Source organism: Onychostoma macrolepis, chromosome 07 (assembly GCF_012432095.1).
Source record: "Onychostoma macrolepis isolate SWU-2019 chromosome 07, ASM1243209v1, whole genome shotgun sequence".
In the NCBI taxonomy this organism is placed as follows: Eukaryota; Metazoa; Chordata; class Actinopteri; order Cypriniformes; family Cyprinidae; genus Onychostoma; species Onychostoma macrolepis.
In genome coordinates this window covers 41,745,099-41,993,027 of record NC_081161.1, presented here as the reverse complement: position 1 = coordinate 41,993,027, position 247,929 = coordinate 41,745,099, and the positions used below count along the sequence as shown (strand labels likewise).

The following is a 247,929-nucleotide window of genomic DNA, read 5'->3' as shown; positions in this document are numbered from 1 at the left end:
AGGACAACGAGCTCTCGCGGGCCCATTTCTCACTTCAGCAGGTTTCTAAACACTTCCTAATGAGGGCAAGGCTCAGAGAAATTGGGCGTATGGGAAGGAACGCACTGGGAAGGGAAAGTCGCATTGGAAAAATATGCACTAAAAAACCTGAAACACGCACAAACCGAGACATCTGAGTTGCTAATCGCACGGACAGAAAGTAGTGCAAACTTTTCTTCGTACACAAGTGATCTTTCGCATTTCAAGAACAGCTGATAATCGTGGGAAAGCGGAGGCAGGTGCCCTCGTCCTCCAAGCTTGGGTGCTCCGGTTAATTGGCGTTCCACACCTTTTAAATGAAGGTCAAGTCTCTTCCCCTCTCCGGGCTTCAGCACCGTTTAGCAGCATTACCCGGCTAATTGCAATGACTGCATCCTCAAAGAAAGCACATGACTCTGCAGACACTTCCCAAAACACATCTCAATAGAAACGCTTCAGCACTGATGAACCAAAGCGACACGAGAACATAGAGATTTAGCTACAGAGAACAGGTGCTCCAGCTCAAGAAAACAGACATGTTTTATATCATTTAACATAAAGAGGTTTTCTATGGAGGCTTGTTTCTGAATTTTTATTTATTTATTCTGGCAGTTGCGAGTTTATATCATGTAATTCTGAATTATTTTTCCAGAATTGTTAGATATAAACTCGTAATTGCAAGTCCCATTCTGATGGAAAAAGTAAGCTCACAATTCTGATATTTTTGTTTTCTTTTACAATTGCGAGGTTATATCTCACAATTCTGAGAAAAGAAGTCTAGATCTCGCAAATCTGACTTTGTAACTCTCAATTGTGAGTTTATATCACGTCACTTTTTTCACTTTCACTTTTTTTCAATTGCGAGATTTTTATTCAGTGGTGGAAACAAGGTTCCATACTTTTAAAGCAAAAAAAATTAATTATGCAACAATATGATTTAACACTCTATTAACATTTATTTTCTGTATGCATTAAATACTCTTGCATTTCAGTTATTTGAACAAAGCCCTAACCCAAAGCATTAAGTTAGAGCCCATTTCACGCCATGGACATGAATGGTACCTCTAACTATGAAGCTTGTTGAGAGGTTTGCTATTACTTTTTAAAAGCTGTTGGATTTACATAAGCTGTTGGTTTTATCATTCGTTCGCTTGGTGATTGATAAAACGGGCAAAACATTGGACAAAGGATCCAGGCCATAAGGGTCCAAAAAAATGATAGAGACTTAGGAATGGGGCCTTTTGACTTGCCAGTAAGCAACCACTTAGCAACCATCCATAACACCCTAGTAACCACATAGAAGCACTCTGGCAGCCACCCAGAACACACTAGCACTGAGGTGGAGAGTTTTGCATGAACAAGAACCAGTCATATTTTCTTCAGAAAATATGAACATATATGTACATTTCTAGTTAATTACAGATTTGAATAAAAATATGTAAAAATTAATGAATGTATATATCTTGTTAATTAAATATATCTAGTTCATTAACTTGCCCACGAATATATATATATATATATATATATAAAATGTCATTTAAAAAATTTATTAAAAATGTAAATATCTAATTCATTAACTTGTCCACAAATATGAATAGAAAATAAGTAATTATTTAATAAATTTAAATATCTATTTGATTGATTTGCCAAAAAATGTGAATAACAAATTGTGGAAATGATTCAGAAATGTAAATATCTAGTTCATTAATCTGCCCACAAGTATGAACAAAAAATAAATGTAAATATATATAGTCCATTAATTTACCCCCAAATTAATATGTAAAAGTTAATTAATAAATGCAAATGGATAGTTCATTATCTTGCCCACAAATATGAATAACAAATAAGTAATAATTATTTAATAAATACAAATATATAGTTCATTACTTTTTCCACAAATATGAATAAAATAAGTAAAAATGTATTAATAAATGTAAATAACTACACTGTAAAAAGTGATAAGTTGACTTAACTTAAAAAAATTGAGGAAACCTGTTGCCTTAAAATTATTAAGTAAATAATTTTTTTTTTTTTTAAAGTTAAGTGAACTTGACAATTCACTTCACTTATTTTTTTTAAATTATCATTTACTTAAAAATTTTAAGGCGACGCGTTTCCTCAATTTTTTTAAGTTAAGTCAACTTATCACTTTTTAAAGTATAGGTAATTTACTAGCCCACAGATATTAATTAAAAAAAAAAAAAGGTAATCTATTAATAATTTGTATTAAGAGAAATCAAATGAACTGTTTAATCAAATTTATTGACGTTTATAAATGAATAAAGTAATTAATTCTCCGTTTTAATTTCCTGACAGTGGAATCTCTCCAGTGGCATTCACTGAGCTGATGGGATATCAGTGCTGCTAACTGAAGGCCAGCGTCTCGTGAGCGGGTGAGCGCAGTGGCTTCCGGCCATGAGCTCGATACGGACTGACCATGGACCAGTCATCCTAAGATAACTCCCTCCAGGTGTTCAAAGGCCCAGACAAAGAGCCTTTTCAGTCGCCTTTATGAGAATGAAGAGGGCTCGGGTTTGTTGCAAAATATACTGGATAAAAGCAAAGCAAACACAGGCAGATATGGTAATATTCTGCCACAGCGCCTGGGACCAGGTTCGATAAGGTCCAGCTTTGTTTTTGAGAGATAAAAACCAATTAGTCCAACGAAGCGTGAACAAGGCAGATTTGAGCTAGTAGAAGAACTGCGGGCCGATTTAAGCATGGGTTGTCTTTTCATACAAATATATTAGTCATTATTTTGTTATTTTTCACACAGATCTCCAAAAAGCATGTTAGGAATAGCATGTCATTGACTCTTATGTACTTTACTAATGGATAGTACACATATACACAATGGAAAATAAGATCCAAAAAACACAAGGTTAAAGCTCATCATGCAATAAAATAATGTTTTCTAGATGACTGTGTGACGCTTATGTACGTTTCATCCACGAGATGACAAGGTTGCGGTCAGGACTCGCAAACCTGCTCTGACCAATCAGCTCTTTGCTGTTTTGAACAACACAAAAACTCACCATTAGTCACCAAGGAACAACACAAGTCTTTCAGCATTCAGTCATCGAGTGTATTTGTGTTATATATATCTGTTGCTACCGAGCTGTTTTTCAAACGCCGCTGCTCTGTTTCCACACGTCAGATTATTATGTACTATGCATACAATTATATTATTTGCCAAACCACTTTGAATGTGATACAGCCATAAAATGCGCATGAGACTATTAAAAATATCACTTACTCAGGGTCATTTAGGCCTGATTATATACAAACCGAGTTTCACGTTTCTTTTGTCATAACATTTTAGCAAAGTAATGAGGCAGGGTTTTTTTAAACTAGACCCAGTTGACTGGGTGTCTACAGAAACATGTTAGCAGTAGTTTATATGAAAATGTTCACAGAAGAAAGGAAGGAGGAAGGAGTTGAACCAAAAAGTGAAAATTCATCATTTACTCAGCCGTGTGTCTTTCATTTTGTGTTTCTCACAAAAAATAGAAACAATATGAGTTTGGAAAGGCATTGAGGGTGAGAAAATGATGACTATTTTAAAGGAATAGTTCACCGAAAAATGATAATTTGCTGAAAATGTACTCACCCTCAGGCCATCCAAGATGTAGATGAGTTTGTTTCTTCATCAGAAAAGATTTGGAGAAATGTAGCATTACATCACTTGCTCACCATTGGATCCTCTGCAGTGAATGGGTGCCGTCAGAATGAGAGTCCAAACAGCTGATAAAACACAATCATCCACAAGTAATCCACACCACTTCAGTCCATCAGTTAACATCTTGAGAAGACATTAGAGAAGCTTTTCTCTTCACAAGATGTTAACTGATGGACTGGACTGGATTGGATTACTGTGATGTTGTTAATCAGCTGTTTGGACTCTCATACTGACGGCACCCATTCACTGCAGAGGATCCATTAGTGAGCAAGTGACATAATACATTTCAAAATTTTCAGCAAATTGTAACTATTCCTTTAAATGTTTGTGTGTGCTACACTGTAAAAAAATACTTTCCAAAGTTGTAAATAAACATTATTGGAGTACGAGAAAATACTATTTCACAGTTGTTTCCTGCGATGTGTTACTTGCCATTTAGTTGCAGTTATTTGTGAAATTTACTAGCAATTTCTGAGTGAAAGTTGTACAGAAATTTTTTTTTTTCAGTGAACACTCTTCAAAATAAAGGTGCTTCACGATGCCATAGAAGAACCTTCATTGTCTAAATGGTTCCATAAAGGTTCTTCAGATTATAAAAAGGTAAGAAAGAGATGGTTCTTTAAAGATCATTTGACTGAATGGTTCTTTGTGGAACCAAAAATGGTTCTTCTATGGCATCGCTGTGAAGAACCTTTTAAGCACCTTTATTTTTAAGAGTGTGATTTCAGGGTTCAGGATCTGCTCCCAGACTTTGACGGGTCTCTTTGGCTCCCTGTGCCTGCTGTCACGTCTGCTCTTTGAAGTCGACTCGGACTCTCCTCACCTCTCCTCTCCTCTCCTGCAGCAGGTTTGCTCCATCGCTGCTCGAGTGAGGGAGCGCTTTGTGTTTAAGATCAGAGCAATTTGCAAGCTTATTGAAGAAAACTGTCCCACAAAAGAACCTTAGATATAGCGTCTGTCATCGCTGGTTTTCTCCGGTTGGGGCTCGCGTTTCATACTTGATGAAATTACCTGCTTGTGGACAGTTTTGTGAAATTGCAGCATTAGCTTCTCTCTCACTTTTTTTTTTTTTTATTCTTTTCCCTACTGCAATGCGGCAGCAAAAGAGATTATGAAAAATTGCAACGATTAATTGCTATTGTGATACTTTTTTTAAATAGTAAATATCTACATTTTTATTATTTTATATACAGTACCTACATTTTGGAGTCAATAAGATTTTTTTAATGTTTTTGTAATAAGTGTTCTGTGCTCACTAAGGCTGCTTACATTTGATCATACAGTAAATACAGTAAAAACATTATTTATTTTTATAACTTTGAAAGTATATTCAATTGTAATTTATTTCTTTGATGTAAAGCTGAATTTTCAGCATTCCAGACATTCTTCAATTCTTGTTCATTTTTCAATTTTCAACTTTCCCTTTGATTCTGCTGATAATATACTTTGTTCATAATTTCTCAAGGCCAAATTACAAGAACACGTTCCCAGATTTCCTGGCACCCGAAGTAGCAGCTTTGTTCAGGCAAAGATGACAAGGTCAGTAAAGTCAAGAGACATGGCAACCAAACGACAGCATAACTCTAGCGCAGGAACGGGAATCATAAGGAACTTAACAATTCTGGTTATGATTGTAATTCCTGAACTATGAAGTATAATTGGTCCTACTGTAACTATAGAATTGCAAGCATTCAACAAGTATTAATTGGAACCAAACATCATGAAAATAAAATTCCTGCATTTTATTCATTGTATTTTATTTTTAAAATCTACTTCAAATCACAAATTTAAAGCTCAAATCCCAACCAATGTTTTTTATAATTAACTTAGAAACAAACAAAAAAATGTTAATTGAAATAAAACTGAAATAAAAATATAATATAAAATATTATTGTATTTACATTAAACACATTTACATTAAAATGACAAAACCACAACCAATGTTAAAAACTATAAAAACAACAAAAAATGTTAATTGAAATAAAAAAAATAAAATAATTAAAAACTAAAGATGAAATAAAAGTAAATAGAAAATTATTCAATTAAATATTAAACATTTTAATAATAATATTTTAATATTACATTTTTAAACAACATACTAAACAGTAATAAATAAACTAAATGGTAATATTAAAAAAAAAAAAAAAAACTACTACAAATGCCAAAAGAACATTTACACTGACTGACTGAAAATATAAAAATAAAAGCTAGTTTAAAATATTAATAAAAACTATAACAGTATAGAAATACTGCTAAAATAACACTGTCCCAAACCATAGACTTGACTCTAGAGGTCAAGAGGTCAAGCTCATTGGCTTCGTTTCCTTTTTGACAGATTCTGCTAACATTCCTCATTTAGATAATGATAAAAGTCCGATTTTAGCCAGTCATACTAATCAACAGCCATCGTCATTTTCAGTCTGATTTGTGGTTTGATCTGGAGGTTTGCTGTTAAAGCGAGGTCATCAGAGCGACGGCTGCTGCGCTGAAACGTGGCCCGCTAGATAATGTGTCGCCGGGGAGCCGGGAACTGAGCTGCATTGTGACTACATGCAGGGCTCCTTGTCAAAAGCGCTGTTCTAATGTAGAAGATTGAATGACCGAACACTGTTTACATCTCACTTTTGGCCTCGCGAAGCTAGTAAGCGAGCGAAGGGCTTCTCGGCCACGACGTCAATGTTAGCTATTGTTCTGCGACTGAAGCGTGTGAATGCGTTTGTGGCGACGAGGACTTCAATTATTCCCCCAAGCGAAAGGAACAGGCATCTGACAGATGAAACTGCTTATTAAAGAGTAGGAAATAAACACTGAAAGGACTGCGGTTATGGCTGATGAAACCCAAGCTCGGTTTGGGGTTTTTTAATAAGACACGCAGGCGATTCGCTCTGTGGTCGAGCTACAGTACATCATCTCCACAGGTACTATGACAGCTTCAGACCGCAGCTTTAAATTTATGCTATTAATAGAAGAGATATCAACATGTTTGAGCTAGCATCACGCTACAGGCCACTGAAGAAACATCATTATGTAATCATGTGAATTAATCAACACTTGTTTTACATGATATTGATAATAGGTGCATTAAATCAGCATTCAGTACAAGTGAAACTCAATCCACAACTCAATCTTTTCTGTGAGCTTGCGTTTATGCACCTCAGTTTTTGATTAAATATTGACAAAAATTTGCCACAAAAAAAATAAAAATACAAAACCTGTGCTAACTGAAAGAAGACAAGTTGACAAAAAGATTGAATCCAAGATTTGGAGATACAGAATAACAGGCATTTTCCCCAAAAAATCAGACAGCTCAAATATTTTATTAATAATATAAAATAATAAATAATACAAAATTTTATCAGAAAAAAGTATGAAAGTACTTTTATAAAATTATAAGCTTTTATAAAATTTACTTTTAAATCTTCCAAAAATGGGTCCCATTCACTTCTCACATTTTTTTTTTTTTAAAGGAAAATGAGGGACTAGTCAAAACTATTTTTGCGTGTGTGTGTTAATCAATATTATACTGCAAATGCTGTTGATTTGAGCTCAAAAGTACTGAACCCAGATTATCCAAACACAATTAGCTGCCTGTATGTATAAGAATGTACAATTTATTTTAACAGTAATGAATAAACGCTTTATGACAGACCTACCATGAACTCTGAGCTTGTTTAGGGATGAGATCTGCTTCTGTAGGTTGGTTAGCTGTCCCAGTGCGTTGTGATTGGCCAACAACTTAGACGGCGTTTCAGTTCTGCCCCGCCCCTTGCCAAAACAGCAAGTTCATCAATATTGCTATATCAATTCAGACCCCAAGAATATTGAACCTTTATGAGAACCTTTGCATGCATGGATATTGCAAGACATATTAAAGTGGTAACATTATTTTTTATTTTTTTTGGCTAAATCACGTTTTAGATAGGATGCCAACAACAGCTTAAAAATAACTGCATTTACTATGTACAGAATAGTGCAACGGTAATATGTATTATGTTTATTGTTCTTTAATTCTAACATTATAACATGAATTGCAGTGAAACTGTTATAGAGTTGATTTTATTTATACCATAGTCCAGTGTTTCCCAGACACTCTATTTGTGGCAGTATATATATATATATATGCAAATTCATTCTCTGCCAGCGATTTTGAAAGGTGCAGTGCTCAACCAAGCCTTCTCCACACCTGCCAACCATTCGAATTTCCGTAGGCGGTAGGGCTGCACGATATTGGAAAAAAACTCACATTGTGATATTTTGTTTTTCTGCAATATATATCGCGATATGAAAAAAATAATAATAAAATAAATCACCAGATGACTTGAATAGCTCTATTTGGAAAAAAACAACAACAACAAAAAAAACAATGATTGGAGTGATTTTGTAGGTGAGTAAATCAATATAGGAAATAAATTACAAGCATAGATAAATATAACAGAACAAAGATACAAATGAAATAAACAGTGCTTTGTATTTTTAAGGCAAGTCTAATAGTATTCAGATACAGAAATTGTAAAATAACACTGCATAGTCTTCACTGCATAAATTAAATCTAATAAATCTGTTAAAGCTACAAAAGTGATTTTTCTCTATGTGTTTTAGGGACATTAAACTGCTGTTATTGTTAATAATTTGTTATCCTCTTTCTTTCTCAATTGTTTACCTTCACCTAAGACATAAGCAACTGTTTTTTTTTTACAAGGATACTTGCAGAGACATGCATTTTGACATAGTTTCGCGCATATGTGTCATTTCAGGCACAAATATAGCGGAAGTGAATGGAATTCAGTATTCATGTGCATCTGCGTGGCTCTCACCGTGTCTACATTGGACGCAGCGGCGTGACGCGACAAGATACAATAGAACATATAATCAGTGTGCTGTGTGACTGGATGCGGTGCGACACGACAAATCCCCGCCAATAAACTGATGCCTCGTTCTATTTATGATGTACTGACACAAATTTCAAATGATTGGCAACGGTCGCTTTGTCGTGTCCAGTGTAGACAGACTTTGGGGCCGTTCACATGGCGCCTCTAAAAACGCCCGACAAGCTGCTTTCTCCTTTCCAAAGCGCTTGGGCAAAGTCTAGTATTTGGCTCGGGAGCTTGAGCTTTTGTGGCGTCTGCCGTTGCTAAGCAACCGTGACCTGCGCTCTCCTATACGACGCGGAAGTTTCAACAAAGGATAAATGGATTTCCTCCTGCACTGAAAATCGCTTGCAGTAGCTCTGCTACTAAATTTATTTAAAAATGGATATCTCTGTACAGCTGTCGCGACCGGTGTAGACGCGGTGTCTGTGTGTGAGCAAAGAAAATGATCAGTATAAATATAACAATCAGTATAGGCCTACTAATAGGCACATACTGCAATGTGACTATCAGCACATCGCGATATCGACGCTGAAACGATATATCGTGCAGCCCTAGTAGGCGGGATTTATTTTAATGATATTCTAATGGACCTCTTTGTGATATAACAAATACACGAAACAACTTTGTAGTCCAAACGAGCCGTTCGTTGTAGTTCTTGAAAAGGGATTTTTTTAAAACGAAATATCTCCCTTTGGAGTGGACTTTGAGATTTGTAACTTTTGTAGATCGTTTTATGCCCAAACATACACACTACACACTGACTAAAATTCAAAAAGTGAAAAAGCATAATAGGACCCCTTTAAATCAGATCCACCAATCAGAGAATCCACTGTTACCATGGAAACCATGGACTGTATAATAAGAACTCAATTTTATTTAGCAATCTTTCATGTTTACTTTAGAGTTCTATGCGTTCCAAGATTTCCACGGTAACAGTGGATTCTCTGAATAAGCTACTTTCTAATCTCATTAAACGTAATGCAATTTTGCAATAACCTTCAAATGCAGTGAGTTTTATATAAGAAGTCAATTGTACCATTGTTTTAGATTCAATGTCATCATTCACAATGCTTCATGGCATGTTCATTGCCTCATTAAAGTTTTTTGAAAACTCTAAATCAATGTTTGTAATGTCGTGATTGAGCGATTGGTGCAAGATTTCACAAAAAGCCTGTAGAGAAAACGAATGGGAAAATATTTCTGGAATCAAGTGCGATGAAAATGATGAAACACTTGTAAGTTTGCGTTTTTATCTGACCCAGTTATTCCTCTGCTGCTCTCCAACAGAAAACCCACCGGACCTCTTTTGGACAGCCTTTTTTCTGAATGTGTGCATGGGAAACCCGAAGCAGCTCTCCATTGAGAACGCAGTGTTGTGTGTTGCTCTGGAGCTCTTTGCATGAGTGCCTAACCCGGCTCGCTGCTTTCTGGATCTGGCCTGCGCGGCCCCGTCAGCCTCTCCAGCTTTTTATTGAATACTGATCAAATTATGGTGTCACTTGATATTTTGTCAGCACGTCCAGTGAGACAAAACAAAACGGTGTTCGCCGAGGACAAGAAAACAAGGGGTTTGGCATAAGTGCAATGGCACGCCAGCTCATGGGAAACCTTCGCCGGGGCTCGACGTGGGACGCGTTCCAATGGGAAATCATGATCATTTGCGAAGCAAATGCTTTTAATGTCTGACGCATAAGTGACAGAGTCAGGTTTAAGAATGGAAGCCCTTAAACTGAAACACATGCGCTGAGGAGCACGTTAACCTTGATGAGCTAAACGCTAAACGAGAGGCCTGCGAGTTCTGACATAAACCATTACACCCACAGCTATCACGTTCCTTTCTGTTCTCTACGTCTGTGCAAACCAACAGATAAACCGCTTCTAATCTCAGCCGCAAGCTGATCGGTTATGGAGGCACTGCGTCATAGTAAACGGTGTCATATTTCACAAAAGCCCCCAAACTAAATATATTAAAAGGCATAACATTATTGTGCCATATAGTAAAGATGATTAAAAATATAATAAAAAGTTTCATCATATGAAAAATAGTCATAATAATTTGATTTAAAATCGACTGCATGATATGCTGACTAATTAATTCAAATAAATCAGATATCAACATCTCCCCTCAAAACCCACCAAACAAAAGCCGATCAAATAATTAATTGTATTAAAATATAAAATAATTTGAGTTAAAATCAATTGAACAACTTAATAACATTATATACTGATTAATCAAAATGCATTTAGCAGACGACTGTAACCAAAATAATTTACAATCCAAGCAATAAATCTGATCAGTACATTCTTGGGAATCAATCCCTTGGTCTTTTTATCACACTAAATGGACATTACACAGAGTGAAGACAATGTACAGTTTGTTTCATTTTCATATCACTGAAAATGCGTCTTTGACTGACCTTCGTCAGGCTTGAATTGCTCTGCTGGGAGGACAGTTGAGTTGCATGATTAATTGCATCATTTTTTATAACATTATTTTCTTTAGAATTAATCACTCTAAATTAGCATACTCTACTGACAGCACTAAAATAAATACAAAATGTACTAACTCCATATGAGTCATAAATACACCCCCATTCAGGAGAGAGGCTGCTTATACCAGCCAAAGGAGGTTAACTAGGGTAACTAGTCTCCCAGGCCTGCCAAGCTAGTTAGGCTGGTCTGTTTTGATGGTTTTATAGGGGTTTGGTGCACTTTATTTATTCATTTATTTTTTTACCTCTGAGACCAGCTTAAAGCAGCTTGGACAATCTAATCAGTGCGTTCATTGGGAATCAATCTCAAACAGCTGAGCTTCAGAAAGCACTTAATGGACATTACAAAAAGTGGCTTAGAAGACAGTATATAATGAGTGCATCATCTCTTATATCTACTGATATCAGCGACACAATCACTAGCGACATTATGCAAAACCCAGAGCACTAGACTAGTTAGAATGAAAACAAGCACTGACAGTGTTGCCATGCATCTGTTCACAGACACGATGTCTAAAATCTGTATCATCACATTATGAGTCACTCATATGAACAGCGGGAGATGAAACAATATCAGAGGCAATAAAAGACAGCAGCTTTTGAGCGAATGATACTCAGCCAAGCGTTCACGTTCTCAATGGCATGCTGGATCATCAGTGCGAATCTGATTGTGACTGATCATTGTCATCTGTACGGCATATGCTTATTCTTCATATATAATGTTTGATATCCCCCCCCATCCCCCCTCCCTGGTCCTTCTTGCTAAAGATAACATGAGGCCTGCACTGCTTGCTAGCTTATGTTTGACTGTGGGGTTTTCCACTGGATCAAAGAACCAGTACTATTAAAATGGGACAAGGGTCTTTAAATCAACCTTGCATTTTCTCCTGAACCCAAAATTAAGAAACCAAGATCATTCTACACAGAATTAAAAGGGAGTCTGCATTTCAAACAGACAACAAAAGCCTTATTGAAGCTCTAAATCTATGCATAATATGTTGAAAACACGACATGGCAAAATGTTTTTCTTGTCTCGTCACATACATGATTCATCCTCTTTATTTTCAATTCAAAACAGCAAAATTTGACAAAAAGTCAAGTAGTCTGTATCACAGGATATTCCCAGTCAACGGGGAATGATCTCAGAACTTTGGCTAATGGTCTGTGAAGGTTCTCTCAAAGTTATGAACAAACGTTCTTCCAGTAACATTAATAGAACATTCGTTCAATGTTATCTGTGGCCTGTTGCATGACGCTAGATGAACAAACTCTGAGTTTCAGAGTAGGATTAGAGTTGACAAAACCAAATAAAATCCAGCCTGGTTTAGATCAGGTTCAGCGTGCTCACAAAGCTTGATATAAACAGATTTTGTGATATGTGTGACACGTGCAGCAAAAAAGCCAATCACCCAGAACGTGGAGATTTTGGACGGTTTGATTTCGGTTTGAGTCGGCGCAATTCACTTCTCTGTTAAAAATTAGAGATGTCGTTATTAAAAATAGAATTAATTTAAATGCATTTACGTTTTATGCAGCAAACGTTTGAGAAGGCAGCAGAAAGAAAATATCTGACTATGCAAAAGAATCAGCTGAATTTTATAGTTTATGTACTTTCACAAAGAACTCAAAATAAAGTACATATTGTTTAGTCATTTTAAAAGCTTTATATATTGAAACCTATTTATAGGCAATGTATATATTTAAATTAATTCAAATGAAAATATAATAGAATTAATTGCCAGCTCATATAATATTTTTTTAAATATATAATTTAATCATTTTAATTCATATGATATAAATATACTAAAAAAATTTGCCTCTAAAATTCTTCTACTCGAAACTGCTTTAATTTAAAGCGAGAGAAATGGGGGAGTGGCTTAATTGCAACAGATATATGTCACTTTACTCACAGCTGATTGGTCCAGTTTGGGTTTGCAATCTCTAACCCAGAATAAAACCTGCTCTGGAGCAGGGTAGCCCTGTAGCGTAAGTTACCACGGTGACAAAACCCGCTCAAAACCAACCCACCGTCTTGAGCCTGAAAACTCAAACTAAACGCAAGCAAACCTACCTGGTTAAAACACAAACCGGCTTTGTGCAACAGGCCTCTGGTCTTTAACAATGTTCTCAAAACATTAGCACAAAAAACTTTATTTACATCATTCATGGACTGTTTATTTCTAAAACATTTTAGCTGGATGTTTGTCTAGCATTTTTTAAATGTTACTACTAAAAAATGATACGATGGAATGTTCCCTTAGCATTCGCATAACCAATTTTTAAAACATTTTTAAAAATGTAGCTACATTTTTAACGTTCAGAGAACATTAAGAAATAACATGGGAATGTTACCAAAATTTTCTTAGAATATATTTTTATTAGCTAGGTAATGACTTAATAGAGAGATGTTCAGCTAAAACATTTCAGAAAAAAAACGTCCCATGAACCCATAGTGCGAACCCCCACGTCTACGTCAAGGAGTGGGGAGATTTGCAAAACACCGCCAAAACCTACACGCAAAGAAAGAAAGCGGAACTACATATTATTCTCGCTGTAGTATTGTTACTGCTGCCGGCGCCATGTCCTGTAAATGCTGTGTTTCGTTGTGAAAGCGAAACTACTTTGTTTGGGTTTCCAAAAGAGGACACAACTAGAAATCAGTGGTTAAGTTATATTTATAACACTGTTCCAGAACAGTTCAACCCAAATATTAGAGTGTGTGCAGCACATTTTACGGAGGACTATTTCCTGAACCTGGAAGGAGAGTAGCCTACAATGCTGGCTTGCACAAAGACTGTTTCTATAAAGTGGGGCAATTCCAACTTTGCAAGGACAGTCTGACACTTCTGCAATACGATGCAATGCGACGCAACGCGTAAAAAAACAGTATAAGTCATTATAATCAGTAACTATGTCCCCACTGGATGCAACAAATGCCTCGTTTATAATAGTTTTTATTGTTTTTGTGTCGTTGCACCGAGACATGGCATCATAATCCGGTGAGGGGCGTAACATTTCCGTCTCACGTTTGAGGTATTTGGCCAATCATGACCCCTTTAAATACGATATGAAAGTTCCAAAAACATTCAAAAGTAACATTCCCATAATGTTTGCAAAATGATAAAATGGAATGTTCCTTTCAATGTTCACATAACCAAATTTCGGAAATAACGTTTTCAGAACTTAATGGGAACGTAAGCAAAGCGTTTTGAATTTTTTCATTCAAAAGTAACATTCCCACAATGTATTCTAAATGATAGGCCTATTATGGAATGTTCCTTTAACGTTTGCAATATAACCATGAAAAAACTGACTTATTCAACGTTCAGAGAGCATTCAGAAATAACGTTTTCATAACTGAAACGTTAGCAAAACGTTCTTAGAACATATTTTGTTAGCTGGGCTACTGTTAGTCGAAATGTTTAGCTACTTTCATCTTATAGCTCACACTCTTTCAGTTAAAAAACTGAAGCGACGTGTAATTTTTCATTATTTTTGCAACGTAGGCTGTGTTCATATTTGTCTGAAAAATACATTTGAAGCATTTTAGCAGAGCCCTTTAGGTCAATAAGGTTTTTTAAGATCATGAGAAACGCGTTCAGTCGAGTGTGACTGTAATGTTTTTCTTTTAATCTCATTATAGCTACAGTTGATTCCCGCGCATTGCGTCTGTTATTAAGACTACACATCTGCTGTCCCATGGCGGCCCCCTCTCTCTCTGTTAATGAGAGACGACCTTCTATAGTCTCATTCCCCCGATGCACCTGTAGCTGCTCTTAAAATGAGGGGCTTTACATTACACCGGTGCGAGAGCACAAAGGCCGACAGTCTCGAGCTCTCCGGTCGCGGGCTTTTATTCCCGCGGTCCAGAGGGAGGGAGCGACTCTCTTCTGGCCTTTCACTCCGTTCTGCACCGCCACGTCCCGCATGAGCTCCAGTCTGGGCTTTCACCAACTAAATGAAGACCTGATAAAAAACGGTACCGGAACAGGCGAGTGGAGGAGAAAAAACGCCTTTGTGCTTCCGCGCGCCGTTACGGAAGCGTGACCCAGCGATATGTACATAGTGTGTGTGTGTGTGTGTGTGTGTGTGTGAGACCCTGGACCACAGTAGCACGGGTATATTCGTAGCGATATCCAAAAAAATACATTGTTTGGGTCAAAATTATAGATTTTTCTTTTATGTCAAAAATCATTAGGATATATTGCCTAAGTATATAGCCATTAAGATATTTAGTAAATTTCCTACCGTAAATATATCAAAACTACTTTTTGATTAGTAATATGCATTGCTAATAACTTCATTTGTACAACTTTAAAGGCGATTTTCTCTATTTTTTTTTTTTTTTGGACCCTCAAGTTCCAGATTTTCAAATAGTTGTATCTCAGCCAAATATTGTCCTAACAATGTTAACCTTATTTAGCCTATTCAGGTTTCAGATGATGTATAAATCTCACTGACCCTTAATAAAACTGACCCTTAAGACTGGTTTTGTGGTCCAGGGTCTGTCTGTCTGTCTCTCACTCACTGGTGTGTCTCATTTTGTAAACTCAACTCAATAACAGCTATTGAGAATGAGAGAATTTTGAATTAAAAGAAATGTAAAATGCTTACACATTTTTAAATATTTTTTAATGCTTTTTCAATTGTAAATACATTTGTCTCATGATGCACACCTGTAATGTTTATTTCTAAGGCATTTTTATAAAAGCTGCTTAAATATCCCAATTTAACTAATGCCTAGTCCTGGCTATTAAAACGAATAATTTTGAAATTTTAATATAATATAAAATCAAATAAAAATGCATTTATTAAAGTATTTATTTATATTTAAATTAAAACAAACATTTAAATAAATTGCAATGTTTACGATTTGGGTTGAATTTCAGAATTATTGTAAATTGTAAAATTATAAAATCTAGATGCTACAATATATGAGAAAGATACAATTAAAATATACATCTACAGAAGTGTGTACATATGCTTATTCATAATAATAATAAGTAAATACAATGTTTGCATATAAAATGAAAAGTATTTTTTAAATTACTTTTTATAATGTTACAAAATATTGTAAGCAAATATGGTTAATTGATTTTTTTTTTTTGTCATTTCTAAATAAAACTGACACTTTTGTAAAACATACTGTTTTAAACTATAGGCTGGTTTCAAAGCTCATAAAGATTATTCAGACAAACATGCTTATTATAAAATTAAATCATCATCAACACACACACACACACACACACACACACACACACACACAAAAAGCACAAGCCCTGCGAACAAGAAGAAAATAGAACATGGAATTTTAATTATTTGAACAGGCTGATTGTACATTATTCTATTTATTTATTTAGCAGTAATTAATAAGACCGCTATATCTATACATTTTCTGTGACGCTTGGACATAAAGTTTCATGCTCAGATCACTAACCCTAAATATGAACAATATAGTGATGTCAACATTATAGCAGAAATGTCACTCTATTATAGACTGACACATTAGAAAAAAAGCCTAATGACCTTTACAGTAATCGCCTCTTCCTACACACCGTGATTTAAGACACATAAAGCCCTGTTGAGTGTGCTTTGCATATTTCCTTGTGTGGCCTCCTGTCTGCTACCGCTAGTCAGTTCCAGACGGCCCACGCATTCAAATGGATCTGTCCTCTTCCGCACAGATATATGCCCACAGACAGGGAGTTTCCCTAAAGCTGCGGCCCAGGCTCAAGGAAGAGCTGTTTCCAACGCGGCCGAGGACATCATCCATCCGGCAGGACCACCAACAATAGCCGCATTGTTCCGCGTGTCTGCAAGGAAACACGGCCTACAGAGAGATGCCATTGTTTTATTGTGTAATGTTACCTGTGATTCGATAAATGATAGCGGCCCGTGTTTTTGTGGTAGGAATGCGCAAATATATCACGGCGTTCTTAGGTCACTGCTGAGTTCTGGCACGGGCTCGGCTCAAGAGAAGCAGGAAAGCAGAAACCTTTTTCTTTAAGAACAGCATACCTGGGAAAGCGAGAGAGGGAGAGATTGAGAGATCGCTTTCCAACAAAACGCCAGCCGTTCTCGAGCAAACAATACATCGGGATCTCTGGAAGAAGCTGCGATACGCTGCCAGGCATTGTCATTGAAGGTGCCTGTAGCCGTACTGAGATAACGCGGCACGGGATGAGCTTTCCACTCAAGCGGCGCCAGAGCTTTGGTTTGGGAGGCGAAACAGTGAGATATGAGCCTGAGATCACGGGAAAACCTGAAGCCATGCATCACACAGGCTTCCCACACCTTATCATCAGCGCAGCTTCCTTTGTGATGGCTGGAGAAGGGTTTTAAAAACTGAGCATCAACATTTACGATTGCTAGAGAAATTTACAGGACTTTGTAAAAATTTTATTCATTTCAAGGCTCGAAAAACACAATTACTGTATATCAAATTTCATAACCCCAATCAAAATCTTATGATCAAAATCGTATCATCAAGTGACTGATTTATCAATGACAAATACTATCATGAATAAATGTTAAATATACGCTATATTATAATAAAGTAATATAGCTGTTGATTAAAAGAGACAGTAATGTCAACCTGTTCCTCAGTTTGTAAAAGCTATATATAAATAAATAAATATAAATACAAATATAAATAAATATACTATACTATACTATAATAAAACACTTACTGTTGATTACGACAGAAAAAAATAAATTAAAAAATTCAACTTGTTCCTCAGTTTGAAAAGCCAATAAATAAACAAACAAACAAACAAACATATAAATTACTATATTATAGTATAATAAACTAAATAACTGCTGATTATGAACAGGAAATAATGTGCACCTGTTCCTCAGTTTATAAAAGCATAAATCAATAAATAAAAACAAATAAAAGAAAAATTAAAGTACAGAAATTCATTCTAAAAGCAGAAATGTGAAGATGGTTGATGATAAATGATTTTAACACAAGATTATTTAAAATGAATTTCATATTAAAAAGTAGTTCCACTGTCAAATTAATATGGATGAACTTATAATGCAGGTGGTATTTGTTTTGGAAGACATATTAATGTTGGACTAACAAAGGAAAAAATCACACATATATATATATATATATATATATATATATATATATATATTTAAGTGTGACAGGATAAACAAAAGAACAGGAGATTTTGGATCATTAAAAGTGGCATTACATACCAAATGGAGGCAGATGGATAAAGAGGCCAAAGCAGTAAGAAGCATTTGCGATGTCAGCTGAAAAAGAAACAACAGCAAGTCATTTTCTTAAAGATTCCAAACATTTAAAATACAGTGGGGCAAAAAAGTATTTAGTCAGCCACCAATTGTGCAAGTTCTCCCACTTAAAAAGATGAGAGAGGCCTGTAATTTTCATCATAGGTATACCTCAACTATGAGAGACAAAATGAGAAAAAAAAATCCAGAAAATCACACTGTAGGACTTTTAAAGAATTAATTGGTAAATTCCTCTGTAAAATAAGTATTTGGTCACCTACAAACAAGCAAGATTTCTGGCTCTCACAGACCTGTAACTTCTTTAAGAGGCTTCTCTGTCCTCCACTCGTTACCTGTATTAATGGCATCTGTTTGAACTTGTTATCAATATAAAAGACACCTGTCCACAACCTCAAACAGTCCAACTCCAAACTCCACCATGGCCAAGACCAAAGAGCTGTCAAAGGACACCAGAAACAAAATTGTAGACCTGCACCAGGCTGTGAAGACTGAATCTGCAATAGGTAAGCAGCTTGGTGTGAAGAAATCAACTGTGGGAGCAATTATTAGAAAATGAAAGACAAGACCACTGATAATCTCCCTCGATCTGGGGCTCCACGCAAGTTCTCACCCCGTGGGGTCAAAATGATCACAAGAACTGTGAGCAAAAATCCCAGAACCACACGGGGGGACCTAGTGAATGACCTGCAGAGAGCTGGGACCAAAGTAACAAAGGCTACCATCAGTAACACACTGCGCCGCCAGGGACTCAAATCCTGCAGTGCCAGACGTGTCCCCCTGCTTAAGCCAGTACATGTCCGGCCCGTCTGAAGTTTGCTAGAGAGCATTTGGATGATCCAGAAGAGGATTGGGAGAATCAGATGAAAACAAAATAGAACTTTTTGGTAAAAACTCAACTTGTCGTGTTTGGAGGAGAAAGAATGCTGAGTTGCATCCAAAGAACACCATACCTACTGTGAAGCATGGGGTGGAAACATCATGCTTTGGGGCTGTTTTTCTGCAAAGGGACCAGGACGACTGATCCGTAAACGAAAGAATGAATGGGGCCATGTATCGTGAGATTTTGAGTGAAAACCTCCTTCCATCAGCAAGGGCATTGAAGATGAAACGTGGCTGGGTCTTTCAGCATGACAATGATCCCAAACACACCGCCTGGCAACGAAGGAGTGGCTTCAGAAGAAGCATTTCAAGGTCCTGGAGTGGCCTAGCCAGTCTCCAGATCTCAACCCCATCGAAAATCTTTGGAGTCCGTGTTGCCCAGCGACAGCCCCAAAACATTACTGCTCTAGAGGAGATCTGCATGGAGGAATGGGCCAAAATACCAGCAACAGTGTGTGAAAACCTTGTGAAGACTTACAGAAAACGTTTGACCTCTGTCATTGCCAACAAAGGGTATATAACAAAGTATTGAGATGAAATTTTGATATTGACCAAATACTTATTTTCCACCATAATTTGCAAATAAATTCTTTAAAAATCCTACAATGTGATTTACTGGATTTTTTTTCTCATTTTGTCTCTCATAGTTGAGGTATACCTATGATGAAAATTACAGGCCTCTCACAATTGGTGGCTGACTAAATACTTTTTTGCCCCACTGTAGATAAATAAGGTCAATTTTGATTTGATGTTGCGTCTTACCTGAAAGATTCCTGTAAAATGAACTTAACCACCAGTGATTATTAAACAGTGTTTTTAAGGCTGACTGTACTGGAGTTAAAATTAAAAACTGCAATGACAGCAAAACCTAGAAGACAATACAGTTACCAAATGAACAATGAATTCAGTGAAATCAGCATATTTCTCAGACATTTTATTAGAAAGTCATCAAACTCTAGAAAAATGGATGCAAATCAATGAGCACGGCACAATTACTGCTTCAAAGTACAGCAATAAGACTTTGAAAAATAACAAACGGGGACATTATGAGATCCATTTATTCACACACACATGTACATGTGAAACAGCAGAATATATACATTCAGTAGTTGAAGTTGTGGAAGACTTCCGATTAGTAAAGACAAATCCCATATAACATTCCCTTGCTCTCAAATCAGTCCTCCACACCTGCTTCTGAATACATTATGGTAGCAAGCAGTCATCCAGAGATGCTTTCAGTCCCAACAAACGCCCTAAACTGAACTCAAAAGAAATAATTTAAATGCTGTGGCAGGTCACTTTAATGCACTTGAAGTGTGTTCATGATGTGGTGAAATGCTGTGGCTGTACTGCGTCACGGACTGAAGGAAAGGCAGCTAGTGTTCCAACCGGTTCGGAGAAAATAGAGTAACAGTAACAGAGAGAGTCTCTCCCACAAAACACTCTCACCTTGATTGAGATTTTAGGGGGAAGAGATCAAAAATAAAGTTGCGATCTGACGTGCAAAGAGGTGCCAAATGAATTGAACTAAATTAATGCTATCCAGACCTTTGACTAATGCTTATATTTTGCAGGGAAACAATTAAGTGCATTTCAAATCATTATATATTAAAAAAAATCATGAGAATATTAAGTTACTGATTGCAAAAATGTAAGAGATTTTTCATGTGCGTAATAAGAGGAAAATGATGGCCAATTCCAATTAAGCATTAATAATATTCCATTTAATTACAGATCTGGACGTTCCCACATCAAAGCCCTTGACAGGTCACATGAAAAAACACAGAAGCACTCAACCAAACCCCCAAATCACTTCGATAACGCAAGCATGTGGCTTAAATAGTCTAAAAATATCTGCTGTACATATGACACAATTATTTACATAAAGTTCGTTAATGATTTATGCACGTAATACATGTTCACCTATGTAGTCCTCTTGTGACGAGGTCTTTTTCTTCAGCTTTTAATGCAAACTAAAGCCAAGCACCTCTGATACTGGATCTGGAACACTTTGTAAAAAAAAAAAAAATTAAATAAATTCTCCGAAATTATTATTATTTTTTTAAATCTTTGCAGAGAAAAGCTGAGAGCCTGTTGGTTTTTTTGGTACAATTTGTTTTTAAATACGAACAAATTGGATTCCATTAACTTAACGCACCAAAAAAAAAAAAAAAAAAAAACTGTGGTTGAAAATGATTTCTTCACAGCAAAAATGACAATAGCACATGCATTTTTTTTATGAGGGTGACCTGAACATTTGCCAATTTCTCTGGATAGCTTAGCTTTTATCTTTTCCTTGTCTGAGAATGTAGCTGATAGAAAAAAAGTCTCATACTTACAAAGGCCTTGTTGATTTAAGAGCAAAAAAAGATATTTGGTACAAATCAAACGTCTGCATTTTTCTTCTCTCATGGGTCAGGAATTTCTCCACGACACCTTCAGTGAACGAATCAACGTGGCCATTACAGTGCTCCGATCCACAGTCGTTATTTCACTCTGCTTGTACAAAAAGCTGCACCTGCTCCCAGAGGTTGAGTAGAAATCAAGAGAGTTTGCATAGAGTCTTAAGGGTTGGTCGGCTGTTGTCAAACGCTGTCGAACTTGTGTTTTAGGTAGTCCTTCATGACCTTGGCAATGGGCAGATCTTCCAGAAGCTTCAGGCTCTGCAGGCCGATGCACTGCCGAATCTTTATCCTGCACAGATCCTGCAAAGTCCTGGGTTGCCCTGAAACACAACGAGTGTCAGGTTAAACACCAGCGGCGTCCAGAGTCTATCAAATCTGACTGCATTCCTAACTGAACACAACTATTTCAATTTGATAACAGAGAAAAAAACAAAAACAAAAACACACAAAAGATGTGGCGCTACAGTCTAAAAGATATAACAAACTTACAATAGAAACTTTAATTGTATTATTAAGGGGCAACATGTGTGTCCTACAACTGACTTAGAGGGGTGTTTATTATGTTTATTGTGTCTTACGTCAAATACACTGAATAAATTAACTTAATACAGTGTGTGCAGAAGCACTGAACTCACTAGACAGAAATGTCTGCCTTAAGAATTAAACTAAGCAGATATAAATGAAAGACTTTGAATTAAAGACTACAGGTGGTTGAGTTTTCTGTTTTAGCTCCACATCTTTATAGAAATGAGAAATTACCCAACATTGGCTTGTTTTAAGAGTCTATAGTCTCTCTTATTTATTTAGTTTTTAAAATCTGCTCATTGTTATTGCTGATTATCAATTAATATTTGTATTACTTTACTGTATTTTCAATGTTTCATTATACAATTCTTTGTACTGTTGTGCTTTGGGATTGACAAAAGTACTTCATAAATAAAATGCATTATTATTATAGATGTTGTGCAAATAACTATATAAATGTAATAATAAATGTAGAATCTGTCACAGAGAGCCTGTTATTTAAGGAAGGAGTAGATTAAACTACTTTTGCATACTATATTGCTGATGTCTTACAGACTTCTTAGGTACAACAGCAAAAAAACAAGACGTTTAATTCAAAGGGTCAGAAAGAGAGAAAAAAGGCTTTGAAAAACAACCGTTTCTGGGAAAGAAAAAAAATTCAAACTTTACCAACATTTTAAGTGTACATTAGGGTGGAAAAAAAGCTTTAGTAACATAAGTGGATGATAGGGGAATTGAAAAATCAAAATCAATCAAAATTCTAATTAAAAACAAAATAATTTATCATTTTGTCATAAAGAGCCCATTATTTAAAAATGGAGCAGATATAAAATGTCTATGCAGATATAATTTTTAAGTACAGCAGCAAAAAACACATTTAATTCAAAGGGTTAGAGAGAGAAAAAAAATGGCCATGAAAAATGATTATTTCTGGCACAGAAAACTTCATAAGTGGACATCAGGGGAGTAAAAAAAACCAAAAAAAAAAAAACCACACACAAAATGTTTTTGTCCATTTGTCGTATTAAGGGATATCAGGAAAGTTCTGCAATGAGTTCCAGGAACCCGGTGCACAGAGTTTATCAGTTTTAATGGGCCCGTTTTCCCTTCCCAACACAATATGGCACACAAATGAAGCCAGCTGGAAAAACCACTACAAAGAGCTGGAGACGGCCATCTGCAGCCCCTGTCTTCTGTCAGTCTCCATGCCTTAGCAAAAGCTCTCAACTATAGGTGACGGCAGAGAGACAGAAATGAAATCAACACGTATTCTCACGCAGCGCACCATCACTCCCTTCAAGACATGAAGTCATGCTCTCAAAGAGTCCTCGATGTAAATACAGCCGCCGAAGTGCTTTTTTAATAAATAATCAGGGTGAAATGGGATCGCTCTGAATGAGCTGACAGCGAGTAAATGTCTGCGACAGGTGGCTTTGATATGGTGATATCAAAGTTGAAGCGAAGCGCAGGAATGTGGCCATTGTTGCGTACTTGCTCATTAGTGCTTCAGGTAACACGGCTCGCTTTCTAAGACGGCCGATTGTTCTGTGTGGGGGATAGAGATCATAATGCCGTTCGCTCGGGAGGCGGTTAGGCCATTGCTCAACTTACAGATTGACAGAACGGCCGTTGCTCTCCGTGAGATTTGACATTTTTCTGGAGAAAAGAGGGAATATGAGCTCCTTTGATGATACTCTCGTCATTAACCCTTGGAGTTTTAATGCTTCATGTTTTACTTGATTGGAGCTCTTTTCTAATGTATAGCTGTAATATTAACTGGAATGAGCGTATTAGAATGTGCAATGTTCTACAGCAAGCTAATTCATTACTGTTGTTATAAAATAAAAATCTTTCAAATTAAATGACAATATTAATAACAATTAAAATAAATAAATAAATATATATCACAAAAATATATAATATTATGATAAATACTGAGGTATTTAATTAAGTAATCAAGTTCATTTGTTGTTGTTGTTAAAAAATAAAAATGTTGTTTAATAAAATGTTTTTTCCCCAAGCTAATTCACTGTTGCTAAAAATGACAATATTTCAAATTAAATGATAATATTAATAACACACACACACACACACACACACTAGGGCTGCAAAACGATTACTCGCGATTAATCGATTCAAAATAAAAGTTTGTTTACATATTATACGTGTGTGTACTATGTATATTTATTATGTATATACAAATACACACACACATGTATATATTAAGGAAAAATGATGGATTTATATGTAAAATGTTTATATATAATATAAATTATATACAAATGTTTACATAGATACAAATACATACAAATATTTATTTTAAATATATACATATATGTGTATTTATATATACATAATAAACATACACAGTACACACATATAGTATGTAAGCATAAACTTTTATTTTGAATCGATTAATCGCTTTGCAGCCCTAATATACATATATATTTATTTATATATTATATACACACACATGTGTGTGTGTGTGTGTGTGTGTGTGTGTGTATGTATGTTAAAGAATAAAAAATTTTAAATATAGGTTTTTGCGCAAAAAGTTGGTGGCGCAAAACAATGAGAGATTGACCTCAAAACTGTCACATAAAATACCGAGACCCTCCCTAATTAAAGAGAAGGTGAACCTACTTGTGACCTCCTGCAGGAAGTCCAGACAGGGCCGACTGATGCCAGACATGCTGACGGAAACAGCCACGGGCGTCTGGCCCTCGTAGTTCCTTGTGTTCGTATCGGCTCCGTAAGTGTACAGCATCTGCGCGCACAGCACATCGTCTCTGAGGGCCGACAGGTGCAGCGGCGTCTGGCCGTCCTCCAGCCGGCCCAGGTTAGTGTCCGCTCCGCGCTGCAGGAACATGCGGCAGTATGAGTGGTTGCCCTTAATGACGGCGTAACGCAGCAAGAAGCCGTTCTGAATGTCTATGTTGGCGCTGTGGTCGAGCAGGATGCGCACGCAGCTGGAGCGCTCGCGGATGATGGCCAGCTGGAGCGGCGTGGTGCCTTTGTCGCTGAGCGGGTCCACCTCGGCTTTGAACTCCAAGAGGAGACGCACGAAGGAGTCGCGGCCGTAGTGGGCCGCCACGTGCAGAGGCGTCCAGCCGTCGTTGCTCTTGGCGTTGATGATGTCGCTGCGGTACTCGGACTCCAGCATGAGGCGGGCGATGCGGGCACGGCCGTGCATGGCAGCATAATGCAGAGCGGTGAAGCCTCCGATGAAATCCTTCACTGTGGGATCCGCTGGAGAGACAGACACATGACAAATCTGAACCAATGAAAGCCTGCTATGATTATTACATAAGCAAATATAAAAACGGCATGGAATGTACTATTATTTGTCCTACTTTTTGTTGCAGTACCGTGAGCACTCTGACAATGGACATTTTAGAATGCACTTTGAATGTTAAAATCTTAAACTGGCATATTAAAGTGAATAAATTAAAGGATCAATGCATTGCAAATGCATAATTTTATATATATATATATATATATATATATATATATATATATATATATATATATATATATATATATATATATAAATAATTCTTTTTCATATTAATAAATGGCATTAATAAAAATATTAACAAAATTAGTAACTTCAAAATAATAAAAATCAATAGTGCATTATTATATTATGAGGGCTGGATTAACCAAAAATAGAAAAGAAGTGAACAGAAATGGACTTAAGATACTTTACATAACTAACCGCTGATTACATTTTTTTGTATGACAATTAGCTAGCTAAAATTTCATAATTCTGTGTTCTTAAAGCTTTTGACCAAAGAATTTCCATGATTTATCCAATCGCTTTCCAGTAATTTGTGACTAACGAATAAGGATTTTAACAAACATTTTTACAGAATTTGCCCTTGTGAGGATACATTTATAGAATGAAATACGTGAAATGTTAACATTATATGTGAACCTGAAACATTTATACTTACTAAAATAAATTCAATAACGTTTCAATGAGTTTTAAAGTTATATTATTAAGGTATATTTTAAGTTGTATTAGAGATATTTATAGACTTTCAATGATCATGATAACCACGCTAAATCATGACAGCCTTAACATTATGTTAAGTTGGCCATATATGGCAAATAAGATAACAGATTTGATGTATATAATTAGCTTGTGTAGAGGCACAGTATGCAAACATTTGCATAATGTTACTATTTTTAATCAAAGCACTATATCATGGTATTGATTATTCTGATGACGGTCTTTGTAAATTTATTCTGAATCTCAATCAGTACAGATGGCTGCACAGCTGAACACTTGATTGTGGATCATTCTATCTGCAGATGTTTCGACAAAAACAGCCCTGTTTCATAGCGCCCTCTAACGTCTAGCATGCATTACTACACCTAAACATGAACATATCGTCTATCACAACACCACTTTAGTGTTTCAAGGCAAAAGAAATGACAAGATAGGGAACCTAAATAGAGTGTAAGAGAGTAAAATATAAACTGCTTATCATTGACAATAAAGTACCTGAAATCAAATTTGCATTTGAAAAGGGATCACATTTACAATTAAATAGTGATTAATACACACAAAACAGAACTTTTTCATGCTTTTTTGTCACTTTTAAACCTTGGCAGTTTAAATGATCAAGTTACTGCTTTTGTTGTGTGGAAATAAGAAACTTGTACATTTTGCCTATGACATCTTTTTTAAGAGTCACATTGAGCAAACCAACCACAGTTTTTAGTAAATGTCAAACTAGGCTGGTCATTTTAGATTTTCTTACCAACTGACACTTTAAATCACTGCTGCACATCTCGCCACTGTCCTAAACCAGCCTTTACCTCCGTGTTCGAGGAACACACGCACGCAGCGCTCCTTTCCCTTCGCCGCAGAGAAGTGCAGCAGCGTCCAGCCGTTGGCGTCCCTGATCTTGGGCGAGTAGCCCTGCTCCAGCATCTTGCGGACGGTGTAGACATCGCCGGCCGCCACCGCCGCCTGGATCTGCAGCTCCTCCTGTAACTCTGGGTTCCTTCTGCAGTGATGGTTCAGCATCCTGTCACATCTCGCAGTACGGGGCTCAGACGCTCCTGTGTCCCTGCAGACAAACACGCATGCGTGACATTATGAAGGCAACTGATAGACAAGCTCATCAGTTTGAATCAAAGGACGATTTATTAATTATGCATACCAGATTTAAAAGAAATGCAAAACCATTTTTTCTGACATAGTCATAATGTTTACATATTCCAGGGAAATCAATCTGGATTATAATATCTACACCTCATTCATTTGTTCTCTACACATCGCTTCATTATAGAGATAAAAAGAAAAACAAATGCATTAAATCTTTTGGAATTACTGTTAATTTAAATGTGTTACCCAGCAGCCCAGTTAGCAAATTAATTTTCTGGCAATTATTTTTGTTGCTAATAAAATCTTAAACCCAACAATCAAATTGTAAAATCTAAAAAAAAAAATATATATATTGTTAATTAGGCTACTGGACACAGCATTAAATGAGCAGTAATTTAAAAATCGAATAAATAAATTAAATAATAATGTGAATGCGAGTATAGACCACTTCCTGCCAAATTTTATTTGTTACAAGAGTGTCAATGTTCTTAAAATCTTATAAACAATACATTTGTAATAGTTATTATTATAAATACTATATGCAGATTTTTTCTTTATATTATTAACAGGACAAGATGATAGATATGAACAAAAAACAAATATATAGGCTAAACATTAATATAGGCGAAAAACAGTTTGAAAGAAAATAATTGCACACATCACTGTTAAAATAATAACAATATTCTTGCATGAAAAGTAATGAGATATTGTCAGCTGCACTGCATGAAGCCAAAACCCTCAAACCAACCATAAACAAGCTTAGACAACACATTTATTATATACTACAAAAATGACAGAAATTACACACACCCATGTACATATGGCCATGGCCTACAGATAATTAGAAAGCTCAGCTATGAGCCAAAATTACCGTTCATTAATGTCTTGTAGTTTTGAAACAGCCTTTGCGTTCTGCATCCATGTTCACATCCACTTCAGATCTCCATTCTAGACATGCACAGTGATATAGAAATATCATCATTCTAATACACATATTCATGATTTAAGAATGTATACACATGATTCCTTTATATACAACATTCATCATTTACATAATATATGCATTTATATGGATAAAATATGCATGTTTACGTGCATAATAATCATTAAGCCACACCTATCTGATGCAGTCTCATTTACACACTTATCTGTCACGTTACATTGATCATCTCTCTGTTTAGGAGTAAATATTAACTGTCACCCATCAGTTCACTGTGTTATTGTCTTTCAGCATCTAAAAAAACAGCTGCAGCGAGCATTTGCACACCTACATTTACCTTTAACAACGCAAATGTTCGCAAACATACGTGATATATACCATCAGCGGCAGTTTAAACATTTTAACACCTCAAATAATGTTAAATAAAAGGTGAATAGTCATGTTTGTAGCTGCTGCACTGAGAACAATGAATCTGTTAGCTGGTGTGCTAAACCAGCTGTGGCAGCTAAAACCAGCCTAAAACAAATACTAAAGCGGCTCTTTTTGGAGACTGGCGTAATTTAATTTAATGTCGCTGAAGTATTTGATATGATAATCCTGACACCGATCATTAAACTGAAGGAGAATTTGACAAACTCTCTGATTGACATGTACTGTTACTGCATTAGCATAGTTAGCATTTAGCCAGCGGTTATTGACCATTTTCACAACAACACTGATTTTAAAGTTACTCAAACTCTCTTAACCTGAGGCTAGAGGATAAAATTAACGATATCTGCTAATTAACACAAAAAAGACTCGAGAGACCGTGAAATAAAATACATATGATATACATACAGAGTACAAATACAGTCAGGGAGCCATGAACATCATCTCCAAGGCTTCAAACCGCAACAGCCAATCAGATTCCAGCTGTCAAATACGTCACAACTACATCACACTGCTGCAAAACAATACGCCGAATGTCAGGATTTTGCGACAATTGTGGCTGTATAGTGGCAAACAGCACTACATGTGGTTTATGGACGGAGGTGTACGGTTTCTTGTAGCGGAGCGGATTTTGTATCACAGTTGAAGAAAAGATCCCAGGATTTTAAATGAGTAGTTATAAAAGCTCTTCATTATAGTACGAATTATGATTTAACGCAGCATTTTTCTACACATCACGATTCAATCACAATTCTATACATGAAAATCTCTAGTCAAACTTCGCGGCCCTCAAAACATGAGGTTATTTTTCTATTTATGAACTTGCCAAGGAGATAAATTGCAGTGACTGATACAGTGGCATTTCGGGAAAATTATAAAGGATATCGGGAAAATTGGAAATGCATCATAGATCATGTAAGCAATGAAGATACTATCATCAAATATTTTTTGTCTTTTTTTTTATGGAAAGGCACAAAATATCCTAAACAAGTACTTTATACCAGTAATTGAGTTTGTGTGTAGTGTTGTATTATGATTTAATTCGTTCGTGTTTTTATTAAATATAACCATAATTGCTGCTTATTTAAAGTAAACACATTCAGGACCGATTTCAGGGTATATGTTTAAGTCCAACTGAATTTGTCATTTCTTGGAGAATTACAAAGTCAAAATTGTTAATAACAGGCATATAATTTTTTTGTGCATCGCTAGAAAAGAGAGTCAGGAAATGGCCCGTCCTTTTTTAGCCAATCAGAAACACTCCCTGCCTGTCAATCATTGTCCATATTTAGGTTTGTTGATGTTGAATTGTCTGAATGAAGGGTCTGTGAAGGTTGAAGAGATGGCCACGTCTGACTGTAACTGAAATGAACTGTATTTTGAACATGTATTTTCATTTAAGCATGCGTTTTAAGCATGACTTGTTTGATGATCATTCTTTGGCCCTTTATTTTCACAGTGTCTCATCATGGATGCCTCAGGATTGGATCTCCAAGACATTTTTGGGCTGTTACGTGCAGGATCTGCTCCCAGCCTGAGCAGTGAAGAGCTGGCCAGCAGAATCTCATCATGTGTTATGAGTCAAACAGCAATCGCTCCTGCGCCGCCCGTCACACACACAGACCTCCTGTGCTTGTGTCTCACTCTTACTGAGAGCATCATTAGCAGACTGATGGCACAGAGTCTGCCACAAGATGCCACAGTATTCTATGAAGATGTGACGAGAAGGCTGTTTGGAGAAATGAATCTGATGGCAAAACTGGTAGGTTAAATCGAATAATATTACATCTTGATTAATAAAAAGTAAGCCTGTTTTTAGAACATTTTTAAAGATTTTTTATTTCACAGTTAAGCACATTTATTCCACAAAATTCTCATTACCTCAATGTTATTTTTATTTATAAATATATCCATTACAACATCTTTTTTTTTTTAAATGTATATATTATTTATATATTTACATCGTCTTATTTATACATCAATATAAATAAATATATATCCATGCTGCTTTCAATTTATGCTGATTTAAATAATTTTAAAAAGTATTTATATAAAAGTTGTCCATGTACACTACCTGTCAAAAGTTTTTGGACAGCAAGATTTTATGTTTTTTTTTTTTTAAAGAAGTCTCTTCTGCTCACCAAGCCTGCATTTATTTGATCCAAAATACTGGAAAAACAGTAATATTGCGAAATATTTTTACTTTTTAAAATAAATGCTTTCTATTTAAATATATTTTAAAATGTAATTTATTTCTGTGATCAAAGCTGAATTTTCAGCATCATTACTCCAGTCTTCAGTGTCACGTGATCCTTCAGAAATCATTCTAATATGCTGATTTGCTGCTCAAGAAACATTTATTATTATTATGTTGAAAACAGCTAAATATAATTATTTTTTGTTTCTTTGATGAATAGACAGTTCAGAAGAACAGCATTTATCTGAAATAGAAATATTTTGTAACATTATAAATGTCTTTATCATTACTTTTGATCAAATTAATGCATCCTTGCTAACTAAAAAGAATTCATTTCTATAATTTCATAATTGAATGATAAATATATAATGATTTAAATATACTGAGTCCAAGCAAGCTTTTGAATGGTATAGTGTATAATGTTACAAAATATATATATTGCACAAAAAAGTAAAACATTTAAATAAAATGAATGTCACAATGCAAAAAAATTATAATAATTAATGAGCTTAATTTAGTTTGTAATATAAATGTTTTGTTATTTGATTTATATATTCATATTTATCAGTGGAATATGTTTTGACTTGTTTGATGTCTTGATGCAGGTCTCTCTCCTCAGATCTCAAGACAAGCTGGTGTCTCATTTATCTGCAAAGTGCATGTCAGTCTATATCATCAGTGACATTTGCATCACTGTGAGTATTGGTGCTGGACATTAAGATAACTTCCAACATGTGCTATTATATATTACATCTAGTAATCCATCTGAGTATTATACGGTTTCAGCGTTTTCTCTGTTTTTCTTTCCTGATGTTTCTCTCTTGACTAAGTGCTGTAATTGTTGATTTCAGGGAGGCCGCAGCTGGATGTGGAGACAAGCGTTTGCTGAAGTGTTTGAGAAATCAGTGTCCTGCAGTGAACTGGACTCCTGTCTGTGGTCCCTGACCGCTGTGATTAAAGCAGTGCTGAGAGGAGACACAGGCCCGAATCAGAGAGGTACAGAAGAGTCTTCACACGCAGACAGATGATTCAGACTGACTTGCTTTATGATGTTTATGTAACTTATCTGGAGTGGAATTACCTAGAACCTTACACAAGATTTTATCTGAGGTGGCGAGAGAGGCAGGACCTCAGGAGAAAATTTGGATAATTGACTGAATATGTAAAACTGGTAGAAAAGATGGAGTAATTACAATGTAAACATCTCACCCTCTCAGAAATCATCATTTTCACTTACATCTGAGCCTAAATGAACTTGCAATGATTTAAAAACAAGAAATGATGATTAGTTGCTAAGTTACATCTGGTTAAATTGGTGTGTGTATATTCAGCATAATGTGTTTATCAAACATTTGATGACTATTATTAATAATAATAATAACAATAATAACAATAAAAATAAAACAATACCTTCCAACATAAAAAAGAATGGTTTGAGAATTATATTTATTAAATCACCTTATTCTCAAATTATTAAGTCACCTTAAACCCATTTTTCCATGTTGGAATAATAATAATAAAAACTGTTCAACATGCAAAAATGAGGTGATGATATTATTATTATTATGTCACCTTAAACCCATTTTTTTGGGGCATTATCGTTTTAATAATAATAATAATAATAATAATAATAAACCAGTACCCTGCAACATGAAATAATAATGGAAATAAGGTGACATTATTATTATTATCATTATCATTGTTGTAGTTGTTATTAATAATAATAATAATAATAATAACAACTGTTCAACATGCAAAAATGAGGTGTTATTATTATTATTATTATTATGTCACCTTAAACCCATTTTTTGGGGCATTATCGTTTTAATAATAATAATAATAATAATAATAATAAACCAGTACCCTGCAACATGAAATAATAATGGAAATAAGGTGACATTATTATTATTATCATTGTTGTAGTTGTTATTAATAATAATAATAATAATAACAACTGTTCAACATGCAAAAATGAGGTGATATTATTATTATTATTATTATTATTATTATGCCACCTTAAACCCATTTTTTCCATGTTGGGCATTATCGTTTTAATAATAATAATAATAATAATAATAATAAACCAGTACCCTCCAACATGAAATAATAATGGAAATAAGGTGACATTATTGTTATTGTTATTATTATTATTATTATCGTTGTTGTAGTTGTTATTAATAATATTGATAAAAATATTATATTAATAATGATAATAATAATTAAAATAACAGTTTTCTTCTTATCATTATTATTAGAATGGCAGTCAAACAACAGCTTGTAGTAACAAATGGATTACAAAATATTGTAGTTATTTTTGAAGCAATATAAAAATGATTTAGAAATGTATAACTGAGATGAGAGGTTTAATATAATGTGTTACTATAGACATAAAACGAGCATGGATTTACATTGGACTAAAACAACCAAACTTTGTCTTCTCATTTCAGAGGACATGATTTCTTAATCCCCGCTGCTTGTTTTTTTCCCGTAGATGTTTTGACAAAGCTTCTTTCTGGATTGGATTCCTCCATCGCTTGCTTGTACACCAACCTTCTGACTCCAGACACACAGGAACCTCACGAAAGAGAACCGGTGAATCTTTCTAAAACCATGTGTGAGTTCTTTGACCTCCTGGAGGTGCTCAGCGCTGCCCGGCTCAGACTCGGAGTCTGTTCTTCAGTTCAGAGAGTCACATTCGTTGAGTCGCGAGCGCTGCTTCACGTCGTGAGAGCTGAGGTGGAGTACTTGGTGAAGAAACGAGCGCTGCTTCTTCTGAAGAGAAGTCTTCTGCGGAGAGCCGGGGAGGACTGGGCTTCAGTTCGGTGTGAATCACATGAAGATCACGGCCTGACGGAGGACGTTCTGATCATGGCAGGTGGAGTGTTACAGGAAGTCACTGCAGGCTGGCTGAAGGAAGTCCCTGTGAAAGCTCAAGCCAGTTTCTTTGGTGGGAACTGTGATGTGAGTCTCAGCGGGACGCAGAAGGACGATGTGATTCTGAGAGCCGTGAGCCTGATTCTGCTGAAGTCACTAGAAATAAACATTCAGTCCCCTCCATGGAAAGGTAACTCATACTAGAGTTCATTCGTCTTCACAGTTAAAACTAACAGCTAGAACATGACAGCTCATTAAACAAACTTTACATGCTGGCTTAACAAAGTCTGGACTGAAAGGAAAAAAAAAGTATTTTTGATATCTGAAAGTTTGAAAACAGTTTTATATGGTTGCTAAGGTAGTGACTGCTAAGCGAATGCTACAGTGTTGATAAATAGTTGCTAAGGTGTTCTAAATGGTTGCTGGGTATTAAAACACCCTTACTGCTTTAATAGAGTGCAAGTTAAATTTATCTTTAAGGAATATGAAACAAGTCTAGATATAACACTGCTTAATATTTTTGTAATAAATAAAAAAAATGACATTTTTGATACTTCTGGAATGAGCAGTGCCATTTTGTGTTGTATTGTTACTTAAAAACAACAACAACAAAAACGTTAAAATTTGTTTTTGTTTTTTTTAAATAAAGCTGAAAATAAAATATAAATATTAGATGAAAAACTGAAATACTCGAACAATACTAATTAAATACTAAATTATTAAACTAAAATAAAACTAAAAAAATTATATAAATAAATGTAACTAAATAAAAGCTAAATAGAAATATAAAAAAAACTAATAAGAATGACGAAAGCACATAAAAAGGACAAAAAACGAAAACTGAAAATACAAAAATACTAGCTAGTTCAAAATATTAATAAATGCTAAATACTACTAAAACACTGGTGCCACCTTAACACCATAACATAACAGTCCTGTTCACAAATGAATTGCATTTTTTGAATGATTTGGATGCACTGATTCACAAAGCATTTGGAAATCACTTGACTGTAAGAATTTTTGGCCACATCCAAAATCGCATACTCTCTGAGTAGGAACTTCTTTTGGACAAGTAATTAATTAGTGACCATTAAAATGTAAGTAAGTTCTATATAAGTTCTTCACTGCTATTCACAAATCTTCTCCATTGGGCTCATCACGGCAGAAACAGTATGTCACCCGTAACTTTTTGCCTACTGTTTTCAGAAACACTACTCTGGTCATATACTATATATTAGGAAAGTATGCAATTTCAGATGCAGCCTTTGTTTGGGTGTACAACTGACATGTTGGAATAATAAATGTCTAGTGCTTCGCCTCGGCTCATATATAATGAAACATGCCATTTAATGATGTTCACCAGCAGAGGGCGACGTATCACTGCATAATGTGTGTCTTTCCTGTGTTCTTCAGGATCTCAGAGTGACATTGATGTCTGTGGGTATTTAACAGAGCTCATGTCCTTCCTCCAGCGTCACGGGACTCTGGTGTCTCCAGACGCTCACAGCTGCTCCTGGGTGTCTGTAGTATTTGCTGAACAGGATGACGACATGATGGAATCAGCCAAGACTTTGATTGGATTGTATTTATATCAGAAAAGGTTTGGAATTGGTTTTATACATCCTGTTATAAAGGGTAATTCTGGGGCCAGTGCTAATATCTATAGACGTATACAGCATTGCTGAAATTAAATGTACATTTAATTTTTTTTGTTACAATATTTACTCGAAGTAGACTCAATTGTTGCCTGATAATACGTCAGGTGTATTAATATACTCTTCTGCTCACCAAGGCTGCATTTATTTGATCAAAAATACAGCAAAAACTATTTAAAAGAACTGTTTTGTATTTGAATAATATATATATATATATATATATATATAAAATGTAATTTATTCCTGTGATCAAAGCTGAATTGTCAGCATCATTGCTCCAGTCTTCAGTGTCACATGATCTTCAGAAATCAGTCTAATATACTGATTTGCTGCTCAAGTAACATTTCTTATAATTATCATTATTATGTTGAAAACAGTTGTGCTTCTTCATATGGAAACTGATACATTTTTCTTCAGGATTCATTGATGAATAGAAAGTTCAAAAGAATAGCATTTATTTGAAATAGATTTTTTGTAACCATTTAAATGTTCAAAATATTCCATTGAATGCATCCCTGCTGAACAGAAGTATTATTTTTTTCGGAAACACTTTACAATAAGGTTTACATTAGTTAACATGGACTAAGAATGAGCAATACTTCTACAGCATTTATGAATCTTAGTTAATGTTAATTTCAGCATTGTATTAATACATTGTTTGTTCATTTTAGTTAATACATTAACTAATGTTAACAAATGACACCTTATTGTAAAGTATTACCATTTTTTCAATAAAAAGTTTCAAAAAAAATTAATTCTTAAAAAACTATCTGTGTGTCTATCTGCAAATAGTAATAGGGACCAATTCTCACTCTTAACTAGTTGCTTATTAACATGCATATTACTAGCATATTGGCAGTTTATTAGTACTTATAAAGCTCATATTAATGCCTTATTTTGCATGACCATATTCAAGATCACTTAATCATACCCCATATCTAAACTTAACAGCTACCCATGTTAAACCTTCATGTTAAGCATGTTAAGTTAAAGGGTTCATATTAAGCAATGTTCATGTTTGCATTTTGGATAATGTGGCTATATTTGGCCTTATGTGTTTGTATTGTCTATTTGGGTGTGCAAATGTTTTGTATAGCACTATGTACCTTGCTATACAAACCTTATAAACAGTAACTTAAACAACTCTCGCACTCTTTTTGCTACTGTGGAGAGACTGACAAACCCCCCAAGTCAGATTCCCAGTGAAATGCTCTCCGACAGTAAATGCAATGAGTTTGCTTCCTTCTTTTCTGAGAAGATCAATAATATCAGAAAGGAGATTGGCATATCCACTTTTGCAGAGGTCACACAGATTCGACCGCAATTTCAAAAAGAAGTGACTATGTCTGTTTTTGGAGAAATTGATTGCAAAATTTTGAAAGAAATAGTACAGCACCTTAAATCATCAACATGCTATCTTGACACACTTCCCACATCTTTTTTCAAAAGTGTGCTTGACTGTTTAGAAGCAGATCTCTTAGAAGTGGTGAACTTCCAAACTCCCTGAAAACTGCAGTTGTTAAGCCCCTTCTGAAAAAGAGCAATCTTGATAACACAATGTTGAACAACTATAGACCAATATCAAATCTTCCGTTCATAGGTAAGATTATTGAAAAGGTAGTTTTTAATCAGCTGAACAACTACTTAAACTTAAATGGATACCTGGACAATTTTCAATCTGGTTTCCGAGCACATCATAGCACAGAGACAGCACTCATTAAGATAATAAATGATATTCGCTTCAATTCTGATTCAGGCAAAATATCAGTTCTGGTACTACTAGATCTTAGTGCTGCATTTGACACTGTTGATCATAACATACTTCTAGAGAGACTGGAAAACTGGATCGGGCTTTCTGGGATGGTACTCAAATGGTTCAGGTCATACTTAGAAGGGAGAGGTTATTATGTGAGTATAGGAGAGCATAAGTCTAAGTGGACGTCCATGACATGCGGAGTCCCACAAGGCTCAATCCTCTTGTTTAGCCTGTATATGCTCCCACTAAGTCAAATAATGAGAAAGAACCAAATTGCCTATCACAGCTATGCTGATGATACCCAGATTTACCCAGCCTTATCTCCAAATGACTACAGCCCCATTGACTCCCTCTGCCAATGCATTGATGAAATAAACTGTTGGATGTCCCAGAACTTTCTTCAGTTAAATAAGGAGAAAACTGAAGTCATTGCATTTGGAAACAAAGATGAAGTTATCAAGGTGAATGCATACCTTGACTCTAGGGGTCAATCAACTAAAAACCAAGTCAAAAATCTTGGGGTGTTTCTGGAGACAGACCTTAGTTTTAGTAGTCATGTCAAAGCAGTAACTAAATCAGCATACTATCATCTCAAAAACATTGCAAGAATTAGATGTTTTGTTTCCAGTCAAAAAACTGGTTCATGCCTTTATCACCAGCAGGGTGGATTATTGTAATGGTCTCCTCACCGGCCTTCCAAAGAAGACCATTAGACAGCTGCAGCTCATCCAGAACGCTGCTGCCAGGATTCTGACTAGAACCAGAAAATTTGAGCATATAACACCAGTCCTCAGGTCCTTACACTGGCTTCCAGTTACATTTAGGATTGATTTTAAAGTACTTTTACTCGTTTATAAATCTCTAAATGGCCTAGGACCTAAATACATTGGAGATATGCTCACTGAATATAAACCTAACAGACCACTCAGATCATTAGGATCGAGTCAGTTAGAAATACCAAGGGTTCACACAAAACAAGGGGAGTCTGCTTTTAGCTATTATGCCGCCCGCAGTTGGAACCAGCTTCCAGAAGAGATCAGATGTGCTAAAACATTAGCCACTTTTAAATCCAGACTCAAAACTCATCTGTTTAGCTGTGCATTTGTTGAATGAGCACTGTGCTACGTCCGAACTGATTGCACTATATATAATCATTTTCTATTCTTAAATGTTTTAAATTTCTTTAAAATCAATTTTTAAATCACTTTGTTTTTATTGTTGTGATTTTTATTATTTTTAATTTCTTATTATTTTTAATGACTATTTCACTTCCTTTTATGTAAAGCACTTTGAATTACCATTGTGTATGAAATGTGCTATATAAATAAACTTGCCTTGCCTTGCCTTGCCTATGTAAAGTGACCTTGAGCAATGGAAAGGTGCTATATAAATAAAACTACTTCTTCTTCTTCTACCCAACTAACTATTAATAAGCAGAAAATTAGGAGTTCATTGAGGGAAAACTCTTAGTTAATAGTGAATATGTCCCCTAATCTAAGTTTTACCATCTTAACTTATATATTTAATAATAACTTTTATTTGTTAAGAATATGTTTTAACACATAAAAGTAAGTTAATGACATATATTCCTTTATTTTGTTCACAGTTTGAGCTGCTCAGACTCCAGGGTTTGTGTCTGGGGTTGTAACCCTCACTGTCATTTCATACTTCTGCTCCGCTCCCTCTCCTTCGACCACAGCGTGCTGCTGGACTTCCTCATCTCCTCCGAGACGTGTTTCTTGGAGTACTGCGTCCGCTACCTGAAGCTTCTCCGCGAGGACCGGACGGCCTTCTGTAGCTCTTGTCGTCATATTGAAGATTGTGATGGTGCTGGAAGAAGAGCCGATCCGTCCGGTCAAGATCCCTCTGCTGTTCCCTGCACTAGATCGTCAACAGGTAACGATGTCCCACGACTGGTTGATTATGGGAGCTCAGACGAATCCGAGGAGGCAGAAGAGCGTGTTTCTGACAGGAACTCTGGGAAGACTGAGACTCAATCTGGAATGGCGCTGGAACAAGTGCAGACTGAACATGCATCTGATTCTCTGCTGGGTAAAGTGTTTGTGTGTCTTATGGACTTGAGGACCGCTGTAACCAGACTACATAACAGGGGTCTCTTCCCCTACAACCCTACCTCACTCCTAAAACTACTAAGCAGCATTGAACCCCAGAGAAACGTGCTTAGTTAGCTTTGACTTAAAGCTAATGAACGAGGATAGATTAAAACTGATCAGAAATGTCCACCTGTTATGACCTGCTCAATTAATGCAATGAATAAACATACAAAAATAATTTTTGCATCAAAATTATTGTTATGGAAGGATTTAATAGATTAAATAAAATAAATATATGATGGAATGATAAAATACAACATGGAATGCTCAATGAAAAAAAAAAATGAAACTATGAAATATGACATGGAATGTTAAAAAAAAAAGAATTATGAAATGTACGCATAAATAAAGCATTAAATGCATTTATATTTTCATGTCAAATGGAAATGGACATCATGAAATACAAATTTCATTTTTCATTTCATTTCAAGCTTTATTTATGCTTAACTGTACATTTTCACTGTACATTTGTACTTTTATTTTTTTCATGTTAAAAAAAGGACATGAAATATGCTTTAAAATGTGTCAGCTCTCATGATGAAATATAGTTATTTTTCGGTTTATTTATTTATTCATTCTTACATTTCATTGTACTTTAATTTTTTCCTGTAAAATAATTTCATGCCTGATTTATTATATTTTTATTTATTGCAACATTCCATGGCATTTTAAATAATCTCATTATATATTTATAATATATATATATTTCTAATAATTTAGTAATATTTGACTCCGGTCCCTGATTCAGTTTTTTTTGCTCAAAAGGTGAAAACTGTAAGTGTGAGTGCAGTATATAGTATATAAACTGCAGGTTTATTGGGACTGGGAAGGGGGATTAGGCTCAACACCATCCTCATTAGCATTTAAATTACATCACCAGCTAATGAGAGCAAGTTCATTTCCATCAGTTTATATGCAAATATCCAGAATCAACAGCCATTCCTGTTGCCAACAGCTTTTCAGAAGGAAAGGCATCAGTACAGTAGACCACACAGCTGTTGCTCATTTTAATGTCATGATTAGGCTTGTTCGATAATTAGACTCTCTTCACATTAAATGTTATTGAAGAACATTTAATTAATTGAACTAATCAAGAATCCCAAAAGGACAAAACCTTCTAGCTCCTCAATATAAATAAACCTGATTAAATTGTTTTATATTTATGAAAATTGTCATATTATAATTTCCAGAAAAATATCAAGCAGCACAACTGTTTTCAACCGTGATAATAATAGTAAATGTTTCTTGAGCAGCAAATCAGCATATCAGAACGATTTCTGAAGGATGACGTGACACTGAAGACTGGAGCCATGATGCTGAAAATTCAGCTTTAATCACAGGAATAAATTCTATTTTAAAATGTATTACAATAGAAAACAATTTTAAATTGCAATAATATTTCTAATGTCAATACTGCTGTTTTTACTGTAAACAAATGCAGCCTTGATAAGCATTTTCTTAATCTTAAAATAAATCTTACTGACCCCAAACAAAAAGGAGAGCACAAATAATTTAATGTAATAACTATATGATCAGTAAGGAAATCAAAATAATTTTGGTGCAAATTATATTGCTTAGCAGAAGTCAGCTAAATTAGATAAAAAGGGAAAAAGAGAATATGATTAAATATTGGTTCACTTGCATATTTAAAAAAACAACAACACACTGTGTTGTGGGTGAAATGATTGACATTGCATATTTCTCTATTGTGTCATGTTAATAATTAATCATATTGTTGGATCAATGCAGTTCATGATGAAGTGCATTACTGGTAGTTTTATATTCACTTTTTATGCACCAATTCTTGCTTGATGTCCAATGTAAAATCTGTGTCCTGAAGTGACACTAGTTGAGATCAACTGCTACAAATAACTAAAGGTGTCTCCTGAATTCCAGGTAATGAATGTGTGCGAGGCACTGAGTCACTGCCTGTGCTTTGTGTTATCAGGCCGAGTGAACCGCTGATCTCGCCCTCACAGCGCAGCTCTATCAGTTGCACAATGCAAATGAGGTGAGTCCTTAGGGCGCAGTTTTTGCGTGTGCATGAGCGAAGCCACCGAATGCCCGTTCACCTCGGGAAGGTGAGGAGGAGGGGAGGAAACAAGTCAATTGCTACTAAAGCAGGGTGTGACCGCAAAGTATTTCAAACAAAGAGCGTTCCTGTGGGCCTCCAGCGCAGCCGTGCTGTCATGTTACACACTTTCCCACCGTGAGTTTAGACATTCACCTGAACCGCTGACAGGAAGCAGAGGTAAGCGTGTGGCTTTACTTGACCTTGGGTGAAATGCAATGCCAGCGACTGTGACTTAGCCAATGCAATCGGAGTTTTAAACAAGACGGATGGAGAAAATAAAAAGGACTTTTATTGAAAGATGTTTGGAAAGTTTTTCTAATGAAAAGTAGAGCTTGTGGAAACTTGCTTTTTTTTTTTTGAGTTTTAAGACTGGACTATTAATTCCAAGATTCTGTTTTTTTGTTTGTTTTTTTATTGTTGTTTTTTAGGACACCACATTAGTATTAAATTGTTTCTTCTTGTTAATACAGCATGTTTGCAATGTGACTTGATACTCTTTCTTCAGTCATTGTCTTGAGTTTTAAACAAGACAAATGGAGAAAACATGAAGGACTTTTACGAAAGATGTTTGGAAAGTTTCTCTAATAAAAAGTAGAGCTTGTGGAACCCAGCTTTTTTGAGTTTTAAGACCGAACGGTACTGTTAATTCCAGGTTTTTGTTACTTTTTTATTGTTTTTTGGGCATTTTAAGAAACTACATTAGTAGATCAACGTCTCTTTGCTTTGGTGTGTTGGGTTTTTTGATTTCATTAAATTCTTTAGGTTTTGCAATGTGACTTGATACTCTTTCTTCAGTCATTGTCTTGATTTTTAAACAAGACAAATGTAGAAAACATGATGGACTTTTATGAAAGATGTTCTTGAGTTTTAAGACTGGACAGTACTGTTAATTCCAGGTTTTTCCGTTGTTATTTGAGGCATTTTAAGAAACTTCATTCATTCATTGACTTGAGTTTTAAACAAGACGAATGGAGAAAATAAGGAAGACTTTTATGTTTGGAAAGCGACTAATGAAAAGTGAAGCATGTGGAAACTTTTTATTTGAGCTTTTGGGTTTTAAGACTGGATGGTACTATTAATTCCAGGTTTTCTGTTGTTGTTTTTTTATTGTTTTTTGGGCATTTGAGGAAACTTCATTAGTAGATTAAATTTCTCTTTGCTTTGGTGTGTTGGTTTTTCTTCGTGTTCCTGGGAATACAGCATGTTTGCAATGTGACTTAATCAGTCTGCATTCACTGACGAACAAGACAAATGGAGAAAATAAGGAGGACTTTTATGTTTGGAAAGAAAAGCATGTGGAAACCTTTTTGAGGATTTAAGACTGGAAGATACCGTCAATTCCAGCTTTTCTGTTTTTTTTTATTGGTTTTTAGGCATTTTGAGAAGCTTCAAGGTTTGTTTTGTATTATAATTAGTAGATTAACATGTCTTTATTTTGGTCTATTGGTTTTTCTAATCTCATTACATTTTTAGGTTTGCAATGTGATTTGGTACTAATCATTGTTTTGAGTTTTAAACAACACAAATTATTAAAAGACTCTAATGAAGAGTAAAGCATGTGGAAACCTGCCTGTTTGAACTTTTTTGAGTTTTAAGACTGAGATCTACTGTTATTTACAGGTTTTTTGAAGTTTTTGAGCATTTTGAGAAGCTTCGGGGTATGTTTCATATCATAATTCATAAGTAGATTAATGCCTCTTTGCTTTGGTCTTATTAAATTCTTCTTGCTGTTCCTGAAATCTAATCCAAATTTAATTAGAAAGTTCTTGAGCAGCTTTAATCGAGATGCTTTTGTTGGTGTGAAAATTTAAGATCTAGATTGTTGCTCAAAGTAGAAGTAAATCTTTGACACTTGAACTTTAGCCATTGTTGAACACCAGTATGGTCTCTTTGAATCTTTAAAGTTGAAATGAGCTGTTGTATTTGTTGAAATGTGTCTTACAAATTCCAACTTGTGTTGTAGTGTGTGAACATTTTTATGTGCTCAGGTTAATCAGTTCTTGAATTTGATTCTGTTCAGCTATCCTAGTTTCTTGTTATCAGAAATGGTTAAGAAAGGAGATAGTGTGGCAGTAATGGGGTTGAAGGGACGGGTGATAATAACTCTGTGTGATCTGTACACGTGGAGGCAGCTCTGTTTACTCAGTGTCTTGTTCAAACAGACTCTGAGATCTTTGTTATGTTCAGTTGACATGGTGTTCTGGCCGTTCTCTTGGTCATAGTACAGTCACAGAGAAAGACTGCCATTGTGTGCTGCTCGTATTGTCTGATCAAAGTCAAAATATAAGAAAGGAACAATTATATTATAGTGAAAGGAATAAGCAGATACATTAAAATGTCAAAAAACAGTTATAACTAATGGTTAACATTTAGTTATGAGTTCAAAAGTTTGGGGATGGTAAGTTTATTAAAAAAAATATTTGAAATATTATTACAATTTAAAATAACTGTTTTCCATCTTAAATATATTGTAAAATGTAATTTATTCCTGTGATGTAAAGCTGAATTTCAGTCTTCAGTGTGATCCTTCAGAAATCATTCTGATGTGCGATTATCAATGTTGAAAACAGTTGTGCTGCTTAATATATATATATATATATATATATATATATACAGTCATGGCTAAAAATATCGGCAGCCTTGGTAAATATGATCAAAGAAGGCTGTGAAAATTAATCTGCATTGTTAATCCCAAAAAATCACAAAAATCTAACCTTTCATTGGATAATAAGAATTTAAAATGGGGGGAAATATCATTATGAAATAAATGTTTTTCTCTAATACACATTGGCCACAATTAACGGCACCCTTTTATTCAATACTTTTTGAAACCTCCATTTGCCAGTTTAACAGCTCTAAATGTTCTCCTATAATGCCTGATGAGGTTAGAGAACACCTCACAAGAGATCAGAGACCATTCCTTCATCCAGAATCACTCCAGACCCTTTAGATTCACAGCTCCATGATGGTGCTTCTTCTCTTCAGTTCACCACTCATTTTCTACAGGGTTCAGGTCAGAGGACTGGAATGGCAGCAGAAGCTTGGTTTTGTGCTCAGTGACCCATTTTTGTGTTGTTTTTGAGGTTTGTGTTTGCATTATTGTACGGTTGGAAGATCCAAACATGGCACATTATAAGATTTCTAACAGAGTCAGTCACTTATTGATTTTTTTATCTGTTGGTATTTGATAGAATCCATGATGCCATGTGTCTAAACAAGATGTCCAGGACCTCCAGCAGAAATATAGGCCACAACATCAAAAATACAGCAGTATATTTCATTGTACACATGGGTACTTTTTATCCCTGTGTTCACCAAACCCATCTTGAGTGTTTGCTGCTAAAAAGCTCATTTTTTAGTTTCATCTGACCATAGAAGCCAGTCCCATTTGAAGTTCCAGTCGTGTCTGATAACTGAATATGCTGGAGTTTGTTTTTGGATGAGCTGTGAGAATTTTTCTTGAAACCCTCCCAAACAACATGTGGTGATGTAGATGCTGTTTGACAATTTTTATTTAAGGTTTTCTGACCTCGAGACTCAACTATTTTCTTTAATTCTCCAGCTGTGGTCCTTGGAGAGTCTTTAGCCACTCAAACTCTCCTCCTCACCGTGCATTAGGACGATATAGACACACGTCCTCTTCCAGGCAGTTTCCTAACATTTTATGTTGCTGGGAAATTCTTAATTATTGCCCTGATGGTGGAAATGGGAATTTTCACTGCTCTAGCTCTTTTCTTAAAGCCACTAATTTGTGAAGCTCAATTATCTTTTGCTGCGCATCAGAAATATATTCTTTGGTTTTTCTCATTGTGATGGATGATTAAGGGAATTTGGGCTTTGTTTTCCCTCCTATTTATATTTCTGTGAAACAGGAAGCCATGGCTGGATAATTTCATGTTCATAATCACTCTGGAGTGCTCAAAATTGTGAATATGAATGGAATATACTTCAGAGATGTTTTACTCATAAGAATTTCTAGGGGTGCCAATAATTGTGTCCAACATGTATTTGAGAAAAACATTTATTTCATAATGATATTCCCACCGTTTAAAATTCTTATTATCCAATGAAAGGTTAGAATTTTGTGAATTTTTAAAATAAAAGATCAAAAGGATTAACAGTACAGATTAATTTTCACAGCCTTCTTTGATCATATTTACCAAGGGTGCCGATATTTTTGGCCATGACTGTATGTATGTATGTGTATATATATATATATATATATATATATATATATATATATATATATATATAATTAATATTTAATTGAGGTGTGGGGCGATATATATAAATATATATATATATAATTAAATATATAAATTAAAATATTTTATTTTAATTTAATTAACTGCCCTTCCATATTGCTATATATTTATTTAAAGTCTAATATGGATAAACAAACAAAACTTTCAGTTTTTTTAAATATATGTATATGCATGTATGTATGTATATGTATATGTGTATATATATATATATATATATATGTGTATATGTATGTATATATATGTGTGTGTGTGTGTGTGTGTGTGTGTGTGTGTGTGTATATATATATATATATATATATATATATATATATATATATTATTATTATTATTATTATTATTTTTCTTTGCCAATAATGTTAATTTTAAATTTATTACAAAATTAATTGAGGTGTGGGGGCAATGAGATGCATCACAGCACTACAAATCCTTGTATAACCTACTTGATATATTTCCTTTCACTTTGCTTTCCTTTGCACAGTTTAATATCTCAAAACCTGCTATCCAGGATTAATTAATAACCCAGTTTAGACAGTGTGAAACTTGAACTAAGATAACCCAGGCCATGATTATGTTATTATTCAGTTGTGTTTCACTTGTGGTAAACTCATTAATATTTCCCTCTATAGAGAATTTGTTTCCTTGTACATCACAGCACAGCTAATATTTGGATGGTATTTACCTTAGGTGTGAAGTGCTTTCAATGTGTAATTTACAAATGGATCTGAAATCAACACAATAACACATATATTCACACCAGCTCTACTTGTATTCCCAGATCAGGTGGCGTCTCAGGTGTGTGTAGGTACACAAGCTTGTGGTTTTGCCCCAGGTCAGCATCGCCCCTATCAAACACTGTTTTTAGTAGCAGCAGAGCTGTTTTGTCATCAACACTCACCAAATTTTGTGAATCATTTGTTAAGGCTCAGAAACTGATTATATACCACAGCTACAGAATCTCAAGCATTATAACACAGATACATACATCACTGTCTTTACGTAATTTTACTATTTACCATATTATTGTTTGGTGTATCGTTTGTTGAAGGTTTAAATGGATGCTACTGTAAAACATTAATGAAAGTAATGATAATCATTTTTGATTTTTGTATGCTACAGTGAAATGTTTAGTATATTACTGTATGTAGGTTATCTACTATCTATAAAGAGGATAAAACATTAAGAAGACAAACGGATGCATCAAAATGCATCAAAATGTACAACATTTTCTCATTCTCAGGCCATCCAAGATGTAGATGAATTTGTTTCTTCATCAGAACAGATTTGGAGAAATGTAGCATTACATCACTGTCTTACTAATGGATGCTCTGCAGTGAATGGGTGCCGTCAGAATGAGAGTCCAAACAGCTGATAAAAACATCACAATAATCCACAAGTAATCCACCCCAGTCCAGTCCATCAGTTAACATCTTGTGAGAGTAAATGATGTCTATTTTGCTTTGATGTTAAAAACACTCATCTTCTCTCACTAGGAACAGCTTCTTGCTTGATAAATTCAGTAATATAATCTGAGATGTTGCTCTAGTCACAACGTTTGACATGAAACACTTGTATATGTTTAAAGCATGACATGTAAAATCTTGTCTGGCTGTGCTTGTGTTCACCAGATCACGTCATGATTGGGACCCTTAGTGAGTGGCTGTGGTGGGACCGGCTGTGGCTGCCGGGGAACCTCACGTGGGCCGATCTCAAAGACGAGGAAGGGCTCGTCTACGCCAGAGCATCCCACCTCTACGTCACTGTGCCATATGCTTTAGTCTTCCTTGTAGTCAGATACGTGTTTGAAAGGTGAGTCAGTTGTGGAATTTCTGTGACTATGTTGCAGGAAATGTAAAGTTGATCAGTCACTTGAGGGCAGATTTCAGAGTTCCAGCGTGAGAGATCTTTTTTGTTACAAATATGATCAGTGTTGGAGAACTTTAAGCTGCAAAGAAATGCTTGTACTGTAAAAAATTATTTTTTTGAAGTTGCAAATAAAACAAATATTACTTTTTAGTTAGTTTCCCCCCAAAACTGAATATAATTTTGATTCATATGAAAATATGCTTCATGGATGATTTATGCTTATCATAGAATTACAGATACAATAAAAAAAGTTAACAATCTAACTCTACTAATGTCTTTTTAGGTTGATAGCAACACCGCTCGCAGCTTCGCTTGGTGTTACAGAGAAAACCAGATACAAAGTGGAGCACAATGCTGTTCTCGAACATTATTTCATTACAAAATCAAAACATCCAGGACAGGTAACGTCTCAACAATATCACAGATCCACATCAGATTCAAAGTCGCCTTTGGCTTGATCACTGGAGAGAATCACTGTTTTAGACATTAAGACAAGGTTTTTCACAAAGCTTCTTTGGAAATTTGAATTGAACTCGGTTCCATCTAGATCACATATGTGACCCTGGACCACATAAGGGTCATGTTTTAAAAATCTGACAGATGAATAAATAAGCTTTCAATTGATGTTTGGTTTGTTAGGATCGGACAATATTTGGCCGAGATACAACTATTTGAAAATCTGGAATCTGAGGGTGCAAAAAATCTAAATATTGAGAAAATCACCTTTAAAGTTGTCCAAATGAAGTTCTTAGCAATGCATATTACTAATCAAAAATTAAGTTTTGATATATTTATGGTAGGAAATTTACAAAATATCTTCATGGAACATGATCTTTACTTAATATCCCAATGATTTTTGGCATAAAAGAAAAATCGATAATTTTGACCCATACAATGTATTGTTGGCTATTGCTACAAATATACCCCAGCGACTTAAGACTGGTTTTGTGCTCCAGGGTCACATATTTAGGATTTGTTTCCCATTTTTTTAATTGTTTTATTTTTATCCACCATACACAGTAAATTTAACTATATGTAAGATTTAGGTTGTATTGTTAAATATATTATAAATAATTATTTATTAGATTAAACCATCAACCCAGATCAAGTGCTTGAGGTTCGTAATGAAGCATTTTTCCCCCTTCAGAAACTGATTTAATGCTTTTATGTAAGAGTCTGATTTGATGTGTTTTTAATTTTTTTTTTTTTAATATATTTGTAGGTATTAAATTGAATATTTATTCAATTGTACACCCTTATAACATTTGAGACACTTGAAAATACTTTATTTTTATTTTTAAGTATTTACGTATTTATTTTTGGTAGCATTTGGTAAAATAAAACCAGAATTATGAAGCATAAACAGTTATACTAAAATCAACATGCCTCTTTTCTAACACAAGATGATCTACAATATTTCTTGACTTAGCCTTCTGCTCTCTTCGATCTCTTATCAGGCAGATATTGACGGCCTGTGCAAAAAATGCAGCTGGTCTGGTAGACAAGTGGAGCGCTGGTTCAGAAGGAGACGAAACCAGGACCGTCCTGGGGTTCTGAAAAAATTCAGAGAGGCCAGGTATGAAATATGCACAGCCTGATATGACTTATTACACGTCTGTCTGGAATTCTGATTGGTCAAATACTGCATTCTGTAGTCAGATATTATCATATAATGATAATAGTGTTCTTGCATTCTTGTAACTCAGCATAAACAGCATGGCGTTAGCAATGGCAAGCTCATGGGTTTGGTTCTCAGGGAATGCATACATTTGTAAAATGTAAATGTTGGATGCAAGGTTTTTTTTTTTTTTTTATAAAATTCTCCAGTGCTAAATGCATAAACATTAGCAAGCAAAACATTATACTTAATCAGCCGATGTACCAGGGAACTTTTCTAATTTAAGGAGGTTTTGGGACAGATTATCAAGATGCACAAATGACATAAACGCATAACTATACAAAACACAGAAATAAATTATTTATTTTATTTTATAATATTTATTATTTATATATTGCATGTTATTTTATTTATATTTTATAAAGCTGTGACACTTTACAGTAAGGTCCCATTTGTTAACATTCATTTTAATGCATTAACTAACATTAACCAACAATGAGCAATAACATGTCTACAGCATTTATTAACCTTTGTTAATATTAGTTAATAACAATGTTCATGTTAGTTCACAGTGCATTAACCACAGTTAACACAATTTTTGATCTTAAAAATGCAGTAGCAAATGTTGAGATTATCATTATCTAAGATTAATAAATGCTGCAGAAATATTGTTCACTTTTTCATGTTAACTAATGTAGTTAACAAATGAAACCATAGTATAAGTGTTTCCTATAAAACACTGTTCCACATGCAATACCCACAACGCACTGCAGCGGTCATAAGGCACAAGTCTAGACAGGGCCTGATACCCAAGTGGTTGCTAATTTGTTGCTGTCTGCTTATGCTGTCAAGACTAGTGTTGACTAGTTGCTTTGATTTGAATGTAATCCCTGATCACATGAGCTTTCCTCTCTGTTGGATTGTCTCTGTAGCTGGCGAATGGTGTATTATCTGGCGGCCTTCATTGGTGGAATCATAACCCTGTATGATGTGAGTTTATCCTCTTATATCCTTCTGCATGTCTGAAGTAAGAAATATGTGAAAATTGTGCCTGTTTTCCTGTACTGATGACTGACATGATTTTGGTAATTGAAGCTGATCTGTGATCCCTCAGGGGTTGAGAAATCTAATGTATTTGTAACCTCTGACAATTGAGCACTATATGGGAAATACGGAGCAATTTGGGACACACTACATAGGCAGCATCGAACAAATAGTGTGCATGCATAATGCTCAGGAGGGATGCAACAATTGATTTGAATAGAATTTGTGTTATACTGCCAAGCTAATGACACAATGCATAGTTATGCAAATATTGGGTTAAACAAATTCATTTTTATTTAAACTAAACTGTTTGTGGGCCATTCCACCGAATGGGTGCCATTTCTGTCCCCAGGACATTATAGGTACAAACATGCATAAAAAACATTTTATTATTAAGCAAAGTGTCCTGCACATTAATCTAACTGCAAATTTAAAATCTAAATTTTGTACATGTCCCCAGTGTCTAACGCTACATTTTAACATTAAATATAATGTTTAAAATCCTTCAGAAATAATTTTTATTTTGCATTTTTGTGTACCTCCATATCCCATCTGTGCTTTAAATACATTTATTTCAGAATACATTTATAATATTTTGGATAAAATACACATTTTAGTCGTGTCCCCAGGTTTTCACTCAGTCCTGTTACCCTAACCCCCACCCTCTAAAAAACTGGGAAAATTCCACAAGACGCATTTTCAGCATAATATTGCAACATCTGGATCTCCTGAAGGCAATGAAATGATCAAAAGCATGTGGTCTTATTTTCTTTTCTGTATATTTGATGATATAGCAACAGTGGCTGGGTGCGTCATTATAAATATACTGTCCTGTTACCTAAATTATTTCTCAGATGTTACTTGTTTATTTTAAAAATACAAATCTTTGGTGAATCACAATAATTTGCTGAGAATTCTCATAATATTAGCATGTACTCCATGTGGCTATAGATTATATGTATTTGCTCATTTTATCCTAAAATTTCAATACTGTTACTTTCAGGAGTGAGTAGTGTCATCAGATTTATTATTGGCTACATACATATTAATCTAGATAAATTTGAAAATGCATCTTTTTCTCAACCTTTTGGCCTTCTATCCACACTGAGATAATGCTTTTGCCCAGAGAAAACTTATGGTTGTTCCTGCATTGTTGTTTTATAATACCTTCCTACAAGTATGACAGAAAATGTCCTTGACATTTCTATCCTGTGGCAATTATGTATTAGACTCATATATGGAATGGCGTTTGTGAGCTGCGCTATAAGAAAACAATATGCACAGAAAAACTGAAAAGATATTAAGTTTATTATTTTTAACATACATTTTAATTTAATATTTATTATTTTTTAGTTATTTATATCTTATCTTATAACCCATCCTCTACCCCTAAACATAACCGTAACAAAAACCTCTGCAGACCACTAGATTTAAATATAAACATGATTTGGCCTCTTTTTGCATTTAGCATTTTTTGTGTGTGTGTTTGACTTTTGACTTTTCCAAGTCTAAAAAAAATCACATTTTTAAAATTAGGTCTCCTCACATATCCATTTTCCAAGACTGTAGGAACATTTCTTGAAAAGAAAACACAGTTGTTGATAAACAGCTTATTTTAATTTAAGTCATCTTGAGGCCCCCTTGGAAATTTGGAGAGGCCCCTTTGTTGAGAACCACTGCATTATGGGATTTCCACAAGTGTTTGACTTTAGAAGTCTCGGTGTTTGGATTGTGCCTCTGATGCCTTAAAACGACGCCTAAGTAGGCAGCATACTAGGTTTTAGAACACAGCCACCTTGCAGCTCCAAAAACTGTCATAAATAAATAAAAAGCCAATGTTCTGTGTTCCATAAAGTTGAATATTGATTCGTGTCTTTATTACAGAAACCCTGGTTTTATAATTTGCGCGAGGTGTGGAACGGCTATCCCAGACAGGTATGTTCCAGTCTTCAGATCTTTAATTTGCTTGTATTTGTTCCAAGGGATATTTTATTGTTCCTATCACCTGCACTAATAAGAGCGGGCGAGATATTGTTCACTTTGACCCGGCCCCAATAAAGGGTTCACGCAACACTCAAATTTACAGCACAGCTAATAAATAAGGCAGATAATAAGGCTCACGTTAGCTCCAAATCAAACATGGCCATATTTAGAAGAAAGATGTCTTTTTTTGGCCCAGCTGAATGTTTTTTTTGGAGCCGTTCACACTTGTTAAGTGAGTTCCAGGTTGCAATCAAAAGAACAGTGATGTCATTCAGATTGGCACTCAAAACATTGAGTTTCCTAGAATAATCACTCCAGAAAAAGAGCCGTCTTCAAACTCCCGCTGCGTCAAAGCACAATGAATTAGATCAAATTCACATTGAGTTATAGCTCAGATCAATCAGAGACTTTTACTTTTTCCGTCATAAAAATGTAGCGGTGGTCATCTCTTGTTATCGTGCTTATTGTTGTGTTTTTGCTCCTGCAGTCCATGCTAGATTCTCAGTACTGGTATTATATTTTGGAGATGAGCTTCTATTTGTCGCTAGTGCTCAGAATAACCTTCGACGTCAAACGAAAGGTGAGTATCATGTGACACCACACAATCTACTAGAAGCATTTTAACGACATGAAATCTTTGAAATGATATTTCAACCTGTTTTGTCTGAGCCTAACCATTTATCACATGACACGAAATAAACATCTGATCATTATTTACACAATGAAAGTAATCTATCATTTAAAGCCAGATTGATTTGTTGTTGTTTTTATCTCATCTAACAGTACATCTATTTTTTCTCTGTCACTGAGAATGATTGTGAAAACTTCCCGTGAGTGTTTCTGGTATATATTTATTTCAGGACTTTAAAGAGCAGATCATCCATCATTGGGCCACGCTGACACTCTTGGCTTTCTCCTGGTGTGGCAACTACATCCGGGTCGGGACCCTGGTCATGCTCATTCACGATTCCTCTGACATTCTTTTAGAGGTTAATAATTCGCCAAATCTTATTTTATTTGATTATTCTTTATTGTATTTTTAGCCATTTACCCCTGTATTAGAGAGTGACAGGAAATTTGTTTGGTGGAATGGGTTTAGGAAACATTGCACATGTTTTTAAGGTTTAAACAATCAAAAACAGTGATGTCTCACCTTGCACTTTAGTCTAAACAGATATGCTCTAGTCTAGAATGAGAAATGACTGGTAATTTAAAAAGTCCTCCAATATGTTGCTCCAGTTTCTGTAGGGATGCCATTTAATGATGCCAACTCTGAAACAACACATAGAACTACCAAATTTTGCTATAAGTTTGATTGCAACATATAATCATTGCTGTTAATAGTGTTCATCGTCTGTTTGATTACGTCATTAACTGATTTTTACTGTATATTTCTGCCATATGTACATCAACTTGACATAGTCACCACTGATAAGCTGCTACTAAATATATTTAGTATATTTGCTGCTTTGCAACAATTCATATCGTGAAAAGCGCTATACAAATAAACTTGAATATTTTAGTACATTAAACATTACATTTAGTACATTAAGTAAGTTAAACTAAATTAAATGAGCTAAAATACTGAAATAATTGTATTATTTTATTTCAAATAATGAAAAACTATATAGTTTTAGTTAACTGTAAAAACCCTGGTTGACACTGTACAAACTGCACCCGTTTGTTATTTTTGTGTTATTTCTCTGCAGTCCGCTAAGATCTTCAACTATGCCAAATGGGAAAGCACGTGCAACGGCATCTTTGTGGTATTTGCTGCCATCTTCATAGTCACGCGACTCATAATCTTTCCATTTTGGTGAGAATTGTGTGTGTGACTTATTTCCAAGCTCTGATAAAGAGTCTCAGGTGTATTTTACATAACTTGCATGCATTATTTGTTTATTAAAAACTGTCTCTGTCTCGTGGATCTTTATTCCAGGATCATTCACTGCACGTGGGTTTATCCTCCCGACTATTACCCACCATTCTTTGGGTATTACTTTTTAAACTTCATGCTTGTCATCCTGTTGATGCTGCACATATTCTGGGCGTATCTGATTCTACGCATGGTGAAGATGTTCCTTTTTGGAAGTGTAAGTTGTTCTACTTTTATATTTGGGAATGCTTTAATTTTTTTTCCTAAAATTTTCTTGTTTGAATGGTCTCGCATTACAAATGGGTTCGCAAATAATTTTGGGTAGTCATATTTTGAGATTTCTCACTGTACATTTGTAAACCCTGGGTTAATTTTCTTTTTGCGAATTTATGGCCTGGTTTCACAGACAGGGCTTAGACTAAGCCATGATTAGATCATAGTTCAATTAGGACATTTAAGCAATTTTTATAAACGTGCTTAGAAAAAAACATTACTGGTGTGCATCTTGAGACAAAACAAAGTCACTGATATATTGTAAGATCAGTCAGTGCAAGTTTATTTCAGTTGAAACCGCTCAGACTTACACTTTAGTCTAGGACTAGGCTTAAGCCTTGTCTGTAAAACTGGGGGTATATTTATTAAAATCAATTGTACAAATAGGCTACTGTGTGTGACTTGTGTTTGTATTTGCCTGTGCATCTGTGCAAATGTTGTGATCAATCTGCTCTTCTCAAGTCTGAAACCTGAAGGCCAAAAAACAAACTGACACTAAACTGTGAATGTGCAAATCTCATGAATATTTAATGAGGAAAGCAGTGAATCGGTTTATGATTGGTTGTCTGTTTCTAAATGACTCACTGTAACATTCTCTATAATTGTACACCTTTGGCACTGCAGTTCTTCATAACCGAAGGTTAAAAGCATCGCTAACCCCTTTTAAAATTATAAGTGTGAAACACTGCTTTACCCGAGGTTAAAAAGACATTAACCCAGGGTTAAGCATTGTGTGAAAAGCCCTGAATACATCATAAAATCATTTATAAGATGGTTGCAGGCGTAGTGGATCTGAATGACTCAAAAATAAGCGTAATGAAGTGCATCTATGCAGCCTGTAGGTCATGTTACTAACAAATACCATTAATGCTGTTACCTTACCACCCTCGGGCTAGTTATCAATCTTCTCAACTGACACAACCGACACCGTATGACTTTTAACAAGTCATAAAACTCTGCCGGTTGTGCAGTCGGAAATTTCTGGATGCACTGAACTATTTTATTTTATGAGTTTCTGACTAAAGCTGTTTAAAAGAAGCGTTGTCTATTTGTTTATGCTGTCTTGTGAGTTGGCAGAGTTTCCGTTATGGCACAGTTTTCATTTATTGTCACCCTTAAATGTCCTATTGTGAGTGTTATTGCATCAACACTGGCTTTACTGGTTTAGGTAACCATCCCATAATGCTGGTTATACCAGTGTGGGTTGGTACAGCACATGAACACATTTGTAGTTAGGCTATACGGTGTGTGTTCCTTAAATGCTGGGTGAGCAAAAACACAGCCCTGCATCTTGAACAAAAACTCTGCCTATATTTCCTGATATTAACATAATACAAGACTTATTCACCTTACAAATAGTTGTCTAAAGCAAAAATGTAACGAAATGCATCATATTTCGTGAGAAACTGTAACAGACTTGAGCAAAACAGGCGCTAACTTTGGAATCAGCAGCCCAAAATTAGTAGGAAACAAGTACTGGATTTCATTCAATAGATTTCAATAGAGATGAACATTGCAGTTACAGTAAATATGGCTGTCACTGGTTTGTCAGTTTGGTAATGTGTGACAACCACATTCTACAGCCAAATTACCACATGAAAAATCATTTATATTAAATCCATTTAGTGTAAGTTGTATTACTTTTGTGAACTATATCCAACACCAAACAAGTTAGACTGTTGTTTTGTGTTTCTTGCTTAGAGCAATTTTGGAAGGGACTCCTGAATGATAATTTATGGGGTTTACTGTATTTTAATACTGGTGTCACTCCTACAATTTTGTAGTGTGTATGTGGCATATGATTATTTAAGATTACTCACTAGAGGTAAGATCTGTATGAGTTCTGACAATGGCTGACGCTTATGTTATTGTGGGAACTCGTATTGCCTCCTGCTAGATGACCACATTGGCCATTTGAAATAATAAATGAGTTCATGAGTCACATTTTCTTCTCAGAGGAAGAAATTCCTGCATTTTGGTGTCATGGCATTTCATGGCTTCAACATGAAACAAGAACATCATTGTGAAAATATATAAAATACATTTATTTTGATTAAAATTTTTTATTTTAAGCTATTTCAAAATATATACATGAATATTTATATAGTATAAATTAAAAATGTTTGGTGTCTTTTGAAATACGTCTGCTCACCAAGGCTGCATTTATTTGATCAGAAAAATTGTGAAATATTATTACAGTCTAAAATAACTGTTTTCTGTTTGGATACATTTTAAAATGTAATTTATTCCTGTGATGCAAAACTGAATTTTCAGCATCATTACTACAGTCTTCATTCTAATATACTGATTTGCTGCTCAAGAAACATTTCTCATTAGTATCAATAAAAACAGTTTTGCTTAATATTTTTTTAGGATTCTTTGATGAATAGAAAGTTCAAAAACAGCATTTATATGAAATATGATTCTTTTTTAACAATTTAAATATGTTTCACATTTGATCAATTTAATGCATCCTTGTTGAATAAAAGTATTAATGTTTTCAGTGTGTGAATAATACTTTTGGACAAATAGTGTTATTATTGTTTAGGTCAGAGCTCCCTGTTGCAACAGCAAACTCCTGTAGCAAGCACTGCCTTGATTCATGCGAAACACTAAAACAAAGCCCTACATGATGCATATAATAGCAGTTATAGACAAAGCCATCCTGCATGAATTATACTCTAAACTGAAACGATGACACAAGCTTGTAACAGTGACTTGAGTTATCCAGGTCTGTGCCGTTGTTCTGTTATTTCCAATTACACTGGCGTTCTGATTAAAATAAGCCCTGCCAGCCTGTAGTTAGTGCTCTATTGTTTTCACTCCAGCTCGGTCTATTGAAAAAGGTGAGTCATAATTTGAGAGTGATTGCACTGGCAGCGTACATGATCTCTTGCAAATGCAGAGCGGATGAGGGATGCCAGATTCAATCGCTTCTCTGCTCCACGTACCTGCAGCCTGTTGCTCAAAGGGACCTAATTAGTCGTGATTTAGTGCACATCAGACTGTTCGGATTCATTTGCTATGGATGATGGATTGTGTATCTTCGCGTCTGGTTTCTACAAATGGCTCGTTAGGTTAATGTTTCAAGGCCGGCCGTATTTTCAGATTTCAGATGCTGTGGTTTTGAATTTTGGCTTTCCAAAGTACAGGAAGTTCAAAGATCGGCGTGCTTATTGTTCGGTTTTTAAATGTTTGCTAAGCTAAGGACCAGTAAACCTGCTGCTTATATATGGATCATACTTTGGGTTAGTGATTTAAACAAACTTATATTAAACTTTGGCATGTAAAAACCACTCAACCATTTAGCAACCACACAGAAACAACCTCACATAGTTTTGCATGGATAAACACCACTCAAATTCTCTTTCTTGAATTCTGTTTTAGCTGTTGTGCTGAATATAAATGATTATTATTATTTATTTTATTAACTCTGCCCTTTTCTGAACTTAAAACATCTGGTTGAATATTCACATCTGTAATTTGGCGTATGTTTTAAGCTATTTAATTAGCTTTTATGTAAGGAAGCTTGTTTCCTCTTTGGAAAAAAAGGTAATTGTGACTTTTTATCTGACAATTCCAACTTTTTTCTTACACAGAATTTCAAGTTTATATTACAGAAAAGTCAGAATCATGAGATATTAACCAGCAATTGCAAGAAAAAAATATTGGAATTGTGAGATAAGTTGCTATAACTGAATGTAACATAATTTTGAGTCTGAATTGAGGTAAAAAGTTTTCTATAGATAAGCGTATGAGAGAATGACTAAATAATAAATTGAGTAAAGGAGCTTTTTTCTCTCTAAAATGATGTTTTGCATAGGTAAACACAATTTTTCATTCTCAGATTTGTTTTAAAAATAAGAGTCTGTTTTAGCTATTGTGTTGACTAAATGAATTTTTATCTCTCTTCCCTAATGTACTTTTTTGATAGCTAACCAAAGACGAGAGAAGTGACAATGAAGAAGACGAGGAAGAGGACGGGGAAACCAGTGTGACCGAGGACAATGACGGACATGTGAAAGTGACCAATGGCTGTGGAGCAGGAGGCGGGGCTAATCATCACTGACACCTCTTCTCTCAAACTGTGAAGGACTTTGAATTGCCCTCAGGGATGCGAGGAGCCAAAAACATACATTTGATTTATTATCACGCAGAGAACATGTCAGAAACCTGTCAAAACAAATTGCATCTTTTAATAATGCTGAAAAAACCCTTTTTTTCCCCCACTTGGCTTCACTGGAGACGACTTGCTGTGTGTCTTGGCTGCTTCAAAACCTTTTTCCCCCTTTCAACTAAAACTTTTTTTCATTATGGCACAAGATCACATGGGTAATTATGAAAAAACACAGTGCAAAGAAAAAGAAACTCCTCGTAAGTTTTAATAGACTCCTCATTGTTTTTGAAGCTCAAAGATCACGTCACACTGGCTGCTCTCGCCGTCTGGCATCGCCCATCGAGGCTTCATCTGCCGTGCTGTTGAGTTTTACATCAACCTCTGCTGTCCAGCTCAGCCTCTAGCGAGAACTAATAAGATGAGATCTCAAGTTTATGTTTCCCGCAAGTGATTTTGAAGCAGAACATCTACTTTTGTATCACTTTAACCTCTTGCAGGCATCGTTTTCTTTTATTCTTACGCCGTGTCTACACTGAATGCGTCCAACTTTGTTTCTTGAAAGAGTTCACACTTGCAATACAAGTTTTTTTTGTCAATGCAGGCCATTTTCAGAAACTTTTGATGGCTGGAGGTCATCGAGTCTCTGTACTGCTGGTTTCTAGTATGCATTTCTATGCTCACTTGGCATGCACTCAAAGAATGTCATTTCAAATCACCAGCTGTCATTGAAAATGAAGGACTTCCAGTCAATAGTCAGTGTTAATCTATCTATCTATCTATCGATCTTGGCCTCAATTAAAATAAATTTTTTTGAATGCATTTTAAGTGTTTAAGTGCATAACCCTTTTTCAGCTGTTGCTCAATTATGACAGAAGTTGAAATAGAATGGTTTTGATACATTGCTCACATCCAGCGTAGACACGGTTTTATAGGATATTACAGTATGGATGTGACTTAAAACTACCCAAGTATATCTCGAGAATGATGTTAAATTTGAGGTTTTTTAATATGTTTTGTTGACGTTTTATGAACTTAAAATAGCTGGTTGACTATTCACATCTGTGAGCGACTGATTTGGTGAGTGTTTTAGGATATTTAATTAGTTGAAATGTGTATGAGAGAATGATGAATGAACGAAAGTCAGGCCTTTGCAAATAAAATTTTATGACAAGCCATTTTTTTGCTGGGGTTATGCACAGACCCAGAGATCAGCAGAGATGGTTTTGAGAATTTACTGTTTTATGCACTGAAAGTGTAAATGAATTATTGAAGGATATTTTTTTAAATGTTGAATTCTAATTTTATTGTAATAAAGGTTTTGATCCAATATTTCAGTATGCCAGTTTTATAACGCTCTTCTTTAGTTAATGTTCATCTGAATAGCTAGGAATGTCATTTTTCTTCCTCTGTGTTTTACATGTTTCTACAGACCCCCAGGTTGAAAACCCACAAATTGCTCAAATAGATATTATTTACATATTACAATATTTTTGATGTGATATTTGTTTTTGTGGAAGATAATATCCAAGTTTCTGTTTTCTATACAGTGAAACTGGGTATTGTTCAAGCTCAAAAAGCAGTTGTTTAAATCTTTCCGCTTATGTTCTAACTATTAAACCTCATTTAGAAGTTTTAAGCAACGTGGCAGTGAGTAAACAACAACAGAAATGCATATTTCACTTTTGGGTGAAGACTCTATAAAATCAGTGTGTTAATGGCACTCAAGCATCTTAATGTCATAATGAAACAACAAATGGCTCTTTAAACTCACTGGCACCTGAATAAGTTTTTTTTTTTTTTTTGTACTTCCTCTGTTAACTACTAGGGGGAGCAGTTGACCACACTCCTGACTTGTGCAAGAAGCACAGAACTTGTTCGCAGTGTCAAATCAAAATGAAACCTGCTAAATGGGCATCATTTTTGGTGTCACAATACGTTTTATGCTTGCTTTAATTATGGTGCTTCTAGGAATGACAATATGGATCTGGGACTCCTGGTGTTTTCATGCAGGTAATATTTTATTGTGGTTTAATTGATGACCACCAGAACAAAGCCTCACCTCTAAAACATGATTACCATCAGTGGTCTTTGCTGAAATATAAGCATTACCAATACTGTAGCTCATCCTCAACTGTTTATTGACATAAACCTAATATTGTGAGGCATGCATTAACTTTCTAAACAATTTTTATCATGTTTTTTTGAATGGTAAAATTCACACTCTTAAACTGAAAGAAGCACAGTCATATCAGAGACACCTGATGGTGGTCTCTCATGAGCTGTGGCTCATCTGAAAGGACAGATGGGGTAGAGCCAAAATATGAATCCCAAACATAGACCTATAAAAACTGAATTAATAACACATGTTTTTTTGGATTTTCTAAACTACTTTATGTCATAAAGTGAGCAGGATATATTAAAATTTAAGGTATGGCTTCGGCAGGCATGTATTACAGTACAGTATAATCCTAAACAGGACAGACAGAGCCTGATCCTTCCCCAGCTCTACAGCGCCACTCAATTCTCCAGTGTAAATCTGTGGTGAGAAATGGAACTGCAGCAAGCTCTAATTGAGAGCCATGGGGCAGATACGAGACTGTCGCCTATTTTCACGTTACTTTACGTAAACCTCGCTCCAGATCAAGACAATATCAGTCAGCTTAATCTATCAGCAACTAGTTGGCATGTCTGGTGGCATGTCATGTCTTCCTGTAGTAGCATATCAAATTAATAAAGTATAAATCCTTTATTGTACCCTTTATATAGTTAGGCTATGTTGTGTTTTATATTTGTTCTGAGAATAGACATGACTTTTTTTTCCTCATTGGAATTTCTCCACAGCTTGTGATAATCTTAATCAATATTCGGAGGCAATAAATACAAATTCTAAGATAGCATTCTACTGTATGTACACTCTAAAAAATGCTGGGTTAAATAAAACCCAGTGCTGGGTAAAATATGGACAAACCCAGCAATTGGGTTGTTTTGACCCAGAGGTTGGGTTACTACCCAGAGGGTTGGGTTAAACAATATGGGTTTGTCCATATTTCACCCAGCACTGGGTTGTATTTAACCCAGCATTTTTAGAGTGTACTGTATGTGTTGTGTGTGCTAAAAGACTGTCAATCAACATTTTGGCAACGACCTTTGCCAAAAGTGTTCTACGTATCTTCATTAATTAGAATATAAAGCCTACAAAATATTTGTCATAAACAAGCGATAAGACCCTCAATTTACAGTCAGGAGCTGCTTGGGCCAGTAGGCAATCATCCAGAACACCCTAAAAACTGCTTTGCAACATCCCAAAAACACTCAGAACACCTAGGCAATCATTTAGACACAGGCACATTTTTTAGTGCATTGTTAATGCATTTCTAGGGTGTTCTGGGAGATTTTTAGTGTATTGCTATGCTGTTGCTAGTGCATTGTTGGTTTCTAGCCTATCCTGGGTGTTTTTTTATTGCATTGCTATGGGATTTCTAACTTGTTCTGGATGGTATTTAGTGTATTGCTATGGAGTGTGGCTAGGGTGTTCTGGGTGATTCAGTGATTATAAATCTCAGTGCATTATTACTGCTAGTAGTACACTGCCTTCAAACTAATCAGCAGACTTATTTTGCTGTAAATTCTTTGCTCAGATATCATCATAGCGCCACTATATCCAGCCTAGATAATTCTGCCATGGCCGTCACTCATTACGGGCCACTTGGCTGTGCCAGCGGCCCTGCTATCCACAGGAAGCAGCAGTAACTCTTCTGTGGTGCTTTGGCAAAGAGGAATGAGAAATCAAAGCACTTGAAATAGGATTAAAGCCTCTGCTGACCTACTCTAATGAACTTTATCCACTCGCAAGAGCTCCGTTCTCAGGGTACGGACTGCTGATATATGAGTTTGGTTGTTCATACTGTTGAAAGAGAATCTACAGAATTAATGCAATGTAGATCCTTCTTACATCACAAAATTTATCAGCTCAAATATGTAATTCAGAACTCACTAGCAACACCCTAGTAACTGCATAGCATAACTTTTAAAATGTATCACAGAAAACAAAATACAATGCATTTTTGTTTTATTTTTCTTATTGCATATTGACACTAGGCTTATATGCAAAAGCCTATTTGTGTTAGATTGCATGAATTGCACTGAGCTCACATAGTTTTGATCTTTTAATCACTGTATATGGGCTATTTATGGAATATATTTGTTCTACTCTACAATAGCACTGCTTTGTGTGTGTTGACAACTAAATATCTAACATTCAAAATGACAATTTCAGCTCAATATATTATAATAATACAGTACTTAAATCGATACTCACCCATAACATTATCCAGGTCTGCACATACTCTACATTAATAATAATGCATCACATCTGTTGCGTCTAAAACTGATGAGGCACAATTACAGCAACCAGGCATTGCCAGCAACGCCACGGAGATGGTATCCTGTCATATAACAATTCACAATAAGTCTTCGCTTATGATAAAGAACATATCTTTAATATATAATGGCAATTGGCAAATAACCCCATGGAGACATTTATGTCATTATTTTAACTTGGAAGTTTTCAAATTACAGCATTAAGGCTTGATGTGACTGTGTTTAAGAAATGTAAACAAATTGGGTATAGAATTTATTAGAATTTTTCTTTTTTTAGACACAAATTGCTTTGCTGGAGCTGTTATTATTATTAATAACAAAACTGAATATTAATTATTATTAATAATTTCGTATTAATCATTAATAGCATCACTTAATTTGACAAGGTGTTGCATCTCTAACAATTAAAAAGTTTACTAAGATCTATGACTATGTAAATGGTAGAGAAGACCAGCTTTAGGTGGGTTACTGCCCATAGCTGATTTTTAAATGGTTTAGCTGGTCTCCTGGTCTGGCCAAACTAGTGGGGGGGGGTTCTTAAACTAGCCTAGGCTGCTTTGCTGGTCTAGGTTTTAGATGGGCTTTGCTGTCTCCAAGCTGTTGATTTTAGAGGGGTTTTGGGAACTTGTCGTCAACTGGTCAATTTAAACCAGCTTAGACTGGTCTAAGATGTTTTTTTCAGCAGATAATGTAACAAAAACGGACAAATTAAAGCTTACAAAGTTTTTTCTTTACAAAGTTTTATTTATACTTTACAGGCCGTCTAGTGAACGTTAATATACCTGACTGACTTGCAGCTCCCGCTTCTGATCATCAAGCGGCTGATTTGCTTTTCTCTCAATAGATCTGGGACCGCGTGCACTATTCCAGCCCTTTTTACAGACTGACAGAACCAGTAACCAATGACGCTGCGAGGATCTATTTACTTGGATCTCATCTACCAATCCGAACGCTGATGGGGCGGGACGTCGGTGTCAGGAGGCGGAGCTTTTGCCTGAAGTTGAGTTCCCAGTCTGCTGTAATTAAACTTTCTGAAACTTCGCGTCAGTCCGCTGTTGCTGCTCCGCCAGCGCACACTGCCTGCCCTCTTCACACAGACTGTTGATCTACGATATATTACTCTTAAAAATGCACGGCCGTGACTCTCTACTGCTTTTTTTCTCTTTTATTCTCTTTCGCATCGGACTGAATGCAATATCAGGTAAGACTGCAGCACCTGCGATACTCCTGACAGAAATTCACCATGGTAACCAGTTTCAGGCAAATATACCAATATTGCTACAGTTATAGCTTCTAGGGAAAAAGAAAATAAATAAAATGACAGAAATAATATGAAAGCTTCTACACTATTCCCGTGTTAACTTATTATTGTTTTGCAGTAGTCACGAGAACGGCGGAAACTGCGGTTACCATGGTAATTTTTCGCCTTGATCATTTAGGCTACTAACGGCGACTTTGGTTATATTATTTTAAACGACATTTTTTTTTTCCTGCTGCTTACAAAATAGTTGCAGCCATGTTGTTTCAATTAAAGATGAAATTGTTTATTTAAGAGCCATGTAGGGCTTACCACCCAGGTTACGTTTCAAGATGTTGGCCGTGTCTCAAAACCTAGTCAGCTGCCTACCTAGACAGCTTTTGTTGGGCTTCATAGGCGGAAAGAAATGGCGTGACGTCACGTGCGCTCTCTTGGCAGAGTGCATGTTACATCACAGTGCTGAGAGGGCATGTGAGCTCATGCGACTGTACTGCCTATCTGCCTACTAGATAGGCATATTACAAGAGTACAGGAGACACATTCCCTGTGTAATGTGCTTCCTAACTAGACAGTTTAGGGCGTTTTATGCATTTTAGACATATTCTTGACTGAGAGTGCATGCAAGCTCATGCATTTTTTGATGCTCAAAATGCTGTCTGTACCCTAGATTCAGCTTACTGGGTTACAGAAGTCACATTATATGTGTAGTTTTATGCCTACCTAGACAGTTTTGAGGACATTTTATATATTTTAGACAGTGTTTTGGCTGAGAGCATGCGATTTCACGCAACTGCATGATGCCTAAAATGCTGTCTAGATAGTCAGTGTATTAGTGTACAGAAGACACATTCTCTGTGTAGTGGATGCCTAACTAGACAACATTTGGGGCTTTTTAGACATTCTCTTGGCTAAGAGTGCACATGAGCTCATGCAGCTGTATGATGCCCAAAATGCTGTCTAGATAGTCAGCTTACTAGGGTACAAAAGTCATATTATCTATATAGTAAACTGCCAAACTAGACCATTTTTATCATCCTAGATGTTCTCTTGGCTAAGAAGCTCATGCAATGGATTGTGCCTAAAAATGATGTCTTCTAGATGGTCATCTTGCAAGAGTGCAGAAGTCACATTCTCTGTGTACTGAGCTGCCTAACTAGACAGTTTTTTTGGGGGAAATTTAGGCACATTTAGGCATTTTAGGCGTTCACTTGGCTGAGATTACATGTGAGCTCATGCAACTGTATGATGCCCAAAGTGCTATCTAGATAGTCAGCATACTAGGGTACAAAAATCATATTCTTCGCGTAGTAAACAGCCTAACTAGACAGTTTTGGGGGGAATTTTAGGCACTTTTTAGATATTTTAGATGTTCTCCTTGCTGAGAATGCATGCAAGCTCACACAAACGCATGATTCTTAAAATTCTGTCTAGATAGTCAGCTTACTAGGGTACAGAAATCACATTGTCTGCTGCCCAACTAATCAACTGACTCATCTTAGTCATTCTCTTGACTGAGAGTGAATGTGAAGTCATGGAACTGCATGATGCCCAAAATTGCTGTCTAGTCAGCTTACTAGGGTAAAATTGCATTCTCTGCAAAGTGAGCTGTCTAACTAGACAGACTTTTTTTTTTTTTTTTTTTGCATTTTTGATATCAATTAGAGATCATTTTAGATATTATCTATTGCCCAAGAGTGCATGTGAGTTCATGCAACTGTATGACGCCTAAAAATGCTGTCTCAGTAGTCAGTAGGCAGCCAGATAGTGTGTCCCCTCTACTCTGGTGAGCTGCTTTCGTAGACAGCATTTTTAAGCATTACGGGCACAAAAAAAAAACTCTATTGGCAAAGAGCGTATGTTACGTCACAGTGCTGAGAGAGCATGTGAGCTCATGCAACTGTGTGATGCCCAAAAATGCAGTCTAGGTAGGCAGCCTACTAGATTTTGAGTGTGTACTTCTTATGTTTCTGTGCAGTCGGCTACTTACCCAGTCCACTTTAATTTTATGAACTCTTCTGTACCGTCTCTATTTCCACATCTAATGTTTTAACAAGTTTATTTCTCCTTACGTGTATCCTTCTTAAACTAACTGCAGGCAGACTTGTAAACTCAACTCTGACTAATAAAACTAGGAGTTGGGCATTTTTTCCCACAGAACTTGGAAATATCAGGGAATTAAAAAAAAATTATTTGCAGGTCTGGAAAAGTCATGGAAATGATTCAAATCTTAAAAAATCTAAATGCTTCTGGTTATGCTTAGTGCTAAAAGATTTCATTGCATGAAATGGTTTTCTGAATTCTTCTCCAGTAATTCTGAATGGCTGGAAAGGTCATGGAAGCTGTTTTTTGGGAACCACGACGCGACTAACATACATTTTGCACTGTTATTCTAATTACAATGTGTTGCATGTCTCCTAGCGCAATCGGCCATGTACGAGACAGATGTGGTCGTACCACAAGAGCTGCGGCCGGATGAGGTGCACCTGCTCCAGGGAGCCTACAGGTGGAGCAGGGGTCGCAGACGACGCTCAGACCATCAGCAGGAGGACCACCTGTTTCTACGGCTGCCTGCTTTCGGAAAAGAGCTTTACTTGCAGCTCCAGAGAGACGACTCTTTCCTCGCCGAGGGGTTTGTGACAGAGGAGAGGAGTGAGGAGGGCAGTGTTCAGCACGAGCCTGTTCTAAGGGTCAGACGGTGTTTCTATACCGGAGCCGTTCTCAATCAAACAGACTCTTTCGCCTCATTGGACGCTTGCGGTGGACTGGTGAGTGTAGGTCAGGTTGTTGGGAGGTTATCACTGCTGGGAAGACATGATTTGTATGTTCAGACATGAAACCTGTCAAGAACATTTCTGGGATGTATTTCACCCCAAAATCAAAAAAGAAGAATATGAAATAAGATCTTGCATAGAGAAAATAAATGTCCTTTAATTTTTTTTTATTGTGACATTCTCGTTACCACACTACAAAAAACTCACATTCTCATTATTATTATGGACATAACGCTTTTTATTTATTTCCTCTATTATATTATATATTAATTTAATTACATTTATTATTATTATGTTTTATATTAATTCTATTTATTAAGTTTAAAATTAATATTTTAAAAAGTGTGAGGTTAGTAAGACTTAAAAAAAGAAAACAATTTTTTTTACTTTTATTCAGCTAGGACATTAAAGGGTTAGTTCGCCCATTTAAGACATGAAGTTGTATGCAATCCTTACCAGCACTATAGTGCATACACACTGACCCACCCTTTAGTCACCTCCCTGGTCAGAGTTCTGGCCGCTGGAAGTTTTTCAAGATAGTACTCCCGGTTAGTTTCCGGGGCCTCAAAACTGTGCGTTTTTACGTGAAAAAAGTATTTGCGTTTCAAAGCTTGAATAATTTACATCACAAAAAACACGCCTGACAAAATTCATACCTCAGTTTTAATCGGCACTATTTTCTTTCCATTTCTATCAATCTGCGCTGCTGTCAACGTCAACAGTGCGCACGTTCAGATCAGCTGTTGATAGCGCGACTCGCTGACAACATGTCTGACTACGAAACTTCTGATGACGAAACCAATTTTAGCACAATGTCAAACGGAACAGATGATGATGAAAGTAATTTTCAGCTTGTTTACCGTACTATTTAGACATTGGATCATAAAGTTAGTAAATAGAGCTTACCCGTGGTACTGGTACAGCAAAACTCTTTAAAATCATTTTTTTTCTTTTTCCTCCTTGGTTGGGGATGTAATCGTCTTCGCTGAAGTGAGCACTGCACACACGGAAATCCTTGATTCTCGATATTTTAGCTCCCGCAGAGTAGCCGATGGCAACCAGCCAAAGCTGTCTCGTAGCTATATCCGAAACTGGAAAACGGTGATCCCGGCACATTCTTGTGGTCACAGCCTGGGAATTTACAAGTTCGCACCATTGTTCATTTTCTACTTTTTCTTTTTCTACTAAAGCAAATACTTTTTTCACGTAAAAACGCACAGTTTTGAGGCCCCGGAAACTAACCGGGAGTACTATCTTGAAAAACTTCCAGCGGCCAGAACTCTGACCAGGGAGGTGACTAAAGGGTGGGTCAGTGTGTATGCACTATAGAGCTGGTAAGGATTGCATACAACTTCATGTCTTAAATGGGCGAACTAACCCTTTAAATTACAATTTAATGTCAAAAGTGATTTTTTTATTTCATATAGGGGTGTTCGATATGATGATTTGTGATCGTGGACGATAAAAATGTCTCCACGATGTCTCCGAAATATCATAGTATTGGGCTACAGCGCACATTCTATCAGCTGCAGTTCTGGCGCCTCCATCTCAATATACTGTACATCGCCACATACATTCACATCAGTGTTAACTCAGCGGTAGAGTTACTCTCACGGGACACTGCACTTATTCGCAATCACAAATGTACATTATTCGGATCTGCTTTAAAGCCTTGCCGATTAAATGTTTTATTCACACGCTGGTCTGACGTGCGCTTTTTCTGAGCCCGTACACCTGAAGCGCGTGCACTAAAATCCTGTCAAACAGCGCCTGATCGCTGAACTAAGTTATCTTTTGCACTAATACTGTCAAAACACACAAGGTTTATGTATAGACTCCGTTGGTTATGTCTAAAATGAAAGTAAACAGCTGAGAGAAAACGGATGCGTGCCTCTGTATAGATGGGTGCAGTATTGAACATGCTGCCAACTGTCATCAAAGGGATAGTTCACCCTAAAATTTTATTTGTGTCATTATTTATCTCACATGTTGTCCCAAACCTGTATTAATTTATTTCTTGTGCTGAACACAAAAGAAGATATTTTGAAGAATGTGGGTAACCAAAAACAATTGCTGGTCCATATTGACTTAGTAATTTTTTTACTCAATGTTTATGGAATAAGTCACTGGGGACCAGCAACTGTTTGGTTTTCTACGTTCCTCAAAATAGCATTTATGTTCAGCAGAAGAAACTCGTTCAGGTTTAAAGAAACTTTTGAGTGATTAATGATGGTATAAATATAAAACACTTTTTATTTTGGGGTTAATTATTCCTTTAAAGTTAATAAAACACCAAAACACAAAGAGAAAAATCACTGAAAAAACGTTAATACAGTTGATTAAATAGGAATCAATCTATATAGCGTTTTATTTTTATATTTGTTGATTCAATTTCTTGAATCCTCCTTGCTAAATACACCTATTGTACCTGAAAATAAAACACTGTTTTATTTGTATATTATGTGTATTTGTAATGTGTATCTTTTGTTCTCATTTTTTAATAACAAAGATAAAATAATGATAAAGATTTTTATCTTCGCCCACTTTGGCCTAAATATCTGCCATTCTTTTTTAATATTTACCTTGAAAAGCTTTGTCTTTATAATAGGGAAATTAGTTTGGCTGTAATGCTCAGACAACTTGCAAAATAGTAAAACCAACATGAAAAAGAATCGTGATAAAATCGTGAATCGTGATTGTTCAAAAAAAATATTGAGATATGATATTTTTTCCATATCGCCCACTCCTAATTTCATATAAACTTTATATTCATCATAAGTCCTGAAAAAAACGGTCATGGTTTCCATAAAAATACGAAGCAGCACAACTGGTTTCGATAATGATAATAAGAAATGTTTCTTCAGCAGCAAATCAGCATATTAGAATGATTTCTGAAGGATCACGTGACACTGAAGACTGGAGCAATGATGCTGAAAATTCAGCTTTGCATCACAGAAATAAATTGCATTTTACAATAAATAAAATTTTTAATGTTTTAAAACAGACTTAATTTTCCTCATGTAAAATACAATTTCTTCCTGTTTATCTTTTGATTTTGAGTCGAAATGTGACATTGACGTGTTCGTGAGATTCACCCGACCGCACTTTGAATGTGTGCTGGTTATTTGACTTTGTGGTTGTGAGCATTCCAGGCCCACCCGTGGGAGAGAGGCTGTGTTTGTTTGAGAAAGAGTTTCCCTGACTTTGGTCCCGTTACGATCATTCCATCCTTCAAACTTCCTTTGAATGGCTGTGTTAAATGCCATCAATCAAACGGCTGAAAGACAAATGGCACTCCATTATCACAAGCTGTCAATTGCCTGATTGGTTAGAATGCAGGTTTTGTACGTCATCTGATTGGCCTTGGCCAAGGCTCGTGATCTTCGTTATGTTCTGCCCAACCTTATTGATAAACTTCACTGATTGACTCTTCAGTTAATGGACAACTTGTTGACCAGCCTGACTCATCGCTCTTTAGGCTGACTCTGTGGAAAATGAGCTCATCGTTATTATAAATGTTCTACCCACATGTGGCGAGGACGTTTTTGACACCTAAAGTGAGACTGACAGCGAGCAGATGTGAGGCTTTCGACGGCTGTGCAGATGAGCTGAAGATCAGCTGGGTGTTTAACGAGCCCCGTCTGACATCTGTCTGTGACGCACACGGTTCTCCCTCCACGGGTCATCTATAGGCGAGGAAATACGATTTTGGATGGCTGTGCAGCGTCTTTAGTTAAGTCACCTTCATTCCTATAGCGCTTCATACAATACAGATTAGGTCAAAGCAGCTTCACTGTGATAAACAGGAAAACAACAGAATCAATTATGGAGACAGTTCAGATTCTGCCATCAAAGAGCTCTAAAAAGACTGTAGTTTTATTATTTAGCACAAGCTAGTTTTAATGTTGGTTCAGTTCAGATCAATTCTGAAATCATTTCAATTCAGCGATAAGCAGCTCTACAAAAGACAGCAATGATGTTCATTGTTCAACTCGAGTCAGTTCAGTGTTGATTCGAATCATTTCAATAACAGTGTCGATGTTACAAGATGTGATTCAGATGTAAAGCAGCTCTACAGAAGACGAAACCGCCATCATCATGCTTAATTCAGTTTAAGTTGTGTTCTCATTTCTATGGTGTCAGTGCAGTCATATTTTTGATAAGTTCTCATTAATTAATATACGTATATTTAGGGTCCTATGAAATCCGTTTTATTTTTCAGTTTTTTAGATTCCATTTTAATGGTTAAATCAAATTTTAGTAACTGAAAAACATGCGTAATTAATTGAAATCATGAATTTTGTACAATTTATTTAATATTTAACAAAAATGAAATTTTTGCCCCAATTTTCATTTTATTTTCCCCAAATTCTTAATTTTTCTGGATTGATGACATTTTAATAATCCAAAACTATGTCTAATCAATTAATTTCATAAAACTTTAACAATTTAATAATTTATTAAAATAGGGCCCAATGAAATGCTTTATTCAGAAAGTCTGTTGTAATTTTTCTGCATTTATGATTTTAATGCACAGTGGTTAATCAAATGAAGGCATAAAACATTTACAGTTTAGTTAATCTTTTAAACTGTAAATGAAAGTTTAACAATGAAGTGAACTGAAGTGACTCCCAGTGCATCTCTGAAAATGAAGTTCATGTGGAGTTTCCTTATGTAGTGAGACGGCAGATGCTGTAAATCCCACAAGTGGCTTGTGAGTTTGAGTTTGCTTATTCACACAGAGACACACAGAACATTCAATCTTTCAATACCAATCTTACTGTACTTTAATATTTGCAGACACTAGTTCCTTTGATTGATTGTACAGTCCTGCATCTGATTTATTCATCCAAAATTCGCCAAATGCCATGAAATTTTGTTATACTGTAAATTCCACACTTTATGACTGGATTAAGTGATTCTGTCCACATTTTTTGCATCATGAAAATCATATTTATAGTTACAGTTACCAGTTTTTTTTTTTTTGTTGCTGCAGTGCATTCATAGGATTGCCTTCTCTATGAATAATACATCTGATGCTAATGTTGATTTTGTCTAAATGTGTGAGTTCAGTATGTTTTGGAACAATGCCCTTCAGACCAGCGAGGAGTCTAATTCTACTAACTTCTATTTAGTAAGCTTGTTTAAACAATGTTGAAGTTGGAGAGAACCAAAACAAGATCTTCCTGCCTGTTAATGTCATTTCAGACGGTTTTTACGGCTCGATCGTTCCTCAGAGTGTAGCCATATGTAACTGTACTTTGTTTAACCCGGTTCATGTGGGGTTTGCCTGTACATGTTGTGATGAAAGCGTGTGTTTTACAGCCTCTGTGGGCAACTTCCTGTCAGCACTCCCATGTTCTCCTCCTCCTCCACCCGCCCGGGGCTCTATGCACATCTCCCTCACCTCCATCCATGTGCATTTTCCACTCTTTTCTCCAGTGAAAGCCTCCGTTGTGCTGCATGGATGAAGCGTCAGTCCAGACTCTCCCGCTTGACTGATCGCTGTCATCGGGTTTGATGCTGACTTGCTCGTTTTTCAGGCCTTGGCAACAAGAGATAAATTATTCTCACATTTCACATCTTTGTGCCCTTGAAGCCACAAGGGGCGTCACAGTCAGATGGAGGGGAAGGAAGGCTAACGTACAGTATATGCGAGATCCTCAGAAGGGCGCATGATGAATGATCCTGGGTTTTCTGTCAGAGAAAACACATCAGCTTCCTCTTGGAGCACATCATCTGAAATTTTGTTTAAAATCTTGATGGAATAGTCCACCCAAAATTATGGCGTTATTTACTGTACAGCAGCAGTTCAAAGTAATTAAAAAACACCACAAAATTGCTCCATATGACTTAAATTTTTGTCTGTTCCTCACACAGAGCTATCATGTGACTTTAGAAGACTTGAAATATAGATTCAAATGGACTATTTTGTTTCTAATTTTATAGTGCATTAAGATTATTTTATTTTATTTTTTTTAGAAATGTGGCTCTATCACTACTACAGATTCAAATTCAAATTCAAATCAGATCCATTTCAAATCTTTCGAACTAACTGTCCATACTGTCATTTTGCTAGTAAAGCTGATGAAATACGAGCTGTTTGTTCAGGTACTATAGTCAATATCTGGTATATCTACATCATATATGTGACCCTGGACCACAAAACCAGTCTTAAGTGTCAATTTTTCGAAATTGAGATTTATACATCATCTGAAAGCTGAATAAATAAGTTTTCCATTGATGTATGGTTTGTTAGGATCGGACAATATTTGGCCGAGATTCAACTATTTGAAAATCTGGAATCTGAGGGTGCGCAAAAATCCAAATATTGAGAAAATCGCCTTTAAAGTTGTCCAAATGAAGTTCTTAGCAATGCATATTAATAATCAAAAATGAAGTTTTTATATATTTACAGTAGGAAATTTACAAAATATCTTCATGGAATATGATCTTTACTTAATATACTAATGATTTTTGGCAAAAAAAAAAAAAAAAAAATATATATATAGTAAACGTAAATAAAAGAAATCACTAAATATTTTAATAGGGATGGACAATATTGGATTTTTGCCAATTTCCGATATGCCGATATTTTTCAACTCATTTTGGCCAATAGCCGATGCCGATACTGATATATTTCCTTTTGTTAGGAAACAACACCAAGTCTCCCCTGTGCAGAAATTATAAGCAAATTATTTTTAATTTTGGTTAGTTTTTAACAAGAACTTATTTGTTTGAATTAAATAAACAACAATGAAGTTCTTTATAATGACAGTACATTAAAGATTTGAAAATAACTATAAATAACCTATATTCAATCGCAATTGCAATTTTTTTTCAGAAATATGCAGTGGTAACCTTAACATTTTATTTTAAGATTTAACGTTTGTAAATGGTCTAAAGCAAGAGTTGTAAAAAGTCTGAAAATCTTTTAGAGTTCATTTGTTAAAAAATTACACATTAATGAATAAATCAGTATATATAAAATTATTTAATTTGTGACCTGTGTTTTTTTGTTCATGTAAGCTATAGCTTATGAACTTTAAATCAAAACATACTCATGATTTTATAGCATCAATTACTGCTTTTTTTAATCAGAAACACAGTGTAAATATTATTTGTGTATTTTGCTTTCATTTTATAAGCGAGCATTAGGACCCAGGGGAGGCTGCCACTGCTGCCGCTGCACGTGCCATTATTGTTGACACATAACGAACGCGTCATTCTGTACATGAATTCTCAGTTTAAATGCAGAGATCCAAAAAAGTCAATCTAATCATCATTCAGGCAAAACTTTGCTTCAAGAATGAGCCACACTGCTGACATGATCTAATCGCTAGCACACCCTGAGCACATGTGAGTTAATGTATTCCTCTTATCGGCAAGACAAATCAGAATAATTTTTCACATCGTGCAGATGCCGATATTTATATTTAAAGCGATTCCTATATTGGTCCGATAATATCGTGCATCACTATATATATATATATATATATATATATATATATATATATATATATATATATATATATATATATATTGCATGATAAACTTTACATGACAATAAATTATAAAATAATTAAAATATATTTTTATTACTTCTCTATTTTTATTTTATCTTTATTTTGATTTATTCATTGAAAAACATGCTTTAAAGAAACATGACTTTCTTTTTTAATATCTTACTGGACAGTTCTGAGCATTCAGAACATTATTTCACAGATTGCCTAGCTCCAAAGTTACAAATGGTATCCAGATAAAGGCTTTCTTATGTGCCGTCATTGATTGTTCCACCTCATGTGTTTTCTCGTAGACTGGCCTGGTTCAGACTGCAGAGGAAAGACTGTTCATCGAGCCAGTGGGCCAGGCCGCGGATTCCTTCTCTGGCTGGGAACACCGAGTGATCCGGGAAAAGCATTCTTCATCGGATGGACCTGCTACTGCTGAAGACAGCGGCCCGAAATTCTGCCAAACCATCCAAGGTGAGACGATCTCTGTGCTGAAATGTGGTGGGCTTAACCATGTCAAGTGTGGCAAGCCCATTGATTTAGAGGTCACTTTAGTTCGGTTCAGAGCTCTTCAGGATTTAATTGTGTCAAATTATGGGTGCAAGTGGGAAAAGTGGTCAATTTATGCAGTCAGTTTTATATGCTGTGGAGTAACTGCCCTGCTTAACCTCTATTTCATCCAGAGATTTTTAGATATCCTACAATCATAAACAAAACCCATCCATGTGGGCATCTGCCAAATGTGGGTGGCTTCTACCAAGTGACAGATAAAAAGTGTGCCAAAATACTTTTTATTTAGTGTTTTTAGATTGGACACGCAACCATAAAATGAAGCTTATGCAAAACATTTTAGAAGTCGATTGCTTTTGCTTCTAACTATAATATGTTTAGTCGCATCTTATGATTCGCATTTGCTCTCGTTGACCCTTTCGGACAAAACCTGTGAACCTCTTTTGGGTCACGACCCAGCAGTTGCGAACTGCTGCGCTCTAGGAGTCTGTTATCATAATCTCACGCTCAGATTCTCACGTGTCCCCCATCTTCCTCTTTCCTCCAGGACCGCTTAAGATTCAAGAGTTGTCAAGTCCGTAAGTTAAGTGTTTCATAGCAGTGTTTATGACTCTGTGTAACTCTTTGATGTCTTCATCCTCTTAACAGCGCTGAAAGATGGAGGGAGAGAGAAAGCTCAGCTGTTTTGTTCTTTAATGCCTTTATCACGCTAGTAAACGGTGGTAAACTCCTGTTGGAGCGTGCTGCTTTGCTGTTGAAATACTACCAGAAAGAAAGCAAGAATTCTGTTGGCCTGCTCACGTACATTAATAATGCCGTGCATATTTTCCAGCCCCTTGAGCCTTTCTTCGCCAGGATTATGGATTTTTCTTGCCGAAAGGAATTCGCTTATTTGAAAGCGGCCTCGGAGACTCTGAACGCCTCCAGCGCCTGCAGGTTTTCATATTCCGGGACAGGAAGTTTTGTCTAAGCATATTGCATTATTGGATTTGTAGTTTACCCTTTGAAATGAAGATGCAATTATCCAAAAATCCCGGTTTGTGTATCCATGTGTGTGGATATATACAATCCTACGGGCCAACCAAAACAATTTATGGTATTTCCAGTTGTACGCTACCCTAGTTTGTGGCTGATTGCAGACTCTGAGTCCCCTTGAACCCTTTGCTCCTTGTTTGAGTTCACTTTTTTTTTTTTCTTTTGACTTTGTGCACTATGAATATTACATAACCCGAAGATGAGAAGACCACCGGCACGCTTGACAAGTAGATTTTTTCCATATGCCAGTATCTGGGAATTTAAGTAACCCAAACCACTACTCAAAGAGGGGAAAAAAGCAGGAATTGAAAACAAAAGAAAGGTTGGTGGGTATAGAGTTTGTGTGTTTCAGGCATGCGGTCAAACTCCAGCGATCTTGTCTTTGCCGTAAAAAAGCTCCAGGTGCATTAGCGATTCTGTTTCCCCCAGCACCTGGTGTCTGCGAGTCAGTCAGTCAGTCAGGCGAAGGACCAATAGGCGAAAAAAGTGCCAGATTTGGGGGGAAAATTCTTTCCTCTGCGCTCACGTCTGTCGGAGGCCTTTCAGACTCCTGCCAGAGTCTTCTCTCTTATTTCCCACCAGTGTTAGGGAAGCTGCTTCGAAACCTAAGCTTGCCAAGCTACAAGCTGCTCATAATTATAGTAGTTCAAATACAATCAGGCTGCCCTTTTGATAAAGTAGTCTGTTCCACGAACGGTGTGATTTTCAGTAAAATACGCTCTTATAGTGGTCTGCATCGAGTTGATTTTATTCTTATTTGAGCAGGATTGAGGTTTGACATTGCAAAGTATTTTATCCGGTTTTTCTTCTTTAGTTAAAGTAGAATGGTGAATAAAGTGGTTGAAAATCGTCAATATTATGAGTGTCTGATAATATTGTGGATGAATGATAAGGTAAGATTGATCAGTAATGTGTAAAAACATAATGTGCTGAACTACCGTTCAAAAGTACTTTACCCCAGTAAACTCCTAATTACTGCTTATTAATAGTTAGTATGGTAATTATTAAGTTCAGGTATGGGGTAGGATTAAATGATGTAGAATATGGTCATGCAGAATATGTGCTTTATAAGTACTAATAAACAGCCAATATCCTAGTAATGTTAATAGTCAGAACTGGTTCCTAAACTAAAGTTTTTGCTTCACGTTTTTGTTATTTCAGGATTCTTTATTAAATAGAAAGTTTAAAAGAACAGCATTTATTTGAAAGATAAATATTTTCCAACCTTATAAATGTCTTTACTGTCCTTTTTTATGAATTCAATGCATCCTTGTTGAATAAAAGTATTAATTTCTTTCAAAAGCCTACTGACACCACACTTTTGAATCATAATGTATATATTGTATGAAGGGAGTTTCAGTTAAACTATTCAAATAAATTGACTGCTTAAATGAATCAGACTTTCCAATACTATTTTTGAGTGATGGAGAGAGAGACATTTTTGTTTCTCATTAGTGTGTTGTGTAATGTGACACAAAAAATATATTTTTTTTTCTGAAAGAGAAAAAATAGCATGTTGTGTCACTGCACTGCTGCTTCTTGGGAAAAAAAAACTTTTCTAGTTGTTACTAGTATTTTGAAAACAGAAGTGCTGTAATGCAACTAAAAATTTACTTAAGCTAGTCACATCCTAATGTTAGTCTCTCCCGAATATTACAGTCCTCCACTAGGGCTGCAACTAACGATTATTTTAATAATCGATTAATCTGTCGATTATTTTTTCGATTAATCGATGAATCGGATAAAAAAAAGAAAAGCATTCATTTCCAACCCTTTATTCAAAAACAGAACTAAAATCTTTAGAAAGTGCACAAACATGTTGCTCCTTGAACATCCCTGAGCTGTTATAATAATAATAAAATAAAATAAAAATGGACTAACACAAAAAACATACACATGTATGCTTTACATCTGCCAAATATATAGACTTTTTGGGGAGTGCAAAAAATTAAATAATTTAACAACACTGCGTCGTTAGCGTTGGTACTGTATCAGACACCTGCACTTAACATTATATGAAAATCAAGCTCAAATGGAGTTAATAATGTTTTTGACCAGAGAATGACGGAGATGGAGTGTTTTGTCTGTCATTAGAACGGCTGTAACTGTTATCTGAAGCAGCAAGTGCATTATGCTTTCATCAACTTTTACAGGTTATATAACTTTGATTGTAGCTATATGAGCGCTTAGTTTTTTCTTGTTGTTTAATACACTTGGCCAAAATCTCAAATTAAGCGTTTATGCACATAATGCACAGGATATTTAAAACGTATATAGACAGCAAATAACTAATTCTTCTCCACTCTTCAAACACACAAAAACATTATCCTTTACTGACATAGTGTTTGAGTAAAGAAAACGCTGTACTATTCAAACACCAATTATTTATTCACCCTTGCATTGCGAAAAAGCAGAGATCTCATCTTCTCCAGGCTGTGCGCGGCGCGTCAATCTGAACGGAGGCGGGGTGAAGTTACGAGGTCTCGCTGAGAGCTCGATGATCCAATGGCGTTACGAAGTTTTACTGACAAGTTATTTTAATGCTTATCATTGGTTTACTACTTTTAAAACTCTCTGATTTAAAATAATAAAAACGAATTATAAGCGACTCAAGTTTGGATAATTTTTCACAGCACCTGACTGGGCTAGGGTATGGCAACTGCCATACTCTGCCATACGCAAACGCCGCCCCTGCTCCCACACCTTGGATGACTTGGGTCGCACGGATTTCTCTGCCTCCGCCATGTATCTTTCCTCTACCTCCGCTCGTTTTTTTTTTTGTTTTTTTTTATTTATGAGGCGCCAAACTCTGCTAGCATCCGTGCGCGAGAGAGACCGAGTGTGTTCACTCCGCTCCGCGCTCAACTAAAGTTTTTTTTTTTTAAATAATCAAACGTCTCCGCGTCGCGCGACACAACGAATCGATTATGAAATTCGTTGCCAACGCTTTTAGTAATCGATTTTTATCGATTTAATCGATTCGTTGTTGCAGCCCTATCCTCCACCATCTCTTCCTGTTGAAAAGCTCAAAACAGTTGAGTGAGAAAAGTTGAGCATTGCTTCCCCCCTATAACTCCACCCCAAAAACCAAACCAAACCATCCCTAGAGGAGGATACTTGCCGAGACAGACCTTAAATCCATTAAACTCCAAGTGCCCCTCTCGGGCACGCACACACACACACACACACACACGTATGCTGTCTGGATGCGTAAGACAGATCAGGTTGCACGGTGGTGGCGGCAGGAGTGCGGAAAAGCTGCCGGTTTTCCTCAATGCTTCCTGCTCCGTCCCACTGAAATATGATTCTGGCAAAACGCACTTCTAATCGGCCTGTGTAATCTGCGGAGCCATGCGTCCCTTGATCCGTTCTGCCCACGCCGGCATGCCAGGAAGCTCAGGTTCGGCACAAACAGACGCCTCGCTTCATTCTTCATGTCGGTAGGTTCCTGTCGTGAGTGGGGTTGAAGAGGATCAAGTATCCATATTGAGAGGAGGGAACGCCGGTCTGGGAGCAGACACAAAGACCGATCTGAGCCGAGAGGAAACAACGTGTGAAATTCACAGGGCTGATCCAAGAAGAGCGCTTGATTGATGCGTACGGCACATTCACACTGAACTCTGGGAGTGGGATGACTGGGAGGGGCTGCTTCGTGACTAGTTTGGTGTCTGGAGAGAACAGAATCTACCCAAAACGATAATGACTGATTGTTATTAAGGCGGTGCGTTTAACCAAAGCAGTGTATTTGTTAGAGGGAGAAGAACACAATGGTAAAAGCTCTTGGATCAGCTCTTGCACTTTTGCTTAGCCAGATTGGTGGTGTAATTGTAGACTAATACTAAAACTACTAAAAATTGAGCACTTTAATGAACACAAATAAAAATTAGAAGTGCTGTCTTGGCAACTAACTGAAAATAAGTTAAAACTGGAGTACTAAAATTAGTAAAATTATAATAAAAAATAAATAAATTAAAGCCAAATAGAAGTATTAAAACACATGAAAAAAAGTCAAAAGTAAATTTCTAAAACGTAATTAATATTTAAAAATATAAAATAAATCATAATTCAAAATAATAACAATAGACTATAAATAATACTAAAATATCACCGAGTCAGATGCATCACCCCATATTTAATGCATAGAGAGTTAATATAAGCACACTTCACATGCTCTAACCACAAGGTCACTTGTTCTTTAACTACTCACCTTTTAAGGTAATAGTGCACACAAAAAGTAAATCATATGAACATTTACTCTTATGTATTTTCTTTCTTCTTTGAAACGTGAAATGAGATGGTAGACAGAACCTCAGAGGTTCTGTTTTAAAGATGAACAAAATGGATGGCTCTAAAATTCAAACCCTATTCTACTTTTGTGTCCCACAGAGAGACAGCAGATTGTTAAAGGGCTCGTTCACACAGAATGCATCTAAAAATGCGAGGTGCAGTACTCAGGAATGGTTTTTAAGAATGCGCAGCGCAGTGCGCGAGGGTCTTGAGACGTGATGCAATAACAGTGCCTCCTCTGCTATGTTGCTTTCAAATAAATAGTTGCCATGCCAACTTGCTGCTGATAACAAAAGCTTGCAACACTAACCCCGCCTCCGGGGTCTCTGATTGGCCCACTGTTTTGGAACATTGATAAGCTGCGTTGCGTGTAAAAGTTGAAATTCTTTTAACTTGACACGGCGTATTAATAATGCGGCACGAGTTGCCGCAGAAGACGCAAGCGCAATGGTCATACATGTCTGTCTAATGTGTTTACATAGAAAAACAATGGAAAAGTAGCACATTGCAATGGAAAAACGCATTCTGTGTGAACAGCCCCTAAGAATGACATGAGGGTAAGTAAATGATGATAGAATAAGGACAAAATTTATTCATCTAACAGTCCAGTTTCAGCATCAATTCAAGGGTATTTTTAATTCTTGAACCTAAAACTCTAGTCATTGATCATCTTACTTTGTTTTATGAACTGTTCACTTCAAGTTCTGCTCAACACAACATTGAACCTGAATTGTTGGGGTCACATTCAGGTCACTGATGACTAATTCAGACATTAATTCTTTATTCTTTTGCAAAATATTAATCAAGAAGAAGAGCTATAAAAGTAGCCTAGGTAGCATGGGCTATAGTCAAATTAGGCGCTAAGAGAAAATATATATGATTAGTTTATATATATATATATATATTAAGATTGTTTTCCTCTTATAGCAAGTACACAGTAATTGTCTCCTCTGGAGTTTTTGAAGAAATCTTAACAAAGTCTCAATCTATGCTCAGATTTGCAAATACCAAAGCCATTTTAGGAGAAACGCCTGAGTCATAGTGGATACTTAAACAACTCCATGGAGAACGCTGTTAAGTCTAATGAGCTGAGAAGAGCAACCGCTGAGCAAAAATGTTTTGTTTTTTTAAAGACCATCATCTTTCAGCTTCTCTGCTATACAGAAAAGCATTTTACTTCTACCTATTTGATGGCCCTCACACAGCATGTAAGAATGAACACACACACACACACACACACACACACACAGACAGATTGAGCAGGTGTGGGTATGTGGTTTATGTTTCCCCTTCAGCACGGGAGTATTATTTATAGCCAACCACATCGTTTTCACCATTACGGCCCCTCTCAAAGCTTCAGGGGCCTGACTGAGAGATTTATCTGCAGTTCTACATGAATATTAATTGAATTTGGAAGGGACACATCAGCGTCATGACCTGAAGTCAGGTTAAATGTTGTGGCCAGTTGAAGTGAGCCATTATAAACCAAAGCCAAAAGTAGCAATGACTCGATTGACTTTTATCAAGACTAATGAATAACAAGATGATGTTATTAACAGATGGGACTGTTGAAGGAATAGTTCAGACAAAAGTCTGAGTTTACTCATCCTCATGTTGTTCCAAACATGTATAAAGCCTTTTTAGTGGAATCTAGTGGAATGTTTGATCTCCTTTGCATTCATGTGTTCTAATATTGTGTTTGAAATTTTGTACTATTATTTTTTTGTTTAGTTTTGTTTCTTTCTAATAGAAAGCTGTAATATGTACACTAATGTTTAAATGTTTAAGGTCAGTAAAATTTTTAGAAAACGTTTTTGAAAGAAGTCGCTTGTGCTCACCAAAAATGCATTTATTTGATGAAAAATACAGTTCACGAGTTCGTGTTTAGTGGTAAACAGATTTGGCTTGATGTCTGCAATGGAGGGCTCAGAGAGACTATTCTACTCGAGCTCCGATAGCCCCCCTATAGACAGAAAGATAATAAATAAATATGCATAAAAGGAGGAGATGGGGAGGAGGAGGGATGCCGAAAGAACTAACGACGGAAGTGGTAAGAGGCTGTCTTTTATACTTGGATATTAATCGGAAGATTAGATGGGCGTACTCCTCCTGAAATTACATGAATAACTTCTCTAAAAACAGTAATACTGTCAAATATTATTACAATTTAAAGTAATTGTTTTCTATGTGAGTATATTTTAAAATGTAATTTATTCCTTTGATGCAAAGCTGAATTTTCAGCTTCATTACTCCAGTCTTCAGTGTCACATGATCCTTCAGAAATCATGCTAATATGTTGATTTGCTACTCAATAAACATTAATCATAATCAATTTGGAAAGCAGTTGTGCTGCTTCATTAAAGACATTTGCAATGTTAAAATAGATTTCTATTTTTCTTTTTTTTTTAAATGTTATAGAATAAAAAGAAATCTATTGTAACATTGCAAATGTATTTAATGTTACTTTTGATTCATTTTATGCATTCTTGCTCAATAATAGTATTAATTAAAAAAATAGTATCAATTGCTTTTCACAAAAGATTGACTTCTGATCAATGGTGTATCATGATTCACTGTAATCGATTATCCAAACAAACCGTTATCCTTGCAATTTCATTGTTTATTCTCATTTTAATGTTTACAGTTTTTCATTTTCCCCACTAGCATTTAAAAAAATCAAATAATTGTAATATAATTATTTAGCGAACATGTGGTTGTATTACACATACTATGTGAATAAATAATCTTTAGCACATGTGCAATTATTGCGGTGCCCAAGGAGTTTGGGCTCCCCTGGCTGAGTCTGGTTCTTCTCAGGGGTTTTCTCCCTCTTCATCTAAACATCTTATGGAGGTTTTTCCTTTGGCTGCTCACTGAGACCTGTAGGGCTTAATGCATGACAAAAGCACTATACAAATCAAAAATGACTTGATATGGCTATTATAGAGTCCACAAGTCATTTGGACTGCATTTATGGTGCTGCTTTGTCATTTTTGGGCACTTGACAGCCCCAGTTTCCAGTCACTTTTATTGTGTGTGTGTGTGTATATATATCTGCTAAACTCTGTTCCACAGAAGATTTAATGACATCAGGGTTAGTAAATAATGACAGAACTCATTTTTGTGTGCGCTGTTCCTTTAAGACATCAGAAGAGTCACCTGAGTCAGCCGAACAAGTCCTTCGTTATTACAGCTCTACATGACAGTTTTGTCATCGCTTCCTGGCCGTTAATGGTGGTTTGTTGTTACTCATTACTTGTTTTATGATTGTCTCCATCTGCAGGAATTATTGCTGGTATCAGCACATTGCTAGAAAATGTGATTTTCAGTGTCATTTGTGGTGAAGCTCAAGGCACCATTAGTTTCCATTGTCTCCAGTCAGATGTGCCTGAAAACAGCTGAGAATGGAAAAAATGCTTGCTCTGAAAAAAAAGAGCGTGTCACATTAGCACCATATGTTGTGTTAGTCATTTATAAATGTGGGCACACTCGCACAAACACATTTCCTAAACACCTGTAAACATACAGCAGAGACCCCCATCAGAGGGACCCCCATCAGAGAATTATGGGGGAAAAAATGAGTCCACTTACACTCAACAAAACAAACACATTTTCACACAAGTTTCCAAATTGCCTTTTTACTTCAGTACTGGTATATATTAGTGTTGTTTTAGAATTATTCAGATAATATGATTGTATATATTAATGGTTTGAATTAGGTTTTATTTTTATATTTTCAGATTTCATTTTAATTTAAATTATACAAATCTTTTATGTGTTTTTGGCATTTGTATTAGTTTTTTTCTATTTATTGTTTTACCTTTATTTTGTTTAGGTTATTTGCAAAGGCAACCTTCCTAACATTTCTCATTTTTAATGTTTTATTTAAGGTAACATTTTACATGCTTTTCATGTAAAATGTATATTTTATTTTTTATTCCCCTTAAATTGAGTTAATGAAAACAATTCTTAATAGTTTTAGTTAAAAATAACACTGGTACACTTGTATCCTAATCCTAACATGTAGTTATATGTGCTACCGTGAACATGTAAAATTTAAGTCGACATGTTTATAGCTAGCAGATAAATATACTTATTTATAGCTAGCTTCAAATACAAAGCACATAAATGCAGTATCACTTATTTGTAATCACACAGAAGTGCTTCTCAGATAGCATACTTTCATCTGTTGATCGCAGTGCTTTCACATGTGATACTAAAATCAATTGCTGTAAGTGCCTTAAGTGTGCAGTAAACGTATTAAGTAACTGCAAAGCTAGTTTTTTTTTTTTAATGAAATAGCTAGAAGAAGTGCAAAGATTTGCAACAGAACATCCTGTACATCTTGTACGCCATCTTTGAACATTTTGGGATCTTTTAAGGACAAATTGGAGGGTTTGTGCAACCCAGCAAACAAACTAAAACTGGACTCCAGATGGTGGAAAACCACCATTCGAAACAACATCATAAACTTGATACTTCAGAAAACTTTTGCTAATTGACTTTTTGACGTACACATTATTTGCTTTTTCCTAAGGTAATGGATCATCAAATCTCTGGGCACGTTTACAGGTGTCTTCAGTAAACACACACACACACACGCGCGCACGCGCACGCTCAGATCAAGAAGGACCATTAGTTGTTCCTCCAGGCTGTGGTGAAAGTGTGTTATGAATGGATTTTAGGGTTTGTGAAAGAATCAGTTGGCAGCCATTTACCTTTCAAATCCTCATGGTGGGAAGTAAAAAAATAAATAAATCTGGCATAAACAGTTCTCAGCCAATCAAAATTTCATATCAAAGCTACAAAAACAAACATTTTACACTGCATTTAATTAGTGACTTGTTTTCCATGACAAATATCTAAAAAAAATCTGAAATTTTAAATGCATTTACTTAAGGAGGAAAATGATTTAAGATATTGAGTATTGTTTTCTGAAAATTTAAAATTAAATGAGTTTATGCTTAAAACAAACAAACAAACAAAAAAAAAAAAATCTGTTAGTGTGGTAAGAAAATGATCTTGCCTTTCCTTTGAATTAAGTGTCTTTTTCTTTCTGAACTTTGTTCTTGTTTTAAGCATAAGCTGAATTTGGGTAGAAAACAGCAAATGTATGTATGTGTATATATATTTGCAGTATATTTAATAAGCACCTTTGAATCAATCAAAATAACACAAGAGACATGCATTAAGAAATTAAATAGAGTGAATTTTGAATTCATGTTGACCATTTTGTTTTGATTTCTGACTGTCTTTGTTCTTCTGGTCAGGTCTTGCGTCTGGTGGACATTAGCTCTGTCAAAGGTTTGGACTTGGTTACAGTAAATCTGTTGCCTTTGTTATGATCAGGTCTAATTGTGCACACATACAACATATGTTGTGTAATTCTGAGGATGAAAAGTGTTTATTTGGAGCCAAAATGTGTCCCCTGCCTAGAGCTGACAGCAGATGCAGTCAAATATCGTGCTTTGTAAGAGTAATGTTTGAAGAGTTTCTCTCTGTTTGTTGTTGATTTGTTTATCTGCTCCAGCAACCGCTTGTCCTGTGTATCAATCTCAATGTGTTTGTATACATACGTATGTCTCTCTGAGTAACAAAGACCACATTTCCTGACATAATTGCAGGTTTGACGATAAGACGTGAAACATAACCTGAACATAGGCGGTTCTTACTGCGCAAGCTGGATTTTAATATTCACGCTTGCAATGTGTGGATCAAGCATTCATGCGTGCATGAAGTACACTATAGCTCAAAAGTTTTTTAAGGCCTTTTAATTTTTCTGGACTCCTTTTTAATGGTTAAATTCAATTTTATTAATCAAAAAGCATGTCTAATTAATTGAAATCATGAAACTTAAACAATTTAACATCAATTTATTAAAAGTTTGACAAAAATGACATGTTTAGGGTCCTATGAAATGTTTTATTGTTACCAAATTCTGTTTGAATTTGTCTAATTATTTGAAAGCATAAAAACAAGTTTAATTTTTTCCCCTCAAAAATTCTGTTGTGTATTTACATCTTTTAAGGCATAAAACCTTCATTTAATTTATCTTTTAATTTATGAAAATTAAACAATTTTATTTTTTGGAAAATAAAGGGAATTTAATATTACAATTAAAACACTGAAGAAATATTGAATGATTATTCCTTGAAAATAAGGTTTTAAAGTGCCCCTATTATGGATTTTTGAAAATGACCTTTCATGCAGTGTGTAACACAGCTCTAAGTGAATGAAAACATCCTGAAAAGTTTTAAATCTGAAAGTGCACCGTGTGTAAAGTTATTGTCTCTCAAAATAAAGAGTCGTCTCTGAATCATTGAATCAAGTCGTTTACGAATCCCATGAAACATTAGCATATTGCCCGCCCACTTGTTGGTCTTTTCGCCTTGGTCCGAATGAAAATGCGAATTCATTTTTTGCCACTAGGTGCAGCTTTTGGAGCGGTAAAAATAGCGGTTTCCCCGGTAACGCTGTACACAAAGCAGCACTGCAAAACGCTGCTTTATCAGGGATTACAGGCAAGATGAAATGAAAATGAGACCAATCAGACCAATCACCGCAGATTAGCATCATGCAAAGGAGGGGTTTGGAAAAATGAATCGTTTGGGAGTCGTTATGCAAGTAAGGTAAAAATAAATGCAAATTATAAGACAATGAAAGTGTTTTTTGACCTTGCATGCATGTCAACCTGGGGACTCCCAAAACCAAAATATGAACCTTTCATTACCCATAATAGGGGCACTTTAATAGTTTTAGTAGTAGTAGTAGCCTAGGGAATATAATGGCAGGGGAAACACTGAGTCTACAGTATTTCTCAGGCCTAACAGTTCTTGTGTATCTCTCTCTCTGTGTGTGTGTGTGTGTGTGTTAGACAAGAAGAAGGAGAAAAGGGCAAAAGGAGCAGAGGAGGTGCGTGGCAGGAGGAACGCCATCAGGCTGAGCAGAGAGTACACGGTGGAGACGGTCGTGGTGGCCGACGCTAACATGGTGCAGTATCACGGAGCTGAGGCCGCCCAGCGCTTCCTGCTCACCGTCATGAACATGGTGAGTCTCATACCGTGGTAAAACTTCACAGTCGGGTTCAAACGCAAATGCCCAATTAGTTTTCTCCATAAAGTAATTGGTTTTAAACAAAATGTATATCCTTTCAAGACAGAACTACCATGAGCTCTCTGAGGTTGTGATGAGCGAGTGATCTATGAGAATGAGATGCTCTCAAATGGTTTTGTTTCAAGACCTAGATTTTACAGAAAGATAAAAATGTTCTTAACAGGGCTCCAGACTGCGACCAGATGGTCGCATTTTGCTACCATTTTTTCTGCCTGTGCGACTAAATTTTGTGAGCGCAGCGCAACAGCTTTACTCTGGAACCAATGCTGATCTCGCGACACTGTTACAGCACAGCGCTGCGAGATCCAGTGAGAAGTGTTTGAATTTGCCGCAGAATGAATAAAGATTGCTGCGAAGATCCGGTGAGATGCATTCGAATTCTGCACAGAATTCTGTTATAAATAGATCAAACAGCGCTGATGTAGAAAACCAGAAGTAGTAATGATAACTATACCATGGTGTTGTGGCAGAAAGAGTCAAATGTTATTACATTATTCATTTCAGGATTTGTACAACCTTTTGAGAGAGAAATTCAAGCACTTTTCAGTGACTTTCAAGTGTTTCACACAACTATTTCCAGCACTTTAAAGCTCTAAAAATTATCCAATTTCAATGTTGTTTTTAAAGGGATGACCAAAATATGCTGTGTGGTAAACAAACACTTGTTTAAAATAAAATGTAAAAAGACATCAAATTAGCACTATAATCAGTAGATGGCAGCAGAGAGGCACTTATTGGCTTATTGATCATTCATTTCCACTTTTTTTTGCTTTACATTTTGATATTATAAAATCACTATTATAAAATATCAAATCATCAACAAATCAAATTTTGCCAAAATTTAGCACTTTTCATGTGTATGAAGTAAGAAAACTCACAAAGTGTGTTAAAAACCCAACTTTTGTTCAATTTGGAACTGAATCACTCAAAGTAAAGAGCGTTCTTTTGAAAATCGCTAAAGCTGTCGGTCAGTTCAATATAATAGGCTACTATAAAAGAATAATGGTACAGTTAATGAGAGAAGATTATATAATTTTTCATATAAAAAATATATTTTGCTCGTTACTGTTTTGAATAAAACTAAATTTTGAACGCTTTCCAACTCAATCTCAGTGCTTTACTGTCAAGTGTGCATTACCAATGTAATATCATTAGTAACTGCACTTGTTAATGCAAAACAATAGTATTTTTATGATTGAATTATCTATGTTTTTAATAACCCCACACATCACCCCCCAGTGCTACCAAATCTGCTTCTTGCGCCACCATCTGTAGAACTTACTACTGCTTGTGCCACTGCTCACAAATGTTAGTCTGGAGCCCTGCTTAACCCTGTAAAGTTTGACATATGAAATAATAGTCAGAATAATGAGATATTTAGAAATGGAACAGTTTATTGAAACATAAAAAAAAAGTAAAAAAAAAAAACAATAAAAAAAAAACGCCTTTTACTTGCTAAAAAAGTATGAACTATCAGTCAGTCGACAGAAGGCATGTGGGCAACAGTTATTTCAGTTAAGCTTTGATTATATTAAATGTGGCTCGCACTTTAGTTTGAGGGCCAGTTCTATCTATTAACTAACTATTAAGTACGGCTTTTGCCTCAGTGAACTCCTAATTTGCTGCTTAATGATAGTAAGGTAGTTGCTAAGCAACTAGTTAATAGTGAGAACTGGTCCCTAAACTAAAGTGTTACAGAAATGTGCGTATCAAATATGATACAGTGGTCTTTACAGGGTTAAAACTGCATAGGCCCAACAATATGACACTGGCTGAATAGGAAAATTGACAATTTTGGTTTCCAAATGAATTTTGATGGTGTCATGCTCTCGACAGCCAATAATAAATAAACACATTGTGGTCATTACAAATGTTTATTCATGCTGCATGTGTGAACCAGTATTTAATTCAGTCTGGGCCATGTTTTCTTTATTTTGTGTCCATGATTTTTACAGATGAGGGCATGTCAGGCAACCTGTCCATGTCGCCATCTGCCTAATTTGGCTTCTACTTAGTAACAGATGAATTTGCAATAAAATACTGCCGAGTTTGAGTCACAGACATCAAACAGCAAAAGATATTGGCAGAGTTTTATCAGCTAGTGTATTTGCTGTGCATTTTGTTTATACTGACAAATGATTTAAATATGCCTAAACTGCATATTTTGCACGTTTTGCACGTAACAGAGCATTTGGGCACTGTAAGTCCTGGCAAGAAGAGAATAGGCTCATAAAACAGGACAGAGAGACAGATAGCAGTTGGGAGAAAGTGTGTGAGCGTAACATTTGCTCTGCTGACCGCAGCTGTGCTGTGTGTGAGACACACATTCATGAGTCGGCAGCTCACACACACACACATACACACCTCTGTTTTATTACATGGCCTCTGTTCCAAAAATTAGTGTGTTGTCCGTGTACAGAAAGCAGCAGTTGAGGTGTCCTATCAGAATTTAAATCATAATCTTTTAGTAAAAGATTTAAAGTAAATGCACCTGTTAAATGCTGTTTTACTGTAGGAGTGGGTATTGCCAGTATTGTGGCTAGGAAATGCCAGTCCATGCCAACCTTTGCAAAGACCTCATTTAAAACCCCTTTTATTTCCATAATTTGTCATGTTTCTGAGCAAAACAAGATATTGAATTAATAAAATGTTGGACGAGACTTGATTTGATCCATCTGGGATTGAATGGACTGGAAGTGGTTGTTTCAGAATCAATTTGGAGAGGTTGGAAAAATTGAAAATGAAAGAGATTCGTGATGTTAGAGAAATTGCATATAAATCTTTTTTTTTTTTTTTGTTAATTAAAAGTAAAAGTATTAAAAATGTTCTTTGTTAGTTGAAATAAAGGTGATATATATACTAGGGATATATATATACTTAAAATTTTTTTAATCTAATTAATTACAGGGTGCTGCGATTAAACTAATTTTAATTCGCAAAATAATTTTGCTGTGAAAATACCCCCAAAAGATAATTTAAAGCTATTATCATGTTAAATGTTTAGGCTACAATGGCCTAACATAGCCTAAAGAATGGAAGATAAAATAAGATAATTTGAGAAAGTGAGTCATTCAGGTTTGAAACAACATGAGGGTGAGTAAATGATGAAATAATTTATTTTTTATTTTTTGGGAACTATCCCTTTAATGTTTTTTTATTTATTTATTTATTTTAATAAACGAAATGACACTCTAAAGAAGAAACTGAAACTACCTGCAGTTGGCGGTAAATGTCTTTATGAGCTGATTCGTTCAAACGGCTGATTCATTCAGGAATTCAGTAAACAGCTCACTCGACGAATGGGCTACTAAATCATTGGTTCACATCATTCGCTCTAAACGCGGATTCATTCAGAAACTAAACACTGCTGTGTTGCTCGGAGACGCACAACAGTTCTGCTATGGCTTTTTAGGTAATATTTTCATTGGCAAAATTGAACAAAAACACAATATTGTGTTTAAAATGTAGCACAATAACTTCTTATTTACTGAAATGTTGTATAAAATCACATTTGCACACATTTGTGACAAAAAAAGCACTCGTGTGATATCGCTCTTTTTTATTTATTTTTTGCTCCAATATCTTGAATTTTAGCTCTCGCTGCTCGTGTGATATCGCTTATTTTTTTTTTGCTCCAATATCTTGAATTTTAGGGCATAACTGCATTTATGGATTTGTTGCCCTGCATCTTATTTGCCAACATTCAACTTTATGAAATGTAAGATGATGTACAGGTCTGGGGGTGGGGCCAGTGCGTTAACTGCGTTAAAATACTTTAATCGCGTTATTTTTTTCATAACTAATTTTTCATTAATTAATTAATGTTAAGTTAATGCATTAAACTGACAGCCCTAATATATATATATATATATATATATATATATATATATATATATAATATATATACACACATACAGTCATGGCCAAAAATATCGGCACCTTGGTAAATGTGATCAAAGAAGGCTGTGAAAATTAATCTGCATTGTTAATCCTTTTGATCTTTTATTAAAAAAATTCACAAAAATCTAACCTTTCATTGGATAATAAGAATTTAAAATGGGGGAAATATCATTATGAAATAAATGTTTTTCTCAAATACACGTTGGACACAATTATTGGCACCCCTAGAAATTCTTATGAGTAAAATATCTCTGAAGTATATTCCCATTCATATTCACAATTTTGAGCACTCCAGGGTGATTATGAACATGAGATTATCCAGCCATGGCTTCCTGTTTCACCGAAATATAAATAGGAGGGAAAACAAAGCCCAAATTCCCTTAATCATCCATCACAATGAGAAAAACCAAATAATATATTTCTAATGTGCAGCAAAAGATAATTGAGCTTCACAAATTAGTGAAGTGGCTTTAAGAAAAGAGCTAGAGCAGTGAAAATTCCCATTTCCACCATCAGGGCAATAATTAAGAATTTTCAATCAACATAAAATGTTAGGAAACTGCCTGGAAGAGGACGTGTGTCTATATCGTCCTAATGCACGGTGAGAAGGAGAGTTTGAGTGGCTAAAGACTCTCCGAGGACCACAGCTGGAGAATTGCAGAAAATAGTTGAGTCTCGGGGTCAGAAAACCTTTAAAAAAAATTGTCAAACAGCACCTACATCACCACATGTTGTTTGGGACGGTTTCAAGAAAAATTCTCACAGCTCATCCAAAAACAAACTCCAGCATATTCAGTTATCAGACACGACTGGAACTTCAAATGGGACTGGCTTCTATGGTCAGATGAAACTAAAAAATGAGCTTTTTAGCAGCAAACACTCAAGATGGGTTTGGTGAACACAGGGATAAAAAGTACCCCATGTGTACAATGAAATATACTGCTGTATTTTTGATGTTGTGGCCTATATTTCTGCTGGAGGTCCTGAATATCTTGTTTAGACACATGGCATCATGGATTCTATCAAATACCAACAAATAAAAAAATCAATAAGTGACTGACTCTGTTGGAAATCTTATAATGGGCCATGTTTGGATCTTCCAACCGTACAATAATCCAAACACAAACCTCAAAAACAACACAAAAATGGGTCACTGAGCACAAAACCAAGCTTCTGCTGCCATTCCAGTCCTCTGACCTGAACCCTGTAGAAAATGAGTGAACTGAAGAGAAGAAGCACCAACATGGAGCTGGGAATCTAAAGGGTCTGGAGTGATTCTGGATGAAGGAATGGTCTCTGATCTCTTGTGAGGTGTTCTCTAACCTCATCAGGCATTATAGGAGAAAATTTAGAGCTGTTAAACTGGCAAATGGAGGTTTCAAAAAGTATTGAATAAAAGGGTGCCGTTAATTGTGGCCAATGTGTATTAGAGAAAAACATTTATTTCATAATGATATTTCCCCCCATTTTAAATTCTTATTATCCAATGAAAGGTTAGATTTTTGTGATTTTTTTTTAAATAAAAGATCAAAAGGATTAACAATGCAGATTAATTTTCACAGCCTTCTTTGATCATATTTACCAAGGGTGCCGATATTTTGGCCATGACTGTGTGTGTATATATATATATATATATATATTAGTGGTGGGCATAGATTAATTTTTTTAATCTAGATTAATCTCACTGTAATCTTGGAATTAATCTAGATTAAAATGGCTCATTTGAATTCTGCCAAGTAGATCAGAATAAGTTCACTACTAGTAGTAAACAACTAGCAGTCATCAAGAATTTAATATTGATAATAACATTGAAGATATTGTATGATTATTCCTTAAAGATAAGGTTTTAATAGTTTTAGTAGTAGTAGCCTATTACGTTCTGCCCAATGTCTTCAAGTGAAACCAAACTTTTATTTTGACGGGTTGCCGTGAGGATAGTTTTTCTCAAATGAAACGCTCGAATGCTCATGAAGTGACTCTCAGAGCAGTTCTGGAGATGTTGTTCATGTATTTATGTCCTCATTTAGTGAGACGACAGACGTTAATATCGCCGCAAGCATCACGCCGTCTTCTGTATGAGTAGTGAACAAACCCGTGCGTCTGCGCCATACATTAACACAGAGACACACAGAAGTCATATTTAAATAGACGTTTTGCGGCTTAATATTTACAAATAGGAGTGGGAGTGTGCTCACTTGTGTGTGCGCTTACGTTTGTTTGTTTGTTTGTTTGTTTGTTTGTGTGTGTGTGTGTGTGCGAACCGGGGCGGAACTCCGCTGTGCTCGCGATACAGAGAGCTTGACCATGTAGAGACAGAAATGACTTGCCGATTTCCATTGGGAAGCTTCTTAAAAATAAATTTTCCCTGAAGCAAACCCGGCGGCTTCATAGCTGCATCCATGTTAGCACGCATACACACACGTTCGAAGACTCGTTCTCGCCCCCTACAGTGCAATTCGGCTAGGTATACATCCGCGCTAAAATATCAAGGTGAAAGTCATCATAGCTTGCGTAGTATAGACCCAGCTCCCAACCCAACTTTGAGAATAGATTAACGGCGATATTTTTTTTATCGCCCGATAAGAGTCTCACGTTAACGCAGCACGTTAACGCCGATAACGGCCCACCACTAATATATATATATATATATATATATATATATATATATATATACATACATATATATATACATATAATGAAACATTGTATCTGATTTTACTTTCTATTGACTTTACCTAACAACTTTGTGCTTGTTCAGATTTATGAGATTGTTTTTGTAGGTTTGAAAGGAAGGAAGAAAGACAAATCATCTTCAGTTGTGTATTTCAGTCGTGTCCCAGAGTGAATGACCTCACTCTTATCAAGTTGCTCATTCTAAACAAGTTCGTAAACACAGTGTTTGCTGCGAGTGTCTGGAAGTGGGCCTATGTAATAAAGTACAAACAAACTGAATATTGATCTTTAAAACAGTCCACACGACAACACCTCACTGCATCTGCTGCGGTAAAGCAAAGCTCATCAACTCAAGAAAGGCCCTTTCTACTGTATCTCTATTGACAATGGTGAGTCATATGAAGATTAATGTAAAAATGAATGAATTGCCCAGATGTGTGTGATTTGGTAAGAAAGTACACCTCCTTTTGTCCTCCCCGAGGTCCTTAGATTTACATTCCTCACAAGAGAGTTCGACAACACTGTGGAAAATTGTGCTGTTATTCAAATCAGTCTCTGCGATTCCCCTCCAGATGCCGGTTACTCATCAATATCTGAATCCTCCCTTCAGTTCAGCTCTATACTTCTTCATTAACTTCATCCCGCATGGAATTGTCATTGGTTTTTATTCTACAAGAGTCAGTCATGTTTTTTTATGGTATTGTGAATCACACAACTTACATCTCTGAGGATGATGAAAGCTCAAACACCTCTATCTCTTTCTTGATTCTTTTATCGTCCTTTATGTAGAGATAATGCATGTTATATTTCAAAAGTTATTGTCTAGCGATTTTGGCTTTGCCAATGTGTTTTTTCAATAACCAGAGATGTTGCTTCTACAGAATATATACTCAAAATTGTGCTTTATTCACACAAGGTGTAGGCAGATATTAGAAATGACACAAAGATAAGCTTTTTCTGTTGAATTGAAAATTGAATTGAAATAAATATTTAACATGTTATTTGTTATGTTATTTCTTGATATTTTCTTAAGAAAAAAAATTGAATATATATATATATATAAATAATTAAATACGTGTAAAATTTAATAAAATACTGTCAAATTCTAATTAAAACAACCCAGGCATATTTACACAGTTTTTCATTTAAAGAAAAAAAGACATAAAAAAACTTTTTTGTAATGTCAATCTGCATGGATACAGCCCAATGCCAACATATCACTTAGTGTAACATTAGATGCACCAAACAGAATTGAATAAATAAATAAATAATTTGTAACATTATTTCTTGATGATTTTCTGAGGAAATAAAAATAGAATATAAAAATATATATAACATAAAATTAATCAAATTCATTCAGTACTGCCTAAAATGTAATAAAATATTGTAAAATTCTAGTTAAAACAACCCAGGCATATATTTCCACAGTTTTTCATTCAAAGAATAAAAAAAAGACCCTTTTTTAGTTATGATGCAAATGAGTAATTGAATAAGTGTTTTGAATCGATTTATTTAAATAGCCATTAAATCAAACGTACCAACTATAATATCATTTTTGCATTAACACTCGTATTTTCAAGTCACAAGACTTCAAGACAAGAGTCGTGAAACCCACAGAAACAATTTTACAGCATTTTTTGAAATGGTACTGAATAGCTCAATATACCAGCTAGGCCAAAAGAATCAGCTGATATTGGGCTATTTTGATATCAACATCAGCTGATAACATGTGCTCTTGGCAATTAACCCATTTTTGCTTGCTTTTTTGTCTAAAAACTACTGAAATCCACTTAAACTTACTACTGATTACTACTTTTGAGTGAATTTTAAGTCAAAGTTAATTCTCTTGTCTCGTTCTCTCTCTACAGGTGTATAACATGTTTCAACACCAGAGTTTGGGTGTGAGGATCCACATCCGGGTCACCAAGTTGGTTCTCCTGCACACTCGTCCAGTAAGTGTACAAACACTAGATCAACATCCAGATCTATGTACATCATGACTCAACCTGCCATTTATCCGCTCCCTTGCTGTTTTATTCCTGTCCTCAGGACCTGTGATGTTATCCTCGCTCAGTGTGTGTGTGTGTGTGTGTGTGTGTGTTTAACTACCGGTTTTCCCCTTCATTTTATTGCTGGATTTCATTCTCTCCAAAGGCTCCGGAGAGTCTGCCAGAAGGTTTTTTGAGTGCTCACCTCTAAAGAAATGATGTATGTCAGGACGTCACTGAATAGCCATTAGTGTAAATATGTAGTGATGCTTCAGGGCAAAGCCTTTGGACTCACAGTCTCTGATGCTTGAAACCAACAGTCTTCACGTACAGCTGAAGTAGAGCAGCAATTGTGTGATCGATGAATCAACAAGTCCCACTTCTTGTCAGCAGGAGTCACAGTGTCACATGATCTTTCATAAATCATTCTAATATGCTGATTTGCTGCTCAAGAAACATTTACTATCAACAAACATTTGTCCAATAAAACACTCTCTAATGACTAGCGAGTAGCTAAGCAGCAAATCATGATTCATGTAAACACTATCATCTAAAAGGCTTTTTAAGCCCAAATTTGATTTGTGTGCCTCCTTTACTGTTTCAATAGGAAATACTGCTCTCATCATTTTTATAGGGTCTTTAAAGTAAAATCCACTGACTAGTAGTGTAAACTGTTTGTCCCTGGGAGTCTGTCATATTCAATTTGAGGCTAAAGAAAATGAGGCTGTGTGGGACAGAATTACAGCCCGTTCATTATGTCTTACTGTTTCAAAGAAAAAAAAATCCCACTGTTCACTTGCGTGTTAGGTGAACTGACTGACGTATAATGCTCTGATTGTGTTCAAATGACCACAGAAGAATATGTTACTACAGACCTTCTTACAAATGCAGTGGGAAGTATCTAATTTAAAGTTTTGCTGAAGTCTGTAAATCAGATTCCAATTGTCCAGTGTGTTTCTTAGGAAAAGCTGAAGGTGGGCCACCATGGAGAAAAAGCCCTGGAGAGCTTCTGTCACTGGCAGCATGAGGAATACGGCGCGCGATACCTGGGAAACAATCACGTTCCTGGGAGCAGAGACGATCCTCCTCCTGTGGACGTGGCTGTGCTGGTCACCAGGTACTTATCAATCACGCTTTGATGAGCAAATATGGAACTCAAGCAGAGCTTCATATATTCACTAAAACTAGGGCTTGGTGATATGGCAAAAAATAAAAATGTCTTGATTTTTTTTCATCTTGAAAATGTAACTACAACATGATTCGAGTTACTCTTCCTTTATAACCCTATAGTTAAATAAAATTCTATTTCAAGTGACCACACGTAAAGTTGTCAACATGATGTAAATGTTGAACAAATCATCAATAAATATCTTTGCAGAAAAGATGCATACATCTTGTACTATATGCTCAGAAATAATACAAGGAAAATGCTTTCAAAAATTCTCAAAAGTCAAGGTAATTCAAAATGTCAAAATGACTAACACCAGTAGACTGTTATTAACTATAAATATTCTGTAAAAACAATGAACAGCAGAGTTCAGCCTATCACCATGATGCAAACATGAAATATCAGACATACAGTAGTAGTTCTTTACAGGTTATTATTCAATTGTGCTGCTGTTTAACTGTTGCTCTCGCATCTCTTGCAGCATCTCATGCTCAAGTTAAAAACCTAGCGATATATTGTACTTATGATCCTTCACAGAGCGTGTCACACATGAGCAGTTAATCACATGCACCGACATGCGGTTGGGTCAATCTTTTCTCTTTATTGTTATCATTGGCATATTGTCAAAGTGTCTATTTCCAACATTTGGTAATATTTCTATTCAGTGGTGATTCCTTGATTTCTAAAAATTAAAATCGTGGCAAAACATTAAATTCAAATTAATCGAAAAGACACTAACCAGATAAGAGACAAGATTGTGCAGAATTTGACAAATACAGACAAAAACAGACATTTTTAAGTGATCCAAATACTGTTTTGGCCCATCACATCTGCACAGATTTTATTGCGTTTCTCTTCTCATTCTCCATCACCGTCTCTCTCTTTTACGTCTTTCACTTTCCGTTTTGTCACACACGTCCTTTGAAGTTCGGTGTCTTTCAGCTCTTGGCTGCTCAAGACAGATTTAACCTTTTTTCATCCCTTTTATTGAGATCCAACACAATTTGAACCTGCCAGTATCTGAGCTGTGATAGAGCCTAATAATCCTTCTGTCAGCGAGACAGGTTTGCTCCCGATCTTCATCTTTTCACTACAACAGATTACTCACGGCAGCCAAAACACGGCATTCTCAGCCTGGGATTAGGGTTTATTAGCGTACTGTAATTTTCAGGATCCAAAAAAAGTAAAGAAAACGAAAATCCTTTTGTTAAAAGACTCATGTGAGCCTGTCAGATACTATCTGTCATCCCGGGCCCGAGGAGCTTGCAGGGAGAGCCAGCGCACACAGAGAGGGCCTTTGTTCCCCCTGCGCCGGGTTAAATATGATCTCCGCCGGCGTACAAAAGCAGCTCTCTGTAAGGATGCGGCGCACAGGAGCAACATCTGTCTCAGCTTGCATGCCAAGATGGCTCGGGGCAGCGGGAATGCATCAAAGCAAATTAAGGCTTGACAAGGTGTGCCTCGGTTTCCCCTCTCACAGCTTTGTTGGAGCTGTCAGTGGCTCGTCCCGGGTTCCTGCAGCACTTGCTGACTGAAGAAAGATTATCTTCTTAATGCTTCTATGGCCACATTCACACCGCGCTTTTCACTGCTCATCTGAGAGCTTAAACTCATTCAGGCCATCGCTGAGATCCGTTATAAAATCATTACTGACCGATCTGTGCTTTTAAAGAGCTGTGTCAGGTAGAGTACTGTGCCCATGTACTGTACTGTAACATGCTGTGTCAAACACTGCTGTCTGTACGCGTACAGATCTGTAACTTACAGACATTCGCTCATCAATTTAAATGCGATTGCAGGGTTGCGTATCATTTAGAATTAAATTTATAATGCTTGAATTTGGATTCAGTTTGAACTGGGGTAACAAACAGGATGTGTAGAATCTCAATTCAATTTGATGTGAATCTACGGTACCATTCAAAAGTTTAATGTTAGTATGATGTTTTTTTAAGAAATTACAATTTATTAATCAAAAGTATAAAATAAAAACTTTCTATTTCCAATAAATGTTCTTTCGAACTTTCTATTCATGTTTCCACAAACATTTGAAGCAGCACAACTGTTTTCAACATTGATAATATTAAGAAATGTTTCTTGAGCAGCAAATCAGCATATTAGAATGATTTCTGAAGGATCGTGTGACGCTGAAGACTGGAGTAATGATGCTGAAAATTCAGCTTTGCATCACAGGAATAAATTACATTTTACAATATATTCACATAGTAAGCAGCTTTTTAAAATTTTAATAATATTTCACAATATTACAGATTTTACTGTATTTTTAATCAAATAAATGCAAGAGACTTCTTTCAAAAACATTAATACATTTTACCGACCACCTTTGAACAGTGGTGTATGCAGAATTATTATGAATTAAAAATCAAAGAAATTCTTATAACCATCTTTTAACTAGAAAAAATCCATGTTTGAAAGTTTTGATTTTAAATTTTTTAAGTTTGAGCGTTTATGGGCCTTACAGACAGAAAGAACAATAGATAGATAGGTAGAAAGATAGGTTGAAAGATAGATAGAAAGATAGAAAATGATGCCTGGATATCGTTCATACTCACTACAACTCAAGCATCTGCAGTTATATAGTAGAGATTTTATTTAAAGAAGTCTCTTAGCCACCAAATTGCAAAGGTTAAATGATGCCATGAAATGTATGATAGTCAACAGAGATGATCATTTACCATGTTTTACACAGCAGTCTCTGCAAGCGTTTACTAAACAGGTCTGATTATTATGTAATGTTGGCACCTCTAGATTTCCGCACGAGTTTCCAAATTGGAAGTCTGACTTTCTGTTGCACCTTTCCAAGTAGGAAGTTGGAAATTCTGACTTTCCGAGTCGAATGGAACACAGCGTTAGCTCCTATTATGCAGGCTGAGGTCAGAAATGCTTTCATTCGGACTGTTTTGCGACAGTTGGGACAGGGTGGAGGGTCACATCCTCCATGCGTGTCAGCGCTAATGGAAATCAGCGCTCTTAACTGTATCCCTTCCCAGCCGTTCGTCGCTGAACAGGATCTGTCTTCAGCACCCAGCTGTGTGTCACATTCACTTAAGCTGTGAAGGAACAAGAAGGGAAACCAGAAGCCCACATCAAAAACCCTTTGGAATAGAGGGACATCAGACAGCCAAAGTGACACGTCGCAGAGCACGTATGGTGAAAACGTTTGAAGACTGCAGACTCACAACAAGAGACATTAATCTTAGCTGTCTGACGTTTGGTAAACAACAACGTCTTTGTTAATTTGAAAAGCCTATTTGATTTTTTTTTTTTTTTTTTCTGTTGAACCACCTCAAAGGTCCTCTGATGTTTTAGTTTGTCATTTGTTGACCACCAACGTTGGGGAAACTACTTTAAATTATGAGCAGGTTGTAGTTTGGAAAGCTACATTTTCAAAGTACACTACAGTCAGGCTGTTCTTTTGAAAACATAGTCAGCTACACTACAAACTACTAACAAAAGCTAATAACGTTAGACAGTTCACACAGCTTTTTCCTCTTTTTATTCAATTCTGTGGTCAGAATCTGTTGTTAAAAAGGTTAAGATGCCATAACATGGATTGAATGCTGTGTGAACAAAGCTGCACTATATGATTAACAGATTTGAGGTTAGGGTGCTTTAAGAAATTTGTCTGAGCCAATTATGAAGTTCTGACAGAATTGTTGCAATCACTCCACACCATTTAGGTCTAATTCTGTGACAACAGATTTCAAAATTGTGATTACGTTGCAGAATTATTTATTATTGTTATTATTATTATTATTATTAGTATCATTATTTATATTGCATTTATTATTTATAAAATAATTTATGTTGCTGAAGGAAATATTGTCAAACTGGACAGATACTGAAACTCAAGAGCTTCACTCCAGATGTTTAATAATGCTATTTTATTATTATTATTATTAAAGTATTTCTTAATATTTTAAATTAGCGTTTTTATACTTTAATTAAAATTTTTAAGTGTTAGTAATTTTGCTATGTGCTATATATATATATATATATATATATATATATATATATATATATATATATATATATATATATATATATATATATATGCCATGGTCTGTCTGAATACTGGATTCTGATTGGCTGGCAGGTGTTGATTAAATTCGTTGAACTGCACAGGTAGTTCCAGGTCAGTTTAATCACGTTCTATATTAATGCGCTTCCTATAAACATTGGTAACCATAGTAACATACAGTTACAGTTGAATAGTAATACAGACGAAAATAACCGTAATTTTTATCGTTCCGGTCAAATATTGCAGCGCAAATATTATTAACATCTTTAATATGTGAATGCTGGGAAATGACCATGACATAAATGGTTCTTCGCCTCCACGTCGTGCATTCAAATCGTTTAATGCACAGCTAGCTGTTGATTATCCCTTACATATATATAGTGTGTGTGTGTGTGTATATATATATATATATATATATATATATATATATATATATATAGTCTTAGTTTTAGTTTTAGTGATAACTGCACTGCTGTTATTTTTAATGGTTATTTTTGGTAAATGAAAGTATTTCAACATTATTTGGTGCTGATGTGTGAATAATACCAATATGTGTAAATACCAGATGTGTACAATTGCCATAAAAGGCCGTTTTAATGCAATTCAACATGTTTTTCATGTTTCATGTGTGAAATTGAGTATTAAATATATGTATCCTCTTTGGATATAAGATTATTTGTTTCTAAAATGAGAGCAGTTAAGAGTATTTACCTGGTGCAAAAACACAAAATCCTGTTATTTTTACAAAAAAATCCTGGCAGCTGTGGTTGCCAGAATAATTCTGTAAAAATACAATAAAAACAGAACAACCTGCAAATTTGACAGTATAAAACTAATTCCATTTAAGAGTTTTTCACTGTTAATTATAATTTGATTAGCATTTTTACTTTTGAAAACTGTACATTTAACAGTATTTTACGGTAAAAATTATATGAAATGTCCGGTTAGATCTTTTACAGTTTTCCCCTGTATGTATTACGGGAACTTACCGTTAACCTATTAACAGTTTTTCTGTAGCATTTTTACAGTAGTTTACCATGCAGTCACTATTACTGACATAACTGAACAAAGAAATTAACACTAAATGCTAAACTAATTAAACTAGAAAAATATGAATTCTATATCAGTTTTATATCAGTTCTATATCTCGTAAACCTTGAATGCATTGCAAGTCACTTTGGATAAAAGCATCTGCAAAATGCATGAACGTAAATGTAGTAAATGAGAAGCTTTAATACTTTTCAGCAAGAGTTGAGTAATGTAGTAAAGTCTGTGATGTTGCTGCTTTTACTGAGTTACTCCCCAACACTGAGTACCGCAATCCCTGCTTGTTATTTGTTAACAATTCAGTGTTTAAAACCACAGCAGAAGTATCTGGTGTTCTGGCTCTCCTTCTCACCTGTTAGTCATTGTTTAAGCTCAAAAATGGTTTTGGTAAAGTCAAATTACAGGCTTCGAGGCTGTGGCCACTGCCTCCCCAGAGTTCAGCCCTGCCAAAGACAATTACAAGAGGAAGCACAGCAGACATCTTTAACTCTTTGTTGTTAGCAGATTTGAAGGCACTGGATGTGGTTGCTCTAGACTCAGGAATGCTTTTCAGTCCGCAATGTCGACTGCTAATTGAGGGATTCAGAGGTGCCTTCAGCACGAGCTGACGTTGACCCTGTGTGACGGGTCAGTTAATTGTGTTTTAGCAAACAACTTGCCTAGTTTGCTTGTTAGTACTTGGTGCAACTCTTATTGTGCTGAGAGAGCAAAAATACAAAGTCTCTTAGATCTTCTTGGATGTCAGATGGATTTCCTTTGGTGGCGGGGAGGAGATGTGCTTTCTGCTTGTAATGTGGGGACGAATCTGTTTGAATTCAGGCCAGTCGGGAAAGCGGGGGGTGGGGGCAATGCAAGCAAGTCTGGACGATATCCAGACATCAAGTGTCGTTTGGTGTTTGCATTAGTCTCTTTCTGTTTCTCGCCGTCTCTCTCTGCCCTCTTCTGTCTGTCTGCACTTCTCCGCAGACACCTAGAGCCCTGATATATGTGTCGTATAACTTCACATTGATTCGTTCCCAGATGCTGACATGAAGCTGTCAGCACCTTGCTCAGTCGTCAGATGGGTGCGTGGGAAAACGGCCTCTTCTGAAGCATCTGTTTGCCATTTCACACCCAGCCCTGGCCTTTAGACGTTCCCTGTTTGTTCCATCGGGCTCTGACATAATTCTCAGCATGCTCACGTTAACTCTGCTGCGGTGGCCAAACTCTTATCAGTGCTGATCTGCCTAACAAAATCCAGAAAAATCTGCAAATATCTCAAAACAAAACAGAAAAACACTCAAAATGCTTTGTGTGTGTGTGTGTACAGTATATATGGATAAAAAAAAAAAAAACTTCCTAAATTTATTTATGTATATTACATTTTTTTATATATATATTTTACATTTTATATTTTATTTCATATTTTGTGATACACCCAAGAGGCCATTTGTGGAAAAATAAATAAATAAATAAAAATGTGTATATATATATATGTGTGTGTATATCTCAAAAGTAAAATGACATTTTCTTGTGATTTTTAAAATACCACAAAATTGTATTAAAAATCTTTGAAATGTCTAAATATATATCCCAAAATGCATTTTATGTTGTTATTTTTCTTTTCTTTTATTTTTTTTTAGAACATATTTTTATGTTTTGTAAATTGTAAATAACAAAATAACAAAAATATAATAAAATTCCTAACTACATAATACTACTATTGTTAGAAATTGCAACAAAATTAAAATAGAAATATAAACTTTTGAACTGCGGGTTTCGTCTGGCCAGAGGAGAACTGGCCCCCCGACTGAGCCTGGTTTCTCCCAAGTAGGGCTGCACGATATATCGTTTCAGCATCGATATCGCGATATGTACATCTGCGATAGTCACGATAGTTTAGTATACTGACCGTTATATTTATACTGATCGTTTCGCGACAGCTATCGCATCACGCCACCCGCGACGCACTGTCTTCACTGGACGCGGCGACCGTTGCAAATCCTTTGAACTTTGTGTCAGTACGTCATAAAAGAATGAGGATTTACTCGCAAGGATTTGCCGTGTCGCGCCGCATCCAGTGTAGACGGCATCACTGATTATAATGGGTTCTATTGTATTTTGTCAGCGCCCTTTGTAGACACGGTGAGAGTCACTCAGATATATGTGAACACTCAATTCCATTCAGTTCCGTGTCTATTTGTGCCTGAAATGACACAATGCATGTCTCTGCAAGTATCCTTGTAAACACAGTTGCTTATGGCTCAGGTGAAGGTAAAAAATTGATAAAGAAAATGGATAGTATGCTCACAGCAGTTTAATGTTCCTAAGGCTTTCAGTGTCATGAATGTTAATCAAACAGCAAAACACAGAGAAAAATCACTTTTGTAGCTTTAACAGATTTATTAGATTTAATTTATACAGTTTTATTTTACATTTGATTATTCAACCAGTATACCTGAATACTGTTAGACTTACTGGAAAAAATATAAAGCACTGTTTATTTATTTTATATCTTTGTTCTATTATATTTATTTATGTTTGTAATTTGTTCATTTTTCTATGCTGATTTACTCATCTACAATATTTTTTTTCCAAATAGAGCTTTTCAAGTCATCTGGAGTTTTTTTTGTTGTTTTTTTCATATCGCAATATATATCGCAGAAATACAAAATATCGCAATGTGAGTTTTTTCCAATATCGTGCAGCCCTACTCCCAAGGTTTTTTCTCCATTCTGTCACAGAGGGAGTTTTGGTTCCTTGCCGCTGTTGCCTCTGGCTTGCTCAGTTGGGGACACTTAATTTCTAGCGATTATCACCGATTTGATTGCACAGATACTATTTAAACTAAACTGAGCTAGACAATGACATCTCTGAATTCAATAATTCAACTGAAAATTGAAAATTGAGTGTTTAATCGTATCATTATACATTACTGACACTCTATCCTCTAATTTGATACTGTTAAGTGCTTTGACACAATCTGTATTGTAAAAGCGCTATATAAATAAAGGTGACTTGACTTGACTTGTAAAACAAATAATTCAAATTTTCAGTTTTTGGAGTGAAATATTTTTGTTATTTAATTTTAGTATTTTATTTTATATATAATATATTTTACATTTTGGGGTGATTTATATTGTTTTTATTTTTTGGAACATATTTTTGGCTTCTAAATTTCAAAAATTAATTCATTTCAGTTTTTGAAGTGAAATTCTTATTTATTTATTTTTATTTGATTTTGTTTCATATTTTTTGTTTTCAACAAAACATTTCTTCATGCAAAATTTATTTTGGTTTTGGGGTAAAATATAACTCAGACATCTTGACAGGCATCGTGGGATTCACCCTAGTGTGTTTTTGAGTGTCGGTCCTGAATGCTAGTTAGTGGTTTTATGCATCAGAAGTCACAGAAACGCTCTATTGCTGTCACTGTCTGAAGTTTTGGTGTCATATTGAGTTCATGCCACTCTTGTCTGGTTGTTGTAACTTCTCTTGAGCATTGTGGCTGGTTCACTCCTCATGTAAACAAGAGTCGAGCAGGAAATGAGCTGGATTTGATTAATTTACTGTTGTTTTGAAGTGTTACTCCTTTAACTGATGGAGGAACACCACACAGGGGAAAGGAGTGCATAGTTACAGCAAAGGCGCTGTGGTTTTCCCACAATGCACTATTTAACCATCAGAGGTCAGGTTCAGGCAACAGGCATCCAAACAAACACAACCCTTTTGTTTCACAGATATATTGAAGCTTCTCAAGATATTATGTATCAGCTTTTCATTCCTTGTTTACTAAAGATTATTTGCTGTTTTGCCTTTAATGTTTGCTTTTGTTGCCTTGAATCTGGTGAGTTTATTTCTCTGATAAATAAATAATACAAGTCAATGAATGTGCAATGAACATCTCAGTTATGTTTCATTTATCTGCCAACCTTGAGATCAAGTGTCTTAGGAGAAATAAAAGACACAAATGAGTCATTAATCAACTTGCAGGAAGAGTATAGAGTTACAAAGTGAATATAAATAGCATAGATTCATTTGTTGAAGAAATTATGAGAAATGTTTGTTCATAGACTTTTGACTGCAAAATTTAGTGGGTCTCTGAAACTCTATGGATGAAACAAACGTGAGATCAACAGGAGAAAAATCTGAAAAGGAGTCTCCATTTGCCCTCTTTTTAATCTCATTGCTGTGTTGGAGAAACATTCACTTTTCTGTTATCTAACATTTGTCTGTGTTTCTCTCTTGTCTTGTTTTCTCTCTCCAGAACAGATTTTTGCGTCCACAAAGATGAGCCTTGTGACACAGTTGGTGAGTCTAGCTGAACCACTTTTTTTTTGATGGATTCTTCTCATAGTTACTTCATGGTTATTTATAACCACACACACAAATACCTCAAAAATAAAATGGAATATCTCTTGCAGTCTGTAAAAAGCCCACAAAATTGTATTATAAATCCTTGAAATATCTAAGTCTTGTTAAGCCACAAGAGAACATCTGTTACCGTGATTTTAGCACCGCATAGCATAATAACCACCCAGGACATGCTACAGACAAGTTTGTTCTATATGTATTATTTTTAGGAACATAATTTTAGGTTCTAAAAATACTTTATTAATCTAATGTTTATTTATTTATTTTTTATGCACAATTTCTTTACATTTTTCAGGTGAAATATTACACAGACATAAACACACATACCTCAAAATGCTGTATTTCTTGCAATCTGTAAAAATCCACAAAATTGTCTTATAAAATCAAGAAATAACAAAGTATATAAGTATTTTAGTATTTATACCTTTACTGTAAAAGTATTATTATATTTTTTTAGGAACATACATTTAGGTTCTAGTACTTTTCTAATGCAAAATTTTGTTTGATTTTGCGGGTGAAGTTTTTGTTCACTTTATTTTTTTAACTTTTTTAAAACCTATTTTTAGGCTCTACATTTTTATGCACAATTTCTTTTGATTTATGAAATGAAATATGACCCAGACATATGTACATAACTCAAACATATATTGAACATTTATTGCAATTTCTTCTGAAAAGCCACGGAATTGTATTATAAATCAATTGAAATAACTAAAAGTCTTGTTAAACCACAAGAGAACATCTGTTACAGTGATATTAGCACCAACCGCATAGCATCACCCTAATAAAAAAGTGTGAAGTGACGTGTGGCCAAGTATGGTGACCCATACTCGGAATTTGTGCTCTGCATTTAACCCATCCAAGTGCACACACACAGCAGTGAACACACACACACCATGAGCACACACCTGGAGCAGTGGGCAGCCAATTGACCTATCGGTAAGCCCCTCCCCTCGAACGCAGACTAGCCAATGGCAGTCGAGTATCAGCTGCACAGGGAGCGGAACTCGGACATCTTTAGGTTTCAGTGCCATAGAGAAACATTGGAAGATCCGAAACTCACATCAGTTTTATGGGGTTTATGCTTCAAAAATGGAAAAACGATGTGCCTGGGGTACTTGTAACACTGATTCCAGGTATCCTGAGAGGATGGGCAATATCATTTATTTTATTACATTTCCTGAATCCAAACAAAACAGAGCAAAATGTCCCTAAGTATTCACCCCAATACAAATGAAGACAAAAACGTTCATCTTCTGGTTGACATACACTCATTAAGTTACAATTTTCATATGCTCAAGCAGAACGTTAATGTTATCTTGTGCTTTATCAAGGTATCTCTGGCTAAAACTAGCTAATGTTAAAGTTAGTGAGTCCATGCTAACCAACAAACCTAAATAGCGGACTGAAACGAAGGTCTACATTTCAGTGCCTCTTTATATTAAACTGATTAAATGTGCATTAATTTAATCATTCCCTGTGATACATGAACAGTATTGATCCTTCATGTTGTCATCCGAGATCGTGATGACCGACCGTAATATGAGACTTCCCCCGCTTATATTGTGATGTGTAAACCCTCGCTTCGAGTTACCCACCGTATTTATTTTTAAATATTTTATAAATCCCTCCAATTGTGCAAAAACATCGCGGGACAAAGTTTTCACACTGTAGCTGTCATTGAAAGACAGTGAGCAACTCCGTTTGTTTGTCCGAGGGAGCAACAGTAACTAAGGGGGGCGGGGCTTACCGATAGATCAATTCTGCGGCACCCGGGGAGCAGTTGGGGGTTCGGTGCCTTCGGTAACTATTAGTCGTGGTATTGAAGGTGGAGAAGCGCTGGTTATTCACTCCCCCCACCTACAATCCCTGCTGGACCTGAGACTCGAACCCGTGACCTTCAGGTTATAAGTCCAACTCTCTAACCATTAGACCGCGACTAGCCACCCAGAACATGCTACAGAGCTTAATGTGGGTAAGCAGCTCTCACAATTTCTTCAGAAAATAATGTCAAAATGTATTTTATGTGTTAAAGTTCTTTAGGTCATCCGTATGCAGCCAGTTTCTTCATAAATCTGTTGAACTTTTTGATATGAACCATTAAGTATTCTGACATTATACCATCAGTATTCAGTCATTGATGGAGAAACACGAAACAAGAGATGAATGTTTGCTGGATAACATAAACATGCATTTGGGTCTTGAGAACGTCAGTCCATGATCTTTTTAATCCAGAGCATTCGTCATCGAAACCTCGATTTCTTGCAAACTCACTACAGATCTCAGATCCTCTGACGATCCGTGAGTCCTGGCCACCTGCCGCTTGTGCATTTCTCTGTGTGGGGCATTTGAAAATAGTCCTGTCATTTCCCCTCTCCTGACCCCCTGGATTCCTGCCATTCATGAGCAGAGCCAGGTGACTCATTCACTCGTATCTCAGCGTACCCGGGAATGAACACTGAACTGTGATTTGCTCTTGAGCTGTGTTCCAAAAACTAGTCAGCTTTGTTTTTCTGCTCTCTAGAGAGGCAGCAGTCTAATAAGGCAGCAACCTATTAGAAAAGAAAACACATTCACTGCTGTTCAAAAGTTTGGGGTTGGTAAGATTTTTGTTTTTGAAAGCAGTCTCTTATGCTCACCAAGGCTGTGTTTATTTAATAATACTGAAAAATTATTACACTTTAAAATAACTGTTTGCTAGTTGAATGTATTGTAAAATGTAATTTATTCCTGTGATGCAAAGCTGAATTTTCAGCATCATTACTCCAGTCTTCAGAATCACATGATCCTTCAGAAATCATTTCTAATATGTTTATTTGCTGCTCAAGAAACATTTCTGACTATTATCAATGTTGACAACAGTTGTGCTTCGTAATATTTTTTTGGATCCATTTTATTTTACAGGATTCTTTGATGAACAGAAAATTCAAAAGAACAGCATTTTTTGAAATAGAAATAGTTTGTAACATTGTAAATGTTTTTACTATCACTTTCAATCAATTTAATGCATCCTTGCTGAATAAAAGTATTAATTTCTTTGAAGAAGAAAAAAAAATCTCTTTCTGACCCCAAACTTTTGAGCGATAGTGTAAATAAATGATTTGGAAAAAAAATAAAAATAAAATAAAATAAATAAATACATACATAAATCGCGAGAAAGTTTGCTAATAAAAAAAAAGTATTTGGTAGATTAGACTATTTTCCATTACATTAACATATATATTTTTACATTTAAGTCTAATTTTGTCCGAATTCAGTAAAATACATTTTGGAATTGATTCTCTGCAAATGAGACCAAATTGGCCAAAAAGGTGTCTTAGAAGGTAGCGTAACATTTGTCAAGGTCAAGGTCTGTCTGGTAGCATGGCTCATTTTGCCCCTGCTGGTCGATGCTGTAACTACAACATTTTAAAAAGCATTGTTCTTCATTTAGAAGTAGTCATGTTCTGATTACAATTTTCTTTACTCACATTGTTATATTTGATTCTCTATTTGTCAAGCTGCGTTAAAATGGGAAAATTGTGAATTTTATAAACAAATTCACACAAAATTGTAAATATTGCATTTCTTCAGAGAACTTGCATTATGAAATGTGTTCTCTGTGAAGAATGCATACAATACTGCCTGAATTTGGTCCAAAGATGGTAAATTAGACACAATTGTAATCATGCTTTCCACCTTATACAACAGCTATTGCATTGTGAGCTCACTGATGACTGTGAAGGCAGCGCACTAGGTTTTGGAACAGAGCCTTGGAGTGAAAGTCACATGACACGCCATGCTGTTAAGTCTAAGGTTTTTTTTAAACGCATAAAGTGAAAAGTAGTCCATTCTAGAGTTTCCATACACGCTCAGCAGGGTCATGCTTTTCTTTAGCGTCTGCATACCAGGAGACCGGCATCGCATCCCGAACGGATTGCAAGCGCAGAAGCCACCTCAGGACCGTTTGTTCAGTTCCAGACAATCAGAGCGGGCCGTAATTGTTCCGGCATGATGGAAATCATTTAGTCACAGTGCTGCTATTATGCGGCAACTGGGAATGGCATCCCTAGAATGATGAGTTTGAGCGGATGTCTCTCTGTTTGGGTGGCCCAGTTCCTTCAGGGGAACATTGACATCAACTGTGAAAAACCTGCAGTCTGTAGAGGCAGCCAAGCGAAGGCCTCCATGTCAAGACACGTAAGATAAGCAGACTTTCTATTTCTGTTCCACATCTTTGTTTCGGGTTTAATGCTCGCATGATGCAATTCTATAGTTATTTGACTGTATATGGTCTCGAGTCGATTGGTAGTAGGGTTGGAGTAACCAAGTAAAGTCTGGTGAGTGTCCGTCAAATGAGAGCGTTTGGGATAACGGCGCCAGTAATGAAAGCAATGACCTCACTGATATCAACTTCAACCCCCTTTATGCCCCACTAGCAGTAGGAACAATATGTTTAAAGCTATGTTTACAATATTGCAATGCGATACATTTGCATTTTAAACTGTTTAGAACAAGAGCCACATTTAACTTGAACAAAATTAAACTTTTAATCCCAAGCGTTTTGCAGACGTTTCAACCGTATCATCGTTTAAGATATGCACGTTTTTGTTGAATCATCAAAGAATCATAAAAATCACAAATTAACTTTGTCTTGGCAGATTTTGTTTCAAAAACAAAACAATTTATATTGCTTTAACCCTCATGTTTTGTTCCGCTCATTTTGACCGAGAGGATTTTCTTTTTCCCGAAAATGCTACTTAATGTCATTGCATTGGATTAAAACCTACTGACTTTGCTGACACGGGATAACAACTTCCCTAAAAATTTATTATTTTCTTTTTGGAAGTGAATGGTCATAGTCCTCATTGATCCGAGTTTATGCACCTCTGATTTTGAATGAATATTGCCAAAATGATCCACAAATATTTTTTTGTTTTATTTGTTCATAAACTGAGATGCATGAGCTCAGATCATTGAGGACTATGATTAATCAGTTGCAAAAAGAAATGCAAAACTTGTGCTAACTGAAAGAAAACAAGTTGATTAAAAGATTGAATGTGTGATTTGAGATTTACAAGCAATTTTAAAAGGCTGGATATTTTTGACCTGGAACACCACATTACTGTAGGTAAAGGATTTTCAGCACAGCACAAGGGTTAAATCAAATGGTTTAGAAAGAATAGGTAAACCTTAAAAAAAAAAAAAATCCTGATTATGCAATACTGGAAATTACCCATTGCAAACTATGATTTATTTGTTTAAACGCCAAAAACTCTTTTTTTTTTCCCATTTTGAAGGTCATTATGAATTATTTACCTGTGTAAATGGGCCAAATGTTCTCATGAGATTGCAGCAAAAGAGATATTTGCCTTAAAAAAAGATGTGGAATAGTTTAATGAAAACACATGTTGCATTTCCTCTCATTCCATTGAAACGCACACCTAACCGTCTGGAATCACCCTCTGAACTCGGTCAAAGGCTGTAATTATTAAACGAGAGGAATTTCCCCATTCATTCGGGTAGGAGGAGCAGAGACGCCTCGTCTTGGAGATCATTCAGAGCAGAAGTTTGTGTTTAAATGGAGCTCCTCTCTTTTCAGCTGATGTACAAGGATCCCATTGAGATAGGGTTTGATTGAGAAGGGATAAGCTCCTACCTCAGGCTTAACGTCTCCCATCTCAGATTCACTTCCTGGCTTTTGAAGTCTCTGTTTCTTTGAGTTCTTCGCCCTGAGCAACGGTCCACGACTCGAGTGAGATCTGATACGAGGGGTTTAACTTTTACAGCTGCCCCATAAGACCGATACAGATTGGCACATTTGTTTTGTCTGTTGAATAAATATTAACTTCGGAGAGGTTTTCAGTGCTTTTTGTGCTTCATGCATTGCTACACTATGGACAATAGACATGTTATGCCCACAAAATCTCGACGAAATTTTTACTAATATGACCGCACCTTTTGGCTTAGGGGTTTGTTTAATCACTTAAACCCCGTTCACACCAGGAACGATAACAATAAATATATACTTCTAAAAATTGTTCTCAATATTAAAGAATTGCCCACACCATAACTATAACGATAAAGACACAGAGAAACAATATCGATGGAATCATTTTTAGAAGAGATTTTTTACATCTGATGAAAGATACAAACATTGACAGCCAATCAGAATCCATCCTGCTATAATGAGCTCGAGAATTTAAAGCGGCAAACGAACGTGCGCTTAGAATAAACAGACGATATTGTTCACTGGTGTGGACGCTAATATCGTTATCATTATAGTTATCGTTCTTGGTGTAGACAGGGCTTAACACTAAACATGAGGCTGTGAGCAAAAATGTATCATGAAAACACAACAGTTCTCTGAGCAGAGGTCTCATAGTTTTAATAGTTGACCTCTATCTAGTACAAACAGTAAAACATGCCTCAGTGTTTTGGGATTTCCATCGTGTCCTGACTCGTATGTGGGATGTTTAGTCATAATAAGCAACTCCTATTTCAACCACTTTACTGTGTTTATTGATATTTGCTGCAATGAAGCGCCACAATCATGAGCTGAACTTTAAATCACGGTCTAGTGCTACCATAAAGCATACATTCATCTGAAGGCCACAAGAAATGCCATGACAAAATTGTGAACATAAAAACCTCACAGATGTCTTTTCATGACTGTTGTTGAAGTTTCTGTAATATGGAAACGATCCTGATGTTCAGCTCTGCGGATCGTCTCCAAGGTTTTATAAGCCCTCCTGCACAGTAGGTCCAACGTTTCCTGTTTTCTGTGGGCCGTTTGAGGGCTTGAGAGGGACGGTTCAGTGTGGGACTGTAAAACTGAAGCTTTAAATGGAGCGTAGCATGGAAAACAGTTCATTAAACTCAAGAAAATCCTAGACATATTTTTCCTGCTCAGGTGAATTACTATTTTACATACTTTGTGATTTCAATATTCAAAAACTTTTTCTGAGACATATTAAAACCTTATATAATATTTAATTTATATATATATATATATATATATATATATATATATAAAACAGTGTTATTTCATTTAATGCCATTACTGTGTAGAAGCAGCAATCGTAATATAATAGAAAAAGTGTTGTTTGCCACTAAGCTTTTGAGAAAAAAAATTTGATTGATTATTAACTATTAGTGATAGTAATAATTTTATGTAATAAAATGTGTTGTGAATGTCATTTCTTGTTGACTTCAGGCTGACAACCAAACCTGGCTCAGAGAAACAACTGAGATATTAAAAATCTAGAATAAACAATTGAGATCTCATTTGACTTTTTTCTTGTTTTCCAGGGAGCTTTCAAGGAAAAATCTGGTTGTAAATCTGGTTGTAATTTGGACTGTTGATATTTGTTTGCATGTTTGTTGTCTCACATTCTTGTGTTTTAAATTAAAGCAGCTGAACTTCTCTCTGCTTGCTGTTGGAAATGGGAAATGAGGAGAAGCGCAGTGAAAATGAATAACACCCTGACAGAGTGACGTCCTACTGCAGTTTATATACTGTACAGTATATAATATCTATACGTATATATACAGATAGATAAAAGACTGATCCTGCATGTGATGGCTGTGTTTGACATTGTTGTCGTTTAAAGCAGCTGACTGAAAGCGTTCCTCACAACTAATAACAAAGCGTTTGTCCGCGTTCAGCCGGGCCGCCCAGGCTGCTGAGCTGGTAGATTCGCTGTTCTTCTCTCGTCACGAAAGGGCTCAACTCGTGAATGCAAAGCACTCTACATGTGCTAACGGCAAATTAACCCCAGATAAATAATCGGCAAAATATCTCCCGGCGCCGTGTGTATTTAGGCCTGTCTTTCTGAGTCTGTCTGGCTGGACCGTGAGCTGTGGGGCCCGTGGTGAGCGCCGAGTCAAATTCAGCTGCTGATATCAGCGGCCCTGCAATCTGATTTATTCTATCTATCTATTCATTCTATATCATTCTATATCTTTTCATGTCTATCTATCTATCTATCTATCTATCTATCTATCTATCTATCTATCTATCTATCTGTCTATCTGTCTATCTGTCTGTCTGTCTGTCTGTCTGTCTATCTATCTATCTATCGTCTGTCTGTCTATCTACTGTCTGTCTATTGTCTGTCTGTCTGTCTGTCTATCTATTGTATGTCTATCTATCTATCTATCTATTGTATGTCTATCTGTCTGTCTGTCTGTCTATCTATTGTATGTCTATCTATCTATCTGTCTGTCGTATGTCTGTCTGTCTGTCTGTCTGTCTATCTATCTATCTATCTATCTATCTATCTATCTATCTATCTATCTATCTATCTGTCTGTCTGTCTGTCTGTCTGTCTGTCTGTCTGTCTGTCTGTCTGTCTGTCTATTGTATGTCTGTCTGTCTGTCTGTCTATTGTATGTCTATCTGTCTGTCTGTCTGTCTGTCTGTCTGTCTATTGTATGTCTATCTATTGTATGTCTATCTATCTATCTGTCTGTCTGTCTATCTATTGTATGTCACTGTGGTAGACAGTAGGGAAACACTTTGAGGTCAGACGTAATACACATATTACACACATTATGTATATTCACCTGCTGTCTCTCAGGCTGTGGCACATCCACACGTATCTCGCAGCCAGTGCTGCTGTCTGTCCCTCTCCTAGTATTGTCTTTATTTGTTCTGTTTCACTAATGGCTGTAAAGTTCTTTATTAAGTTGGTGAGTTTGTTGAAGTAGAGGTTTCTTATGGATATCTATCTATCTATCTATCTATCTATCTATCTATCTATCTGTCTGTCTGTCTGTCTGTCTGTCTGTCTGTCTGTCTGTCTGTCTGTCTGTCTGTCTGTCTGTCTGTCTGTCTGTCTATCTATTGTATATCTATCTATCTATCTATAAACCCGATTGCTGTCATGTTTTTTCATGGAATACAAAATAAAGCTTAAATAATTTGCTAAGCTCTCATTTCCATTCATTTGCAGTGAAGGTGTTATTAAGCCTACCTGTCTGTCATGTGTAGTTCACCCATCCAGACAGTCATTACACATTATAGATTACATTCCATCAACTCACAGCAAGCTATAAAAATATCTGCACAGAATGATTGCAGAGACTTGCTTACAGAAACTTGAACTCATCTGACTTTTAGACTGTAAATCAGCTCATGACAGATGTAGCAGATATAATTGCAGCACTTGTCTAAGTATGCATGGCTGTAAAAAAACAAAAAACAAAGAAAGAAGAAATGGCGGTTTAGAGGAAAAGTGGAGGAATTCAGGACAACATCTGTTTTCCAATCAACCTGCTGTTCTTTTTATATGGCATTCAAGGAAAATAATTTTTCCATCATACAATTCCAGTCAGTGTAAAAATGGCACAGCTCATTATTTTCCGACATGTGTTTTAGACCTCAGCTCCGTGTGTAAACTAAAGATGAAAAACTCATCCTGACACAAGCAAATCATCACGTCATCTGTATCGCTAATATTATATTACAGCTTTGATGCTGCGCTCGTCGACTGAATTGGGATTTAAGCTTAGTCTCCATAGATGGATCGACTATGATGTGTTTTGTTTTCAGAGTATTTCTACACCATAGATTGAAGAATGATACAGCACAGTTCATTTGTTTTTACTGCATGTTACAGTACATTGCAATTGTTTCCAGCATCAGTCATCAAACACTGTGAGCAAATAACAAAGAAATGTTGATTTATGGCCTACAGTGGAATATCCAAATGTCTCTTTATTTTGCAATTGCAGGGTTTCTTTTTTATTGCCCTAGGACAATATTTATTGAACCACTGTGTGAAACATGTAAGACCAGAAATTATTTCTAATCTAGTTTTTTTAATAAGATGTGTTACATGGTTGTATATCATCGCGTTTTTCACACTGTCACAAGTCACACTGTTGTTCAGTGTTTTCATTGTGCCTTGATAGTAAACAGCTGTTACTGTGTATAGGCTGCTTAACGCTTATTCACTTTGGTTAAAGTAATAATATACTTGTTTCAAAACCTGCGGTAGTGAGCTGCCCATGTAATCAACATTTTAAGGCATTGTATTTACACTCCCAAACAGAAGTTGCATTTACTTTTTTTTTTTGTTGTCATTTACTAATTCAAAATGCAGATAAAAATTTTGATGTGTGCAGATGTAAATTGTTACGGGGTTTTTGACCAGATTTGACCAATTGAAGCCTTCTAAATGTTGCATATTTTAATATATACTTCATATAATTTTCTTTAACAATGCAATGCGATAATTGCATGAGATGCATATTGCAAAAATCGCACAAACTGAAAAAATGTGACCTGCCATATGCTCATACAATCAATGCTCATTTCCTGTTGTTATTCCATGTAAAAGTACCTCTGCTGGACCAAACTGCTCTCTTGTCATCCTAAACACAGTTTTGTGCCGTTTTTTTTTTTTTTTTAACACAAGCATCTGGGCTGAATTTCGTTCTCTGGTTATTGATTTCACTTATGGCGGTCAGAGGCTAAGTGAGGTTGTCTGGGTTTCGTCCAGTGTCAGACACAAACCAGGTGCTTTCACATGAACACTAGAAAGGTGATAGTCTGTGATGTGACGTAGACTTTCTGATGTGGCATCACTCAGTGACAGAGATTCTGACTCATAGGACATGTGTTTGCTGTCAGTTTGTACAAAAAGCAGTTGTGCTATCGACATTCAGACTGTTGATTGTCTGTGCAAACTCACTGTCATGAAGTAGCAGTGTTGTGGGTGGTTGCCAGGGCATTGCTATGTGGTTGCTAGCGTGTTCTAATGTATTTTGCATGTTGATTATGGGGTTGGTTTATTTTATTTTATTTATTTATTTTTAGAGAAAAATATTAATCTGAATATTTATTTATTTATTTATAAAGATGAAATATAATGTAATTGTTTGGGACTTATGTTATATAATTGCTTTGAGGATTTATTTTTTTATTTTTTTATTTTTATTTTTTCAAAACTATCCAGATAACAAAACAAACACAAAAAAATGATTATAATAATGTTTATGAATGATAATAATTTTTAAAAATATATTATACATAATGGATAACATATTATATCCTATAGTATTTAATTATTTAGGTTTAATATGTTTATCTGTTTTTATTTTTATATTGTAATGTTTTTTAAATAAATATATAGAGAGAGAGGGTGAGAGAGAGATTTATAGATATGTGTATATATATATATATATATATATATATTCATAGATCACAATTTTAACAAATCACATTTTTTTAAAAATCTGCAAAATTCAAAATTCAGCAATAATGTTCAGTACGTTACAAAACCAAATGTGGAATATGAAATGAATGGCATATCTGTGTCCTTTATGGCACTGCTTTTTCCTCTCGGAAATTTTTTTTGCAAGAAATCTGTTGTTATTCCTCAGGACAGGTGGGTGACTGAAACTGGCCTAAAAACACAACCACAATTACAAACCTCTCAGTTATGAGAAGGTTAAAAGTAAGCTAAAACTGACAGCGATTAGCAGCAACGACCGATCTCCAGTCAGTGTGAATGAGCTTCAGGAATTAAAGTGTCAGATTTTGTGGTTTCCTGTCTGTCTGTTATCTTCTCACTCTGTGCTTTGCTCTCTCCACAGGAATCGCTTATCTGGGCGGCACCTGTAGCTCCAAGAGGAAGTGTGTGCTGGCGGAGGACAACGGACTCAACCTGGCCTTCACCATCGCTCATGAGCTGGGCCACAAGTGAGTTCAAACACCATAGAAATCTGATTTAGGGGCCCTTGTGATTGTCTGGTGCAAGACAGTTTTGCTCCATTATCAGCTCTGATTGGACGCAATTAAATATGCAACTAGTTTTTTCTGTGGAGACGAGCTTAATGTAACGTCTTTCTTGTGTTTGGGATCCCAGAAACATAAAAAAAAAAAAATAACGTCAAAATTAATCACTGATTTGACCAAATCAAATCCCAGTAGGCAGAGTATTGAAGCTTTAACTATTTGTTTTAACTAATCTGTTTTGGTAGTTATCCAATATAGGAAAATTGAAGTTTGGCTTCAATTTATTTACAACAAAATGCACATGCAGTAAATTGTTCAAAAGTGACAGTAAAGAGCTTTTATATTGTTGCAAAAGATTATTTCAAATTAATACTTTTGAACTTTAATTTCATCAAAGAATCCTGAAAATAAGTATCACGGTTTCCACAAAACAATATGAAGCATAAATATGAATATGAAACCGTTTTAAACATTGGTAATAGTCAGAAATATTTCTTAAGCAGCAAATCAGCATATCAGAATGATTTCTGAAGGATCGTGTGACACTGAAGACTGGAGTAATGATGCTGAAAATTCACAGGAATAAAGCTTTGCATCACAGGAATAAATTACATTTTAACATATATTCAAATAGAAAACAGTTATTTTAAATTGTAATAATATTTCACAATATTACTGTTTTTACTGTATTTGTAATCAAATAAATGATGAGCATAAGAGACTAAGTTCAGAATCATTAAAAAAATCTTACCGATGCCAAACTTTTGAGCGGTAGCAGACACGTGCAGAAGGGGGGGCTTTGGGGGCTCGAGCCCCTGCCCTTTTTCAAAATTATTCAAAAGTGCACCTCTCAGACAAATAGCAATGATATTGTGGTCAGTAAAACAAAATGCATTTGAATTCTAATTAACATGACAATTTGTACAAAACAGTAGCTAATCGCTCAAAAGTCGGAAAAATTCCTGTTTATTTTTATATATCTGTCAATCTGAGGCGTAGCTATGAGTTGCGTGCGTTTTGCTCGACTGACTGATAGTCCACAGTCTCACTCTCAAATATAGTTCTCTCAGTGAGTGCCTATGGTTCGATAGAAGGAAAAAATAAATCAAACAATATTTTAAACCTTTTTCATAATAATCAAAGCTAGTGTGTCGATTTAATTAAAAATGCATATATTATATATTTTAGAATATTACATAATTCATCAATGCCCATTAGTCTTGTAGCTATAATACACCAACCAATCATGATCTGACACAAGAAGTTCAAATTTCATTGGACAATATGTGAAGTGGAGCGGTTATTTTCCGTTCTAATTCATAAATCGGTTGAAAATTACATGGGACAGACGAGCTTATTTGTGGAGCGATCTGGTTCTGCGGTTTGTCTCATTTTATAAATCAAATAACATCGCTGGGAAAATGTATGCTAAATGACTACAAAAGCACTGCACAAAACCGTGCAGCGCCAAAAGTCGCAATAATGGTAATCTGTAGGCTATTCAATTCACTTATATTTATGTATGATATATATGTATGAGATATCATAGTTATTTAAGCCCAAGTGCCACCTACAGGTCTATTATGTGATGTGTAGGCTGGCGAAATGATGACGTGAAAGGACTTTATTATATTACCATTTTTGATAATTATGCAGCATTATGAAAGTGTCTTATGCTCATCAAGCCTGCATTTATTTGATCAAAAATACAGAAAAAAACTGTAGCCTAATATTGTGATATATTATTACAATTTAAAAGAATGTTTTTCTATTTTAATATACTTTTATACTATTTTAATAAAATATCATTTATTTCTGTGATTCAAAGCTGAATTTTCAGCATCATTACTCCATTCTTCAATGCATGGTCCTTCAGAAATCATTCTAATATGCTGATTTATTATCAATGTTGGAAACAGTTGTGCTGCTTAATTTTTTACATTTTATTTATTGGAACCTGTGATACTTTTTTGGGGTTCATTGATAAATAAAAAGTTAAAAAGAACAGCATTTATTCAAAATAGAGATGTTTTCTAACAATATCAATATTTACTATCACTGTTTCCTTGCTGAATAAAAACTAATTTCTTAAAAAAAAAAAAATAAAATACTGACCTCAAGCTTGAATTTGAAATAAATACTGTTCTGATGTAACTTTTTTTTCATCAAAGAATCCTGAAAAAGTATCACAGGTTGTCAACATTGCTAATAAATCAGCATTGCATAAAATGCATTAAGTAAATTAATAAAGTATATTACAATTTTGATCAAATAAATGCAGGCTTGATAACTAAGTGACTTCTTTCAAAAATATAAAATAGTAACATATCCCATCTTTTGACCTTTTTTATTTTAATTTTTTTTCTCTTCTCATATTGCCCCTTTTTTACATTTGAGCCCCTGCCCCTGAGGAACTCTCTGCACATCCCTGAGCTGTAGTTTATATTCTTTAGCTATTGAAAGCACCCCAAACAGAATATGATAAAGAGATGGGGATAGTTCACCTGAAAATGAAAATAGTTATCATTTACTCACCCTTATGAACTTTACATTCTTTTGTATAACACAAATTCACACAGTTAAGACAATGAACGCATATTTGAACTAATAAATAAGTCATACAGGTCTTAAATGATAACAAAATCTCCATTTTTGTGTGAACTATCCCTTTAAAGTTTCATTTGTGTTCACACAGGCTAGGAAATCTTTAGGTTAAGGCCAACAGCATTTGCCAATTTGATAAGACAAGTAGACGTATGCAATCTCAGCTAAGCTCACCAAAACCAGATCTCAGACTCAACTTCAGACTTGTAAATATCTAGTTCGTAATCTAAATTGGTTATTTAAACCATGCATTGCGCTCTGTTGGTTTTTCTAAATAGCCACCTCTGCTCTTTAAACAATAGGTTGCTTGCATATGTCCCTCTACAACAAGTTTCTCTCGTGAAATGAGTGATTTGAGCCCCTGAACACATTTCCATCCTCATCGTGTGCTTTGGAAAACCTAGAAGTACTTGAAAGCGAACATACTGTAAATGAACATTTCGCGTTCACACATCATTCACATGAGTTATAGGATTGACCCGAATGCCACGACAACGTATTACCCGCTCTCTGCCCGAACAAAAACACGCTTCCCACAATAGCTCCCCTTCATCTCCTCGCTAGCATAAAGCCCTCTTTGATAGAACAATGATGGGCAGCCAACACCAAAATTTGTCTGGAAAAACGGCCAAGCTACATTAGCGTGAGCGCCAGTCTTCAGAGGAGTTATCGCTGTACCTGCTCCAGTATAGTGTGCCGCCACGGGCCAAAGTCGGCTTTAATGCCCGGCAGTAATGAGCTGGCACCGATCACGCCCGACTGGTGCCGATACCGCTATCCCAGTCATCACACGCACACAGGGCTCCATTGTCTCCAGTCTGTAAAAACACTATTAAAGCGAGTGTGTTATGGGTTTATGTGCACGTTTAGGTCTTTACAATATAAGCTGTAGCAAGACTTGTCAATATGATTATTTTATAGAGTCGCTAGCGTTGAATATTTCTGTCAGCTTGGCATTTACAAGCTCTAATAAACACACGCAACAGCATCGCGCTTTCTGATGGATTGAGATTTCTCTTGAGTAGCGAGCAGAGTTTCTCATCTTTCATCTGCTCACGACCTTTTGATTTGGCGCGCGGGCATAACAAAGCTTAATGACTGTCTGGGAGTCTTGTTTTAGCGCTGCTCCATTTGTCTCGCTTTATCAAGTGTAGATGCTGATCATTTTCCAATAATAACAGCTGAAGGAGCACGATCACGGTGCTCGAGGAACATTGGCATAACGCTAATGTGGGGTTTGCCGCATGCATCGACTCATTCGAAATGAAAACATCCTCCGTATAGGAGCAGCGTGTCACGTTATATTTCAGTCCACCCACATTGCCTCATTAGTGTCATCGTTGCTTATGCGATCATTAGTCAAAGCACCTTTCAGAATAAAGATAAATGAGTGTCTGTTTAATGAATGGATGGAGTAATTGGTGCTTGCAGGTGAGATTGGAAAATTACACAATGTGAATGACACTGTTTACACAACTGTTCAAAAGTTTGGAGCTGGTAAGATTTTAAAAGAAGTCTCTTGTGCTCACAAAGGCTGCATTTATTTGATAAAAAATGCAGTAAAAGCAGTAATATTGTGAAAAATAACTGCTTTCTGTTGAAATATATTTTAAAATGTGATTTATTCCTGTGATCAAAGCTGATTTTAAGCATCATTACTCCAGTTTTCAGTGTCACATGATCCTTCAGAAATCATTCTAATATGCTGATAGCAAATCAAGAAACATTTTTTTCTTTATCAATATTGAAGTTAATATTGTGTTGATAAAAAAAATTTTCAGAGTTCTATGAAAGAAGAAATATTTTTTTTAAATATTATATTTTAATATCGTTTGTAATATTGTGACACTTTGTGTCCTTGCTGAAGAAAGTATTAATTTTCGTATATTGAAAAAATTCTCCTTTGTTTTGTTAATTCATTTTCATTTATGTGAAAATTAATTATTGTAAAAGCAGTTTGCAAATAATATTTCCATTGCATTTGTTCAAGAAAACAAAATTGTCCTTTAGAGCTGCAGATAAGTCAATTTTGTGAGCTTTTTACTTGCAACCGGTGAGCGATTGTTCAGTATTTGTTTCCATCATAGTTTAATTAGCCACTTAGACTTACTAAACGGCAAATTAGCGTTAATGCGCAATTCCATAAAAGCACTGATGGGAGGGGAAAAACAATGCAATGACAATGCACACATTAAAGAACACAGATTCAGCCAGATCATTTCCATAATGATCAGCATAATCTACCAAGAGCATCGCAAATTACTGCCTGCTATAAGGTGTTGAATAATGACGCAAGTACCAGTAATTTGAGGACCGCAAGCGTTAAATCGCATTGCGTGATTCATTTTAATACTCTACTCCCATAAATTTTGCATCTGAAAGGGAAACTCCTACAAATGTGTCTATGCCTTTTCAGCGCAAATTCGTCACTGCGCATCTTTAGTAAATCCTGACAATACTATTTTTTAACACCATAGATGGTTTGCGCTGGCGCAAACTGTTAGTAAATCTGGCCCTTAATGTAAGTATATATATTTTTACGCACATTTTTGAAATTTCCATCTAGCATTTTTATGTAATTTCGCTAAATTTGCACATTAATACGTGGATGCGTTTCCAGCTATTGTTGACACAGTGGCAAAAGGATGGTGCAGTTGTTAACATGAGCAATTCGAAACAGGTTTGCGGCTTTTTGGTGTTTTTTGCTGTTATACATATATATATATATATATATATATATATATATATATATATATATGAGGCATGAAACAAACCACTAAAACTAAGGATATTAACATTTGGTGAGTAGCTTGTACAGTTTATGGACATCAGTGATTCCTTAACTGTAGCTAATGCAATATGCAATTACATTTTCTAAGCAATACTGCAAATTTTGACTTAGGTCAGTAAGAAACTACCTTGAAGTACATAACAATATGCTAACAACGCCTTGTTGGACCTTTAGATTAGCAGCCCATATAAGTCTCATGGTCATGCATGATGCCTTCCCTTCCAAGTCTTTTAAGTCCAGTGCATGCTTGATAGGGTATTTGGCTTGTGAAAGCACTTGACCGTTATTAGCTTGGCAGCAAAACGTCCTGTTTTAATAAGGCCAGTTGTGTTTTTTTTTCTCTCCCTTAAACAAATTGAACACAACAGACATTTGGCACCCTTATAAACCTCCCACGATTGTTTGAGTGTGAGAGAGATTCTCATCTCAATCCACTTATTAACCAAATCACCCCATTGACATTAAAAGCCACTCAACTGTATTAGAGCTGAAAAGAAAGTGACGATAATGCCGCTGTAGCATTCACATTCTTCTCCTTGTTCCTTTAGTTCTCCGCAGCGACTCCTTGATTTCTATTGTGTTCGTTGTGTGTCTTTCGACTTTTATTGCTTTGGTGTTTAGCGGGAGCCGAGACACAGCCTAGAAATCCACACTGCTCTCTTTATTAGCTCCTGCGCTCGCTGCCGCTGCTTCAGTTTTCGGTTGTTGTTTTTAATTTGAGAAATGTAGGTCAGGGCTTAGGAGAAAGGCTCGCTCTGACTCAGGTTGCTTTGGTTTTCATGAGCACACATGCTCTGTTTCAGAGTAATATTGCATTGTTATGCATTCAAGGGAAGCTTCGTAAACAGTGTGTTAATGATTACGTTTAACAAGCACAATAACTATTTATTGTGCTCTAAGTTTGCCTGGGCGAGACTCATATTTTGTCAGATCGCTGCTGTTTCTTATTAGTGTTTGTTGTTTCTGATGTTCTTGTCTCTCTAGCATGGGCATGAGCCATGATGACGATCACGCCAGCTGCATGGGTCATTCTCACATCATGTCCGGGGAATGGGTCAAAGGTCGCAACCCCAGTGACCTCTCCTGGTCCAGCTGCAGTCATGACGACCTAGAGAAGTTCCTCAGGTGAGATTCTGTGCCATAAAATATAAAATCCTCAAGCTAGCCTCTGTTATTAGGTGATATCTAGGTTAGGTGATAGTAGGTGTTATTGCCTGTTAGTTTTCAATAGCCAGTACTGATATCTAGACAGTGGGAAGTATTTTTAATGATTTTCTGGAAAATATATTTACAAATATATATATATATATATATATATATATGTATATATATATATAGAGAGAGAGAGAGAGAGAGAATATAATGTCATTTAGCAATATTGCAATATTGTATTTGATCAATTAGAATTAATTAAATGTAATTATAGCAAATAAGAAATTAAACTACAGTGACATTTTAAGAAAAAAAGACTGTATTCCGAAATATTTTATATAATGTTTTATTTTTATTTTTATTTAACCTTTATTTTACCAGGAAATAATCCCATTGAGATTCAGAATCTCTTTTTCAAGTGAGTCCTGGCCAAGACAGCAGAATAAAGTTCCATATTAAAAAAAATATATACAATGAAAACAACAACAACAACATTTAACAAATGAAAACAGTTGGCAATTCAACATCATCTGAACATAATTACCAGCATCGCTCAGTAACAGCACATGTGCATTTAGTACTCAGATAGTCCTTTATCCTAATTTTAAACTGTCATTGTTGGTAAATAGTCCAATTTTAGCTGATCCTGCAATTTATACCAAGATAAAGGTGCAAAAACTTTAAAAGCGCTTTCACCAAAGACAGTTCTCGTTCGTGGAATGTCATACATGATTTGCCCATCTGATCGAAGATTACATTTCCTGGTAGTGACTTTAAGAATCAGAAGAGAACATAGATAAGGAGGCAGTTTGTACAGTATGGCCTTAAAAAGAAAAATATACCAGTGCTCTAGCCTGCGATTGTGCAAAGATAGCCAACCAACACTCTCATACAAGCTACAATGATGAGTACAAAAACTAGAATTAGTTACAAATCTTAATGCTGCATGATATACTGAATCCAGCACTTTCAGCGAAGATTGATTTGCATGCATGTATAAAATATCACCGTAATCCAGTATTGACAGAAATGTTGCTTGTATAAGTGTTTTTTTTTTTCACACTAAAAGAGAAACAGCCTTTGTTTCTATAATAGAAACCCAACTTTACTCTTAAGTTTTTTTGTTAAACACTCTATATGCTGCTTAAAGGACAAATTTTCTTCTAAAAGTAAACCAAGATATTTATAGACTGATACTCGTTCAATTACTTTCTCATCTAATGTAACAATTTGACTAGCATCGTCTGTTTTCCTTGATTTAGAAAAGCACATCATTTTGGTTTTGTCTGAGTTTAATACAAGTCTCTTTTTATGAAGATTCTTCTGAATAAAGTTAAAAGCAGACTGCAGATCTTCTAAGGCACTTGTTAAAGATGAGGCAGAACTATACAAAACGGTGTCATCCGCATAAAAATTACACTTTGCTTTTGTTACATTCTGACACAAGTCATTTATATAAATATTAAATAAAATGGGACCCAAAATGGACCCCTGGAGGACACCATTTTGTATAAGTAATGAGTTTGAGGACACACCATCAACCTGAACACTTTGTGTTCGGCCATTCAAATAGTTGCTAAACCATTTGACAGCTTTTGGAGACATTCCAATATCCACCAATCTCTGAGCCAAGACATAGTGGTCAACTGTGTCAAACGTCTTTGAAAGATCTAACAACGCAACACAATATTCCTTAGAATCAATAGCACTTTTGAAATCATTTAACACTTTCATAGTGGCAGTGACAGTGCTATGTTTTTTTACGAAAACCCGACTGCAAATCATTTAAAATGTTTTTTGTTTCTAAATAGTCTTTCAACTGGTCACTTATAAGCCCTTCTAAGACCTTGGCTAAAGCAGATAGCTTAGATATTGGCCTATATTTATTTGGATTTGATCAGTCCCCACCCTTTAATAAAGGAGTGACATATGCTGACTTCAATACACTAGATATTAATCCAGTTTCAATAGTCAAATTGAAAATGTGTGTCAAAGGTTCTGCAATATGTTCAGCAGCAATATTTAAAAAGTATGGATCCAACCCATCAGAACCAGAGGATTTCTTGGTATTTAACCATCATATACCTCCTGCATTGCAATAGGTCGATAGATACATTTTCCCTAGACAAAGAATAGTCCTCTTGTCTCCTCTGTTGTTGTGTTGTATGCTCAAACAACAACCCAGAAGATATAAAGTGCTGGTTTAGGGAATCTAGCATACTTTTCCTGTCTGTAATAATTTTATCATTCAACTTCAATATATTTGGCATGACAGTATCCCTAGAGTCAGAAGACAGTGATTTTATAACTTTCCAAAATTTAGAGGGATTAACTGAACTATCACATATTTAATTTACATAAAAATCTGATCTGAGAGACACATTTATTTCTCAGGTGCCTAAAATGTTGCCAATCTGAGCTATTTTTGGAATTCTTTGCCTTTGACCAAGCAAGATCACGGTCATGAATTAGATCAGACAATTTCTGTGAAAACCACGGATTATCACGCCCTTCAATCTTATATTTTGTAAAAGGAGCATGCTTGTTTATAATGTCCAAGAATAGTGATTTAAAAAATATTGCAATGCTATCTCGGGCTCCGGGATCAAATTTACCCTGGTCCAGTCACAAAGATTAAGATCAATTAAAAAAGCTTGTTCACAGAACGACTTCAAATTTATCTTAATTATAATATGCGGTTTACATTTAGATATCTTGGTATCTCTCACACCAGCAATAACGCAGTGATCACTTGCAAAAACAGCAGTAGCTTTGTATTTCTGCGGCACATTTGTTAAAAACAAATCAAGGAGTGTAGATTTTTCAGGATGTTTAGGATTTGGCCTAGTAGGCGAGTCTATAATTTGGGCCAAATTCGCTGAATCACAAAAACGTTTAATTAAATCAGATACAGGAGTTAGCCAGTCCCAATTTAAGTCACCCATTAAAGCCAATTCAGTATATTTCATAGATGACAAACAATCAGACAATGAGGACAATGTGTCTTTTGACGCAGAAGGAGGTCTATAGCATCCTGCAACTGTCAAAACTAGGGGTGTCAACGTTAACGTGTTAACGCATGCGATTAATTAAAAAATTTTAACGCGTTAATATTTTTTTACCGCAAATTAAGGTTTTACCCCAACTTCTTCCCGTCATCGCAGCGCGGAAGGTTATCTATCATTGTGTTGCCAGGGCAGCGGCACAAGTGAGCTATTTTGAAAATACAGTCGCGGGAAAAAATTACAGAGCCGTGGGTTGCGGTTTTTGGGGCTACTTTTATAATGTACCGCGGCCGCCCAAAGTGTATATAGACAAATAAAAATTAAAATAGATCCTTTTACTAATGTGTATTATACTTGGATTGTATCCCTAGCAACTTAAGAACGGAGAGGTGGTTGTAACATCAAACAACGTGAGTTTCAGCAGAGCATACATGTTAAGGCTTTTACACAGCAGAAATAAACATGACAACAGCCACTATAGATTATATTAGATAATAAACACACGATTACGATAGATATGGTCTGTATGTGATTTTCTTGAGGTGAATGTGTACATTTGAAATGCTAATTTATGCAGAGATATAAAAGGCTATAAATAGCATATTTTAACAACAGTAAACGACCAAATTCCACATGTGATCGTAAAAGGAAGTTACTACAAACACTTGATGGTGGTTTGAAGTGAGTTCTGAGTAAAAGTATACTATTAATCTCAGAAATTGTCTTATGTAGCATGATGCTAATGTTAGCTCTAATGCACCTGCAGAACAGGTCCAATTCATCTTCATAATGCATTTTGTCATAATACTTCATGTAAGGTCGCAAGAAATGTTTTTTTTTTTTTTTTGTATTTATTTATTTACTTTTGATAATAGTTGGGTAAATGTATACTGGGATTGAAGCGATGTGGCTTGGTAAACGTTTTATTGCCAATTTACAGGCTGATAATGGCTGAATAAAAACAAAAGAATAATGATAAAAGAATAATAAGGATTATGTCTCGTACCTGGCGGAAGTGTGAAAGGTTCTGTTTCCTTAAACTAGTTTGTCATGCATTTCCTCAACACATTTACAGGTAAATGCTAGTATTTTAAAATTGCATTAATCATGATTAATCACAGTCCATGACTGTGATTAACGCGATTAATCTTTTTAATCGATTGACAGCACTAGTCAAAACACAATTCTGCGACAATTCAATTTTCAACACTAGTAATTCAAATTGTTTAGGCACAGACTTGGATAATTGTACTGTTGCTTGCAAACTATTTTTTACATAGATCTCCACTCCTCCACCTTTAGCACGACGATCAGTACGAAATATATTATACCCCTCCATATAAATATAACTATCAGGAGTGGATCTACTCAGCCATGTCTCAGATAACACCATAATATCAACATTTGTCGATTTGGCCCAAATTCTGACCATATGATTTTTGGCAACAGACTTCTCACATTTATGTGCACAAAACCAATACCAGACCTATTTAGAAAATCAGCAGAAGTTTGCAACGATATCATATCGGTCCCAGGACCTGGGTTAGGTTGCACATTTCCTGACATCAGCAACATAAGTGTAATAATACATTTCAACATACGTGTATTAAGACTTTAAGTGCTTTAAGTGCTTTCTGCAACTTTTAGAGTCACCACTCATTGTGATTTTGGGCCAAGAGTTTTTTGATGGAATAAAACAGTCATTTAAAAGGAACAGGCTTATAAGATATTTCAAGTTTCCATGTTGTGAAACCAGGCTCATGCCATACATCCAGCCCCCCTGACTGCCGACCAAATCCTGTGCATAGCCAGTAACCTTTGATCGTGGTAACAAATAAAGTGCATTTAAGGAAACATTATAGTCGCTCATTTGGACCTCCCGGTGCACTTCATACTCTGAGATTTTAGGCAGACAGAGCAAAGACAGAAAAGCAAGAATCATACTCGCCATGATGGAATTTGCACACCACAGAGCAGGGTAGCCGGAGTGTAGCTAGTAGAGACCCAAGGTTATAGCTGATAGCTAGTGGAGACCCAGGCTGTAGCTGGTAGCTGGTGGAATGTAGGCCAGGCAGTAGATGAAACCAGGTTATAGCTGGTAGAGACCCAGGCTGTAGCTGAAGGAGACCCAGTCTGTAGCTGGTGGAGACCCAGACTGTGGCTGGAGCAGGAGACCAGGCTGTATTTAGTGTAGACCCAGGCTGTAGCTGGTGCAGGCAGAGTGATGCAGGTTTACACCGAAAGTAAGCCTGTACTGCTTTTTCGGGCAAAAAACAAACCCCACAGCAGCAGATGGTTAATAGTTGAAGGGCCAGGCTGATTAGGCACAGCACCTGGAATAGTTCTCCAACTCAGATACACAATAGTTCATAAGTTGTGGGGTAAACCACGATTTTTCAAATGGCTTTCATCAAACTTTGTTAAAAGCAAACAATTTTGTTAGAGAGGATGTTAAAATCCATTAAAAAGACAAGTTTAAAACAAGTTAAAACAAACAAACACTAAACAGAACAAAAGACAGGCTGCCATCTTGGAAAGTGGGTGTGATTAAAATATTGTATACAAATTATATATTTTTTATTAATATGTAATATAATATATTATTTAATATAATTTTATTAATGGTTTAACTACTTAAAAAAATAGACTCTGCAAAGGGGTCCCCAAACTTTCGCATGCCACTGTATATATATTTGATTATATGTTACAAATATATAATTAAATTGATTTTCCGCAAGCTATTACTAGTTACTACTAACATAAGTAGCACTGACCGGGCTAGATTCGGTCTCCCACGTTAATTCTCTGGCAAATATCCTTGAGGAAGGTGAACAAACAGTGAGGCATTTGAATAGAAGAGAGTTCATTCTGGAAGCCCAGGCTTAATAGTGTCTGCTGCGGCTCTATAAACAAAGAACCGGCTGGAGTCATCGATCCTCACGGATGTACTGCAGCCGATGACAGAATAAAGCTGCAGGATTCACTGTCTGCTGTGCCCGCTGCGCTTCTGACCTCAATTCAGGCTACAGAGTGTCACCGTATCCAAGCAGATACCAGCACTATCCAAACTCTGCTGTTGAGCTTCTGAGAGCATTTTAATGCCGGAGACAATCAGGCAGATTAGTGTTTTTTCCTGTAGAGTAAAGCTCTGTGCTACGATAACACGACAGCATGGCTCTGCTCCAAAACCTGCTGAGCTGCCTATGTAGGCGTCATAGGTGCACACTACATGAAGGCTGTTCCAAAAGGTAGGCAGCAAAATTATGATCCCATTTTGGAGCAGCATCACATGTATTCATCCTGCAGAAGGCAATCCCATACTTACTGTGAATTCACACATGCCTGTTGTTGTACATAAACATACATAGACAGCCCGTTTAGTGTGTAGCATGATTTTATTTTGTTTTATTTTATTTTATTTTATCATGTGACTGTATGAATCAAGAATTAGTAAATCAAGTTGCATATTTAGTCTGCCATATGTGATAGGGATTATCAGTGTTTCTTTTAATTAAATTTCCATTGATTAAAAATTAACAATAATTTTATTTTATTTTATTAACGTACATTTTAAATTACATTTACAATTTATTTTTGAATATTTTGTTTATTTATTAATTTATATTACTTTTTGTTTTTTATTATTTTTTTAAATTCGTTTTTTTATTTCACAACGACAGTGAAATAATATGAATGAAGAATTAGTAAATCAAGTTAAACGTTTACTCTGTAATATTTTATAGGTGCTGTCAACATTTCTTCTAATTAAATTCCCATTGATTAATTTCACACTGTTTATTTTATTTTATTCGATTCAATTCAAAACAACAATTTCCTTTTGAATTTATTTATTAATTCATTTACATACCTTACATACCATAACACATTGTTTTTTTTTTCTTAAGCACATTGTTTTTTTCTCTCACACAGGCCATGCCTGCCTGATTATTTTAGGATGAGCTGATATATTAAATATTTACAGAGAGCAGACGTGCTTGAGAATCCTGAAGTGTATAGGCTCATTAGGCTTTAAGGCATCAATGTCAGCCTTTCCAAAATATTTCTCCTTTGCTCTCCTTGAATAGGAGTTTGGGAACCACTCTTGGTTTTGCAGAAGTCTGTTCTGCTACAGCTGTCTGTGTTTGTCTAATCTTACTCTTTTAGAAAGATGAGAGAGTGGACTTATAGAAAGACAAATTTTATTTAAATTAATTAACAATGGAAAACCAGTAATTCCAGTAAAAAAAATAAAATATAGGAAGGTTTGCAATTCTTCCAGTTGTGTGTGAAGATGTTACGCACATCATTTCTCTAACATCTTACTTTCTCCCAGATCGAAAGCAAGTGCCTGTTTGCTGCATACCGACCCACGTAACCGCTACCTCATCCGTCTGCCGGCCAAACTTCCCGGGATGCACTACAGCGCTGACGAACAATGCCAGATCCTCTTCGGCACCAACGCTACGTTCTGCACTGATATGGAGGTGTGTGTGTCTTTCAGCTGGGAATGCACTGATATCATACTGCGCTCATGCACTACATGTTTCCATACCGTAAACGGACACAATGCGGCATACATACACACAAATAAACACCGGCAACATGCAACTCAAACGTTCTGACCTAAACAAGCTTATATATGTGGCAGAATCCTGTTGCAGTTACTTTATTGTTGTCTTGGTCCTGGGATCATTCCTATATTTAACTAGTTGAAGTACAAATTTATCCAGGCTACATTATAGCAGGTGAATAATATAAAGGGTTTCATGCTTATCCGCACAAAGCCTCCTCCTATATTGCATAAAAAATTAAATAAATTAATTTTTTTATAAATTAAATTTAAATTTATACATTTTAATTAATATAATAATATAAATGTTATATGCTTATAAATTTCTTTATTCATATAAAGGCACAATTCAATTCACATATTTCTTTTAAATTTATTTATTTATACATTTTTAATTTGTTCTACAATATATCCATTAATTATATTTAAAAAATCCATTTTGTCTTCATCATTTGATTTGATTTGATTCACATAAAGTCGCGATTAAATTCTCATTTTACTTTTAAATTAATGTATCAATTTTAATTTCTTATAAAATATATCCATTAGTTAAATTAAATTTGAAAAATTCATTTTGTCTTCATCATTTCATTAGATTTTGTTAAAAATGAGTTTTGACTTGATTTTAGTTTAGTGTTGTCTTGGCCCTAGGATCGTTTCCATGTGTAGCTAGAGGAAGTATAAAATTATCCAGGCTACATTTGTTGCAGGTGAATAACATAAAAGAGTATCTGCACTTCATCATAAATCATGTTTGTCCATGCAAAGCCTCAGATCTCAGGGTATTTCCGTCTGGAAGTTTCAGAGTGAAAACATCAGAGCGGATGGCAGGTGCTGGCGTATCAGGTTTGATCTGATCAGTTCACAGTCAGCTCATGCTTTCCTGAGCGTGTAATCATCAGCTGCAACCGTTCAGATCATCGCTGCAAACATTTCCACTTGCTGCCTGTCCTTCGTAACTGTATACCATCTACACGTTGTGCAGTGCTACAGCAGATACTTAGCCGTGCAGATTCACATAAAACATGCGTGAAGAAGATGAATAGTCTGTTGCTGAACGGCAGAGAGGAGCTGACATAAAAGAGACGTCTAAAACAAAATGTAAATAAGGCAATTTAATGGCCACCTTTGAAATGTTTCTCTCTGTGAGATTGGAAAATGTGATTGAGCACAAGAAGTAAAAGAGTGTGTCTGGCTAAAGTAAAAATACGAACCTGTCAGACAGACACGGAAAATACTGTCCATCTCAAGTGCTATTGGATAAAAAAAAAAAGTCTCTTTTTTTGAGGAGAGGAAAGAAAAGGCTGTGGTTACATGAAATTTACAAGCTTATTATTTAATTGAATTTTAATTTGCCATTGAGATATTAAAGAGATTTGTGCTTTTTCTTTACTATTTAGATGATGCTAACCCTGGAACAACATATAAAACTACCAAATTTTGCTTAATCGCAACATACAATCATTGCAGTTAATAGTGTTCAATGTCTGTTTGATTACTTTCTTGATAACTGCATGATACTTACTGTACATTTCTGCCATAGTCATCACTAATAACCTACTCCTAAATGTAATGTAGAAACGTACAATTTTCTGTAAAGCTGCTTTGCAACGATTTGTATCGTGAAAAGTGCTATACAAATAAACTTGAATTTAATTTACTGTGGGATAATTCTGTTTAGTGTGTGTTTTTCACTCAGGTAATGCATGTTTGGGTCCTAAATACTCTTTTATAACTATAAAATCAAATAAGTATGAAACAAAAATGATTAAATTGTTTTTATACTGTCCACATGAATGTAAACTGTCTGTTTTCAGCACCTGATGTGTGCTGGTCTCTGGTGTTTGGTGGAAGGAGACACGTCATGTAAAACCAAACTAGATCCACCACTGGACGGCACTGAATGTGGAGCCGACAAGGTAACCAATTATGATTACAGTGTTATTAAACTTTAGCCATTAATATGTTTATAAGCAACTGAAAAAAGCACAAATGTCGCGGCATGTCAAAACTTCTCCAGGGCCCCAAAACACCCTTAGGTGTTAAGAGGGTTAATATTAAGAAAATTATACCTTTAATTTAAAAACAGCCAATACTATAAGTAAAATCATTTTGACAGATGGGGAATAAAGTGGCTGACTTGGCTGTGGAGCAGATCAAAATATCAGATTTCATTTTCATATAAATGTTGTTCTTTCTGTTCATCAAAGAATCCTGAAAAATAAAATGTAACATGGTTTCCACAAAAATATGAAGCAGCACAACTGTTTTCAACATTGATAATAGTAAATGTTTCTTGAGCAGCAAATCAGCCTATTAGAATGATTTCTGAAGGATCATGTGACGCTGAAGACTGGAGTAATGATGCTGAAAATTCAGCTTTGATCACAGGAATAAATGACATTTTAACATATATTCAAATAGAAAACTGTTATTTTAACTTTAATAATATTTCACAATATTACTGTATTATTTGATCAAATAAATGCAGCCTTGGTGAACAGAAGAAACTTCTTTTTTTAAAAGCATTAAAAACCCTGTAGTGCAAATCAAAGTCTTAAAGCATTGCAGCAGTTTAATAAATGAGGGTAGCGGTTGGAAACAAACCCTATAATATTTGCAGAGTGTCAATACAGCAGTACTGCCTGTAATCAATTTCATATAAAAGCAATATAAATCTGTGGTTTGTCTTCATTTAGCTGGGTTACCACTTATGTGTGTGTCTTTATCAGTGGTGCAGGGCGGGCGAGTGTGTCAGTAAGACGCCCATCCCGCAGCATGTGGATGGAGACTGGAGTCCATGGAGCACGTGGAGCATGTGCAGCAGAACATGTGGCACAGGAGCGCGCTTCAGACAGAGGAAATGCGACAACCCTCCGTAAGCCTTTACATCTCTCACCATGTCTGCATGGTCAACTAGTCATTCTGAAAAGTAGTCAACAGGTCAGTGTTTAGCTGATATCAATAACTTGTCATTCGCCATCCAGTCTTACTTTCACAGATATAAGTGTCTGTTACTAACTAGTAGTCGTGCATCTAATATTGTGAACAAACAGGCGTAGTCCAGAGATGATCTGCCTCAATGCAAACGCAGGCACCATCCAAACCCACAATGCACCACAATAATCCTGTTTGTGTTTTGGCAGGAACAAGCTTTCCTCTCACTCTCCTCCTTCGTCTAATGATGCCGTTTCTCTCCGAGTGTCATTGCTCAACGCTTGACAGCCCGCCAGAGAGCTTGTTTTAGAGTTTGTGTGTGTGTGTGTGTGTTTAAAACATGATGTAATAATTCAAAGTTCTCCGGTTATTTCCAGCGCAGGACAGCGTGCAATTTGTGAACGATGGTCTAAGATGTGCGTTTTTGTTTTGGACGCTCATAACGTCTCGTGCCATGTTCGGGAGGTAATCGCTCTTTTGCGCGCGGCTCCACCGTGGATCGTAAAACACTTGGAGCTGCATCAAGCAAACCGAAGAGCAAAAAGGAAGAAAAATAAGGCTGATGTTCAAGTCACGTTCTGTTTTAAGCACAATAGTGGAAAAGGGGAAAGAAAGAGTGTGAGGAAGAAGGTTTAGGTAAGTTTAGGTTGTAGGAGATCAGTCTTAATTCAGAATGCAAATAAATGTAATAAAGAAGACCAATCACAAATCTCTGATAAGGTCATCGGTTACATTTTGCTTGCTGATTTTGAATCTTTAATCTAGACAACATGAAGTCTGGTTCTGAACGGTTCCTCAGTGCATTTCTAAAACTTCTTCTGTAATCTTTCATCAAAATATAACTTTTCTGCTGACATCATTTTGGGCGTGCTGGCTATTCGATTATGTTAATCAATAGCCAAATAGCTGTTTTGGCATCATTTTAGCAAACTTGCATTCAAGTCTGGCTTCATTCTGGTATGTAACACCACTTTTTGTGATCTAATCAATTCCTGATGCATAAAACCAAGTCCCTTCCTACATTTCTTCAAATTTAAATATCATGTTTCAGTCAGAGATGCGTGACATGAGTAATGGGTTGTGAACGGTATTTTTCTTTGACATAAATTAAAAGTTGACAAAAACTTAAAAGTTGACATAAAACAGAAATAAATTGAAGTTTGCACTGCCATTCAAGAGTTTTTTAAAATAAATTAATACTTTTATTCAGCAGGGATGTGTTAAAATGATCAAAAGTGACATTAAAGACATTTATAATGTTACAAAAGATTTCTAATTTAAATAAATGCAGTTATTTTTTACTTTCTAGTCATCAATAGCTGCAGTGCAACTGTTTTCAGCATTGATAAAAAGAAATGTTTCTTGAGCAGCAAATCAGAATGATTTCTGAAGGATCATGTGACACTGAATACTGGAGTAATGATGCTGAAAATTCAGCTTTGATCACAGGAATAAATCACATTTACAATGTACTCAAATTGAAAACAGTTATTTTAATGAACAATATTTTTTTACTGTATTTTTGATCAAATAAGTGCAGCCTTGATGACCTCGAACCTCTGAATGGTAGTATAATTGATGAGTGGTTGGGGCTGAAATAAAATAAGGTCAAATAAACCCTAATTCAAATGTTTGAGAGATATCACTACAGTTCTGCCTGGCAAACTCCATAATTCATTAAAATGGGATGCAGGTTGGGAAATACGACTCTCAGAGCAGATGCGACAGACTGAGTGATGGAACATGATAGAGAATGTGAGAAGACTTGTTACTGAACAAGTTTAGACTGTCATGTTGTCAGCTGTCATCATTTGAGCAAGCAAAACGTGTTCTGATGAAGGTTTATGGGGCCTCAAAACCTTTCCTCAGTCATATTTATTAGCTTGACCTCTGTCATGCAGTGACTGCCTCTCCTCACGTCTCCTCTCCTCAATCCTCGCCCTACAGCTGGCATAATGGTCTTCATGTTTTGTCTTAGAGCAGTAAGTTTAACTTTATTTCTTGTGGTTGTGGTTCTCCAGGCCCGGTCCAGGAGGGAAGTACTGTCAGAAGACCAGCGTAGAGCACAAAGTGTGTGAAGGGCTGCCATGTTCCAAGGGTCTGCCCACGTTTAGAGACCAGCAGTGTCAGTCTCATGACCGGCAGGCAAGTAAGAAGAAAAGCCAGATGTGGACAGCTGTGATCGACGATGGTAAGACTAAAAATACACCTCTGTTTGCTGAATCAAAGCCAGTATTTGTTTCATACTAATTAAATGCAGCTTTTTTGCTTTTGACAACCATTTGCAAGGTGAAGAAGTCTTGTATTATAACTTAATCAGCAGAAAAACTGCCACAGAGACAGGATTCCTGTCTTCCTCTGAGCCAGATCACAGCTATGTACAAATTATTTAGAAGACATTATTTTGTATCTAATCTTGATTTAAAGGTTAGAATTATGACCAATCACAGCAGAAAATGCAAACATAACCCAGATGTTTTCTGCTACTTCTGGGGGTGTTTTGCAACATCCAAACAGCAACAGAAAAAAACAACAAATTGTGTGGGAAAAAATAAATAATACTTCTTTTTGTCATTGAAAACAAATGTTTTCACATTTGACTGCTTTTGTTATTTTGATGAGTTCAGTTCAGAGAGAGAGTCCGAGAGTCTGAGCTGGATTGTGTGATTTCACACTGTGAGCTCTTGTCAAGGACATGTTCACTTGATTACCGGGCAGCTTATGAGCGAGAGGGTGAATGTTATGCCTTGTTAGAGTCCAAATTCATCTCTGAAATTCTTTGACCCGGTCGTCGTCTTGTTCCGCTGCTCTTTCTGTCACTCATAATCATCTTAAGCATCCTGTCATCTCGGCAGCTTGTTTATTTTTCCTGTTTCAGAAATGACACCAAATAGCCTAAACTCAGTTCAAGGCAATGTACAGTAAATGCTGACTTGTGTGAATCATTTGTTTTGGTGTGTGTGAACTATAATCTATCTATCTATCTATCTATCTATCTATCTATCTATCTATCTACTGTCTGTCTGTCTGTCTGTCTGTCTGTCTGTCTGTCTGTCTGTCTGTCTGTCTGTCTGTCTGTCTGTCTGTCTATCTACTGTCTGTCTGTCTGTCTGTCTGTCTGTCTGTCTATCTATTGTATCTATCATCTGTTAGTGTTGTCACTGTACCAAAATTTCAGTATTCGGTACCGATACCAGTGAAAATCCACGGTTCTCTGTACCAATTTTGGTACCACATGCTAATTAAAAAATACACTATTTTTATTAATAAAGTTAAAAAAAAATTAAACGTGCAAAAATCAATGCCATTCTTTATACTTATTTAAATTGTGTTCCAAGTTTTTCCGCAAGTAAAAAAAGTATGAAAAACAGTAAACAGTAAAGTTTCACCCAAATTTAATTTGTCTTTTAATTAATGAAATTTAAACACATTTGATTTTTTTTGGGTAAATAAAGGGGATTTACTATTAAAATAAAAATATGGAAGAAATATTGTGTGATTATTTCTTTAAAAATAAATATAATTTTTTTTCAACAGTAGTAATAGTATCACATGCAGTCTACTAAATAATAGTAATATATTTCTGGCACAATGTCTTTAAGATAAACTTTTATTTTGAAGGGTTGCCGTGAATACCTTTTAAATTTCTGTGTGTAGCTATATGATATGACGCTGGTTTTACTCAATGAAACGGTAAAATGCTCGTGAAGTGACTCTCAGAGCAGTTCTGTAGATGTTGTTTATGTATTTATGTCCTCATTGAGACGGCAGATGCTGAAATCACCGCGAGCGTCACGTGCGCTTCAGTGCGTGTAGTAAAAAAAAAAAAAAAACGCGCGTCTCCGCCATTCATTCATTCACACAGAGACTCGCAGAACATGCAAGATTCATATCTGAATCGACTTTTGCGGCTTAATATACAGATACTAATCCATGTTGTGATTTGATTTAAATGTAATGACCTACTTTTGATTCATTCATCCAAACTTTGACAAATTCCGTGACATTCCGTGCTAAACTGTAAATTCCGTTTTTAAAACTGGATTCCGAGATTCCGTCCGCGTTTTCTGCATCGCGGAAATCATAGGGCCGTACACGTCAAGAACCGGGTTGACCGGTCTGTCGATATCTATCTATCTATCTATCTATCTATCTATCTATCTATCTATCTATCTATCTATCTATCTATCGTTCTATCATTCTATCATTCTATATCTATCGTTCTACCTATTATTCTATCTATCTGTCTGTCCATTCATCAGTCTTTCTGTCTGTCTACTTATTTATCTACATTTTGATTGTCATATTGAAACACTTGCATAATATGCATATTTGCTATGAAATCCACTTATTTTCTGCAATTAGATGAAAACAATATAACCAAAAAAACAGCCAGACAAACATCCTCCTGTGTACTTGAACGGCCTCCACTCTGACGAAAGCAATTAAACCGCAGCACTCAAAAGCGCTCTCTGTATTTTACCTGACAATGGCAGAAACACAGGCTCTCCAAACTCTGATCGCTCAAGAGTCACTTACAGACATTCACTCTATCAGGGAACTTTCATCTTCTGCAGACTAAAGGAGCACAAAGCCGCTCTTAAATCACAACACGCCACTCAGAAACAGGCTTGTGATCTTCTTAAGTAGACGTAATACCGTGAGTGCACTTCATGTGTTCTAGCTGGAAGTAAAACTTGTGCCTCTTTCAGCCTCAAAGCTCAATCTAGAGAGTGGATCCAATAAAACTCATCTGTGGAGGAAATTTGTGAACAAACAGCCACATTAAAAATGATGCATGTACATGCTAAATGAAGCATTTATGTATGTGTGTGCTTTTATTTCCCAGAAAAGCCATGTGCTCTGTATTGTTCACCCATCGGCAGTGATGTACCGGTACTAATGGCAGAGCGTGTGCTGGACGGAACGCCATGTGGACCTTATGAGAGCGACCTGTGTGTAAGCGGAAAATGTCAGGTGTGTATTTTCATATGCACTAACGTTCAAAAGTTTGGGGTCAGTAAGGTTTTAAAATTTTGTTCACCAAAGCTGCATTTATTATTTAAATATTGCAACTTAAAATAGCTGTTTTCTATTTGAATGTATTGTAAAATGTAATTTATTCCCATGATGCAAAGCTGAAATTTCAGCATCATTACAGCAGTCCTCAGAGTCACATGATCCTTCAGAAATCATTCTAATATGCTGATTTGATGCTCAAGAAACATTTCTGATTATCGGTCTTGAATGCTTCAAATTGTTGTGGAAACCCTAAAAGATTGTTTTCAGGATTTTTTGATTAAGGGAAAATTTTAGATTCAATGTATTATGTACAAACCCGATTCCATAAAAACAAAATGCAATGATGTGGAAGTTTCAAATTTCAATATTTTATTCAGAATACAACATAGATGACATAAAACGTTTAAACTGAGAAAATGTATAATTTTAAGGGAAAAATAAGTTGATTTTAAATTTCATGGCATCAACACATCTCAAAAAAGTTGGGACAAGGCCATGTTTACCACTGTGTGGCATCCCCTCTTCTTTTTATAACAGTCTGCAAACGTCTGGGGACTGAGGAGACAAGTTGCTCAAGTTTAGGAATAGGAATGTTGTCCCATTCTTGTCTAATACAGGCTTCTAGTTGCTCAACTGTCTTAGGTCTTTGTCGCATCTTCCTCTTTATGATGCGCCAAATGTTTTCTATGGGTGAAAGATCTGGACTGCAGGCTGGCCATTTCAGTACCCGGATCCTTCTAAGCAGCCATGATGTTGTAATTGATGCAGTATGTGGTCTGGTATTGTCATGTTGGAAAATGCAAGGTCTTCCCTGAAAGAGACGACGTCTGGATGGGAGCATATGTTGTTCTAGAACTTGGATATACCTTTCAGCATTGATGGTGCCTTTCCAGATGTGTAAGCTGCCCATGCCACACGCACTCATGCAACCCCATACCATCAGAGATGCAGGCTTCTGAACTGAGCGCTGATAACAACTTGGGTTGTCCTTGTCCTCTTTAGTCCGGATGACATGGCGTCCCAATTTTCCAAAAAGAACTTCAAATTTTGATTCGTCTGACCACAGAACAGTTTTCCACTTTGCCACAGTCCATTTTAAATGAGCCTTGGCCCAGAGAAAACGCCTGCGCTTCTGGATCGTGTTTAGATATGGCTTCTTTTTTGACCTACAGAGTTTTAGCCGGCAACGGCGAATGGCACGGTGGATTGTGTTCACCGACAATGTTTTCTGGAGCCCATGTTGTGATTTCCATTACAGTAGCATTCCTGTATGTGATGCAGTGCCGTCTAAGGGCCCGAAGATCACGGGCATCCAGTATGGTTTTCCGGCCTTGACCCTTACGCACAGAGATTGTTCCAGATTCTCTGAATTTGGATGATATTATGCACTGTAGATGATGATAACTTCAAACTCTTTGCAGTTTTTCTGAGAAACTCCTTTCTGATGTTGCTCCACTATTTTTCGCCGCAGCATTGGGGGAATTGGTGATCCTCTTCCCATTTTGACTTCTGAGAGACACTGCCACTCTGAGAGGCTCTTTTTATACCCAATCATGTTGCCAATTGACCTAATAAGTTGCAAATTGGTCCTCCAGCTGTTCCTTATATGTACATTTAACTTTTCCGGCCTCTTATTGCTACCTGTCCCAACTTTTTTGGAATGTGTAGCTCTCATGAAATCCAAAATGAGCCAATATTTGGCGTAACATTTCAAAATGTCTCACTTTCAACATTTGATATGTTATCTATATTCTATTGTGAATAAAATATAAGTTTATGAGATTTGTAAATTATTGCATTCCTTTTTTATTCACAATTTGTACAGTGTCCCAACTTTTTTGGAATCGGGTTTGTATTATGTATTATAATGTATTATAAATAATTTTAATGTGCCCTTGTGGAATAAAAGTATTAATTACTTTAAAACAATCGTATTTATCCCAAACTTTTGAATCTTAGGGTCATCATACAAATATCGCATTGATTGCAGTTGTCTCTGAAATGAAACTGGAATATGAGAAGACTGATATGAGATTTGATTTTAGCATAAAAATGACACACTTATTGAATTCGGTGGAGACTTAAAACCCCTCCTGAAGTGCAGAGCTTAGAACAGTTTAAAAGATTTATCGACTGATTAAAGATGAGCGTGAGATCATATTGCACCAGTTAATGTTCTGCACTGATTTACAGTAAAACATTGCAAAAGAGTGTTTGATTAAATGAGCTACTTTTTGATTGTAGAAGCATGTTGTCAAAAAGGAAGACTGATGAATGAGTGTTAGGAAAGCGACCAGAGTACAGAGAGTTATGTAGTAGTTAGAAAAAGAAAGCCACGTTGCACACTTAATTTTGGCCGCTGTTTCTACAGCCAAGCACACTGTTGCTCACTGGCCACTAGTAAGAGTATAAGACTGAAAGGAGGTCACAGTCTGCAAGCCGCCTCCACTAATAGAAAGCAGGACTGAAAAAAGCAGGTCAAAATGTCTGGAAGTGATTTTACTGTGTGCACTATAACAAACACACACACATACACACGTGCGGTTACTGTACGTGAGTGAAGGGATTCATCAGCCCCGAACATTGACTACATCCTTTCATTCTGTAACATAAACATGCTCCACCTGGGCTGCCCCACAGGAAGTGAGCAGATTCAGGGTCAGATCCTGTCCTGGTTTGTCCTGACCACAATCCCAGCATCACTGTTTTGGAGTTAGCGCTTATATTCATGGTCTGAATGCAGCTCTTGTGTCAGAAACATCCAGAGGGAGAGAACGGATGCTCAGCGCCAGGATCCTTCAGTGAAAATACGATTTCTGTGACCTTTTCCTGTTCATTCCATTCTGCTTTTACTTGTAAGCGAGCCTATTAAGAAAGAAATCACATACAGAGATGACCTGGATTTAAAGAAGGCGACAATAGGGAAGACATTATTTACACACAGGATGCAAACAAGAAGATTCTTTCAGCGTCATTAGCGTTATCCCTAATTTTCCGATTTGTCAAATGTTTGTTAGTGCTTCTCAGAAACACATGCTCATTGTTTTTCTGGTGAATACTGATTTAATTTGCTGAAAATGTACGCACCCTCAGGCCATCCAAGATGTAGATGAGTTTGTTTCTTCATCAGATTTGGAGAAATGTAGCATTACATCACTTGGATGCTCTGCAGTGAATGGGTGCCGTCAGAATGAGCGTCCAAACAGCTGATAAAAACATCACAATAATCCACAGTCCAGTCCATCAGTTAATGTCTTGTGAAGTGAAAAGCTGCACGTTTGTAAGAAAACAAATCCATCATTAAGACATTTTTAACTTCAAGCTGTTTCTTCTTCCCGAAATATTAGTCATCTATATTGCTTTCTTCAGTAAAAAAAAGTTGTCTCGTCTGAATCAGGAGAGAAATATGCGCAGATCAAGCACCGTTTACAAGCCAAAACAGTCCAAAGTAGTTCTAAGCAAAAATGTTGTTGGATTTTGATGTGAGAGGACAACAGGGGATGGACTTTTTCACTGGAGGAAACGTTTTAATGGATTATGGTCTTGTATTTGTCTGGAAGCGAAGGTTTAAAGTTAAAACGTCTTAATGGTGGATTTGATTCTTACAAACATGCAGCTTTTCACTTCACAAGATGTTAACTGATGGACTGGAGTGGATAACTTGTGGAGTATTGTGATGTTTTTATCAGCTGTTTGGACTCTCATTCTGACGGCACCCATTCACTGCAGAGCATGCATTGGTGAGACAGTGATGTAATGCTACATTTCTCCAAATCTGTTCAGATGAAGAAACAAACTCATCTACATCTCGGATGGCCTGAGAGTGAGTACATTTTCTGTACATTTGCATTTTTGGTTGAAATATTCCTTTAACCAGAAAAGATTCCAATTTGTCTACACCAAATGTGAAAAATGGGGCCTGACTCGACTCATTCGATCATAAAGTACAACTAATCAGAACGACTCTCTGTTTCCACGCTCTCTCGCCCTCACAACGCACTGCAACACATCATCTTAGAACATTTCTGAAGTGAAATGAGGAATGACTTCCTGTTCATCCAGATAATTCATCAGTTAAACCAGCGGTGATTGCCACAGAACATTTACTAAAGCCATTTTACTTTAGGTTTTTGAAATCATTCGTAAAGATTTACTTGATAAGGCTATCACTTTCAAGAGTGATTTTGTTGCGTTTGAAGTTATGCAACCATTTGACTTGATGTTGTGCCAAAGAAATCAGAATTATATTACAGCTCAACACTGATTTGTTATCAACAGTGGGCAACAGCTTGCTTGGCGTTTTTTTAAATTATTTTTATTGAATGAAGAAATGAATTGATATTTTGACCCCTTATATGGTGTTTCTTTCTTGTAGAGCACAAAAAGAGGATTTTTTGAAGAATCTTAACATATCTTTTTTTCATACAATGACACCTAATAGTGACCACGTCTGTGAAGCTCCAAAACAGCACCATATGTAGAGCATCTTTGATCCCTGATTGTTTTTTTTACTTAGCCTCATATTTATTCATTTGTCCATTATATGGACTCATAATATGGAAAATATTGTAATTATTTATTACTTCTATATCTATCTATCTATCTATCTATCTATATATATATATATATATTTTTTATTATTTTTTTTTTATTTTTTTTATTTGTTTTTTTTAAACATTTACACTACCGGAGTCGGTAAGATTTTTTTGTTTTGTTTTTTAAAAGAAGTCTCTTCTGCTCACCAAGGCTGCATTCATTTGATCAGAAATACAGTAAAAACAGTAATATTGTGAAATATTATTCCGATTTCAAATAACTGGTTTCTATTTTAATATATTTTAAAATGTAATTTATTCCTGTGATCAAAGCTGAATTTTTAGCATCATTACTCCAGTCTTCAGTGTCACTGAAATCATGATACATTTTTTTCAGGATTCTTTGATGAACAGAAATTTCAAAAGAGCAGCATCTATTTGAAGTAGTTATTATTTGAAGACGTTTGTAAAATTACAAAATGTTTCTCTCACGTTTGACCTATTAATTAATATATAAAGTAGTCTATAGAACTTACAGTATCTACTAAATATATAAACATTTGGGAGTGTTTGGCTTTGTTTTAGAGCTCTGAGAAGATTATCTTTTTGTGTTATGCAGACAAATTAATAGCATACAGGTTTGGAGTGACATTTTATAGTCCACGTGTACAAATTTTTGTAACTTCTGAAATCAGTATTTTTGTTTTCTTACTCTACCTCCTGCAGAAAATCGGCTGTGATGGCATCATCGGTTCCTCTGCAAAAGAAGACCGGTGCGGCGTCTGCAACGGCGACGGCAAATCCTGCAGGATCGTGAAAGGAGACTTCAACCACTCCAAAGGGATGGGTGAGTCAGAGAATCATTTGTGTTCATCTGCCGTTAATACAAACTTTGAGTCTCACTGTAATGCGTCATCAGGCCTGCTGGTGCTCAACATTACATAGACTAAATTATATAAGAGCCTCAACCTCAAACCTCCTCTGACGGACCACCACTGCAGTTTCTGTGTGGTTGGCTTTAGTTTGGAGTGGTGTGGGCTTGTTGAAGTTAACAAAGAGAGAGAAAGACTGCAGGAGAAGCACAGCGAGTTTCCTCTTCCATTGACCATGTTGGTTTTGTGTCTCTCAGTCCCTCATAGCCTTTGTAAGAAGGTTTCTACATGCGTGATGTCGAAACCCAGAGCTGTTCTCAAGTGTTTCTCATGTAAGATGCATGGTTTGATGTGTGTGTGTGTGTGTGTGTGTGTGTGTGTGCGTGTGCGTGTGCGTGTTGTTTTGATACAAACTATTCTATGTGTAACACCCAACTGCTCTTGAATTATTATATTAAACACACCTTTACACCAGGAGAGTTAATGTCATTTCAACACAATATACTGTACACTACCGTTCAAAATGATTTTTTGCATATTTATGAAATAAGATTCTTATCACTGTTATTGTTTTTAACTAAAACTAAATCTATTAAATAGTTTCTGTTAATTGAAATAAAGCTAAAATAAAATAAAATACAATTAAATAATAAAAAATATATATTGTCGCCTTAACACCTGACACAGATCTAAGGAAATGACAAAGTAAATTGAATTTAATATGAAAATGAAAACTGAAATTATAAAAATAAATTCTAATTCAAAATATGAATAAATAATATAATAGTATAGAAATAATACTAAAATAAAACTGTTTCTTGTATCAGCAAGGCTGCATTTATTTGATCAAAAATACAGCCAAAAATGGTCAAATATTATTACAATTTAAAATGACTATTTTACATTTGAATATATTTTAAAATGCATTCTTTGCTCTAGTTAGTATCACAGAAATCCTTCGGAAATCATTGTAATATGCTGATTTGCTGGTCAAGAAACGTTTCTTGTTATTATCAATATTAAAAACAGTTGTGCTGCTTTAGTTTTAGTAGAAACCGTGATACATTTATGTTTTCAAGATTCTTTGATGAATAGAAAATTCAAAAGAACAGAATTAGTTTGAGATAGAAACCGTTTGTAACATTATAAATGTATTTACTGTCAGTTTTGATCAATTCCTTGTGGAATAAGTTTGAATTTCAAAATTGTAGTGATCACAAACATTTGAACGGTAGTGTGTTTAATTGTGTTTAATTAATTTTTTTTTGCAAAACCCCTAATCACAGAACAAAATTCAAATTTGTCTTGTTGAACTTCTCTTTTCTGGTTAATATGGTGTTTTCATTTAACCGACATGCTCCATGAGGTCTGTTGTTGTGAATTTGGGAGGTTAAAACTTTTTCTCCTACTCATTAGCTGAGTAAGGACTCGTGCTCTTGGGTTATCTGTTATTCACTGGATTCAGTCCGGGTGACTCCAAGGTCACGTTGTGTGTCTCCCAAAACAGAGCGTCCCAATGGTCTCCAGCTGCTGTAGCTTCAGGCCATCATCATCCTGTCCACTGCTGAATTGAAGTATGTATGCCCAGCCGTGTGGGGAATACGTTAGGACAAAACAAAGGACTTCAAGACTTTGCCAGCAGTTGTTGCTGAGCCAAAGCTGGATGCATACTGTAGGATTTTTGCTGTTGGAGACAATCAGAAGTCTTGCTATTTAGCATTCCCATCATGTTATGATCATACCGAAGTTCACAGTCCACGAAATCCCATTTTCCTCGAGGACTTTCTTGGCTTTGTTGATGCCAATGAGGAATTTGACTTAGATTGATGGAGTAAAACTGACCATCGGTGCTGTCGATCTTTTATCATACAGTCTGACATGATGTTGTACAGTCTGCTTTGACTTCTACTGAAGATCTAATGCAATCTGACAAGCAACAGTTGCCAAGGACAGAAAGCAATTGTACAGTTTCAGGCATTTCAGGAGTCATGCACAGGCTATATCAAAAATTTAGTTTTTTTTCTTTTAAATAAATCTCCGAATGAGTCTTTGGGGCTTCTGAAACCAGTTCTCACTGTGTAAAGGTGTGTTTTAGTGGATCTTCAAGAGCAGTCATGAGAGGATTTCACTCCTATAGAAAGATCTGACTCTCACTCTTTCACATTTAACCACATTCTCAGCGGCTTTGCTTCTGGAAGTATTTTTCCCATTCGTTTTTTCCATAGGTGCACTACCGTTTAAAAGGTTTTATTTTTATTTTTTTAAGAAATAATATTTCTATTTAGAACGGATGCATTAAATTGATAAAAAATTACAAGACATTTTAATGTTAACTAAATTGTTTCTATTCCAAATAAACATTCTTTTGAACTTTCTCTATTCATCAAAGAATCCTGAAAGAAAATTATCATGATTTCCACAAAAATATTAAGCAGCACAACTGTTTTCAACATTCATAATAATACAGTTTGTTTCTTGAGCAGCTAATCAGCATGTCAGAATGATTTCTAAAGGATCATGTGACTCTGAAGACTGGAGTAATGATGCTGAAAATTCAGCTTTGATCACAGAAATAAATTACATTTCAAAATATATTCAAATAGAAAACCGTTATTTTAAATTGTAATAATATTTCACAATATTACTGTTTTTACTGTATTTTTAATCACATAAATGCTTAAGGCTTCTTTCAAAAATATTAATAAATCTTACAGCCCAAATATTTGAACGGTAATGTATAAAAAACTGTAAAAGTATTGATTAATAGTCATTGATTCTACAGTAAGTTATATATATTTTAAGTTTAAAAAAATATTAAAAAAATATTCAGGCAGTGTAAGTGAGTTCGATAGTGACATCATTCTTCATGCGAGTGGGATGTCACTGCTCATACTCATTAGCAGAATTTTCTATGGTGACAGTGACTTTTTTTAAATATGAATTTGAAAGACTCGTGCCTTCTGCAGAATCGTAATTAATCACTTAACTTCAGAGCTTATGGTAGGTCTTTACTGAAATGTTTGCATATAACCACTAAACATTGATTTCTCTATGGAGAGAATGATTGGGATTGTTACTTCTGGAAGTGTTGTGCTTGGTTAGGGTTGCACAATGTGTGCTTTTGGTGTGTGTTTATGAGAAAATCCAGCATCTGATGCTTATTAAGCACTCTTTGGATTCTCCTGGAAGAATTATATTGAGTTTATATAGTCTCTCTCAAGGCCTCAGTTTAGTAAAATCAGCTGAAATGAAGAAGCTGTTATGTGCTACTGTTCAAAAATATGGGGATCAGAAAGCTTTTTTTTATAATGAAAGAAGTCTCTGAAGTCTCTTAAAAAACAGTAAATATTATTACAAGTTAATTAAATTACTCTTTTCTATTTGAATGTATGTTAAAATGTAATTTATTTCTGTGATGCAAAGCTGTGACAAAGTCTTCAGTGTCTAACATGCTGATTTGCTGCTCAAGAAACATTTATTATTATTTTTCAATCTTGAAAACAGTTGTGCTGCTTCATATTTTTGTGGAAACTGTCATACATTTTTTTCTTTGACGAATAGAATTTTTTTCTGTGAAATAGAAATTGTTTAGTAACATTATGGGCCCTATTTTAACGATCTAAGCGCAAGGTGCACTTAGGGCGTGTCCGAATCCACTTTTGCTAGTTTAGCGACGGGAAAAACGGTCGGCGCACCCAGCGCGTGGTCTAAAAGTGTTGTCCCTATTCTCTTAATGAGTAATGGGTGTGTTTTGGGCATAATGTGCAATAAACCAATCAGAGTCTTATCTCCCATTCCCTTTAAGAGCCAGTTGCGCTCGCGCCATGGCGGATTCGCTATTTACACGGCGGAATTTGCAAGCGCAAGCAAATAGGTAGCCTCATTCTGATACACGCAATGACAATCCATTATGGCTTGTAGGCATTTTTATATTTATGTAGCCTACACAATAATAATCTTTTACATTGTAATCCTTTAATTTTTAATATTTGACATGTATGTGTACTGCTGCACATCCCTGTGTGTGTAATAAGCAGTGTGTACGTGCATTGTGGACCCGCCTATAGTCGCATATTACTAATGCGCTCTTTAAATAACAAATGAAATACTGCGCCATTGACTTTAGGTTTTAGTTGGTCAATGGCGTGGTCTATTTCAGATGCCTCAAAATAGCAACGCGCCAACAATGCGCCTGAACACACCTCGTTTTCAGACCAGCACGCCCATGAGCACACAAATGGGCGCAAATGCATTTGCTATTTAAACAACGTGCCGCAGGACGTGGAAATAACTACTTCGGGCTGAAACTAGCAAAAAAACACTTGCGTCACGCCGCATTGCGCCAGGTGTATGATAGGGCCCTATAAATGTGTTTACTGTCACTTTTGATTAATTTAATGTGTCCATGCTGAATAGAAGTATTAATTTCTTTCAAAACCAAAAAGAGGCACATCTGACCCCAGCTTTTTATAAGGTAGCGTTTGAAACATCACCATCTTATTCGTTCGTCTTGTAATGTGCAAAATTGATTCTGTGACTGTTAGATACTTGCTGAACACTGACCCTAAAGTCTTTACTGAGGCACTGAAGGAATATTTCACCCAGAAATGAAAATACTGTCATTGCTTCTCACCCCGTTGTTGTTTCGGACCTGTGTGATTTCATTTTCTCCTGTAAAACTGCAAAATAGATCTGTTGTCTTCTGTTGCCAATGAAAGTGGAAGATGATTTATACTTTAAAGCTCCTAAAATGACAGAAATGCCATAAAAGCACCATAAAAGTCGTTTTTTGTTCATGTAGTATTGCAATTTTGCATTGTAGTAGTAATCACCATCCACGTTCTTTGTAAGAACAGAAGCTCAAACATTCAGTAAAGCATCACCATCATTTCATATTTCACAAAAGACAGAAAATTACACATAATTTTCATCTCTGGGTGAGCTATTCCTTTTCAAATGGTAGACATCACTGATACAGTAAAGTTTCATGACAAATTTCAGTCCGTCTTCCAGGAGAGGCCAATAAAGGCTTGGCTGAAAAGCTTTCCTACTTTCATATCCTCAACTTTCTTTGTTTGAGATAAATTACTCTCCATAACAAAACCAAACAGTAACCGAATCCCGAAGTCCAGCGGTTATTGCAGGTCCTCCAGATGTGGTGGCATGTGAACGAGTGTGTGTTTGTGATCTGGGCTCGGTGTGTTTTATGCTATCGGGTGGCCGTCGTGAGGTTTTGGGGGTTTAATGGGGGTTTGTGGTGCTGTGTGGAGTGATAACCGCATGTTTGTGATCACACCAGGACAAACACGGTGAGTATAAAGCGGATTTGGTGCAAAGTGTGGGGCAGTAAAGGACACCAGCCTGTCATCTGAAGCGCAGGTCAGATCATCTCAGTCGAGGTCACACTAATTTCGTCCTTTGTATGAGAAAACATGTTTCACAAAACCGCTAGAGTCTGAGGTCTCCTCTTTAAATGAGCTGAACCGATGGCAGTTACTCACATACACGGGGCCATCAGCGTTCCTTGCGCTCAGTGCAGTGGTGTATCTGAGCAGCCGTCTCTGAATGTGTATAAACAGTACAACAGACTGGTTTTATCATTACTGCCCAGACACTTTGTGTCACAATGGTGTTTGAAATGGGAGATGTGTGTGTACGTCAGAGGAAAATGATCAGAGTCGACCACCAAAGCATTTGACACACTTATATACATTTAATAGTTAAATAAAACAATTAAAACATTTTACTTAAAATGAATCATACATTAACTGAAATAAAACCTAATAGAAATAATAATATCAAACTTATTTTATGTCAGCCAGTTTTATTTCTTAATTTCAGTTCATTTAACTTACCGTAATATACTAAAATGTCTAAAACTTAAACTGAAGTATTCATTCATATAAAAACTATATAGACATATTTAAAAAAAAAAAACACTAATAATGACAGAATCAAAAAACAGAATTACTAAAACTTTAATTAAAATTAAAATGGAAATGATAAAATAAAAACAATATTAATAAACATTATAATTATATCTCCATGATTATAAAATAACAATATATCCATTTTATATAGTCTATCTGGTGTTGCTTCAGAAAAAGTGTCAGGTTGCTGTGTTTGTATTTGATTGGCCCTATTTTATATTTACTTAATTACTGTTATAAGGTAATTTGTATAAAACATTAAATATTTTAAATAAATTATAAAATTAAGAAATTATGTATAAATAAGATTTGATTTTTTAATGTTTCAAAGAACAGCATTTATTCAACATTTTTGTAATAATAAAACAACCATTCAAAGGTTGGGGTCAGTATTTTATTTATTCATTTATTTATTTATTTTTAAAGGAAATTAATACATTTATTCAGCAAGGATATGTTAAAAGAATCCTGAAAGTATCACAAGTTCCAAAAAAAAAACTTTTTCCAACATTGATAATAAATATATATAATTGTATTATGTTATATCTATATAATATTATATCTGCTATATAAAATTATATATTTTATAATTATATATATATATATTAAAATATAATAAATAATATAACATTAAAAATGAATATGATATATTATTTGTGGTGTATTATGATTGTTGATGATTCATTGTTAATGATCTACTCTGACTGGCCAGGAATACACACTGTTTGTAGTGACAGACACATGTGCTTTATCCACACACACGACTGTGTACATGTTTAGAGAAATGCACACCTGCGCCTGTGTCTGCCCACCTGTGCACCAGTATGAAATTTCGCTCGTCTCTTTTCATTTTCCACCCTTCTTTCTCTCGTTTCTCCTCTTATTTCTCTCCTTCCCAAAGGTTACATCGAGGCAGCTGTCATTCCAGTGGGAGCTCGGCGAATCAAAGTTGTGGAAGACAAACCGTCCCATAGCTTTCTGGGTAATTACTCAACCTGTTGCCATAACAACAGTCTTCCAAATGGCCACACGATGTCTCTGAGTGAGACTGAAGCAGCTCTGTAATGGCTGTAGATAGGAATCACGCCAGGTGTCTTCTCTAATGCTGCGCTGTGACAAATGACGCTTCTCTGCTGACAAGCTGCTTGTCAAATTAGGATGAAACTCACACAAAGGACGCATAACACACATTTGCTTCATGCAGCTCAATAGTAATTTTGTAATGTTTTGGTTTGTTTGTTTGTTTTTTACCAAATATTCACTTTTGTGAATCTATCTATTATTATTATTATTAAATTTTTGTCATTATAATAATGAGAATTGCAAAGGAAATTCATGTAAATTTATGTATAATAATAATAATGCACATTTTTTAAAAACTGTTAAAATTTTTTTAACTTAAACATCGGGTTGCTTAAATGTCATGAAATTGAAACAATGCAAAATTACTTTTTCTAAAACAAAATGTTTAATTTCTCATTTCATTCTTTTTATTTTGGGGTGAAATATGCAAGACATGGTCTTTATTTCATGAGATTCTCTCTTGCAGCAAATCCCACTTGAGAGAATATTATCAATCTTGAGAAACTTATTTAAGACTTCATTTGTCCGGCTGGCCCACAATTGATGAGCATATTCTTTGTAATTTAATTTATTTTAATGAGTCAGAGGTTTTTGAAAAGGCGCCTTCAACTTTCAGAATTAACGTGTCTCGCCATCCAACTTCACAGACATAATGCTGACAGATCATAATAACACTTCGCTCTTCATATTCTTAAATAAACATCCATTCTCCCAAATGTCAGTATCACATGACTGCCTGGGTTGAAGTTATTAAAGTCTCAGATATTATAGACTGAGCTATAGAAGATTGTGAAGTTTACAGGCTTTCTAATGCCTCATTTTGGACACATTTTATAGTAGCAATGCATGAATTTGTTCTATAATGCCTTTCATTTAACACTGAACTGGCAGGATGCAATCTGTGCTTCATACGCAGGACGATGTAAACATGTTTAACTTGGGTCTACTTTTGGGCCATCTTTTGTAAGAGAACAGAATATTTTTTAATCTCAGCCAAAACGCTTGAATTGACATGAAAGTGAACCCCTCCCATTGAGCTCAGCGCAGATGCTCTCCAAAACAAACCACTTCATGTTTTCATTGCAGCAGACTGTGGGCAATCACATCTTCAGCCTCCACTGCTCAGAAACTATCATGCACTCATATATATGTGTGTATAAAAATAGGATGATTGTGAGCTAATGATGGATGAATGATATGCAATAGCTCATTCAGCACAAGAAGTTCTAGTGCTTAATGGTAAGAATGTGTTGACGTTTCATTTTAAAAGGAAAAGATTGCTCTGAATTCTGGACTGTGTGAAGGCAGAGATATATTGATTAAAAAAACTCCCACCATTAGCAGTCATACGGTGTACAATTAAATTGATGCTAAAAATCTTTTTTCAACAAACAAATAAATAAAACAGATTATTCGAGTACGTGTAAGAAAATAAAAAAAACAAAAAAAATTTAATGAAATTAATTTCAACCAAATTTAAAGTTAAGAAGCTTAAGTTCAGCTGAATATTTTATTGTGCATCCTATATTAAAATAAAATTTTAATTTAATGCATGTGACTCTATAGTTGTCACGTGTGTTACCGATATGTTCCTGTCATGTCCTTATTTGGTAGTTCTTGTTCTTATTAGTTAATTATTGGTTAATTTGTGTCAGCTGTGTTTAGTTATCTTGTTTAGTTTGATTATTATTATTTAAGCCCTGTCTGTCCCTTATTCTGAGTTCCGGTATTGAATATCTTCCCTGTCTGTGTACTGTGTTACCCTGTTGGATATTAAAGACTCTCGTTTTGTGAATTCCTGCGTTCTCCTTGCGCCACTGTGACAGAATCAGAACCAAAAGAAAAAGTGAGCGGTGCCTTTTCCTCCCGTATTTTGTTTTTCATTTTTGAAAGTTTTTTGTTCTCCCTGTTTTTTCTCCCTGAGACATGGAAACCACCTCACAATTCGCCGCCCTAGTCCGCAGAGATCTTCCCTTCTTCGATTATGCCGAGGAATTCTGCGGGCTCGCCACGGCTCAGGTTCTGGCTACAACCGCCCCGTGGACCTCCCAGGCACCACCAAACTAAGTTGGAGGGAAGGAGTTTTCCTATGTCTGGGGAGTGTCCGGGCCCGAGTCAGAACCAGCCCGCCGTCAGTCCCGCCTACAGTTCATCAGTCAAGTCTGTCAGCTGTTCATCTGTTCAGCTCGCCAGCTGTGCCTATCCCAAGCCCACCGGCGTCTCATCAGTCAAGTTTGCCGACCATTCATCTGTCCAGCCCGCCAGCTGTGGCTATCCCAAGCCCGCCGGCCACTCATCAGTCAAGTTCGCTGGCCGTTCATCTGTCTAGCACGCTGGCTGCGGCTACCCCGAGTCCACTGGCCGCTTGTCAGTCAAGTCAGCCGACAGCTTTGAAATCAAGTCTGTCAGCCGCCACACACTCCGCCACCATTTGCGGCTCACTCAAACCCGCCGTTCGTGGGGAAGTTATGCCCTCCGCAGTTCGCAGCTCACTCAAGCACGCCGTCCACCTCACATGTACCCCTAGGAATGCTGGTGGAGTATGAGGGGATGTCGTGGGTTCCAGCTCCTCGAGAGCTAACTCCAGTGTCGGCTCCAGCCCCAGAGCTCGCTCCAGTGCAGGCTCCAGCCCCAGACCGGAGTCAAGTCATGTTACCAGAAATATTATCCACAGTAACCATTCTTGTTGGTCTTGTCATGTCTGTTGGGGTTCCTGAGAAGAAGCGGACTGCTTCTCTTGTCATGGCCGCTGAGGCCATTCCCAAGCCGCCTGCTTCTCCAGTTGCCTCACTAGAAGCGGTTCGTGAGTGCACCCCTGAAGAGGTCCCTGTCACCCTGTTCAGCCCAAGGAGGGCTGTGGGTCTCATGTCTGGCCCAGAGGAGGCCACGGAGGCCGTCCAGCCAAGGCCTCCTGTTCTCCCTGGCCACCCGAGTCTCCTGACCCGCCATGGCCATCCGGGTCTGCCTGATCCGCCCTGGAGGCCTCCTCTGCACATTTTAGAATGGCCTTTTATTGTGGCCAGCCTAAGGCACACCTGTGCAATAATCATGCTGTCTAAGCTTGATATGCCAGATGATATTGAATGTCTTTCCTGTCTGTGTACTGTGTTACCCTGTTGGATATTAAAGACTCTCATTTTGTGAATTCCTGCGTTCTCCTTGCTCCTTGCGCCACCGTGACAGAATACCGGAACCAAAAGAAAAAGTGAGCGGCGCCTTTTCCTCCCGTATTTTGTTTTTAGTTTTTGAAAGTTTTGTTCTCCCTGTTTTTTCTCCCCGCGACATGGAAACCGCCGCACGATTCGCTGCCCTAGCCCGCAGAGATCTTCCCTTCTTTGATTACGCCGAGGAATTCTGCGGGCTCGCTGCGGCTCGGGTTCTGGCTACAACCGACCTGTGGACCTGCACATTTTAGAGTGGCCTTTTATTGTGGCCAGCCTAAGGCACACCTGTGCAATAATCATGCTGTCTAATCAGCATCTTGATATGCCACACCTGTGAGGTGGATGGAGTATCTCAGCAAAGGAGAAGTGCTCACTAACACAGATTTAGACAGATTTGTGAACAATATTTGAGAGAAATAGGCCTTTTGTGTACATAGAAAAAGTCTTGGATCTTTGAGTTCAGCTCATGAAGAATGGGGGCAAAAACAAAAGTGTTGCGTTTATAATTTTGTTCAGTGTATATATATCATTAACTTATTTATTTCAGCTAGATGGCAAGGAAACATTTTTCATTTTCCTTTAGTTTATCTTAATGTACTAAAATAAAAGAAACTGAAATAAAAATAATTAAATTAACTGATCAACACTATAAAAAACAGACTAATAAAAATCACAAAAACACACAACAACATTACTAAAAATTCAAATGGAAGCAGAAAATATAAAAAAACCTAATTCAAGAAAAAAATAAGAAATATAATATATAGTGCGTCAATGATATGTAACCCAGCTCTGTATGTGAATATGTTTTTCAATTGACTTTGCAATATAAGCTTCATAAAGTATGCATGAATATGGCTCTATACACAATATGATTAGCATGCATTTTACGAAAATCCCCTTTTTGAAGTTAGCTACTGAATTAGGTCTGCTAGATCGAAATCAAGGAAGTTTGTTATATTTGATAACTGAATCACAAAGTTTCTCTGTAATGATGCTTGTATAATATGCATTAGATACATGTGTTCTTGTTTGACTGGTGCAGCTCTGAAGGACTCCAGCAAGCGATCCATAAACAATGACTGGAAAATCGAGCTGCCAGGGGAGTTTGAGCTTGCTGGCACCACGGTCCGCTACGTGAGGAGAGGACTGTGGGAAAAGATGTCTGCCAAGGGACCCACTAAGACTCCACTCCACCTCATGGTAAATTCATTATGTGCTAACACGCACCTATCTCTTTCTTAGATCTTTACTGTGTTTCACACATTTCTTATTGAACTGTGCTTTTAAAGTCAGTGTAAAAAGCCATCCGCTGCACATTTTATTTCCGTAATCAGATAATCAATGGGAAATACTGTAGGACAGGGCATGGTTTTTTCAGGGAAATGATTGAATCATGAACAATCAATGAAAATTCTGTCATTATTTACTCACCGTTATGTTCACTTGTGAAAAAGAAGTGCAGTTAAAGGGATCATTCAATTCACGTTTATGTGTATAGCGCTTTTCATGATACAACTCGTTGCAAAGCAGCTTCACAGAAAATTTAAGTTTCTACATTATATTTTGTAGTAGCTTATCAGTGGTGACTGTGTAAGGGCGATGTCCATATGGCAGAAATATACAGTAAAAATCATGTAGTTAGTTAATGACATATTCAAACAGACGGTGAACACTATCAACAGCAATGATTATATGTTGCGATCAAATTTGGTAGTTTTGTATGTTGTTTGAGGGTTGGCATCATCTCTTCTCAGGTGTTCGGTCATCTCAGATCTCTGTAAGTGCTGGATCCAGACTGGAGCTTGTGTAATTCCTAGTTACCTCGGGATGATAGTTCACTGAAGAATTAATATCTTGCAGTTACGTGTCCGAAAACTTTAAATCTAGTTCTTACTTAATCTTTCATTCTTACTCTAGCAGCGTGGAGGATTTTCTGCGAATAATGGATTCAACTTTGAACAGTTTCTCATATAATATCATGTGGTGATTTCAGAAGACTTCGGGCCAGTTTTACTAAACAGCATGGAAATTTGCGTGGGTGATTTGCTAACAACGCGCAAATTAAAAAACACAGACGCAACATCTCATTTACATATCGACCAACACAATATACCAAACGCAGCGCAAATTAGCATAGTCGCGTATAAACAGTAAAGAAAAGTACGTTGAAAAGAACCGGAGGCCAAAAAAAATGAAGGGTTGCAGCAGTTTTGATAGAGCTGGTATTGCGAGACTCCTAGTTGAGGGTTCAAAATCGCCTTTTATTTCCTGAATGGAATGGCTTGGCAGACGATATGTTCGGATAATGTGTTCTTCTGGCATTCAAAATAAATTAATATGTATGAAAAAAGCGCTTTCTACCACGCGCTTTCTGTTCTCTGCGGTGCCTCCTCCTAGCAACAACAATTGAAGCCATTTCAAGCGCAAAATAGTTTAAGACATGCTTTTTTTGGGCGTTAAATAATGGCGCAAATACCAGTAATTTGACGAGTGCAATCATTAGTAAATCTCGTTGCACGATTCATTTGAATACTCTCCTCCCATAAATTTTGCATCTGAAAGGGAAACTCCTAGAAATGCATATTCCGTAAGATCAGGCACAAAAATAACTGTGTCCACACCTTTTCAGCGCTAATTCGTCAGTGCGCGTCTTTAGTAAAACCCGACAGTACTATTTTAACGGCAAAAGACTGTTTGCACTGGCGCAAGCTGTTAGTAAAACTGGCCCTTGGAATATAGCATGCAAGTCAACTACCTTTGGGGAATTATTTTTGAGAATTTTTGGGGGTCACTATAAGCTCTGTGTGGAAAGAGTTCATGAAGCTTCTTTGGAAAAAATAACAGCATATGGGTTTGGAACAACATGAGAGTGAGTAAATAATTTCATTTTTGGGCAAATTGTCACTTTAAGAAAGTAAATGGGGCGATTTTGATTTCACTCTGACTGTAACTGTCATGTTCTCCTGGTTACTAGTTGATTTAGAGTATAATTATGGCATATTTTGTCTTCATCATGAACAACTTCAGGATTAACAAAACATGCTATTTTATATTCGGAAAACATGGCAGTCTGCTAATCCAAAGTAAACACATAAACTGAATGGAAAACAGATCATGCAAAATGTTTTGAAAGCAGTAACGCAGATGTTTTTGGGACGGAGCCGCTGCTGAACCTGAAGTCTTCACCTTCATGCATGTCTAGAGCTGCTTTTCCATCGACACAGACATCGACTGCAATGATTTCATCACAGTGTCATGTGGCATTAGGACCCGTTCACAACACAAAAATAGCATGAAACACACGTCAACAAAAGTTGAAGTGCACCTACAGTTTCTACTGATTTCTCCAAACCAAGATCCATGCTTTCAAAACAATCAATACAGTTTTTTTGACTTTAATTTACTAAAACTGTTCACTGCATAATTACGTTTGCATCCTTATTTACACTGCAAAAAATGATTTTCTATTTCAGTATTTTTGTTGTTTTACAAATATCTTAACTTGTTACTTTACTTGAGAAGCAAAATGACATTAATGACAAGATATTAAGTCTTGTTTTCAGAAAAATGTATTCAAATTAAGTGAGTGGATATTTAATTTTCCCCATGAATTCTTTCGTGTCTAATTCAGTGTGTTCCTTGCCATTTCTTTGTAATTATTTGTGAAATTTACTAGCAATTTCTGAGTTTTAAAGTAAATCTTACTTTTTTTTTTTCTTACTTTTTGTAATGTTTTGTCTGTTTCACTTTAATTCATTTGTATTTATTTTACTTTTAGTAATTTTAGTACTTATTTTATTTCTAATCTTTTTTATTCAAGTTTTAGTTTTACAGTTCTGGGGTCAGAAAGATCTTGTTTTCCCTTTGAATTGAATTTATTTTATTTTACTTTATTTATTGTTTTACTTTATTTTATTTTATAATTTATTTATTTTTTCAGAAAACTAGATTTAATATCTTAAGTCTTTTTGCTGCTCATGTAAATGTATCTTGATTTAAGACTGTTTAGATATTTGTACTGGAAAACAAGACAAAAATACTGAGGATGAAGATCATTTTTTGCAGTTTACAATTGGCTATTGGCATTTTTGCCAAAATAAATGAATATGTCATCTGAACAATAACCATTTTGTACACATTTCCATTCACATTTATGCATTTAGCAGATGCTTTTTTCTCAACTTGCATTGCACTTGTATGCATTTGATCAGTTCATGCATTGTTGGGAATAAACCCCATGCTATTGGTGCCATGCTGTACTCTCTTAACTTTAACTTGTTTCGATGGCCACCTCTCTTGCTCTCTCCTCCTCCTACGTCCCCTTTTATATCTCTTCCTACTTCCTCCCATTTCCTCTCCTCCTCCTCCTTCATCCACTCCACCTCTTCCTCTTGCTCTTCTGCTCTTTCTCCAGGGTCCTCATTATTTCTTTGCTCTGAGTCACAGGTTGCCCCTTCCATACATAGACAAATCAAGATAGTTGTGCGAACGGTTTAGTATACATTTCCTGCGGTGTGCTTCTAACCTGAAGATGTCGATATGATGGACCATTTGACTCTGCGGCTTTACTTCAGTCATCTGTTGATGTTTTGAGCCTTGAATTTTACTATTATTCATATTATTATAGTATTTTTAAATATTTTGAATTAGCTTTTTTATATTTTCAGCTTTCATTTTAATTTTAATTTGTTTTAGTAATTTTATGTTTATTACAGTGTAAAAGTGATTTTACAAAGATTATTGGAGAGCATTTTACAAGAAAATACTTTCGTTTTTTGTTTTTTTTTTCCTGGAAAATTTCAAGTTTAATCCAATGTGTTCCTTGCCATTTCTTTGTAATTATTTGTGAAATGTACTAGCAATTTCTGAGTGATTTTGGTTGGAGTAAATTTTTACATTTTCTTTCTGTGTAGTTTTTTAGTTTTGCTTTAATTTATTTGTATTTATTTAATTTTTTGTAATTTTAATATTTAACTTTTCATTTCTAATTTTTTATTTTTTTATTTTTTTCCTTTTCTCTGTCTAATTTTTGTTTTATTTAATTTTTCAAGCTTTATTTTAATTAATGAAAATGTTTCCGTTTTAGTTAACAAAACAAAAACACTGGATGTCCCAAGTAAAAAATATAAATGCATGTCACACATACTGAGTACAGTTCAAATCTGTTAACATATTTACTGACATATCACTCGAGACTTACTGATATGAACATTTTAATTAAACTTTATTTGGAGTACTGCTCGCACATTTTTAATATTAAGCCTAAAATGTTTTAATGTCACTACTGATGAGGGTTGCATGATCTTAGAATAATATCGGTCTTTAAATGCAAGATATTTGAAGTGTACCTGAAGTATACTTGCAATAGTTCCAAACAAAAATCAGTTTTTTTTCATTGCGCATTCCAATTAATCTTAATGAAACTGCAGTTGGGTTATTTTGATTAGGTTAAAAAATAACAAAAAATACAGCTAACTAACACAATAAAACATGATAACATAATAATAACCCCCAAAAAAACCATGATTTTTGAACATTTTAAAAACACAGAGTTATCTGTTTTTGCAAATAAACTCTTTAAATATACTTCAGTGTATCTTTAGTTGGGCTTCAGCACTACTTCCTCACAATTAAAGTGCATTAAGTACAAAATTAGTTGTTCCAATTCAGCAGACTTTAAGTATACCAGTTTAGTATACCAAAAAATTATTAATATGTAATATTTGTAATATACTTAGCATGAAATAAATGTATTTCAAATAAATTTTAGTATATTTATTTTTCACTAAGGCTGTGTAGTAAAAAAATGAGCAGTTAATTAAGTTAAGCAATAACCAAATACATCCATCTAATGCATGATAAGATTAACAATTTTAGAAAATAATGCAGAAACACACTTTGCTGCTCACTATGGAATGAAAGCCAGTTCTCTAATCCTCTAATCCAGGCGCGTTGTTTCAGTTAATATCTCCTCAAAGCTCTTTATGATGAAGAGAATAGACCTGTAATCTCCACTCCCCCGCAGTCACTGAGAGTTTAAAGCAAAAAGCTTTGTTTTAGTCCAGAGAGCCAGAAGGTGTCTTGAGAGAGATCTCTAATTAGTGTAATTAAGCAGTGAAGCAGGCTTTAGATGAAGCGTTCCTCTCAGATGTCCTCTGGCGCACAGATGCTCCACTTCAAATGGTCAGAGTATTCTCAGACCCATTTAGAATATTTAAGCTACATTTCTAATGTGTCTCTGGCTGTCGTTAGGCCAGAAATTTATCTTTTTTTTTTTCCTGACCTTGAATAACTAAATAGATGCAAAATACTCCAAATTAGGTGAGAAAAATATTTAGTGTGCACAGGGCCAGACAGACCATAAGGGCATTTGGGCATGTGCCAGTCTTGCCGTGAGTGTGAATATTCACTTGTGACGTTACAGTGGCATGTGGTGCATACGTAATTAAAGGAATAGTTCACCTAAAAATGAAAATTTGCTGAAAATGTACTCACCCTCAGGCCATCCAAGATGTACAGTAGAAGGGCTTGTTTCTTTATCAGAACAGATTTGGAGAAATGTAGCATTACATCACTTTTTCACCAGTGGATCCTTTGCAGTGAATGGGTGCCGTCAGATTGAGAGTCCAAACATCTGATAAAAACATCACAATAATCCACAAGTAATCCACACCACTCCAGTCCATCAGTTAACATGTGAAGTGAAAAGCTGCAAGTTTGTAATAACTTTAACCTGTTGCTTCGGATCGTCCAAAGCATTATTAAGGATTATGGACTCAGTTTAAAGTTTTATTTATTTATTTTATTTTATTTATTTTTTGCATAAAGAAAAAAAAAAAGCCCTTTTTGACCATTTTCATGGCCATTAGTATTTTTTAACATTATTTTCATAACAATGCAAGTAATGTATAAAATCTCATTCTTATTGCTAAAATGTGAAATACAATTTTATTATTTAAATGATCTTATTTAAATAATGCTCTGTAGATCATGGGAGTATTTTTATAGTGAATTTGTTATATGCTTATTTAAATGACAAAAGATTATACTAATACAGTTTTATTTGAAGACATTCCAATAGGAACCATCATTAAAAAAGCACATATTGCTATGAGAACTTGTAGAAAATGTGTTTAATTATAATTAAATAATGTCAATCAATGCAAAAAAGTTAATGTCCCTAAAAACAGGCTTCATTTTCATCACTTTACTTGTGATTTTAGAGTGAAATGTAAGTAGGACATGTTTTCATGAGATTCACTCACTGCTGTTGGGCTTGTTGAGTATTTTGTATGTGTGGTTGTGTTCTCTTGTGTATAGTTTTATTCATGTCATTAGCCACTGGCTGACAGTGAGACGGCTCTTTTTGAGGGGTCTGAGGGGCTGTTAACCTCCACCGTCTGTGAGGAATGGCTCTCACGAGATGGATCTTGTGATAAAGGGTGTGCTGGAGGCTGGAGTCTCGTCCTGTCCCTGGAAATGATTATGGGAATGAATGGAAGTGATCCTTTTTTCCTCATGGCGTTTTGGTAGCCTCTTGAAATCAGACCTTGTGCCTGTTCACAGGCCTCTGGAGATGCACTGTATGGCCAAACATATGCAGACACCTCCTAATGCTTGTAATTAACAGCAGTCAGTAATCCTCAAGGTGTGTAGTGGGGTTCAGCTCTGAGCATCGCTCAGGCCGGTGAAGTTATTCATCGCCAGACTCATAATATGTCCACTGAGCTCTTGAGAACAGAAAAAATTCTTAAAATAAAATCAAAATTAAATCTAAAATGAACTTTTTAATCCAAAATCCTGGTCATACAGTAAAATTGTGAAATATTATTACAAATTAAAATATATTTTTAATTTGTAATAAATAACTGTTTTCCATATGATCATAATTATACTAAAATGTAATTTATTCCTGTGATGCAAAGCTGAAGTTTCAGCATCATTACTCCAGTCTTCAGTGTCACATGATCCTTCAGAAATCATTCTAATATGCTGATTTGCTGCTTAAGAAACATTTCCGATTATTATCAATGTAGAAAACGCTTGTGCTGATTCATATTTTTGAGAAAACTATGATAAATTTCGTGATACAGGATTTTTTTTAACAATAGAAAGTTGAAAAGAACAACATTTTGTAACATTATAAACGTCTTCACTGCCACTTTGGATCAATTTAATGCCTCCATGCTGAATTAAAGTATTGTCTTGGACAAAATACAGCACATGTAAGCTAATAAACAGAGGCTAGTGTTCTTGAATGCTCTTCATCTCACATTTATCCCAATTTTCCCTCAGGTTCTGCTGTTCCACGATCAGACGTACGGGATCCATTATGAGTACACGGTTGCCCTGAACCAGTCGCAGGAGAACATCAGTGATCCGGTGAAGGAACCAGAGCACATGTACCTGTGGACTCACAGCAGCTGGGAGGACTGTAATGTGCACTGCGGAGGAGGTCAGTGCCGGTCATCAGCCACAATCCCTCTGGGGTTTCTTTTCTTAATACTATCTGCCATTACACTCACATGTACATTCTTAAAAGGCAGCGGCTATTTGCACTAAGTGTAAATAGTGATAGATACTATTTACACTAAGTGCAAATAGCATATTTTCTTAGCGATATATACTATTTACACTAAGTGCAAATAGTAATAGATTCTATTTATACTATGTTAAAATTGCAAGATTTTCTGCTATTTATACTACTTATTGCAAATAGTGGCAATTATCTGCACCTCAGTATTGTAGTACATTATAAAACAGTACGCAATAATAACGTATTGAGTGTAAATTATAGTTTTAATTCAAATTATTAAATGGATGCCACTTATTGGGACAATAAAGCCCTCCCTACACCCACCCTAACCCTACCCAATACTTTATTTTTAACTTTTTGATTATTTCCTTCATTTTTATTGAAAATAAATGCCTTTCCGATGCGATATGAGATTTGAAAAGGGAGAAAAAAAGTTCGGTAAAAGGTGGGTTCGAACTCGTGTCAAAAAGTATGCCCCTTACCATCTACACCACTGAAACTAATGTTAAATGAGCGTCTTTTTTTGATTGTTGACTGTCCCAATCACATGTTGGTGGGCGGAGTTAGTGTAAATAGCCCCTGCCAACAAGGAGGGCTATTTGCACTTAGTGTAAATAGAGACTCCGTTCCTTAAAACATAAGGCATCAAGAACCTCTCCATTCTGCAAAACGTTCTTTATCCACCTTATTCTCCAATGCTGAAGTAAGCCTATGGGCGAGACTTCCGGTTCATTAGCCGCTATAGGGAAATAACGAGAAGAACTGATCACTGAAATGTTCATTGTGGAACCAAAAAAGTTCTTCCATTGCATTGCTGCAAAAACTCTCTTTTGGTCATTTTATTTTTAAGAGTGTATCAGAAGCTGATCAGGAAAGTTTCCAGTTCTCCTAAAGGTTTGATTAAATTCCCTTTCAGTCTTAACAGTTGAAGCTGTTAACGTACGTCAGCTGTCCAGCTGTGTTTCTGTAATGCCGTGTGACTGTTATGGTCAGCACAGCTGTGTGATTATATCTAGCAGGTTAAAGCCCCAAAAATAATAATTACTGCCACGAAAAGAGAATCTCTGACAAATGATATCAGCATTAACTGACTCGCAAAGGAATTAAACTTTCAGAATTAAATGCTGTCAGAGAAACTCGCCACATGTAGCGGAAGCGTTATGCACTTGAGACAAGACACGCATAAAATAACCCACAAGGCGACATTGAGGCCTGCCTCATTTTCTAAGCCCGTCTGAGCGTGACAGTTTTCCTGGTTATATTCACAAATCTGATAGCAGACGAACATTTATCTGCAACAGACCGGCATGCAGCCTTTCCTCAAATAGCTCCCGTTTTAACGCTGATCTGCTTGTTTCTTTTTTGTGGTTATTGCTTCCTGAGGGCTGAGAGAAGTGTTGTGTCAGCGTGTGTATTTGCGCATAATAACACGAGTTAAATCTGTTTCTAAAGCAGTTGTTAAGTGTAATGTGATGCATTGGGTTTTTTAAGGGCATTTCGCTCTCTGTGTCGAATAGAACAGCTTTATGTTTTCAACATGAGCTGCAAATCATGTTCTGGCCTGAAAAAGCTGACGAGAGATTTGCAGTGTCTGTTTTTGGAAACTTCTAGACACATCTATGAAATAGAGGTTGTTTTGTGGTCAGCGTCGTTCCTTCGAGCCAGTTATGAACTGAAGAATATAACGATGTGTTTAATGACGCCAGCACATGTGTGTCATACGTTAATACAGCTGGGGTTGATGAAGCAGGAACTGTCTCTAATTCTCACCTAGAGCGCTCGCCTATAGAAACATAGACTGAGAAAATATGATTTGAGAAGGGATTAATAAGTGCATTCATTTGTTCAGTTGTGTCGTGTGCAATGCATTTGGGTAGTTTACAAATGGACATGGACACAAACGTAACCTAACAGTTTGAGCATCAGGATTTAAAGTTTGTGTGTAAGGAAAGACACTTTTTTGTATTATTATAACAATTGTCATTATTGTTATTTTGCCTTTACTAGAACAGTTAAACAATTCTGTGATGTAAGAAATGAATTGTTGAATATAAATATTTTAAAATATAAAAATGTACAAATATGAATTATTGTAATATAATCCATAAAATGATATTTATTTAAAACACTAATACATGGAGACTCCTGCATTCAATTCTCTCTTTCTGTTGGGTCAGTGAGATTTAATTTTTTTAAAGAATGTTCATTTAGCAAGGATACATTAAATTGATCAAAAGGTTACAAAATGTTTAAAAAAAAAATTTTTTTATTCCAAATACATGTTCTTTTAAACTTTCTATTCATCAAAAAATACTGAAAAAAATGTATCATGGTTTCCACAAAAGTATAAAGCAGCACAACTGTTTTCACAATTTATAATAATCAGAAATGTTTCTTGAGCAGCAAATCAGCATATTAGAATGATTTCTGAAGATCATGTGACACTCAAGACTGGACATGACAATGCTGAAAATTCAGCTTTGCATAACAGGAATAAATTACATTTTTAAATCTATTCAGATCGAAACTGTTAATTTAACTTTAATAATATTTCTCAATATTACTGTTTTACTGTATTTTTGATCAAAATCATTAAACAATCTAATACCAAACCGCCAGTATTTGAACAGTAGTTTACATAAAGGACTGTCACGCTGCAGATCTGAATAAAGGAATGTGGAAGTAGATTTACATAAGCGTAACAAGTTCAATGAGTAGTAAGAGCTTAAACCCTTTTCATAACTTCTAACTATCTTTACTTGGCTGTCGAGGTCCTGAATTGCAAAGTCTTAAAGGATCCCTGAGAGATTACTCATTTGCAAAGGGATTTTGTGAGTCGTTCCCCAGCACTTGCTAATTGGTGACCAAACAGTGTATATGTGTATTTCTAGGCAATAAGTAAATGAATAGCCAGTGATTTTTTTTTAAAATGAGATAACACTATTTCAACTGTATTTCTACCCACATTTAGGGGGTCAATCTAAACTCTAAATTCAGCAATGCATGTGAAAGGTTTGATCTGAGAGTGTTCAGTGAGCGTTTCTTTCAGATAGGAGACAGTAAGGACACTCTACTGTACTCAAGAGTTTGTTGCCCTGGAAACCTCGGTTAAGGGGCTGTATATACACTAGTAGTGAGACCAGCTGTGTCACACTCTAATGAGCCCCCTCTGATTTTTGTTTAGTCCAGAGAGCCAGAATGAGATTGAGAATGAGAATGAGAATGAGAGAGGAAAGTGGATTTTAAATGCAACTTCCGAAAAAACAACAGCTGATAAGTAAGTTGCTTAAACTTACATACAGAAATGTTTTGTTGAAATACTCCTCAGAACATGCACTCTATAGTTTTATGTTTGCATGTTGCAAAGTCAATGGTGCAATACATGCATAGCACACATATCTTAGGTAAAATAGTTCCTTTTTATTATATTTAACCATTTTATCAATACATTTCAGAGTTTTATGAAATATACATAACCATTCAAAAGTTTGGGTCAGTATGATTTTCTACAAAAAGTCTCTTATGCTCACCAAGGCTGCATTTATTATTTATTTTAATGAAAAATACAGTACAAATAGAAATATCGTGAAATATTACTGCAATTTCAACTAACAGTTTTCCATTTGAATATATTTTAAAATGTAATTTATTCTTGTGGTGCAAAGCTGAATTTTCAGCATCATTAATCAGTGTCACATGATCCTTCAGAAATCATTCTAATATGCTGATTTGCTGCTCAAGAAACATTTCTGATTATTATCAATGTTCAAAACAGTTGTGCTGCTTCATGTTATTGTGCTTTGTTATAGTTTCCTCAGGATTCTTTGATGAATAGCAAGTTCAAAAGAACAGCATTTTTTGGAATAGAATCTTTTGTAACATTATCTTCACTGTCACTTTTGATCAATTTCAAAGGTATTCATTTGTTAAAAAAAAATCTTACTGAACCCACAGTGATTTAGCTTATTGCATTGCTTTGTCCATAAATTATACTGTACATGACATGTGATGCTGCTTTACACCAAAAAAAGATATCTAAAAGGCACCATAATTTTGGAACCAGCTTTGCATCTGGGACACAAATATGTTGCCTAAAATGCTGACTAAATAGGCAGTGCACTATGTTTTGGAGCGGAGCTTCTGTCTCTGTGTCTCTGAGGCTGCCCTTCACCGCTCGCCGCTCGCAGGAATTAATCTCTGTCTCCGACTGCTCGCGGTTTTTCTTGGCAAACGTAGAACAACACAAAATTAATGACATAGCTAATCCTACAGTCTGGCGTGCCGCCACCTTCTGAAGCTACAACAACATTAAGGACTGACAGAAAATTAAAGGTCCCGGGCAAATTCAGCGCCGGTTACACGGGTCACTGCTTCCCCCCGCTGCTATTTTGGTCATGACCACTAAAGGACCCCCAACTCCATAGATGACCACTAGAAATAACCTCGTATTGTTATCTCTAATTAGAAATGTTTTGTTCTGCAATTATCTGAAACGGGACATTGCTGGTTGGGAGGGGATCAGCATCAGATCGTGCGCAAACGCTCACACGTGCCAGAGAAAACACAGATTGTCCTCTTGTGGTTAAACACTCCCAGCACAGAGTCACTGCAGCGCTTGCCAAAGCCCACGACTCAATCCAAACATTAACATCCTCACTGGATTGTTAGTAAACTCATACAGACGGCTCAAAGCAGCCATAAAGATGATTATTATCATATAACCATGCATTTTTTAATAATGTCATTCCTTATGACATTTAAATTTACTGTTTAAAACATGAGCTGGTTTATAGCTAGATTTATTATTGAATAGTATTTATTATTTTTTAAATGCAATTACTCATTTAATGTTTAAAATGATCTAATCTAATAAAAATTGTTTATTTAAAGCTATGGTTATAAATAATCAGTGTTGGGGGTAACGCATTACAAGTAACACTAGTTACACATTAATTTTGAGTTATTTCTTCAAATAAGTAATCCAATTAGTTACTTTTTATGGTGTAACGCAATATTGTAATGCATTACTTTTAAAAGTTACTTTCCCCAGCATACTAAATAATATATACAGGAAATAGATCATATTTTAGTATGAGTTCAGTTTGAGCTCAATTTCAATGTAAGTCACTTTTGATCAAATTTGTAGTTTACAGATAATTATTATTATTATAAATATTAATAATAAATTGTTATTATTACATATTATTTTTATTATCATTTTGAACTGTTATTATTTATGAAATATTTAAAGTATTTATTATATTTAAATTATTTTTACAGCTAGTTTACAGTGAATGTAATTATTAAGTATTATTTATTGAAGGATTTTTTTAAATGTTAAACATTATTTATTAAATTTCTAAACTTTTTTAAATTATTAATCCTAGTTTTTACAAAATATATAATTTCTCTTATTAAATATGATTTATTTTCTTATAATTTATTGGTGTTAAGTTGTGGCAGATATCTTACTTGTTGCTTAATATTTCTGTATTTGTTTACTTGCTGTGAAGGCCTGTTCACACCAAGAGCAATAACTATAACAGTAACTATAATTGGATGCCGCATTAATGTATGTGGATACATGAGCTAGTATACACTGAGAGTTATTAAAAAGGTTTTTATTTTTTAAAAATTATTAAAAGCAAGAAGTTGTTACAGTGATATTTTACTGCGATTATGGCATGACACATTGCCTCTCATACTGTATACTGTATGTTTTCCTTCATTTACAAAACACACATAAAAATATGCATTCAAATTGATTTATGTAAATATATGCAAGACACGCATTGTACTGTAACTTTGAGTGACATTTAATGAAAGTATAGTATGCCAATAAAAATGTTTTGCTGTGTTTTAGGGGAGAGAAGGACTGTGGTCTCGTGCATGAGAATAGTTAACAAGACCATGACTCAAGTCAACGACAGCCACTGTCAGGTGGAGAACAGACCCGCGCCTCAGATCCGCCGCTGCAACATCCACCCCTGCCAATACAGGTAACAGAAGCGCCAGAGCTTCTCAGAACGGACTGCTTTACCTGTGTCTGTGTGTGCTGTGTGTTTTTATGTCGTCAGCTGGCACAAAACTCAAACAACTTCAAACAAGATGGGTTTGGGATCAGAGTCTGGGACTCCTCTCTTTGTAGATTTAACAGATTCATAGTGGATATTGTTCCCAACAAATCCAGAACAAAAGACTTCTAAAAAAAAACGTAGCAAATATGGATGTGTGTTCTTCCTCAAGGATCATGCATCAGAGAGATGCTCCTTCACAATTAACTAAAGCTTTTTAAAGCTGCAGTCCGTAACTTTTTTGCGTTCAAAATGTACAAAATTGATATAATAAGCAAGTACACCATGAACCGTGTTTTTGGCTTGTCGTGAATCACTATGGTACACCTACACACTAATGGTATGGTATGGTATCACTATGGTATACCGATAATAAGTGTTTATATTCGGACTATTTCAGATTCGGTTCGGGTACAGTAGGTACCGCTGCGGAGTAGCTCAGTGCCTGCGTGATTCGTCATAGACATAAACAGAGAGAAGTAGCTCCGGCTACAATGTTCTTCTGCAAGACGCACTCAGCTCTGTTTCTGCTGAACTGATTCATGAACATGGGATCATGAGAATTATGATTACTTACTCTCATTAAACCAAACCCAAGAATAGATATTTGACTCTCTCTCTCTCTGCTCAGTTTATTAAAGTCTTCACATTTTTTGTGTATGCTTATTTTTTTTACCAATAATTCACATTATTTTATCATGCTAGCTTGTAGTGGTTTCACAATTTAGGTGCAATATGTATAATTTGATTTATGCTGCGTGATAAAATCAGATTGCTCTGATTCCAAAAACTGTTTCTTCATCTGTAGCTTTTCAAGATGCGGTATGTCTCACATTACATGCTTTAGAAGAGATAAGATATTGACATTAAGTTGTTAATTCAGAGCAGAAAAGGCTGGTTCACTTGAGTGAACAAGGGATAGATATCATGCTTACAGAATTATAACTTAATTTGCACATTTTTTCTTGCTCTAACAGTAAAGGGCTGTTCACACCAATAACAATAATTATAATGCTAGCTATATTAAGGTTCATGCCAATAGAGAATAACATATTCATTCTAAGCTCGTTTTTCAGGTATGTTATTATGTGGCACTTTAAAGTAGGATGGATTCTGATTGGCTTTCTTTTTTTAGCTGGAAAAAAAAAATCACTATAAAAGTGTTTACAACAACGTGCTGGTTTTTATTTCATTTATTTGGAAAGGAACCATGTGCAATTTTTAGCATAAATGTTTCTATTTAATGCATTGTCAAATTTTCATCCGCAGTCCCTTAGCAGGTCAAGTTGTTGTGTGGTTTAAAACGTTATGGCTAGGTGTAAATGGTCCTTAATTTAGTATTTAAATCATTTAAAAATACAAAAATAAGATTGTCAGTTGGCTTTTTAGATCTTGTAAAGAAAATTTGAAGGGTTGTTTGCTTGTGCAGAACTCACTACTGTAGGGGTCCTGTTATGCTCTTTTACAAAGTCTTGATTTTGTTTTGGGGGTGTACTAGAACATGCTCTCATGCTTGGTGGTTCGAAAATCGCATTATTTTTCACATAATTTACATTATTACAATACCTTTCTCCCCAGCCTGGCACAAACGGCTCAATTAGTTCCGGGTTTGATGAAGGCCCGCCTTCCGAAAAACGAAATGTGTTGTGATTGGTTAGCTGTCCCAGTGCGTTGTGATTGGCCAACAATTTAGACGGCGTTTCAGTACTGCCCCGCCCCTTGCCAAAACAGCAGTTCGTCAATATTGCTATATCAATTCAGACCCCAAGAATATTGAACAAGAGGATCGCGCAGAACCTTTGCACGCATGGATATTGCAAGACATATTAAAGTGGTAAAGTTATTTTTTTTAATTTATTTATTTTGTTTTGGCTAAATCACGGTTTAGATAGGATGTCAACAACAGCTTAAAAATAACTGCATTTACTATGTACAGATAAGTGCAATGGTAATATGAATTATGTTTATTGTTCTTTAATTCTAACATTATAACATGAATTGCAGTGAAACTGTTATAGAGTTGATTTCATTTATACCGTAGTCCAGTGTTTCCCAGACACTCTATTTGTGGCGGTATATATATGCAAATTCATTCTCTGCCAGCAGGAGGCGCTGTTGGAGTAGAGAGGGAGGTTTCCCCGGTAACGCTGTACACAAAGCAGAGCTCCACTCACAAACGCTGCTTTATCGGACATTACATGCAAGATGCAATGAAAATTACATCCAAAATTTTCTGAAGACAGTTGGTTTCCTTCAGAAATACAGTGATATAAAAACATCCGCACCGGGTTTTGATTCTGAAACGTGTAGTGCTGAACCAAGCGTTCTCTCCACCCGCCAACTATTCGAATTTCCGTGGGCGGGATTTATTTTGATGATATTCTAATGGACCTCTTTGTGATATCACAACACCCAGAAAACAACGCTGTAGTCCAAATGAGCCGTTCGTTGTAGTTCTTGAAAAGGGATTTTTTAAAAACGAAATATCTCCCTTTGGAGTGGACTTTGAGATTTGTAACTTTTGTAGATTTTTTTATGCCCAAACATACACACTTCACACATACACGCTACACACTGACTAAAATTCAAAAAGTGGAAAAGCATAATAGGACCCCTTTAACTAACACTGAAAATATTAAAAATTGTTAATATTAAATAAAATATTAATATTAGATGACAAACTACAAATTTTAAAAACGTAAATGAATATTTGGAGTTTTGGCTTGTCAACTAACTAATTTAAATTAAGTAAAAGTACATATAAAAATAAAATAAAAAGTAATACATTAAAAGTACTAAAACATAAAAATGAAAAATAAAGATAAAGATAAATTTGAAGTTTTGGAGTTTTGCCTTGTCAACTAACTGAAAAAAAAAGTACAAAGAGTAATAAAAATACAAATAAATAAATAAAAGCTAAAAAGAAATAAAGAAAACTAATAGAAAATGACAGAAGCACAAACATTAAAATGAAAACTGAAAATATCAAAATAAAAGTTCATTCAAAACATCAATAAATACTAAATTAGTGTATAAATAACACTAAAATAACACTACTAGGTTGTTCTGGGTGTTTATAGGGTGTTCTCAAGTCAAATAAGCCCAATTCCTAGTGTATATTCTGATCTGTAGGTAAGGCTCAAGTGCCTCCATCAATGTACTTCTCAGGGACTTTTTCACCCCGTTTCACTGTCCACCAGATGTAAGTCCGATCACTTAGAAAAGTAATTGCACACCTCTATTTCTGTCTATAACTGCAAAATCGATTTTGGTGCTTGTAAGAGTGAGATGTGAGTGTGGGACAGAAGAGCTTTCTGTAGGTTTCCAGATGCTTCTCTGTCATCTTTCATTGTGTCGTTTAAGCAGTTAATAAAGACGGCTCTATTTTTATTCTCCGTTTCATCTGTTGAGATTTTCTGCACGGAAATCACAAGTGCATTTCATGACCGCTTATGTGACAAAGATAATCATCTGCTATTTTCAGTCAGACTGTAAACGGATGATTAAAACATCCATATTTTATTATGTTTCCTGACTTGTAACATGATGTTGGCTGCATTTTTCATCACATTACAGAAGGTTGCAAATGCTTTCACACGTTGACTTTAAGGTCTTTTGTCAGTGTATACGTGTTCATTTTCAGATTTTAGATCTCCTTCACTACAGTTTAAGCATTGAATATTGACAAGGACTTTAATCTGACAAAACAGTTGTATTAATGTCATCTCTGTGTTTTCTGCTCCTCTCAGGTGGGTGACAGGTGATTGGGCACAGTGTTCAGTAACCTGCGGGAAAGGCTTGCAGCAGAGGGAAGTTGGCTGCGTGTACCAGCTGCAAAATGGCACGTACATCCCCACCAGAGACCTGTACTGTCTGAGCTCCAAACCAGCCAGCGTACAGCACTGCGAGGGACGCCTCTGCCTCACCATCTGGGAGGCCTCCGAATGGTCCAAGGTTTGAGCTCAAGTCAGAAGGAATTATTTAAAGATGCCACATCATGGACAGCAGATTTTGCTCTTGCTCTTGTATGTATGTACATTGTACATTAGTTTGGTCTAATGTTTAGACAACATATTTTAAGCATTCTTGCTTAAAAACAGCATAATGTAGCACAGGATAATTGGATAGAAGACACTCGATGCACTCGAAATACTTATCCAGCATTCATCTGATTGACGAGATAACTTTTTTGACAAACTTTAACCTGACTAACTTCTTAAAAACGCACAGATGAATTAATGTAGGTGCTTTAATGAAATTATAAGCTTTACATTTCTGTGTTTAAACCCTCCAAATTGCAATTTCCTCACTGTAACTTGCTCAATAGTACAGCCACAAGACATAAACAACGTGTTAACATGATTTCAGTGTGGAAAAATCTCTTACTAACCTTTTGTGTAAACTTTATATATAAGTTATAAGTTATAACTTTGCCTGTTAACATAAGCCATTAAAAATTAGGATTTAAACAGCTTTAAAAATCAAACAATACTAATAATAATACGTTTATAAATGATAAACTTCACATTTCTGCTTTTAAATCCTCTTTAAATTCTTTTAAATCCTCCAAAAACTGGCCTGATTCACTATCACCGTAACCTTGATTTTTGCCTTTTTTTAAGAAAAGGAAGGACAAATTTAAATTCTTTTCTGGTTATCAATATTATGCAACAAATTTTTGTTTATTTTAAAGAAAAGGATAGGTGAGTTGAAATAGTTTTTGTGATAATCAGCATTATAAATGAAATAAATACAAATAAAAATGCAGCACTGGTGCCATTAGATGCTGAAAATACAGTGCGACATGGTGCAATGGTCGAATACATCCATCTAGTAGGGCTGCAAAACGATTAATCGTGATTCATTGCATTCAAAACAAAAGTTTGTTTATATACTATGTGGGTGTGTGCTGTGTATATTTATTATGTATATATAAATACACACATATGTATATATTAAAAAATATAATTGTATGTATATATATTTATACTTGTATATAATTTATATTATATATAAATATATTTTATATATAAATCTAACATATTTTTCCTTAATATATACATGTATGTGTGTGTATTTATATACAGTATACATAATAAATATACACAGTACACACTCATATAGTATATAAACATAAACTTTTATTTTGAATGCGATTAATCACAATTAATGGTTTTGCTGCCCTAGTGCAATGATTAAAAAATTACATAGATACTGAAATGCAAGAGCATGTTCTGTGTGAATGGCCCTTAACATTCGCAAAATAAAGCTCCATTACATTTATGGAAAAATGCAAAAATTTGTTCACAATTTGTATAATTTGCATAATTCAAACAGGAGTGCATGGCGTTAGCACTGCCAAGGTAAAGAATTTGACTCCCAGGGAAAGCAAGAAATCTTGAATGCATTATAAGTCACTTTGGATAAGAGCATCTGCCAGATGCATAAAAGTGCAAAAGTTCATTAACCTTTGCTTCACCTCCAGAAGAAGTGAGGACAAGGTTTTTTAAATGAATCTTTGCAAATCGCCTTTCCTAATAATGTGCTAATTAGCAAGTTTCACGATGAATGTGGCTAAACAGTCCCTCAGAGAGCGGCTCAGAAGAGAGGGGCGGGGTCAACAGAGCTCATTAACATTTAAAGGAGAATGACACAATACGGCTTGCTCTGAAAAGAGCTGTTTTTGACAGGGTAAAAAAGGTGTTTTTACACTACCAATGAGAAGTTTACAGACTTTTCATTAAGACCCTAAAGAATAATATCAACTTGTGGAAAATGGGCATTAGTTTTACAGGGGGTCGTTAGAGAAATTTGTGTTTCACAGACGTACTTGGTGATTTTAATCCCGCCCGAATCTGCCATGTCTGTCTTTTTCTCACACAACCTCTGTAATAATTCCAGAGCAAATTACCTACTGTTACTACTGAAAACTAATGCCGTCCGAATGCGATGTCTGTGATTTTTTTTCACAATGTGTTTCCTTGTGTGTTTTGGCCAACGTGAATTACCGTAGACACTCTTACCGCGCGCATGTTTGATATATTTCCCCTTCCGGAAAAGAAAACAAAAAAATCAAAAACAATAATAAAATCAAGAGCCAGATCACGTAAACCATTCAGACTGGCTATTGTAATATGAGCGTCAGGTAAAATTACTCTCGTTCATTTCTGCACTCAATTACATAATGTTTTAATTACATATGCACCTTTATGAAAATTAAACACGGGTTTACTACAAATAAATAACTAAAGTAAAACTAAAGTAACCACACATTAACATGGTTTTGCTATACTATCCATTTAGCTTCAACATGGTATTTGTAGTAAAACTGTTATACTAATGGTAATCAATCCGAATGACTATACGCAATGCACACATACAGAGTGCGTGATCTCTGAAATGCCCAGATGTACAAAACAACCCCCCCACCTCTGTAATAAACACGGAGATGTTAGTCCCGTCCGAATTGGTACATGAAAATCGCAGACGTCAGGTGATAAGAATTGAAACTCAAACGTAGTTTAGAAAACTAGTCCCGTCCGAATAGCTTATGACCCCTTTAAAATTGATTTTTTAAGAGCTGAACTTCTTTTAACATGAGCACAGTGGTCAAAGACATCCATTTAGCATCAGGTTTAATTAGAAAAAAACGATGGAAGCAAAATAGAATACAAAACCACATTCTGTGTAAATGGCCTCTTAAGATATGACATTTACATACTAAAGCCCATGTTTGCATCTGTTATCATTTTAATGGTACAGCAACAGAGGGTGAAAAATATGTCAAAATATGTACAAAAATTACAGCATTTTCTGGTACAAGAAGCCTTGATTCATATAACATGATGACTTGTCATAAAAACTGTATTCTATAAAGACATAGTTGCTTTTATGAGACACATCCTGTACTGCTGGACATGTGAGGGTCTGTGAGAAAAGATATGTGCACTTGTGTCTGTGGGGTTTGTCCTGGCCTATGGAGGGCACTGTGGTTGTTTTTAAGTGTCTGGGTCTCATTTCAGATCTTGATGTTGATGTTGTAAGCACTTCATTAGAGTGGATTTAGTCTTCGGAGAAGTGAGACTCCACAGGAAGCCAGTTTTAATGACCAGCACTCTTGCTTATGTCTTTATTTATCTCCATCTTTCTTTGCACCCAATTGCTCACTTATTTTTCTGGTGTTATCCTCTGAAATCTCGTTGTCTTTGTCTGTCCCAGTGTTCCTCTGAATGCGGTCGTGGCAGCAGGAAGAGGACAGTGACCTGCACCAATCCTCAGGGTCTCTGTGATCCTGTGTCTCGTCCTGCAGAGGTGGAGATGTGTGAGGATCACTCCAAATGTTACGAGTGGAAGACCGGCGAATGGTCCAAGGTAGGGTGACCAAATAATCAGAAGTTGGCATATAGAAGTGAGTTTGGGGTCAGTATTCACACCTGTCTTGTTTGGTTTGATTGAATCGAATCTTTTGGGCAGGTGTGAATACAGCAATCGCACTCGGGTGCGCACCAAACAACCGTACCGAGACCCAGCTGAAGAGGTGGTCTCTGCTTCCAAATGAACTCTAGTACGGTTGAATGGATGAACCAATGAATGGATGACCTTAAGCACACGTGTGGTTTTGTTTACAGTTTCTGGTTCACTTGCAAAAAGGGCAGTGTGAAAGCGAACCGCACCAAAAAAAAATTAAAATCATCATTGTATTTGGTCCGGACCAAAGCAAGTGAACTAGCAGACTTTCCTGGTGTGAATACACCCTAAGATTTTTTTAAATAAATTCATACTTTTATGTAGCAAAGGGACATTAAATTGATCAAAAGTGACAGTAAAGACATTTAAAATGTTTAAAAAAAAATGTATTTCAAATAAATGCTGTTCTTTTGAAAATTCTATTCATCAAAGAATCCTGAAAAAATGTATCACTGTCTCCACAAAAATATGAAGCAGCACAACTGTTTTCAACATCAATAATAATAATAAATGTTTCTTGAGCAGCAAATTAGCATATTACAGGGCTTAAAGTTCTCCGGCACTGTGCCGGATCTCCGGTGTGCAGGGTTTAGCTGCGGAAAAAAAATAATCCTACATTTAAAAAGACTTTTGAGTCCATGAGTTCGCCTACCAATGGTATGAGAGGAGCATAGCTTTCACTCTCAACCAAACTAACATAACTAGCCAATCAGAATATTTTGCTCTCATAAACACGACACGTGCATAATAGTAAAAAGCAGCGGAGCTTTGTAAACAGTTCAGAGTAATTATGTCATCTCCATAAGAATGATATGATTACCAGAACAAATTTACCGGGATTTTTGAAAACATCGTTTAATCACACTGGTAAAGTGAAATGTCACCAGGCTGTTGGTGCCCTCTGCATGTATTTGTTATAATACATTATGCACTTAAGTTGGTTATGTTCATATTATGTATAGGCATATTACATTATGTATTTTAACAGTGTTGTTCAATAAAACCATGTAATTACTTGGTTTTGATATTTTATTTGAGCCAATTATTATTGCCTCATCATTAGTTTATATAGAAATAGTCATACTAAAGCCTGGTTTTCACTTAGGTCTATTTGTGTTACAAAAAAATATCAGATTACTCTATTGTCAAAATAATCAGTAGATTACTTGATTACCAAAATAATCATAAGTTACAGCCCTAGATTAGTAAAAACATTTCAAAATACAACTGCATTGTTTTACTTTTTGTAATTAAAAGACAAATATTTTGTCATTGAAAATTTCTTAAAAATAGTATTAAAATATTGTCTCGTTCTAGTGAACCAAGTATCTGTATTTTGTCTCATCTCATGAGCTAAGTGTATTGTCACACCCCTAGTGTTGATAAGCGGTGATATAGCTCATAATTTTCCAAGTGTATGATATAGCTTTCATTCTTCAGGTCAACCATATATTCATGAAAAAAAAAAATCAGTTTGAATAAGGAAAGCAATAACTTTGCCATAGTATCCTTTCAAATGTTAAAGTTGCCACAGTCATTGCATGCTTTGCATGTGCTAACCGCTAGAACTGTTATTATTCAACTAAGGTAAATACAGGTTTTATAGTTCAGCTACATGACATAAAACAATATATGTTAACATGGTTTAAGTATTAAAAATCACTTAATAACCATTTCTGTGTAAAGTTATAAATGAAGCCAACCCCAAAACCTTTTTGTAAATATAAATATAAATAATCGCTTCACTATTCTAATCCTCCACAAACTGGCCCCATTCACTTCCATTTAAAAGACCCTCATTATAACTTTAAATTTAGCATTTTTTTATTTTTTAAATGAAGTGAATGGAAATTATTTTTGTAATCAACATTAAGCCACAAATGCTGTCGATTGAGCTTAGCTTGTCCAGAACCCGTAATATTCCTCTGTACAGCATAGCTGTGAAGCATCAGACTCTATCCTGAGTCAAATGAAAGCCGACAGGCAAACATTAGGCCAGTGAGAGAGCGCTCTGCACGCGTCCGCAGATCTTCAGCTGAATCAGAGTTTGTTGCGCTGTCGCATGTGATGCATGTGGGCTGTCACCGGTTACCTTGCTGCCACCCCGGTGGAGCTGACCGCCGCTGCCCAGGGTCGCATCACGCCTGTAAAGCACCATCTGTCTATTCCTCTCGTTCTCCTGAGCTTTGTGTTGCTCAGTAATGAGCTCTCGCAACCTCAGTGCGGACACGCTATTACCATAGTGCTGCTTCTCGTGGTTTAGAGTCTCAGGTGCACAGGATGGAAGTCAACTTCTAGTTGATGTTGATATCCCAAGTACAGGGTTATTGATAGCCGATATGACATGGCTTACACTACAAAATGTAGTTCCTGACTTGCATACTAAGGTTAATAGTTGGTCTCTATGGGTGCACAGGTGTGTTTTTTAATCATTGCTTGAATGCTGTTTTGACTAAGTAGAATCCAGAACCAAATCTATGCATTTTATCAAAAAATATTGTAATCATATATGCAGAAAATATCCGGGTCGAGCTGAAATGGCAGCACGTGTTTTGCTTTTGTTTGACGTTTTCAGGATTTGACCAGTTGGAGGCTCACAGACATGTACATTTTCAGTAAAGGATTGGCAAGATACGACATAATGACAACATCATCGGTTATCAAGCATTTATTTATGTTGTTTATTGGAGAATAGGAAATGAAAATCTAAATCTCCATGGAAATTTCTGTGAGGCTTTGGGTGAAGGAGAAATATAGAGTAATATCATTCACAATGACAGGTAATATAGTAGAACTTGATATACAGAATATTCTTAATTCTGCAATATTAATAAACAAGAAGCTAACTTTAAATCATAGTATAATGAAGCTGACACTTTATAAATGGCACATTTCTACAAATATTTCTGGTAAAGAAGTCAACATTAAATCAAAATTGACCCTCTTTATTTTCTTAATGCATACAGATCTCATTGTGGATGATTCATCTGTGCATTTATTTTTATATGCAATTTTTACCTTGTAATCAAAAAATAATAACTTCCTCTTCCTGTGATATGCTCATTTCATGTCTATGATGTTCACTACCATAAGTTTGGGGAAGGTCAGATTTTTAAATAAGTCTCTTCTGCTCACCAAGGCTGCATTTATTTGATCAGAAATACAGTAAAAACAGTAATATTGTAAAATATTATTACAATTTAAAATAGCTGCTTCCTATTTGAATTCCTATTTTAAAAAAATGTAATTTATTCGTGTGATCAAAGCTGAATTTTCAGCATCATTACTCCAGTCTTCAGTGTCACATGACACATTCATATTTTTTGTGGAAACTGTGGAATAGTAGTGTATGTGAGGCATTCAGTTCTGCCTTTATATCCAGTATGTAATGCTCATTTTTCACCGATGGATAAAATCAAGTCCTGCCATCATTTAGCCATTAAACTTGGAAATACGCCACAATAAGGTAGTAAATTCAGTTGCAACATCCATTTTGTGTCAACTAAAGTTTCATCTCAGTTTTGCAGAGATGCATGCTCAGTGCTCATTTTTGTAGTAGTATTTCATGCACCTTTATGGATGACCTTCAAGACTCCACAACTAATCGGAACATCAGGATGTGTTGTAGGTTTGAGGTTTCCCTCTGAGCTTCATCTTACCGTGGCTCCTCCTCAGCTGCCGCAGATGCTGAAGTCGTTTGAGACGGAGGCTCACCGAGACGTTTGAAGGTTGTGGATTGTGTTTCTGTGGTCGGACCGCATGGTGGCATTGATCTTTAGTGAAGGTGCGATGATCTGATCTCAACTTCATGCCTGAGATTAGTTTTGCATTAAATGTGTCTTTTGTGTTTTATCAAGGGCTAGAAAAATACGGTAACATCATTGCATGGCCTGTTGTGGTTTACTGCTGGATTTTACACGTGTCCGAGCTCTCAGTATTCACTATATGAGCCTCTGTGACATTTGTTTGTGAAGTCGGCCGTATTATTAGGGGGGGAGAAATGAGAGGAAAATAGATTCTCCCATTAGTGAGATGTTGGTGCAGAAAGCATCGGATATTTGTGCATGTGTCATGTTTTTATGCAAAGAGCAGATGTTCCCTCTGTAGACCTGCTTCTTTTTATTTCAGTGATCTGCAGAAACATCAGAAACGGGAAAGCATTCAGTGTGAATTAACTGCATACTACTGCACAGCCATTTTTACTGTAGTAGTTCTGCAGTTTATCATGTCTGCCATAAACTGTGACCTCACTGTAAACAGGAAGCAACTATCTGTGTCTGTATTACAGTAATCTTTCATATATTATTTACAGATTACAGATATTTACAGATATAGATGTTTAGAGTACCCGGTGTTATTTTAGTACTGTTAATATTGAGTTATAATTAATATAATTTGCTTTTATTTTAAATATCATTTTAATTTTAGTTTCGTATATGCTTTTGTAATTTTGACTCTCTTCTATTTCTGTTTAGCTTTAATTTATTTTAACTTCAATTAGTGCAGTTAGTTGTCAAGGCAAAATTGCGAATTTTGAATTAATTAATTAATTAATTAAATTCTTTCTTCTTTTAATTCATTCATTACACTTTTTACACTATTATACAGACAAATATTAAATAATACTAGTTAAGAGCCAAATTCCTAACTAAATGTTAAACTCATTACCATAATGGAGACTTAGATTATTTAAACTTTAAACTTATTTAAACTCCACACTTTTAATTTAGTTATGATTGTAATTTGTTGACCTAGTGTGCATTGATTTCACAATTAATTTCACAGTTCAATCTGAACACAGTATTTTATTGTAACAAATCTTGTAAAATCCATCCTGGCATTTTTTTACAGTAATGAACCCAGGCAGAATATTACAGCCAGTGGATTTACACTGATTAACTAACATATGAGTATGAACATCCATTCATATGACTGACATGGCTTGACTGAAATGCCTCCGCTGAATAGAAATAGCCTATTTAGCTGAGGAGAATCAGGCTCTTTTCTGTGTTTTGGCTGCTGTGCTCTTATCCAGGACGTGAATGTCATCCCTTTTCAATTATGTGGAACACATTGTTTGTTTTGGCACAAAATGACACAATTACATATTTTATTTGTGAATGGGATGAGAGATTGTAACAGGCTAGGGTCTGTCTGTGTTTGGAGTGCTCTTCACTTGTGTTAATATCGGTGCATTTTATGTCTCCATCATGTCAGCCACTAATGGGCATCCAGATAATAGAATTCAGGGAACATGAAATCCTGAAAATGTTATTTCAAAGGTGGAAAAATATTTTCATGATCTTTCATCTAAATGTAAGAACCTCTGAAATGACTTTTGCCCATTGTCTATGGTTAGAATTAAAAAGACATAATTTCCTCAGCCTAATGACATTACAATCCAGTATGAATTTCTCTTCTACAAAATACAAAACAACATTCATTGGACCTTTTCATTGTGTATTCTGTAAAAAAAAAAAGTTTTTGTCACATTGTTTTTTACATTTTGTACAGTGTGGACAACAAAAACATTTTTGTTGTCTGCAAAAAAAAAGTTATTTCAGTATTATTTATATAATATTATAATATTTGTTAATATTTTGAAATAATTTGAATATATTTTTACAGTTTTCATTTTAATTTTGATTTAAGTTTTAAAAATTATATGTGCTTTTGTCATTTTTATTTATTTAATTACATTTATTTCAGATTCAATAATTTTATTACCTCAACTCAGACTTTTTATTTATTTACTTTTATGAATTTTACATTTACATTTAGTCATTTAGCAGATGCTTTTATCCCAAAAAAAAGTGTTTTTAGTCGTTTCTTGAAGATGGGTGAGGATTCAGCTGCTCGGATTGAGTCGGGCAGGTCATTCCACCAGGAGGGAACAGTTAATGAAAAAGTCTGTGAAAGTGATTTTGTGCCTCTTTGGGATGAACAATAAAGCGTTGTTCACTTGCAGAACGCAAGCTTCGAGAGGCACATAAGTCTGAAGTACTGAATTTAGGTGAAGGGGTGCAGAGCCAGAGGTGGTTTTGTAGGCAAACATTAATGCCTTGAATTTTATGCAAGCAGCTATTGGTAGCCAGTGCAAATTGATAAACAGAGGTGTGACGTGTGTTCTCTTCGACTCATTAAAAATTCATCTTGCTGCTGCATTCCGCGTTTTACAGTTTTAAATTCTTTCTTCTTTTAATTCAATTAACGAAACCATTTTTAATTGTTTGATTTAGTGTTAGTTAACAAAATTAATAACAATAACAATGTTTTTCAAGTGAATCTATTTTTTTTTTTAGCTTTATTTTAGTTTGATTTTTAATAGTTTTAGTTAACAGCAACAACACAGAGTCATGCGGGTTTGGAACGACATGAGAGTGAATAAATTATGACCTTTTTTTTGGCTAAAGTATCCCATCAATACTAACCAACAGCCCACTTTAATTTTGCCAAAATCCAAGCAGCTATTTAGTCATTGTTCTAGGCTACTGTTGTGGTAATGCAGCATTTCCAAAATCATTTTAATAGTTTCCACAGTAATTTTGAATTTTGAAGATCTCGGGAGTTTCTGCATTGCTCTTCATCTGTAAGGGTGCTCTCCTTTCACACGACGGACGTTAAAGAGCTTTGTCATATTTATTAGCTCAAATCAGCCATGGTCTTCTCTTGAGGGAGTCATAGACTGTGATTCAGAGCCGCCTTTGATCAGCAGATCAGATGTTTTTGGGCCGAAGCATGCGACATCTCTTCTCACTCACAGTACATGTGGTGTCGTTGTGAAATCAGTCCACTCACACTTTCCCTGACTGCAGTTATTTACTAGACTCTGGCGACAGGCAGCGCTGAGATCAATGCTAACCTGCCACGCTAATTTCATTTTCAATAGCCCGTCGTCCCTTGTAAACGTGAAGTACTGTGCGCCGCTGAAAGGAGTTTGGGTTCCTCGGAGGCAGGGAAGTCTATTGCTTTCATGCACTTTTTGCCACTTCGCAAAAAACGATTTTTGTTTGTTTCGTCTGCAGTCATGGCAGCCGACAGCTCCGTTTCTCCAGCCCGGGGGTCTTCAACAGGGGGTCTGCGACAATTACTGTTTGATCTCACACTAATTTCTGAGAAGAAATTAAACCAAATGGCAAATTACATTACTGTTCAAACGTTTGGGCTCAGGAAGATTTGCTGGTTACACTTTACTATAAGGTTCCATTTGTTAAAATTAGTCAACTAAAGTTAATAATGAACATTTTGTTTATTATTCTTAGTTAGTGTTCATTTTAACACTTTATAATACATGATTCAAATCAAAAGTTGTATCAGTTTAAATTATCTAATGGTCGTGAGCTAATATAACTTAACATTAAAAAAAAAATTATTAACATGAACTAAAGAGACCTTATTGTAAAGTGTTACAGATTTTTATTTATAGAAATAAATTGACTTTTATTTAAAATTGTTTAAAAGTGACAGTAAAGACATTTATATTGTTACAAAAGATTCTATTTCAAATAAATGCTGTTCTTTTGAACTTTCTATTTATCAAAGAATCCTGAAAAATAAATATGTCACGATTTTCACAGAAATATGAAGCAGCACAACTGTTTTCAGCATTGGTAATCATAAGAAATGTTTTGAGTAGCAAATAAACATATTAGAATGATTTCTGAAGGATCATGTGGCACTGAAAACTGGTTTAATGATGCTGAAAATTCAGCTTTGCATCACAGGAATAAATTACATTTTAAAATATATTCAAATTGAAAATAGTTATTTGAAATTGTAATAATATTTCACAATTTTACGCTTTTTACTGTATCTAAAAATCGCACACCGACCTCAAACTTTTGAACACAAGTATATATCATTATATAAATGCATTACTATGAAACTATAAGCATGTTATATGTATGTTAAAATGCAACACTTGGTGTATAATCCTGAATGTATTTGGTCCCCTGATCTAGACTGTATTTTGACTACATTGTACTGAGGACTATTGTTCATCTGTGTCATAATCAGGTCAACGTATTTTGTGTTTATCAATTCATCATGCTGTCTGCTCCCAGCTCTCCTCAGCCAGTGATAAAATAACTGAATTTGTTCCTGCCCTGTCAAACTATAAGTCTATTAAAATGTATTAGATTGTCACAGAGATACGCTAATTTAATTTTGCCGGAGTGTTATTGGAGAAATAAAGCTTCCTTTGGGTCTTGCGTGAGCGTGACGATGGCGGCTCCTTGGCTGACATTATGACTCCTGCTCGTCTCACAAGAAGCAGAACGCTGCATTATTCAAGAACCGTTTCCTCCTGTTGTCTTCCTCTAGAAATCTAATATACTCGGTTTGCTGTGAGCAGATTCACTCAGAATCTCGTATGTGTTTGTATGTGACATCTTTTGGCCAATTTGAATATGCTTTCATCAATTCATATTTTGTGCAGTCACAGTTTTATGTTTATTGACTATTTCATAACTTTAGTTTGTTGTCTTGTAATGTGCACATTTCTTTATAATCTTTATATAATCTTTAATCTATGCATAATTTGGATGCAGTTGCAGTTTATTGATAATGTGAAGGCCTTTGAAAATGTCTGAATCTTTATATACTGTACAGTATGTGGTTTGCTTGAAAACAATGTAATTATAAACTCCTCATGAGCAGAAATGTCAAGCGAAAGCCAAAGACGTTTGAGAGTTGTTGAGCTCTTGCAGATCACAATGTAAAGTAGGCCAGGCTTATGAATCATTATTGTTTCTGAACAGAAAAGAGAAAACTGCGGCTTTGCCCGGAGACAGCGCTGCTCATTAGGGGACCGTGAAAGTTCACTGTCTGTAATACAAAGACTAGCGCCGGTTCAAAGACGGAGACTCAGCTGGCCCTTCGACTCTGTGTATAAAAATGCTTATTTATTTTCCTTCATTTGATCATTGTTTAGTTATTGTTTAAATTTGTATGGCTGCATTTAAGCTTGTTTATTTAGCTGTTGCTGTTGTCATATTTAGTTACTTTTTTAAAATTTTATATTATTAGAATACTTTTTTTTTTTTTTGAGGTTTGTCACATTGTAAGCAGAGGAAATGACCCACTCTTGTAATAATGTACGGAACAAATCATAACACTCATTAATAGTTCAGTTTTTACAGTTAAATTAGCCAATTGCTAATTGTTTGCTATTTTATAAACGTTCATGTGCATTAGCTTGACCAGCCTGAAAATATGAATTTTTTTTTTGCCATGATTTGAGCTTAAGGATCAATGAATTGCAACTTTTCTGATAAAATTTTCAATTGTGAAAAAAATAAAAATAAAATAAAAAATCCAGTTTTGCTGTGCCTGTTTGTAGGGCTGCACAATTCAGGTGAGTTGCAATAATAATAATAATAATGTTATTATTATTATTATTATTATTAGCAAATAAAAAATTACTAAACAACAGAATAATAAATATTGCTTTTGTGACGTTTCACTATAAAATAAAATAATAATATGAAATAATACTTTTATTTAAAATTTCAACTCTAAAAGCATCACTTATTTTGATGGAAAACAACTTCATAAAGCTTCTTATGTTGATAAGTGCTTCTCATTACAAGTTTGGTATGATGGCTGGATGTGAAAGTGACTCAAACTCAGAGCAGGTGATAGATATGATACCACTGCTATCATTTTATTCCTGATTTGAAATCTATCATCTAAACATGACAGTTTCAAAGTAGAGTAAGAGTAGAAAGGAGCTTTGTTGAAATATTGAGCAGATGCTGTATTTCCTGAGTAAAATGAGGTCTATCAGAGGAGGTTATGAAAATGTGGAAAATGTTTTAATCTGTTATGATCTCGTCATTGGTTCATTGCAGTGCTCATCATCCTGTGGGCGGGGCCTGCAGTCCAGAGTGGTCCAATGCATGCACAAAGTGACCGGTCGCCATGGCAGTGACTGCCCAGCAGTCCTGAAGCCCACTGCGTACAGGCAGTGTCATCTTGGGACGTGTAATGTGAAAGTCAATGTGAACACCATCACCTCCCCTAGACTGGGTAAGACTTCAGCAGTCTACTGTCCTATTGTCTGTACTTTTTATGATCCAATCAAATCCTGATGTACACAGTCATGTCTTGTTCTTCATTGCATGTCCCTGAATGTTCGTTTTCAACCCGAAATATGACACCATCTATTTCCATTTAATTTTTTTGATGCATCACTGAAGTTACGTCATATTACTGGATATTGCTTGAATTAGAGCTAAAGATGAGCTTGATATATAGACTTCAGGATATTAGTGTTAAAAATATTATAACTAAAATGAAAATAATATAACTAAAACTAAAACCATACAAAAAAAATCCTTACTTGAAATAAAATGAACATTAACTGAAATAAAAAAAAAAAAAAATATATATATATATATATATATATATATATATATATATGTATGTATATATATGTATATATTAGGGCTGTCAAAGTTAATGCGTTAACACTATTTCATTTTAACGGCACTAATTTTATTAACACATGATTAACGCAGCACGCATTTTCTGTTTGACCCGTGGCCTAGCCTGTAGTTGGAGAAATGGAGATGCACAGTGTTGCCAACTTAGCGACATTGCAGACCCCTTTAGCGACTTTTTTTGCCCTCTTCAAAAAAGCACCTAGCGACAAATCTTTAGGGTTTGCCCCAACCTTATTTAGTTTCTGAGACTCGCTGGTACTGCCACGCGAGCACGAGGTCTTGCTGTCCCAGCACGTGCACACACCCCTTTCTTTCTCTCTCTGTGCGTCTGCATTGTTCAGTGAGCGGCGGAGAGGAGCAGCGCTTTCAGTTAAACACAGATATTATTTTGCTTCTCTAATTTTACATGCAGGTATAGCTGAAGTCACAGCACAGTTATTGCAATTATGGGTATTTGATTTCATCAGATGACGGCTCGATTATCAGGATTTTTGTGCAGATTAACAAGGGAGAGCTGGTTATGTAGCTTAGTCTTAATGGGTCACGTTTCAGTCACTATTTCATATTCATTCCGTTGTCTGACAACAGAAACAGTAAAATATATCAATGAAAACAGTTTTACTGAGAATTTAGCTGCAACAAAATACAGTATGTGGGCACACAGAGGCAAACAAATCTAATAATAAATAATAAATGTACATTTTGCATGTTCAGAAGAAGTGAGCTGCCCTGTCGTGAAAAAATGTAAACAGGTTTGTGTCAGTAAATTGCTCAGTGCAAAGAAAGAGAAGTAATGGGAACCTGGTATTTCTTTTTTCATGTGTCTAATAGACATGAACAAGTTATTTGAAAAACATCTATGACCTTTGAAACATGTCTAGTCTTCATGCTCTATGTTGACTATGGTTTCAATTATAATAAACATACATTTGCATAAAGCATCCATATTTGTCCATGCCCATGCTGATTAGAGTATTAAAAACTTGAAAAGTATTCATTTAAGGTACATTTAGAAAAAAATAAAAATGTGCAATTAAGTTGCGATTAATCACTAGTTAACTCATGGCAATCATGCGATTAATCGCGATTGAATGTTTTAATTGATTGACAGCCCTAATATATATATATATATATATATATATATATATTTATGCCATGGTCTGTCTGAATACTGGATTCTGATTGGCTGGCAGGTGTTGATTTAAATTCGTTGAACTGCACAGGTAGTTCCAGGTCAGTTTAATCACGTTCTATATTAATGCGCTTCCTATAAACATTGGTAACCATAGTAACATACAGTTAGAGTTGAATAGTAATACAGATGAAAATAACCGTCATTTTTATCGTTCCGGTCAAATATTGCAGCGCAAATATTATTAACAGCTTTAATATGTGAATGCTGGGAAATGACCATGGCATAAACGGGATGAGCAACGGCTAGCTGTGCATTAAATGATTTGAATGCACGACGTGGAGGCGAAGAACCACCCGACACGCAGCGTTAAAATCGCTGTGCATTAAAATCGTTTAATGCACAGCTAGCCGTTGATTATCCCTTACATATACAGTGCCCTCCAAAAGTATTGGAACAGTGAGGCCAATTCCTTTATTTTTGCTGTAGACTGAAAACATTTGGGTTTGACATCAAAATATGAATATGAGATGAGAGATCAGCATCTCAGCTTTTATTTCCAGGTATTTTCATCTGGATCTGATACACAACTTACAATATATCAACTTTAGTTTGAACCCACCCATTTTTCATGTTACCAAAAGTATTGGAACATGTGACTGATAGGTGTGTTTTGTTGCCCTGGTGTGTCCTATTAATTGATTATTCAAACAATAAATAGCACTGAATGTCTGCGCTCAGTTTCAGATCCATGCAGACTGCATTTATAGTTAGTTAGACGTGTAACCAACATGAAAACCAGAGAGGCGTCTATGGGTGAAAAACGAGCAATTGTGAAGCTGAGAGAAGATGAAAAATCAATCAAACCATTGCACAAACACTGGCAATAGCAAGTACAACCATTTGGAATCTCCTGAGGTAGAAAGAAACCACTGGTGTACTAAGTAACACACCTCGAACGGGAAGATCAAGGAAAACATGAGCAGTTGACGACAGAAACATTGTGACAGCTGTAAAGAAAGACCCTAAAACAACTGTTAGTGACATCAGCAACAACCTCCAGTGGGCAGGAGTGAAGATATCACAATCTACTGTTCGCAGAAGACTTCATGAACAAAAGTACAGAGGCTACACCAGAAGATGCAAACCACTCATTAGCGAGAAGAATAGGAGACGAGCCTCAAAATTCTGGGACAAGGTTTTATGGACCAAAGTGATGGAAAGGCTAAAGTTTGGAGAAAGACAGGATCTGCTCATGATCCCAAACACACAAGCTCATCTGAAACACAGTGTACACAGGTGTACATTATAGTACACATTACACAGGTAATGTAATGGCTTGGGCTTTCATCGCTTCTTCTGGGACAGGCTCAATAATCTTCATTAATGATGTAACACATGACGGCAGCAGCAAAATTAACTCAGAAGTCTTCAGAAATATTTTGTCTGACAATTTACAGAAAGATGCAACCAAACTGATTGGGAGATCCTTCATCATGCAGCAAGATAATGACCCAAAACATAGTGTCAAAACAACAAAGGAGTTCATCAGGGCAAGAAGTGGAAGGTTTTAGACTGGCCAAGTCAATCTCCACACTTAAACCCTGTAGAGTATGCATTTTACCTGCTAAAGTAGAGACAGATGGGAGTAACCCCCCAAAACTGAAAGAGGCTGTGGTGAAAGCCTGGAAAAGCATCACAAACGAAGAATGCAAAAGTTTGGTGATGTCAATGGGTCACAGACTTGATGCAGTTATTGAAAGCAAAGGATTTGCAACTAAATATTAAGTCTTATTCACTTTAATCTAGTTTAAGTCAATCTGTTCCAATACTTCTGCTCACATGAAAAATGGGTGGGTTCAAACAAAAGGTGATATCTTCTAAGTTGTGTGTCAGATCCAGATATGAATACCTGGAAATAAAAGCTGAAATGCTGATCTCTCGTCTCATATTCATCTTTTGATGTCAAACCCAAATGTTTTCAGTCTACAGCAAAAATAAAGTAATTGGCCTCACTGTTCCAATACTTTTGGAGGGCACTGCATATGAGGGCACACGCAGGCAGAATTACAAGAGTCCAAGACAAATTTCCCCATCTGGGACAATAAAGTGTATTGAATTGAATTGAATAGATTCCTCATTTTATTTGAAATTAATTTAATCCTGCCTATGTCAAGTGATCCAAATCAATCTGTTTCCATTTCAGTTTGGATGTTGTCTTAAATGTAGACAGTAGACGGTTTATTAGGTTTTAAAACAAAGCCTTTCATTGCTTTAAGCATTTGTACCGCATACGCATTATTTCATTGCCAAGACATCTGTTAAAGTAAGCATCATCTGGAAAGCATCACATTCTTATTGTGTACAAATAAAATGAGAATCATCTAAACAAGTGAAGGTTCACATACGCTCTCAATGATCATCTGCAGAATGTCTAGGATTTACTTTGAAACTGCTAGAAATTGCTAGAAAATTTCACAAATAATTAGAAAGTAACATTTTCTTGTAAAATACACTCCAATAATTAATAATAACCTTCGAAAAATTTGTATTAGTGCATCAGCAACATTGAACATTGCTGGCGGTTGCAAAAATGGCATCTTCTAGTTAAGCCTGCATGTCTGGATTGATGTATGCATGTTGTCAGGGATGGTGTCGTATAATTGAATTTATGAAATGCCATGTCCTGTCCTTCTGTCATTCCTGGCAGCTGCATTGACGTACAAGTGCACGGGGGACCAGTGGGCGGTTTACTGCAGGGTGATCCGAGAGAAGAACCTGTGCCAGGACATGCGCTGGTACCAACGCTGCTGCCAGACCTGCAGAGACTTTTACACCAACAAAATGCCCCCTAAGAGTTAATGACCTCGGCACTCCCACACATAGAGGTCTATTTTTGCCTTCTCCATTCGTACTGTCAAAAGTATTGTTTTTTATTCTTATTAAAAATGTTCTTACGTGAAAAAATGAAAGCAGTGGAACAGATATTTCCAGTAGACTCACTCTATGCAAGTACGTAAACGTGACCGTTTCTAACTATGCATAACTTTATCACCCCCTGCACTGAGTATGTACTTGCAGTGTGTTAGCCAAGCGTTTGCGTACTTGCATTACGTTTGTTTCTTGTTTACGGACTTGAAGGTTTCTTGTTTTGTCATGTTTTGCTGTAATCCACACTTTGGTCCTGGAAGTGACTTCTTCAGCATACTGGCCTGCCTGTTGCACTGTGGGTAAAGCTCATGTCACCAAAAATTGCTTTCTTAAGGCCACTGGTTGGCCAATAACCGATGGACTTTGTAACGACAGCTTGTTGTTTTTTTCCAGATCCATAGTAACGAATCAATCTTTTGTCTTGTTTTTATTTCATATTTAGTATTATAATTACCTGTGTTGTTATATTGGCTCTGTAACCAAAACCTAGTGAACTTCCTTATTCCTTCAATCATACTTGATTTCAGTAGAGTTTAGAATCAGCTTGTTGCTAAGCTAACAATGCAATACTGTAGGAACACACAAATATTGGATAACGTAGTACTTTTATTATACTGAACTATTTTTGTAAATGTTTTTAGGTGTTGAATGGATTTTATACAGTATATAATCAACTTTTCTGTTTCATCCACCAATTTAGATGTTTTCTGAGCTTGTCGCAATGCATTTATATTTATGCATTTGACAGATGCTTTTATCCAAAGCGACTTACATTGCATTCATGGTGTTCATTGAATCAGTTCATGCATTCCCTGCAAATCGAACCCATTATCTGGCTGTCGCTAGCAGCATGCATGGTTCAGTAATCTGTAATTGCATAATCAGAGAATAAGATCTACCATAATGCATTGCATAATCTAGCATAATCTATTATTGCATGCGTGCAATAATAGCTTAATCTGTTTTTGCATGCATGGAATAATAACATAATGTATTATTGCATGCATGCAGACAATAATAGATTATGCAGTGCCTTATGGTAGTTGTCAAGTTCTTATTCGCTGCATCTTCAGAAAAAGAAGTTATCTTAGAAGGCGGCGTAATCATGCTGCCTACGTTTTTGAACAGCTTTCACACCGAGAGCCTTAAAATACTGCCTACATAGGCAGCTCACTAGGTTTTGGAAAAGAGCTGAAGTAGCTTGTGTTATTTAATTCATCAAGAGCCATCTCGATGCAGTCGAACAGCCAAGCTGATAATAGGTGACCCATTCGAATAGTTTTTCTCTTTAAGGTTTATGTATTTTATGTCAAACTGAGGCTAATTAGTGACTCTCTCAGAGAGGACACCGAATTTCTCACCTTGGTTTCTCACGTGATTATATTATTTCCCACACTCTCTGTGTTTTAGAAACGTGTTGTGTTGTTTCATATATTTTAACAGAGCAAGGTACATGATCTCCACTGCATCGTCAAAGGACTGGTGCATCATTAGTTCACCCCAAAATGAAAAATGTCTCATTATTTACTCACCCTCATGTCATTCTGAACCAGTATGCTTTTCTTTTGAACACTAGAATTTTTCAGTAATGTTGACTTTTGCACAGCGGTATCTCCTTAGAAATATAGTGTGATATAAACTAATGTTAAGACACTTTTATGGTGCTTTTTTGGAGCCTGATACCCTTAACTAACAATGCTTTTCACATTATAGAAAAAAGTTGCATTAACATTCTCCAAAGCTTTTCTTTTTTTATTCCTTAATATAAACAAAGTAATACAGGTTTTGAAGGACATGAGGATAAATAAGGGTGCGCTGTTCCTTTAAGGTGCAGTGAAACCAGGTTGCAGGCCGTTTATGTCAGAATCATTTATTAGTCTAATGGTGCTGCAGTGCCATAGTTAATGCACTCAAACACACTAAGAGCTACTCTTGAGTCTTTGTGCTTGTATATCTGATTCATTTCTCATCGGTATGAGACAATAATGCCTTCATTTAAATGTAGTTCTCACATTGTGCAATTTCATTTGACAGAATTTTAGCACAAACATTGCAAATTTCATAATTAAGATCTGAATACAGTTTATAGGAGTTTGCAAGGTACATTACAGTCAGGATGTGGTGAGAAAATGTGAAATTTTAGGTTTGTATTACATAAAAGCCCCCTGGCCGGGGGTGCCACTGCATATGTGTGCATGAGAGACTGTTTCAAAGCCTACTGAGCTACATAGGGAGCATCCTAACTGACATGAAACCTCACTACTGACCAAATTGGCATGCACTTCAAAGCCAGCTGATTGAATTTTATGCTACTTCAGTAAAGCGTGAAATGCATAGTGTGCATATTGACCTTCACACACCTTCGATGCCTTCAAATGCTCACTAGGTTTTGGAACAGAGCGTGTGTGTGTGTGTGTGTGTGTGTGTGTGTGTGTGTGTGTTCGAGACCTTGGCTCCCATCTTCCAGGTTGCACAAGGTCACAACAGGTGCTAGACAAATTTCACTACTGTGAAATTCAGCAGTTTCTCCACGTTTTGTTCTTGTACTTTTGTATGTATTTAAATGAAACGTGTTTTTTAATGTTTGTTAGGATTATTTAATACATATTGTATCTACCTGCTTCTGTCAGAACTATTTGGTGCAAACAGCTTCATGTTCCAGGTACAGTGAATATCGCTTCTGTATTCCAGTACTGTATGTCAGTAGTTGCACACGTGATCGGTACTTAAACTGCCACTTTTGATGGTGCTAATTTGAACATTTCAGACTGTTCATACAAAAAAAATATAATAATAATAATAAATGTATATCCTGTATTATGAGGATTTTGTGTGTGTGTGCATCTGTTAAATGAGCTTTTGCTTATAATCAGTATTTTGCATTATACTAACATTTCTGATTCAATTACACATTTAAGATCTTGTCATTTTCAGATTTTCATTTTGCTTCAAATGTTTCATTTAATGAGCTAGCTGGCTTGTGTAATGGTTTAAAACTCTTTATTGAAAAAGTAAATGGAAAAACTACTTTGGTGTGTTTTATGTTGTATGATGCTGTAGATAACAATATGAGTTTCCTACATGATGTTTTGCTCAAAGGTCTCAGCATCACGATCACGTCACAACCTTGTGAAGTTCTCCGGCTCGTTCTTCAGCCGTTGTTTGCATTTTGCTGACTCTGTTTGTCGTCTGTAGCACTGTGAATAAATTACGTTGAGAGGATCCGTGAGCGTATGCATGACGGACGGCCGCGCGGCCTGCTGTTCTCATCCGTAAATCTGCCGCTGTCAGTGTAATAGCACTGATGTGGTTGTGAAGGACGTGAGAAGGTCACTGCCGTGTTCAAGCGCTCATCTGTAATCCTCTGTATGCTGGAGTCGGTTTGTGTTACGGTGAGTCTTCTGACCCTTACACAGTCACAGTCAATATCCAGTCAAAATAGATTGTTTACTTTATTAATACACTTTCCTGCCCTTCATCTTCATGATTTTCTTTTTCAACTGACGTCACAAACTCCACCAACTCTGACTCTGTATGTAATGCCCACTCTTTATGATCCAATCAAGTATAGATTCCTATTTTCTCTTGTTACAAATAGCTTTACTCTGAAATATGTCACATTATAAAAGTCAATGGGTTGAAATAGGATGCGTCACATTGATTTTTAAGGAAGACAGAGTACAACTGTCCTGTTGAATGTGTTGTGTTTCTAGGATGGCATATTGATGCCTTTATATTTTACAGCTTTTAACAGTATATTTCATTAAGTGGTACTAGACCAAGCTACTTAAACAACCAAAAACCTGTTTTTAGCTAAAAATGTACTGATAGCCACTGTGATAATACAGGTGGTACAATAGAACACCATTCACACTGCAGTGAATGGGTGCCGTCAGAATGAGAGTCAAAACAGCTGATAAAACATCACAATAATCCACACCACTCCAGTCCATCAATTAGCATGTTGTGAAGCAAAAAACTGCATGTTTGTAAGAAACAAATCCATCATAAAAGATGTTTCTAACTTCAAACCATTGCTACCAGCTGAAATATATGTCCATAATCCATAATAACACTTCCGCCAGTGTCATTTGGTATGCACAGAAAAAGCCTCCAAAATAGTTCTAAACAAACATGTTTTTGGATTTTGGCCAGAAGTGAAGGTTTAAGTTAAAATGTCCTAATGATGGATTTGGAAAAAAAAAAAAAAGTGCAAATACAGAAAATGATTTTAGATGCAAACAAAGACAAGATTTAAACTCACAATCAACCAATCAGAGAATTAGAACAAATCAGATAGTATATCAAACAAACCAATAGCCTTTTAACCCTTATTTAAAATAGATCATTCAAATATGTAGCAATAATATAAAAATACTTTTATATTTTTCATATGCATTCTTTTAGGTTCGTATTTTGATTCTTTCCAATTTTTGTTGTTTTGTCTTTTCAGTGCACCTTGAAGATGCACCAGAAAAGCCCCATAAATTTGACCGTATTTTACAGAAAAATATTACGCAATGTTAAACCATTTACAACTGTACTTTCCATTTACTTACTTTAAAATACTGCCTACATAGGCAGCTCACTAGGTTTTGGAAAAGAGCTGAAGTAGCTTGTGATATTTAATTCATCAAGAGCCATCTCGATGCAGTCGAACAGCCAAGCTGATAATAGGTGACCCATTCGAATAGTTTTTCTCTTTAAGGTTTATGTATTTTATGTCAAACTGAGGCTAATTAGTGACTCTCTCAGAGAGGACACCGAATTTCTCACCTTGGTTTCTCACGTGATTATATTATTTCCCACACTCTCTGTGTTTTAGAAACGTGTTGTGTTGTTTCATATATTTTAACAGAGCAAGGTACATGATCTCCACTGCATCGTCAAAGGACTGGTGCATCATTAGTTCACCCCAAAATGAAAAATGTCTCATTATTTACTCACCCTCATGTCATTCTGAACCAGTATGCTTTTCTTTTGAACACTAGAATTTTTCAGTAATGTTGACTTTTGCACAGAGGTATCTCCTTAGAAATATAGTGTGATATAAACTAATGTTAAGACACTTTTATGGTGCTTTTTTGGAGCCTGATACCCTTAACTAACAATGCTTTTCACATTATAGAAAAAGTTGCATTAACATTCTCCAAAGCTTTTCTTTTTTTATTCCTTAATATAAACAAAGTAATACAGGTTTTGAAGGACATGAGGATAAATAAGGGTGCGCTGTTCCTTTAAGGTGCAGTGAAATCAGGTTTGTTTGATATACTTTCCATTTACTTACAGTTTACTGTTTAACAGGTTTTACAGTAATATATGACCCTGGACCACAAAACCAGTCTTAAGTCGCTGGGGTATATTTGTAGCAATAGACAAAAATACATTGTATGGGTCAAAATTATTCATTTTTCTTTTATGCCAAAAATCATTGGGAAATTAAGTAAATATCATGTTCCATGAATATATTTTGTAAACTTCTTACCGGAAATGTATAAAAACTTAATTTTTGATTAGTAATATGCATTGCTAAGAACTTAATTTGGACAACTTTAAAGGCGATTTTCTCAATATTTAGATTTTTTTTGCACCATCAGATTCCAGATTTGTATATACGATGTATAAATCTCAATTTTGACAAACTGACACTTAAACCTGGTTTTGACATCCAGGGTCACATATTTTTTGTCCTTTCTGTAAAAATGTAATGTTTTGCAGTGTGCAAAAAAGTGGAGGCAGCACCATCTCCAGAAAAGATCAATAGCTTGTCAAAAAATCTTGAAATCTTAGATCTCATCTTGAGGTTCAGGTACAGTAAGCCTTGGTCTTTTTCAGCCAGGAAAACATTGATACCATCCTAGCAGCCAACAAACCTCTCCAGAATATGTGGCATCTGTCGGTGCATGACAGCAGATCATTTGAAGGTTTTCAGCACATAGCCATGAGCTCATGAAGATCTCAATCTGACATTTCAGCACAGACATTTTTCATCGTATTATGCAGTAGTTTCATGAGCAACTTTTTCCTCAATTAACTCGACAGCTCCTCTGTTTGCAGCTCCTGCACGAATCTGCCCATGGCTCCTTACACTGCTCAAACTCTTCAGTTGAATGATGTGGATGCTCCGGAGAGGGTGGAGTGAAACATCTCCATCATCTTTGCTTTGTTTTGGGTTGAGTTCAGCCGCAGATGTTCAGTGGAAATCGCTAGTGGAGACATCACTTATTACAGAAGACGCCATGTTCTTTTAAATGTCTTTGCTGTCCTCCTTCTGGCTACAGGTTTGACATGGATTTAATCATTCTTTTTTTTCTTTTCTTTTTTGTATTATTGCGCTAAATCATGAAAAGACCAGCATTGTTTGATAAAAGACATCTTGAGGGTTTAACTGGTAACATTTTACAACACTTTCATTTGTTAAGATCATTTAATCACATTAGTTAACGTGAATTAACAATAAAAATAATCTGTCAAATCTGTTTACCACTAATGCTAAGATTATATGGGCACACGAACTCGTGAAATATTTTTATGGTGGATTTATGTCCTTTTTGCCTGCATAAGTCACTATCCCCTTCCCTTGTATGCCAGGGATTCCCAAACCCGAACCCCTTCAACCTAAAATATTCACTTGAAATAACCCCTGAGATATTAAGTTAATATTTCAATTATCAACTCTCAAACCAGTTCCTTCATGAACCCCGGTCTTGAAGTCGCTGTTGTATGCAAACATTCTGTTGAACATCTCATTTGCTGTTTCAGGAGAGTAAATAATCACATCATTCTGATGATGAACTATTCCTTTAAGACTTCCTTGTTAACCACATCTGCTCATCAACTGTTTCTCTGCTTATTACATTGTTCAGAAGCTGTTCCTCAAAGATAGAAGCTGCTAGAACATCTAGTGTGTTCTCAACGTGTTGTTCTGATTCATTACACCTGTACCTTCAGATCAAACACCAAATCAGGGGATTCACGCTTCAACTACATCTTCATTGACAGGAAAATCACATGAGCTACTCAAAAATCCCAATGAAATTACACGAGCCAGTAAGTGCCTCTGTCCCTGTCATATTCTCAGCAGGACTCTGTAATGCGTTCACAGGCTCAATTATGCTCTAGTCCTCGATTAATAACAGCATGGAAGGGGTTTGTCATGGCCCGGCTGCTCATCTTTGTTCCTCTGTTAGTCTTGTCCTGTTTCTAGACCTCCCATCGAGTCACGACGCTCACGTCACTGCACATTTTCCTGGCTTTTGTCTGTTTCAGACTTATGTTATGATGGATAATACACATTTGTGAGATGAAAAGATGCGCCTCATTATTCAATTGTGATGTGTTTACTGTTTTCTTTTCAAAACCAGCAGATCTTAAAAACTTTGACATTTAATGGAGTCACTGTCATGTTTTTGTGAATCATCTAAAACTGTTTCTCACGGCTTTTTAATTACAGTACTGTTCAAAAGTTTGGTTGTCAGTAAGATTTTTATTTCAATTATTATTTATTTTTATTTTAAATAAATAGTTTTTAAATGTTTCTTGAGCAGCAAATCAGCATATCAGAATGACACTGAAGACTGGAGTAATGATGCTGAAAATTCAGCTTTGCATCACAGGAATAAATTACATTTTAAAATGTATTCAAATAGAAAACAGTTATTTGAAATTGTAATAGGCCTATTATTTTCCAATTTGATAGTTTTTACTGCATTTTAATCAAATAAATGCAGCCTAATGTTCAATAACATTAAAAAATTCTAACCACAAACTTTATATATATATAAAACAGTTAGTTCCATTCCTCAATTCTGATTGGTCAGCAGCTGTGTTTTATCAAAGATTATGCCATGGTCTGTCTGAATACTCGATTCTGATTGGCTGGCAGGTGTTGATTAAATTCGTTGAACTGCACAGGTAGTTCCAGGTCAGTTTAATCACGTTCTATATTAATGTGCTTCCTATAAACATTGGTAACCATAGTGACATACAGTTACAGTTGAATAGTAATACAGACGAAAATAACTGTCATTTTTATCGTTCCGGTCAAATATTGCAGCGCAAATATTATTAACATCTTTAATTTGTGAATGCTGGCAAATGACCATGGCATAAACGGGATAATCAACGGCTAGCTGCGTGTCGGGTGGTTCTTCGCCTCCATGCCGTGCATTCAAATCGTTTAATGCACAGCTAGCCATTGATTATCCCTTACCTATAGAATACCCAAGACGTGTCAAAAATGCAACACTCAATATGGCCACTCAATCGCAGGAAGCCCCGCCTTCTGAATGAAAGAGCCAATCGCTTCGCATTGTGCCTAACAGCGCCCTTCAGCCGTGATTTATTCACGATACAGCACGGCCTCTCGTGCCTTATTGCTTTCACATATATATATATATATGTATATATGTGTATATATATACTGTATAATCATGTATTTAAGAGCTAGAACTTTTTGAATTGGATGATCAGGGTAAGTTGTTCTTATTTTGTCTTCTGGGAAATATTTAAGTATTTATATAGATTCTTAAGTGCGGTACCAAATGAAAAAAAAAAAAAAAGATCTTTAAACAAAATAAGAAAAATTTACACATCATCATCCTGTTCAAAAGTTTACACCCCCCAGCTCTTAATGCATTGTATTGCCTTCTTGAGCATCAGTAAATGTTTCCGCCTTATAGTTATGTATGAGTCCCCCAATTGTCCTCCATGCGAAAAGATGGATCTCAAAATCATACAGTCACTTTTGGAAAGGGATCAAATATGCAGAAGATGCTGGAAAACCAAAGAATGTGCAGGAGCTGGAGGATTTTTCTGAAGAACAGCAGGCAGTTGAACTGCTCAGGACCAACAAGGGACTCGTGAACAACTATCACAAAACAGAAAGATAGTCCAGGAAACAACACAGATTATTAAGATTCAAGGGTATGTAAACTTTTGAACGGGGTCATTTTTTTAAATTCAGTTATTATTTTGTCTTGTGAAGTATATACAAACATCTGTTATGTGAAATAACTTATTCAGGAGAGTACTAAATAAAAATAACATGCTATTTCATGATCCCTCTTATTTAGTTAAGATTATTAACATATTTGCATATTCTGCAAAAGGCATGTAATCTTATGAGCACAACTGTATATATATATATTACATTGTTATCAATATAGCACCTTATATCTTAATTTTCTTGTTTTCGTTTCTTTTTTCTCTTCATTCTGATACACATGAGGAAGATTACGGGCAATTGACACCTGCAAGGGATTGTGGGAGCTGCCCTCCAGCAGCAGCAGAGATCAATGCAGCGATCTGTAGGACTGCAGTCGTTGTGATTTTCTCCCTCTGGATTCCTTGGGTTCTCTCAGTCCTCACGCAGCCAGAATAACCAAGCAGCGCTGCGCGCCTCTGAATGAAGATGGCTGTGATAATGCCCTTCACACAGAGGTGATGTGACATTTACTCCACACTGAATGACCCTGAAGAAGATGCCCTGATTGTCCTCAAAGCTCAGATGAGGGAAGCGATGGATGTTTTATAGGTAACGGCGCCATTTTGTCAGATGATTTATAGGAGAAATAAATGTGATGTTTATTTTTGTATCAGGATCTAATGATATACTCCAAAATACAAGCAGTGGGCCTTAAATATGAGGAGAACAAGCCTGTGTAAATCATTTGTGAAACATATATGTTAATTGTTGAATTGAATTAAATGCAACAATTTGTGTTGGCTAATTTTAGGTTTGTAAAGGAAATACGTTGATAGAAATATTTGCAAATTCATTGCCAAATTCATACATTGTGCAAAAATTGTACCATTCAAACATTTGGGGTCAGTTATACTTTAAGAAATTAGTACTTTTTTTCAGCAAGGATGCATTAAATTGATCAAAAGTGACAGTAAAGACATTTATGCTGTTATAGAAGATTGTTTCAAATAAATTCTTTTGAACTTTCATCAAAGAATCTTAAATACAGCTATCACGGTTTTTCACAAAAAATATGAAGCAGCACAACTATTGTCGTCATTGATAATAATCAGAAATGTTTCTTGAGCAGCAAATCAGCATATTAGAATATGCTGATTTGAAAATAGAAGGATCATGTGACACTGAAGACTGGAGTAATGATGCTGAAAATTCAGCTTTGCATCACAGCAATAAATTAAACATTTAAATATATATGAATAGAAAACAATAATTTTAAATTATAATAATATTTGACAATTTTACCGATTTTACTGAATTTTATATTTTTAAGAACTAAACATTTTTACAGACCCCAAACTTTTGAATGCTATATATATTATAAAAGGCAAAGATGATTTAAATTAGACAAGTTCAGGCCAACATCTAATAAATAACAAATAAAAAATATTCATACATGATATTTATAGATAAAATCTAATGTTAATACTAAGTTGCTTTAACATGGTTTAGACTTTTTGGGGAAGGCTTTTATTCAAAAACTTTGAATAACTGTTTTTTATGATGAAGTATTTTACACTTTAGGTCTTTTATCTCCGTTCTTGATATCATCGAAGGCAGCATATTAATTATCACCAAGAATGGTCTGTTCTGTGGAATCTTAAAAATGAATCTCTGTTATTGATGGTCTGACATTGGTGGTTACTGTGGTGTTTCAAATCGAGACATTTCGCGTAAATGTAAGACCGGCTCAAGATAACCGTTCCTCATGACACTAGAGGATTGTGAAGATGCAATTCCAGGTATTTTGCTTTGATGAGTTCCAGAAGAGCTTGGTTATGGGAGTTTTATGGAGCAGTTAGGTTGAACTTCCCATCACAAGTTCCTCAGAAACTTTTGAGTGATAAATGGCTGATATAACCGACTTTATGTCGCATTCACATTCAGTTTTATCTCCATTTGTCCTCCAGGGAGTTTGTCACAGACAGTGTGACCTTTTGGAGGAGACTTTACTATAACTATACCTACCCAAGCCTTTGTGCTCGTTCCGTCCGGGCCACTGGACATATATGAGTGATTCATTATAACACACGATCAAGAATGACAGAGAATCATCTTCATATTAGAGGCTGATTCAGTTAGAATAAATTGCACCCACTGATAGCACTGTTTATTTGGCTTCAAATATGGTTTCGTGAAATATTGTTACAATTTAAAAAAGAATGAATTAATATGTAATTTATTCCTGTGGTGCAAAAGTAGAATTTTCAGCATCATTACTCCAGTCTTCACAATCACATGATCCTTCAGAGATCATTCTAATATGCTGATTTGCGGCTCATGAAACATTTCTCATTATTATCAATGTTGAAAACAGTTGTGCTGTTTCTTATATTTGTGGAAACTGGGATGTTTTCAGGATTCTTCAATGGAACATTCAAAAGAACAATATTTATACAAATTTTTTTGTTTGTTTGTTTTCAACATTATAAATGCCTTTACTGTCATTTTTGGTCAATTTAATGACTCCTTGCTAAATAAATGATTAATTTCTTTAAATAAATTAATCAATAAATAAAAAAACTCCAAACGTTTGAACGCCACACTTAATGTTTTGTAGAAAAAGAGACTCATTTTCTAAATAGGTCTTTATGCGTTAAAATATATTTTCTCATAAGGGGACCATTTTATTTTAGATTCTTTGACATAAAAATGCACAGACGATCTAAAATGTGAATGTACTGTATTTAACTGATTCAAGCAACAGAATTGGTGATTTATGTTCACAAAATCTATAAAGCTTAAAAACTGTTGTAGACATTTCATACTTTCCCTATTAAAGTAGACAGTAAGTGTACTTGAACGTAGATAATTGCCTAAGGGTGAGGCTGTAATGGTCACTGACATGCTTTCAAAGGACTTTGAACAGGACAGTCCTCTGAAGTGTCTTGCTTGAACCTTTTTTAATCTCATTCCTCATAACCTGATGATTGCTGTCTGCCAGCTGCTCTTCATGGTATTTATTCTCAAAGCATGGATGCATTTAGCTGGATTGCAGCCAGTCCACTTTAACTTCCAATGAGCGGCTGATAAAAACAGCGGTACTGTTGCTATGGTAAATACGCTGCTGTATTAGGCGCTTGTGCTGATGTGATGCTCTGATGATAGATGGCCTCTGCCGGCTGGTGATTTGAACCTTTCCTGTGCTGTACTCCTGCAATAATAACACCTCTCCAGAGAGAGAGTTTTGTTTTGCTTTCAGCTCTGAAGAGGTGCGCTGCATTGCACAATAATACACGTTAATAACCACAGAACAGAACGACGTGAGGTCACCGATGCAAACAGACATCCGCAATAGAGTGTAATGACAAATTACACTGATTCTGTGGTTCTCTGTTGGTTTTTGTTCAGTTTGGCTTACAAACAGCCGGTATGTGATTATGTCGCCTTATTGTTTAGAACAAAATAGAAGCCAGAAGTAACTTATTTACAACATTAATATTTCAACCTGTGCAAGTAGTCGGTATGAAACTGTGTGGATGTGAATGACTGTAAATAGCCTATTATAACAGACCAATGTGTGATTTTATTCCTGCACATGCCAAATATTCTAAAAATGATATCAGTGTTGGGTAAATTACTCTAAAAAAGTAATTAATTACTAGCTACTAATTACATCTTTAACAGTATAATTAGATTACCTGTTCTAATTACTCTCTCTAAAAAGCATTATATTGTTATTACTAATTATCAACCTTGACCAGTTTGAAGAATACAAGGATAGACATGAAACTCCTCTTTTAATTCTTTCAAATAAATCATATAAAATTGCAGAAATGATTCTTTAACTGATTAAACCATTTAAAGGGAGTTGCATTAAAACATACATCTTAACATTAGATTTTGACGTTAAATCCACTATTGTTTTGTTTGCAAATACAGTATTTAATGCAATTACATCAGAAGTAACTGTAATTAAATTACAGAAAAATTAGGAGTAATCCCTTTCTTTTTCAAAAGTAAATGCATCATAGTAATGCATTACACCCAACCCTGAATTATATTAATATTTACATAATCTCAACAATATATCAGTTTCACAAAGTCTACATTTATTTGATCAAAATACAGTAAAATCAGTAATATTGTGAAATAGTATTACAATTTAAAATAACTATTTTCTGATAATATATTTTGTGAAATGTAATTTATTTCTGAATTTTCAGCATCATTACTCCAGTCTTCAGTGTCACACAATCCTTCAGAAATCATTCTGATATGCTGCTCATGAAAGATCTCTTATTATTATCAGTGTTGAAAACAGTTGTGCTGATTGTAAAAAGGCTGCTTTAGCATCTCAAGGTAATTAGAAAAGGCCCTAAAACATACCTGCAGCTGTGGGAATGTTCTTTCTTCACGAAAGTAAAGATTTTCTTCGATTTCCGTTCGGTTGAGAATGAGACTGTATGAGTTGTGCTTACACAGCTGTTTGAGCAGAGCAATTAGTCTTAATCTCCCAGTGAACATCCAGCCCAGTCACAGATGGCACTCCAACACACAAGAGCCAATCAATTCTGAGGAGAGTTTCCTCACACACGCAGATCATCAGCATTCAGCCAGCGAGTCTTTCTGTTCTTCATCAGGTATAATTAAGATATTATGTGGAGAACCGCAGAGACGAGACATGATTGAATCTTAATGACGCATAACCACAAGCCCACAGGGACTGATTACTATATCTTTTAATTACTTTCTGAACATTGGCAATACTTAGAACTGTGTATTTATTGGTCCTGTCAATGATACATGAATAAAATAACTGTTAAGCAGAACACATTCAATTGCAGATACAGGTATCGTTGAAAGTTCCGTCAGAGCCAATCAGCTTTGTGATGCTTGTTTACTGGAACACACATGTGCATAGCTACACCATGCACATGCATTAGGATTTGAGCTAAAGAAGTTATACCATTGTTGTTTGATACCACAATTGTTTGGGCGTATTGTAAGTCACTATGGATAAAAGCGTCTGCTAAATAAATAGATGTAAATGTAAGAGTCCTTTTGTTCGTGAAAATGACCACGCTGTTGAGCTGTATGTGTTTGAGTCATTTGTTCGTGAATAGCTCATTGGTTGCCCTGTTTGATTCATTGTAAAGAATCAGTTCAAAAGAGTCATTTGTACTTGAATGTGACCCTATCTGTTTGATTCAAATCAGTGCTGTCTGTTTTATATTTACTAAAAAAGTTAATTGAGTCTATTGTTTTTAGAATTTTTAAATAGGATATAATACTGAAACACAATCATGACAGACACACTGTAAAAAAAGAAAAAAGTTGAGCCAACTTAAAATTTTAAGGCAACCAGCTTCTGCACATTTTTGAGTTTTCTCAACTTGTCTTTTTAAGTTTATGCAACAAAAATTTGAGAATCTCCCACAAAATTAAGTTGAGCAAACTCAAAAATCTGCTGAAGCTGGTTGCCTTAAAACTTTAAGTTGGCTCAACTTTGTTGTTTTTTTTTGGGTTTTTTTACAGTGCAGTTTTCAAGATTTGACTTTCCTTAAAGGAACTGGTAAATCATGTTATAGCCAACATACAGTAAGTTGTGTTACAGAGTTTATAAAGGTTAGTGGTTAAAAAAAAAACCAATTTTGTGTTTTATGAATCAATTGCTCATAGTGAAGGCAAAACATTGAGGCGTGACACAGCTGTGCACCAGCAAGAATATTAAATCAAAAGAGGAGAGCTGTCATCAGCATTTCAAATGAGTATGACTGCATATTTTCTTACCATGACTTATGGACAGACATGCATATGCTACAGTGTTCAGTGAACAAGCTCGGAGGGAATGTGACAGATTTTTACCTGCTTAAATTAATTGTCTTTGCTTTCTCTGACCTGAGCCTGTCAGCACTTTATGAGTACAAATTAATAGAATCTTTTCATTTGGGCTGCATATGAATAACAAAGAGTCTTTTATAAAAAGCAACCTTCCACTTTGCTTTTTACTTATTCATAAGTTTGCAGACCTTTATCTTTCTGATCATGTGCCTCTGCATTATGCATGTCCATAAAGTAGGCTTATATGTAAAGTGACTGCAAGTGGAGGGACAATAGAATGCCAGTAAAGAAATTGGCATTTTGAAGGCTAGTACCGCCTGGTCTCAGATAACTGTAATTTTCAGAACTGGACTGATATAATCTACTCTTTAATAAATCTATACTTGATTTAATAGACATCAGCCATTATGCAGTGCTTTCATTGTGCTGCTGGTAATAGAATGTGGTATGTAATTAGATAATCCTGTCAAGTCTGTGTTGCAAGCTGATTATTAACAGAAAAAAAAAGTGTTTCAATGACCAAAAATTGTGAAGATTAATTTATTTGGCCTGTGAGAGGCTCTATTGCAAGTGTACTTACATAATATGCTGCTCTGTGCTCACTATGCAAATGTAAGTGACCTGAACAATGGTGACAAAAAGGCATTATGCAAATGAAGTAAAATTCTAAAAGTTTACATTACTTGATTCTGATAGGTCAATACAGGCAATCAGGCATCCACTGCAATATAAAAAGTACCGTTTCATAAGAATCATTTGTGTGGTCAGGATGTGTTTGATTCACTACAAAGTACCAGGTTATAAGAGCTATTTGTTTGTGTATGGTACACTGTTTGCGCTGTTTGTGTTTGATTCACTGACAAGAATTGGACATAAGAATCATCTGTATGTGAGAGCAGGGCTTGACATGAACTTTTTTTGCTCACCAGCCACTGTGGCTAAATTTACTAGCCACTCAGCATTTTCAATGGCCATAATGTTGTTGTTGGGAAATTATATTTTATATGACTAAAGTTACTGCATACTAAAATTTATTTAAATTTATTTCCAGGTCTTTTTTTTTTTTTTTTTTGCCTGTTTAAAGGGCATCTTTCTCTAACCATATTAAATGCATGCATTATCTTTCATATCAAATTCTTACATTTTATTAATAATTTCACTTAATATAATAAGACAATATAGGACTGTTATCAATCAAACTAAATCAGTATTAGCAAAACCGATCGAATGGTATTTAGATGCATTTACACAGTTAATGTAGCTGAAATGTAGCATGAATGCATTTACACTGCAAAATTATAATATAACATAAATAATGTTCTGAGCTTGGTGTTTTAAATCAGTTTTTTTTTTTTTTTCGAAAAAAATGCAAAGATTAGCTACTTAAGTTTGTACTTTCATACTAAATATGAAAGTAGACCACCAGTAGGTGGCAGCAAGTGAGTCAATGAGGCATTCATTCAAATGATTCGTTCAAACGGCTGATTCATTCAAGAATGAATCAAGTGCCTGTCTTTATGAATGGACCACTGAATCATTGACTCATATAATTATGATCAGTAACGAAACACTGCTGTGTTGCTCAGAGATGTGCGACTGTTTTGCTGTGATCTTTGTTTTTAAGTATTTTTGTTATCCAAATCGAGCAAAAACAGTAAACATTGACATTATTGTACTAAAATGTATATTAAGTAGGCTACTCATTTGAACTCTTGTATAAAATCAATGTCAAATTTGCAATCGTGGTTTTCAGGGAAAACTTCACTCTCTTCGTGTCATGTTGCTTAACGCTATATGTGACCCTGGACCACAAAATGTGTGACCCTGGTCTTAAGTAGCACGGTTATATTTGTAGCAATAGCCAAAAATATATTGTATGGGTCAAAATGATTGATTTTTCTTTTATGCCAAAAATCATTAGGATAGTAAGTAAAGATCATGTTCCATGAAGATATTTTGAAAATTTCCTACTGGAAATAAATTAAAACTTATTTTTTGATTAGTAATATGCATTGCTAAGAACTTCATTTGGACAGATTTAAAGGCGATTTCTCAATATTTTTATTTGATTTAATTTTTTTACACCTTCAGATTCCAGATTTTCAAATGACTGGTTTTGTGCTCTAGGGACACATATGTTATAAATATAAAAACTACGTTAGTCTACATTTTTACCGCAGTATGTTTTTTTCTGTAAGCAGTTATGCAACTACTTACAGAAAAAAAACATACTGCGGTAAAAATGTAGACCAACGTAGTTTTGATTTCTCCATGAGATTGTTTCACACACAGACGGGCTGTTTTAATCAGATTAGTTTTCCGGTCAGGCAAGTTAAAATCTCTTTCACTCGCCACTTCAAAAAAATCCACTAGTCCCACACAAGCATTAATGTCGAGCTCTGTTACCGTAGGTTATATAAAATTCAACCCGCCATTTTATTTGGATGGCGAAATTGGGTAAAGTGTGACTTCGTTTGTTGTGAAGCTATAGATAAAGCCACTAGAAGGCTTTCTCCAGTAATAAGTAATACAGACCCTCTCATCTCCCTATAGTAAAACAATCCCTGCTGTAGATTCACAGCGGTTGTGCAGGAAATATTGCCATAAAAAAATCGTTCTTGGGAATTTAAGAATCGCTCCGCGTGAACCAGGTAACACGGTATGACATTAAATACAGCTTGATATTCATTCCTCCGCGCGCAGCACGCTTTAATCAGAGCAATAACCATTACAGCTGTGCTGTTATTACAGAGTGTCAGAATGAAACACAGCTTCACATTTATCCCCCAACAAAAAATATTAGTTTTATTGCGGCACCATTTAGTCACATCTCGTGTTGTCCAGAAAGCTCCAATTAAATCATAAAGCGCTCCATTATCCCAACTCTTGCCATCACAGCTGTCGGGTACAAAATTGTTTGTTTAATCAGTGCAATGTACGTGTCTGTGGGCAGAATAAACAAATAACTGAATGTCGAAAGCAGCGGTGGGTCATCTGTCTATCACAAAGCGAAAAATTAGCATGTAATCGCTTGCTGAAATAGCAATGCTAAATGTTTATGTTCAGTGAAGAAACTATCAACTCATCACAGAAGAACCCTGACTGACATAATGGGCTTCGTTTCCAGTGTGCATCAACAAAACTAACTGACATTTATAGTCTTGGTACCAGTTCAACTGTGCCTGGATATGTGATTGTGCAAATCTTAAATGTGAGATTGGAGTGCGGCCTACCCTCCGGATAGATGTGTGAGTGACATGATGTGTTCAGTAACAATAGCATCAGGACAGGGCATCTTTCAGAGACATCAGTGTGTATCTGACCTCCTGCTGATGCCCTGTCATCACTCTGCCCAACAGTGACATTTTTTCAGTTTGAATAAATGTGCCTCATCTGCCCTGTGCAAATCTGATCAGCATACTGAAGAGATGCCATTACTGTGGGATTTAAAGCAAGTTTTTTTTTTTTTTTTGAAGAGGGATTTGGATGAGAATGAGGTGAGAAGCCTTAAGATATGTCAAGGAGGAAAATCTTTAAGGTTTTAAGTCGGATTGGGCCATGCATTACAAATAACGTAATCAGATTACTTTTTCAAGTAACTTGTAAAGTAACACTACTTTTTCATTTACAAGAAAGAGTTACTTTTTCAAATAAGAAACACCAGTTTCATCAGTGATGCTTTGTAACATATTGTTTTACACTATATATACTCAAAATTTATTAAACAACAGAAAATATACTTTGTCACCGCTGTTTATATATTTGTAACTGACATGATTTTGTTGTTTGACTGAATCAGAATGGGCACACTTATTGTTTTAGCATCAGGTGAAGCATTTTATGTGCAAAAACACTTTTTATTCAGAAAATATAGGGGTATAACAATATACCCTGTCGCAATATATTGCAATACAAAAATGCAACAACATTCATTTTGGATCATGACAATATATTGTCTGTTCAACCAAAATTAAAGCTCGGTAATGCTGCATAAAAATGGTCACATACTGTATTTGATCTTCCATGTTTATTAATTACTGTTATTATTAATAATAAAAACATTATTTAATAAAGTATTGTATCTTGACATCAACACTGAACCGAATCTTGACATGAGTGTATAAATATATCTCATATTACATGAGAACTGAGTCACAGATTAAATATTCAGTCAGCTGAAATACTGACATCATTATATTCATGACCATATAATAAATACTCTTTGAATTTAAACGTTAGACCTCTAGTGAAATGTGCTTAGACACAGTAAAAATAACTGTCCCTCCTCGAGCAGTATTTTTCAGTATTAGGACACATTTATGGACGTTCATGAGGTCGCTCGAGAAAAGATGTGTATATAATAACCATATCTTTGATGGAAACGGCCTTTGGCCATGTTCCCGTATTACAGCACAATAGAGCTACAATTGCCCCCTTAAATATATGCCTTTTTGTTTTACAGCAGCTGTTTGTAGCACTGCATGAAATCATTTGAACAATATTGCAGTTAAATGGTACTATAGATGAGGATTTGAAACAGAACCTCATTGGGGTGATGTTAAGGTCTATGAAAGCTGACTGTGCTGTTATTATTTGAAATGCATGAAAATTGCTGATAAAATATACATAAGTGTGACTGATGCACTGTTCTTCTACTCATTTATTGCCCTTATTTAAGTACAGGGAGGTTTTGGTCTGAGAACTTTCATTTGCATCATGATATGCTTATGCATTTATGCGAGCTTGAGGATCTTATTAAAAATCCCATCAGCTTTAGCAAGATCTACTGTGAACACAACATTGCTCAGTTCACTGGATTTTTCCATGTGAAAACAATATCATTAAAACGTTTCACTAATGCTTTTCTATTGCCCCCCCCCCCCCTTACAAATTGCTTATTTTTTGCAAAAAATGCTCTCTGAAGTTATGGTGTCTTCTTGCATATAATACAATATTATTATATTTCTTTCTCAGTGTTTATAAAGACTTAAATGTTTTACTACTGCTACTGCTAGAACATATTTGTGTTTCTACAAATATGACCAAAACCTGGCAATTATAAAGGAAAACGATAACACAAGCACTAGAGGGTGACACGGGAGTGCATTTGCATTTTCAAACCTCTCCCGTCCCACTCCCACAAAAAAAAAAAATCTCGTCCCGTCCCAATCCCACGAAAAAAACTGAGGAAAAATCCGGTCCCGTCCCACTCCCGGAAGAATTACTCCCATTCCCTCCCACTCCCGTTTTTTTTTTTTTTTTTTTTAGTTTTTTAATTTAATTTTCCGAAATCTGTCAGTTAACTGAATAAAAACACAACATGTAGTTTTTTTGTTATTATATCGAACTGAAAGCCAGTTTATGCACAGTCAGAGGTGGACAGTAACAAAGTAAATTTACTTGAGTATTGTACTTAAGTACACTTTTTGCGTATCTGTACTTTACTTGAGTATTATTTTTTCTGGAAATTTGCGACTTTAACTTCACTACATTTGAAAGACAAATATCGTACTTTTTACTCAACTACATTTATATCAAGGTCCCCAAGTAGAAAGTCGTTATATGTAGCAGTTTTTACAGTGTGTGCATTTTCAGATTCACTGAACCCTTTTTTTCTGTGAAAATCCGGCCTGCGATTTGGCAGGACCTTCCTGTGTTGCCAAGTGTTACAGTATTTATAAGCCTGCAGTTTTCCGCCTAGCTTTAAATGGACATTTGGGTGATTTTACGCAACTCTGGCAACCTTGGGATCTTCCCCACTAAACTAATGTAAACGTAAACTAATGTAAACTAAAAGCGCTCTAAAAAGGCATGTGTTAACTCATTAAAGCCCTTTGGAAAATTAACCATGTTTTTACTATAGTAACCATAACTATGGTATTTGCATTAAAATCACAGTATCCACAAATTTACTATTATCTCACTATAGTAACCATATGCTATTTGTAGTAAAACTTCAGTAACCACAAATTTACCACACATACATATATATATATAAACTTAGGCCTACAGGTAAATTGCTGCTTAAAACTGGTCAGGAAGTATATAAATCTATTATATATATATATATATTTATTTTATTTTATTTTATTTTTGCAAACAAATGATCAAAAAGTAGGCTAAATGAAAACTTTAGAATCTAAACTGGGACTAAAGGTTTGTTTTCTTTTCAATGTTTGCTTTGTTTGCCTAAAATGAACCATATCATAGACTTCAATATCTCTTTGAAAAAGAACTTTGTAACTTTTAAACAAGTATTAAAGTGAGTTCAATGTAGTTGTAGGAGTGTTAAATAAAAAAAATAAAGATGATTTTTTTCATTCAGTTGTTCCATTTCTATAGGTTTGGTAACATAAAAGCTCTTAATTCCAAAGATAATACAAGCTAATCAGTGTATTCAGTAGGTTGCATTAGTGGCATAAGGTATTGTAAGTATACAACAATGCGACAGTAAAACAATGCATTTACTTTTTACTTTTGATACTTAAGTACTTTTAAAAACATGTACTTCCGTACTTTTACTTAAGTAAAAATCTGTCTTTACAACTTTCACTTGTAGTGGAGTAGTATTTGACCAGTAGTATCCGTACTTTCACTCAAGTAAGGAAGTTGTGTACTTTGTCCGCCTCTGTGCACAGTGTAGGCTACATTGCACACATTAAATTTTATGTAAATCATCCATGCTAACACACACGTTTTCTATTTGAATTTTGTTTTTTCATTTGAAAGTAGACATTTCACTCTCTATAGATATATTTTTTCAAAGACGGAGTTTCGAAGTTTCTCGGTCAGAGACCTAACGCGCACCCTGTTTGCTTTAAAGCGCAACGTTTCGTTGTTATTCTACGGAGCACTTTAAAGGACATTGTGGTGTGAAAAATCCGGGGTGAGTGGAAAAAATTCAGGGTGGGAGGAAAAAATTATTATAAAATGTTTTGCGTTCTCGCGCAAAACTTTTGCGTTCCCTCGAGAAACTTTGCTTTCTCTTGCAAAGATATTTGCGTTCCCTCGCAAAACTTTTGCGTTCGGACAAACTCTTCCTGTTTACTTTACAGCTTGCAGTGGTTACAGCTCGTATGTTCACAATGGAGCGGTTCATAGAGTTTTATTTTGAACTTGGACTCAAGTATAAAGAAATACAGTCAGTCAGTGGTTAGTTCAAGGTACGGGTTTGGGACATTCTAAAACGCTTTAAAGTGGCTTAATGTATTAAAACAGTGACATTAGGACCAAATTCGATAATAATAAATACTAATAAAATTGTTAGGCTTATATTAATAACCTTATTAATAATATTACTATTAATAAAGGAGAATAGCCCAGAATATGAATGCAACGGATTTGGTATTTTTAAATCACCGTTTTCATTATAGCCTACCTTAAGCATTTTATGGGGAGAAAAAGCTTAGACTACGTGCAGGGCGTTCATATTCTGGGCTATTCTGCCTAGTAATATTATTAATCAGGTTATTAATATTAGCCTAATAATTTTATCAGCTTTTATTATTATTGAATTTGGTCCTCCAAATCACTGTTTTAAAACATTAAGCCACATTAAAGTTTTATTATGTCCCAAAACCGTGCCTTGAACTAAGCACTGACTTAATTTATTTGAGTCCAAGTTTAAAATAAAACTCTATGAACCGCTCCATTGTGAACATACGAGCTGTAACCACTGCAAGCTGTAAAGTAAACAAGAAGAATTTGTCCGAACTCAAATGGTTTTGCGAGGGAACGCAAATTTACGAGAGAACGCAAAAGTTTTGCGAGAGAACACAAATATCTTTGCGAGAGAACGCAAAACATTTGAAAAATATTTTTTCCTCCCACCCTGAATTTTTTCCACTCTCCCCGAATTTTTCCCACCACAATGTCCTTTAAAGGGCTCCGTATTATTCTGAGTGTACACAAATAAATGAGTCTTTACAGATTCGAAAGATGTATTAGGCTACTTTTATCTGTATGACCAAAAATTACGGAGATTTTAAGAGCAAGTGAGCGCACCGGCGCCTGTCCTGCATCGAGCGCTATTCAGCTCCACTCTCCGCACAAACACTTCAATAGCGCACATTTCTCTAGGTTAACATCATATTGAGCGACCATGTAAAGTTGCTACTACATCTTTTAGATGAAAAGCCATATTTGAGGTCGATGAATGATTGTGTGTATTACCACCACATAGACCATAACGATCTGTCCGTCACGGACTGCGTCATTCACTTAACCAGCCACACCAAAGCAAACAGGAGGAGAGCGAGACAGGACAACTAGAATTGAGTTCAGAATTAAAATATACAGTTTATAGTTTATTTATATAAAATATATATTTGTGTATAAAGTTGGGTATATCATTACTATTCCCGGTCCCGCCCACTCCCGATGACATTTTTTCCTGTCCCGTCCCAATCACGTGATTCCCGTGACCCGTGGGATTCCCGAAAAAAATTTCAGCCTCTAACAAGCACATACACAGAAACATTTTTAAATTTTAATTTTTAATTTTTAATTTATTAATTTATTTTATTTATTATTATTATTTATTTTTTAAAATTATTTTCCAAATACCAAAATATGTCATTAATGCTTTCTCTATTGCACTGTTCTAAAATCGCAGTTTCTTTTTCCAGCCTGCTAGTAAATTTCAATTTAAAAAAAGTTCCATATTTGCATTAAGTTCCGTATTATGATCTTTCTTTCTCATTGTTGATAGTCTTAAATACATGTAAATAATGAAGTCTTTCTCAATGTACAAACCCGATTCCAAAAAAGTTGGAACACTGTACAAATTGTGAATAAAAAAGGAATGCAATAATTTACAAACCTCATAAACTTATATTTTATTCACAATAGAATATAGATAACATATCAAATGTTGAAAGTGAGACATTTTGAAATGTTACGCCAAATATTGGCTCATTTTGGATTTCATGAGAGCTACACATTCCAAAAAAGTTGGGACAGGTAGCAATAAGAGGCCGGAAAAGTTAAATGTACATATAAGGAATAGCTGGAGGACCAATTTACAACTTATTAGGTCAATTGGCAACATGATTGGGTATAAAAAGAGCCTCTCTGAGTGGCAGTGTCTCTTAGAAGTCAAGATGGGAAGAGGATCACCAATTCCCCCAATGCTGCGGCGAAAAATAGTGGAGCAACATCAGAAAGGAGTTTCTCAGAGAAAAATTGCAAAGAGTTTGAAGTTATCATCATCTACAGTGCATAATATCATCCAAAGATTCAGAGAATCTGGAACAATCTCTGTGCGTAAGGGTCAAGGCCGGAAAACCATACTGGATGCCCGTGATCTTCGGGCCCTTAGACGGCACTGCATCACATACAGGAATGCTACTGTAATGGAAATCACAACATGGGCTCAGGAATACTTCCAGAAAACATTGTCTGTGAACACAATCCACCGTGCCATTCGCCGTTGCCGGCTAAAACTCTATAGGTCAAAAAAGAAGCCATATCTAAACATGATCCTTGCATTTTCCAACATGACAATGCCAGACCACATACTGCATCAATTACAACATCATGGCTGCTTAGAAGGATCCGGGTACTGAAATGGCCAGCCTGCAGTCCAGATCTTTCACCCATAGAAAACATTTGGCGCATCATAAAGAGGAAGATGCGACAAAGAAGACCTAAGACAGTTGAGCAACTAGAAGCCTGTATTAGACAAGAATGGGACAACATTCCTATTCCTAAACTCAAGCAACTTGTCTCCTCAGTCCCCAGACGTTTGCAGACTGTTATAAAAAGAAGAGGGGATGCCACACAGTGGTAAACATGGCCTTGTCCCAACTTTTCTGAGATGTGTTGATGCCATGAAATTTTAAATCAACTTATTTTCCCCTTAAAATTATAATTTTTTTCAGTTTAAACATTTGATATGTCATCTATGTTGTATTCTGAATAAAATATTGAAATTTGAAACTTCCACATCATTGCATTCTGTTTTTATTCACAATTTGTACAGTGTCCCAACTTTTTTGGAATCGGGTTTGTAAATGTTTTATAGGTACTATTTATGTCTCACCAAAACATGGAAGGAAAATAATGGAAAATGATAACATTAAAAATTGCATTCTGTAGCATGGCAGTAGCAACTCCAAGGTCATGGGTTCCATTTCCAGGGAATGAATAAGAGAAATCAGTCTAAGTCAATTTGGATAAAAGGAATAGCATTTGCTCAAACATGGTGCTAAGCAATGCTGAGGTCATGGGTTTGATGCCCAGGGAATGCATGAACTGAGGAAATGTTGAATGCAATGTGAGTTGCTTTGGATAAAGTCCTCTGCCAAATGCATGAATGTAAATGTTAAAAAAAAAAAAAAGTGTCTGTCAAAATGCATTTACATAATAATTCTGTGTGCAGCTTCCCAGTGGACCTGATCATTGCCAAGACCTTTGCAGGTCTGATCGCAGGTAAGAGTGTCCATAAAAAAGGTACCGTAAGTCTGAGTGCTTTTGTATCTGTTGGCGTTCTAGGTTGCTGCTGACCACCAGGCTGACTTAGACGGGCACCTGCGGGTCACACGTGGAGATTACATTCTGCCTGAATGGACTGATAAATGTCTCAGCGACAGCACCTCACATTCTCCATCTCTGACTCCCAGACTCTCACGTGACCCACGTCCACTCTCCACTTCCCCGCCACGACCTCAGAGGAATCTCCCATAGACACTACAAAACAACCTACACTGTAAAAAAGATTTCTAATTACGTTTTGTAAAGAAATTTCAGTATTTTTATTTCAATATTTCATGCTTCATTCTGTTTTTATTTATTTATTTTTTACTGTGAGCAATTTTTGAAAAATTGATTTTACCTCTATTTTATTATTTTTTTTTTAGTGCAGAGTTGGACTTGACAACCAGATTGATCTTATTTTGTCAAAATAGATTGTGTAGGTTCCACACTCATGGATCAATACAGATTTGTCACAGTGAATAAATATTTTATTTCTGTTCCATGCTCTCTTTTGTCATAATAAATTTAACGTAAATGTGTTATTTTCTTGTTTGCTTGCAATAAATGGATATAATTCAGAAAGCAGAGCATGCTATCAAAACCAAGGCAAGATCATGGGTGCAATTCAGGGAATCTGAAAAAATGTTTAGCTTCAATGCAATATAAATTGCTTTGGATGAAAGCGTCTACCAAATATGTAATATGTTATATGTATAGCCTAAATGTATATATCAATCACAGTATGCAATCAAATGTAACAATGATAGCAAGCAAACAGACAATAGAAGGCAGAGCACATTCCATGTGATTCACAATTCGTCTTTACATTGCTTTATAAAACATTTACTAATTTTGAGCTGTGAAATACAGTAAAAGTATACCTTTGAAAAGTTACCGTTCTCAGATTCTGTGAATTAACTAGCTAGTCAGATCTCCCTTATGTTTTCAAACACCTCTTTCTCTCTTTCTCTTGTATGGTGGAGCGCACACACACACACACACACACACACACACACGCACACGTCTCACACACACACACACACACAGACAGAGGGAATCTACTGCAGATTGAGAAGTACGGCTGACCTGAACAGACCAGCATGTGAAAGTTTAAGAACACACTGTTTCTGCTGCTCTTACTCTGATAACATTCATCGACTATTCATATCAGCAAGATTTGACTCAAGACTGAATCATGCTGCTATATTTGCAGTGACCTTTAATTCCAACAATCTCACAGCACTGACTAAGATGCTTTAAATCAGCGCTGTTCCAAAATGAATGTGACACATACACACACACACACACACAAAACTACTACTCCAGAACTTTATGGTTGGTAAGATTTTTTTATTGTTGAAAGAAGTCTCTTCTGCTCACCAAGGCTTCATTAATTTAATGAAAAATACAAATAATAATATTGTGAAATATTATTACAATTTAAAATAGCTGTTTTCTATTTTAATATATTGTAAAATGTAATTTATTTCTGTGATCAAAGCTGAATTTTCAGCATCATTACTCCAGTCTTCAGTGTCACATGATCCTTCAGAAATCATTCTAATACGATGATATGCTGCTCAAGAAACATTTATGATTATTATCAATGTTATAAACAGTTGTATTGCTTACTATTTTTTTGGGGGTTTTTTTGTTACAATTTTTTAGGATTCTTTCATGAATAGAAAATATTAAAATTTTCAAAATGCTTGCCGATTTAAAGCGTTAATTTCTTTCTTAAGACAAAAATCTTTCTGACTCCAGACTTTTGAAAAGTAGTGTATACATTATTGCCTTAATTTATTATAGCATGTTTCATGCTGGTCTGTTTTGGCCAGAGAGAGGTCACCGTCTCATTGGTTGATTGCCGTAGTCTCCGCCCACTCCTCCTCCGCCGGTGAGAAACACTCATGATCAGCTCTGTCTGTGGTAGGTCGGTGTGGGTTTGTTTGACTCTGTGGTGGTCAAGGCAGAGCAGTGGCTGCATAACCTTAAAGTCATTCTTTCTCTCAAATCTGTATTTCCTTTCTGCAGTATATGGAAATATCATTTTTCCTTGTTTGATCTCCCACCTCGTCTGTGGGTTTTGTGTTTCTTGAGTTCGGGCTCCTCAGTGGGTGTTGTGTTTCCACAGAAACTTTTATTCATTCAAAAGTCACTTTTTTTTTGGGGGGGGGGGGGGTTGTTTTGTTACTGTTTCTCTTCAGAGTCTTTCTAGCTTATTTGCGCACCTTGTTTAATCTACTGGAACGAACAAAGTGCAAGTTGCAACAAACATTAAAACTGCTTCATGCTGTTTTGTGTCACTTTAAAGACTGAAATAGACACAAACATACAATCTCATTTATTCATGAGGGATGGCGAAATGAGGCACCTTTTTAACAGCAAATGTATTTATAAGACTACAACAAATGCTGCATAGTAGCAGCAAAAATATATTTAGTTCATGCATTCGTGTCTAAGATTCGAATACAATATCCAATTATTCAGGAACAGGAAAAGAAAATGCTTATTTTTGTAAAATCTGTACATAAGGAAAAGTTTAAATTGGAGACAAGTCAGAATAACATCTAAGACATAATTAACTGAAATGCCTGAGCTGTACAGAATTATAGTTCATTAAGTAAATGGTTTATATATATATATATATATATATATATATATATATATATCAAATAATAATTTATAAAATGTCAAAAAAGTATTAGACTTATTTATTGGTAAATATTTAAAATGGAGCCTTAATAATTAAGCCTTAAATTAATAATTAAGCCTTAATTATTAGCCTATTTTGTTTTCTCTTGACCATAGATGGCGCAAAATCTCATCTCAACACATTTTGTCATTTAATTTGAATATCAACATTTTTTATGTTATTTGATCTATCTCTGCAGAGTGAAAAGATGAAATTAGAAGGCCATGAGTGGCATGTTGTTACTATTGTTATTAATTTTAAATCGAATGCTTATTGTAATTTATGGGGTTATTATTCAATGGATTTAGATGCACATTTCAGACTTAGTCTTAGTCATATCTTAGTTTCACATACTTGATACAAAACATCCTGCAGCAACATCTTGAGGACTGTAAGAACTCTCAAGAAAACTTTAGCTTTTGCTCTCTTTGTTAGATGAAGGACTGACACTGTAATGAGCAGTGCACTGGTGTGTGTGTGTGTGTGTGCGCTGCATACTGTGAGTGTGTCTGTGTTGTAGTGCAATATTGGATTTCTTGCTGCAGTCTTGTTCATTTTTTCAGGTGTTCTGCTGACTCCTGCCTTGTGTTCCCTCAGGACACAAACACACACACACACACATTCACACTCGTGCATGTTGAGTGAAAGCCGCCAGTGTCCATCACAGTTAAACAGCTTGTCTAATGAGGCGTGAAAAGCAATTGAGACAGAGCTGTGCTTTAAATCCATCCGGCTCTGACTCATATCAGCGCTCTCAGGCGCACGGCCGATGCTGCATACACTGCATTTCACAGCATTTAATTCGACATTTAAAAGAAAAACAATCTTGGCAGCAGACGTCCTTTAACAAAAGCTCTTCAGAAGTCAAAAGAACAGAACAAGTGGAGACTCACTCACTGCTAATATCCGGCTTGTTTGCTGTATGTTTCTGACAGACATGTTTTGGGTTGTTATTTCTTGTATGTTTGCAGCATTGGCTTTCATACCATGTCATCTTTCAGGGATTAAAGCACCGAGTCCCTGGAAGGACCATCATGCAGTAGCGGTTTATTTGATTTCTTATGTATTATGTATTACATGTCAAGGCAGTAAAGGTGGCAATGAATATTTATTCTTTTAGTGTAACAAAACTCAACCTTCAAAATGTCCACAGCAGCCAGTGCTTTTAAACATGGCATAGTATTTAATATCAAAGGCGGCTGCAATTGCATAACATATTGCAATTTTATTTTATTTCAAAGACAAATACAGTAGTGAATGCGACATCTGTGGCGTTACATCACTTGCTCAGCAATGGGTGCTCTGCAGTGAATGGGTGCCGTCAGAATGAGAGTCCAAACAGCTGATAAAAACATCACAATAATCCACAAGTAATCCACACCGCTCCAGTCCATCAGTTAACATCTTGTGAAGAGAAAAGCTGTGTGTTTAAAATAAACAAATTCATCATTAAGACGTTTTAACTTTAAACCATCACTGCGAGTCCATAATCCATAATAACACTTCCTCCAGTGAAAAAGTCCATTCCCTGTTCTTGTCTCAATTCTCACATCAAAATACAACCATTTTTTGGGTTGTTTTGTACTTGTAAACAGAACTTGATCTGTGTATATTTCTCTCCTGATTCAGACGAGACAATTTTTTCACTGAATAAATTATGCATAGATGACTTATAATTTAGCCTGAAAGCAACAGGTTGACGTAAAAAAACAGCAGCGTTTCTCTTCACAAGATGTTAACTGATGGACAGGAGTGGTGTGGATTATTGTGATGTTTTTATCGGCTGTTTGGACTCTCATTCTGACGGCACCCATTCACTGATACTGAGCAAGTGATGAAATGCTACATTTCTCCAAGTCTGATGAAGAATCTTGGATGGCCTCCTTGGATGGTGACTCAAATTTCAGATTAACTATTTCTTTAAATATAGAAATGGGCAAAAATGTTACACTGTTTACTGAAGGGGTTATTTTCAGTAGATCCTTAATCGTTACTCTTGCTAAAAGTAGTGCTATTTTTTCCATACCTCTATAACCCCAATATTTCCAGTGCCTTTATGTGTATTCATTATTTATAATCAAAACAAATATCTTTTATCACTTTTTTATAACACTATTTTAACACATACTGTTCTTCATGAATATTCAATATTGTTGGATATGCACATGAAAGTACATCAGAAAATAACCTCATTTTCCTGAAGGGGAGCCTTCAGCTCCGTTCTGTCCTACATCAAGCCAAAGGCAATGCAGATTAATTGGCTTTAAGTCATATATGAGAGCATTTGAATTATTAATAGAAATTTCAAGGGCTCATCTTCAGCAATGACATCATCTGCCTCATGCCATTAATAAAGAACATACGCCTCATCTTCAATCTGCTCTTCATATCCCCTTAATGACAGATGCTCTCGAGCAGCAATCATATATGCCCGTCAAAGCCTGCTGTATTAACTGTGTCACTGCTCAAGCATGTATAAATGTAGCGTTTCGGCAACAGGCCATGAATACTTAGTTTATGAGTAGCAGACACTGAATAGGTTGACCTTTATCTGCACCCAGCTGAGAGGGAGCGAGAGCAGCGCTTTATAACCTCGCTGCTCTAATTGGTATTATTCTGACAAAATCCCCCTCCCACAGTAATAGTAGAGTAACAGGACTTAGACCGTTCAGAAAATGCACAGCGCTTTTGCCTCTTGCAAAGTAAAGCCTTAGTGTGTTTATTGCTTTTATGTTTGTAGGCCTAATGAGCAGGATCATGACAGTTTGAAAACAAATGCAAAACCCACCACATCTAGTGCAATAAAACTGATTCTATGACACACAGTTGCAAGGAAATTTCACTTACATTTGGCCTGCAAATGCAGACAATAAAAATAAAGTACCTTCATAAACCTTTAGTATTATACATCATAATACAAGCGGAATTAGCCAAACTGTTCATTTTATTGCAATTCTCTCTCTCTCTCTCTCTCGCTCTCAATTCAATTCAATTCAATTCAATTCAATTCAATTCAATTCAAATTAGCTTTATTGGCATGACTGTGTAACATCACAATGTTGCCAGGCAATAAATATATTATACAAACATACAGATAAATAAAATCTAGGGGAAACACATATACATGTCCATATTATACATGTAAGTAAAAAAAAAAACAATTAAAAAACAAACAAGAAATTACAAAATAAATCAATACAGCCTTTTCCCCTCATTTCTCATTTCCCCCCTCACCTATCTCTCTCTCTGCCTCTATATATATGCAGTATATAATAATATTGTGAAATATTATTGATTAAAAAAAAACAATTTTTCTGTTTTACTATATTTTAAAATGTAATTTATTCCAGTGATGACCAAATAATCAAATACTTTCCAGAAAAATATTTTCCACAAAAATATGAAGTAGCACAACTGTTTTCAACACTAATAATACTAAGAAATGTTTCTTGAGCAGTAAATCAGCATATTAGAATGATTTCTGAAGCATCATGTGACGCTGAGGAGTAATGATGCTGAAAATTCAGCTTTGCATCACAGAAATAAATTACATTTCAAAATATGTTCACATAGAAAACAGTTATTTTAAATTGTAATAATATTTCTCAATATTTCTGTTTTAATGCATTTTCATCAGTAAATACAGTAAATACAATCTAATTATATTAGACCATATACAGCTGAAAGGCTAAAAGTGATTATGAAATGTATTAGTAACATTAGTCCTAAACATCTAGAAATCATTTATGCATAATTACATGCAATTCTCATCACACTCCAGCACAGCAGGTGGCGATATATATACTCATAGTCCAAGTAAAGTAAGCAGTAAACCTAGTGAAGAAGAAAAAGAGGGGCCATGTTTTACTTGTTTGGCAGGATTTCTTAAGCATACAGTAAAAGTTCATATGAATTCATTTATTTTTTTAACTATTTATTTGTTAAGGCCATGACCAGTGACAGAAGCAGCCATGATGGTTTGAAACGTTACATTCTGACAAAAATTGCTTTATTATCTGTGACAGGCTGGAAGAGAAGGTGAATGTTCTTTATATTCAAATGAAAGTCCTTTCATAAGTGACTCCTGGTGTGCCTGGCACTAACTGATTCATCCCATATAAGTTGTGAAATTCCTCATCAGGGCTAATGAGTAGATAAGTGTGCTGAACTCAGAGGTGTTTTTCTCTGCGCTTCACTGTTCTGCTTTAATCAGCGCAGTGACTCAGGGCCGTATCAGATTGACTACAGGCCTAGAAAGTAAACATGTTGCAAAGCTCCTTTTTGCTGCTTATTTACTCTGCTTTCCCGGGTGATCTCACGGTTTGGATGTGATATTCTTGCCCCTGAGGCTTAGTTCCCATTCCAGATCAGAATATGTGCTTTTATTGTTTTTTTCCTTCAGTAAAGCCTTAATTTTAACTGAAACTTGTGATTCCGTACGTGCAGCTCTGCACTTTGTTTCTGAAGAGTGCAATGTATCCAAAACACAAGGACACACAAGTTATTAATATCCAATCAAGTCTCTTAATCTCTTAAAATATGTTCTCTTGGGAAATAATAAGCAACATTACTAAGCGAACATTTTCGAAGAAATTTTTAACAGTCGACTCTGAAGTTTTTATCCTTAAATTGCTCTTTTATAGTATTTTAACTTATGAAAACAGCCAAGGATGTCACATCTTCTTTTGATATTAAAACACCAATATACAACGATAATGCATATTAAAAGGCCAGATCAAGGTGAAATCAAATTTTGACAAACTTTTTTGGTATGACGGAAAAAATAAGGAATAAAATGTTAGCATAAAACAAATAAATGATCTCATTACACAGTAATTCCAGATGGATCGAATCAAGTCTCGTTAAAAATCCTTTATTTCATTGAATTTGTTTAAAAATACACAAGGTTACTTGTAAAAATGTATTGTGATCTGCTTTTCATCTTGACTTTAACACAAGGATCGTTTTGAAGTGAAGTGCGTGTGTGCGTGAATCGATAACTTGACCTCGTTATCTCTTTGCATATCATTAAGAAAGATTAATTGCATCCGTTATCCTTTTTCCTGCTCTTTCCTTTCCCACTTAGAATAAAACAGTGAGATTATACAGTATGTGACCTTAAACTGGTGGTGGTTTGAGGAGAGACCCCCCCCCCACACACACACACACACATGATTGTGAAGTGCTTTGGATGTATTGCAATACACAATAAAGCGCTATATAAAAAATGCCTCATTCATTCATTCATTAAAGGTTTCCAGGTGTTTAATAAAATGTTATACAGTCAGATTCTGGAGGTAAAATCCCTTTCATTTTCTCCATAGAGAATAAGATTTAAACCTGTCTTTTTTTTCCATTGAGAAAGAGATTTTTGTATCTTTTGTCTTATCCCTTTTTGGTTCAAATACAATCAAATCAAAATTCAAATAAAATTTCAGACCTGGTTGCTTTATGGATTTAAACTCTTGAAGGTTCTTCTGAAATCGCTGAAGAAAAATGAAGGAAAAAGAACCTGCCCGAAGCTTATTAGTATTCATAAGTGTGTACAGTAATGTTTACATATGCATTTTTGCTGAACTGTACAATATGGACAGCATCTAAAACGTCTGTTTACATATGCATAGCTTTAGGAATGTAAAAATAATTTTGAAATATTTATATTAAAAATAAGCTTGTATAACTATATTTAAATTTTACAGTGCCAATAATTTCCAAGGTTATTATAGTTAACCAAACTAATACTAAAATTGAAACCATAAAAAAAAATTATCTGAAATTAAATTAATTAATTGCTTAAAAATTGATCGATTTGATCAAATTAATTGATAAAAAACTACACTGTAAAAAGTGCTAAGTTGACTTAACTTAAAAAAATTGAGGAAACCTGTTGCCTTAATATTATTAAGTAAATAATAATAATAATAAAAAGTTAAGTGAACTTGACAATTCACTTAACTTATATTTTTAATTATCATTTACCTAAAAATTTTAAAGCAATGGGTTTCCTAAATTATTTTAAGTTAAGTCAACTTAGCACTTTTTACGGTGTATACAGACATTAAAAAAATGAATAAAATGATAAAAAAGACTAAAACTTTAACTAAATGAAAATGAAAAATACATCCAATGTATTCAAACTATAATAGTATATCAATGACTCTAAAATAGCATTGATAATTGTAGTTACAAATCCTACGTATACGTTTTTATGAAATATGTACAAATATCTAAACTAATGATCTCATTAGTAATTACTGTATATTGTATTCTGGTTTCTCAATGTGGCTTGGGTCCCTCTTTCAGTGTTTTATCCCCTGCCATGCAAGTGCTTTGAAAAGTAATCAACCTGCACACCAAAAAGTTTCAACCTGCATTCATAAAATTTTAATGGAAAGTTAATCCTTTGTTTAATTCATTCAGAAGCAGCACATCAAGGCCTGTGCTATTGATTGTAAAAGCTGAAGACTGAATGAGCTGAATTACAGGCCTGTAGTAACGGCGACATTGAAATGACTCTTAAAGGAAACAGTGGCAGCTCAGGTGTGAAAGCAGAAGGTTGTAGGAAACATGTTCTCTTCTAACTGAAAGCTACACAGTTCTTTCTAACAGACAGAGTGCGGCTCATTCGTGCATTTCAAAGGAAAAGCTCCTAAATTCACCTGATTACCTGAGTGTTCCCGTATGCTGATGCCATCAGCGCTTGGCATTTCAATTACTGCACTAGTGGCAAATCATAATCAATTAAAGGTGCATTTCAATGAGCCACCAGAGCACCTGAGCTCTAATGCAAAACAAAACACGAGATTTCCCAAAGATTAGTCCTCCGGCATCGATTCAGAGCACAGCAATTGGTTTAGTGTCAGATTTGATCACAATTCGGCAATCCCATTTCCTTCTGCTGATTCTTGAGATATGAGAGAAAACAAGTCCTGCGGTTTACTTTACTTTCTCAGATTTGAGAAATTTAAAACATTTCCGCTTTGAAATGAATCAGAGAAAACACAAAAATCAGATGTGAGAGTCAGTCTTCATCCTGAAGTTTACCATTTGGACCATTTGGTGAATTTTAAAGTTATGATTTAATCATTTTTTTTCTGGATTTTAAAGTAACTTCCAGCATATTTAGTAGGTCATATCAGTACACCACAATGTACAAAAGCAATTGCTTTTTATCCAGTTTTTACCTGATTTTGAATGTTAAAAATGTGAATTACTTATAAACTACATATAAACACACATTAGAGCAACAATATTTCCACTAATGTTACTCCAGCAAGCCAAAAGCAGTTTGAACAATTATATATTGACCAATGTTTAGGATTTGTTTCTGTGATACAATTTTTGGCAGTTTGCATACAATGCAGCATAGATAAATAGCATTATTTATCTATGCTGCATTGTATGCAAACTGCCAAAAATTGCTGTTATACACTGTTATACAAATTACCATCTTTTCACCATTATTGCATCAAATGTTGCCGTTTATGTCCAAATACATTTATAAAGAAACACATATTTTCCATGTATCTTACTTTTGCAAAATTTACTGAAAAAACAAAAAACAAAAAACAAAAAAACAATTATTGGCTTGTTTTATTTTATTATTATAATTTTTTTTTTTTATTCTGTCCTGAAAAACAAAATGGCTATACTACATTTAATATGTTTCATATACAGAATATAGATGCTTCAACATTGTTAATTAGTGAGAGTTGGAAGGGATGTTTGTTGCTTCAAATCAGTTATTTATAATTTCAGCTTGGATGCACCCTAAGAAGACAGTGATTTTGGAAGAGCTAATATGGGCCACTAAAGTAAGTATATACTAGTTTGTGACAGACATTGCAGCATGCAGGAGGCAAGATAAAAAGATTTAAGGAAATTCAAGGTCACAGCTGATGTGTGTGTGTGTGTGTGTGTATATGCATACATTGCTCAGCCTGTGGTGTATAATCTCACTGTAGAGATATATACGTAACATAATATTGAAGGAGCTTCTGTCCTTCCCCCACAGAGACACTAATGTATTAGTAATGAAAGAATTACAATATGTAACCATAACGGTTATAACATCAGATGAAATATGAGTGCAAATGTTGGGTGCTTATGAGGGTGCTATGAATCATGATATGTTTTAACCTTTTTTTTCCAAACATTTAAATGATCAAACTGGTTTCTATCATTTTGTCAAACTGCTGATGCATACTGATGCTTCTGCTGCTGTTTTTGCACAAAATTATGTCACTTCCTGGAAGATGATGATGAATTATTGGCTTTTGTTTGTTCAAGGCAGGGTTATTTTAGTATTATTGATTTATTTATTTTTTTTGTAAATATAAAATTTTATTTTTCTATTTTCACTTTAATTTTAGTTGAATTGTAGTTTTTATGGCTAAAGTTACGTTTTAGTAATTTTGTTGTGTGTTTTTGTATTTCAATTTTGTATTTTTTTTTATTTTTTTGGTATTTAAAGTTAAATTAAACAGAAATGAGAAATGTAGAAAAAAATAGCATTTTTTTAATGGTTTTAGTTACTGTAATAACCCTGGTTCAAGGGATTTTACATTAGGTTGAAAAGTTATATTTAGGACAGGAAAAACCTATAAACTGCTTATCACAATATTCCCAATAAATATTTGGTTAGACAGAAACACCTGTAAGAAATGGTCAGATTTGAAAATTAGAATGATTTGCATCATTAAAAATTGTTTGTTTAATATTTTATTGAATACTTTGATGCATTCGATGGATTGAAAGTGTGCATAGGAATGAACCCAGGGCTCAGATAGCGAAGATGTCTGAATCACATAAAAAGAGAAAGAACATTCTCAAAATATGTTCTTTTCATCTGTATAAGTGTGTAAGTTTGATTATGCAGTGCTGATTCCAGCTGGATAAGGAGGAGACAGCCCCCTACTGTCCCTGAGATTCAGCAGATCCAATTATACTGGTTCAGAGTTTCAAAAGCCCAATGCTTCACGCATGGATCTTCTGGCTCTTTGATAGGCTTCCCCTTGGAATGAGGTAACATCCATTGAGTCTAGCCTCTGTTAACACTGTTTAGTCGGCTGGAAAATTAAGAATATCGGTCAGAGACCAGAGGATTGTTGGAGTTGAGCTTCTGAAGGCCAGTTTAAACTTTCATACGTTCGGTCCAAATGAAAGCACCACTTCTGTGTGTCCTCAAAACCATGTTGAATCTCTGTCATTTCATTAATATCATGTAATATTTCAAGCGGAAGTATGCTGTTTTATAATTTAACTGTCGAATGTGTAACACACTGTGTGTCTGTCCCAGACAGCAAGCAGTGTCGGCCCAGATCCGGCCCACATCTGGCCCACATGGATTTCACATGGGCCAGATGTGGGCTGGATCTGGGCCAAAATTGTGTTGCTGTCTGGGGTGTGACCAGCACAACACAGCAACACTGCCTCTACCAATGGTGTGAGTTTGGGGGCGGGACTATCTGTTTGTCTGACCAATGGGAGACAGGGGGAGTGTCTGGAAAAATCAGTTTGCATTTCTGAAACTAGTGATACAGAAGTTACACACTTCAGCTTTAGCCAGAGGTTCCCAAATGCTGTGTAAAAAAATAAATAAATACATAAATAAATAATAAAATAAATATATATGTTAGGAAGCAATGGAGAAACATTTTCTATTATTACATTTTTATTAATTTTTTTTGTTTTGTTTAATATCTTATCCAATATATTGGCACATGTGATTGGAAAATTAAAATAAAAAATGAACTGAACTTACAAACTGGAGAAAGAACATTCACAGAATGTGTTCCTATCATCAATGGTGGATCATGGCCATAAAAAAAATAATATATATATTTTTTCTGATAGGTACAATGGATAAAGTACTAAAAATATTAAATGCAATTAATAAACTGCAGCAAACCATAGTTAGGACAGCAAATGCTCCCCATATTTGATTTTAAGGTAATTTTGTTTTACTTTGGGTATTAGAACTTTGGGTATAAGAAAAGGGCATTATAAATAAAATGTATTATTATTATTATTATTATTATTATTATTTAATTTTATAGGACAACCAGGTTTTGTACTATGTCTGTTTGCATTTAATGTCTAATTTGGGTCCTGAAACAAAACCAGTCACAGGCTCTTATAGCATTTCTTGAATTATTATAAAGGACCCCAGGAGTCTCTTTCCTCTCATCTGCAGACTGCAGTGAAGGTCTAAAACATGTAATTCATATTAACGACCACATTACACACCAAAGTGATGTCATAGCGCAACCTGAGCACTGCAGTTTGAGGTCATTTCTCTGCATGCTTTTGTGTGTATGAATGCTCTCTGGAGTCTCCCACATTTGTGACAGTCAGCAAAATGCAAGATCTATAAGACCTATACCACACCAACCGAATGCTAACAAGAGTCTAAAGCAATGCTGAGTGAACAGTAATACAATATTGATTTGTCAGGAGCAATGATATTGACTTGACTGGGTGGCAAGAGTTGTGTCTGACACTGATGTTAGTGGTGCAAACATAAACGAATGGCCAGAGTTCATGCAAGTGTCAACCAACAATCTCATGAAAACATTTCAGCCTGGGGCGCCAGATTACCATATTAATGCTATTATCAGAAAATTGTTATGCATGTTATGCATGGCATCTGATGTTTATGATTTCATGTTGTCTTAGAGACACTACCCTTACAATAATTTAGCAGCTATTATTTTATTCAATGGTTTCTATGAAACAAACTGTGTTATATGTTATGGAAGAACAGTAAATCAAATACTGCTGTAAAGCCAAGGTCACTCTGGTTATATACATAATTTAGAATATGAATATATGATGCATTGTCATTTATGCTGTAGGCCTATGTTATGAAAATCTAGGAAGTAACTAAATGCATTTTTAATTCTCTTCTTTAATTAGGTATCGGTTTTAATATTGTATCTACCAATAATCTAATTATTGAGTGTCTAAAGAACAGCACTCAAAATAGTAATAGCTAATTAAGTTGAATTAAATATAGCTAATTGTTGTGCTGTTTCTTAAGAAGTTCATTAAAAGGTTAAACTAAATGTTGTTTTTTATTGTTGTAGGTAAAAATTTGTATTTCTGCTATCAGAAATGTATCTAAACATAAAAGTAGTGATATATATATATTTATTTATTTATTTTCGATATTACTTATTGGCAATTGAACGTAAAAGCATCGTTATCCGCTTTAAATAAATAAATAATTACAGTCATGGCCAAAAATATATGCCCCCTTGGTAAATATGATCAAAGAAGGCTGTGAAAATTAATCTGCATTGTTAATCCTTTTGATCTTTTATTTTTTTTTAAATCACAAAAATCTAACCTTTCATTGGAGAATAAGAATTTAAAATGGGGGGAAATATCATTATGAAATAAATGTTTTTCTCAAATACACATTGGACACAATTATTGGCACCCCTAGAAATTCTCATGAGTAAAATATCTCTGAAGTATTTTCCCATTCATATTCACAATTTTGAGCACTCCAGGGTGATTATGAACATGAAATTATCCAGCCATTGGCTTCCTGTTTCACAGAAATATAAATAGGAGGAACAACAAAGCCCAAATTCCCTTAATCATCCATCACAATGAGAAAAACCAAAGAATATATTTCTGTTGTGCAGCAAAAGATAATTGAGCTTCACAAATTAGTGAAGTGGCTTTAAGAAAAGAGCTAGAGCGGTGAAAATTCCCATTTCCACCATCAGGGCAATAATTAAGAATTTCCCATCAACATAAAATGTTAGGAAACTGCCTGGAAGAGGACGTGTGTCTATATCGTCCTAATGCACGGTGAGGAGGAGAGTTTCAGTGGCTAAAGACTCTCCAAGGACCACAGCTGGAGAACATCATGGATTCTATCAAATACCAACAGATAAAAAAATCAATAAGTGACTGACTCTGTTAGAAATCTTATAATGGGCCATGTTTGGATCTTCCAACCGTACAATAATCCAAACACAAACCTCAAAAACAACACAAAAATGTGTCACTGAGCACAAAACCAAGCTTCTGCTGGCCATTCCAGTCCTCTGACCTGAACCCTTCAGAAAATGAGTGGTGAACTGAAGAGAAGAAGCACCAACATGGAGCTGTGAATCTAAAGGGTCTGGAGTGATTCTGGATGAAGGAATGGTCTCTGATCTCTTGTGAGGTGTTCTCTAACCTCATCAGGCATTATAGGAGAAAATTTAGAGCTGTTAAACTGGCAAATGGAGGTTTCAAAAAGTATTGAATAAAAGGGTGCCGTTAATTGTGGCCAATGTGTATTAGAGAAAAACATTTATTTCATAATGATATTCCCCCCCATTTTAAATTCTTATTATCCAATTAAAGGTTATATTTTTGTGAATATTTTAAATAAAAGATCAAAAGGATTAACAATGCAGATTAATTTTCACAGCCTTCTTTGATCATATTTACCAAGGGCAAATTTAATGGCAAATTTCCATTGTGACAATTTACCCCATCTAGTGTGTTTAAATGAACTGACAACTTGCCCGTTCTCCCTGATTTTATCTGGCAACACGAGGCTCCGGGGATTAACTTTTCAACTTCATCACTTTGCATTAGTTTTCCTTTGCATTTAAACGTGTATTCATCTGAACATGCAGAGGTGAGAGAGTAGCGTTATAGCCTACCAATGCAGTGTTTGCGGTCTGCGATTCCCGCATGGCTGAGCCACTGACGCGTCGCGCAGCGCGTTTCTATTAAATGCATAATGCAATTTAATTCCCGTTTGTCCATTCCTCAACCTGTCTCCACGCGTTCGCGATGGTCTTAAGGTGAAATTACGTCATTCTAGGTGGAAACAAAGACGAGTTGAGCTCTCCGAGCTCCATCAGATGGAGAGAGAGCAGCTCCCTCACCAAACTCCCCCTGCAATCCGGATGGGATACAGATGAAGAGAGGCCATTCCATAGCATCCCCAATCGTCAGGTGGACGCGGGGATTTATGATGCTGATGCTGTGCTGTGCCGTGCAACTGCAAAGAAATGTCTGTGGGTTAATAATGCACTTCTGAATTAAAACATCGCTGTCCAGTTTTTTCCGCTGTCGATCCAGAGGACAGCAGATGGGACCGCTGAATAGGTGTGTGTTCTTTTTCTGTTCTTGGTGATTTTTTACGGATCTTAAATGTTGTATTTTCACATTGTTGTGGGACTATTTTAAATCCCGCTTTTCAGCATACTCTCGTGTGAATGTGCTCGTTTATACTGCTTTTTTTCTCCAATCGATTTTTTTCTGAGGCTTGGAGACAGGATTTTAATACATGCATACTTGCAGTGCAAATTGATTTACAGTCCTATTATGCAACTGAAACTGCAGTTGCATGTGTAAAACACTTGTTTCTTTAGTGCATTTAATTCAGTAGTTCAGCTTTTTATATAAGATTTTCATTGCAAATAATTATCTGTTTCCTTTCTTTTATATTCAAGATCGGAGGGACCGAATGCACAGTGGGGTACAAATCCATAGGTAAGAAAAATTACAAATATGAATTATTTCATATTGTTTCTCCTTGACAGCAATGAGGTCAATGGAGGGCAAATGGAGACTTTTGCTTTAACATTTTAAAATGTTCTCCTGAGATCATTTTTTTTAGTCATCTCTTATGTCTTCTATGGAGTTTCAGAAGAGATCTAAACAATATCTGAAACTATGCTCATATTTGCTAATGGTACCAAAGTCTGTAGATCTGAATTAATACGAAATCGAATATTTCTCATCAAATTCTCCCAGATCAGCTGTCTGAGCTATTATTCATATAATGCTTTTTAATCACAAGCGCTATAATTAGTATTATTTCAGTAAGTAAACATATGCATAATATTAGAATTTCTCAGAATTGTTTTAAAGACAGAATGAACTTGAGCTGGCATAGACTGTACAAGATCTACTGTATATTATCCAGCATGATTTGTGCAGAGAAGAGCATCTTGTGCTTTAAGCATGAAAATCTGATCTTTTACATTAGGGAGTCACTTAATTAATGCCACAAATGTAGAAATAGTGCAGAATCTCAAGTATTTCCTATTCTTTTTATGCCATACAATTTCTTTGTCTTAATTTTCTTTTAAAAAATCCTAAAAGTTTTGGATCCCATTGTAAAAGTCATTGAAACCCCCATACTGATCAATCAATATTCTGAGTATGTCTATGATGGTTACAGTCCTGCATCTTGTTATGATTTTTATGGTAGTTTGGCAGATGGCTCACATTTCTTCAGTCACTAATCATTCATCTGTCCCCTGCAGGCTGTCCTTTCCTCACAAAATCAAGAATCAAAACAGCAATGGATGCCATGCCAGAGTATTCCCTCTTCCTTGTGAGGATTTTGGAGGAATTGGATACTAAGTATAGCACCGTTTCATACCAAGACCTTTGCAAGTCCCTGTGTGCCAGGTTTGACTTGGTCCATTTGGCTAAGCTGAGGAGTCTGCTGTTCTACACAGCATGCTTGGATCCAGCTTTCCCCGCAACCTTATTCAAAGACAAGATGAGGTGCTCGGTGGAGGACCAACAGTCCAAGAAGCTCATGGTGGCGGCGGACATTGTCACTATGTTTAATCTCATCCAGATGAATGGAGGTATGGCCAAAGACAAGCTGCCAATGGGTCGGAGACCCAAGTTTCACAAGAACCAGTCCTTTGAGTCCTGTCGATCTGACACGGATGTGTATAACTTCAGCGATAATGACAGAGGGTACAACCTCATGGACACCAGAGGTCATCACGTCTCTCGGAAGTCACCCTGCCCAAAATCTGACTGCAATAACTGCCAGCAGTTTATACCAACCTCAGAACCCAACTTCCTCTTGGGAGTCACCAAGGATCTGAAATGTAGGGCAGCATCGCTGGATAAACTACAGCATCTGCCACAGTACCCCAGCGTCAGTCCTCCTCCGTGCGAGATGCAGAGCACTTACTTCCCTATGGACATCGACAGCGAGTCAACAACGGACCAGGAATCTCTCCACGCCAACCCAGGGATCAAGGATGTTTTCATGTCCAGCGGAGAGCCTTTCACCGTGCACTCGTGTGTGCAAAAGCGGAATATCTTCAAAGAGGATTTCCACAACCTTGTTGCCTTTTCACCCCATGTGATCACTAAGGAGTGCAGAGCGAATCCCAAAGCTGGTGGCGAGTACCACCACAGGAGGGAGCTGAGCAAGCCTCCCACTTTCTTCAATCACAGTTTCGAGCTGCCGTACAGCAACCCTTACTTTGAACCCGTCAGCTCACCCATTCAAAACAAATCACGGGTGAAGCATGAGAGCCTGGATGACTTGCAAGCGTCCACTTACTTTGGACCTACAACGGTCTCCGAGTGCGTGAGCAACAGGAGGACTTCGAGCAAGCATGGAAAACAGCCAGCCTGGCCTGTCAAGAGCTTGAGTCTCAATACCGAAGAAGGTCCTGACTTTGAGAGGTCCTTTTTAAATGGCAAAGTGGTAAAGGACAATCACCGTCATAACATCAGCACCATGGAAAACGATCAGCACTTTCAGTGTGCAAAGGACAAGTCCACTGCCTCTCCCTCAGGTTTCCCCAAGAAGTCCAATGGAACCAAAACAAAAGAGATGTCTTCTGTGGCTTGCGGACCCAGTGTTGAGAAAAGAGAGGTTGGGAAAAGGTACAAGGACAAGAGCATCAACTGTCCATCATTTCAGTCGAGCAACGTGGACAATGGCATGAGTGTTGGAACCCAGACGGAACAATCTGAAAGTAGGAAAGCGAAAGATTACTCGGGTCACAACAAATATGGAGAGAGGCCACCCTTCAAACACTCAGATGAAGACTCTGAGATTGTCAGCGACGATATCAGTGACATCTTTCGCTTTCTGGATGACATGAGCGTTTGTGGCTCTCTCGGAGTTGTGCAGTCATCATGCTACAACAGCAACGGCTCACTGTCTCAGGTGACGAAATCAGACGGGGACAGCTCACCTGATCGCAACACTGTCAAGCTGGGCAAAACCGGGATCAAGCTCGACCGCCTCTTCCAGTCACTGGAGAACTCGGACGATGAGCTCAAAGAGAGCGTCTGCAAGCTGGTACTCAGGATTGGCGAGATTGAGAAGAAGCTTGAGTCTCTTTCAGGGGTGCGAGGGGAGATCTCTCAGGTCCTCTCGAAGCTTACTAGACTGGATGAGAAAATTCAAGAACCGGAGGCTAATGGGAAATCAAGTGATAATGGCCACATGGAACAGATTAAGACCGATGCGAACCTCTCGCCTCACGTTTTCCAGTGTCACACCACTGGACACAACATGAAGGTGGAAAAAAGTCCAGAATGGTGCTGCTCGGAGGCTGATGGAAGTGAAAGCCTGAGGGTTAAAGCTTTAAAGAAGAGCATTTTCACACGCAGGTCATCCAGGTCGCTAAACGAGGAGAACAGCGCCACTGAATCCAAAGTGGCCAGCATCACCAACTCACCTCGAGACTGGAGGACTGTTTCTTACTCTGGGCACACAGGGGAAGAAGGGAAAGAAAGAGACCGGCATATTGAAGGCAAGGACAGACATAGGAAACCCAGAGAGGTAACAAACCTGTATACTGCACTTTTTTGTCCTTACTGCATGTTAAATTTGCTGTTATGAGCATTGTACCCCAGGTTCTGCATTGCATTGCTATCACACTGACTGAATCACTAGATTGGTGGATCTCTTTTTAATGACCGATTGGCAAAACTGACTAATTAGTTCACAAGAGTCATTGGTCTAAACCCAAAATGGACAGAAATCTTACTCTGTCAACGAATTAACTGAAATGACTTACACCATATTGAGCTCAGAACTGATACTACATTACATGTACTTTTTGAAGAAGTTGCTTTGAAAAAGCATTGATTATGTACAGTGCCTTAAAATGAATTGACTTGAAATGCATACATGTAAGGTTAGCAAGATGTAGATCAGTCTATACCTTTTGGTAAAATCAAGACTTGGTGCCCAACACTGCATCCTGTTGGATTTAGTCTGTCATATGAGCTGCTGTGGGACACATTTTAGCAAATCTATCATTATATTCCAATCGTTGATTACTAGGGTAACATTTTTAGGCCACAGTCATTATATTTCAAGAGCTCGATTGCTGTGCAAAGACAAAAATCCAGCACTGACAATCAATGGAATAAACAAACACACTATCGGTAAGGGGTAAACATATTTATGCTAGCGCCCACTTATCTGGTTTTAAGCAAATCAGTCACGACTACTAAAAGAATGTTACGTCACCTACTTGATGTTCATGCGCCAGGCTGAGAAGGTTGTCAGCTTTCTCCTACACCCTTGCGTGGTTTTGCTGTGGTTGACACCCCTAGGTGGTTATGCAGAATTTCCCTCCATCACTTCCCAAAATACAAGCAGGCATGTTGTTTTGGAAGCAGTCTAGCTTTAATATCATATCTCTAATAATACAGCCATGGTCTCTTGTGGTGCAATTATCACACAATTTACCTATTCTACCCTCCATCTAGCTGTACTTTAGCCCAGACGGGGGCACAGACTGAGTGCAGGGCACAACAGAGAATCTGACAAATAATTTTAATTCAATCCCCCCAGAGGAACAGGGATTTCATGGCAAATTGGTCCTGTAAAGTATTTACCAGCTCTTGAGTTAATATGTTGACACATCTATGGGCTGTAGCTTCAGTGCTCTGCAGCATTGAAAAACCTATGTAAACAAGCTCAAGGATTCCATGAATGCTGCAAGGCAGATGAATGTGTTTCTTTGTACACTGCTTTAAGAAAGTAGGAGGACTCATGGTGTCAAAAAAGCAGGAAATCAGTTTCTGGTGATTTATTTCTGATGACATTTGCATGGGATGCTACACAAAAGTGAAGTGAAAGAATATCATGACCTAAGTCTTTAGTAGGCAAGCTGGATACAGTTGACTCTCTATGGGTAATGGAGTGTGGGTTTCCATTCCTGATTACATGCAGGAGGAAAACAGGAACAAGACCATGCTTTTACAGGGTTATCAGTGATGAGTTATGTTAAATGTTATGTCATGTCATGTCATGGTTCTATTTTGTGCTATTTGTGTTATGTTTTACATCATGTTATGTTACATGTTATGTTATTGTTCTATTTTGTTCTGTTTTATTTATTTCCTCTGCTATTTAATGTTATGTCATGTTTAAGGTTCTATCTTGTTCTGATTTGTGCTGTTTATTCTGTTCTGTTATTGTTCTATCTTGTTCTTTTTATTTGTTTGTTCTGTTTTGTGTTATTTATTTTGTTATAGTTCAGTTTTGTTTGTTGTTTATTTGTTCTATTTTGTATAGTCTATTTTGTTCTGTTCTATGACATGCTCCTCTCTTCTACTTTTGTTGTTTGTTCTGTTCTGTTCTATTCTATTCTATTCTATTCTGTTCTATTCTATTCTATTCTATTCTATTCTATTCTATTCTATTCTATTCTATTCTATTCTATTCTGGTATTTATTATGTTCTGTTCCATTCTGTTTCTTCTTTTAGTTTCTATTCTGTTCTGTTCTGTTCTGTTCTGTTCTGTTCTATTCTCATTATTCTCTTCTGATGTATTCTCTGTTTCTTTTATTCTTATAATCTCTTAATTATTTTCTGATATGTTCTATTTTGATCTATTCAATTCTACAGTATAATATTGTGATATGTTCTTTTTATTCCTTTTGAAATGTATTCTGTTCCGTTCCATTCTGTTTCTTCTTTTGGTTTCTATTCTATTCTATTCTATTCTATTCTATTCTATTCTATTCTATTCTATTCTTCTCATTTTCATCATCCTCTTCTGATGTTTTGTTTGTCTGTGTTGTTTTTATTCTTATAATGTCCTTCTCTTCTCTTCTCTTCTCTTCTCTTCTCTTCTCTTCTCTTCTCTTCTCTTCTCTTCTCTTCTCTTCTCTTCTCTTCTCTTCTCTTCAGACTGTGCGATCCATGCAACACTTTCCCCTTCTCTAGTCTTGGGAATATTTTCATGTTTTCTCAGTTTTCCTCCTCTGCCTCTTGCTCTTGTCTTCTTGGCTTATTGCCCTGGTTAGATGCCTGCCAGTTCCTGTATCGTCCCTTCTGATCTTTTTGGGGAAGTCGCGAGTGCCAAAAGTCTCTGCGCTCTGGGACGATCCAAGCTGTAGTTAATTTTAGTGAATGGTCGCACAGGGAACTGGTGGCTAATCAAACCTCATTCACATTAATGAGAGAACACAACAGCTTTGTGCTTTTGATCAATCTGTGCCTTTTGAGGTCACCCTAATTTAAAGGTGAGGTGTGTAGTTTAAGTTTAGTTGACCATGAACAAGCCATTTATATGCTAATTGTCCTGAAAACTGGAAGCAGTTTGTGTTTTGTGCCACTATCAAACATTGATCTGTTAGTTTGAGATTCTCGAACAGCCCGACAGCAATGTTGACTCACTGACCAATGGCGTGAGTTTTGGGGCGGAGCTATCTGTCTGTCTGACCAACAGCAGAAGAGAACTGCAATTCCGTTTCTTGACACTTGTGACGTAGAAGCTTTTTTTGAATTGTACTTTTTGTTTTTTAACTTTTTGTCTTCATCTTTCATTTAAAAGCATTGCTTTCATGTTTTTAAATCAGCACTGTCAATGGGGTTCGAAGCAAACAGCTCATCTGCCACACATCTATTCAGCTGTGAATGTTTTGATAAATGTTTTTCTGGGTTAATGTGAGTCTTACTGTATGCATCCTGTCACTCTCTTTGATTTTCTTTCTGTCTGTATCACCCTGCCTCTAATTCACATGAAGTTGTTACGCCAGCCTTTTAGCACGACTTCTTTATGCGAGAGCGCAGCCAGTGAAGCCAGAAGATTCGAGAGAACTGTCATTTCCAGACAGGCACTTAGCACAACATTCGTACCTTCTAGCAAAGTACCCTTGATAAAGGGCAATGCAAACCTTTTTTTCTTTAAGCCCAAACAAAAGTGCCAGCTAGCCAAGCGATAACCTCATGTCAGTAGTGGTCAAGCTAAAAGCACACTTTAAATATTCGGCTGGCGGAGTATAAACAAGCAGTGCTTTTAGTCGCTTCATTTGAAGGCCATCTTCAATGAGGTTTTAATTAAGACTGCGTGTGCCCATTCAACTTCGAACTGTGTTGGACAAAGTATGTACTGAAGAGAGGTGCCCTGAATAGGCTGATGGATTTAGATGACAAAATAAAGGACTATATATTTGCAGTTGTGAAGGGGTTTCCTGTGCTAATCTCACCGGCACAAGTTGTTGTGGTTGATTGCCAATATTTTGATAATAGGTTGCCTAAGGTTTTCTGATTGGTTAAGCACAGCATTAAATGCATTAAATGCACTAAAATGCACCATTATCTGTATACTGTTGTAGTATTATTTGTTAATAATTTTGAATCAGCTTTTATGTTTATACATTTTAGTTTTCATTTTTAATTTTAGTTTAAGTTTTAGTAGCTTTATGTGCTTTTGTTATGTTTAGTACTTTGTTTTTTTAATATTTCTATTTAGCTTTAATTTATTTTTCAGTATATTTTAAAATTATTTTTATACTATTATAGATTTTTGTTTTATAGATTTTATGTTTTTTAGTTTAAATATTATTTTTTCGCTTACTTTAGTTTTAGTAATTTTGTTATGTGCTATTTTATGTTTAGTACTTTGATTTTAAAAATGTAGTTTCAATTTATTTTACCATTTTAGTACTTTAACATCAACTTATTTTATCATTTATTAATATTTTGAATTATCTTTTGATTTAATAGTTTTAGTTTTCATTTTCATTTTAGTTTTAGTAATTTTATGTGCTTTTATGTTTATTGCTTTTTGGTGATATTTATTTCAAATATAGTACATCAGTTCATTAATTTTAGTATTGTTTATATACCGTTATAGTATTGAGTATAGTAATTTTGTTATGTGCTTTTGTTTATTAGCTTTTGATTTTTTATATTACCATGTAGCTTTATTCTTAGTTTGTTTTAGTAATTTTAGTACTTCAGATTAAACTTGAATTAAAATCAGCAGCACATATTGCCTTTGCATAAACAGCTACGTGCCAATGCTTCAAAGTTCACGTTGTTTCAAAGCACTACTGATTATGAGCACTTGTAATAATGATTCTTAGCAACAACACAAATTATATTGTGGCTCAGAGAGATTACACTTAATGAATTTACAATAGCAATAAAGAGTTTTAATTTACTGCAATGCCACAATACATTGATGTATAACTTGTAATATGTTGGTTATGTTACAGTATGAAGAAATAAATAAAGAATGCTTGTGGTTAGATGATGACATTTGAGTCTTGAGTGAGTCACAGTCGTCTGTATGACTTTGAGTCTGACCTGCGGCACATATTATATCACTGCTGCTGCTTTCTGGTGAGAAATAACCTATACCTCGTATAAATATCAGAAAGACAATATTTTTCCTTCTCTCAGTTGGCCTTCCCTCATTTGCATCTGTGGTTGTTTGATTAGTCTTTCCCTGCTGGAAAACAGGAGGTGGATCAACATTACACTCTTCGGCTCTCACTCCTGTGGCTTTTTTTAATTTTCACCTTAGCTCAGGCCAGACAGAACAACGCCTTACCTTAAATTTTAGCCGAGAGAGAGAGAACAAGAAGAACGTGGGTGGGTTTTTGTAGAAGAGATACAAATTGTACAGAGGCAGAGAGACAAAAATGACATTGCAGAGCATGAATACTGCAATTATCTTAAAATGATTTAGATAATACAATTCCTAAATGGTGGGTTACAGCCAGAAAATAGGCCACAGTCTGTCCTGATGGAAGAAAAAACTTATTTCTTACCTTTTCTAGGCAAACCCTGTGGGATTTTGGCACAAAACCACCTGCAGGTAATTGTATATTTCAGTGTTTGGTCTAAGGGCATTCTTGAGCATGTCCAATGTGAAGTCTGGGACCTGATACAAATTATATAGATGCATATGCTGTATGGTGAACACAAAATGTCTACTGACTTTTTTTTTTCTTTTTTTTTTGCTGAAGGTGGTGAAACTATAAAATGCCTCAAAAACATCAAGCAAGTTTTATAATAATTGGCTAGACTTCAAACTCACATCTGATTGACTGAACAGAACTAAAGTGCTAATCTGTAAACAGGTTCTTGTAAAGAAAGTCTCAAAATAGTCACAAATCCACAACAAATGCCATTGCAGATTTGTGATTGCACAAATATAAACTTTATGAATGCAAATTAGCATTGCATTTGTGAAACATATTTTGTAAATATAATCATTTTAGCTTCTTAAAATTTCTGATAGTTCAACAATCCACTTTTTAATCATAAGATCATGGTGCAGGTTGACAATGACTTCTTGAAAGAATAGCAGTGTCATTAGAAGTTTTTTTTGCTTTTTTTTTTCTCCAATTTATGGGATAGTTAATTTAGAAAGGGAAATCTGTTCATAACAGTATTTCTGTTTTATACGGTGCCTATTTACTAATACAACAAATGGAAAAAAGCTACAAATATCATCCTTATGAAAAAAATGCAAAGTTACTAAATTATGTTTAGAAAAATGTATAAACATAGTACAAGCTGCATCAGCTGCTCATTATTAAAGTTATTTTTTACGTACTAATGGCACTCGTTTTGTAGAATGACCCAGTTTGTGATAATCAAATCTTTCAGGTTGTATAAGCTGCAGCACTCCGGTGTCCCTCCGGACAGGAATAAGCTCCTGACTCAGATATTATTCTTTATAATAGTCTAAGGACTGAGACAAACACACATTTCCTGCTCCACAAATAAGACCGCAGTCATTCCTGCTTGCGCCGTATATATACATATTGTTACTAGTTAGACTCATGCAGCGCCAGCATGCTTTTTGCTGAGACTTATAGCTGATGCGGTGTGTTTGCATCGGCCCCCGGTGTTACCCTGGTGTTCAGCTGCTCGTTTTTGGCTTACAAGTCAAATAACTCTGAATTGCTGAAGTAAAGGAGGTGTTTGCCTGTGCAAAAGTTGCCTTAATGATGTTAGGGTGTTTTAGGTGACTGCCAGCCCAACTAACAAAACTATAGTCTGAGAATGTTTTGCTAATATTACCATTAAGGTTTTTAAAACGTTACTTCTGAATGTTTTTAGAATGAATTTATTTTTTGCTCTTGTAAAGGTTAAGTGAACGTTACTTTTGAATGTTCCCTGAATGTTTTGAAACAAGTAATAACATTTAAAAAACGTTAGATGAATGTACAACTGAAGTACTGCAGAAAAAAAAAAACGTTCCTTTGTTTTTTTGCTAATGTCTTGAATTAAAGACCAGAAAATTTTGAACAAACATTCTGTGAACATTAATCAGAAGTTTCCCTGTTAGCTGGGAGGGCGTTGATAAGCGGTTGCTAGAGGAGATCAAATAAGTTGTTTACATGTAATGCAGTAGGTGCCACTCTCAAGTCTTTACGATATTAGTCGTCTTCAAAGAAATACTGTATTTTTATTTTTTTTTTACTTTAGGGAAAACTGTCCATTTGTGAAGTGCTTTATGCTATTGTTCAAGGTTGTGGTATTGTTTATAAACATATCATATATGACTTATAATTTAATTCATGTTGGTAGCACAAACTTTTGCAGTTCATGTTATAGTAGTTTTGAAAAGTTTGGGGTCAGTAAGATTTTCTTTTAAAGAGATTAATACTTTTATTCAGCAAGGGTGCATTAAATTGATCAAATGGGACAGTAAGACTTTAAACAAAAGCTTCCTCATGTTACAAAAGATTTCTATTCCAAATAAATGCTCTTCTTTTAAACTTTCTGTTTATCAAAGTATCCTGATTAACAATATGACAAAAATATGAAGTATCGCAACTGTTTTCAACACTGATAATTATACATTTCTGAAGGATCATGTGACACTGAAGACTGGAGTAATGATGCTGAAAATTCAGCTTTACATCACAGAAATAAATTACATTTTAAAACATATTCAGATAGAAAACCGTTATTTTAAATTGTGATAATATTTCACAATTTTACTGTATTTTTGATCAAATAAGAAAGTTCTTTCACAAAGATCCAACCAGTATTGTATGTTTCAGAGTTTAATACTTAAAAGGATAGTTCACCAAAAATGAAAATTCTGTCATCATTTACTTTTTACATTTACTTAATTTTGATGCACCAGCTTTTTTGTTACGTTTGCATTACAGAGGAGGTGTGACAAAGGGTTAAAACCCTCCTTTTTGTTTTGTCTTCAGTATCATCAGTCTTAAAATGCATCTATCAGATCAGCAGAAGAGATACGAAGCTTCCTCCTCGGTGACCTTTCCTCCCGTTTCTCCCCTACAGACAGATCGTCAGTATGACGCCCACCAGGCCCACCGCTCCTCAAAGCCGCCCAAGGACTCCTACCTGGTGGAGCAGGTGTTCAGCCCACACCACTTCCCTCCCGCCGCCAAGTCTCACGTGAAGGGCAGCCCTCTCTACACGGATCTGCGACTGACCGGCCTCGCCGATGGCAAGCGCTCCCAACCCTCCTGGACCATCGAAGAGTACAAGCGCAACTCAGGAGACAAGAACAAGCTCAGCGCTCTGGACCTGCAGGTGAGAGGCCACCTCGCTGTGATTGCAACCTTGCCAATCTTGTCCATTTTCTCTGTTCTTTGAGGGTTTTCTGTGTGTGGGATTAGCTTCAAAAGCTGAGGCTCATGGGAATGACGGCTTCGATTTTCTTTCAATCAGTGCTTCTCTGCCACATGCCGGCTGCGTGGCTGAAGGTCGTCGGTGCAGTAGGTTACCTTGTGTGCTGTGAAATATTAATGATCCTTATTAAAATCACTCATTGTTGACAGTCAATTACTGCAGGTTCTTGGCTTCGTTCCAATGCCAACCCAATTTGCAATTTGGAATCCGAAGTATTTCTGAGTGAAACGCCGTGTTTGATGAGAATAAATGTAGTATGCAATACGATTGCGTTTTGATTTTAATTAATTATTTCAGTGAGTCAGTTGATCCAGTTTGAATGATTTGTTTACAATTTTGGATTGAATCAATCTGAGAGGTTCTTGAGTCATTTAACTGAGAAACGTTTAATATGGAAATGAGGTCATTTGTTTATGTGGGTGATTTTGAGACATTTTGAAAAGCATGTCATTTTTAAGTTTTAATTAGTACAGACTCGCCATTTTGTTGCATGGAAAGGAAAACATTTCACTGACCTTGATTTCTCACGTTAAAACGCTCCTTCTTTTTGTCTGTTGTGTTCAGTCTTAAAACATCCTATACTGTTTACATCCAAATTAATTACTGAGTGAAACAAAATTGTATGCCAGGATTTGATTGCATTGTCCAAAAATAAAGTATTTCATTTAATCAGTAGAATGATTCAGTTGTTCATTAATTGGATTGAATCAGTCAGAAGTTCTTGAGTCAATAACTGACTGACTCATTTAACATAGAGCTGTTTAATATGGAAATTTGTTTGTGACAAAAATGTTTTTATTGTATTTATCATATAGGTGAATAATAGAGATTAAATTATATATAACATGTAAATCAAATTAAATGTGTTCTTAAGAGCTGATGCAGCAAAAATGACAAGAAATTGCAGTAAAAATATTTTATAGGCTATGACAGACAGATGTGAAAGAATCACTGAATTGTTTACTGAAAGATTTATGCATTAACCATAAGATTAAACGATTTGTTCAAAATTGGATTTAATCAGTCTGAGAGTTAATTGAATTAAGAATGGTTAAATATGGAAATAAGATTATTTATTACAGCTTTTTACAAACATTTATTTTATTAAAAGAAGCAAAACAACTTTTTAGGTCAGTAACTGAAATTAAATTATGTATAAGCTATAATTGCAAATGATATGTTTTTATGAACTGATTCATGACAAAAACATGATATACAGTGGGGCAAAAAAGTATTTAGTCAGCCACCAATTGTGCAAGTTCTCCCACTTAAAAAGATGAGAGAGGCCTGTAATTTTCATCATAGGTATACCTCAACTATGAGAGACACAATGAGAAAAAAAAATCCAGAAAATCACATTGTAGGATTTTTAAAGAATTTATTTGCAAATTATGGTGGAAAATAAGTATTTGGTCAATAACAAAATTTCATCTCAATACTTTGTTATATACCCTTTGTTGGCAATGACAGAGGTCAAACGTTTTCTGTAAGTCTTCACAAGGTTTTCACACACTGTTGCTGGTATTTTGGCCCATTCCTCCATGCAGATCTCCTCTAGAGCAGTAATGTTTTGGGGCTGTCGCTGGGCAACACGGACTCAAAGATTTTCGATGGGGTTGAGATCTGGAGACTGGCTAGGCCACTCCAGGACCTTGAAATGCTTCTTACGAAGCCACTCCTTCGTTGCCAGGCGGTGTGTTTGGGATCATTGTCATGCTGAAAGACCCAGCCACGTTTCATCTTCAATGCCCTTGCTGATGGAAGGAGGTTTTCACTCAAAATCTCACGATACATGGCCCCATTCATTCTTTCGTTTACGGATCAGTCGTCCTGGTCCCTTTGCAGAAAAACAGCCCCAAAGCATGATGTTTCCACCCCATGCTTCACAGTAGGTATGGTGTTCTTTGGATGCAACTCAGCATTCTTTCTCCTCCAAACACGACAAGTTGAGTTTTTACCAAAAAGTTCTATTTTGGTTTCATCTGACCATATGACATTCTCCCAATCCTCTTCTGGATCATCCAAATGCTCTCTAGCAAACTTCAGACGGGCCGGACATGTACTGGCTTAAGCAGGGGGACACGTCTGGCACTGCAGGATTTGAGTCCCTGGCGGCGCAGTGTGTTACTGATGGTAGCCTTTGTTACTTTGGTCCCAGCTCTCTGCAGGTCATTCACTAGGTCCCCCCGTGTGGTTCTGGGATTTTTGCTCACAGTTCTTGTGATCAGTTTGACTCCACGGGGTGAGATCTTGCGTGGAGCCCCAGATCGAGGGAGATTATCAGTGGTCTTGTATGTCTTTCATTTTCTAATAATTGCTCCCACAGTTGATTTCTTCACACCAAGCTGCTTACCTATTGCAGATTCATTCTTCCCAGCCTGGTGCAGGTCTACAATTTTGTTTCTGGTGTCCTTTGACAGCTCTTTGGTCTTGGCCATGGTGGAGTTTGGAGTTGGACTGTTTGAGGTTGTGGACAGGTGTCTTTTATACAGATAACAAGTTCAAACAGATGCCATTAATACAGGTAACGAGTGGAGGACAGAGGAGCCTCTTAAAGAAGAAGTTACAGGTCTGTGAGAGCCAGAAATCTTGCTTGTTTGTAGGTGACCAAATACTTATTTTACCGAGGAATTTACCAATTAATTCTTTAAAAATCCTACAATGTGATTTTGTGGATTTTTTTTCCCTCATTTTGTCTCTCATAGTTGAGGTATACCTATGATGAAAATTACAGGCCTCTCTCATCTTTTTAAGTGGGAGAACTTGCACAATTGGTGGCTGACTAAATACTTTTTCCCCCCACTGTATAGGCTACATATATCAAAAACATAACATATAGGAGTTTCAGTGTACATATGGCTTTACTGGAAAATTTTTAGTGAGATTTTGTAATATGAATCACTACAAAAATCAATGAACTGGTTTCTGAAAGATTCATTCAACACAAGACTAACTCACTGACTTGTTTATCTGAGTATCATTTA

At 35.7% G+C, this 247,929-nt stretch overlaps 4 protein-coding genes and 1 long non-coding RNA gene across 16 annotated transcripts in view; 3 read left to right on the top strand and 2 right to left on the bottom strand.

Moving 5' to 3' along the window:
• Nucleotides 1-20,121: 20,121 nt before the first annotated feature.
• Nucleotides 20,122-29,168, bottom strand: asb7 (ankyrin repeat and SOCS box containing 7). Of its 2 annotated transcripts, XR_009271897.1 has the most exons (6): nucleotides 29,029-29,168; nucleotides 28,123-28,199; nucleotides 26,960-27,213; nucleotides 24,776-25,381; nucleotides 21,542-21,927; nucleotides 20,122-21,211 (listed from the first exon to the last, which is right to left on the bottom strand). XR_009271897.1 is itself a non-coding variant. In XM_058780672.1 (5 exons), the coding sequence occupies exons 2-5, from the start codon at nucleotides 28,167-28,169 to the stop codon at nucleotides 21,788-21,790; spliced, it is 1,047 nt and encodes a 348-aa protein (XP_058636655.1). In that variant the 5' UTR covers nucleotides 28,170-28,199; nucleotides 29,029-29,168; the 3' UTR covers nucleotides 21,224-21,787. The 2 variants fall into 2 exon arrangements, 1 of the variants encoding a protein (XP_058636655.1); XM_058780672.1 differs by lacking the exon at nucleotides 20,122-21,211 and having other exon boundaries at nucleotides 21,224-21,927.
• Nucleotides 29,169-29,193: 25 nt separating this feature from the next.
• Nucleotides 29,194-59,656, top strand: LOC131543383 (ceramide synthase 2-like). Of its 8 annotated transcripts, none has more exons than XM_058780666.1 (17): nucleotides 29,194-29,535; nucleotides 30,080-30,382; nucleotides 31,423-31,512; nucleotides 31,669-31,813; nucleotides 33,309-33,881; nucleotides 35,105-35,291; nucleotides 38,802-39,154; nucleotides 47,181-47,361; nucleotides 47,702-47,819; nucleotides 48,876-48,994; nucleotides 49,969-50,026; nucleotides 51,965-52,015; nucleotides 52,551-52,643; nucleotides 52,924-53,052; nucleotides 53,773-53,879; nucleotides 54,003-54,156; nucleotides 58,147-59,656. In XM_058780666.1, the coding sequence occupies exons 2-17, from the start codon at nucleotides 30,089-30,091 to the stop codon at nucleotides 58,279-58,281; spliced, it is 2,787 nt and encodes a 928-aa protein (XP_058636649.1). In that variant the 5' UTR covers nucleotides 29,194-29,535; nucleotides 30,080-30,088; the 3' UTR covers nucleotides 58,282-59,656. The 8 variants fall into 8 exon arrangements, with proteins under 8 accessions (XP_058636649.1, XP_058636648.1, XP_058636647.1 ...); XM_058780665.1 differs by having other exon boundaries at nucleotides 29,195-29,292; nucleotides 38,709-39,154; XM_058780664.1 differs by having other exon boundaries at nucleotides 29,196-29,535; nucleotides 38,709-39,154.
• Nucleotides 47,833-63,622, bottom strand: LOC131543387 (uncharacterized). The gene is made up of 3 exons (XR_009271898.1): nucleotides 63,492-63,622; nucleotides 62,648-62,774; nucleotides 47,833-48,971 (listed from the first exon to the last, which is right to left on the bottom strand). It is a non-coding gene; the product is annotated as an uncharacterized LOC131543387 (long non-coding RNA).
• A 60-nt stretch (nucleotides 63,623-63,682) lies between these two features.
• Nucleotides 63,683-195,164, top strand: adamts17 (ADAM metallopeptidase with thrombospondin type 1 motif, 17). 4 transcript variants are annotated; one of them, XM_058780659.1, is made up of 24 exons: nucleotides 63,683-63,910; nucleotides 66,386-66,732; nucleotides 74,555-74,723; nucleotides 86,956-87,128; nucleotides 95,636-95,719; nucleotides 96,718-96,872; nucleotides 106,256-106,299; nucleotides 117,946-118,051; nucleotides 124,467-124,607; nucleotides 131,973-132,123; nucleotides 134,027-134,128; nucleotides 134,942-135,087; nucleotides 137,168-137,337; nucleotides 139,996-140,123; nucleotides 145,430-145,550; nucleotides 145,833-145,907; nucleotides 152,407-152,487; nucleotides 156,798-156,955; nucleotides 164,051-164,210; nucleotides 170,155-170,290; nucleotides 174,115-174,319; nucleotides 177,584-177,736; nucleotides 187,684-187,861; nucleotides 192,120-195,164. In XM_058780659.1, exons 1-24 carry the CDS (start codon nucleotides 63,838-63,840, stop codon nucleotides 192,269-192,271), a joined length of 3,408 nt encoding a protein of 1,135 aa, XP_058636642.1. In that variant the 5' UTR covers nucleotides 63,683-63,837; the 3' UTR covers nucleotides 192,272-195,164. The 4 variants fall into 4 exon arrangements, with proteins under 4 accessions (XP_058636642.1, XP_058636645.1, XP_058636644.1 ...); XM_058780661.1 differs by lacking the exon at nucleotides 145,833-145,907 and having other exon boundaries at nucleotides 63,684-63,910; XM_058780662.1 differs by lacking the exons at nucleotides 145,833-145,907; nucleotides 152,407-152,487.
• A 37,914-nt stretch (nucleotides 195,165-233,078) lies between these two features.
• Nucleotides 233,079-247,929, top strand: part of minar1 (membrane integral NOTCH2 associated receptor 1) — a 25,109-nt gene continuing 10,258 nt past the window's right edge. Inside the window, exons 1-4 of the mRNA XM_058780699.1 lie at nucleotides 233,079-233,400; nucleotides 233,748-233,787; nucleotides 234,567-236,851; nucleotides 244,592-244,846. Of these exons, the coding sequence (XP_058636682.1) occupies nucleotides 234,605-236,851; nucleotides 244,592-244,846 (2,502 nt within the window). The 5' untranslated portion in view covers nucleotides 233,079-233,400; nucleotides 233,748-233,787; nucleotides 234,567-234,604. The remainder of the gene's footprint in view (nucleotides 233,401-233,747; nucleotides 233,788-234,566; nucleotides 236,852-244,591; nucleotides 244,847-247,929) is intronic.

Bases quoted from the DNA above. Each gene is read 5' to 3' on its own strand.
- asb7 (XM_058780672.1), bottom strand. From the start codon at position 28,169: ATGCAGAACGCAAAGGCTGTTTCAAAACTACAAGACATTAATGAACG. The intron at 27,214-28,122 runs GTAATTTTGGCT...GTTTGTCTGCAG, and splicing joins CTACAAGACATTAATGAACG to GGACACAGGAGCGTCTGAGC. The intron at 25,382-26,959 runs GTAAAGGCTGGT...CTGTCTCTCCAG, and splicing joins TGTGTTCCTCGAACACGGAG to CGGATCCCACAGTGAAGGAT.
- LOC131543383 (XM_058780665.1), top strand. From the start codon at position 30,089: ATGGATGCCTCAGGATTGGATCTCCAAGACATTTTTGGGCTGTTACGT. The intron at 30,383-31,422 runs GTAGGTTAAATC...GTCTTGATGCAG, and splicing joins TGAATCTGATGGCAAAACTG to GTCTCTCTCCTCAGATCTCA. The intron at 52,644-52,923 runs GTGAGTATCATG...TATTTATTTCAG, and splicing joins CCTTCGACGTCAAACGAAAG to GACTTTAAAGAGCAGATCAT.
- adamts17 (XM_058780659.1), top strand. From the start codon at position 63,838: ATGCACGGCCGTGACTCTCTACTGCTTTTTTTCTCTTTTATTCTCTTT. The intron at 140,124-145,429 runs GTGTGTATTTTC...TACCTCCTGCAG, and splicing joins GTGTAAGCGGAAAATGTCAG to AAAATCGGCTGTGATGGCAT. The intron at 156,956-164,050 runs GTAAATTCATTA...ATTTTCCCTCAG, and splicing joins AGACTCCACTCCACCTCATG to GTTCTGCTGTTCCACGATCA.